This window comes from Pecten maximus, chromosome 3 (genome assembly GCF_902652985.1).
Source record: "Pecten maximus chromosome 3, xPecMax1.1, whole genome shotgun sequence".
In the NCBI taxonomy this organism is placed as follows: Eukaryota; Metazoa; Mollusca; class Bivalvia; order Pectinida; family Pectinidae; genus Pecten; species Pecten maximus.
The window spans coordinates 9,080,247-9,368,604 of NC_047017.1; the positions used below are offsets into that span (position 1 = coordinate 9,080,247).

The 288,358-nt window shown below is 36.7% G+C and overlaps 7 protein-coding genes and 2 long non-coding RNA genes across 22 annotated transcripts in view; 4 read left to right on the forward strand and 5 right to left on the reverse strand.

Moving 5' to 3' along the window:
• The first annotated feature begins 20,616 nt into the window (after positions 1-20,616).
• Positions 20,617-35,425, forward strand: LOC117323116 (follistatin-related protein 3-like). The gene is made up of 2 exons (XM_033878129.1): positions 20,617-21,023; positions 33,256-35,425. Exons 1-2 carry the CDS (start codon positions 20,789-20,791, stop codon positions 33,759-33,761), a joined length of 741 nt encoding a protein of 246 aa, XP_033734020.1. The 5' UTR covers positions 20,617-20,788; the 3' UTR covers positions 33,762-35,425.
• Positions 35,426-49,806: 14,381 nt separating this feature from the next.
• LOC117323120 lies at positions 49,807-51,900 on the reverse strand. Its single transcript, XR_004531652.1, has 2 exons — positions 51,109-51,900; positions 49,807-50,769 (listed from the first exon to the last, which is right to left on the reverse strand). It is a non-coding gene; the product is annotated as an uncharacterized LOC117323120 (long non-coding RNA).
• A 149-nt stretch (positions 51,901-52,049) lies between these two features.
• LOC117323119 (N-alpha-acetyltransferase 20-like) lies at positions 52,050-87,503 on the reverse strand. The gene is made up of 6 exons (XM_033878138.1): positions 87,383-87,503; positions 86,969-86,993; positions 81,715-81,805; positions 68,052-68,181; positions 67,507-67,643; positions 52,050-52,345 (listed from the first exon to the last, which is right to left on the reverse strand). Exons 1-6 carry the CDS (start codon positions 87,433-87,435, stop codon positions 52,260-52,262), a joined length of 522 nt encoding a protein of 173 aa, XP_033734029.1. The 5' UTR covers positions 87,436-87,503; the 3' UTR covers positions 52,050-52,259.
• Positions 87,504-87,535: 32 nt separating this feature from the next.
• LOC117323117 (centrosomal protein of 112 kDa-like) lies at positions 87,536-134,530 on the forward strand. 5 transcript variants are annotated; one of them, XM_033878133.1, is made up of 34 exons: positions 87,536-87,650; positions 88,829-89,018; positions 89,334-89,397; positions 89,723-89,840; positions 90,097-90,141; positions 90,642-90,784; positions 92,114-92,255; positions 98,166-98,256; positions 98,619-98,665; positions 102,297-102,360; positions 103,134-103,195; positions 103,424-103,513; positions 103,817-103,916; positions 104,187-104,305; positions 110,949-111,092; positions 111,496-111,650; positions 112,644-112,773; positions 113,111-113,203; positions 113,919-113,978; positions 115,654-115,733; positions 116,401-116,536; positions 116,817-116,924; positions 118,216-118,398; positions 118,613-118,756; positions 119,155-119,241; positions 119,349-119,411; positions 123,435-123,487; positions 123,767-123,863; positions 126,380-126,433; positions 128,698-128,787; positions 129,292-129,357; positions 131,422-131,538; positions 131,587-131,634; positions 131,681-134,530. In XM_033878133.1, the coding sequence occupies exons 2-33, from the start codon at positions 88,910-88,912 to the stop codon at positions 131,611-131,613; spliced, it is 3,081 nt and encodes a 1,026-aa protein (XP_033734024.1). In that variant the 5' UTR covers positions 87,536-87,650; positions 88,829-88,909; the 3' UTR covers positions 131,614-131,634; positions 131,681-134,530. The 5 variants fall into 5 exon arrangements, with proteins under 5 accessions (XP_033734024.1, XP_033734023.1, XP_033734021.1 ...); XM_033878132.1 differs by having other exon boundaries at positions 131,587-134,530; XM_033878130.1 differs by having other exon boundaries at positions 87,537-87,650; positions 131,422-134,530.
• A 423-nt stretch (positions 134,531-134,953) lies between these two features.
• Positions 134,954-143,532, reverse strand: LOC117323118 (nucleolar and spindle-associated protein 1-like). Of its 2 annotated transcripts, XM_033878137.1 has the most exons (11): positions 143,357-143,532; positions 142,512-142,580; positions 141,759-141,833; positions 140,478-140,888; positions 140,343-140,438; positions 139,903-140,149; positions 139,471-139,569; positions 138,302-138,492; positions 137,676-138,012; positions 137,341-137,551; positions 134,954-137,014 (listed from the first exon to the last, which is right to left on the reverse strand). In XM_033878137.1, the coding sequence occupies exons 1-11, from the start codon at positions 143,438-143,440 to the stop codon at positions 136,927-136,929; spliced, it is 1,908 nt and encodes a 635-aa protein (XP_033734028.1). In that variant the 5' UTR covers positions 143,441-143,532; the 3' UTR covers positions 134,954-136,926. The 2 variants fall into 2 exon arrangements, with proteins under 2 accessions (XP_033734028.1, XP_033734027.1); XM_033878136.1 differs by having other exon boundaries at positions 140,343-140,888.
• A 4,926-nt stretch (positions 143,533-148,458) lies between these two features.
• Positions 148,459-161,161, forward strand: LOC117323121 (double zinc ribbon and ankyrin repeat-containing protein 1-like). Of its 2 annotated transcripts, none has more exons than XM_033878141.1 (17): positions 148,459-148,511; positions 149,747-149,900; positions 150,577-150,727; positions 150,947-151,073; positions 151,458-151,554; positions 151,721-151,806; positions 152,040-152,146; positions 152,543-152,663; positions 153,004-153,126; positions 153,439-153,634; positions 155,015-155,118; positions 156,113-156,284; positions 156,625-156,704; positions 157,200-157,280; positions 157,689-157,822; positions 158,074-158,148; positions 158,422-161,161. In XM_033878141.1, exons 2-17 carry the CDS (start codon positions 149,792-149,794, stop codon positions 158,576-158,578), a joined length of 1,920 nt encoding a protein of 639 aa, XP_033734032.1. In that variant the 5' UTR covers positions 148,459-148,511; positions 149,747-149,791; the 3' UTR covers positions 158,579-161,161. The 2 variants fall into 2 exon arrangements, with proteins under 2 accessions (XP_033734032.1, XP_033734030.1); XM_033878139.1 differs by having other exon boundaries at positions 148,506-148,608.
• Positions 161,162-164,372: 3,211 nt separating this feature from the next.
• LOC117323122 lies at positions 164,373-232,939 on the forward strand. 8 transcript variants are annotated; one of them, XM_033878142.1, is made up of 29 exons: positions 164,377-164,581; positions 172,827-172,915; positions 180,147-180,334; positions 189,449-189,735; positions 190,798-190,882; positions 191,060-191,166; positions 191,548-191,635; positions 192,990-193,212; positions 194,427-194,575; positions 194,965-195,150; positions 195,517-195,744; positions 197,645-197,668; positions 200,057-200,134; positions 200,463-200,620; positions 201,068-201,227; positions 201,916-202,026; positions 207,188-207,386; positions 207,673-207,770; positions 207,873-208,028; positions 208,604-208,754; positions 210,470-210,589; positions 214,759-214,839; positions 217,633-217,821; positions 218,067-218,165; positions 219,824-220,007; positions 220,253-220,398; positions 223,700-223,708; positions 224,769-224,795; positions 230,814-232,939. In XM_033878142.1, the coding sequence occupies exons 1-29, from the start codon at positions 164,521-164,523 to the stop codon at positions 231,009-231,011; spliced, it is 3,879 nt and encodes a 1,292-aa protein (XP_033734033.1). In that variant the 5' UTR covers positions 164,377-164,520; the 3' UTR covers positions 231,012-232,939. The 8 variants fall into 8 exon arrangements, with proteins under 8 accessions (XP_033734038.1, XP_033734033.1, XP_033734036.1 ...); XM_033878144.1 differs by lacking the exon at positions 164,377-164,581 and adding an exon at positions 168,370-168,519; XM_033878147.1 differs by lacking the exons at positions 223,700-223,708; positions 224,769-224,795 and adding an exon at positions 221,148-221,339 and having other exon boundaries at positions 164,373-164,581; positions 230,814-230,927.
• Positions 232,940-234,100: 1,161 nt separating this feature from the next.
• LOC117323123 (dynein heavy chain 6, axonemal-like) overlaps positions 234,101-288,358 on the reverse strand; it is a 134,358-nt gene continuing 80,100 nt past the window's right edge. Inside the window, 34 exon segments of the mRNA XM_033878151.1 lie at positions 234,101-235,373; positions 235,695-235,841; positions 236,644-236,801; positions 237,564-237,792; positions 238,210-238,421; positions 238,727-238,914; positions 239,414-239,607; positions 248,806-248,817; positions 252,398-252,601; positions 257,017-257,244; positions 258,053-258,155; positions 259,928-259,957; positions 264,177-264,387; positions 265,730-265,960; positions 266,261-266,497; positions 267,011-267,228; positions 268,154-268,467; positions 269,189-269,325; positions 269,720-269,834; positions 270,149-270,278; positions 270,527-270,648; positions 271,184-271,295; positions 278,287-278,405; positions 279,422-279,637; positions 279,904-280,044; positions 280,618-280,713; positions 280,871-281,002; positions 281,666-281,920; positions 282,221-282,346; positions 282,559-282,667; positions 282,877-283,058; positions 284,216-284,581; positions 285,269-285,466; positions 285,645-285,734. Of these exon segments, the coding sequence (XP_033734042.1) occupies positions 235,152-235,373; positions 235,695-235,841; positions 236,644-236,801; positions 237,564-237,792; positions 238,210-238,421; positions 238,727-238,914; positions 239,414-239,607; positions 248,806-248,817; positions 252,398-252,601; positions 257,017-257,244; positions 258,053-258,155; positions 259,928-259,957; positions 264,177-264,387; positions 265,730-265,960; positions 266,261-266,497; positions 267,011-267,228; positions 268,154-268,467; positions 269,189-269,325; positions 269,720-269,834; positions 270,149-270,278; positions 270,527-270,648; positions 271,184-271,295; positions 278,287-278,405; positions 279,422-279,637; positions 279,904-280,044; positions 280,618-280,713; positions 280,871-281,002; positions 281,666-281,920; positions 282,221-282,346; positions 282,559-282,667; positions 282,877-283,058; positions 284,216-284,581; positions 285,269-285,466; positions 285,645-285,734 (5,784 nt within the window). The 3' untranslated portion in view covers positions 234,101-235,151.
• Positions 241,195-242,686, reverse strand: LOC117323124. The gene is made up of 3 exons (XR_004531653.1): positions 242,475-242,686; positions 242,291-242,361; positions 241,195-241,877 (listed from the first exon to the last, which is right to left on the reverse strand). It is a non-coding gene; the product is annotated as an uncharacterized LOC117323124 (long non-coding RNA).

Below are 288,358 nucleotides of genomic sequence, written 5' to 3' on the forward strand. Positions count from 1 at the left end.
TCAAGATAACCTACAGCTGTATTTTTCTTGCTATGTAGGTCACATGGACTTATTTAGGTCATTTGGACTTGTTTTAATCCCACGGACCGTATATTTTGTAATACAATTGTACATACAATTATACCTCGGAGTTGAATGATTGTGCCAAGTCCCTGTGAGATCGACGCTTTGACTATCATTTTATTTACTCTATAGTCCAAATGAAACATAGAAGTACATAATTTATGTGTGATCACTGATTTGGCATCAACACCAACAAACATGATATATCGGGTATGATACGTGTCGAGATAATTGTTTTACAAACTCCTTCCAAAGCCATTAGTTTATGGCCAATTTTGATAATTAACATTTAAACTTTACAGAGTAAAAGACACCTCAGGATTTGGCATTCGTACATGTTTATTGAGAATGTATGATGGCATAGGCAGCTCTCGTTATTTGAAAATTAAATTAAATTACTATATGTTTTAGCATACACCTGTATAAAACAATGAGGTGACACACTTTCTATCGGAAACAATGTGTTACTCTCCGAGGTGTTCATATCAAACAAACTCGTGTTAACGATAACGTCTTCCTGTGAGACCTGTAAACAAACCAATGGAGTATACAATGAGTTAGCTTCTGAAAAGCTTCGGAATTACTTATCTGAAACATCGAAATTACCGAAATAATTGAATCTTATATCAAGAACGAATGGAATGCTTTTTGATATCAGATATTTTACTTATTACTAGTATTCCACAGGACAAACGTGTTTTACTCTCATTCACTGAAGTTACAACTGGCAAATGATAAATCATTGTACGGAGAATTTCCCTGACGTACCGACATGTCTTTGAACAGACTAGGCAGTGTTTTAAGTGAACAGTTCTCGATTCCTAACATCGTAGGTAGCACGTAGTTACCAGGCCAGACGATCGTCTACGATCTCCCGGGCCTGTAACACGGGTCTTGATGTGAAACACTGGCGTCTTATTGTTCAAATACATCAAATATCTGTTAAACTCTTTTGTCTGGTTTATATGAGTTCTTCATAGATGTTTCTAACGAGAATAATGCTAACAGCTTCGTTAGAGCTCCGCAGAGGTGATTTATCTTGTTCCAATCCCTTGGCAGGTATAAATCGAGTGCACCCGGTAGTCGACTTGGAAGCACCAAAAAGTTCACAGAGACATTTTGGACGGTTTCCTGCTGCATAATACCGAACCTGAATACACCTAGAAATCTTTAAAATAATTGCATTATTTATTTTCGAGAATGAAATATTTTGAAAAAATAGAACATATTTTGTAGAATTTTGGCAATGGGGTCGTTTCTCGTTACTTGCACATGTTAATTTGAATTACACGAGGATATCGTTTTGGCAATACCAAAGCGAGCATAACGCGGTTATCCAAAATATATTTTCCATATTAGTATAGTAACACAGTCATACTTGTCAATACTCTCTCAATGTAAACATACAATGTCTAACCCTGATATACCACAGACTTGTCAATACTCTCTCAAGCTAAAAAACGACTTATTACAGTCTTTCATTCAAAAGAATGCTACCTAGACAATCCGATTTAGCTGCTCTTTTGTTCCTCCAAACAGTCAACTAATCTTATCCCACAACTTAATGAGGATGTAAATGTTAACACACATGCGTGTACTTCGACCGAAAAACACAACCCAGTCACACACGGCTCATTTATATACATTGGTTGTGTTTGGAAGATTATACAATAAAATTCCTACTTAACACTCTGTTCTGATGGGAAAGTACGAGTCTTCACCCAACTTTTGTTTTTAATTTGCACACGTGCACTTACAACAGTTCGGCAATTCCCCACGGTGGAATGTCGACCTGTCTTGTCATTTTTACAAATGATGTGATCACATGTACATGTATACGCCTAACTGTCCGGTTTTTATTATTCAGTCTAGATTTCTTTACCTGAGGCTCCGCGAATGGGCCTGTTTACCGATTTTTTTCCCGACAAATATTCTGTGAGTGCGAATGAACCAAATGCCGTGTGACGCTAACATGTACTGTCAGTAGTACCTTGGTAAACTTAAAGTCTTTTGAAGTCATTGTGTCAGTCAAGTTCAGTGTTTTATCAACACTTGACTGAGTATCGCACACCTGACGTAACTGTTTAAGTGTAGATACGTTAGATTACCTGATATTTACAATGTTATTAGTGTGTTACATCACTCTGTTTAACGCATACTAAAGGCAGGGGACCATCGCTCCTTCAATAATTTAAAAATAAAATCAATTATAACTGTATAGCGCTGTCACTTCGAGCTCCTCGGTATTTTTCCCATATGTATGTGGGACAATCGGAACACCTCGCCTCCGTCTGCGAAGGTCTAGTTTCGGAGAAAATGACGAGGGGTTCCGATTGGTATGTGGGAGTCACATTCGCGTGGTTCGAGTTTCTCTTTCCCAACCCACATCCACAGGTACATGACATAAATTCCAAACCTCGCGTCCTAAAAGTATGAAGAGTCGTTAGAACATTTTCTTCATATATTAGAAAACTCATAAATTTCCCTTTAGGTTGATTGGTTATAATATGACCAATAATATAGGGAAATGTAATTGAATATTTCAAATATTGTTTCTGGTTTGCTCTTCTGGACAATCTACAGATGTGCTAAGTCCCAGTGATAGCGTCTTACTATGACTGTACGTGGCAGATATCCAAACATGTACGCGTCAGATATCCAAACCTGCTCGCGGCGGATATCCAGACCTCCACGCGACAGATATCCAGACCTCCACGCGACAGATATCCAAACCTGCACGCGGCGGAAATCCAAATCTGAACGCGGCAGATATCCAAACCTGCACGCGGCGGAAATCCAAATCTGTACGCGATGGATTTCCATACCTGTACGCGATGGATATCCAAACATGCACACGGCAGATATCCAGACCTGTACGCGGTGGATATCCAAACCTGTACGCGATGGATTTCCAAACCTGTACGCGATGGATTTCCATACCTGTACGCGGCGGATATCCAGAACTGTACGCTGTGGATATCTAGACCTGTATGCGGTGGATATCAAAACCTTCACGCGGCGGAAATCCAGACCTCCACGCGGTGGATATCTAAACATGTACGCGATGGATATCCAAGCATGTACGCGGTGGATATCTAAACATGTACGCGGTGGATATCTAAACATGTACGCGGTGGATATCCAATCATGTACGCGGTGGATATCCAAACATGTACGCGGTGGGTATTCAAGCATGTACGCGGTGGATATCCAAACATGCACACGGCAGATATCCAAACATGTACGCGGTGGATATCCAAGCATGTATGCGATGGATATCCAAACATGTACGCGGTGTATATCCAAACATGTACGCGGTGGATATCCAAGCATGTACGCGGTGGATATCCAAACATGTACGCGGCAGATATCCAAACATGTACGCGGTGGATATCCAAACATGTACGCGGTGGATATCCAAACATCTACGCTGTGGATATCCAAGCATGTACGCGGTGGATATCCAAGCATGTACGCGGTGGATATCCAAACATGTACGCGGTGGATATCCAAACATGTACGCGGTGGATATCCAAGCATGTACGCGGTGGATATCCAAGCATGTACGCGGTGGATATCCAAGCATGTATGCGGTGGATATCCAAATATGTACGCGGCGGATATTCAGACCTTTACGAGCGCAACCAATCATATTAGCATTGGTTGTGACTGAGGTGTTTGTAGAACCACGCCTCCAGTTACGTCAATGTAAATTATGACGTCATATTGCATCTGTATCAATTCATACTTACTAAGAATCAAGAGGATTGAATGGCTTTTGTTCCCTTTATATAATCAAATTGTGAAAATAATATTCTTAAAAGAAATGAAAATGTAATTAATTAATTATTGCTAAAGATAAAAACAGAAATGGTATGTAAGAATTCCGTCTGGTCGTGTTTTCGTTACAGAGTAATCTGTATGTTGATACAACTCGGAGTTCACCACAGAGCTCGTATTGGATGTCCTTGTGACGTCATAGCACCTTACCACCACATGTTTTCGCACCTGCAAATCAACTTACTAAAATCTGCCAGGGTTAGGTATATATCGATAAAACAGCGAGTCAAACTGAAGTTGTTACCTGTGTTATAACCGAATGGTCCAGGATAATAGGTATCCCAATTTTCATCACCAATATGTTGTTTTTTCCTCAAGAACTGTTCATTTTGTTAATATTGTAAGAGGTGGTGTCAATATGGTGGTCGGGTGGCACAGTGGTAACACACTAGCTATAAAGTTACTTTTCACCTAAGCGGTCGGTATTCGATTCCCCGATAGGAAGTGAAAAGGTATGGGATCACTTGCCCGATCACGTAGGATTTTCTCCTGGTACTCCTGAGGTTCTCGGCACAGACATTACAAACTTTCACTGGCCTCCTTGTCAACTTTGGCGATGTTTAACCGCGAATCGAAAATAACTCTGAGTCGCGAACGTTTAGAAAAAGAAAGACCAACATTTATAGGTGTTGATCTTAGTTATGATATTCCTGGTAGTATGTGTTTGTTGTTGCCACGTGACAATCATGGCAAGTAGTATTTTGCCTGCATTTTTTATTTTTTGCCGCGCGACCAGGACATATCGGATCAAAGTCTGAGACCAGACCATGTTTTATAGCATGCAAAATTGTACAAAATCAGCTGAGAGATTTTTAGAGAAAATAAAAACATTAAACGTCTTTCAGAATAATAATGTAAAAAAAAGAAGAAAAAAAAGAAAAAAAACCAGGAGAAAGTAAGCACTATGGGCCGACAACACAATTGGTTTTCATTATTGATGTTGAATCTGGCTTACGAAAGATATTCCAATACAATGCCATATCAATTACATATAAACTGTTTCCAGCAGTTCAACGTCGTAAAAGTTAATTATCGCTAACGAAAACAAGGAAATAGAATCATGGATCCGAAATTGATTTAGCCTTTTCCATTTATTTTATTTCGTTAATTTCACACGAGAAACAAACTGAGCGTTATGGAGAGGGACGTGAGCTGGCAGCAATACGAGTCATACTGACATATTTAATTATAACACTTGAGAATTTGATTTTCTCTCTCTTTTATACTGGCATGCATTGGCATATAAACACAATCTGCACAGACTTACACTTCCGTATTACATGTTTATATGAAACACTTGATGGGTTCGTACATGGAGATATTTCTTATCAATTTATTACCAACAACCATGTAAACAATGTCTATTGATTTGATAATTAGATTTTATTATAGCATTACAAATACTTTGTATACAGTCTTTTGCGTGTGTCTAAACTCACAACAACTTGTTTTGAAATAAGAGGGTCGCAAACAAAGGGCAATAACTGTAGAATTATTTCGATACCCATATCTATCTTTCTTCATATGTGATATTTGTTGGTTAAATCGTAATAACTGAAGATGGGGGACTTCAAATGGGCAATGCTTTTAAAATACAGAAAGGGCGACAACTCTATAAATGTGTTATCATTTAATTTGTATGAGTGTTACCTCCCTTCAACAAACGGATAAACATTGGAAATGACGGGAATAAGCCTAAAAGCTTCCAAGAAAATAAGATTAAAAATCCTGAAAAGAATGTGCGACTAAGTTCGTAATATTATAGAAAGTAAAATATCTGATTCATAAAAAAATTGCTGTAATCTTCATCAGATAATGATGGGTTTAATCTTCATCAGATAATGATGGGTTTAATCTTCATCAGATAATGATGGGTGTTATCTCGATCAGATAATAATGGGTTTAATCTTCATCAGATAATGATGGGTGTAATCTCTATCATATAATGATGGGTTTAATCTTCATCAGATAATGATGGGTGTAATCTTCATCAGATAATGATGGGTGCAATCTCTATCACATAATAATAGGTGTAATCTCTATCAGACAATGATGGGTGTAATCTCTATCACATAATGATGGGTGTAATCTATCAAATTTCCATATTTTCAATTTCGTCATCTCTCGCTTGGTCGTAGTCAAAACAAATCTATCATAACTCCTTAAGCTGAATGTTTCACTTGTCTGTATTTGTCTACACTGTCTTACAATTAGACTCAATTTAACTAAGTTGATCGTTTGATAAACTTGTCAATTTCAAAACGTGTAGCAATTTAACTAGCGTTGTACTTTAAAATGTTTAATGTATTTTTAAACGGTATATGTTGTTTTTTTTATCGCTGTGCATCTACCCAGGAATATGGTGCACGGTAATTACCTAATTCATTTTAAACAATTACTATTAAATGGTAAATGTCAACTAGGTGTTACTAAATTTAACAGTCAACATCACGTTTCATTGAACTAAAACTAAGAGAGACGATTGGTCGCATAATCGCTCGTTTATCTCGATACAGTATACAGAACTACATAATGACCGATTATCTCCACCCTAATCACTTGTTTCTCGTCAGCGGGAGCGTGAAATTCCATACGAGCCTTCTCATTACACATTCCAATATAGATAATAATCATATGTCTATGTACGTAATTATAATCCGCGAGTACAAAGTGCTTAAATAGACATTAATTTTCCTCCAACCACTTCAGGCGGAGAAACAAACTTGTCGACGAGTAGCTTCCTTATCTACGAGCCAAGCTCTCTTCTTCACGGCGGACAAATCTCCCTTCCCAGAGAACTGATATTATAAGGTTTTCAAAGATAAGGACCCTCCAACAATCGCCTACCAATTCTAGATAACTCGCGGGAATGAGGAGCTGTCCTTGGTTTCTATGGAAGCCGCTTGAGGCATTACGCTAGTCTGGGACAATGAATTTCTCCCTTGACTGTGATATTTACCTTGGCGATTTAGCCTTGGTCGAAGGATTGTAAATATGAGAGTGCTGTCGTGACATTAAATATAAATAAATCGACAAGTAAACTGTCATCGTACAGCTGCTGTCATCCTTCTAGGACTCGTCATTGATGCTGGGGACATCATATTGCTCTTTCCTCATTCTATGACGACCCGTCAATTATACTAGGGACGTCATACAGCTGTTTCGTCCTTCCATTATCCGTCAGTGAAGGTAGGGACGTCATACAGATGATTCGTCCTTCATTACCCGTCACTGTATGCTAAGGAAATCATACAGCTGTTCCGTCCTTCTAAAACACGTCAGTGATGCCAAGGGCGAAAAATGTGGAAAATCAAAATTGCCACAAATATCAATTTATAGAAAGGGACATAGATCTTATATAATATAATGCCATCAATTTAGGTAAAATTTGACATTTGATAAATAGGGGGGGGGGGGGGGGGGGGGGGGGGGTGGATTGGATCAACGACAAGTTCTGTTCTGTGTCACTATTTATAACTAGTATGTGACATGTACATGTAGGGAAAGTCTCCGGGAAATTATAGCCCAGTAAGAAGAGAGACAAAAATGCGTGTTACAAAGGGGAGGGCACATTTTATTGTACATTTGTGTACATTGTTTCCCAGAGTGCATCGCGTTGATGTCCAAGCTGGCAGATTTAGCGAAACGCAAAAATATCAAGATTTGAAACGAATTTAATCATTAATGTATACTTATATTCATAAGAAGCATATTCGCCTTAGGTTAACGAATCCGTGCTTACGTGACGATCCCGTGTTCAAACTCCCAGAATTAATTTGAATATGTCTGTAACTGATATAATAGTAGAGGAATTTTCTGATTATGTAAATGTTACCGATATAACTATATTGTCGGATCTGCAAAAAAACCATACCGACTTTGACCAGACTATCTAAGATCGAGTCTGTTTGAACGAGATTAGTTCATCTGGTCACGTAGGTATTGCTAATTTAAGATGCGGAAAACTCTTTGGTCGATAAACAAACGAAAAGATCTTAAGATTTGCTTTTTAAAATGACTTCGGGCAAACAGTGACCAGTGTTCTTTGCATTAGCGGAAGTAATCATCTCCACGATGATATAACATGCGCGATAAAGATGTGCACTCGCTGAAGTATGAACCCCTGCTCAATATGGTTACTCTGTGTAAGCATAGTTCTAACTGCTGACATCTTGATTCAGTCTGTCAATTGTACTGTTAGTATGATCCCGTTAAAACAGCAAATTAAAAAAAATGAAATAGAAAATGCATTTAAACGTGTAAATGGATAAAGTTTCTGTATTTATCAATAAAGAGAGCGGTAACGAGCCAGTGTTTCCTGTGTATCCAATACCACATACGGCTTCCGTAGGAATATCATCACTCCATCCGCACACTTATCGACAAAGCTGTCGTCTGCTGACGCGACTTGGACCGGATTGGGTCTGTGAGGAGAGCGATATGTCCAGAACCATTTATTTCCCGTGGCATTCGATTAGTTACACTTGTCAGTGATTGCCATTTTCGTGTTGTTGTTTTAAGTTCTGTTTAAGGTCATTCTTTGTTAAGGATTGTAATAAATTACAGTGAAATGGTACGTCTGCTGCCTCTATTCCGTAAAAGATACATTGTACGTACATGTAGCTGAGGTTGGATAGTTCCAGGTAGATACAGGTAAATACAGACAGATACAAGTAGATACAGATAGATACAGATGGATACAGGTAGATACAGGTAGATACAGGTAGATACAGGCAGATACACTTGCATCTACATAGAGTGTTTAGCGAAAAATGGATACATCCGGGCAACAAAGACTACAAAAAGATCATGACAGAAGAGAGAACCCGGAAATAAACACAGAATGGTTTCTGTCATGTTTGCAGTTCATCAACTACCTAAGAAATCAATAAAGACATAAACAGCTCGTTATGATACTTTGGTGTTTAATATAGATTTCTGAAAACAAACTGCAATCTTAAATTAACAAAATTCGTCAATTTCTATTAAGAACAGTGGCATACTACTTCATTGTACCTGTGTCGAGTCATGCTGACATATCACATATCTGATTGATAAGACCCCGTATGTGAGTTGTAAGGCATTTTCTAGCGATGTTTTCCAGTTCAGACTGGTAGTGGCGAGACGAGGAAGAGCATGTAATTATAACTTGACGTTGTAAAGGTGGCTCATTTTCGGCTCGATGAACATACACGAAGCATGGCCACCGTCTTCTAACAGTTCGCCTCCATCACGACTTGACGAAAGATGGCACCAATCGGTCATTACGCCAAATGGTAGGCTCGCTGAACTGTAATGAACATCTAACGCGATGATTGATAGAGCGAGCACTGTAACATGCATGGAAGATGTATGGAGCTAGTTGTCTGCCCCTTGACGAAACCCATACCGATGTACATTGCTGACACATGTTGATTTCAGCTCAAACGTTTGGTTCCTCAGTTCAATTCGCTGTAAAGGACGCATAGGCCTCTCTCGTAAAGATCGGAACACTTCTCTACCATAGTTATCTTTATTAATTGTCAGTTTGTATGTACATATGTCGATCACAAATCCTTACCGTGATGTACAGTATCAAAGCTCTTGGAACATAAATCGTCAAATTTATTTTATAACCCGCGACAAATATCCGTATCAAATAAATTAACTGTAATATTCGTATACTTAGATCAACGATATTTACAGTAAATACCGGTATACTTAGATCAAAAATCTTTACATTAAATACCAGTATACTTAGATTAAAGATATTTACCCAATCTAATTAAAATTAGACTTGTAGTTTTCGCTCTTCTACGATACTCTACGATACACTTCAATACTTGTACTGCAGTGTATACAGAGTATCGTAGAGGAGTGGAAATTGCAAGTCTAATTTCAATTACATGTAGATTGGATCTTTACTGTAAATACCAGTATACTGAGATCAAAGATCTTTACCGTAAATACCAGTATACTGAGATCAAAGATCTTTACCGTAAATACCAGTATACTTAGATCAAAGATCTTTACCGTAAATACCAGTATACTGAGATCAAAGATCTTTGCCGTAAATACCAGTATACTGAGATCAAAGATCTTTACCGTAAATACCAGTATACTGAGATCAAAGATCTTTACTGTAAATACCAGTATACTTAGATTAAAGATATTTACCGTAAATACCAGTATACTGAGATCAAAGATCTTTACCGTAAATACCAGTATACTGAGATCAAAGATCATTACCGTAAATACCACTATACTTAGATCAAAGATCTTTACCCAATCTAATCAAAATTAACTTGTAGTTTTCGCTCTTCTACGATACCCTACGATACCCTACGATACACTTCAATACTTGTATTGCAGATATGGAGTATCGCAGAGGAGTGGAAATTGCAAGTCTAATTTTAATTAGTTTGGATCTTTACCGTATATACCAGTATACTTAGATCAACCATACTTACTGTAAATATTCGTATACTTAGGTCAACAATATTTACCGTAAATATCCGTATACAATGTACTTAGATCATTGAGCTTTACCGTAAATACCAGTATATTTAGATTAAAGATCTTTACCGTAAATACCAGTATACTTAGATCAACCATATTTACCGTAAATATCCGTATACTTAGATCAAAGATCTTTACCGTAAATATCCGTATACTTAGATGAAAGATCTTTACCGTAAAAACCAGTATACTTAGATCAAATATGATTCCAATCTAATTCAAGTATTCTTCCCAGATTTTAACCCTAAATCAGATCTTTACCGCATACATGAGCATGCCTCTGTCACAGAGATTCGAGTAGATATAGGCACCAGGGGCACCAAGAAGAACCAAGCTCCTTGATATGGAAAAGCACATAGATAAATGTTCACTCCATTTGCAATCCTAAAACTAAGACGAATACAACTGCCACCTGCATAAGTTCTTCTGTCAAAACATCAAATCACGTCAGGACGAGACTAAAACGTTACTGGCGACGTCACAATAGATAACGTATCTACGCAGTATTATGACGTCATAATTGATATACTGGACATCAACAAATACGCGCACGATATTTATCAAGACTCCAAAAATGGGCTGTTTCGATTTCCTGAAGCGTCTCAGAAAACCAAAAATCCATCCTTATATGGATGAAGAGGAAATGAAAGATATGAAACCTCAAAAACGGATGGGAAAGAAGTATTGGCGACTGGGGGTTCATCCAGGGCAGCGTGGAATGAAAGTCTTCTTCACCTACCCTCTCTGCAAACGGGGCGTGAGAGGTGTTTGCTGGATAATACACAATGATCCAATTTATCCTTGCCCTCCACCGCCACCTCCAACTCCACTTCCGGCTGGTGCCAGACCTTTGCTTCGCCCGCTGCCAGCTCTTCCGCCGCAATAACAAATACACATCATTATACACTCGGAAGGCAGTCTCATCCGAAGGAGATCGTCAACTAAGAGAGAAAAGAAATCAGGATTTCGGGATCAGTGGATGTCCAAGACTGATACCGACGGTGCTTGACAAAGACTTTACGTATCTAAATTTGTATTTATATGTTAACATGTTTTTTACTAATTAATTAAATAATGTGAATTCTTTTTAATCTGTTTTGTTATTCATAGTCGTCTTTATGTGTGTTTCTTGTCTCCGTGTGTTATCATGAAGGATGAAGTGTGCCATCTCTTGCTCTCTGTGGACGGACATCCTGTCACTAAGCAACATAGAATTTTGCACGAATTTCCAACTTAACGTCCATAGATCTTATGGAATTTAATGGAAAACAATAAAGGTTTGGTTTGGTATTGTTTAACGTTCTATCAAACAGCTACGACCATTTAAGGAAGACTTGCTTCGAGGCCTTTATACCAGCGAATTACCAGCGAAAAAAACCTTGCGTGTGAGATGTATAGGGTGTAGTGTATAATCGCGGAACTGATGCCGACTTCATAGTGCTACCCCACTGAAACACACTACCGAAGGCACCAAACAGGATACCTGACCCGGTCACATTATACTGACAATGGGAAAACCTGTCGTCTCACTCTAAAATGCTGAGCGCGAGGCTGGAGTGTCAACGTTAATCTTTTATAGACTCTGGTATGTCTCGGTCAGAGGACGAACCCAAGTCAAAAAATCAAATAAAAAAAACAGAGGGACGAGAACTGAAACTAAATACTGAACGTGAGGCAGTGTCATGAGAGAAATTAAGAATTAAGTTGCTAGAAAGAAAAGATAATATCTCGAATTTAGTCGCTTCTTGCGATCATGCACTAGGGACAGCAGATACAATTCTTACGCTCTACCTGCAAGGCAAACAATGAACGGATGAATCCTTCAAGTCAACATCACAAGACATTAACAATATTTTTTTCATTTGTCAAATGTATCATGCATGATACATATGGAATCCGTGTCAAATCAATCTGCATGTGGCTAGAAGGAATATACATTAATGATACCGAGTATCTGCTTACAAATTCTACTATATCCCAGCTCAAGAAACAATTTAAACTTAATGATAAAGCCTGTGTTATGGGTAAATATAGAAACAATTAATGCCACAAGATTATTTGTTTTCTGTAAGGTGAATCATTTGCTTGACTCTGGTTGTTTCCGGAATCCAGAATCCGTCATATGCTTTCCTTCCTACATTTGTACATTGTAAGTGTCAAAACCTCCTCTAATGACCAATAACTAATGAGCATGTTTTCAAAATTTGATAATTAGAGCGAAATGGAAATATGATTAGAAACTGTCATAGATTACATTCTTTAAGAATAAAAGTTGATAACAATTTTCCTAAATGAAAAACCCCAAACCTGTCACGATTAGTTGAGAATTGGCAAAACTTTATACAGAAAATGGCACAGACAGCAGCCCCTTAGCGTCGGGAGTAATGGTTTTGACGAATCGTTGCTGACTAAATCATAATTGATTGTCCATACTTAGACTGACCAGACTGGACCAGACAAAATCAATAACTGACCACAACCGGTCATTCTGGCAGGCAGCCTAATCTGTAATGATTTGGGTTCTGGACAAATTTGTACCCATGCTAACTATCTTAAACGCTTCGTTACTTGGAAAACTACGGTGGCTGGGAAATGGCATCGAAAAAATAGCATACTCATGATATTGGCAAGTCATCGGGAATTTTTTTTCGATGTCATTTCTCGGCCTAATTCTGGTTCCCTCGCTCCTAAACAACGTCATTTCATAGCTAAAATCGGGGGGGGGGGGGGGGAGGGGGGGGGGGGGGAGACGAGAAACTAACAGCAGCCAAACATCGTCTCTTCGATCGAAATAAATGAAACAACGCAATATATCAAACAAGCCATCATGGACTATTGTGGATTGCTAGGTCGTTTCAATATCATAAACGAAATTGGCTACGGGCACCGTGCCTCTGTGCACGAGGCCTAAATGTTGTTTTTTTGGGAGACGAAATGTACACTGTTGCCAAAAAGTGCACAAATAATAAACAAGATATCAACAAAGACGATATGTAGACCTCCTTGAAGTCGATACAATCAAATCGTGTTCAATGTTGACCAGAGTAGCCTTATTTCAATCGTCTGTTTAGTCCAAGCCCACACGGAACTTCGTGAAACCCCCATGCAAAGGGGTCATTTATAAGATCTTAAGGAAGCAAACGAAAGACGGTCAATGGAGACAGCGGACTTCAAACCGTTAGGCCTGTGATCACTCATACCTTGTATAATTAGTGCCGTTAATTGGATTAGATATGTGTATATTATACTTTACGTAATCTATTTAATAGAGTATCACCTTGTCGCGGTATTGTTATAAGGATATCGGGTATCGTCTGCTCGCCACCTCCCGCCATTGTTCCAAATCTCAGCTAACACCTGTCCTCTAATAAATTCTGATTTTGTTCCCGGCGTGGTCGGTTAAACGTTTGTTGTGTATTTTGTTCATATTTTGCCTCCGATTTATAGATTTTGAGTCAGAATTACGATTTAGTTCACGGATTGGGATAATCCGTTGATATAAATCTAAGGCGATAACTACATTGACGAGGGGAGGTTTACTTTACAATGATTAACCTCCACTGTGTCACACTACATGAGTATGTAACTAATGTGGAACTCCTCTATATGTCCTCGCAATGGGGACTCTGGTGCTGTCAAATATACCCCATACCCGTTATACACCGAGGCTGTCAAATATACTCCATACCCGTTATATGTACCAATTAGTACCTCGTGGACAAAATCTGATCCGAACACATTCTAGACAGTTTAAACGATTCGTCAACATTTGGAGTGCCGATATTAAGTGTTATGATGTTTCAAACGTATCTGCCTCCGTTTTTGCCTCACAATCTGGTTAAACCAGTATCCATCAAAAGGCAATGTAGAGTAATCAGAGTAACCCCCCCCCCCCCCCCCCCCCGATTAAACACACAAAAAAACCACAAAAAAGCAACGAAAAACAAAACCAAAAAAACACAATAACATCGCATCAACATTTAAAACAATCCGCATCCAACCACCAATGAAAAGCGTCCTGCATGTTTATCTTTCTTGAATCAGCATATTTTACTTTTAGACTTGTGACAAAGCCTCGTTTTGCTGACTAACCACTAACAACAGTTGACCTTCACCTTTGGCAATTTACGTTGACTTTGACCCTTCGCATCATTGTCAAGTACAAAGTCGTGAAGAATTGGATACTGCAGAAACGTCAGTAACATTCAAAAGTCTCGTGTAATAATATCTAGTAACCGGTCGTCCGGAGTATTTTGGAATGCATGACATAATCTTAGAAGGTTAATGGCACCATAAAGAGTGCTGACAAGCCTTCAGAATCAGTAAGTGACAAAAACACGATACCAAGAGAGCGAACTTTCATCACAGCACAAGTTCTGCATGATTTTGAAACATACAAATTTGAGATGGTCCCGATAAGACTTGAGAGGTTTGAAGTAGAACTGAGATCGAGACTCGTAAACTTGTTCCGGATCATTCGTACTCGGTGACCCCTTTCTCATGTCTGTATTTCCAAAGTGTGTCTTGCTGGTAGAAACCAGATGGTTTACTGTCGTAGATAAAAATTCGCTCGTAAAGGTGAAACCTATTACTGTCTGCAATTTAAAATGTACTTATGTAGAAAATTAAGCAATCTCGTTTGTGTGTCAATTGGAACATTGTTATAGCCTGGACACGTTGTTTGTATACAACAAAACCCTGTAAGTCTAGAAGACACTTTGGTTTGTGTACAGTAGAACCTTGTTAGTCAGGACACTTCGGTTTGTGTGTACGCTAGAACCTTGTTAGTCTGGACACTTTGGTTTGTGTACAGTAGAACCTTGTTAGTCAGGACACTTTGGTTTGTGTACAGGAGAACCTTGTTAGTCAGGACACTTTGGTTTGTGTACAGGAGAACCTTGTTAGTCAGGACACTTTGGTTTGTGTGTACAGTGGAACCTTGTTAGTCAGGACACTTTGGTTTGTGTACAGGAGAACCTTTTTAGTCAGGACACTTTGGTTTGTGTGTACAGTGGAACCTTGTTAGTCAGGACACTTTGGTTTGTGTACAGTAGAACCTTGTTAGTCAGGACACTTTGGTTTGTGTACAGGAGAACCTTTTTAGTCAGGACACTTTGGTTTGTGTGTACAGTGGAACCTTGTTAGTCAGGACACTTTGGTTTGTGTACAGTAGAACCTTGTTAGTCAGGACACTTTGGTTTGTGTACAGTAGAACCTTTTTAGTCAGGACACTTTGGTTTGTGTACAGTAGAACCTTTTTAGTCAGGACACTTTGGTTTGTGTACAGTAGAACCTTGTTAGTCAGGACACTTTGGTTTGTGTACAGTAGAACTTTGTTAGTCAGGACACTTTGGTTTGTGTACAGTAGAACCTTGTTAGTCAGGACACCTTGGTTTGTGTGTACAGTAGAACCTTGTTAGTCAGGACACTTTGGTTTGTTTGTACGGTAGAACCTTGTTAGTCAGGACATCTTGGTTTGTGTGTACAGTAGAACCCTGTTAGTCAGGACACTTTGGTTTGTGTGTACAGTAGAACCTTGTTACTGTGGACACTTTGGTCTGTGTACAGTAGAACCTTGTTAGTCAGGACACTTTGGTTTGTGTACAGTAGAACCTTGTTAGTCTGGACATTTTGGTCTGTGTACAGTAGAACCTTGTTAGTCTGGACACTTTAGTTTGTGTGTACATTAATAATTAGAACCTTGTTAATCTGGACACTTTGGTTTGTGTACAGTAGAACCTTGTTAGTCAGGACACCTTGGTTTGTGTGTACAGTAGAACATTGTTAGTCAGGACACTTTGGTTTGTGTACAGTAGAACGTTGTTAGTCAGGACACCTTGGTTTGTGTGTACAGTAGAACCTTGTTAGTCAGGACACTTTGGTTTGTGTGTACAGTAGAACCTTTTTAGTCAGGACACTTTGGTTTGTGTACAGTAGAACCTTGTTAGTCAGGACACCTTGGTTTGTGTGTACAGTAGAACCTTGTTAGTCAGGACACCTTGGTTTGTGTGTACAGTAGAACCTTGTTAGTCAAGACGCTTTGGTTTGTGTGTACAGTAGAACCTTGTTAGTCAGGACACTTTGGTTTGTGTTTACAGTAGAACCTTGTTAGTCTGGACACTTTGGTTTGTGTACAGTAGAACCTTGTTAGTCAGGACACTTTGGTTTGTGTACAGTAGAACCTTGTTAGTCAGGACACTTTGGTTTGTGTACAGTAGAACTGTGTTAATATGGACACTTTGGTTTGTGTACAGTAGATCCAGCAAATATACAGTAATGACAAGCGGTATTTAAACTTATAAATATTAACCAATATCTTTCATGAAAGCTTCTTTTCCGAGTGTTAAATTAACGGAGAGTTAATAAGTCTCTGGTTAATTTGTGTTGTGATTTTCATTCCTAAGATCTGAGGACTTCATAACCATAAAGATATGATATTTTGACTTGGGGTAACATCGTTTATTCGTTAATGTCATCTTCAACAGAAACATTTGATTATACACGGAATTTGAACGAGTGGATTATTGTGTACGTGTTTCTGTTAAGTATTACCTCGTTTATCTAGCATTTCTTTCTTAAATTGTATTTCGTCATTTGTATAAGATAAAGCTATTGGATATTACGAATTTCTTTGATACCGAAAAAAATCATCAAAACGCTAAATGTGTTTCGATTAGTGAAATATACCAGGTAGTATATGAAAATCGGCGGAAACCTACTGGCTGTTGTAAACAGTAGCGATATCGGTAAAAGTACATTGGAATGTTTACGCCCTTGGTTAAAATAAAGCCGTTTAATTATATTCATTCAGTAAAGAAATTTAGCTTAGGTACGGGCGCGTTAACTTTTCTGGAGGCGAAGTTCACTCTATTTTAAACCACTACCATGAACTATGAAGAGAATGTGATTTTACACACCTGTATTGATAAAGGTTCATAAAGGTATGCTAATCCGTCGGTCAACTTAAATCGCATTAATGTACGCGTCGGCCTACCTCTTTGCAGTTAGGGGAAAGTCTGAGCTATTTTAAGACGTGTTTAAGTCATTAAAGAATGTCCCAACCCCCGAGATTTGTCATCGTACAGCGTTAGTCAGACCTCGGAGTATATATATATTTACTTATATTGCCGGTAGGCGTGTACTGTGGTTTCTCACTCCGCTAGACTAGGGTAACGGACACACACGCGTAAAGTTCACGCCGTGTCATAATTATTAATCAAGATGTCAGGCATTACAATGTCAAGCGTCAAGACAACAACGAAATTACATTTCACTAATTAACATGGAAGTCAAGATAGCAGGCATTCATTAGCTCATGCATAATTAAATAGTATCTATTAAGACCTCCAGACATTCACTGACACACATTTTAATAGACTTGTACAAGTTCAGATTGTCCGTTTTTATGATGTCTTATCGATATATCATATATAGGTAGAATACGACTTGTTCGCCAAAATATTATTAAATCTTCATTTCTCTAGCGTTGTCCCTGGTGTAAGAATTTTTTTTTTGTCGTTTCTGATTGGTAAATAATTGAAACAAATATCAGAAAACGCGAATCTCTCAGATGATGTTCCGATCGGTCGACTATTGTGGAGGGGGCGGGGGTATGCAAAGAGCCGTGTAGGATGTTCTTTTTTCTTTTTAGTTACATGTATCTATCATCGGATCTTTAGAACATCTTTTTTTTTATTCAGACTTTATATTACAAAAAAAACTGTTTTCAGAACGCATTGACTGTTCAATACGTAATCTTTTATGGAAAGTATCGATGGTTTCCGATTGTTCAAGGCGTCCTTAGAGTCGGTGCTCCGAATGGGCATCTGGTATGTGTAAAATATTAAGCGAATTAGCCCCTGTATCTCCGTAAGCTTCTTAGATAATTTAGCATGTAACGTGTCGATAAATGCAAGACCTCAGTCCAGTGGCGAGAAACTGTTCAGAATCAGCGAGTTCACGCCTCGTTGGATTTGCGGTTTGTACTGTGTCGGAGCTTCCTTGTGATGGTGTCCTGTTCCACAGATTGCAACCAGATTCTCAAAGATAAGACCATTCATTCCTGAAAGATCGTGAACCCTTTCTCCACAAAAAGAAATCATGAACTCCATTTTCACAAGAAAGACAGACCTGTTCTTCTCAAGCCCGCCGCAAATATGAACGTCTTACCACAAGGTTCGGGTTTTTACCACAGCGGGCAATCTTACAAACCCTTTTAGTACAAATTTGTAAGTATTCACAAAATGTTGAGTGTTAAAGTATGTCACGCCCCCCTTGTTATATGTAAACCCGAGAAACCATTCTATATAAGTGTCTTCAATAAAAATCTTATCAAAAAACGGCCAGACATGACGTGTCGAGCAAATAAATCGTACTGTTCCGGAAATTTTTTAGGTATTAGCTTTGCATGATGTAACATGAACATAGTCACTGGTGCATAAAGCTAATTAATAACTAAGTGTGTCTACTTAATCAAGCAAAAAGCAGAGTAGTCGACATATCATTGGCTTGGCAGTATTGGCAAGCACACCAACTTGTACGAATATTAAGAAAATCAGTTCCACATGGTCTCTAACTTGGCAACACACTATGTAGTCAAAAGGGTTGTACTTTTATTTGAAAGTCCAAATATAAGTCGCAGAGCATTAAGAATAAATCCTATCTGACGTCTGTCAAATTTCAAAACGGAATTTTACACTTCCGGAAGCATCTTAATCTTCTCAAAGTATGGCAAAATCATATTAATTCCAAAAGCACGTGTGGCATAAATACTCGACTTCTGACATTAATTTATCTTTACCCCAGCGGTGAGCATCTCTACAGTTCGGGGGTTTATTATCCACATGCAGTGCAGCATGCATGATTGGAAAGAGGCGACTAATGTGGGGGTTTCTCTTCATATTTTTAGTATTTTTAGTGTCCTCTGTGTGCTTAAAGGCGACCGAAATTAATCAGCTGTGCCAACTTTAACCTTGACCTGATTTTAGGTTCTCTGTACTACAGGTTCTGGGTATCCCACTCTATTCTATCATAACAGTTAGTTTGTTTATTTGTATGGTTGATTGATCGCCCCGTGAACAGCCAGGGTGGTTTTGAGGCGGGGTCCCTTGCAGTTATGTGTGACTACACCACTGAACACCAAATTGTGGGCCCATCTTATGTCATTTAGAGCAATAAGGGTAAAGTGTCCTGTCCAATGACACAATCACGACACAACAACACAGACCCACCCGTCTATCAGCTTCCCCCGAAAAAATACAGTTCGGGTGGGGAGGGTCGAACTAAGCACCTCGGACCTTCATCCGAGATTTACATGGCCGGCGCTCTAACCGACTGAGCCCTATCGTAACAGGGCGGCTAATGACTCCCCTAGTATTTTGGACTAACAAAATAAAACGAAAGAAAAATCCATTTTGGAATGGACTACAATGGAAGATGTATTCTTTATGTAAACAGTTATGATATATATAATCCCCCTTAAATTGTCTACATATATAAGTACATACATGTACATGTATATCTATTATAGACAATGATCCGTCTAAATATCTCCAGATTTACTCTTAATACGTCAACACTATTTTGATTTCACAATACTTGCCAGTTTCTTTAACTAAATAACCTATATTTGTTCAGCTTCACAAATTATGTGGAAAACTCGCTCTTTTGATCTGTTTCTGTTCACGTCTGGAACATGTTTTGACGATTTCTCGAGCGGTCGCGCTTTCTAAGGCGTGTGAACATTATGTTTCAAAGTGTTAATTCTTCGTGGGGAATAAAGCCACCGAGTGGCACAGTATACATACATATATACAAGACAAATATTCCGATTAATTTGATTTTCATTTGTCAATATTGATCCTCCTGCGAGAAAAGTTCACCCTTAATGCCCCCGTAGACGAAACCACAGACTACAAATATGCACACAACTTGGAGCAGTCCATTCCTACCAGAGGGGAAACGTCTGGCTTCTCAACACAAGTTCTTTACATCAAACTAACGTTAACGGAACAACTCGTAAAAAACGATCGAAATAAATGTTTTTTCTGTGTCTAGAGATATAAATTGATGTTCAAACGCCCGCCATGATGAGTACTTAAATTGATAGAGTGCTTGTGTAACCTTACCCCATGGACTTATCTGTTTGCTGGACTGAGCCAATGGGTTGAGCTGTAAACCCATTCACGGCCGAGTGTTGGTCTGTCTATATAGGAGAGTTCTGTAGTAAGTCATAATCTGGCGGAGCAGACGACACGATGTAGGGAGTATAGGGAGCAGACGAGCGCTGTGAGGGGGCTGAAGTATCATAAATATTAATATATTTCCTCCAATTTATAAACCAACAGCCTGGCGAGTCTGAGGTGTACAGACTTCTATTAGTTTCACCATGGATGGTAACTATTACATTGCTGTCTCGCTACTATGGATTAATTTCTTAGTTTGGAGAGAGAGTCAATGTTTTGAATTGCCAGAGTTAGTGTCCTGTCCGTCAGAATGTGATCCCACTAAATGTCCAGTTGTCCAGTATTGTACAGGGAAAGTGGTCAAAGACTCGTGTGGATGCTGTCCGAAATGTTCTTCAGACATGTGGATCCACCCAAAATACCCAGTGGTCAAAAAAGGTAATTTTGGATTTATTGATTATTTTTTAAAATTCTTCGAATCTATACGATTCTTTATTGCATCGAATAATCCGAGATTAATTTAAGTTGTCTATAAGTGACATGCTTTCCTGTGCCCATGTCCTATGCAATCAAAGTATAAATAAGAATCTAAAAAAGAGACATTGTTTCAAATATTTTTATCATTTAGAATGAATTATTTTTCATTTATTTCGAAAAAAAACCTTTTCTATATCGTAATTCAGCACAAACTTCGTCATAGCTATTATTAGAATCGACACGAAATATTCAAGCTTACACTGCAAATTCTGTCTACTCCCAGACAGATGAAATGATGGAAGACATCTCACGAGCGATTCATGTCGTAATCAAATTTGTTATCACATCATTAAATTAAAACGTTAATCGAGCACCGTTTAACATTTAAATTATGCCGAGCAAGAATTTCATCACTCTTTTGACATTACAAATTAGGTTTGACATTTAAAGACTTCCTAAACAAAGCCTACAATACGACGACCCCTTAGTCAGACCCTAATTAGTAACCAAGTATGATCTAGAGATAACCGGTGTTTTGTGTATACCATTTTTTTTAATTAATCGTTTTCAAAGACGTAATATTGTAGACACTTATTTACAAATAAAAAAAAATAAATAAAAACGTCAACATGTTGAAAACGTTTACACCTTTTAAATCAATAAACTTGTTTACTTCTATTGGCTTTATAACGTCTTCGTGTCTGTAAAATTTAAACGTCAGGTAGCTTTTAATTAGCCAATTAAGTTGTCAACAAATTAATTGAATTATTCAATTAAGCTGTGAATTTCTTTCATGTCTCTAGTAGTGGAATGAAAGCTATAAATTGAAGAAGACTTGCTAGTAGACATGACATATGGCTGATTTGTATGTTTATCTAATGATGGATATTTGAGAGAATTGTATTTAAGATATCGAGTCTACGGTCCGAACTTTATAGCTCGAGGCTTGACTTGACACGCGGAATACCGTTCATGGCCAGTGTGACGTAATGAGCATTCATAGGAATTAACGAAACTTACGTTCATTCAAAGGGACATAGTCGTAAACGATTTAACATATATACGAGGACATATATTAACTTGAGCATAAAAGGCATTTTGCTTTGTCACTGAAGTATTTCCAGCCTTAAGAGAGCTTTAAATTATATATGCAGGAGCTGTAAATCTTTAAAGTGTATACCGCGGGAGTACGCTAGACTGACACAAAACGCTCGAGTTGTGTCTGACAGACATTTATTATCATACTATTATACCTGTGAAGAAAATGCATGGTTAACTTCAAGGTATGCTATAAAATGTTCAATAAGCTATTCACAGATTTATTCAATAGAAAAAAAAATATTTAAAAAAATGTCATCTTTCCATAGTGGTATAGTTATTTATATTAAAAATAAAAAGATAATTAAATTCAACTTTTCGATCTCACGGATGTAAAAGCTCTAATATCCGTATGATGTAACATTCCCTAACAGACGTACACTTGTCTGGCATCAGCCAGTGGCGTTCGTCTGGCCTCTGTCCTGCTTTTACTTCAAATCATACCTACAAATTCCTCGTATCCTCATCAATCGTCCGTCATATATTTTCTCAACTTCTCCAGCCAAGGCTGTTCAATACGATAGTTCTCCTTTTCAGAGTATGGTATTGAACACCTTTGGCTGGCGAAATTAATGTTTTCTCTACTCCTACTCATCACCAATCGTCCGTCATATATTCTCTCTACTCCTCTACTCATCACCAACCGTCCGTCATATATTCTCTCTATTCCTTTCTCATCATCAATCGTCCGTCATATATTCTCTCTATTCCTTTCTCATCATCAATCGTCCGTCATATATTCTCTCTATTCCTCTACTCCTCATCAACCGTCCGTCATATATTCTCTCCACTCCTCTACTCATCACCAATCGTCCGTCATATATTCTCTCTATTCCTCTACTCATCATCAATCGTCCGTCATATATTCTCTCTATTCCTCTACTCCTCATCAACCGTCCGTCATATATTCTCTCCACTCCTCTACTCATCACCAATCGTCCGTCATATATTCTCTCTATTCCTCTACTCATCACCAATCGTCCGTCATATATTCTCTCTATTCCTCTACTCATCATCAATCGTCCGTCATATATTCTCTCTACTCCTCTACTCCTCATCAATCGTCCGTCATATATTCTCTATTCCTCTACTCCTCGCCAATCGCCCGTCATATATTCTCTCTACTCCTCTACTCATCACCAATCGTCCGTCATATATTCTCTCTATTCCTTTCTCATCATCAATCGTCCGTCATATATTCTCTCCACTCCTCTACTCATCACTAATCGTCCGTCATATATTCTCTATATTCCTCTAATCCTCACCAATCGTCCGTCATATATTCTCTGTTCCTCTACTCATCACCAATCGTCCGTCATATATTCTCTCTATTCCTTTACTCCTCATCAACCGTCCGTCATATATTCTCTCTATTCCTCTACTCCTCACCAATCGTCCGTCATATATTCTCTCTATTCCTCTACTCCTCATCAATCGTCCGTCATATCTTCTCTCTATTCCTCTACTCCTCATCAATCGTCCGTCATATATTCTCTCTACTCCTCTACTCCTCATCAATCGTCCGTCATATATTCTCTCTATTCCTCTTCTCATCACCAGTCGTCCGTCATATATTCTCTCTATTCCTCTGCTCCTCATCAATCGTCCGTCATATATTCTCTCTATTCCTCTACTCATCATCAATCGTCCGTCATATATTCTCTCTATTCCTCTACTCCTCACCAATCGTCCGTCATATATTCTTTCTACTCCTCTATTCATCATCAATCGTCCGTCATATATTCTTTCTATTCCTCTACTCCTCACCAATCGTCCGTCATATATTCTTTCTACTCCTCTATTCATCATCAATCGTCCGTCATATATTCTTTCTATTCCTCTACTCCTCACCAATCGTCCGTCATATATTCTTTCTACTCCTCTATTCATCATCAATCGTCCGTCATATATTCTTTCTATTCCTCTACTCCTCACCAATCGTCCGTCATATATTCTTTCTACTCCTCTATTCCTCATCAATCGTCCGTCATATATTCTTTCTACTCCTCACCAATCGTCCGTCATATATTCTCTCTATTCCTCTACTCACCAACCGTCCGTCATATATTCTCTCTATTCCTCTACTCATCATCAATCGTCCGTCATATATTCTCTCTATTCCTCTACTCATCATCAATCGTCCGTCATATATTCTCTCTATTCCTCTACTCATCATCAATCGTCCGTCATATATTCTCTCTACTCCTCATCAATCGTCCGTCATATATTCTCTCTATTCCTCTACTCCTTATATAAACCAATCGTCCGTTATATATTCTTTCTCTAGTGTATGTGTACTTGGGGTATCTGAAGAGGAGGAGGAGGAGGAGGATAGCTGTGTATCTATAGTATCTAAAGGAGGATTAAGAGTAGTTATAGACAGCGGTACGGGTAGAGAGAAAATATGACGGGCGGTTGATGTAGGCCACCAATCCCCCAACAGCTACAAACGAGCAGTGCATACATGTTCATATTAGTCTCTAGTCTGCTATGACAATATTACACTTACGGATGATAGGTTGGAATCGGCAGGGCAAACCGACCTTTCGTGATCGGTTTTACAGTACTTTTAGGTAAATTGTTCATTGTGTTATTAGTAAAAGTTTGTTCACATCACAATTTATGTATTTTTGATTTGAAAAATATATAGACTAGGCAAAACTAGACGAGTTACAGTAATAAAGCGGAATAATTAAATAAACTATTTCATTTCTAAGGACAAGCTGCACTTAAATGTAGTAATTTTGTCGCAGGACCCTTCAGTCGGCACAGCCAGTTGTGGTTTTCATGTTAGACTGAGACCAGTACATAATAGATTGTCTAAACACCATGTAATATTGTCAGTGATATGTATGACCATTGACAGTGACTTTTGTGTCAATTTCTCCTGATATATAAAAGACAACAATCTTCTGCCGATCAATCGATTAGGAATTTCACCATCGAATTTCGAAATAAAAAATAAGATATTTATAAAAAAAATAGTAATCAATTAATAGATTAATCAATCAACATTTACAGGCTAATAATTTATTTGAATGTTTACAAAATAAACACTGAACATAAGTAAAACTCTAGAGTAAGTTAGAGTTAAAATAACCACGATCAACTCAATACTAAAGGAAGAGGCAGAGTTGGGGCAGAAATAAGTGATTTCGCTTTTGTTTACTGACAAAAACGTTAAGGTATGGAGATTGGACCCTGCATGTAACAGAATTTCAAAACAAGAAATATGCAGATGCATGTACAGGTAAAGACTATTACGTCAGAGATGCCTTTTGAAGTAACTGAGGTTAGAAGTCTGACACATAATAGAGAGTAAAAAATAAAGTATTTCCTGTGAAGTTTTCACTTCTGAGCTTAATCGCACGTGTCTTTAAATATGCTTAATTGATATTTAACGTGTAAAGCAGGGCTTAATGGACATGGAATTGAAGGTACGCGTACATTACGCAAACGGTAAATATCTAGTGAGACAGAAAATGTTAGCCTCTGATCCCTTACACTAGGGTAGACATTTTAACCGTGGGTTAGAAACAGTTTTATTACCTTTGATAATAGTGAAATTCTGAAGAATGCGATTAAATCTCCTAGTTAACAAAATAAATGGAAACGTTTAGTGAAGAATTGTCTGTGTTGTGAAATTGTTGATGTTAATGGCTATTTAGTACCACATTCTCAGCTTTAACAGCTAATCATTTTATTGCGAATGAAAATTAAAAAGATATATTCGTTATATCATATTAGCAAGATAGACTTAAAGTACAAAACAAAATGTTTTGTGAAAAGTTGCCCAGACACCGAGCTGCACTTTCCGTTCGTAAACTAAGAAACTGAAATGTAAAGTTGTCTTCCAAATATTATACCGTGGCAGCTATGACCTAGTAGTAATATTCTGTATAGAAGCACTAATCAAAGTTTTTAAGCCAAGACCCTATGAGTATGGTGGACCTCGATTTCCATTCGCCCTTGAGCTTGATACAGTGGGGTATGTGAGAAGCGGCGAGGAGTTTATCAGTTTAATCCAGCATGTCGCTATCATCGGAATATATAAACCATATCGGTACACAGGGGTTGTATCAGTTTTATAGCCCACAAAATATAGACCGTGTCAGTGTGTCTGGGAGAGTACTGATCAGCCACTTGACGTCTCGCGCGCACGTGCCAGGAACATTCTGCACATGATTCCCAGAATTTCCTATGGTGTACCAACGCATCTTGTTCACCACACATTTTTCACCATCTATACTAAATCATTTTGACCGTACATTCGTACAGCCTGGTGTGTCATAACGAAATTTCTTAAAAATTCCCGCGGACATATCGAAATATTTCCCCTTAGGTTAGTCATGCAATAAACACTCTATTACATTTTGAAATTTGTATTTAACTAAAACGATGATTTGTGGGCTCAGGTTTATAGATTTAAAATGATGATTTCTCTAGTTTTTCGATATATATATGTATTTATACTGAAATTTTCGACATAGTGAAAACTACACACGCAATAACGCCCCGATCGGACCACAGCTCCGAACCTTATTCCGGGACCTGCACGGATACGAGCTAGATTGATTTATATTCGGATACCTGTCATGATTAAACTAATATCATAGATGTTGATATCCAGCACTGGTTTCCCATCAGCTGATGCCGTCAATCAATATTATTTATGAAACATGCACCGGTGCTAAATGGATCTGTGGTCGGCAATTATCTAGAGGTTCTAAGTTTTGTTGGTTTTTCAAAGAAAATGAAATACCGCAAATCTCGTCTTCTTCTCTGAATTATACAAAGACCACTGCATCAGCTGGTAAATGATATACCACTCTTTCTCATGGAAGGCGTTTCTTCCAAAGCGACAGGTGGTGTCGATTGAGATAAAGTTATTATCCAATTTGCTTTTGTAATTAAGTCCTTTCGGTTAGTTGACCTTGCTAATTCCCTGATAAATTAATACACGTTTTAGCAGACGTAGATTTACAGGTTTACAAACTGTTAACAACTCCGGACTCCTGGCATTTCCTTCCTTTTTTGTCGCCCTTTTGTGTTTTGGCTTCTTTTGGTGTCTTCATATCAGCTGTCCTCATATGACCCTGGCTGTTTGTGTCTTTTTGACACTCGTCCTCATATGACCCTGGCTGTTTGTGTCTTTTTGACACTCGTCCTCATATGACCCTGACTGTTGGTGTCTCCTTGACACCCGTCCTCATATGACACTGGCTGTTGGTGTCTCCTTGACACCCGTCCTCATATGACCCTGACTGTTGGTGTCTCCTTGACACCCGTCCTCATATGACCCTGACTGTTGGTGTTCCCCTGACATGACCCTGGCTGTTGGCGTTCCCCTGACATGATCCTGACTGTTGGTGTTCCCCAGACATGACCCTAACTGTTGGTGTTCCCCTGACATGACCCTGACTGTTGGTGTTCCCCTGACATAACCCTGGCTGTTGGTGTTCCCCTGACACGACCCCGACTGTTGGTGTTCCCCTGACATGACCCTGGCTGTTGGTGTTCCCCTGACATGATCCTGACTGTTGGTGTTCCCCTGACATGATCCTGGCTGTTGGTGTGCCCCTGACATGACCCTAGCTGTTGGTGTGCCCCTGACATGACCCTAGCTGTTGGTGCAACAACCGACGTGGCCCCTCCCTTTCCCTTAAAAAAACTGGCTATTTTTGTAAGACCGTTTTGGCCATCCTTGACGTTTTCGAGTTACCATCAATGGCATCTTCACAAACAAGGATCATGGGCCGAAAGTTAAATCTTTCGTACCGTATGGTATCTCCGTATATGGAGACGATAACCTTTGACCTGTTCCCGCTCAATCCCCGCCCTCGTCATAAAAACAAACACGAACTTCCCCTCCCTTCCCACTCAACCCTTAACCTTTTATCATGATTTGTATCTCATTTTTATCATGTTGTCTCGATTGGATGGTCACGATTAGGGATTATATTGGATCTTAGTAGAAAAACAAGACAAATTCTCTCCAGTTCTGCCCATGTTCGGAACTCCTCGAAACATATTCGTACAAAGTATTGTTAACTTACTCTGACAAAAAATATGAGATAACATCAAACAGAAAATGAATAAGCTTTAAGAAAGTTGTATTAATTACTTAAGAAACCAATTATAATATTGAAATATCGACAAAGTTTTATCTATATACATTTCTTTAGAGTCCAATGCTGTTAAAACATATTTGACAATATTGAGACAAATACTTGCAGTGTAGTTTTTCATCCGGAGTAAAGTTGACAGGGTTGGAGACACGAACTGTCTATTAAATCATCTACTACGTCATAGTGACAAAAGATAACGTCAACCGAGCAAACTTCAAAATTATAATCTCGTGTCCATCAAAGTCCGGCAATAAAAAAACGGGATAAAACAAAACCTGTCTTCTATTATTTCGTCCTGACGGGACTGTTTCCACGGGTGATAACACGGCGCTCACCTGATGGGCGCGGGGTGTCGCATTTCGCACGGTGTCACCGATATTACTCCGCGTAACGTGACCCAGTCAGTTAGAGTAGTGTCGGATATAAGATAACATAGATCTTATCCCAGTAGATTTAAAGTGCCGTTCGATATCTACTAATATTACACACAATTATACATAATACATCCCTTTGTATTCAATTATTTATGAATATTGAAGCGTTTTTAATTGTACATATCGAGCCTATGTATTGATTACAACGTTAATTGATTGTAATGATATACTTTAATAAATTAATTGATGATTTGAAGTTTACTGAACTCCTGTCTATAGATATGACCTTCTATCTATTTATATCAATCGGTGTATTTGACTCGCCAATCCCGGTAAAAGTTTACCGAACACACCCAGGTTAAGATATAAATAATGACGATCGTACTTAATGTCGGATTATTGTACAGGTTCACTTAAAAAGGTAATGTGTGCTGTCAGGAATCTTGTTAGATTTGATGACGGCGGTATTCATCGCGCAGAAGACATTAGTACTGACGTTGATTATGATGAGTTTATTGGAGGATAGATTATTTCTATTTCCAGAACAAAGAAACTTTGTCGTCAAAATGGCTCGTACTTTTTCTATTTTCATTTTATTTCGAATTTAGATTTAAACTGACATGTTTGCACTTTTAAGAAATGTATTTAAAACATAATTACAACGGTATCCTCTAACATGAATAGAGTTTTGACGGTATCTGTACATCCATATGACGCTTTCTGAATTTTATCTAGAGGAAGGGAAAGTCCTTCACTATATAGAGTATCTCCCCTTTAATACCGGTGTTTTATTACAAAGTGGTAAAAGTTCTGGCCTTTAGTATTTAAATTCATCATGTTCATTATTCCTGTCAATTAGCTACAAAACTACGGCACCAGTAGTACATGTGACCTTCTCAGCAAAAACTTGCGATCAGATGTCCACAGCGGCAAAAACGATTGGTTTGCGTTGGCGCGCTGTTGCATGTGCGGGACACCGACGCGAGATGGCCGAAATCAGACATATTACATGTGATGGAGCGAGGATGGTTTTAAGGGGTTTCATTTTTTTGTTTATTACATCCCTGGTCTTAGTCCACTCCGACTTTACCATACCCAGTCTTAGTCCATCACGACTTTACCATACCTAGTCTTAGTCCACTACGACTTTACCATACCCAGTCTTAGTCCACCACGACTTTACCATACCCAGTCTTAGTCCACTACGACTTTACCATACCTAGTCTTAGTCCATCACGACTTTACCATACCCAGTCTTAGTCCACTACGACTTTACCATACCCAGTCTTAGTCCACTCCGACTTTACCATACCCAGGCTTAGTCCACCACGACTTTACCATACCCAGTCTTAGTCCACTACGACTTTACCATACCCAGTCTTAGTCCACTACGACTTTACCATACCTAGTCTTAGTCCATCACGACTTTACCATACCCAGTCTTAGTCCACCACGACTTTACCATACCTAGTCTTAGTCCATCACGACTTTACCATACCCAGTCTTAGTCCATCACGACTTTACCATACCCAGTCTTAGTCCATCACGACTTTACCACACCCAGTCTTAGTCCATCACGACTTTACCATACCTAGTCTTAGTCCATCACGACTTTACCATACCTAGTCTTAGTCCATCACGACTTTACCATACCCAGTCTTAGTCCACCACGACTTTACCATACCTAGTCTTAGTCCATCACGACTTTACCATACCTAGTCTTAGTCCATCACGACTTTACCATACCCAGTCTTTGTCCATCACGACTTTACCATACCTAGTCTTAGTCCACTACGACTTTACCATACCTAGTCTTAGTCCACCACGACTTTACCATACCTAGCCTTAGTCCACTACGACTTTACCATACCTAGTCTTAGTCCATCACGACTTTACCATACCTAGTCTTAGTCCACCACGACTTTACCATACCTTGTCTTAGTCCACCACTACTTTACCATACCTAGTCTTAGTCCACCACAGGCCGAGTGGTTAAGGTGTCCCGACACTTTAACACTAGCCCTCCACCACTGGGTTGCGAGTTCGAAACCTACGTGGGGCAGTTGCCAGGTACTGACCGTAGGCCGGTGGTTTTTCTCCGGGTACTCCGGCTTTCCTCCACCTCCAAAACCTGGCACGTCCTTAAATGACCCTGGCTGTTAATAGGACGTTAAAAAAATAGTCCACCACGTCCTAACCACAAAATAGATAACACAATAAAATGCTGCTGTATTCGTTGTATACGTTATATCCCCGTCATGAAGTTAAAAGAACAACGCAGTTGGATATTCTCAGATCTATTTTCAATTCTTAAGTAAATGTTCTTCGCGAAATCAAGTACACACTTGAGTACATCAGGATATGATACCATGTAGATGTTAAATGTTAGCGAGTTTTTTGTTTTGCTGTACAATAATGGTGATGTCATCCGTTAATTTCCTTGAACACGATTATTACCAAAAAGAACCAAGCCTCTTTCCTCGTAAATACTTTAAATCAATCGTAATCGGAGACCGCCACTTCTAACATCTCTTTAAATACACTTTACCAGCGGATGTAACCATGATCAAATTTACTTATACAATGTTCACCAACATATGCTTTGAGGTAACATTGACTTCCCGCTGTAACGAAGGAGCGTGCTATTCAAACGTTTTATTGACCACATCAGATGCTTGACGTTTGGAAAATGACTACATTGTATGTTACTTTTTTTGGAATCTGTATGTACACACGTCTTGCATTTTGCTAAAACGGCCTAATTTTGTTCGTAGCAATATTTTAAAACTAAACGTTTGACCGGTCTTTGATATTCCTTGTCTTCCGTGTCTCCCGTGTCAAGTATAGCGGAAACCAAGACGTGTTATACCCGTGATATTGTTGAATCAAAGATATTGAATCAACGAGAGGGAAATACATTTGATCACTCTAGTCTAATTTGATTCGTCTGTTCTCGTTCAGTCCCAACCGTGCGTGATCTCAAACGTGATTACCCGTGATTTACCACCCTGTCTTCTGTCAGACTCTCGTACATTAATGACGATTGATGGCCGCGGAAACCGAACACGCGAGTGATGATAGGTTTATGTCCGCGGCTTCTGAAGAAACTAGACGTAAAATCTTAATAAAACAACTTGTGGGGTTTCCGTATAACCTTCCTCGCCTGCCTTCTCCTCAAAGCGTGGTTAATAAAATGATTGTCGGTATAGCGATATCATTATGGAGCAGCGTCTCGGAGATGTAGACCATGTTTTCGGAACATTGGCTGCTGTCATTCGGAACACTTGATTTCATTTTCTGGTGAACTGATACATAGTTTTGACAATATTTTATGTTCGTTCCTACTCTCATTCGGAACACTGATTTCATTTTGTGGTGAACTGTATATAATAAATTTCATTAATGATACCTAGTTTCGACAATATTTCATGTTCGTTCCTAAAGAAATGTCCCTAAACTTTATACTTGTCAAGTAGTTGCGACTACAATATAGTAATATAGTTACCATTAAGAGATTAATTTCTCTGTTCGCTGATCTCCGATCATACGACAGCTGGTTATACTGGACCAACCGATATTTCATCCGAACACATCTTGTACTGTTCTTAAGTCAAATTGGGTACTTGCTTGTCTCTAATCATGTAATTTGTTGACGTACATAATGAGCCACCAATTCACACAAACGCCCATCGAAAGAAATTTGGAGACTCCTATTGAAAAAAATAGCTTTATTAAAAAAATCAGGATATTGATTTTCAAATTGTGATTTCAAACATCTTCAAGAATAGTTTTTGGTGAAATTTCATGTAACAGTGCTCGGCACTTCCTTGCTGTAGAGATCGATAAGGGGAAGGCTTGTAAACTACAATAAGATCAAGATATACTTTAAAGTTTCTAAAATATATTGGCGGGTTTTAACACCATCGTTTTAGCTATTTTTACAAAACCCAACAATTCATAAAACCAATTTATTATACATAGATCAGAACGGAGAAATTAACAACAAAATGAATCAAGAGATGCAACGTGACGAAGACCACGAAAGTACATGGTCGACATCCTGTTCTGTTTCCTTGTGCGATATGATATGCCTACATAGTTTTCATTTTGAGAATGCGACTTAAAGCTGAATTTGACCTAGATTTGTATGTCGGCTGTCGTCCATTTGACCTAGATTTGTATGTCGGCTGTCGGATGATTTTTGTATGCATTTTTTGCCCTGGTTTTATTAATTTTGAGTTAACCAATTTCGTTATCACACCAGTCGATTTGATAGCGCTATTCCGTACACTTTCAATCCTTAGTCAGGGACATACATGTATGTACGTCCCTGCCTTAGCGTACATACACATTACTGGACTGGCCCTTTATCAGAAGTGTATGTTGAAGTCACCAATCGAATCGTCACACATAAACTTCTGTTCAGCCATTGTAAATAAAATCCTACATTCGAAGACTAATTTGTGATTTGATTGTCAAATATCGATGTCGTTGACAATAATATCGGTCCTCCCTTATTCATTCTACAATGAAATTTTATTTAATAAAGGTATCTATAAGGTTTCTCATTTCTGTGTGTTTATGTATTTCTAGGTGGTTCCTGTGAGCAGGTCAAGTGCCCAAGATTCAAAGTATGTATGGAGAATATGCAAGGACTTCCACTGTGTACATGTCCAAACATTCTGATATGTAAACGGCGCAGGCGCAGTGGCAAGGAAGTGTGCGGAAGTGACGGAAATACCTATTATTCTCGTTGTCACATGAGAGTGACGGGATGTACTATCAAAACGAGGCTGAAGGTCAGACACAAGGGCCCCTGCTCACTAAACTCATACATGGTTGCCACGCAACAATATGGCGACACTGTGAAATATCCGGACAGTGAATTCGATTTACGGCGACGAAGAAAGAAGAATCGACGGAAGGATAAAAGAAAACAAAAACAAAAACAAAAGCAAAAACATAAAAAGCTTAGACGACGAAAACGACGCTATAGGAAAAGGAAATATAGCTATCAGCGCCATAGAAGACGAAAGACGAGATACTTCACCAGTAAACCAAAAGTAACGAAATCGTCAGCGGAACGAAGAAATTTATAATGAACGTTGTGATATCAAAAGTTTGGAAAATTGCAAAGATAAAAGTTGGAAGTAAAACTGATATTTCAACTGTTATATGTATACGTTTCGTCAGACAGGGCCAATGAAATAATGTTTATTGTTTGTAAAATGGATATCAAATATGGACAGTAACGCTTTATACATTTGTGGAATTTTGTGGAGAACAGGCTGAATCGTTAACGCATAATACATAGATGCCTATACTTAACTAGATATCAAATGTTATTTCTATAATATGTCATTCATTCTATTTATAGGTCAACAATCACATTACACTGTACAGTATTTCAATTTGAGAAAAAATGTCACATTTGTCGCGGAAGGTGATTTTTGTATCTACATGTATACGGATTATACATACGTTGATTATGATTTATTGCGTTTAAAAATAACTGGTATCTAAGTGCTAACTGCGAAAGTCCGGGAAGTTTTGATTTCTTACAAAAAAGTAACCATCGGAACAAAGAAAAAATGTAGGCCTAATGAAAACGAGTGGAACATCTTGGAAATGAATTGAAATATAATGGGATTCTGGCGAGACAATTTGACATTAGTATTGTAACTAAAAAATGTAGTTGGGAGTGATAGGTCGAGTTTTGGTTAGAATGGTCAGTGATTGGTGAGCATAGTCGAGTATGTGTGTTAAGGTGTTTTAGGGTACCCGCGGGCGGACAAACAAACTCAATCTGTCTGATTTTGAGATATAATTTAGAAGCTGTGGAAATTTAGGACAATTATAATTTCATACATGAACTATTTGTATATATGTGTTAACTTTTCTATTTATTTTGTTAATTTAGAAAAATAATCTTAGTTTCGTTTCGGTTATATTGAAACTGAATATACATTATTTTAATAAATCATTTTGATTTAACTGAAGAGAATGTCATGTTTAACGGTTTACACTGGATGCAAGCACAGAAAACGGAAGAGTATCCTAAAACACCGGATTGGAAGACATCGGATTACTGTGTAATAAGTGTTTCCTTAAAGTGTTGTATGGAGAGTTAGGAGTTAAGTAGGAGTTCCCTTAAACTGTACGTTATGTGAAGGAGTTGAGTAAACTGTACGTTATGTGAAGGAGTTGAGTAAACTGTACGTTATGTGAAGGAGTTGAGTAAACTGTACGTTATGTGAAGGAGTTGAGTGCGAGTGTTTTTAAACTGTACGTTATGTGAAGGAGTTGAGTGCGAGTGTCCTTGAAATGTACGTTATGTGAAGGAGTTGAGTGCGAGTGTCCTTGAACTGTACGTTATGTGAAGGAGTTGAGTGCGAGTGTCCTTGAACTGTGCGTTATGTGAAGGAATTAATTGCGAGTGTCATTGAACTGTGCGTTATGTGAAGGAATTAATTGCGAGTGTCATTGAACTGTACGTTATGTGAAGGAATTAATTGCGAGTGTCCTTGAACTGTACGCTATGTGAAGGAGTTGAGTGCGAGAGTCCTTGAACTGTACGCTATGTGAAGGAGTTGAGTGCGAGAGTCCTTGAACTGTACGTTATGTGAAGGAGTTGAGTGCGAGTGTCCTTGAACTGTACGTTACGTGATGTAATTAAATCTGTAATTGTTGTTGTATGAAGAATCAGGAGTTGAATTTCCTTGAACTGTACGTTATGTGATGTAAGTAAATCTGTAAATTGACATGTGTTGATTTGTTGTTAATCCGGATAAATTATGATGATGATATCAGCGTCTCTGGTCCAGTCTATCGATCAGATTCACGAGAAAAGAATTTCGAATACTGCTAGAATTACAGATGAAATATTGCATTCATCATCTAAGCAATGTGCGCAACATTCATTAGTGATCACCTTCCTTTTTATGCCCTCCATGGCGGGGTATAGTTTCCCCGTGTCTGTCCCTTCCCGATATAACTAGCTAATCTCAGGAACTGCTGAGGTTTCGTGGTGTCAAGTGGTAGCGGGGGCAGTGATGTCTTTCAGACATTTTCTCGTTTTAAGATTTTAAAGTCACATTAAAACGTTAATTAATGTTTGAATGAAAATACATGTGAATTAGTTGCATACATGCCATACCTCCCGGCGTGAGATAAAATCTCCCTTATTTTCAAGTCATTTATTTCCTCCCGGGAGGAGAGCCCAAATTCCCGTATTTTGTAATTCCCTCCGGTATTTTTGTCGACGCCATTTTTGTTTACAATTCAGTAGTTTTTCTCGCGAGATTTGGCTAAATTTAGCGATCACGTGATCCATCTGTTCACGTGATCACTCAATCAAAATGGCGCCTGTTGGACACGGCTTTCACAAGAAGCTCTGGCTAGTGTAATGTTTGCGCTAGAATATCTATCACCATTAAATAATTTGTAGACAGCCTAGAAAAATAAACACGATAAATTTAACGAAACGAACCCAACACAATACACAAGACTAACATACTGGCAATAAATGGATGTGTCGTTTAAATATCTGTGTGTGTGTGTGTGTGTGAAATATAAAATAACCAGAGATTCAATAAATGGATGTGTCGTTCAAACTTCCCATAGAGATTCGATAAATTGATTTGTCGTTTAAACTTCGCATAGAGATTCGATAAATTGATTTGTCGTTTAAACTTCGCATAGAGATTCGATAAATGGATGTGTCGTTCAAACTTCCCATAGATATTCGATAAATGGATGTGTCGTTCAAACTTCGATAATTAAGGGAAAGCTAAACTTCCCATAGATATTCGATAAATAGATGTGTCGTTCAAACTTCGATAATTAAGGGAAAGCTAAACTTCCATAGATATTCGATAAATAGATGTGTCGTTCAAACTTCGATAATTAAGGGAAAGCTAAACTTCCAACAGATATTTGATGAATAGATGTGTCGTTTAAACTTCGATAATTAAGGGAAAGCTAAACTTCCAACAGATATTTGATGAATAGATGTGTCGTTTAAACTTCGATAATTAAGGGAAAGCTAAACTTCCAACAGATATTCGATAAATAGATGTGTCGTTCAAACTTCGATAATTAAGGGAAAGCTAAACTTCCCATAGATATTCGATAAATGGATGTGTCGTTCAAACTTCGATAATTAAGGGAAAGCTAAACTTCCCATAGATATTCGATAAATAGATGTGTCGTTCAAACTTCGATAATTAAGGGAAAGCTAAACTTCCCATAGAGATTCGATAAATGGATGTGTCGTTCAAACTTCGATAATTAAGGGAAAGCTAAACTTCCCATAGATATTCGATAAATGGATGTGTCGTTCAAACTTCGATAATTAAGGGAAAGCTAAACTTCCCATAGATATTCGATAAATAGATGTGTCGTTCAAACTTCGATAATTAAGGGAAAGCTAAACTTCCCATAGAGATTCGATAAATGGATGTGTCGTTCAAACTTCGATAATTAAGGGAAAGCTAAACTTCCCATAGAGATTCGATAAATGGATGTGTCGTTCAAACTTCGATAATTAAGGGAAAGCTAAACTTCCCATAGATATTCGATAAATGGATGTGTCGTTTAAACTTCGATATGCAAGGGAAAGCTAAACTTCCCAAAGAGATTCAATATAAAATAAAAGTCATTGAGTCACCTAACATAGCAACAGACGTATGCATGCCGAGAGACGGCGCAATTAGTTTGTACCTTGTCGTCTGCTTCAGTCGGAGGTCAGAGGTTAAATCGACACTTCCAGATTGATAGAGGTATTTATAAGGAAAGGAAACAACACCGGACTCTCACATAAAATCTTATGTGCCAGTATTACGCAACATATGCAGCACATCCAAAACTGAAGTCGCAGTTAAATCACAATGTTTTTATTTACACAGACTGCACATACTTACAATTGGTGACATTTACAATTGTACTAATAACAATACATCTACATATATCACGGTGGACTGGCATACCTAAACAAACACGGTCATTACAGATATGTCTGGTACGAAATACCTATCACACATAACAGTACACGTTACAGCACCGCGATCTCGTGGCGGTGACGAGTTGTGCACGTGAGCCTACACACCTGATATATGCCGTAAACTTACCTTCCTGTGTAAATCCTGGATGTCCGCAGGAAGAAAAGTATTGGTCCTGTCTCGCGAGCTACACTAATATCCACTATGGCTGCCACATTAAGACAGTTTTAGCTTCATCTAAGAATCGTGTTTCTGTTTATAAAACATTGACATATCTTATATAATCCCGATTCATCTTACTAATCAGTTTATTACGAAATTTTGTGAATTTTTCGGAGAAGATATTGCATTTTCTTTCGGACTAAGAGTTACTTAATCTTTGAAATGCCTCACTGTGGTATTTATAGTCGTAATGAATCACAGAGTTTTTTCAAACAAACAGTGTGCAATATATCAGTTAAAACAATATTCTATTATTTAACGAGGAATGATAACAAACATCAGGACCACTACAGGACATGCGCAGTGGACATTAAAAGTCTAGACGAAATATTTCTGCATCGTCATTTCTGACTTGAAGTTAATGAAGAAAATTTTACATTGAAACCTTTGTCGTGTGTCTGTCTGCTCCAGTCTAACTGACAGGTCTGCATCTAAAGTGCATCAAGCTGCAATAAAATTCACTTGTCGTGTTGGGCGATCTGTCAACCCAGACGTCACTCAACCGTAGCATGTGTTATCCTTATAACATGGTGAAATAGGCATCGTCTAGTTAACATCTATCGGAGGTAAACACTCGGAATTAGCTGTCTTTCTTTCAACATAGTCGTATAAGAGTTACTGCCCTTGATGAATTCTAATTTGTCAACAAAGGGTAAGTTAAAATATTAACTAACTCTGAGAAACACATGCCATTTTACTGCTGGTTTCCGTTACTGTATTCAATACTGTATGATGAGGAAAGTATTGGCGACTTAAAATCTAAGGCTAGCACGCATCATGTCTGTATTTCCAGTCTACAAGTTTACTTCATAAAAAAGGAAATTCTAGTAACATATTCTTTTAATCAGCAACCTTGTAAGTCTCTGTATATGAACCCCCCTCGTTTGTGTTGGATTTCAGCATTTCACAAAACTTCTTATTGTCGTTTTTACGTTTTAGTACTACTCGGTCAGATTCCAACCTGCACTAATTTGGGAATACGAAATTCTTTTTGAAATATTAAAAAAAAAAACCACTTTCATAGCTTTTAGTTTGAAACAGGCAGTTTGGAAGGGCATGTTAAGTATTTTGGAGCATGAAAGTGAAACACGATTCAGTAAGTACAAATACCGGAAGTAGTCACTTGGGCAGTCTATACTGGGCTCCATTTCCGGCTACGTTGTAGCTAAACATGTAATACATTTGTATCTTATTTGTCGAGATATAAGTATGTATAGTAGATATATAAAACATAGTTATGAAATAATTCTAACACGGATTGATGAAGAAAAATGCTTGGATATGACAATGACGATGTGTCCTTGTTTTTGGATGAGAGAACCGGGTATTTCACTTCATTTTGATTAAGCAAAGAAATATTGTAGGCATTAAAATAAATAAATGAAAAAAAAATAGAAAAATAAATAAATGTACGATGCATTTCATAATAGTAATAGTCACGGGACAAAAAAAGCATTACGTATCCAAATACAATGAGTGAATCCAGATCAAAGTCAATATTTCTCTACACAATTTCAATCCGTGGTGCAGAAGGGTGAGAGGAGACTCGGGTATTTAAAACTCATACACCTGCATACCTTGAATTACTTACCGATTTTAATTGCATTCCATATGGATGACTTTTGTCCTTTTTTCAAGGTCAGGCCGGCGCCGTTTTATGCGGTTTGAATTTCAATTTTGTCATAAAAAAGGAAAGATATTTACAAAGGGTATCATAAATAATTCATACAGAACCAACACTGTGGTACGTCCAATTGAGATATCTGTCACCTAGTTCTGTCCGTTTGTAAAACAATTTACAATCGCCACGTCAAAAGTCTTCAGAAGCATGGTTAGCTGAAAAAAAGATGATAAAGTTTTGTCTTTTTAAGCTTGGACATCGTTTCTGGAACATGAAAACCTATGTAATGTTTAGTTAGTATACACATTCTTAAAAAATGTCTGCCACATCCGACAACATTGACGATGCTGGGGGCGCACTGATTCCCCCGTCGATTCATCGTTTGATTCCGAGTCATGACGAAATTGGGCGAGATGTTGCGATTGTATGTGGGCCCAATCAAGAAGCGTCGGCACTTTCCGTAAACAATTCTCGTTGGCAGCGGCCGTCTCTTCTTCTTCTTCTTCTTCTTCTTCTTTCGATCTCTATGCAGCTAGACTCAGAATAGTAATACAGTTACAATAATGTGACAAATGGCCCCTTACACCTTGGATATGCAAATAAAGACAGCACAGTAACTTAAGGAGCATGCGTATTGTGTCAGCTCGCAAATAAGACCAGTGATGAGGCTCGTGTGTAGTAGCTGCATTAAGTTGGTTTTTAACGGGGTTACCCGTAATAGTACCATTTCTCTCCGCCAAAACGCGCTCGTTAAATACTGAAAAGACTGGATTACCTCGAAGATTTTCTACTTGTCAGTTAATTCGATATTAAAGGACTGTTCCTATTACCACCAATTCCCTAAAAGATTACTATTGACGGTAAAAACTAACAATACAGGAATTTGAGAGATGCGAGTCGATAAAGACCGCGGGAAAGTTTACGATCGGCACCATGATCTCACCAGAAAATTAATGTTATATTTTATTGTGGTAATCTTAGGCCGGCATGTTTGGTGCTTATTGAGTATACCTGTTGTCATTCCCTGGTTCTGATAAGATTGAGTATACCTGTTGTCATTGCCTGGTTCTGATAAGATTGAGTATACCTGTTGTCATTGCCTGGTTCTGATAAGATTGAGTATACCTTTCGCCACACCCCGGTTCTGATAAGATTGAGTATACCTGTTGTCATTCCCTGGTTCTGATAAGATTGAGTATACCTGTTGTCATTGTCTGGTTCTGATAAGATTGAGTATACCTGTTGTCATTGCCTGGTTCTGATCAGATTGAGTATACCTGTTGTCATTCCCTGGTTCTGATAAGATTGAGTATACCTGTTGTCATTGCCTGGTTCTGATCAGATTGAGTATACCTGTTGTCATTCCCTGGTTCTGATAAGATTGAGTATACCTGTTGTCATTGCCTGGTTCTGATAAGATTGAGTATACCTGTTGTCATTGCCTGGTTCTGATTACATTGAGTATACCTGTTGTCATTGCCTGGTTCTGATAAGATTGAGTATACCTGTTGTCATTGCCTGGTTCTGATTACATTGAGTATACCTGTTGTCATTCCCCGGTTCTGATAAGATTGAGTATACCTTTCGCCATTCCCCGGTTCTGATAAGATTGAGTATACCTGTTGTCATTGCCTGGTTCTGATATTAGATTGAGTATACCTGTTGTTATTCCCTGGTTAAGATTAGATTGAGTATACCTGTTGTCATTCCCTGGTTCAGATTAGATTGAGTATACCTGTTGTTATTCCCTGGATCTGATTAGATCTAGATTTACATGGCGGGTGTCGTCGATGAATAAAAGAATCTTACCCTTCCGGACCACCTTGTCTCAATATCACGGGTCGCTATGTAAATCTATTTTGACGTAGTTTTATCGATTGTGGGTAATAATTACGGCTTCCTAAACATATTTGCATTTAAAAAAAAATAATTTGACTTCGCTTCGAAAATAAATTTTTCATCAAACGAGTCAAGAAAAAATGTCGGATAAAGTTGAACTAAGGCAGGTTACCCAGTGTGGCGGGGTTATAGCTAGGAATATTGAGTATAATTGATGTAAAAACAGTTGGTGGCGATTGAGAGAGACGAATTTGACCAACCCCTGAGACGGAGCAGATGGCAGCAACGTAAATGTTTAGTTTGAAACTGTTCGAATAAACATTTAGGTGTTGTATCGGGTGTGAATATCAGCACGTCCCTGTAATTATGATAACACCCAGTCATTTCCCTGTAGTAAGACCAGACCACGCTACACGAAACGGCGCGCCGATATGTCGGCATTATACGACTCTTGTTGGGGTGTACGGATATTCCACCCAAGGGATCACAAAATGTGGTAAAACTCGAAGTTCGTGAACGTATTACACTGGACAGCTCAATATTACACATACTGAAATATCCCGGAATAGATGATCAAAGGAATTACGAATATAGTATTTAGGAATGGAAAAGTGAAATTACTAAAATATGTTACCTATGTCAGAGGAAATGTATGGAAATTACTAAAACATGTTTGTTATGTCAGAGATACTGTAAGGAAATTACTAAAACATGTCAGCTATGTCAGAGATAATCTTTTGAAATTACTAAAACACGTTAGCTATGTCAGATATACTGTATGGAAATTACTAAAACATGTTAGCTATGTCAGAGGAAATGTATAGACATTACTAAAACATGTTAGCTATGTCAGAAATGCTGTATGGAAATTACTAAAACATGTTAGCTATGTCAGAGTTACTGTATGGAAATTACTAAAATATGATTATTCAGGAGCGCATCGTAAAAGCACGTTGATAAAAGTATGTTCCGAAATATTAAAATAGATTGAAGTGATGATGTATGTAGGCGAAAAACTTCTATAATAACTAGCTTGTGTGTACGGGTGTAGGTTTCGGTAAAAACGTCCAAAATGACTAGCTTGTGTGTACGGATGTAGGTTTCGGTGGAAATGTCCACAATAAGTAGCTTGTGTGTACGGGTGTAGGTTTCGATGAAAACCTCCACAATAACTAGCTTGTGTGTACGGGTGTAGGTTTCGATGAAAACCTCCACAATAACTAGCTTGTGTGTACGGGTTTAGGTTTCGATGAAAACCTCCACAATATAACTAGCTTGTGTGTACGGGTTTCGGTTTCGGTAAAAAAGTGAGATACATGCGTCAGGGGTTTCCAGGACACGCATTGCATTTGTTGACGGCGTATATTTTGGGAAGCTGTGTATGCTGTGTTTGTCTCCTTATGATGGCGGCTTTATAGTGCCACCTCACTGAAACATACTGACGAAGACACCCAGCAGGACACCTCATCCGGTACGGACAACGGGTGAATCAGTCCCACGCAAAAAGACGTTTATACGCCTCTAACTAATCATGCTATAGGGACAGCCCTTACATTTCTCTCAACCTACAAGTAATATATACAATATCAAAAATATTAGAGAAAAGTATCGAGCCGTTTCAACAGAGATCATCTTTAGTTTATCAATAACACACTAATTACTTAGCGGAATGAATAGCTTGATACACGAGTGAAAATAATCAGAGTACAAATAATAACTGAAACGTGTTCTTTTCGAAAATGAACATATATGTAGAGATACTGGTAACTTTGTTTTTCTTTCAAAACCTGAACAAATGACTCACTCCAAAGAGCAGTAATAAATATTGTATATATTATATTATCGCTTTATAAATCTGAGCTCAGGACTATCGTATTCAAAGAAGAAAACTGACATCGGATTCGGTGTAATGCTCACTTGATAGGGCCTCATCGTGTTTCATTTATTGAGAGAAATGACTCATTTCTGACCCCCTCAAAGAAATACAGGATAAATATATATCTGGTGTAATTTATCATGTCCACGATTGTATAATTCCTTTAACGGATTGTCGTGTACAAATTAAACGTTTGAGACGAACTTATCGGGGGTGGCCGCGCGAGGGCGTTTTACCATTATGACAACATATACGTGTGGTGATAGTCAAATAAACGTATTTATATATAGAAAGGAGAGTTTTGTATCATTCACCAGGACAGATAACAGAAGCAATAACTATCCACATACAGTGGCTTTGTATATATATAATGGTTAAATTGTGTTATATTTCTCTAAGAAACACAATACATTAAAACGATATACACAGATTTGGTGTACCTCCCCCAAACTATTATCGTAAAACTGTAATTATGTGTTTAAATCAACATTGATATGCATTTTAAACATTTATCATTTTTGAAGATGATAAATTATTTCATGATGTATAAAACATTAAGACTAAACAAAACAAGCGCATTAAGTTTACCTCCTGCTGGTCTCGATAAAGGTCAAAATGAAATAAAAACTCGAAGAACGAATGAGATTATAATGAGAAATTTACGATCTTGGTAAAATATATCAATACAAAAGGGACTGTGGACAAACTCCGATCTCACGATTTATATACACTATATACGTTTGTGTAATATTAGCCTTGAGAGGGGACTTGTGCAAAATCACCGTGGTTAATACAAATGAAATAAAAATGTCTGCTTGAAACCACAGCTGTGAACGATCAAGAAATTATTCAAAGACAGCGAAAACGTCAAGAGGAGAGCTTCCGGGTGAACGCCAGAAATTATATATTGTTAATGTAGAGCCAAGTTGTCAATAATTAAGAAGTGGACATAAAACTGGTAATGAGGATGAAAAAAACAGCACTTGTTGTGTACAGACGAATGGCAATGTGGAATCCACGCAATAACACTTAATCATAAATATACAGATATTCCACATAAAAGCAAGAATGCGGAAAAAAACTGGGTTTCATTTCTTACCAGCAATAATTAACTTTTCGTCTTTGTCATCTCGTCACGCACGGCAAAGTAAGGAACTGCATCTCGTGTTCAGCTGAGAAATAGACACCCTGTAATGAACATCTATCGACGTCCAGCGAAGGTGCAGACGACCCGAACAGCCTTCGTGCGTCAGCCCGTGTCCTTTCCAAACCACACCGGAGAGGGGACCCAGTTCATTACTTACATTTTTGTCACTTTCACTCCTTCAAATACGACATTTCTATGTGAGGTTGGTTGAGCGTGAACGATTCCCGCCTTTATAGATGATCTGGGGTAAGGACTTTGAAAGAGTGTCGTCTGCCCCGCTGAGGAAACGTCACGATTGCGAACACCAGAACGTGATTGCCATTATAATATAATGCACTACCTATCTTCCAATTGTGACTTTCTGATCTCCCTTCGTATGATACTCAATTATGAATCTAAATATGTAAAAAAATGAAATTAAAATAAATTCATATATGAAATTAGTCTAGATAAGATAAAAAAGAAAAATAATCTGGACGAGATGACTTTTCACTGCATCACCTTGGCGAACATTGGGATGGGCACTCATATATTTGTGCATAGCAAGATTTATTGCCATCGACGTTGAGGTAAAATAAAAGTGTGGTATTGAAATATAGACATTGTCAGTCATTCCACATCAAATTTCACTCCGGGTTTTTGTGCTGTTTTGAAATATTGACATATATGGTGAAACCTATATGCTCAGCCCCCATTTCACCCGTAGGGGACTTCTACCGTAACAAAGAACATGCTTGTCAACGTTTTGACAAAGAAGTCGCATATTTCGTCCTCAATACATTGCAGAACAAAAGAGTGCTTATCTTTTTATACATAGAACGTTTCTCACCATGATCGTCCTAGCAGCCGGATCTTTATTTGGTATTTTGAGAAATCAAAGAAGTAAAACTAAGAAATATATAAATCTCCTCTCGTCAACAAATATGACGTCAATTTTCGAAAATCTGTAGGAAAAGTCGAACGTAACTTAATCCACGTGTGGTTCCAGTCATCGTGCAATTCTTGTGCAAGGATGTCGGCCATCAACTCTCAAAGATGGCGTCCGATAAAATCTCATCAGACGAAATCAGATCCCGATGCCTACAATGGCCGTTTCCGGTTTGTAGGAACCTTGACTACGTGTAGGTACAATGATAGTTTTTGGTTTGTGAGAACCTTGACTACGTGTAGGTACAAAGGTAGTTTCTGGTTTGTAGGAACCTTGACTACATGTAGGTACAATAGTAGTTTTTGGTTTGTAGGAACCTTGACTACGTGTAGGTACAATGATAATTTCTGGTTTGTGAGAACCTTGGCTACGTGTAGGTACAATGGTAGTTTCTGGTTTGTAGGAACCTTGACTACATGTAGGTACAATAGTAGTTTCTGGTTTGTGAGAACCTTGACTACGTGTAGGAACCTTGACTACGTGTAGGTACAATGATAGTTTCTGGTTTGTGAGAACCTTGACTACGTGTAGGTACAATGGTAGTTTTTGGTTTGTAGGAACCTTGACTACGTGTAGGTACAATGGTAGTTTCTGGTTTGTAGGAACCTTGACTACGTGTAGGTACAATGGTAGTTTCTAGTTTGTAGGAACCTTGACTACGTGTAGGTACAATGGTAGTTTTTGGTTTGTAGGAACCTTGACAACGTGTAGGTACAATGGTAGTTTCTGGTTTGTGAGAACCTTGACTACGTGTAGGTACAATGGTAGTTTCTAGTTTGTAGGAACCTTGACTACGTGTAGGTACAATGGTAGTTTTTGGTTTGTAGGAACCTTGACAACGTGTAGGTACAATGGTATTTTCAGGTTTGTGAGAACCTTGACTACGTGTAGGTACAATGGTAGTTTCTGGTTTGTGAGAACCTTGACTACGTGTAGGTACAATGGTAGTTTCTGGTTTGTAGGAACCTTGACTACGTGTAGGTACAATGGTAGTTTCTGGTTTGTGAGAACCTTGACTACGTGTAGGTACAATGGTAGTTTCTGGTTTGTGAGAACCTTGACTACGTGTAGGTACAATGGTAGTTTTCTGGTTTGTGAGAACCTTGACTACGTATAGGTACAATGGTAGTTTCTGGTTTGTGAGAACCTTGACTACGTGTAGGTACAATGGTAGTTTTTGGTTTGTATGAACCTTGACTACGTGTAGGTACAATGGTAGTTTTTGGTTTGTAGGAACCTTGACTACGTGTAGGTACAATGGTAGTTTCAGGTTTGTGAGAACCTTGACTACGTGTAGGTACAATGGTAGTTTCTGGTTTGTGAGAACCTTGACTACGTGTAGGTACAATGGTAGTTTCTGGTTTGTGAGAACCTTGACTACGTGTAGGTACAATGGTAGTTTCAGGTTTGTGAGAACCTTGACTACGTGTAGGTACAATGATAGTTTTTGGTTTGTAGGAGCCTTGACTACGTGTAGGTACAATGGTAGTTTTTGGTTTGTAGGAACCTTGACTACGTGTAGGAACCTTGACTACGTGTAGGTACAATGATAGTTTCTGGTTTGTGAGAACCTTGACTACGTGTAGGTACAATGGTAGTTTTTGGTTTGTAGGAACCTTGACTACGTGTAGGTACACTGGTAGTTTTTGGTTTGTAGGAACCTTGACTACGTGTAGGTACAATGGTAGTTTCTGGTTTGTGAGAACCTTGACTACGTGAAGGTACAATGATAGTTTCTGGTTTGTGAGAACCTTGACTACGTGTAGGTACAATGGTAGTTTCTGGTTTGTAGGAACCTTGACTACGTGTAGGTACAATGGTAGTTTCTGGTTTGTGAGAACCTTGACTACGTGTAGGTACAATGGTAGTTTCTGGTTTGTGAGAACCTTGACTACGTGTAGGTACAATGGTAGTTTCTGGTTTGTAGGAACCTTGACTACGTGTAGGTACAATGGTAGTTTCTGGTTTGTGAGAACCTTGACTACGTGTAGGTACAATGGTAGTTTCTGGTTTGTGAGAACCTTGACTACGTGTAGGAACCTTGACTACGTGTAGGTACAATGGTAGTTTTTGGTTTGTGAGAACCTTGACTACGTGTAGGTACAATGGTAGTTTCTGGTTTGTGAGAACCTTGACTACGTGTAGGTACAATGGTAGTTTCTGGTTTGTAGGAACCTTGACTACGTGTAGGTACAATGGTAGTTTCTGGTTTGTGAGAACCTTGACTACGTGTAGGTACAATGATAGTTTCTGATTTGTGAGAACCTTGACTACGTGTAGGTACAATGGTAGTTTCTGGTTTGTAGGAGCCTTGACTACGTGTAGGTACAATGGTAGTTTCTGGTTTTTGAGAACCTTGACTACGTGTAGGTACAATGGTAGTTTCTGGTTTGTAGGAACCTTGACTACGTGTAGGTACAATGGTAGTTTCTGGTTTGTGAGAACCTTGACTACGTGTAGGTACAATGGTAGTTTCTGGTTTGTAGGAATCTTGTCTACGTGTTGGTACTGTACGATGGAAGTTTCTGGTTCGTGAAAGAAGATCTAGACGTACCTATTCATGTGTTCATTTGCACTGTTAATGGTCAGTCAATCTCATCTGATAATCCCGTTCTGATAACGGCCATTTTGCTTTGAGTAGTATACACTTGCGTTAGACGGTTCGGATGGAACATTAATACATTTTAATTCCGTGGCCTTACCCATTAGTTATCCGTGACCACATGTAATTAAAGTCTCCGAACACAAACAATAAAGTGTGGGCGATGTTTTAAATCACAAATAAAAATAACGAGGAAACATATCGTACAAATTCGTGCTGACGGAAATAACTGCTTATGAACGTCCTTTCAATTTTTACGCTTGGCGAGATGGTGTAATGTATGATGAATTTCCTCTACGGCTATCTAGATCGCTGCCTTTATTACGGCGTGGGCTTAGGGCCCTGTGATCATTATAAATAATGATCGTCATTATTAGGGTCTGCAATGTTTTAGTTTACATAAATGTGTATTACAAGATGAAACAATCGCCGGAAACATGTAACAACAGTGGTACCGGTCTATCCAATATGTAAATGACATGCGGGGGAGTATAACAGTGTAATTATGAAACGGATTCCATCCAGATTTCCGGAACATCTAGTTTCTGTTTTTGGGGCGGGGTTTGGTTTCTTTTTATCGTTTGATCACTGTGATGTTTTAATCACTTTTCGTCAAACTTCTGTTTCACTAGTTCTGAGGGAGGACTGTATGTATCTTCGTGAAATTACACATGTATAGGTTCCCCTTTGTCCATACTTGTACGATATATGTTCAGTTTTCAGACTGGTTCAAGGAACACTTATGGTATATTTTACTGAATTAATCTATACTGTTACTATTCCTCTGTGTTCAACATTCATGCCATTTCAAACCATATTTATTATATTTTCTAATTAGAATTCATCTAATAAACAACTTATTTAAGGTACAAAAGAATTGAAGACAAATCAAACATTTTTTTTCTTTTTGTTATTTTATTAAATTATCTGTCGCTTTATTTTTAAAACAAAGCAAGCTTTCGAGTTGCCAGACGTAAAATCATGGATACATGCCCAATGAGGTTTCCGATATAATGAAGTCACCTCCTGATAAAGTGTCATATATAAACAGCTGGTTGAGCATGTCTGTCTTCTGTATCTGAAGTGGTCACACCTCACTCCAGCTGGGTAAAATCTGTGTCTGCTTTGGAATGAAGACGAGCATCTCTTGTCCAAACTCAAGCAAACAATAATTGATATAAATAATTCCATAAACAATAATACTGTTTCAGATGATAAAACTTCTATACCTTTTCCTAACAATTCATTTCCCCCGACAACATCCACACTACATCGTTCACTGTATACATAGGATCTTAAATGAAACTAATTTTGAAGTTTTTATTTTACTTACAAGGCTTGCAAAAATGAAAACTTTAAGACACGTTTCATAAGATTTCATATGAAATGAAAAACAAATCTAAGACACTTGAATCACATAACCCAGAAAACTTACATTTTGACAGGTTTTAAAGTAAAAATGTGGAGGACAAAATCAAACAGAGGCATCCATTTTGTTCTGTCATATACAGTTCATGAGGTAACTTAATTGCCTTTCTGATGACGTCACAATAATTTTTTTCTTATGACATCACAATCGATTTTTGACTGGCTTAATCAGTGACATGCAAAAAAATAACTTTATCAAATTTACAGGATAGCAATCTGATTATGTGATAAACTGTTTTCTTTGTACGGACTCATCATTGCCGTTATCTGTAACTTTTCAATAATGCTCTACAATTTGAAAAGACCAAAATGCGACTTTATCCTTTAAGGCCATGTGTCAGTGGTGTATGAGAGACCCAAGGCTGATCCTGTTCAGGAAGTTTTCAGTTATTCCTTGTCTCTGTGTCGTACCCCTGATGTTGGTATTCAGTTATTCCTTGTCTCTGTGTCGTATCCCTGATGTTGTTATTCAGTTATTCCCGGTCTCTGTGTCGTACCCCTGATGTTGGTATTCAGTTATTCCTTGTCTCTGTGTCGTACCCCTGATGTTGGTATTCAGTTATACCCGGTCTCTGTGTCGTACCCCTGATGTTGGTATTCAGTTATTCCCGGTCTCTGTGTCATACCCCTGATGTTGGTATTCAGTTATTCCTTGTCTCTGTGTCGTACCCCTGATGTTGGTATTCAGTTATTCCTGGTCTCTGTGTCGTACCCCTGATGTTGGTATTCAGTTATTCCTTGTCTCTGTGTCGTACCCCTGATGTTGGTATTCAGTTATTCCCGGTCTCTGTGTCGTACCCCTGATGTTGGTATTCAGTTATTCCCGGTCTCTGTGTCGTACCCCTGATGTTGGTATTCAGTTATTCCTTGTCTCTGTGTCGTACCCCTGATGTTGGTATTCAGTTATTCCTTGTCTCTGTGTCGTACCCCTGATGTTGGTATTCAGTTATTCCTTGTCTCTGTGTCGTGCCCCTGATGTTGGTATTCAGTTATTCCCGGTCTCTGTGTCATACCCCTGATGTTGGTATTCAGTTATTCCTTGTCTCTGTGTCGTACCCCTGATGTTGGTATTCAGTTATTCCTTGTCTCTGTGTCGTACCCCTGATGTTGGTATTCAGTTATTCCTTGTCTCTGTGTCGTACCCCTGATGTTGGTATTCAGTTATTCCTTGTCTCTGTGTCGTACCCCTGATGTTGGTATTCAGTTATTCCCGGTTTCTGTGTCGTACCCCTGATGTTGGTATTCAGTTATTCCTTGTCTCTGTGTCGTGCCCCTGATGTTGGTATTCAGTTATTCCTTGTCTCTGTGTCGTACCCCTGATGTTGGTATTCAGTTATTCCCGGTCTCTGTGTCGTACCCCTGATGTTGGTATTCAGTTATTCCTTGTCTCTGTGTCGTACCCCTGATGTTGGTATTCAGTTATTCCCGGTCTCTGTGTCGTACCCCTGATGTTGGTATTGTCCCGGTCTCTGTGTCGTACCCCTGATGTTGGTATTCAGTTATTCCTTGTCTCTGTGTCGTACCCCTGATGTTGGTATACAGTTATTCCTGGTCTCTTGTGTCATACCCCTGATGTTGGTATTCAGTTATTCCTTGTCTCTGTGTTGTACCCCTGATGTTGGTATTCAGTTATTCCTTGTCTCTGTGTCGTACCCCTGATGTTGGTATTCAGTTATTCCCGGTCTCTGTGTCGTGCCCCTGATGTTGGTATACAGTTATTCCTGGTCTCTGTGTCGTACCCCTGATGTTGGTATTCAGTTATTTCTTGTCTCTGTGTCGTACACCTGATGTTGGTATTCAGTTATTCCTTGTCTCTGTGTCGTGCCCCTGATGTTGTTATTCAGTTATTCCTTGTCTCTGTGTCGTACCCCTGATGTTGGTATTCAGTTATTCCTTGTCTCTGTGTCGTACCCCTGATGTTGGTATTCAGTTATTCCTGGTCTCTGTGTCGTGCCCCTGATGTTGGTATTCAGTTATTCCTTGTCTCTGTGTCGTACCCCTGATGTTGGTATTCAGTTATTCCCGGTCTCTGTGTCGTACCCCTGATGTTGGTATTCAGTTATTCCTGGTCTCTGTGTCATACCCCTGATGTTGGTATTCAGTTATTCCTTGTCTCTGTGTCGTACCCCTGATGTTGGTATTCAGTTATTCCCAGTCTCTGTGTCGTGCCCCTGATGTTGGTATTCAGTTATTCCTTGTCTCTGTGTCGTACCCCTGATGTTGGTATTCAGTTATTCCTTGTCTCTGTGTCGTGCCCCTGATGTTGGTATTCAGTTATTCCCGGTCTCTGTGTCGTACCCCTGATGTTGGTATTCAGTTATTCCTTGTCTCTGTGTCGTACCCCTGATGTTGGTATTCAGTTATTCCTTGTCTCTGTGTCGTACCCCTGATGTTGGTATTCAGTTATTCCCGGTCTCTGTGTCGTACCCCTGATGTTGGTATTGTCCCGGTCTCTGTGTCGTACCCCTGATGTTGGTATTGTCCCGGTCTCTGTGTCATACCCCTGATGTTGGTATTGTCCCGGTCCCTGTGTCGTACCCCTGATGTTGGTATTGTCCCGGTCTCTGTGTTGTACCCCTGATGTTGGTCTATCTATTGATTACAATCTTTCAGCATGTTTATACCACACCTTAATTGTTTACATCATTGTACACAAAATCTGACAAATAGTATGCAATGTTTAGTTTCATCCTCACTATGCATGGTGTTGATAAAGGAAATATGCTTTTTCGGAAAATGATTTTACTAGTTTTTAAATCGGGTCTTGTGCCTTATAAATCCCTGTCCCTGGTTCTTGAGGGTTGAGAATAGTGTTGGGCTCCAAAAGACAACAGGTTCATCAGCACAGTCATAAAAAGGAGAGCGAGAAAACAGGAAGTTAATGGCACTACGGTAAACCAAAACATGTCTCCATGGTGATTCGTCTGGCTTAAGTTTAATCCAACTCCTCCGGTCGGACTGGGTGAGGTATTGGAACCATGGATTTCTTTTCTACGTCCCGAGACAAGGCTTTCCTCATATCTGTAATATACACAAAAGGTTCTAGGTAAGCATCATCATAAACATGTGTATGTGTACAATTAGTATCAAGGGCAGTAACTCCTCAAAAGGACTAGTGGACAAAACTTCTCTGAATGATGTTTTTTGAGAAAATGATTTCTGCACCAAAAAACATATTCTGATGGGAGATAACTCCAAAACCAATCACGGGTATAATGCGTAAGGTAGCAAGTTCATGTTAATGGTAGACAAATGTAACACAAATTACAGATATATTCTCTAACTCATAGTTGTATGTAACTCCTAAGTACACAACTGAAATAATCAGGACATCATTCTTGCCTTCCACTTGCACCGAAGGTGCTAAATCTAAGGAATCAAACTTTTAGCAGACTTTATTCAACTTATTATAGCAGTTTTTTCACTTGAGTGAACCCTACAAGGGACCCTCACTTGATTTACGATCTAGTAACATTGGTTTCACATCACTAATTTCCCAGCAAAAATGAAACATTTGTCATGAAAATAGATTTCTTGTTATTCAAGACCCCTGTTTTATAACTATGAAACATAAATCTCAGACTATTTTGTGGACAATTACTATTTCCCATAAGTATTATGATGGATGTGTTCTAGGCTCGAAGGTCCCAAGGAGTCCACTGTAACAGTTATAAGTAGTTACACCTCATCGAGATTATCACCATTTTGTATACACCTCATCGAGATTATCACCATTTTGTATACACATCATCGAGATTACCACCATTTTGTATACACATCATCGAGATTATCACCATTTTGTATACACCTCATCGAGATTATCACCATTTTGTATACACATCATCGAGATTATCACCATTTTGTATACACATCATCGAGATTATCACCATTTTGTATACACATCATCGAGATTATCACCATTTTGTATACACATCATCGAGATTATCACCATTTTGTATGAATGTATGACTTCAATAACACGGCTGAGAGAGCATGGCCAAAGCAATCTCACATGGAGCAGACAGAGCAAGATTCACCATGACAACCAACAATTTTCTTTATATAGGATTATTCCTGAATCTACTAAAAACCTCAGCAGAACCAATCATACTGAAGTGTCAATGAAACACAGCATTATCAAACAAGTTAGATAGATCATGAACCTTTGGGTGAGTGACATATTGAATCAAAGCGTTTATTTAACACATTAATTTAATGTAAGTTGAAGATTCTATTTATCACAGAACTCATTTTCAAGAGGATTACAAGTTACAACAAGAAACCTCTTCCAACTCGGACATTGCAATTTTCATTAAAGACACAATTCCATGTTTTATTTGTAATGCCATAGGTGTCCTTTCTAACAATTTGTATGAAATGAAAAGTTTACATGATGGACAAGGTCATAAATGTATGATGTATTCATAGGTCAGGATTTGTTATTGTCCTGACATTAATGGAAGAGCGATATTATTTTTTATTTACTAGTAGCAATAAGAGCCAAAGTTATCAACATCACAATAGCTCCTTGTACAACAAGCATGCTGGGTATTGCTAAAGCAATACATGTCCCCTATACTGACTCCTGCTTAAAGTAGTAACAGTGACCTTGACCTTGACCAAAAAACCCTGAAACTAGAACTTAATATGTAGCTACTCATACTGAAGTTCCATACCAACTTTCACCAACATACCTTGAAGCATGGCTGAGAAATGTGCGGAGAACCGAGAGGATGGACGGGGAGAAAACCCGCAGTTTCACCAGAAGGGGACTAATCATGCAGTCTTAGAGAAAAGATCAAGAATGTTTTTTTTTTTGCTCAGGACAAGTATAATTAGAAATGTTTTTATTAAGACAGCTGGATTGGTAACCGTAGTGATTAGTAATCCTGAAATAAGCCCATGTCTATATCTACTGCAGCTCGGTAAAATACCAACAAATACTTCTCCATTGTCTATTGATGTATTGGACTCATTACAGGATAACTATATGGTTCCCTCTAAATATTCCCCTCAATCTGACAAGTTTCTATTGAACAAAATTCAGCAATGCTTGATTCAAGTTTTTCTTCAGAAGATGATGGAAGTGTCCGCCTGACAACGTTTTTGACACTACACGTGCCAGGTACGTGTCAAGTGTACCAGGTGACCTCTTACATACCTGGAGTCCGGAGAAGGCTGTGCAGCGGGCTGCACTTAAATAATGCAATCTTTCATGTTAAGGGTTCATAAATCAGAGTATTTCTGCCCCACGACAACTGATTTGTACCAGATAAATCTCAGCCGTATTGATCGAGGAGCACTAAATCCTACACACATATCTTTGGTGTTTTTATTTCCCTTTTTTCTTTCCTTCTCATATTACTCGGTCTGTATATCCCTTCTCTATCTACACTGCAGTTAATTACATAAAATCCATGTAAACAAATCAAAATTTAATCTGTGCTATAAATTAAGATATCTCCGACAATGATACAGTTCTAGATTGTAATATATCCCCGGAACAATCGAGTTGTGAGGTTATCCAGGCCAATGTTTTACGACTACAATCAAATGAAATTCTCAAAAAATTGTTTGAAATAAATCTGGAGTGGATCACGTCTATAAAATAATTAATTTTGAGTCTATCATGGGTACCACTGAGATTGATAATGATAAAAGAGCATTCAACCAAAACTGATCTACCTGGTGTATTACAAACTAAAAAAATTTATATATAGGAGAGCTTTTCATTAGAAATGTCCCACAGACATGATGCCAGGGGGTTAAACCAGTACTGTGCTGTGGTATATCATTAAATTTATTTTATTTAAAGATTGATAGCTTTAAAAATACAACTATTTTAACTGGATTGTTTCATTACTGAAGAGTTTTTTTTCCGATAATTTCATGGCCATTTAGTACATCTGAATTTGAATCATTGGAAATACACAAAATCGTATTATGTCTATAGATAGATATCTGATGGTAGTTTAGCTTTGAGATGTATATTGTGTGTGTGTGTGTGGTTGGCATTATGTAACATATAATATATCTGAAAACGGCAGTCACTTCAAAGAGACTCCCAGTTTAAACAGTAACTTAATTTCAGTTTAAAAAATCATTGTGAAGTTTTATGATCACAAGCAACAATGTATATGGTACATTTAACTTGCAATACACATAAATTTCGGGGATTACATCATACTTTGAAAGCATATTTGTTTTCTATCACTTTCCATTACACTTGTAAATTTGTTCAAAAAAAAAAAAGAAAATTGAAAATAAATCATTCACAGAAATTAAAATGAAAAGCAGGAACCAGACAATTTCAAGCTTGAAATGAGCAGAAACGGTCCTATCCTTTGAAGGCATATCAGTAACAATTTGTCACTTTTCTACACAATATCAGATCATGCACAAAAAAATTGTAAGTCATAAAAGATTTTTTTCTATATGTGAATAAGTGTTGAATTGCTAGAGTTTTAAAGACTTGATATAAAAGCTGATTATGTTCGTAATTTGAGGTAAATGCAATTCTAACGGTCAATTTATCTATGTTATCTGCTGCACGAACAGACTGTGGCACTGTAGCTGCACCGAGAAATAACTTGGTTCTACCACGAACACTCAAACACTCTAACACATGAGGCTGCAGCCTTTGATCACACATGGTTTTATTACAGGTGATCAGACATCATGGTCGACTACACATATATACCATATGGGTCAAGATTACTGTAATAAAGGCCTATTGCAAAGAGGTTCTAATATTTGCATTTTTCAAGCATTGGAATGAAACTATGGATAATGAGGGTTAATTGGGCAGGTGGTACCTGGAAAACCATCTAGATACTATAATATAGTTTTTATACAGAAATTGTAGACGAAATATTTCCATGGTACATGACCTAGAGACATGAGCTAGGGTTAAAACTTTTTTTAATGATATATAGCAATTTTTATATAGCTACCCCCCTGGTAGTTATTTAAAAATTGCTACATATAATTAAACAAATTTAACCCTAATTCTTCAAATTGCAGAAGAGAAACATCCAATTAAGTGTATGAAACACCTTATTACTGGGACTTCTGTTTTCCTACAGTTTGGGTCTACATGAATGTTGGTGTATGCATAGTTAATTTGGGAAATGTTTGTTAGAAATAAAATACATTTTGTACTTCCATTTGTATTATAATTACTCATTCTTACTAATGTTTGTTTATCCAAACAGGTAACTAGTTTTCAATTACTGTAAAACCTTTAATAGTTATGCAACAAATTTGATCTTGTTCCTCTGGAAATGTTATCTTTGACATATAGCATTTACCGTGGCTGTCAAAACCTATTTGATGGGTCGAAAAAATGTATATCTTTGCAAACTGCTACAAAATCAAGCTATATAGCCGAAACATCAATGATACCTGCAGATAAAATATTTCTGTTAAATGTTAACTACAAACTTCTCTGTGGGAGGGCTACATCATACTGTGAGGTGAGAATTTTACACACGCAAATAATCTCTGTAAATCACCAAGCACAAGTCGTTTTCCCGTGAGTTATGATGCAAATTTCTTTTATATTGAAAAAAAAATCGTTGAAAAGAATGGTGATAGCAGCCGTAGTTAAACAGGTGACTTATTAAAGACAAAATACCTATCATCTGAATTAATTCCAAAAATACTCCACTGAAGGGGATACAACAGCGTGCCAGACATTTATAAGATTTCCAGACGAGTCTGCAGTACTTAAATACCTACATATATAGAAATAACTTCCATTCATACCAGATCACTCATCCTTTTCTACTCAATTTAAAGCTTGTTAAAAATACACAGATCTACACAGATGTCAAACACTGACCGAGACTGATGTATCACATGTCTAAATTCTAACGCGATGTACCTAATATAGTGTACATGTGCAGATTACAATACACTTTTCTTTAACTGATATCTTATAAAGCTTAGAAATAATTTTAAGGAAGTACTGTAAGTATATCAAAATAGTACATTTTTATATATATACAGTGCAGGTCATGTTTTAGGCAAGAATGGAAATAACTTTGATAACTGAAAGTTACAGACAAGACATGTACAATGTCTATACTGAAAACAAATATGTAGTTATATATAACTCACAAATTACGAAAGAGAAAAGCACAGTTTTTACAGCTAACATATATTATTTCTATCGTTAATTACCGCATTAAGCTTTATTGGGCTAAATAATCAGATTAATTAGACATACTTGTGGTGATATATGCAAAATTGATTACTTAATTTTTACTTTTCTTCGAAAGCGTGTAAGTTTGAGCTGATAAATGTTCATAATGCTATGTGCACGGCGGTTACCGTAGCTTTTCCTCTTACGGTCGAATTAAAGAAAATAAACTTAATTTTACTATTTCCACATTACAAATACAAAATAATCATATTATTATAATCATCAAGTATTTAGTAGAATGATTTTAAGCAAAGTTTTGTACTAATCTGTGTTAGTGTCATTTTCATACATCGTTTTCGGGACCTCCTGGACATCATTTTTGGTCAAAATTTTTCATGCGAAAATATACGGATAGAAGTTTTTTGCCAGCAATTTCAGCCCCAAAAAGTACCTGTGCAAATTACACTGGTGCACAAATTCCATGGGTTTTTACGGTAATCAATAGAAAATATTAAGTATTTGAATAAAAGTTCCCCTTTTTCATCAAAATTTGATGGGAGTGCTATAGCATGATGTAGCCGTCCAATCAGTATAAACTTTTATTTATCCAGAGATCTCCTCTTAATTTGTGACCAATCTCTTCGAAACTTATTATGTTTTATAATCACGATAGATGAAAACACTGGCCAAGCCTGCTGTTGCCACTGGGTTAATCCCCTACCCAGCTTACTGCTCTCGCTGGGTTAATCCCCAACCCAGCCTGCTGCTGCCACTAGGTTAATCCTCTACCCAGCCTGCTGCTGCCACTAGGTTAATCCCAAACCTAGCCTACTGCTGTCACTGGGTAAATCCCCTACCAAGCCTGCTGCTGCCACTAGGTTAATCCCAAACCCAGCCCGTTGTTGCCACTGGGTTAACCCCCAGCACAGCCTGCTGCTGTCACTGGGTTAATCCCCTACCAAGCCTGCTGTTGTCACTGGGTTAATCCCCAACCAAGCCTACAGCTGCTCTGGGTTAATCCCCTACCAAGCCTACAGCTGCTCTGGGTTAATCCCTAACCAAGCCTGCTGCTGCTACTGGGTTAATCCTCAACCAAGCCTGCTGCTGCCACTGGGTTAATCCCAAACCCAGCCCGTTGTTGCCACTGGGTTAACCCCCAGCACAGCCTGCTGCTGTCACTGGGTTAATACTGTATCTAGCCTGCTGCTGCCACTGGGTTAATCCTCTACCCTAGCCTACTGCTGCCACTAGGTTAATCCTCTACCCTAGCCTACTGCTGCCACTGGGTTAATCCCCTACCCAGCCTGCTGCTGTCACTGGGTTAATCTCCAACCCAGCCTGCTGCTGCCACTTGGTTAATCCCCTACCAAGCCTGCTGCTGCTACTGGGTTAATCCTCAACCCAGCCTGCTGCTGCCACTGGGTTAATCCCAAACCTAGCCTGCTGCTGCCACTGGGTTAATCCCAAACCTAGCCTGCTGCTGCCACTGGGTTAATACTGTATCTAGCCTACTGCTGCCACTGGGTTAATCCCAAACCTAGCCTACTGCTGCCACTGGGTTAATCCCAACCAAGCCTACTGTTGTCACTGGGTTAATCCCCTACCTAGCCTTCTGTTGCCACTGAATTAATCCCTTACCAAGCCTGAATTACGAAAACAAGAGGCCCATGAGTCTTGACGGCCATCTGACCCTTGTACTTTTGTAGAATACACACTCAGCAGCAATGATAATGGTACTGTTGGCCATGATCATGACAGTCTTCTTTGATTCCAGACACATGGTCAAGACCAGCTTAGGATCATTGTAGCCAAGTTTGAGTTGAATCAAAGTGATGGAATTAGGGAAGAAATTTGAAATAGGTGTTGTACAGGAAAACTATGATTGTGCAATCATGTTACAAAATGGCCACCGTAGCTGGCATGTCAATGTTTTTAAGAGACAGAAACCTACAAACACTTTGCTGATTCCCCTTTCTGCATTCCTACCAATTTTTAGCTCAATGGCACCAGTGGAACTGGAGAAGAAGCTTGAAATGTGAACAAGAGGCCCATTGGGCCTGAATTGCCCACCTGCTTCACCAAAGCATGCTAGCTACAGGCCCAATATCAAGTCCAGGTATTACAATCATGTTATGGGACTCACTGTGAACAACAAAGGACGAAGTACACTGACCATATAGGTCATCTTGATTCTATAGGTCTGATAACATAAAAAACAATATCTCTATGTCCTTCAATAAGACCACTCTCTGACATTGATGTATGTGTTGATCTCCACAATACTCACATGTTGTTAATCTTATTGAAAACTTCATTGTGTGCTAGCTATGTTTTACCTATACTGCAACCATCCCACATCTTATCTGCCTTCTCGTAATAGCAAATCATCTCTCCCTGATCACCACTACATGACTGCAACAGATTTCTAACACATGTAACATGGTAAAACCACTACAATTGCCAAAACCACTTTGTCTTGTCTAGGCACTGAAATAATCCATCAAGAATTACCTCAGATACACTGTACACCTCCAGCAGCTTTTGGATGTGTGGCAAGATACCCCGCCCTGCTGGTAACATAGACATACCCCGCCCTGTATGTAACATAGACATACCCTGCCCTGTATGTAACATAGACATACTCCGCCCTGTGTGTAACATAGACATACCCCGCCCTGCTGGTAACATAGACACACCCCACCCTGTGTGTAACATAGACATACTCCGCCCTGTATGTAACATAGACATACCCCGCCCTGTGTGTAACATAGACATACCCCGCCCTGTATGTAACATAGACATACCCCGCCCTGTATGTAACATAGACATACCCCGCCCTGCTGGTAACATAGACATACCCCGCCCTGTATGTAACATAGACATACCCCGCCCTGCTGGTAACATAGACATACCCCGCCCTGTATGTAACATAGACATACCCCGCCCTGTATGTAACATAGACATACCCCGCCCTGTGTGTAACATAGACATACCCCGCCCTGTATGTAACATAGACATACCCCGCCCTGTGTGTAACATAGACACACCCCACCCTGCTGGTAACACAAACATACCCCACCCTGCTGGTAACATAGACACACCCTGCCCTGCTGGTAACATAGACATACCCCGCCCTGCTGGTAACATAGACATACCCCGCCCTACTGGTAACATAGACATACCCCGCCCTGTATGTAACATAGACATACCCCGCCCTGTATGTAACATAGACATACCCCGCCCTGTATGTAACACAAACATACCCCACCCTGCTGGTAACATAGACATACCCCACCCGGCTGGTAACACAAACATACCCTGCCCTACTGGTGACATAGACATAAACTGCCCTGCTGGTAACATTAAAATTCCCCGACCTGCTGGTGTCATAGCGCTTCCAAGCCAGTCCAGGTTTGTCCTTATTTAAATTAAAGGCATGTCATCTAGCAGACAACAAAAAAATCCACTGACCTTTGAACTTTGATCTTCTGTTTATGAAATATCTGGTGCGACCCTTTGAATGTAAGTCTGAGCAATACTGATATGCCCTTGACCTTTAGAAAGTTCACAATGACATGATAGTAATGGAGTTTAATATATATTCCCTAAAAAACAATACTTTCCAATTTCACATTATACTTTTTTTTTTTTTTTTACGTTGAACTTGTACCATATTTATACAGCAACATGCTCCAGGACCTCCTGTCAGGGGGTGGGCTTATTACAGGACAATGGAATTACCATTTTGGTGTCTCTACTGAAGAGTAATATATATGGCTGGGCATATTACCAGACACAGGATAATCGCCCAATTGTGAAGTTAAGTGGGTCCCATGACTTTCTAACGAGAGCATGAAATATGAATGACACATGCCAATAAAACATTACATACACATTTTTATAAAAATCTGACAGGTTGAGAGCTCCACTTGGTGTAGATACTCAGTTTTATTACGAAGTTACACAAGTGGATATATGTTAGCATTATAAACCAACAGGTGCACTAATACCCCTAGGGAGGACAATGTCTTTACTAAAAGTTTGATAAGACTTTACTGTAGCAATTGCAGCTATGTCTGGATAAGACATTCTGGATAGACAGATGGAAAAGTGATTACTGGGTACGTACTTCATGTAGTAGGGCATTCATATCTTGATTCGCTTCTGTGTAAAATAAAAAAATAAAACAAGAGACCCATGAGACTCAATGGACATCCAACTCTAAAGACCCTTGTACTGTTATAGTATACATACTTAGTATCAGTGTACATGGTACTGTTTGCCATCCTGGCCATCTTGGATTTTGGACTGACCCGAAAAATAACAACACATGACACCATCTCAGGATCACCATAGCCAACTTTGAGCTGAATCCCAATGGTGGAACTTTAGAAGAAGTTTGAAATAGGTGTTGTTTAGGAAAACCATGATTGTGCAATCACATTACAAAATGGCTGCCATGACTGCCATTTCAAAGTTTTTATGAGGCTTAGAAATAACAACACTCTGTTGATTCCCCTTCCTCAACCTTCCTACCAATTTTCAGCTCAATGGAACCAGTGGAATTGGAGAATAAGTTTAAGATGTGGTTTTCAAGATGGCAGCCATATTGGATTTCAGACCTACCCGAAAAATAACAACACTTGGTCAGGACCATCTCAGGATCATTTAAGGCAAGATCCGAAGTCCAGTAGAATGGAGGCTTGATTACAAAGACAATGGTTTGGTGCTAAAATTACATGTACTAGGATCTTTGCACAGAGAATTCCCAGATCTGTACATACCATGGCCACCATGCCAGGAACACCCTGACATTATGAGGCAGGAAATACACGAGAAATTTCATCACATACTTCCTCAGCACAGTAATAGGCTACCTATTTGTGTAACTCTAATGTCTTTTATTTCTGTATTCTACCACAATTAAATGTGGAATCTGAATCACAATTCTTCACAGATATGTCAGCTTGACAAACACGAAATGATATCTTTTTGTAAAACTTAAAATGAATTCAACTTTTAACAAAAGTAGTTCTAGACTTTTTAAAGTTTGATTTAATCAGAAAGAGATCATTTATCTGAACATTTAGTATTCATTATGAATCATCAAACAACATTGATCACTGTTTGAGAAGCTAGAAATGCTGAGAAGAATTTGATGAAGGTCTGTCTGATGATGTGCATCTACATGCAGTCTAGAACAGCCTGCTGAACAATTATGCAACACGTTCGAGGAACTCTCTTCCCCAGCTCAACACACAGAACAAAATGTCTGTATCATCCAGTGGTGGATTCTATTAAATGGCCACTATGCACGGCATGTGTGACCAATAAAATCATTTGTGAATACCATGTCTGAGATGGTTTGGAATGTTTGATAAGTTAGTACACAGTATTACACACCTGTTAGTATACAGTATTACACACCTGTCAGGTTAGTACACAGTATTACACACCTGTCAGGTTAGTACACAGTATTACACACCTGTTAGGTTAGTATACAGTATAACACACCTGTCAGGTTAGTACACAGTATTACACACCTGTTAGGTTAGTATACAGTATAACACACCTGTCAGGTTAGTATACAGTATAACACACCTGTTAGGTTAGTACACAGTATTACACACCTGTCAGATTAGTACACAGTATTACACACCTGTTAGGTAATTACACAGTATTACACACCTGTCAGATTAGTACACAGTATTACACACCTGTTAGGTTAGTACACAATATTACACACCTGTTAGGTTAGTACACAGTATTACACACCTGTTAGGTTAGTACACAGTATTACATACCTGTCAGGTTAGTACACAGTATTACACACCTGCCAGGTTAGAACACAGTATTACACACCTGTCAGGTTAGTACACAGTATTACACACCTGTCAAGTTAGTACACAGTATTACACACCTGTCAGGTTAGTACACAGTATAACACACCTGTCAGGTTAGTACACAGTATTACACACCTGTCAAGTTAGTACACAGTATTACACACCTGTCAGGTTAGTATACAGTATAACACACCTGTCAGGTTAGTACACAGTATTACACACCTGTCAAGTTAGTACACAGTATTACACACCTGTCAGGTTAGTATACAGTATAACACACCTGTCAGGTTAGTACACAGTATTACACACCTGTCAGATTAGTACACAGTATTACACACCTGTCAGGTTAGTACACAGTATTACACACCTGTCAGGTTAGTACACAGTATTACACACCTGTCAGGTTAGTACACAGTATTACACACCTGTTAGTACACAGTATTACCCACCTGTCAGATTAGTACACAGTATTACACACCTGTCAGGTTAGTACACAGTATTACACACCTGTTAGGTTAGTACACAGTATTACACGCCATGCCATGTTAGTACACAGTATTACACACCTGTCAGGTTAGAACACAGTATTACACACCTGTTAGGTTAGTACACAGTATTACCCACCTGTCAGATTAGTACACAGTATTACACACCTGTTAGTACACAGTATTACACACCTGTCAGGTAAGTACACAGTATTACACACCTGTCAGGTTAGTACACAGTATTACACACCTGTCAGGTTAGTACACAGTAATACACACCTGTTAGTACACAGTATTACACACCTGTCAGGTTAGTACACAGTATTACACACCTGTCAGGTTAGTACACAGTATTACACACCTGTCAGGTTAGTACACAGTAATACACACCTGTTAGTACACAGTATTACACACCTGTCAGGTTAGTACACAGTATTACACACCTGTCAAGTTAGTACACAGTATTACACACCTGTTAGTACACAGTATTACACACCTGTCAGGTTAGTACACAGTAATACACACCTGTCAGGTTAGTACACAGTATTACACACCTGTTAGTACACAGTATTACACACCTGTCAGGTTAGTACACAGTACTACACACCTGATCTCTCAAGACAGGTTTTAATGTGCTGACAGTAGTGGTCTCTCTAGACAGGTTAAAAGGATTTGCTTACATTCTGGAAATAATATGGTATATCGATAGGGAAATGATTTCTGCTTTCATATCAAGAATTAGGATTAGCTTACATTCTGGAAATAATATGGTATATCGATAGGGAAATGATTTCTGCTTTCATTTCAAGAAAGCTGAATTCTTCTATCTTATTCAAACTTCTACAAGATTTATCAGACGTACTTGTCCATATTGGATAAAGATATAGATTTTACAGAGTCACAGTACATTATAGATCATGACTGGAGTACAAATAGATAGTGAAGCAGTCCATATATTAGTAGAATCTGACTGTGCTGCCTAAGTTAGTACCTCCTTACTGCACCCTGTAAACAGGAAGGTCCACGGGACAGCACACTCATTATCATAGTTTATTACACAGTCTAGCTATGGCTGAGCCAACCACTGTACTTCCCTATGAATTTGTCATGATGCCTTGCATGCAACATTGATAAAGATCAAATGCTCTGACTAATACTACAGCTTAGGTAGGAGAACATGCATGGAAGTCGGAAACTATAAAAATCTCTGATGCTGCTGACTTTTAATGAGTGAAAAAGCATTAGATATCTCATGTCAAGCACATCACGGTAAGCTTGGTAAACCACAGACTGAAATCTTATTTATATAAATATAGGCCCAAATGTTTCCTCAGTAACTCTGGATAACATAAGGGGAGCTCCTGTATGTTGTTATGTGAGGTTAGACCTCAAATTACCCTGACTGTTGACAAGACAAATACATCAAACAAACAGTTTATATTTTTCACTTTATGTAAAAAAAAAGACTGATGTTTCAAAATTGGCCCTGAAATTATACCCTGAGGAATTTGAAGAAGTTTGTAAGAACCAAGATGTTAAAAGGTATTCCTCAAAACTTAAAACCTATTGAAATCTTAATTATTACCAACATATATGTTTAATAAGTTTTCATTGCCTTTGTCAGAGCAAATGCTTCATTTTTAGAAGGTTGTCAATTATAGTATCAGAACTGTCCAGCTGTGTTTATCCTGTAAGTCCAGGGGCAACAACATAACCTAGGAGTCAAAGAGGGGGCAACATCATAACCTTTCTGTCAAAGAGGGGGCAACACCATAACCTTTCTGTCAAAGAGGGGGCAACACCATAACCTTGGAGTCAAAGAGGGGGCAACACCATAATCTTGGAGTCAAAGAGGGGCAACACCATAACCTTGAAGTCAAAGAGGGGGCAACACCATAACCTTGGTGTCAAAGAGTGGGCAACACTATAACCTTGCAGTCAAAGAGGGGGCAACACCATAACCTTGGAGTCAAAGAGGGGGTAACACCATAACCTTGGAGTCAAAGAGGGGGCAACACCATAATCTTGGAGTCAAAGAGGGGCAACACCATAACCTTGAAGTCAAAGAGGGGGCAACACCATAACCTTGGAGTCAAAGAGCAGGCAACACCATAACCTTGGAGTCAAAGAGGGGGCAACACCATAACCTTGGAGTCAAAGAGGGGGCAACACCATAACCTTGGAGTCAAAGAGGGGGCAACACCATAACCTTGGAGTCAAAGAGGGGGCAACACCATAACCTTGGAGTCAAAGAGGGGGCAACAACATAATCTTGGAGTCAAAGAGGGGCAACACCATAATCTTGGAGTCAAAGAGGGGCAACACCATAACCTTGGTGTCAAAGAGGGGGCAACACCATAACCTAGGAGTCAAAGAGGGGGCAACACCATAGCCTTTGAGTCAAAGAGGGGGCAACACCATAACCTTGGAGTCAAAGAGCGGGCAACACCATAACCTTGGAGTCAAAGAGGGGGCAACACCATAACCTTGGAGTCAAAGAGGGGGCAACACCATAACCTTGGAGTCAAAGTAGAGGATAGGTTTATTACAAGGTAATGGAAATCAGCTTTGAGCACTAGACAGGGGTTAAGGCTTATAACCAGACAGGGTTTATTCCTGGATAAATACCGTAATATCCATTTTTACAGTTGGATATCTGATGCAATCAAACTTAATGAGCAAAAAGCATTAACTCTTGTTCAAGGACACAATTTCAATAAAACACAATGTTAAACATTTTCCGTGCTGGATGACATTTGTGACGTAAGACTGATGCACCAGCTACACACGGTATGCTGTACATAATTATTATTCCATGTACGTCATTGCACCAGCAGACAACCCTAGTTAGATGTTCTCATCTATATTTTATTGAGTAACCTGTAGACCACAACTTGATGCACCTGTCAGGAGGAGATGTAGCTCTATAAATATCAAATGAAAACTGATATGGCAGTTTATGACAGCTAAACCCTCATAAGCCTTGTGTACTTAAGACAACAATTAAATGGTCAAAGGTCTTAAGGAAGAGTTGTACTTTGTTCCTCCTCAAGATCTCATTATCTTTTCATTATTTTATCATTTCATTCCATGATAAACAACTACCGTATGTGTGGTAATATTCACCCACCCAACCCAACGTCTGTGAGATATCTATGTATTCCTAATAACAGTGACCTTGACCTTGTAAAAGGCCACACCTGGACATGGTAGGGTAACATCCATATCTGGTCACATGATACTGACACCAGGCGAACCAGACCTTAATGTCATCCATTAACACCCCGAATTAAACATAGGACTTGATATTATGATAATATGGTGTAAATCTTGAGGGATTTTCAAGATATGTTATTGTTTCTAGACAGGACAGGTAGACAAAGATAGGGGACGGAACAAGGACGGAACAGGGACGGGGACAGGGACACTGGATGGGACGGGATGGGGACGGGATGGGGACGGGATGGGATCAGTACATATAACCATAGATTTCTCCCTGTCAGATCCAGATAATATGTTTTCTTATTTCATAGAAAAGGAAGCCTCATCTTTGGCATATTTGGTCTTCGCTGCTTATTATGATTTTATTTGCAAATGGGGACATTTCAATGTGGAAATGAAATTAACCAGATACGTGTACTTAAAATCAGTTTTGTGTAATGTTGAGTATCCATACAATGTAGTATATGTATATATGTATGTACTCACCGAAAGCATCCTCGTCCACTTCACCTGAGTAGTACTCAATGACCCGACGGTACACACCATAACCAAGCTTGTTGTACATCTCCACGGCAACCTTGTTTGACACCCTCACAAAGAGGTCGACAAAGTAGCAATGTTTCCTGTAACCAAAGGTACTTCACATCAAAGCTCACACAAACCTACATACATTCACGTGATATATATAATTCATTCTTCAACATAACATCAGACATTTTTTAAACAAGTGGAATTTTCTAACATTGATTTCTTTCAATAAAATTATACAACTGACCAATATCATCAATTTTGCAACAATATAATATTATATTATATTATAGGAATAGAAGTGAGATAGCTGATGACATGATGACATATATATTTAATTTTATAACAGAATTTTTGTCATCAAGTTTTTTTTTTTATTTACCGTAGTTTCTTTTTTTTTTTTTTTTTAAATTAATGAATCATAAGTTGAGTTAAATTTATCAAAACTTCAATCAATTCCAAACATTGCTTTTTGTCATGATATTAAGGCTTTTATTTCCTACTTTTCTGAGATTTCTTCCAGTATGTTCATAAGTTTTCCAGCCAGACCGAGGCGTCGGTACTCTGGAGCTATAGTTAGTGCGGTCACATGACCATGCCACAGTTCACCTCCTCCCTCGGCCTTTCCCATGACTGAAAAAAAAGGATAATAATAATAAAAATAAACACACAAAATCACGTCAGAACTCCCAACAAAACAAAAATTCAATAAACGTTGACCACAGACAACAAATTACTTCTTTTTAAAGAATTCTTCAAGGATTTTAGGGAGCAATGGGAGAGGAACATAACTATACAATTACAACTGTAAACCAGCATTTTGAACTTAGAGTTTGTGTGATCCTTACCCAGCAGTTGAAGGATTATAACAATGCCATTTTCTATATGTCCGTAAATACTCTGTTAAAATCAGGGACAGTTTCTCTAGATATAAAAGTCAATATAAAATTTCTTTTGGATCATGATCAGCCATTAAACATTTCTCAGGACTTTTCTTTTATAAAAAGATTTTATTTATGGTACAGAGAAAATAAGTAAAAACGCCACAAAAAGGTTTTATGTAATTAATTGTATCATTGCCTAATAAAATACACCTGTCTTTATTTAACAATGCTGTACACGCCTACAGAGTAAATCTACGTCAATCATAAAATATACATACCTGGTTTAACAACAAATTATCTATAAATTGTAACAGACTTATTCAATGACGAAGAAAAAAATCAGTCATCACGACGCATCTTTATTAACAACATCTACATGCGATGTTAACTTCCACGAAACCCTAAAATCGGTGAAAACCATTAAGACACCTCTGGATTCTATTAACAACATAATTACGTAAATTCTAGTCGGAAACATAACAAAACCTCACCCGGCTGCTGACGTGATTTACGTAAGTCTACTCCAATAAAAACTTAAATTGTATTTGAATCACATCCAACCCATATCTACTGTTAATGAAAGCTCATGCATCTGATATATACCGTATTTATCCTGTAATAAGTTCAGGAGACTTACACATTAAATATAACTCAAGCTCAGACATCTGATATATACCGTATTTATCCTGTAATAAGTCAACACATCCTATAACTCAAGCTCAGACATCTGATATATACCGTATTTATCCTGTAATAAGTCAACACATCCTATAACTCAAGCTCAGACATCTGATATATACCGTATTTATCCTGTAATAAGTCCAGGGGACCAACACATAAACTAAAACTCAAGCTCAGACATCTGATATATACCGTATTTATCCTGTAATAAGTCCAGGGGACCAACACATAAACTATAACTCAAGCTCAGACATCTGATATATACCGTATTTATCCTGCCATAAGTCAGGGGACCAACACATAAACTATAGGTCAAGCTCAGACATCTGATATATACGGTATTTATCCTGTAATTAGTCCAGGGGACCAACACATAAACTTTAACTCAAACACAGGGGTGGATATAATACAGGACAATAAACAACATTGTAAAGCATTTTACAGAACTGCAGTAGACATAGGTTGGCTTATTACAAGTGATGGGCGTATAACCAGATAAATATGGTATGTAGACTATTCATTACCCTGTAAAGTCTACAGTAGTTTTATTGCAAACATTGTGGCACTCTCCTGATAACAGATGACAACTGATTGACATCATAACAACAAGTTCTGTTCATCATCTCTCTCCATTTTTTCTAACCACATTAATATTCTAATTTCTTATTCTTACTGGCAAGAAACATATCGCTTAAATTTCAGAATCACAGTCAACGTTATCAGAAACTGGTTTTTATTAGTCTGTCTGGAGAATCTACAATGCTAAACATCCGAATGCATAATCACAACGGAAAGTATTTAAGATATACCTGTCAATAAGAATTGTAGAGAAACCTAGTTATATATCATAAAGATAAAATGTATCGGGAGGAACACCCCCAGACAACAAACTACACATTTATAAGTCTATAGGATGATATATGTAACATAATCTTTAAAATCTGGGGAACTATGAGAATTTCATGGGTCAATGTAGGAAATTTTAGCTAATATTCCTAGCTGACAGGCGGCTCTGATTGATTATCACAATCTGACATCATATCTTAAACGTTGAATGTCACTTTTTCAAACAGACATGATATGGCAGATAGCAGCATTCATCATGTGGCCTATTTTCTGCTGGAATACCTCACAATTGCCCATCATCATCATACATATCTTGTCATCTTGTTCGTGGGGGAGCGGGATGATGAATTAGTTTCAGTGAGAAAAACCCAGAACAGGCTGTTATAATGGTTCATATGGCAGGGAAAACTTTCTAAAAGAATTTAAAGATACCATTTAACATCCAAAAAAATCTTTTGAACACTTAAGACATTAAAATGCAGTAACATTGGAAAATCATTCAATGCTTAAAACATTAAAATACAATATTTAATGCTTTACATGAATAAATTGAGATTGACATATAGACAAAATTCAGTTCTATCAAAAGATATAAATTCCATCGTTACATACCAGTTTATCATAACTATAGCAATGAAATCATGTTCACATGCTAGGCATGAATATATCACAAACTCCACAAGTCATAACCGACTGACCTACATATAGTGGCTCCACGACTGAGCTACATATAGTGGCTCCACGACTGACCTACATATAGTGGCTCAACGACTGACCTACATATAGTGGCTCCATGACTGACCTACATATAGTGGCTCCACGACTGACCTACATATAGTGGCTCCACGACTGACCTACATATAGTGGCTCCATGACTGACCTACATATAGTGGCTCACCGACTGACCTACATATAGTGGCTCCATGACTGACCTACATGTAGTGGCTCCATGACTGAACTACATATCGTGGCTCCACAACTGACCTACATATAGTGGCTCCACGACTGACCTACATGTAGTGGTTCCACGACTGACCTACATATAGTGGCTCCACAACTGACCTACATATAGTGGCTCCACAACTGACCTACATATAGTGGCTCCACAACTGACCTACATATAGTGGCTCCACGACTGACCTACATATAGTGGCTCAATGACCAACCTACATAAAGTAGCTCCATGACTGACCTACATATAGTGGCTCCACGACTGACCTACATGTAGTGGTTCCACGACTGACCTACATATAGTGGCTCCACAACTGACCTACATATAGTGGCTCCACAACTGACCTACATATAGTGGCTCCACAACTGACCTACATATAGTGGCTCCACGACTGACCTACATATAGTGGCTCAATGACCAACCTACATATAGTGGCTCCATGACTGACCTACATGTAGTGGCTCCATGACTGAACTACATATAGAGGCTCAACAACTGACCTACATATAGTGGCTCCACAACTGACCTACATATAGTGGCTCCACGACTGACCTACATATAGTGGCTCCACGACTGACCTACATATAGTGGCTCCACAACTGACCTACATATAGTGGCTCCACAACTGACCTACATATAGTGGCTCCACAACTGACCTACATATAGTGGCTCCATAACTGACCTACATATAGTGGCTCAATGACCAACCTACATATAGTGGCTCCATGACTGATCTACATATAGTGGCTCCATGACTGACCTACATATAGTGGCTCCACAACTGACCTACATATAGTGGCTCCACAACTGACCTACATATAGTGGCTCCCCGACTGACCTACATATAGTGGCTCACCGACTGACCTACATATAGTGGCTCCATGACTGACCTACATGTAGTGGCTCCATGACTGAACTACATATAGTGGCTCCACGACTGACCTACATATTGTGGCTCCATGACTGACCTACATATAGTGGCTCCACAACTGACCTACATATAGTGGCTCCACGACTGACCTACATATAGTGGCTCCACGACTGACCTACATATAGTGGCTCCATAACTGACCTACATATAGTGGCTCCACGACTGACCTACATATAGTGGCTCCATGACTGACCTACATATAGTGGCTCTACATGTCATAACTGAATGACCTACATGTTGTGGCTCCACGACTGACCTACATATAGTGGCTCCGACTTCAGGACATGTACATACATACCCACACACAAAATCTATAGAGCCTAAAGGGAAACAGTATAACAGATATGACCTGACAAGCCTACAGAGTCAGTATAGTAGATATGGCCAAACAAGCCTACAGAGTCAGTATAGTAGATATGACCTAACAAGCCTACAGAGTCAGTATAGTAGATATGGCCTGACAAGTCTAGAGTCAGTATAGTAGATATGGCCTAACAAGCCTACAGAGTCAGTATAGTAGATATGGCCTAACAAGTCTATGTGTAACAGTATAGTAGATATGGCCTAACAAGTCTATGTGTAACAGTATAGTAGATATGGCCTAACAAGTCTATGTGTAACAGTATAGTAGATATGACCTGACAAGCCTATGTGTAACAGTATAGTAGATATGGCCTAACAAGCCTACAGAGTCAGTATAGTAGATATGGCCTAACAAGCCTATGTGTAACAGTATAGTAGATATGGCCTAGTAAGTATATGTGTAACAGTATAGTAGATATGACCTAACAAGCCTATGTGTAACAGTATAGTAGATATGACCTAACAAGCCTACAGAGTCAGTATAGTAGATATGGCCTAACAAGCCTACAGAGTCAGTATAGTAGATATGGCCTAACAAGCATACAGAGTCAGTATAGTAGATATGACCTAACAAGCATACAGAGTCAGTATAGTAGATATGGCCTAACAAGCCTATGTGTAACAGTATAGTAGATATGGCCTAACAAGCCTACAGAGTCAGTATAGTAGATATGGCCTAACAAGCCTACAGAGTCAGTAGGGTAGATATGGCCTAACAAGCATACAGAGTCAGTATAGTAGATATGGCCTAACAAGCATACAGAGTCAGTATAGTAGATATGGCCTAACAAGTCTATGTGTAACAGTATAGTAGATATGGCCTAACAAGCCTACAGAGTCAGTATAGTAGATATGGCCTAACAAGCCTATGTGTAACAGTATAGTAGATATGGCCTAACAAGCCTACAGAGTCAGTATAGTAGATATGGCCTAACAAGCCTACAGAGTCAGTATAAGTTAGTAGATATGGCCTGACAAGCCTACAGAGTCAGTATAGTAGATATGGCCTAACAAGCCTACAGAGTCAGTATAGTAGATATGACCTAACAAGCCTACAGAGTCAGTATAGTAGATATGGCCTAACAAGCCTACAGAGTCAGTATAAGTTAGTAGATATGGCCTGACAAGCCTACAGAGTCAGTATAGTAGATATGGCCTAACAAGCCTACAGAGTCAGTATAGCAGATATGGCCTAACAAGTCTATGTGTAACAGTATAGTAGATATGGCCTAACAAGCCTACAGAGTCAGTATAGTAGATATGGCCTAACAAGCCTATGTGTAACAGTATAGTAGATATGGCCTAACAAGCCTACAGAGTCAGTATAGTAGATATGACCTGACAAGCCTACAGAGTCAGCATAGTAGATATGGCCTAACAAGCCTACAGAGTCAGCATAGTAGATATGGCCTAACAAGCCTACAGAGTCAGCATAGTAGATATAGCCTAACAAGCCTACAGAGTCAGTATAGTAGATATAGCCTAACAAGCCTACAGAGTCAGTATAGTAGATATGGCCTAAAAAGCCTACAGAGTCAGTATAGTAGATATGGCCTAACAAGCCTACAGAGTCGGTATAGTAGATATGGCATGACAAGCCTACAGAGTCAATATACAGATATAGCCTAACAAGCCTACAGAGTCAGTATAGTAGATATGGCCTAACATGTCTATGTGTAACAGTATAGTAGATATGGCCTGACAAGTCTATGTGTAACAGTATAGTAGATATGGCCTAACAAGCCTACAGAGTCAGTATAGTAGATATGGCCTAACAAGCCTATGTGTAACAGTAAAGTAGATATGGCCTAACAAGCCTACAGAGTCAGTATAGTAGATATGGCCTAACAAGCCTACAGAGTCAGTATAGTAGATATGGCCTAACAAGCCTACAGAGTCAGTATAGTAGATATGGCCTAACAAGCCTACAGAGTCAGTATAGTAGATATGGCCTAACAAGCCTACAGAGTCAGTATAGTAGATATGACCTAACAAGCCTACAGAGTCAGTATAGTAGATATGGCCTAACAAGCCTACAGAGTCAGTATAGTAGATATGGCCTAACAAGCCTACAGAGTCAGTATAGTAGATATGGCCTAACAAGCCTACAGAGTCAGTACAGTAGATATGGCCTGACAAGTCTATGTGTAACAGTATAGTAGATATGGCCTAGTAAGTATATGTGTAACAGTATAGTAGATATGGCCTAACAAGCCTATGTGTAACAGTATAGTAGATATGGCCTGACAAGTCTATGTGTAACAAATAGCAGGTATGGCCTAGTAAGTATATGTGGGTCAGTATAGTAGATATAGCCTCCTAAGCTTTTTGCCTTACAAGACAAAAGGTCAAAATATAGCCAAGGCCGCAGTGACCTTACTGTACTTGTGGCAACATATATACAGACTGTCTTTCCAAAGTTTGAAGACTCAACACAAAATAGTACAGGAGCTGTTCTGGAAATAAATCCAAGGACAGATTGGGACACTGGCAGAAGGATAAGGCTTTATGGCTGGATGGCTGGACAGATGGATGGCTGGACAGATAGACGGACGGACAGATAGACGGACGGACAGATGGACATAATGTATCTAGTACAACCCCTATATCTTACTCTGTACATGTAGTAGTATATGTATTTTACATTAATGTTAACCAAATGTATGTTATGATGAGATACCGATGTAGGATGTGGACCCTTTAACTGCATCTACACCAAAACCACATGCATGTTACAACATAAAATATAGTGTACATTGGATAATTCAGATACGACACTTAAAGATGCCACACCCAGAACTACAATGTTATGACAACCATACCTTTATATTCATCAAATTACCATCAGAAAAAAGCCCTGGCATTAGATAGTTAAGATATTTAAACATATAATTATTCTATTTATCTGAACAGTTTTTGAAAGACCCTGTCAAAAGATTATAAAGTTAAGGCATTTCACTTGTGAAAATGATAATTTAATTCAATTTCATTTCTATAGAGGTAAATGGGATAGACCGTTCCCCGATTTTAAAACTGGCAAAGTGCATTACAGGGTAAACGACAGTGCATTTACATAAATTGGTTTATATAGGAAGTTTAACAGGTGTTAATGTGATGCTCCATATGTTAACAGCAATGACAAAATATATTTAGACTTGTGCAGGTAACACCCATCCTTCAAACCCAAACCATCACTGCTATTTTATTCACCACAGATTTCCTACAATAACAACCTCTCCTTTTCAACTGTAAATAATTATGCATATACACACACGTAGATTCTGTAATAACATTTACCTGCATGCAATATTCAGTAATTCTTCAAAATTTTCTTCCTTTGAAGAATTTTGGCAAAATGCTCCAGACATATTTTCTTTATTTTATAATAATGAGATTTCTAAAAACAAGTCAGTTTCATGAGAAATGATTATGAAACTTATGCCTGCTCCTAAAATCAAAAGTCTCAAGGACTTTTTTAAGCATAAACCAGGTGGACCAAATGATAATCAAATTGATGTCAATTGTCTGGCATTATCTGAAATATAATCATCAATTAATCTTCCTATCATGGTACATTTTTTGGTCCCTGCATTCGAATTGTGGGGAAGATCCATCTTGTGCTATGGTAGACTGGAAGAAAATGATCAAGTCTACTTGCCGTATAAGCCCCCTTCTCTAATGTAAAGGTTAAGTACCAAATTTATCCACAAATAAGCCCCCTCCCCTTGTCTAAAAGTTTAGTACCATATTTATCCTCAAATGTGCCCTAAAGTTTAGTACCATATCAATCCACAAATAAGCCCCCCCCCCCCCCCCCCCCCCCCCCCCAGTGTAAAAGTTTAGTACTGTATTTATCCACAAATGAGCCCCCCTCTCATAGTGCATTAAGTACCGTATTTATCCACAAATAAGCCCCCTCTCCTACTGTAACAGGTTAGTACTGTATTTATCCACAAAAAAGCCCCCTTCCCTAGTGTGAAAGTTTAGTACCATATTTATCCACAAATAAGCCCCCTCCCCTAGTGTGAAAGTTTAGTACCACATTTATCCACAAATAACACCCCCCCCCCCCCAGTGCAAAAGTTTGGGAGGGCTTATTTGTGAATCACTTACCTTACCATTTTAAAATCAATGATTCTACAAAATTTAAGGAGGCTCGTTTGTTGGCAGGGTCTTATATGGCTGTTGTTATAAGAAGATTTCTAAGATGACCACCATGTACACATTATTGAAGGCACCCATGGCCTTAATTTCGAGTTTAGGAATAATCATAAATTAGTAAATTCTGTAAATTAACATTGCAAACGAAAAAAAAATGTCTTTACTCCGCACCTGTTATGATCCCCATGGGGCCACCTACATGTCTAAATCAGCCTCGAAGACTTAACTACTGTCTACTCTATATCTGACCTGTACAGGCAGCATCAGGGTTCCACTACTGCCAGCGATAATCAATCCATTACAATCTACATACAGAATTTGAGATTAAATTATTCTAGCACAGTTAATTCCCTTATCAACCCTATACAGAAACACTTTCATGTCTTCCTAAACACGCCAGACTTATACATGTAATATCCATACAATCGGCTGACAAGTTTTTCAAATTACCCTTGGTAACGACGATCATAAACCTGAGGCAGTTGCAGCATGTCCAGACAGACATGATTCTTAACACCCTCATACAAATTTAATTACCAGCAGTTTTTCCCTCATGTAAATATAAACGTCTTAGAAGATCCTGATCACCATCCATTACAGATTGAACAAAATGCTTTTGATCAGTTAGGTAAGGTACGTAAACAAAATGTAGGCTGAAATGATGGGTATCGTTCACTTGGATAATTAAGACTCTTTTTGCTGGTAGGAGCTTGTCAGATATAGATCCCATATTTTATTAGACAGCCTGCACCTAATCGACACACTTCCTTTTGTCTTGACTTTCTTCTACAAGGGACACTACTCTGTATTGGGGGTATGGTAAAAATGTCTAAAACTCCTTTACAATACTTTTGCCTTTCTTTACATTTTGTGGAATTACTTTTTCAATAATACTTATAGACAACATGTACAGGAAATTTCCATCTATGAAACCAAAAAGGAAAACTTCCCTCATACCAGATTTTTGATTTTGAGCCAAGATACAGTTGATGGGGTTTTAACCCGAATTACACTGGAACTTTCCTAAACAGAAAACAGAAAATTCCATCATTTGTTAATTTTTTTTAACTGGCCACAACCACGAAAAAATGTGATGAGGGGTAAACAAAATGATTTATCCATAGTGATAATTGACTATGAGGGCTTTGGTTTCACAAAATGTCAATTACTATGTTTTATAACAAAAATTTAACTGCGGAAATAGCATTGTTAATATGAGGAAAACAATTTCAATCAATCAAACAAATGCTTACCTGCTTCTAGAGCATCTTTGAAGTTGATCTAGGTCATTTATACAGGTACTAAACTGATTACCACTTTATTCAAATATCAGAGTAGGCTAAGTTTATCATGTAAATAAATTTTGTGGTCCTTCATTCCAGCACACTATTGGCCCAACAGGTCTCGGAGTACCATTTACGTTTGAGCCATGACATTCGAACAAACTTGATAGCCCTTCATCCAAGAATGCTACAGGCTCAATATAAACTCCCTGGGCAACACAGTTATCAAGAAGTTGTTTAAATATTTCAGCCTATTTGGCCCATGTGACCTTGAATATAAGTCAAGGTAACAAACTGGGAAGTCTTTTTCCCCAGCATGCTGCAGGCCTAATATCAAATCCCTGGGCCTCTTGCCATTGCATAAGCTCACATGCCCTTTGGGCCAGGTTTGCTAATAAAAATTATGTTGAGTAAACTTAATACACCTTCATCCTAGAAAACTACTGGCAAAACCAATTACCCTGGGCCATCGAGAAGAAGTTGTTTAAAAGATTTTAACACATTCAACCCCTGTGACCAGAACAGCAGTTCATGGTTATTCATTTGGACAAACTTGACATGCTAGTCCTTCATCCCAGCATGCTGCTTGGTCAACATCATGACCATGGTCCTCATGGTTATTGAGAAGAAATTTTTGCATATTTGACAACTGTGAGCTTGAATGTAATTCAACCTCATTCATTTGGACAAACTTGACTTAGTCCTTTATCCCAGCATGCTACTGGACAAAGATCTTGACCCTGGGCCTCATGGTTTTTGAGAAGACACTTAAAAAAATTCTGTTTATTTGACACCTGTTACCTTGAAAGTAGGTCAAGGTAATTCATTTGAATAAACTTGGTAGCTTTTTATCCAAGCATGATACTGGCCTTATATCATGACCTTGGGTTTCTTGGTTATTAAGGAGACAAAGTCAAAAATGAAAATTGTTAATGAAAGGATAAAGCCTGACATACAAAAGACGATCACAATAGTCATCGGAAGACTTTTCACAGGTGACCTAAAAGTTATGTACATCTATATCTTAATACTTTCTCTCAGTTCTAAACATATTCTATGTGTTTTTATCTAGTCCATCAACACAGACTACATAATATCTTATTTGATAAACAAATGTGACATTCAATGTTAAAACCTGTCACTGATATAGAATATATGATTAATCAAACCTTGTGAATAAATTTCATGAGCTTTAAGTTTAAGTACCAAGACTGGCATTTTCAACACAGCTTTTTATGATCACGATACCATGTAAAGCTTTCCTCTGTGGAGGTTATGAGAAAACACTGTTACGGCCAACATTGTTACGTAATGTAGCCACAAAATTTAAATAAAACCTTGTATGTCGGCACTGGTGTGTCTGACACCATTCATTTTGAATATCCAGCAAAAGTGCAAGGACATAAATCTGTCCTTCCTTAATTACAATATTTATGTGGACAAAATAAAAAGGAAAAATTTTGACAACACAATGATTACACTGATATAGGGGAGATAACTCCTGAAAGAATTTTGTGATAATGTAACAGTTCAATGCAACTTACAGAATTTAATAAACATAGTACATAACATTATAATGTTTAATTACTATAAAGTTAACTTCCAAATTAATTTACTTCTTCCAACCCTTGGATAAAAATCATAATGATTTTGCAAATCCCTTATCTTCAACCAATTTATAAAACCCTACATATTACCTATATACTAAAGTTTATATATTTGTAATCTATACAACTTTGCAATTTAATACAGCTTTGAAGTATAAGTTAACTTATTTTTTCCATGTTTTGCAAAAAGAAAAGAAAAAAAAAAGAAAAAAAAAAAGTTACCACTTCAAAAACATTAAAAACTGCAAAATATCATGATATTTGACCCAAAATCACAAAATTCCCTTCACAATTTTTTTTCTGAAAACCTTTTTGAAATTAAATACATTGTATCTCTATCCTAAAGACAGAATTAATCTAGTTTTGACATATGTTCATCATTAAGTTTTTCTGCTTTCTTACCTTCTATGCAAGGTACCATTTTCCACTGTAGGCAAAACCAAATTTCTGATGCAAACACACATTCGGAAAATCCAGAAATTTAAAATGGAACCAATAATCTATTTGTTTTGTTTTTAACAAATGTGAAGCCTGTACATACTACTTCATAATGAATATACCAAATATAGTATATACAGGAGTTATTTGCTTAACAAAAATATCACCCATGGCCAGGCTGTCCTACTGTAGTTAGCTACCTGTAAATAGACACACAATTCAAGCACAAATTCTCATGCAATTTTTCTGTATTTATCTGTATGATAATTTTGAAATCTGCAATAAACTTTAAAACATTATTTATTATAAAAAAAATATTCTCAACAAACCAAACAGTCATTAGTGTCAAAACTTTATCTGAAGCAACATGGACCAGGTTCTGTGTATATTTATTTTATCAAAATTCTATACAATCGAATGAATCTGGAAACTTTCAAAAAATTTATTATCTCTACATTGTTTTTACCTACCCAAAAAACAACAGGAAATGTCTGACATATCCTCCTCATATCTAATCTTGGAATAAATTTGAACCTTAAATTGTCGTAATTAAATTTCCTCTTAACAGTTAGAATTTCCTGCTGAATCTTGTGAATTTTGATAAACGTTGTTCTAGAATTAATCGATGCAGATTTTTTAAGCAGTCACAAGTTTTACTACAGGAACTTGCCACAAAACACTATCTATTGCATGTCTTAAATATACAGATTCTCAGATTTCTGTGAATTGAAATTAAGTAGAGAAACTATGTAGGGAAGATTCTCATAACATCGTCATCTAATTTATCTGGAAATCAGCAATTACAATGGATGCTCGGGTCAACAGGTTCATGGTGCCTGCATTAACAAGGCTGGATGTGATGGGACCAACAGATTAGTGGTGACTGGATTACCGACGTTGAATGTGATGGGACCAACAGATTAGTGGTGACTGGATTAACAAGGCTCTATGTGATGGGACCAACAGATTAGTGGTGACTGGATTAACAAGGCTGTATGTGATGGGACCAACAGATTAGTGGTGACTGGATTAACAAGACTGTATGTGATGGGACCAACAGATTATTGGTGACTGGATTAACAATGCTGAATGTGATGGGACTGACAGATTAGTTGTGACTGGATTAACAAGACTGTATGGGATGGGACCAACAGATTAGTGGTGACTGGATTAACAAGGCTCTATGTGATGGGACCAACAGATTAGTGGTGACTTGATTAACAAGGCTGTATATGGGATGGAACCAACAGATTAGTGGTGACTGGATTAACAAGGCTGAATGGGATGGTCCAACAGATTAGTGGTGACTGGATTAACAAGGCTGAATGGGATGGTCCAACAGATTAGTGGTGACTGGATTAACAAGGCTGTATGTGATGGGACCAACAGATTAGTGGTGGCTGGATTAACAAGACTCTATGTGATGAGACCATCAGATTAGTGGTGACTGGATTAACAAGGCTGTATGTGATGGGTCCAACAGATTAGTGGTTACTGGATTAACAAGGCTGGATGTGATGGGACCAACAGATTAGTGGTGACTTGATTAACAAGGCTGTATATGGGATGGAACCAACAGATTAGTGGTGACTGGGTTAACTATGTTGAATGTGATGGGTCAAACAGATTAGTGGTGACTGGATTAACAGTGCCGATTATGATGGGACTAACAGATTAGTGGTGACTGGATTAACAAGACTGTATGGGATGGAACCAACAGATTAGTGGTGACTGGATTAACAAGGCTGAATGTGGTGGGACAAATAGATGAAATATTCCCAAACATCATACAAAAATAAGAACGTGTTTAGGGTGTCTTGATCAACATTGGAAGGATATGTTGATACAGAATTGATTGATGTAATTCTTATGCACCCAATCAACCCCAAACCAAAGTGGGAAGTGAAAGTTTATGTATATTAGGGTTTGTTTTAGTATTTAATAATTCATCTACATAATGTATATGCACACATACATATATACATACATACATATATCTATAAAATGTAATTTCACTCACTGTAACCCATGATATGACCATTCGGTGACTCTGCGACCTGGAAGTATTCCGGCCAGTGAGCGAGATACTGCATGTAAAAAGGGAGTCCATACTGGGTAGTTAAGAAATAGTAATTTGACTTGTAATTTATAATTACATACCTAGTACTTGTTTTTTGTTACTCTAACTATATTGCTATCATTTTTTTCTATAATGTTTTTTTTAATGGCAGTTTTATTTCCATCATCAAAATTAGCATGAGTGCACTTTTTTCAGGACAGAGGTCTTACCAGGTAATCACCTGTCCATCCTCTCTAATATACAAGTCTTACCAGGTAATCACCTGTCCATCCTCTCTAATATACAAGTCTTACCAGGTAATCACCTATCCATCCTCTCTAATATACAAGTCTTACCAGGTAATCACCTGTCCATCCTCTCTAATATACAAGTCTTACCAGGTAATCACCTATCCATCCTCTCTAATATACAAGTCTTACCAGGTAATCACCTGTACATCCTCTCCAATATACAAGTCTTACCAGGTAATCACCTGTCCATCCTCTCTAATATACAAGTCTTACTCTGTAATCACCTGTCCATCCTCTCCAATATACAAGTCTTACCAGGTAATCACCTGTCCATCCTCTCTAATATACAAGTCTTACTCGGTAATCACCTGTCCATCCTCTCCGATATACAAGTCTTACTCTGTAATCACCTGTACATCCTCTCTAATATACAAGTCTTACTCTGTAATCACCTGTCCATCCTCTCTAATATACAAGTCTTACCAGGTAATCACCTGTCCATCCTCTCTAATATACAAGTCTTACCAGGTAATCACCTGTACATCCTCTCCAATATACAAGTCTTACTCAGTAATCACCTGTACATCCTCTCTAATATACAAGTCTTACTCTGTAATCACCTGTACATCCTCTCTAATATACAAGTCTTACTCGGTAATCACCTGTCCATCCTCTCTAATATACAAGTCTTACCAGGTAATCACCTGTCCATCCTCTCTTATATACAAGTCTTACCAGGTAATCACCTGTCCATCCTCTCTAATATACAAGTCTTACTCTGTAATCACCTGTCCATCCTCTCTAATATACAAGTCTTACCAGGTAATCACCTATCCATCCTCTCTAATATACAAGTCTTACCAGGTAATCACCTGTCCATCCTCTCCAATATACAAGTCTTACTCGGTAATCACCTGTCCATCCTCTCTAATATACAAGTCTTACTCGGTAATCACCTGTCCATCCTCTCCAATATACAAGTCTTACCAGGTAATCACCTGTCCATCCTCTCTAATATACAAGTCTTACCAGGTAATCACCTATCCATCCTCTCTAATATACAAGTCTTACCAGGTAATCACCTGTCCATCCTCTCTAATATACAAGTCTTACCAGGTAATCACCTATCCATCCTCTCTAATATACAAGTCTTACCAGGTAATCACCTGTACATCCTCTCCAATATACAAGTCTTACCAGGTAATCACCTGTCCATCCTCTCTAATATACAAGTCTTACTCTGTAATCACCTGTCCATCCTCTCCAATATACAAGTCTTACCAGGTAATCACCTGTCCATCCTCTCTAATATACAAGTCTTACTCGGTAATCACCTGTCCATCCTCTCCGATATACAAGTCTTACTCTGTAATCACCTGTACATCCTCTCTAATATACAAGTCTTACTCTGTAATCACCTGTCCATCCTCTCTAATATACAAGTCTTACCAGGTAATCACCTGTCCATCCTCTCTAATATACAAGTCTTACCAGGTAATCACCTGTACATCCTCTCCAATATACAAGTCTTACTCAGTAATCACCTGTACATCCTCTCTAATATACAAGTCTTACTCTGTAATCACCTGTACATCCTCTCTAATATACAAGTCTTACTCGGTAATCACCTGTCCATCCTCTCTAATATACAAGTCTTACCAGGTAATCACCTGTCCATCCTCTCTTATATACAAGTCTTACTCGGTAATCACCTGTCCATCCTCTCCAATATACAAGTCTTACCAGGTAATCACCTGTCCATCCTCTCTAATATACAAGTCTTACTCGGTAATCACCTGTCCATCCTCTCTAATATACAAGTCTTACCAGGTAATCACCTGTCCATCCTCTCTAATATACAAGTCTTACCAGGTAATCACCTGTCCATCCTCTCTAATATACAAGTCTTACTCAGTAATCACCTGTCCATCCTCTCTAATATACAAGTCTTACTCGGTAATCACCTGTCCATCCTCTCTAATATACAAGTCTTACTCGGTAATCACCTGTCCATCCTCTCTAATATACAAGTCTTACTCTGTAATCACCTGTCCATCCTCTCTAATATACAAGTCTTACCAGGTAATCACCTATCCATCCTCTCTAATATACAAGTCTTACCAGGTAATCACCTGTCCATCCTCTCCAATATACAAGTCTTACTCGGTAATCACCTGTCCATCCTCTCTAATATACAAGTCTTACTCGGTAATCACCTGTCCATCCTCTCCAATATACAAGTCTTACCAGGTAATCACCTGTCCATCCTCTCTAATATACAAGTCTTACCAGGTAATCACCTGTCCATCCTCTCCAATATACAAGTCTTACCAGGTAATCACCTGTCCATCCTCTCCAATATACAAGTCTTACTCGGTAATCACCTGTACATCCTCTCCAATATACAAGTCTTACTCGGTAATCACCTGTACATCCTCTCTAATATACAAGTCTTACTCAGTAATCACCTGTACATCCTCTCTAATATACAAGTCTTACCAGGTAATCACCTGTCCATCCTCTCCAATATACAAGTCTTACCAGGTAATCACCTGTCCATCCTCTCCAATATACAAGTCTTACTCTGTAATCACCTGTACATCCTCTCTAATATACAAGTCTTACCAGGTAATCACCTGTACATCCTCTCTAATATACAAGTCTTACTCGGTAATCACCTGTACATCCTCTCCAATATACAAGTCTTACCAGGTAATCACCTGTACATCCTCTCTAATATACAAGTCTTACTCAGTAATCACCTGTCCATCCTCTCCAATATACAAGTCTTACCAGGTAATCACCTGTCCATCCTCTCCAATATACAAGTCTTACCAGGTAATCACCTGTCCATCCTCTCTAATATACAAGTCTTACCAGGTAATCACCTGTCCATCCTCTCCAATATACAAGTCTTACCAGGTAATCACCTGTACATCCTCTCTAATATACAAGTCTTACTCAGTAATCACCTGTCCATCCTCTCCAATATACAAGTCTTACTCAGTAATCACCTGTCCATCCTCTCTAATATACAAGTCTTACTCGGTAATCACCTGTACATCCTCTCCAATATACAAGTCTTACCAGGTAATCACCTGTTCATCCTCTCTTATATACAAGTCTTACTCTGTAATCACCTGTCCATCCTCTCTAATATACAAGTCTTACCAGGTAATCACCTGTCCATCCTCTCTAATATACAAGTCTTACTCAGTAATCACCTGTACATTCTCTCCAATATACAAGTCTTACCAGGTAATCACCTGTCCATCCTCTCCAATATTCAAGTCTTACTCAGTAATCACCTGTCCATCCTCTCCAATATACAAGTACATATCTTTAATTAGGTATGAGGACTACCTGAGGTCTCAATTATCTGTTCACCTTTCCCAATATACATACCTGTTATTTAAATAAGGTGACATTTCACAAAAATTTAACTCTGCAAGGTTCCAGTGGTTTTTCAAAAAAGTGCTAGACAGTCATAAGACTTACATAGTCTGGTGTGCCTCTGTGCCCTAACACTGCACTGACTTAAACTTCCATGTTGAGTCAATGCAATGAAACGTTGAAACTAAAAAGCAGTAGATCTTCATCTCTCATATTACATGTATGATGGTGTGAACTTTCCATAGTTCTTAAGTCTATCATCAACACCAGCTATATAAATTCTTGGTAATTTTTCTCCATTTCATCAGGTTGGGAACTCTTGACTTTTCAAAACAGTCTCAGATATGTGAGACAGTACCACCTTACAGAGACTTAATTGTCTTGGAAATGAGGGATTTTCTGAAACGAACGTACGTAAACTGTCTTAAGAATATCTCTCAATGTCATTGTTTTATTGACAGGCTAAACTATCAACTTAAGTAATATTTGTGTGGAAAAAAAAAGAATTAGAAAAGGAACCTGTGTTTTCTGCTAATTTGACAAAATATTACATATTGTTTACCGTAACGCGTAATTAGGAAGTCCTTTAAAATTGTGTATTGAACAAGAGGCCCAGCGGCCTTAACGGTCACCTGAGTTCTCATGTGTACATACATGTATATATACACTTATAGATGTTTGTTGATGATGTACTCCAGAAAAGTTCTGAAAGCATTAACAAACAGTTTATTAAGTTTTTCATGTTTCAGGCTCTCCTGAAGAAAAGTACAATTATAGTTAACAATGTGATACATGTAATATTACAAGCAGCAAACTTACTGCATAAGGCATCAGTTTGAACCCATTTACATTATGGAGCATGAATATGGAAACCATATATAAACAGGACATTGGTCCGTTAGAAAACATTGAGCTACAAAATTACTATCAGGAATGCAAGATCTTTTATATGAAAAAGAATTGTGTATACCTTAAACTCCTGTTGTTACTACATCGACGTAATAGGCGCAACATGATTGAAGTAATTAAGTTCCCAAAGGGGAGCTATGAGTCAACAAAGATTTTTGCCGATAATGTAAGAGAGAAAGACCAGGGGACATTCACTCAGCCTAGATAAAGTCAAGGAGCAGACAGGAAATGAGGAAATATTCGCTCACTCAAAGAACTATGGACAGATATGGAACTCGATCTTTACCAGAAAATTGTCTGGACAAATTTGGGAATAATGTCACAACATAAACACTAATATATGTTCCTTTGAATATTATATGGACAACTATCTGAATATACAGCCAATTATGCCTGCGTCCAGAATATACTAAGTTATTATATTTGACTGTATAATATAAGAAGATGTGACTATTTTTCGATATTTTCAAGAACCGTTTATAAATGTCAATTTCAGAAAATCTCTCACTTCAGATTGATACAATGTCGTCTCTATAATTCAGGGCTGTCTTGTATTTCCGAGTGTGTCTCAGAAAGCTGAGTGTCCCCAACCTGTAAATGAAGGATCAAATTTTGATGGTAATTTTTGAAGATTCCTGTAACATGGACTTTCAAAAGGATACAGTTTCTGTGAGCGGATCCAAATTCCTAAAAATAATAATAATAAAACATCATAAACAGTGTACATATCAACAGAGACATAAATATATGTCTCTGATATCAATCAGTATTTTTTCATTTATTATCTTTTTTTTTATTGTTTTAGGGACAATCAATATCGTTTCTAGTGTAAATAACATTACAAAATTCGCGTCATTTTGCAAAATTGAGAAGACACCGTTGAGAGGTTGATGAGGTGAGAACTAAGAATATCTCTGAACGATACTGTAGTATCCAGGGACCTACTGGCTTACTGTAAATCTCGGGATAAGCGGACAAATCTTACTCTACTGTACCCATCTCGACATACTTTTGTGTTTACCGATTTTCGTGACCGTCTATAAAAAGAAATATGAACGCACGGTATAGAAACTTACACATTATTGAACTTGAACAGGTCCTCACACTTGAATGGCCGAATTGTTGTCATCGTTCAGAGGTTTGTTCAGTTTTCACATGTCGGTAGATCGCTCTCATAACAGGAAGTTAATAAACGTAGTACGACGCATGCGCCAAAAACATTTGTTGTTTCTTCCGGTGTGGCTGCGGCAAAATTGAAAGGGGAATATCAAAACATACCGAAAAAGCTGACGATTTCTCTTCATCATGGAATCTGGACAGTTTAACAACAACAGCAATTGACGGGTAAGGAATAAGGTTTTGTTCATGTTATGTTCAGATACTTGAGCATAATGCGAACTGTTTAATTTATTAAAATGCTAAGTGTCAAAAAGTCGGTGACATGCCTGTGCCTGTTTTCATGTTTTAGGAATTTGACTTGAAGAAGCTAAATCAAATAACTAAAATGTGTTGTTAAATTTCTTTGACATGACTTAAATATCGATTATGCAACTAACTTTAATATCTTTTTGCTTATGATCAAATGACGAACCAATAAGAAATATCCAAACCTGAAATATCTTATGCATTTATACATAAAAGCTAGCGCTGCTTCCTACTGACTCGTGTAGGGAGGACCTCTCTTTAGATCATTTAGTAAGTAGAGTGTGGCTCCTGATAGTCCTGAAGTAGGTACCTACTGATTAGACATGAACCCATCAGATCTTGTATACTGACACTGGAATTCTCTGCATGAAAGACATGTCATTTGCAGCCACACAATCAAGACTGGATTATTATCAGTGATACAATACATGTACAGTAGCATTAAGAGCAACCATTTTTTACTAAGTCTATGTCTAATTATTATGTTAGTCTAATTATCATATCTAAAAAACAGTCACCTTATCATGAAATATATACCAGCTTCTACCTATACAGACTTGGCTAGGAGACTTTTATTAATATACATACATGGTACAATGAAACTTGACTTTACCAACCACTGACTTTAAGCTCATCTCGTAACATCCACCCATATCCATCAGAACAGTGCCATGCTACACTTTTATTGCTGGCACTAGCTGACTTTAAATTAACGATACATCAACTTGGTCCAACAAAGTCAGGTTACTGTATATAGTGGTTACATTGACACCCACCTATATCTATAGAGACTCAAGAAATATTAACAAAATTCTCAGTCTTACTTATTACTTTCACAAGTAACACTGACAGGGGTGGGAGTATGTCACCCTGCTAATTGAATATAAGATATACTAATTTATTCCTGCTAATTGTTAGAATGTCTCTTTAGAGCATCAAACTAGTAAGCTGAAGCAGGGTATGTAACATATCTGGGGTTTAATCCAAGAGGAGATGTGAAATAATATAAAATATTGACCTACAGGTACATTTCTAATACAGTTTCATCAGTTAAGTTTATCCTTTAGTCAATGTTATATTTCTTTTATTTGATATAGGATACAAATTGCTGTGATGTAATTACCAAAATGTGAGGACCGCCATCTCTCTACAATTTTTAGCCGTTGATAGAGAACACAATGACAGCCAGTATGTCAAGTGATCCCGTTTATTTGGGCCTCGACCAAAAGTTTGACAAGGTTTTGGCTGACATGAAACCACATGTGTTAAAACTTCCTCATAAAACAGGTTTGTAGCATAGCCACACATATTGGGGTTGATATAATGTTTACCATTCAGTTATATGTTTATTTTTGAGTGTATATGTGAATCAGAATACTCTACTATCATTAAAATGTGGATCGTTTATTTTGAATGGTATACAATGTATATATATATGTATGAAATGGTAATATGACTCAGATTCATTGGTATATAACTTAGCACACTGTTACATATTTGTGAAAAGTAAAATTATGTGTATGCAAAACTGTGTACAATACTTTAGTGTAATAATTATATAACAATGTATTTTCTTTAACATCTAATATTTTATTGTTTCAGATCGACAAAAATGTGCAATATGGATCAAGAAGCTTTGTGAACCTGTCATGGGCATAACAGGAAGGTATGGATCTTTTTATAAGAAATGAGATACGGAAAGTCATTTTGTAAATGAGAAGTTGATAAATAATGCTGAACAATAGACAGTAATCCTCATTAGCCATAAATCTTGACTACATGTTGATTAACCATACATCCTGACTAGATATTGATTAGTCCATACATCCTAATTAACTACATGTTGATTAGCCATACATCTTGACTACATGTTGATTAGCCATACATCTTGACTAGATATTGATTAGCCATATATTATGACTAGATATTGATTAGCCATACATTATAACTAGATGTTAAATTTCTGTGACATGTTTGTTCTTGTCTGACAGAAAAAATCGTAATGCGTACGCCCAGCTTATGTTACACATGCTGAAGAGAGGGGTCCTTGAGGGGCCATTCACCAGTAAACCACAAGATGGTCCCCTACCCACACTACCTCCTTACATGGTAAGTTGTATATCCCATAAGTAATCATGCTTTATCCTTCCTTACTTATATCACCTTTTTATATATAACAAAAGTTCCAGCTGCTTGTCTTCCACAAGGACAAGAAAATACATACATCATTATCTCAATGTGAAATTGAAACAGATCGGACTTTAAATCATAGGAAATGAGGTTCTACGTACCCAGCCAGTCACATACTTTTCTTTAGATAAGTTGTAATATTGATATATTCTATAATCTTTTCTATTCATTTCAGTCAATATACTTTGATGAGCCATCTGGCAAGAAAGGCCAAGCTGATGTAAGTAAACTTGTGGTTTATCACAAACAATAAAAAATCTGTTTTAGAGATATTATTCATTGTGAGTTGTGTTGTAGTCATTCAATGAAAACGTACAAATTGTACAGTGTTTAAAAAATATTATTTGTGCATGAGAAATGTTGATTACCATCAAAATTAATACAATTGGTTATTTTCATTTTCAATTGCTGTCAACTTTGAGATAATTTTAACAGAAATGCTAAATATCAAAGGGAAATTACTCCAATATTTTCTTATCCCTCATTGTTTCAAGATTAAGAATTTGATGCTTCAGCATGTTCATTTATGTGGACAAATCAGTTTGTCAATTTTTAATGGTAATATTTCATGCATAGATCTTGATATTGCAATAAATGGTGACAGCCCAGGTAACTGATATATTGAACAATAGATTCTGAGGTCAGTGAATTTCTGTATACGACAGAAATGATGTGGTAAGCTTATGTGTGATCAGTATATGTGCCTTGAATATGTTTAAGGACAAAGTACCAGATTGGGTGGCCGGAGAACTGACATCATCGGTTGGCTCATCATTGTTCAAAGGGTCTATAGGAAATCCCACGGCATCTTCTACCTTTAGGTCTGGTATATCTCCCATAGGACATGAACGGGGACTCCGCAGGTCAGTATCAAAATGAACTTGATGTGTAATCATAATCCCATAAATATCTTTTGACATGTTTTAAAGTTGGTCAGTAAGTGATACATGTTTAGCATCGCTTTAATTTTGAATTAGTTTAAGGAAAAACTTACACTGTTTATAGCAACCTGTTGGGTCCAGTAAAATTTTCTTAATAGAGAAATGATTGATTTATACAAGTACAAACTAGCAGTAAATATCCAGGGTTTTCACTTTGTGTTTTTGACACCACATAATTAGTTGTGTTTGAAATAACATATATGTACATGTATTGTCAATTTCTGAAATTGTTAAAAGGATCACTAGAACGTCTTGAATATAAGTTCAGTGCTCTCATTAACCTTTTGCAAGAACTTTTCACTGAGGAAGAAATAGTTTGAGTGTACATAGAATATGCAAAAATAAATTTATCATAAACATACAGCTATTTATTCATGTCAAAGCTGAATGATTTGTAGATATAGTTAAATGACCGGTACCTTAGATGTTGATAGGATGTTAAACAATAATAAACCATAAAACAAGTATAGATTTGATTTAACTTGGTACAGGAGACCTCATACAAGTATAACTTGGTACAGGAGACCTCATCATACAAGTATAGATTTGATTTAACTTGATACAGGAGACCTCATACAAGTATAGATTTGATTTAACTTGGTACAGGAGACCTCATACAAGTCTAGATTTGATTTCACTTGGTACAGGAGACCTCATACAAGTATAGATTTTATTTCACTTGGTACAGGAGACCTCATACAAGTCTAGATTTGATTTCATTTGATACAGGAGACCTCATACAATTATAGATTTGATTTAACTTGATACAGGAGACCTCATACAAGTATAGATTTGATTTCACTTGGTACAGGAGACCTCATACAAGTCTAGATTTGATTTCACTTGGTACAGGAGACCTCATACAAGTCTAGATTTGATTTCATTTGATACAGGAGACCTCATACAAGTCTAGATTTGATTTCACTTGGTACAGGAGACCTCATACAAGTCTAGATTTGATTTCATTTGATACAGGAGACCTCATACAAGTATAGATTTGATTTCACTTGGTACAGGAGACCTCATACAAGTCTAGATTTGATTTCATTTCGAACAGGAGACCTCATACAAGTCTAGATTTGATTTCATTTGTTACAGGAGACCTCATACCAGTATAGATTTGATTTCGTTTGGTACAGGAGACCTCATACAAGTATAACTTGGTACAGGAGACCTCATACAAGTATAGATTTGATTTCGTTTGGTACAGGAGACCTCATACCAGTATAGATTTGATTTAACTTGATACAGGAGACCTCATACCAGTATGGGAATAGAACTGGACAAAGATCCCAGTATAGCGTCACCGATCAGGGGTATGACATCACCAATGCGTGTCACGACGTCACCAGTTAGAGGTTTAGAGCTGCCAGACCATGGTTTAATGTCATTTGTAAGTAGAATTTAGATAGAAAGTGAGATATATGATTAAATCTTTTTCTTGATTAATCTTCAGTTTCAGGTTATTTATTTTTAGCTTCCTGTTAAGTTGTCTTGGTGATTGCCATTGTGTTGTTGGGTAGCCCTGTATCTTTGGTGTTGTTAGTGACTTCCTATCATGCCTACATTTCTCCATTCAGTTACACACTATACAGTGGAACCTTACTAATCCAGATTCTGGAAATCAAGATAAAGTCTATTTTTTGGGACAGTTGTTTCAATAAATAGTTTTCCTTTTTAAACGAACATTAATGTTCGGTTATTGCCATCAAGAACTGGACTGAGAAATATGACCATATTTGGTAGCCACATTCACCAATACGCCATCTACTGTCTGTTTCAATGAAATATGGCTGCCCCCATGGCCTTACGCTTCAAATAATTTATGTGCAAAAACATCTTCGTTTTATATAATAGTTTTACCGAAAATGTTGAAATGTATTCAGTAGATGTTTTCAAGATGCATACGATTTGAGAAATGCATAACGCTAGCGAAATGTGAAGACTAAATGAACCTGAACTTTGCGAACAACTCCAGGTCAATATATTTATGTAAACAACTATTGCGCAGGCGCATTCGTCTCCGGATGTTTTGAAAGTTTTGCTCTTCCGTGTTCATTCCAAAACGGCTGACATTATAGCATAGGTCTGCAAATATGTCCGCGATTTACTTAAATGTGTAATATATATATTCTAGAATGTTACATCATTTTCAACTAGGTGTGTATTTATATAATTTAGAGAAAGAAATATATCAAAAACGGCATACGAGACGATACGTTGTATCATAGATTACTGTACAGTACGTGTTTGCGAGAAAGAACTGTACATATGTATAGGCTTACAATAAAGTGGTATTTGTGGTCAGGATGACTGGTCATAGCGTTAACGTTGTCATCGATTTCCATATACCATTTCCATTTGACGAAAATGACCAATACATCAAATGCAAATGATAATATCTTGTTATGTGCACGGGATTGCTTGTTGTAGGCGATACTTGGAACGTCTTTACTGTTGTAAGGGAGGTAACTGCAAGATTACGGAAATCAAAAGTTATACCAATTTGATTGGTCGATTCTTCCATGACTTTGGCATGGGGTTTACAATCGAAGTGACAGATAACTACGGCAATATTCAGATGATATCAACAAAAACATTTTTGGATACGTGTGGTTGGCAGTTGTTGTCATGTTTAAAATGAACAATTATATAGCTTGGTTTTATTTCGGCAAAGACGAGAATATTTACTGAAACGGACCACAGGTGAAGCGGACTTGGAAATACCGACGCGAAGAAAAATGGGGCTCAATTATAATATAAATTGGCATTATTTTCAGAGAATTGACCCAAATATATGTTCCTCAATGCCTAATTGTATCATATGTAAAATATTACAGGACCGATTTTTAAATTAATTTTTCATTGCGAATCGCGGCCCGATTGTCGTTAGAGTTGAAATGCCGAAATGGCCGATAGTGGACACAAAATCGATATTTTTACGAGAGAATGGACCCAATATAGTAATCTTTGGTGTGTGTATAAAGACCATATGAATTTGTTTTTCATTTCCCTGGAAGTATTTTGAAATCATTTGCAAAATACCGAATTCATGACTAAATTTTCGATTGTGACGAACTACTGAGACGGTGTTAAGTTCATGTTAAGCCAATCTGATTAAAATCAGCTGTTACATGGCAACGTTTACTATGCACTACGTCTACGTAAAAAACGGAAAACGGAAATCCGGATTATCTAAAAACAAATGCAAAAATACTTGTGATATTCACTTAATTTGATATTCAGCCGTTAATTGTTATTTGTAGTTTTATAACTTCTGATATATTGTGATTGATTCTCTATATAATATTGCTGTGGAACTTGTGTTATTTTTCAAATTCATTTTAATAATTTGTTAATTTAGAATGTTCATCAAGTCATGATCAAGACTTGAAATTCTCACTACACCATACTTCAAACACGGAGTAATCAATGAATTGATAAACTGAAAATTGAAGTCAAGCAAATGAGTTAATATTTACCTTAAGTATTTTTTCAATATACAACAAATGTTCAGATGACTATTTGTGCCATGCTGTTATAAGATTTCAGTTTCAATTCTAAAATTGAATTAGTATGTAAATATATGCTAGCCTGTCAATATCCACAAAGCCAGTGTAGTCTACTGTACTCAAAGTCATGCCAGTAGATAGCGATACATATACTTACTGCTTACATCTAGTGCTTACTTGTGTGAACTATAAATCAATAACAAAATGGTTCATATATTTCTATATATTACTTCACAAATTATTTGGTGTCTTAAGATCTGAATGAAGTGAATAAACGATGTATTAAATTATGTTTATGAAATATTCAAATCATTGATCATTCTCTTTTAAAAATATTGATTTCAGGTCCATTTTGGTAATTCAACTATGACAGCAATCAGGTCTCAAATGGCGAATGATTACAAAAAAAATTAAATACTTCTCGGTCAAATAAACCCCTAATATTTTACATATGATTAATTTTGACATTGGAGAACATATAATTGTGCCCATTCTCTAAGCACTGGTAGAAAGTACAGAATAGAGCTTCATACAGAATGTAAATATATTCTCAAAATTACTAATTACCCCGGTAAATATAACATTTTACATAAACCTCCCATGACTGATGGTGAACTTAAAGTTGCAAATCTCCTGTGTCATTCCAATTTTGATGTGTAAATATATACACATACGGTATATATATGTATATTACACCTGAAGAGCTTGCTCTCAAAGCATGTTGAAAGCGCTAGTGTGAATTTCTGGTTTGTGTTTTTTATTATTATTACTATGTATATAGATATAGATATGGAATGCTTCACAAATTTGCATACAGCTATGGAATCTTATAACACCCCCAAAGATGTTCTCTCCACATAAAGGTGTGATTTGTGCAATTACATTGCTGAACTGTGTGGTACAGTATGATTGGATGATCAACATTGGAAAAGGACAATAAATAGGGAATGTGTCGTCCTATCGAATGGACTGTAATCTTTGTGATCAGGTTTGAAGTTGAAAATGAAGCTTCGAAGTTTTCTTTTTGTTTGCTGAATTATTCGATGAAGATAGTCTTTATCTGGTTGCTATCACATTGTTTGCAATACTGTAATTATACCAGAAGTATATCTTCTCATATCAAGATTTATTAACATCAAATGATTCCAGAACAAAAGGAGTCAAGTTTTTAGGTCATCTGACCCAAAGGATCAGGATGACCTATAGTCATCATGCTTCGTCCGTCGTCGTGCGCCGTGCGTAGACTTTTCACATTTCAAACTTCTTCTCAAGTTCCACCAGTGGGATTGAGCTGAAACTTGCCTGAAATGATGCTGGGATGGTCCTGACCAAGTGTTGTTATTTTTCGGGTCAGTCTGAAATCCAAGATGGCCGCGACAGCCGCCATTTTGAAAACACATTTTAAACTTCTTCTCAAGTTCCACCAGTGCTGTTGGGCTGAAACTTGCCTGAAATGTTCCTTAGATGATCCTGACCAAGTGTTGTTATTTTTCTGGTCAGTCTGAAATCCAAGATGGCTGCCACAGCCGCCATTTTGAAAACACATTTTAAACTTCTTCTCAAGTTCCACCAGTGCTTTTGAGCTGAAACTTGCCTGAAATGATCCTGATATGATCCCGATCAAGTGTTGTTATTTTTCGGGTCAGTCCGAAATCCAAGATGGCCGCCATAGCCGCCATCTTGAAAAACACATTTTAAACTTCTTCTCAAGTTCAACCAGTGCTTTTGAGCTGAAACTTGCCTGAAATGATCCTGCTATGATTCTGATCAAGTGTTGTTATTTTTCGTGTCGGTCCGAAATCCAAGATGGCCGCCAAAGCCGCCATTTTGAAAACACATTTTAAAATTCTTCTCAAGTTACACCAGTGCTTTTGAGCTGAAACTTGCCTGAAATGATCCTGATATGATTCCGACCAAGTGTTGTTATTTTTCGAGTCGGTCCGAAATCCAAAAGGGCCGCCATAGCCGCCATCTTGAAAAACACATTTTAAACTTCTTCTCAAGTTCCACCAGTGCTGTTGGGCTGAAACTTGCCTGAAATGATCCTGAGATGATCCTGACCAAGTGTTGTTATTTTTCGGGCTGATCCGAAATCCAAGATGGCCGCCATAGCGGACATTTTGAAAACACATTTTAAACTTCTTCTCAAGTTTAACCAGTGATGTTGGGCTGAAACTTGCCTGAAATGTTCCTGAGATGATCCTGACCAAGTGTTGTTATTTTTCGGGTCGGTCCGAAATCCAAGATGGCCGCCGTGGTCGCCATCTTGAAAAACACATTTTAAACTTCTCAAGTTTCATTGGTGCCATTGAGCTGGAAATGGATGAGGATCTCAAGGAAGGCGAGTCAACATAGTGTTGTTATTTTTTTCAGCCTCGTAAAAACTTTGACATGGCAGCAATGGCGGCCATTTTGTAACATGATTGCGCAATCATGGTTTTCCTAAACAACATCTATTTCAAACTTCTTCTCAAATTCCACCGGCGGGATTCAGCTCTAACTTACCAGAAATGATCCTGAGATGGTCCTTACCAAGTGTTGTTATTTATTGGGTCATTCAGAAATCCAAGATGGCCACCATGGCCAACAGTGTCACTATATTCTTGCTACAGAGAATGCATACTACTATAATATAAGGGTTTTAATTTAGAGTCAGATGACCGTTAAGGCCCCTGGGCCTCTTGTTTGTTTTGAAGTACCATACATGCTTTAGTACAGTTTCAATAGGATACATTCCTAATCCGGGCCTTGATTAGCAGCTCTGGTTTTGGTTTTCAGTAATTCTTTATGTGTGTTTCATCATATTAAGTTGAAATATGCTAAACTAACGATGGAACTAGCCTAAATTTAGTGCATATTAGAAGTCGGCATCAATAAGGTCACAGAGTCCTGGCTGTATTATAACTGATGATGCCTTCCCGAAAAAAAGAAGACATATTTTATTTTCATCCATCCAAGATAGATCAACAAACTTCCAATTTCAATTAGGACCTTACAGAAACATGCATGTGTACAATCATATCAGAACAGCTGCAAACATTTCAGATTATTTGCAATTAATTTCTAAACCAATATCAGTAAATTTATCAACTTTAAACTTAGAAGATTACTGATTTGGGGTTAAACAATAATGTTCGTTTACAGTACTTCCAGTACTTTGATTTAAGCAAAAATTACTTATTCTTTAACCGGTATCATTTGAAATTTCTAAATTTTACTTCCCAAACCAGTTTAACCTTCCTGGACTAGTGAGTTTCCATTGTACACGTATTGTTTGTTTTTATCTTGTAAGGTACGCAGTATTTCCCAGCTGCATGTAGATTCTGTCTTTTCAAGGTTCACTAATGGAATGGTATACAAATGCATGACTTGCTAGAGAGGGTCACTTCTTAAAGATAATTTTGGCACTGTTATCAACACAGGGCAGTATTACTATTAATAAGATCTTGTTAAGTACACAGCTGTTAGACAAAAACTAAGTCCATAGCAAGAGAAAAATTTCCTATATCACCAGTAACATTTTGATGCCCCCGCCATGAAATGGGGGGGTGGGGGTTGGGGAGGCATATAATGTTACCCATGTCCGCCTCGTCCCGTCCCGCCCCGTCCAATCCCTGTCTGGTCCCGATGCAATGTAATTGGCTAATCTCAGTATTCGTTAATATGACTAATATACTACTAGTTTTGGCAGAGTTTGGTTACCAGGCAGTGTATGTTCTGTGAAAACAAACTTTAAAGCCTCTTTTGATTTTGTTTGTTTTGAGATTCCATCTTTTAACTTTGGTATATAGGATGATATAAGTATCGGTAGGAAGTCGCCCACGATAAAGAAACCTCACTTCCTGTCTGATGACGAGGAAAGTCTGCGGCTTGTCAGACATGGTGAGTGTCCCTTATATCACAGAAAATAGTAAACTGAGAACAAGGAAATTAAATTAAATTTACAATTTTATGATAGGACAAATTACAAAATTAAAACAAAACATTTTTTGTTATGTTTGAAGTTCTGAACAAGTGAATTTTAAGTTGAAAAATGCAGAAAGTTTATTTTTTTCTTCAATGAAAAAATCTAGAAAATATTGACATGCATGAAACATCCATCTGTCACAGCTAGCCATCTTGTGTTTATCTTTTCTGAAGAATCTCTGACTGATCTCTTGTGTATATTGTATGTGTGCACATGTGTGATAGAAGCACATCATTGACCTGTGTGTAATTTATATACTCTGCCCATTTTACGTCAGATGAGAGAAAACTTTTCAAAGAATCACCTAAACACAAATGGAAGAAGGTAAGACCGTCGCGGGCTAGTGACTAGAGCACCTGTTATTTGTGACCTGTTGTTATCCAGTGTTATATAGGCCAGACAAAATAAAATGTCTGTTGATGGTCCTACACTTCCAAACCAAGCAAAATAAAGATTGTAATTTTGTTTTCATTAAATTCATGTTCTAATGAGTTAGACAGAATTAACAACTGCAGATAAAAGCTTACAATGATTTTTGATCTGATGAATATTTTGAAAAATATGTACTTTTTTACAGTTTCAGTTGAGAATAAAAGGATGTTAAATGATTAAGTAATTGCAGTATAAAGTTGCCTTACACAGACATTTTAATAGTTCGGCCTAACTCACACCTTTGTATGTTCTACTTACACTGCTTTCCTCTTCAGTATCCATAGTTACCTAATGATAAGCATAAAAAATTATCTTAATTTATATATATAATTGTAATTAGTATATACATGTATTATCTTAATTTGTATATATCATCTTAATTTGTATATATTATCTTAATTTGTATTTTGTATAAGTTATTCTATATCTATTAATTTCTCCATATGATAGTTACGGTAATTAAATCATATATCATTTGTTTCATACATTGTCTGTAAATGTATCATATAAACTTGATATATTGTAGTTAATTAATGCATTAATTATTGTAACATACATCGTCTGTAATAGACTGTATGCCTGTCTGGTTAGCTAATAATAGGTACTGTCAGTCTACAGCAATATACAGGGTTAGTTAGATTTATAGGTGGGAAAGTGAACTCTGGGATATGCAGAATTTAAGGTGAAATAAAAATATGTCTGTTTTATATATATTGTATTTTATGGTCTTCCCTCATTTTCAATTTTAACCGAAAGAAAAATTCAGCTGGATTCTGTGGCATTTAAAGACCATATAGATAATATTACAGACTTACAAAGTCTTGTTTTCTTGTCTGACTGGAATAATACATCTGTCAATTGTCTGACTGGAATAATACATCTGTCAATTGTCTGACTGGTATAATACATCTGTCATTTGTCTGACTGGTATAAGACCTCTGTCAATTGTCTGACTGGAATAATACATCTGTCAATTGTCTGACTGGTATAATACATCTGTCATTTGTCTGACTGGAATAATACATCTGTCAATTGTCTGACTGGTTTAATACATCAGTCAATTGTCTGACTGGTATAAGACCTCTGTCAAATGTCTGACTGGTTTAATACATCTGTCAATTGTCTGACTGGTATAATACATCTGTCATTTGTCTGACTGGTATAAGACCTCTGTCAATTGTCTGACTGGAATAATACATCTGTCAATTGTCTGACTGGTATAATACATCTGTCATTTGTCTGACTGGAATAATACATCTGTCAATTGTCTGACTGGTTTAATACATCAGTCAATTGTCTGACTGGTATAAGACCTCTGTCAATTGTCTGACTGGTTTAATACATCTGTCAATCGTCTGACTGGTATAATACATCTGTCAATTGTCTGACTGGAATAATACATCTGTCAATTGTCTGACTGGTATAATACATCTGTCAATTGTCTGACTGGTATAAGACATCTGTCAATTGTCTGACTGGTATAATACATCTGTCAATCGTCTGACTGGAATAAGACTGGTATAAGACCTCTGTCAATTGTCTGACTGGTTTAATACATCTATCAAATGTCTGACTGGAATAATACATCTGTCAATTGTCTGACTGGTTTAATACATCAGTCAATTGTCTGACTGGTATAATACATCTGTCAATTTTCTGACTGGTATAATACATCTGTCAAATGTCTGACTGGTTTAATACATCAGTCAATTGTCTGACTGGAATTTCACTTCTCATTCAACTGAAACATCTTTCAGGAAAAATATTACTCTTGCTGTTAGTCTTTGTTGTGTTGTCAGCTCTATGGCTGGAACTTTCCTAATTCCTTGTAATTCTTTCCCTGTGCTGTCAATATCATTTGCATGAATACCCCATTATGAAAGTCAATTATAAGTAATTTCGGAAACATAGAAACATCACAAATGTTCATTAATTACATTAATTGTGTTACTCTGAACAGAAAATTGGTCACCTCTACCCATCTTAAAACTCCCTGAACAGAGAATTGGTCAACTCTACCCATCTTAAAACTCTCTGAACAGAGAATGGGTCACCTCTACCCATCTCAAAGCACTCTTGGAACATTCTGTATCAAAACAGTACAAATATCAGCCTGATGATCACAAACATATAAAAATGCAAAGAAGAATATTTATTACATTTTTACCAGTGAAATATCAAAAATTATTCATTCTATAAAAGTGATATTTTTCACTAGTGAAAAATATCACTTTTGCTTATTTGACCAATCAAATTAATGATTAGAAAATACCAAAATAATTGACCAATCAGAAAGCCTGACATATATGTCAGCACCTGGACAGGGGGAACTACTTTTTTTGTTTACAAATTATCGCTGTAGGCCTAGTTAGCATACGGGGTAGGTTTTTCGTTGATAAAAAATGCAATAAACAGAATATCTAACAGTGTCTTCACTGCGCACTCGTGAAAAATATCAAAATATTAGCCCCACTCGTGAAATATATTTGGTATTACTGAAGACACTGTTAGATATCCTCTATATATTAAAATATTTTCTGGAAATTTAGTCATAACTTCAGCCATCTGTCAAATTAAGAATCAAGAACGAACATAGCCAATATATCTTGGTCTACATAAAAAATAAATAATTGTTCAAAATAGAATTATTTTACAATTTTGCATACATTTTGAATTTTTATTAACATGGTTGAGACATTTGATGTTTTCATGTTAGTGTTTATTTAATGTTTTGTAGTTTTTGTTTTTAGTTTGTTGAATATTTTGGTTGATAACTTGGGTGTATGCTTTGAATTTTGGCTACTTTGAGCTAGAGATCTCACAACTAATATAAGTGAATTATGGTTTGGGTGAGGGATGTTTTGACTTTGATTTCTTGTTTTCAGTTTGTGAGAAAAGTTTTGTGTCATGTTTTTATTGCAGCATATGGAGAATCAATCACTGATCTTTTGGAAGTTCAAATGTTTGTTAAATACTGAATAGTTAAAAAAAAAAATACACAATGTACATATTCATGTATCAGAATTGTGAAAATTTCACTAAAAGTCATAGCTGGTTTTCAGGAAAAGTTCCTCCTTAAAAGATCATTTTTTTTCAGGTATCGAACAGATTTTGAACTAATAATGCCTGTGCAAGAAAGGTTTAAAGATAAATGATGATTAAAAAGTAGATTCAGACTTAGATTCATTAGCCCTAAATAAATAGCCGATGTAACACTTGAAGATGAGAAACGTCTCTTTTATGTGACTTATATACCTCATTTGATTTATAAATGAAACATTTAAAACTACAGAAATATAAACTTCTGATTGTCTGAACATGAATAATGTGTAGGTAAGGTAAAACCTTTAAACCCTTGATTTATAAGTAGATCTGTCCTATGTAACATACAAGTGCACCAGTTCAATAGAAATTATGCAGAATTTAGGATCATTTGTCTTGCAGAGTTTTCCAGAATACTGTATAGGACAAAACAAAATTGACGTTTTACAATTTGTATAAAATGTTTCTGTTGTATTTCTAGGAGGAAGAACTAAGCCAGCCATCACCTCCACATCATTATAATCCCCCATCAGGTTTGTTTGGAGGTAAGTTATGTACCAAACAAGTCACCTCCACATCATTATAATCCCCCATCAGGTTTGTTTGGAGGTAAGTTATGTACCAAACAAGTCACCTCCACATCATTATAATCCCCCATCAGGTTTGTTTGGAGGTAAATTATGTACCAAACAAGTCACCTCCACATCATTATAATCCTCGATCAGGTTTGTTTGGAGGTAAGTTATGTACCAAACAAGTCACCACCACATAATTATAATCCCCCATCAGGTTTGTTTGGAGGTAAGTTATGTACCAAACAAGTCACCACCACATCATTATAATCCCCCATCAGGTTTGTTTGGAGGTAAGTTATGTACCAAACAAGTCACCTCCACATCATTATAATCCTCCATCAGGTTTGTTTGGAGGTAAGTTATGTACCAAACAAGTCAGCCATCACCTCCACATCATTATAATCCCCCATCAGGTTTGTTTGGAGGTAAGTTATGTACCAAACAAGTCACCACCACATCATTATAATCCCCCATCAGGTTTGTTTGGAGGTAAGTTATGTACCAAACGAGTCACCTACACATCATTATAATCCCCCATCAGGTTTGTTTGGAGGTAAGTTATGTACCAAACAAGTCACCTCCACATCATTATAATCCCCCATCAGGTTTGTTTGGAGGTCAGTTATGTACCAAACAAGTCAGTCTGAACTGAGACATTGTATCAGAGTTTGGCTTTTCTAACCTTTTCATGGAAAATTGTCTTGATTATTGATGATGATTAATTTTTTTTTTTCATGTTTTAGGTTCCATAGCATCAACAAAGTTAACGTTTGATATAGATCAAACAAAGGATTATGGCAAAGATGTAAGTTTCATTTTATATCCACATTTTATGACATTATTGGACCTTAAATATCTGGACACACAAGGTGTTCATAAAACTTTCATAAAACTGATACTTAAAATATTCTGCTTACTAAAGTTGTATTAATTTGGCTTTGTTTGTGAAGTCATCAAGTTTTCTGTCTTAAATTGTATTACTGGTAGAATGACATAGACAATAAACAGTTGTGGTGATTTTTTACGCTTTCAGAATCTACAAATGAAGACAAAAATGTTAGAAGCAAGATTTCATGAAGAAAAATTAAGACTTCAACAAAAACATGATGCTGCTGTACAGAAGGTGAGCTGTGGATATTACATCATAAATATATCACGCTGATTAAAACTATTTCTTGCCTTTTATAGGTCAGCTAGCCCAAAGGGTCTAATAGGTTACCAGGTGTGATTAATCATCGTGGTTGCTTCATCAGATCATGATAGTGCAGAGTTAATTGAGGGTTGGTTCTATTAAAGATTAATTTAGATAATACATTTGTCATGTTAGTTAAATAAAACATAAATAACATAAGTGCCTGACTGTATTAGATTTGTTTAAAGATAATTTCTTTTTAATTTTTTATTCTAATATTTTATTTTTCTCCAGATTTTAGATAGAAAAAATGCTGAAATAGAAGAATTAAAATCACACTACAGATCAAAAGCCAAGGAGTTAGAAGAAACCATCTCAAAAATGGAAAAGAAAAGTAAGTCTACCTTTCATAAATTACTATATCTTAGAGGTTAAACTTGAATTTCAAAAGGAGACACTCCTAATACAATAGTCACCATAACAATTGAAAAGATCTTATTAAGCTATTTGTCAGTCAGAATGTTCTGCATAAAAAGATGGAAAATATTTTTAGGGTTAAATGTTGTAACTTTGAGAATTCTTTATGAAGTAATTTTCAGAGAAAGGATGGTAGATTATGCCTGTATTTGTTACTGTCATATCATTGTTTACCGTAATATTTCAGTCCAAACACTAGTCAAAGATTCTCAGGCTATGAGGGACACCAAGGATAAACACATTATGGAACTCAAGAAGATGGTGGAGGAGTCCAATATCACACGGAGAAATGAGTTTGAGAAAGAAGTAAGGTCACATGAGAACTAGATAATGTAAAGACGTTATAGACTTACAAAGTTTTGTTTGTAGCACGCAATGGACTGTTTCTAGTCAGGTCAACTTTGAATGCTTCAGCAACAACAATTTTCAAAACAGAATTTTTAGCACACCTTGCCCAAATGTAATATATGGGCCCAGTTGTTCACAAAGTGATTAGCTTATTCATTTGTTTACCGTAAATATTCGGGTATAGTGCGCACTCGCGTATAGTGCGCAGGTACGTTTTTGAGGTTCATTTTCAAAAAAAAAAAATTAACATTTTTTTTTTCAATTTTCAACTGAGCGGTAGATGAATTCTAAAGCATAAGATGATAGGAATTTGTAACTTATGAAAGCTTATTTACAATGTACCACATTTAATTGGAATCGCCGGTCAGATTTGACACATTGGATTGACAGGTTGTTTACATTATACCGCCACAGGCCTAGTCAGCTTGCAAATTGTAGCGGTCCCATCTACGCTGTTGTACAAACAAAATAATTAATCCTACCCTCAATTACCTTGTGATTTTCACGCAGGTATGATCTCTTGTGGTATCTGTCCACGAACATACAAAGCTAATTAAGCTCAATTATAACAAGATTGACTAGTAAGCTGACGTAATGTAACACAGACCGCCATTTTGTATACAGTACTAGTACAGTACGGAAACAAGTCTGCAGTCGTCGTGCTGGTCACAATTTTTATATCAATGAATTAACATGTGTAAAGGATAAATCTACAGTGCAGACGATAAATAAGAGTACCCCGGTAGTTTTCACAGTCATATCATATTTTATATGGCCAGTTGGTCAGTGACTACCGCACGAGATCAAGGCATTAGTGTTACCCGTGCCTAACTGCGCATGCGTGCTGTCATAATACTTAGCTATAAGCTCATTGGAGTTATCTCCCATTATTGTATGTATTATTATGTAATCCGGATCAGTCCTGACCGCATTTAGTGCAGCCATAAAAATTATGTAAAATTGACCAATCAGGATGCTGCAATAAAGTTTGTGCAGTCAACCGTAAAAACGTGGTTTGTGTTGTGTGCAAATGTGATATGGTGTCAGAACATTGGGTGAAACTCAAGAATTTCACGCCACATTAGAGAAATGGAGCATTTCAAGCCTCCCGGAACACTCAACTTTGACGGCAATCTCTCCGAGAACTGGAGACGGTGGGTACAAAAGTATGAGTTATACCTATTAGCGTCGGGTGCCAGCACGAAAGATGAGGCAGCCCAGGTCGCCATCTTGTTACACACGATCGGTGATGAAGGTCTTGAAATCTTCAACACGTTCAACTTTACTGCGGGCGATGAAAGTAAACTCAAGCCAGTAATTGACAAGTTCCATGAATATTGTAATCCACGTAAAAATACCGTGATGGAGCGTTACACATTCTGGGAGAAAGTCCAACATGAAGGTGAGACTATCGATCAATTCGTTACTGCATTAAAGAACCATGCTAAAAACTGTGATTTTGGTGAACAAAAAGATCTCATGATAAGAGACAGAATTATATTCGGTGTAAGGGACACGCGATTAAAGGAACGTCTTCTACGCGATTCCGCTGATCCAAAACTAGACAGAGTTGTCGAACTTTGCAGAGCAGCAGAGGCGAGTTCCCGCCAACTTCAACAACTCGGTGCTACAGCACAAACCGCAAGTGTTCATGCCATTAAACCAAAATACAAGAAAAACTACAATGCAAAAAACGCAAAATCGTCCAAAACCACCCCTAGTACCGCTAGCACGACACACTTTCAGTGTAGGAACTGTGGAAACACGCATGGTAAACGCGAATGTCCAGCTTTTGGGAAAGTTTGTATGAAATGCAGTAAGAAAAACCATTTCGCCAAAATGTGTAGAAGTGCCAACTATGAGAACAAACATGGGAAAGTACACACGCTTGTAGAAGAGGTGGACCCAGCATTTCAAACACTGTTTATTGGTGAGCTTCAAATTGGTGAGCTTGAATCAAAACACAATGCCTGGTATGCTGACTTGAAGCTCAGTTGTTCAACCACACCAATCAAGTTCAAGCTTGACACAGGGGCCGAAGCAAACGTACTGCCTCAGAGACTATATAACAAGATCCCGAACAAGCCTAGCCTTGCAAAAACTACTACAGTGCTATCAGCCTATGGAGGCCAGAGGATAAAACCAAGTGGACAAATTATTACTGAAATCAACAACACTAGAGTGCCTTTGTATGTTGTCGATGTTCAGTCACCAGCCATTTTGGGACTTGATACATGTCGCGACTTACGTCTCATTGAAAGGGTGGACACTGTTGACAGAAATTTCGAGACATCAAAACCTTTGACGAAAGATTCCCTAGTCACAGAGTTCAGCGATGTGTTCACAGGCCTAGGATGCTTTAAAGGTGAATATAAGATAGAAGTTGACAGCAGTGTGAGACCAGTGGTACATTCCCCAAGAAAAGTGCCATTTAGCCTTCAGCCTAAACTTAAGGAAACGTTGGAGAGGCTGGAAAGGGAAGGCGTTGTTGCCGCAGTGGAAGAGCCCACTGAATGGGTAAACAGTATAGTGGTTGTTGAAAAGAAAAATGGTTCACTGAGACTCTGTTTAGACCCTCGAGATTTAAATACAGCAATCAAGAGAGAACACTTTAAGATACCAACACCTGAAGATGTCGCTGCTGAGCTTCACGGGAAGAAAGTGTTTTCCATACTCGACGAGAAAGATGGGTACTGGCAGGTTCAACTCGATTACGCCTCATCTATCCTCTGCACTTTTAACACACCCTTCGGACGCTACAGGTTCAAGAGAATGCCCTTTGGCATAAGTTCTGCGTCTGAGGTCTTCCAAAAGAAAAACCAGCAGATATTTGGTGATATTAAAGGAGTACACATGATTGCAGATGACATGATAATTGCTGCCGTGGACAACGAAGAACACGACAGAATCGTACGTAAAGTCATGCAGAGAGCCCGTGAGCAAAACGTAAGGTTCAACCCAAACAAAATACAGTTCAATGTCGACACCGTCGAATACATGGGTCATGTCATTACTCAGAGAGGTCTTCAGGCTGACGACAAGAAGATCAAAGCTATTCTGGACATGCCTGTTCCAGAAGACAAGCCAGCACTACAGAGGCTGCTGGGCATGGTCAACTACCTTTCAAAATTCATACCGCGCATGTCAGCAATCACAGCACCGCTACGCAGTCTTCTCAAGAATGACAGTGAGTGGGTATGGGATTCAAACCAAGATCGAGCAATCCAGGAGATAAAGGATGCATTGACTAATAGCCCTGTACTAAGGTTTTTCGACCCTGAGAAACGAATCACCATTCAAGCTGATGCCTCACAGAGCGGTTTGGGAGCCTGTCTACTCCAGGAAAAACAGCCAATAGCGTATGCGTCACGTTCCCTTACTGATGCTGAAAAGAACTATGCGCAGATAGAAAAGGAACTGCTGGCAATCGTTTTCGCGTGCGACAAGTTCCATCAATACATTTATGGAAAACGGGTGGACGTCCAGTCAGACCATAAACCATTGGAGGCCATCATAAAGAAGCCACTGTCAAAAGCTACGCCAAGACTCCAGCGTATGTTGCTTAGACTCCAAAGATACGATGTTGGAATCAACTATACACCAGGGAAATACATGTTTATTGCGGACACGCTGTCACGCGCATACCTGAATACAGAGCAAACTGAGCATGACCGAGAATTAAACGAGGACATGGAAGTCATGGTCCATGGGGTTGTCGCCAACTTATCTGCCAGCGATGGAAAACGCGAACAACTAAAACAAGCAACATCTACAGATTCTGAGCTACAGGACCTCCTCGATGTGGTTTTGTCAGGATGGCCAGCAGTGAAATGTGACACACCCAAATCAGTCCGTCAGTATTTCCACCTGAAAGATGAAATACATGAGGTAGAAGGACTATTGTTTTGTGGAGACCGTCTAATAATTCCGCGGGAAATGCGTAGAGACATGCTGAGCACAATTCATGAATGCCACCTTGGTATTGAAAAGTGTAAGGCACGAGCACGGTCTACTCTTTATTGGCCCAGTATGTCCGCGGAAATAGCTGACTACATCTCAAAGTGTCCAATGTGCAATCGTTTCAAAAGGAAGCAACAGAAAGAACCCTTAATACCTCACGAAATACCAGAACGCCCTTGGCAGAAGTTGGGCATGGATTTGTTTGAATACGGCTCAAGAGACTACCTTGTTGTGGTGGACTACTTCTCAAGGTATCCGGAAATCTGTTTGCTTGAGAACAAGACAGCAAGTACAGTTATCATGCACCTTAAATCCATCCTAGCCCGACATGGTATACCAGAAACTATAATGTCTGACAATATGCCCTTCAATTCGAAGGAGTTCAAAGGATTTGCCAATGCGTGGGACATTGACTTGGTCACATCCAGTCCAACTTATCCAAAGTCCAACGGACTAAGTGAAAGAATGGTCCAGACAGTCAAAAACATGCTGAGGAAGTCAGGTGAGGAGGAGAGTGATCCTTATACAGCACTACTCGAGTATAGGAACACACCGCTGTCAGGTCTGAGCTACTCTCCAGCTGAACTTCTCATGAGCAGAAGTCTCAGGTCAAAGATTCCCGTAAAGAACACTATGTTAATGCCAAAAGTTGCTGAAAATGCCCGGGAACAACTAACTACTCGACAGGAACACCAAAAGTTCCATTATGATAAACATGCACAATGTCTACCATCTCTGATGCCAGGAGATGCTGTCAGGATGAGAGTACAGAAAACATGGGAACCGGCTGTGGTACAGCAAAGACATACCACACCAAGATCATATGTTGTCCAGACACCCAATGGTAGATCATATAGAAGGAACCGGAACCATCTTCTGAAAACACCGGAAGAACCCCCAGTCATCATTGGACCTGATGTAGACGATGACGTCAAACCAACTGTGACGCCAAATTGTAAGCCAACTACTAATCCTGCAGTGACAAGTACCATGAACACTCAGAATGCACTACCAGATGTCAAGACAACATCTAGCGGAAGAGTCGTGAAGGAGCCTGGTCGTTTCAAGGATTACGTAAAGTAATGTGACATTGAGACATTGATACTTTGTGTATGGACAGGTGGTAAAGACCTGGTCCCAACGGTGGGTCAAGTGCTAGCAACCGCTGTCCCCAACTGTGTTATATTGTTTTGACAGTTCAAGTGTTTTTTATAATTGACAGTTAATTTGCTGAGTTAAAATTACTAGTCTTTGTCAGTTTCATAAAGGTAATAATCAATTTGAAATATATTACAAACTTCACAATGGACACTTGTGAACTAAGAGTATAATTGAAAAAACATTTTTCATGTGCCAAATTTCAGTTTTCTGCAAATTTACTTAAAGCTCAAGCAAGTGATAATAATATGTATATTCTTTCTTTAAAAAAGGAGATGTCATAATACTTAGCTATAAGCTCATTGGAGTTATCTCCCATTATTGTATGTATTATTATGTAATCCGGATCAGTCCTGACCGCATTTAGTGCAGCCATAAAAATTATGTAAAATTGACCAATCAGGATGCTGCAATAAAGTTTGTGCAGTCAACCGTAAAAACGTGGTTTGTGTTGTGTGCAAATGTGATACAGCTTCCGTAAATAAACAAGTTGAACGTTACCAGTTTCTGGCAACATTCTGGATTTATAAGGTGATTAACTTAGAAGTATGAAATAACTAAGTACTGCTATATCATTTCAAGTTTTGTTTGATGTTAATTGAGATGTTATACATCGTTTTGGACCTGAAAACGGGAACATGCTCAAGTGAGATCGTATGTGTACGCAGAGACATATCTGTATATATGTCTCTGGTGTACGGAACATGTGGCTCACGATCGACTTAGATAAATCCACGTAATTGCTGATAAATACACAATTTCAAGGAATTAAACATTAAAATAACTATTCATTTCTTTGATTATTTGTTAACTATTGCTTTCTTAATGCTTTATATATGTTATATATATATATTATAAGTATTAAATCAATCCTCCTGTGAAAGGACACGATCACAAATCTCAGTCAAATCACATTCATTCTGACTGGGAAAAGGCTTGTACTTGCGTATAGTGCGCAGTGGTCTTTTTCACTTGTCAATTTTTGAAAAAAAGTGCGCACTATACGCGAATATTTACGGTAGTTAAAATTTCATTTCTCATTTGTTGCAAAACCTGTGAGTATATTGTCTTTAAATTATGCCAGTTGAAAGAGAACTACGAATAACAGAAGTTTTGTCAAGTCAGTTCTACCAGAAGTTATTATATCGGAATTTGAAAAATGTTGTTAAAATGTGATTAGCCAAATCACCTTTTGAACAACTGGGCCCTGGTTGTCAAATTTTCCTTTAATATGCTAGTTGTCTAATCTTTAAAATCACAAATCAACCTAAGTTACAGTATTGCTGTAACAATGTATATTGTAAACTAACTTATTTTCATGGGTGATTAAAATTCACAAAAATTTACTGCATCACAATAGTTTCAGTTACAGGCACATTAGTTATTAGACATGAAAATTCAAAAGTTGTTTAAAAAATAAGTTGGTTTACAGTATTGTTATGGCTGCCACTAATCTTTACAGAATTATGATTTTTTTTTCCAGTTGAATGACATGGTTGCCAAATTTGAGCAGGAAAAGTTTGATATGCAGAAGCACCACACAAAGAATATACAGGAGATTCTGGACGACACAAATGGCCGTCTGCTGAAAATGGAGAAGGAGTACAACCAGCAGACTAATTCAACAGTACGATTCTTATCTCAGTACTGATTAACAAGGAAATATGTCACCCGAGATATTATATAGGGAAACATGTCGCCCGAGATATTATATAGGGAAACATGTCACCCGAGATATTATATAGGGAAACATGTCACCCGAGATATTATATAGGGAAGCCTTGTTAGTCTGTAAGACCCTGAGCTTAGTACTGAGAAACACGAAGTATATCACTGAAGATATTATATAGGGAAACTTGGTTAATCTTTTATAGCTCAGTACTGTACCAAAAATAGAAAAGATGTTGAGATACAACATATTTATGTTTTCTAATGCAGGAAAAAATGTTTATTTCAAAGTGATATTCTGTTAACAATTAAAAAATAAGATTCTATATAAAGTTATACGTGGCATATTTATTTCTTTACAGTCAGCAGTGATCAAGGAACTGGAGAATCGTCTTCAGATGCTGATGTCGGAGGCTGACCAGACTGCCAAAGCAAGGAATGTGACTGAGCGAGCGAAGATGGACCTGGATAGTAAATTTGACCGCTTGACTGCTGACTACAGAGACATCAGAGATAAGTAAGTGACAGAAATATGGATTCAGTTCCTAAATCAGTTTAGGTAATTTAGATTGTATACTTGTTCATCAGTTATTTCAGTACTGGTGTCTGGCCTACATTCCTAGGTTGCAAACTCACCCGATTCCATCAGGTTGACTTGATATTGGCTGTGTCATCACCTGATTCCATCAGGTCAACTTGATATTAGCTACATCATCACCCGATTCTATCAGGTCGACTTGATATTGGCTATGTGGGATCAAGTCGACTTGATATTGGTTGTGTCATCACCCGATTCCATCAGGTCAACTTGATATTAGCTACATCATCACCCGATTCCATCAGGTTGACTTGAAATTGGCTATATCATCACCTGATTCCATTAGGTTGACTTGAAATTAGGTATATCATCACCTGATTCCATCACATTGACTTGATACTGGCTGCATCGCCACCCAATTCCATCAGGTCAACTTGAAATTGGCTATATTAGATCATGTTGACTTGATATCGGCTATATGAGACCATGTTTACCTAATATTGACACTCTGAATTTCTCTAAGTACATAAGCCATCATAATGGAACATGGAATTTACTTATATAATATGTAACCATCCAAGCATATATTTTAGATTCAGTTTCTGTTTAGCTCCACATTGAGCTAAATTTCTCCTTAAGTCCAAAAGCTGTCATTATGAAACCTAAAATATACTTATATCTATATAACCATCCAAACGCAAATTTTAGATTCAAGATTTCAACTATAATTTACTATTAAATGGACTTTTGATATTTGGAGAAAGACATTGTAGCAGTAAAATCTGAACAGGTAATTACAACAGTAAATATAATAAATACCACATATTGACTTAATCTACGGTGCGGTAATTGATATGCAGAAGCTGAGACACGCAAGACATTTATAATTATGTGTAATCCTTGTTAGTTAAAATCATTTAGACTCATTAATCAGTTATATAACATGTTATGTATGTGTAAAATTTGTTCCAGATATTCAAATCTTGAGAAGGAACATCAGAGGAGTATAGAAGTAAACGACCAAGAGATTAGGACGCTCAAAAACAAAATGGAAGCTAGCCTGGAGTTTATGAAACAGGAACACAACATTGCTTCAGCTAAGGTAAACAATTACTCAGTGTGGCCGTTATCTGTCATCATCCATTGTTTTTTCAAACTAATCCTGGAGTTATAAAAGCTAGAAGTCAACCATGTTTGTGTTTTTGTGGGCTAGAATTTTTGTGGCAATGAATTCATGTATGGCTGTTATACACTGTAGTTAAAAAAGTTGATAGTTTTATCAAAAGTTTTCAGAAACATGGATCTGTGCTACTCACAGAATAATGAATTAAGGAAATAGAAAATAGTTAATCATTTAAATATTGTCTCCATTACTCGTCCAGATATCCTAACATTGATAAGGTAAGGAAGTTGGTTTAAATTTTATTTGAATTGTTAAGGCTGCCGACAACATTTCGGAGTTAGACAATCATGTGGATCAGTTGAAGCGAGCTTTGAAGGATGCTGAAGAACAGAGACAGAGGCAAATCAGGGTAAGCTTTTTCTCATTGTCCTGGGACTTAAAATCAGGGTAAGCTATTCTCCCTTGGACTAAAATCAGGGTAAGCTATTCTTCTTGGGACTAAATTCAGGGTAAGCTATTCTTCCTGGGACTAAAATCAGGGTAAGCTTTTCTTCCTGGACTAAAATCAGGGTAAGCTATTCTTCCTGGACTAAAATCAGGGTAAGCTATTCTTCTTGGGACTAAATTCAGGGTAAGCTATTCTTCCTGGACTAAAATCAGGGTAAGCTATTCTTCCTGGGACTAAAATCAGGGTAAGCTTTTCTTCCTGGACTAAAATCAGGGTAAGCTATTCTTCCTGGACTAAAATCAGGGTAAGCTATTCTTCTTGGGACTAAATTCAGGGTAAGCTATTCTTCCTGGACTAAAATCAGGGTAAGCTTTTCTTCCTGGACTAAAATCAGGGTAAGCTATTCTTCCTGGACTAAAATCAGGGTAAGCTTTTCTTCCTGGACTAAAATCAGGGTAAGCTATTCTTCCTGGGACTTAAATCATGGTAAGCTATTCTCCCTTGGACTTAAATCAGAGTAAGTTATACAAGTGAAATATACATTATATATGAATACATAAGGTTCTTTGTCGTTTGTACAATCATTTGATATTTTTAGATCAGTAATTATTTAAACATTGCTGTTTAGTCTTAAAAAAGACAAAGATATATAAAACAATTTTTTTTTCTTGATTAGGAAATGGAACAAGTACAACAACAAGATAAAATACACCTGGAGAATCTGCACGACAAACAGGTCAGTATTACTGTGTGCTGTAGTGACAGTGGTATATCCAACAGTGGTGTGTGGCTTCAAAACTTATCATCTACTCCCATTCTAATCTAGTTATATATGATTGTCACCAACCATAGAGACAACAAGTGTATCAAAATTCTGTGTAATAAATCCTGTGTAATAAATTCAGTGTAATAAATCCTGTGCATTTTTTATTTTAAAAAAACTGTAGATCTTATGCTTTTTCTTTTGCAAATACGAACATAAATTGTATTTTGAAAAGTTCTGATGAAAACAATTTTGATCTTTAATAGCTTTATAAATTCATTGGTTTTGTATTTAATATATACAATTAGAATTAATTTGTGAGATTGGATTTAAAAGTCCAAAAATAAACAGGTAACATTCTGAAAGGCTTTAATTTTTGGTAGACAGTCATTCATGTTGGTTGGGCGCTTTTAAATGTTATTTTCTTCCTAGAATAAATCTTGATGATTTGCTGGTATGATCATAGACACAACAACAAACATTCTGTATTAACACTGTAATAAAGATACAAAAAATTCTATGTTCAGTATGAGTCTTTACTAGGGAAAAACAAATTAAATGCACAGATATTTCAAGTTTTATGAATGCTAACAAGATATCTAAAGAGGATTTTTAAATTACACAATTTCAGAAAATGGATGCTATAACAGAAGATCTTTTTGATTATTTGTTTTTGTCTCTGTTCGTTTTATACTTTTTTATCAGGAAAAAATACATCAACTCCACATCAGTCTAACTTTCATTTGTCTCACACTGTAAAAAATTTAAGTCGTTGATCCAGCTATGGTTGTGTATAATGGGTAATAGCGTTGCGTCCATTACACTTTTAGTGGAATATATTCCCACTTCTACGCGCCCAAGTGAGGACCTTCTCCAAAGAGATTCTCGTCATCCATACAAACAAGGTTACTGTCACCTGGTCTGGAGACAGACATCCCTATGTGGCTGCTTTTGCTTGTAGTGTACATTGGCAACATTTTAAAACCCTACATTTATTTTTTTTACGGAATTGGGAATCTAATTATAATAGATAATTTCCATTTTATGTGTTTTATTTCTTTTTGCCATTCTTTTTTCCTGTGTACAACAAACTATAATAAGACCTTATTTCAGAACTAACTGATACATCATACAAACACCTTTATTCAGTGTTTCTATCTTAACAACTTTCAGGATCTTTTTAATACGTAACAGTAAAACAACGCTTTATTATACTCAAAAGACATATGTTGAAAGCAACTTAAAACTGAGCATGCAATTTTGTCCAATCTTCATATTCCTGAATAATATGTTCCATCTATAACCTCTAAACCTAAATAACTGACCAAAGTGAGTGTCACTCAAGCTGGTTTTTATCGATATCTATTGTATAAAATCTCTATCTGCTTTGTACAGTTTTCTTTGTAAATTTTTGCGATTGTAGTTTTTTAGATTTTAATTTTTCTTTACCTGCCATCCTGTTAATGGCCTTTTTCTTCCTCTGTCAGTGTGTATTAAACTTATGGGTACATTACTTAAAGAAACATTCTGATATTATATAAAGTGGTAAGATATTATTCTATGATATAATGAAATAGTATAATTATGGAAATGGGTTATCATGGAAGACTTGGCTATTTCAATTGTAGTAAATTTGTTTATTTTCCAGACAAGATCTATGAAGTTAGAGTCGGAACAGATGGAACAGGACTTTCAGAAAAAGATCAAGAAGATGGACCAGACTATTAGGTAGGCGCTGTAGACTTTACTCCTATTAATCAACAGTTAACATTGTACATGGATACCAAACACCCCTCATCACAAAATACAGACTATTAGCTAGGCCCTGTAGACAAGATTTCACTTCTATTAATTAATAGTTAACATTGTACCTTGATACCAAACACCCCTCATCACAAAACACAGACTATTAGGTAGGCCCTGTAGACAAGATTTCACTTCTATTAATTAATAGTTACCAAACACCCCTCATCACAAAACACAAACACAGTTTGACATTGAAAAGGATCACACTAGTGACTAGTTGTTAAAATTCGAAGGGGATTTAATTTTGCTAAATTTTCAGTCATGACTGAAATAAGATACCTGGAAAATATTTATACCTTGAGTTGTACAATCTGTTTTTTATTAATTTGACAATGTACCTATTGTAAACGTGGAAATCTATGTGAGGGGGGAAGTTATGCTAAATACATAAAGGCCATTCAGCCACAAAAATTTCCCAATACATTCTATAATGCAAAATGACCTCCACACGTTTAGTTTACCTAAAAAACATTTGTGAAATTAAACCTTCAGAAATAGCTACTTTTACAATATTTATTAAATACATATATTTATACTGTGTAATCATCAAAGTTGATGTAAATTTACTGGTAATTTATTTGTCCACCAGAGAGAAAGACGACGAGATTAAAAAACTAACAGACAAGAATACACAGCAATCACAACAGGCAGAGAAAGCTCTGGAGGAGTTCAAAGGTCAAGTTGAGAAAAACCAAGATCGCATGTACAATGAAATGAAACAACAGGTGGGTAGAGCTTATATCTGCTATATCAAACGAATATACCAAACTCGAGGGAATATAAGGGAGAATTTAAAATCAATTTAGGAGTGAACAATTTTCTGTGAATTTGACACAAAATATGAAGAGTTTTGTCAATGTTGAAGACAAGAGGTGGTGATGTCTTTTATCACTGAAAAAACACTAGCTATGACACTGGCTGGATTCCTTTGAGGAAATAAACCAATTTGTACATAGAACTTGTCATATTAGACAGATTTAAATCTGAATGCTTCTGTATCAACAGATGGAGAGAGTGGAAACAGACTTGAATAAGTCTAAACAAGCACGCGAGAGACAAGCTCGTGAGTTTAACAAACAGTTGGAGGATGAACGAGCACAGCACGAACGACAGGTCAGTGTTACACTACATCATGTTTTTGTCTTAGTGGCAGTATTTTAATAACCAACATGTGAAACTTCATTGTTTTAAGTAGAATTTATTTATTTCATTATAAAGGTTCTGATTTAATGAAACATAAAAAGTTTCATACTTACTGGTAGATTTAGTCAGTATATTTATATCATTATGTAAAATGAGCTATTTCCAGTACTTTAAAATGTAGATCCAATTATGACATATACATCCCAAAATAACAGAGAGAAAATTCAATCAAATAGTCTTATTTTTATCTTAATTTCTTACCCCAGTATATTCCACACCCATCCTTAACTTTGAACATCTTACTGGGTACCTATAGACATGGAGACTTCCTTCTGATTAGTCAAACCTAGACCTAGGTGATGAGGCTGTAACCTTAGACCTAAGTGATGAGGCTGTAACCTTAGACCTAAGTGATGAGGCTGTAACCTTAGACCTAAGTGATGAGGCTGTAATATGTAAAACCTTAGACCTAAGTGATGAAGCTGTAATATGTAAAACCTCAGACCTAAGTGATGAGGCTGTAACCTCAGACCTAAGTGATGAGGCTGTATTATGTAAAACCTCAGACCTAAGTGATGAGGCTGTAATATGTAAAACCTTAGACCTAAGTGATGAGGCTGTATTATGTAAAACCTTAGACCTAAGTGATGAGGCTGTATTATGTAAAACCTTAGACCTAAGTGATGAGGCTGTATTATGTAAAACCTTAGACCTAAGTGATGAGGCTGTAATATGTAAAACCTTAGACCTAAGTGATGAGGCTGTACTCTGTAAAACCTCAGACCTAAGTGATGAGGCTGTATTATGTAAAACCTCAGACCTAAGTGATGAGGCTGTAATATGTAAAACCTCAGACCTAAGTGATGAAGCTGTAATATGTAAAACCTCAGACCTAAGTGATGAGGCTGTAATATATAAAACCTTAGACCTAAGTGATGAGGCTGTAACCTTAGACCTAAGTGATGAGGCTGTACTCTGTAAAACCTCAGACCTAAGTGATGAGGCTGTAATATGTAAAACCTTAGACCTAAGTGATGAGGCTGTATTGTGTAAAACCTCAGACCTAAGTGATGAGGCTGTATTATGTAAAACCTCAGACCTAAGTGATGAGGCTGTAATATGTAAAACCTCAGACCTAAGTGATGAGGCTGTAATATGTAAAACCTTAGACCTAAGTGATGAGGCTGTATTGTGTAAAACCTCAGACCTAAGTGATGAGGCCGTATATGTTTTATCTTTGTGTTTATTACTCTACCTTTAGATGGTGGAACTGAAGTTGACACTGGAACATGACAAGGCACAGATGTTACAAGACTTCCACAAACAGAAGGAGATGGTCCTGTCACAACACGAGAAAGATTTCCAGGATCTCAAGGAAAACCACCAGTCTGAGCTCTATGACCTTGACACAAGGATGCGGGAACGCACTGACCGTGATGCCAAAGTCAGTATATTACATTTACATTTTCTTAATGCATTTTTTTAACGACATGGCGATTACAATGTATTAAGTTTCATTCATAATAATTTTATTTACCTTATATGGTAAAAAATCAATATAACCTGAGCTGCCTGATAAATAGTTTATGAACTTAGATCAGATAAAGCAGAATAAAGAATAACTATTGATAGTCTAACAACTTGATTATATTCTACAGAAAATTTCGAGTGTTGAGCGACAGAACCAGGAATTAAGAGAAGAAATAGTGCAGGCAAATCAGCTACGCAAACAACAGTTAGTTGAGCTAGGTCTGCTGAGGGAGGAGGAGAAACAAAAAATGCAGAGGGAACAGGAGTCAGAGGTAATACTCATACAAGTCTGACACTTCAGTATGACAGCACTATAACTGATGTGACATTTCAGTGTGACAGGACTATAACTGATATGACATTTAATGTGACAGCACTATAAATGAAGAAACATTTCAGTATGACATCACTATATCTGAAATGACATTTCAGTGTGATAGCTCTATAACTGATTTGAAATTTCAGTGTGACAGCGCTATAACTGAAGTTACTTTTCAGTATGACAGTACTATAACTGATTTGACCTTATGATGTAAATGATACAGAAATAGACTTATCTGATTAACTGTTATACATTAGTGATAGATAAAAATATTTATATAAATATTAATCTTCCTGATGAAAAAAATTTGTTATATAAATATTAATCTTCCTGATGTTTTGTTTCTAGTTGGCAAGGTTGAGATCAGAGATGGAACAACAGAGACTGGACTTGCAGAAAACTCACAGTACAGAGATGGAGAAGATGTTAGAAAAGGTCTGTTTGTTTGTCCATTGAACATTAATCTCTGTCAAATTTCTAGATTGATTCTCTTACTAGAAATGTTAATAAATGTAACTTTTATTGTCATTTCTTTTCCTTAGACTAATGGAAGATTGAAAGATATTGAAAAGGAATACATGCAGAGAGGGCAGAAGGCTACAGAGGTAAGTGGTGCCTTTGGTTGCAGATTTGAAGGAGTCTAAAAAAAATTCATAATATCATTTCGTTGATGACTCCATTTCCCCTACATCTTTCATTGATAGGCTACCTTTATACTAAATGTTTTCACATCAACTTTGTTCAACTGTTTGTGACAGTCATCAAGGAGAAAGAATAATATCACAAATATTGTGTTGCCTACTTTGTAACTATCTGTTGTGTTATCTGTAGTGTTATTTGTGGTGTTATCTGTAGTGTTATATGTGGTGTTATTTGTGGTGTTATTTGTGCTGTTATCTGTAGTGTTATTTGTGGTGTTATCTGTGGTGTTATCTGTAGTGTTATTTGTGGTGTTATCTATGGTGTTATCTGTAGTGTTATCTGTGGTGTTATTTGTGGTGTTATCTGTGGTGTTATCTGTGGTGTTATCTGTAGTGTTATCTGGTGTTATATGTAGTGTTATCTGTGGTGTTATCTGTAGTGTTATATGTGGTGTTATTTGTGGTGTTATTTGTGCTGTTATCTGTAGTGTTATTTGTGGTGTTATATGTAGTGTTATCTGTGGTGTTATCTTTAGTGTTATCTGTGGTGTTATATGTAGTGTTATCTGTGGTGTTATCTGTAGTGTTATCTGGTGTTATATGTAGTGTTATCTGTGGTGTTATCTGTGGTGTTATATGTAGTGTTATCTGGTGTTATATATAGTGTTATATGTGGTGTTATCTGTGGTGTTATCTGTAGTGTTATCTGTGGGTGTTATATGCAGTGTTATCTGTGGTGTTATCTGGTATTATCTGTAGTGTTATCTGTGGTGTTATCTGTAGTGTTATCTGGTGTTATATGTAGTGTTATCTGTAGTGTTATCTGTAGTGTAATCTGTGGTGTTATCTGTACTGTTATCTGTGGTGTTATATGTAGTGTTATATGTGGTGTTATCTGTAATGTTGTCTGTGGTGTTATCTGTAGTGTTATCTGTGGTGTTATCTGTAGTGTTATCTGTGGTGTTATCTGGTGTTATATGTAGTGTTATCTGTAGTGTTATCTGTGGTGTTATCTGGTGTTATCTGTGGTGTTATCTGTAGTGTTATATGTAGTGTTATCTGTAGTGTTATTTGTGGTGTTATCTGTAGTGTTATCTGTGGTGTTATCTGTAGTGTTATCTGTGGTGTTATCTGTAGTGTTGTCTGTGGTGTTATCTGTGGTGTTATCTGTAGTGTTATATGTAGTGTTGTCTATAGTGTTATCTGAAGTGTTATCTGTGGTGTTATATGTGGTGTTATCTGTAGTGTTAACTGTGGTGTTATCTGAAGTGGTATTTGTGGTGTTATCTGTGGTGTTATCTGTAGTGTTATTTGTGGTGTTATCTGTAGTGTTATCTGTGGTGTTATCTGTAGTGTTATCTGTAGTGTTATTTGTGGTGTTATCTGTAGTGTTATCTGTAGTGTTATCTGTGGTGTTATATGTGGTGTTATCTGTAGTGTTATCTGTGGTGTTATCTGTAGTGTTATATGTAGTGTTATCTGTGGTGTTATATGTGGTGTTATCTGTAGTGTTAACTGTGGTGTTATCTGTAGTGGTATTTGTGGTGTTATCTGTGGTGTTATCTGTAGTGTTATTTGTGGTGTTATCTGTAGTGTTATCTGTGGTGTTATCTGTAGTGTTATCTGTAGTGTTATTTGTGGTGTTATCTGTAGTGTTATCTGTAGTGTTATCTGTAGTGTTATCTGTGGTGTTATCTGTGGTGTTATATGTGGTGTTATCTGTAGTGTTATCTGTGGTGTTATCTGTAGTGTTATATGTAGTGTTATCTGTGGTGTTATATGTAGTGTTATCTGTGGTGTTATCTGTAGTGTTATCTGGTGTTATATGTAGTGTTATCTGTGGTGTTATCTGTGGTGTTATATGTAGTGTTATCTGGTGTTATATATAGTGTTATATGTGGTGTTATCTGTGGTGTTATCTGTAGTGTTATCTGTGGTGTTATATGCAGTGTTATCTGTGGTGTTATCTGGTATTATCTGTAGTGTTATCTGTGGTGTTATCTGTAGTGTTATCTGGTGTTATATGTAGTGTTATCTGTAGTGTTATCTGTAGTGTAATCTGTGGTGTTATCTGTACTGTTATCTGTGGTGTTATATGTAGTGTTATATGTGGTGTTATCTGTAATGTTGTCTGTGGTGTTATCTGTAGTGTTATCTGTAGTGTTATCTGTGGTGTTATCTGTAGTGTTATCTGTGGTGTTATCTGGTGTTATATGTAGTGTTATCTGTAGTGTTATCTGTGGTGTTATCTGGTGTTATCTGTGGTGTTATCTGTAGTGTTATATGTAGTGTTATCTGTAGTGTTATTTGTGGTGTTATCTGTAGTGTTATCTGTGGTGTTATCTGTAGTGTTATCTGTGGTGTTATCTGTAGTGTTGTCTGTGGTGTTATCTGTGGTGTTATCTGTAGTGTTATATGTAGTGTTGTCTATAGTGTTATCTGAAGTGTTATCTGTGGTGTTATATGTGGTGTTATCTGTAGTGTTAACTGTGGTGTTATCTGTAGTGGTATTTGTGGTGTTATCTGTGGTGTTATCTGTAGTGTTATTTGTGGTGTTATCTGTAGTGTTATCTGTGGTGTTATCTGTAGTGTTATCTGTAGTGTTATTTGTGGTGTTATCTGTAGTGTTATCTGTAGTGTTATCTGTGGTGTTATCTGTGGTGTTATATGTGGTGTTATCTGTAGTGTTATCTGTGGTGTTATCTGTAGTGTTATATGTGGTGTTATCTGTGGTGTTATATGTAGTGTTATCTGGTGTTATATATAGTGTTATATGTGGTGTTATCTGTAGTGTTATCTGTGGTGTTATATGTAGTGTTATCTGTGGTGTTATCTGGTATTATCTGTAGTGTTATCTGTGGTGTTATCTGTAGTGTTATCTGGTGTTATATGTAGTGTTATCTGTAGTGTTATCTGTAGTGTAATCTGTGGTGTTATCTGTACTGTTATCTGTGGTGTTATATGTAGTGTTATATGTGGTGTTATCTGTAGTGTTATCTGTGGTGTTATCTGGTGTTATATGTAGTGTTATCTGTAGTGTTATCTGTGGTGTTATCTGGTGTTATCTGTGGTGTTATCTGTAGTGTTATATGTAGTGTTATCTGTAGTGTTATTTGTGGTGTTATCTGTAGTGTTATCTGTGGTGTTATCTGTAGTGTTATCTGTGGTGTTATCTGTGGTGTTGTCTGTGGTGTTATCTGTGGTGTTATCTGTAGTGTTATATGTAGTGTTGTCTATAGTGTTATCTGAAGTGTTATCTGTGGTGTTATATGTGGTGTTATCTGTAGTGTTTTCTGTGGTGTTATCTGTAGTGTTATTTGTGGTGTTATCTGTGGTGTTATCTGTAGTGTTATTTGTGGTGTTATCTGTAGTGTTATCTGTGGTGTTATCTGTAGTGTTATCTGTAGTGTTATTTGTGGTGTTATCTGTAGTGTTATCTGTAGTGTTATCTGTAGTGTTATCTGTGGTGTTATCTGTGGTGTTATATGTGGTGTTATCTGTAGTGTTATCTGTGGTGTTATCTGTAGTGTTATATGTAGTGTTATCTGTGGTGTTATATGTAGTGTTATCTGTAGTGTTATCTGTAGTGTTATCTGTGGTGTTATATGTGGTGTTATCTGTAGTGTTATCTGTGGTGTTATCTGTAGTGTTATCTGTGGTGTTATCTGTAGTGTTATATGTAGTGTTATCTGTAGTGTTATCTGTGGTGTTATCTGTAGTGTTATCTGTGGTGTTGTCTGTAGTGTTATATGTGGTGTTATCTGTAGTGTTATCTGTGGTGTTATCTGTAGTGTTATCTGAAGTGTTATCTGTGGTGTTATCTGTAATGTTATCTGTGGTGTAATCTGTAGTGTTATATGTAGTGTTATTTGTGGTGTTATCTGAAGTGTTATATGTGGTGTTATCTGTAGTGTTATCTGTAGTGTTATCTGTAGTGTTATCTGTGGTGTTATCTGAAGTGTTAACTGAATACCTTTTGTCTTGTAGACGATAGCAGAACTACAGGCAACATGTAACCATCTGAGAGAGGAAATTAAAAGGTGTGTAGAAATGTTTAAAACCATAATGAGTTTATACATAAAACTTGTATATGTAACTGCAAAAAACGGCTTTAGAGAATGTATCATAAATTATAAAGAACACCGATCTCATGTATGTTGATATCTTCAAATCAAAATAGAATATTGTAAGTATTATTCAAAGGGATTTAAAAAGAAAAGTTTGTAACATCCTAGAAAGCATTGATAGATGGAATTTAAGAAGTGAAACCTTTCAGAGTTTTGAAACAAAAGTTATTTTTGACTTGCTTTGATGTGTAGGATACAAGACGGGAGCGAGAAAAAGATCCACGACACCAACAATAAATACAAAGAGGAAACCAAGTACATCAAGAGACAGTACAGTAACAATGTTGAGGTAAGGGCAGATAACTGTGTTTGGTCTTTAGGTTAGGGCAGATTTCTGTAATCACTCTTTAGGTAAGGACAGATAACTGTGTTTGGACTTTAGGCAAGGGCAGATTTCTTTAATCACTCTTTAGGTAAGGACAGATAATTGTGATCACTCTTTAGGTAAGGACAGATAATTGTGATCACTCTTTAGGTAAGGGCAGATAAATGTGATCACTCTTTAGGTAAGGGCAGATAACTGTGATCACTCTTAGGTAAGGGCAGATAACTGTGATCACTCTTTAAATAAGGGCAGATAACTTTGATCACTCTTTAGGTAAGGGCAGATAACTGTGATCACTCTTTAGGTAAGGGCAGATAACTGTGATCACTCTTTAGGTAAGGGCAGACAACTGTGATCACTTTACATAAGGGCATATAACTGTGAACACTCTTTAGGTAAGGGCAGATAACTGTGATCACTCTTTAGGTAAGATCATCAGATAATTGTGATTACACTTTACGTAAGGGCAGATAATTGTGAATACACTTTAGACAAGGGCAGATAACTGTGATTACTCTTTATGTAAGGGCAGGTTAGTTATTAGAAACAATGTTTGAAAGGAAACATGACAACAGGCTGTTTTTCAGCAGATTGGAATTTCTTACTTAATATGATTTTTTTTCACTGTTTTGAAGCCCCACAAATTGAACAAGAGTAACAAATAAATACAGGTTTTATTTCTAAACATTTTAATACAAACTTCAATAAAGGGGTTTTACATAAAAAAATTTTGGGGCAAGAACTTAGGAAAAGGATAAGAGGAGGTAAAATGTTTAAATAAAAGGGAGATAACTTTAATAGAGTAGTTTTAAGGTAAGAGCAGATCATTTAGATATTTGATAATTTGATAATGTGAAATACAATGGTTTTGAATATAACAAGAAATAGCGTCGTTCTTAGATGTTTCTATTTGAGAAAAAAATATCTGTTGATCTTATAAGTTGATGTTATAACATTTGTTTCGTGAGTGTCATGGTATACAGTCTTGTCTTATTGGGATAACTTACTGGTGAAGGGATTTAATGAATCCTATATCATTATGCTAAACTTTCATTTATGTTTATTTTAATGTCTAACTGTCACATTAAATCACTCACGTTCACCATGGTACAGGTAAGCTTGTGATGAAAAGGGAACCATTTACTAATTCTATATCACAGCAATGACATCTGAGCAGTGACTATTAACTATGATGAACTTGTGTTCTCCATTTACTGGATACTGTAATGACCTTGTAGCTTTGAACTGTAGTGAACTTCTAGTGAACCTGAACTTTGTTGACCTTGTAGAAGTAAACACTTTGACATTGAACAGCTTTGACCTTGTAGTTTCCTTGAATCATCCTGATCTGTAGTGATCTTGTAGTAAGTTTGATCTATTGACAGCTTTGACCTTAAGGTAACCTTATACCTTAGTGGTGACCTCAGGTGACCATGACCTTGACATTCTATCTACACTAACTAGTAGCTATGTAGCTTATCTCCTTATGACTTAGATCTGTCACTAGTTAGGTGACCTTGAAATAAACTAGAGTGACTGGTAGATAGTGACTGCTAGATCTGTCATTAGTTTGGTGACCTTGAAATAAACTAGAGTGACTGGTAGATCTGTCATTAGTTAGGTGACCTTGAAGTAAACTAGTGTGACTGGTAGAGCTGTCATTAGTTAGGTGACCTTGAAGTAAACTAGAGTGACTGGTAGATCTAGATCTGTCATTAGTTAGGTGACCTTGAAATAAACTAGATTGACAGGTAGATCTAGATCTGTCATTAGTTAGGTGACCTTGAAATAAACTAGATTGACAGGTAGATCTGTCATTAGTTTGGTGACCTTGAAATAAACTAGAGTGACTGGTAGAAAGTGACTGATAGATCTGTCATTAGTTAGGTGACCTTGAAATAAACTAGAGTGACTGGTAGATAGTGACTTGTAGATCTGTGATTAGTTTGGTGACCTTGAAGTAAACTAGAGTGACTGGTAGAAAGTGACTGGTAGATCTGTCATTAGTTAGGTGACCTTGAAATAAACTAGAGTGACTGGTAGATCTAGATCTGTCATTAGTTAGGTGACCTTGAAATAAACTAGATTGACAGGTAGATCTGTCATTAGTTTGGTGACCTTGAAATAAACTAGAGTGACTGGTAGATAGTGACTGGTAGATCTGTCATTAGTTAGGTTGATTAGTTAGGTGACCTTGAAATAAACTAGAGTGACTGGTAGATAGTGACTGGTAGATCTAGATCTGTCATTAATTAGGTGACTTTGAAATAAACTAGAGTGACTGGTAGATAGTGACTGGTAGATCAGCATTAGTTTGGTGACCTTGAAATAAACTAGAGTGACTGGTAGATCTGTCATTAGTTTGGTGACCTTGAAGTAAACTAGAGTGACTGGTAGATAGTGACTGGTAGATAATTATAAACTTAAAAGTTATAAGAGTGAGACTTTAGCAGACGTTAGTTTATAAGTTTATTTTACAGAACCTACAGACAGAGTTGGAATCTCAGGAGGCCTGGGCTAAGGCCTGGAGCTGGGTAAAGTCGCGTGAATTAACACTCTCTCTCGTAGTCTTACTTTGACAGAGTAGACTGTATTAAGTAGGCCCACTCTCATCATACAGAGACTATTGTCATACAGAAATATCTCCAAAAGTTAGGGCCTTAATGCTACGTAGATTTCTGTTGAAGGCAGTGCTTTGCCATACGTATCTGATATCTGGTAGTCAGATCATTGTCAGATATCACTTAGGGCCTAACTGTACAGACATCTCTTGTAAATAATGCTTTCTGATACAGACGTCTGATAGTCAGAGTATTAACAGATACATATATCACTAAAAATTAGGGCCTTACCATACAGATAATCTATTGTAGGCAGAGCTTTGTCATAAGGATATGGGATATCTTTAATTCAACACATTATTCCTGAAATGTAAGACCTTGCTGTTCAGATATCTCATGTAGACAGTGCTTTGTTGTAGAGATATCTGGGATATCTGACAGTCCTTTGTAGTTGGTGCTTTTAAGAAATCACGGGTAGTTATTATTTACGTAAGAGAGGCCTTCTGTAGTCGGGCACAGGCCCTGGAATATAATAATCCTGTGTTCATGTTGTGATGTTGTTTCCGCATGGATTTATTTTCTTGAGTGGCTTACTTCAGAGGAGTTTATGTAGTACAGTTAATGTGATCATACAAAATTTACATTTTTACTAACCGGTATACAGGTGGCTTTATTTCCAGATTGTGTTAGACAATAATGGGGGAATATGAACAAAGACTGAGGCCCTGGGTGTCACAAGTTACCACCTGATTGCTGTAGTGTACAGTAGATGTTTGTAGAATGTTCCCTCAGGGGGTTATCTCCCTTTGTATCATTTGCTGTAGAACTCTGTAGTTGTCACCAAAGTAAAAATAGTTTTAAGTTTCTTCTGTCTGTAAGTGTTCATAATGTACATTTAACTTTGATTTTAATTTAGCTTTGTTTATATGTGAATATGTAGCCAACATTTTCATTTTAGGAGAGCATCAAAGAATGATTGAAATTCGACAAGATGTATCGATTAAACTTTGTTATGTCTTTGTCTCTATGTAAACCAGATATAACAATGACAATCATAGAACTGTAAATGCATGTTCATTATGACTTTCGTATACTGTTAATGTATCCATGACATTGACATTCAGGGAGGTGGTAAATAGAATGACAGACATAATACTCCTGGTCTGCTCTAAATAGTTAATGTGTCATTATAAACTATTATTAAACTGATTATTACATAGCAAAGACAATCATCCAAAGTTGTGGTTGACTCCATCAACATTGGGTATTGTTGTCTCCACAAAAAATTTCAGATTTCCAAGAAATATTTTTTGTATCGGTTACTTGCCCATGTTTGATTTTTTTTTTTTTTTTTTGCAAACAAAAAGGTGCATAATTTGTGTTTTAGGTTCCTGATTTCCAGTTAATAGAGAAATTCTTAAGCTTTACTATGTAAAAACGAAGAAATATCCACATGGGTAACAAATAAAAAAAAAACGCTTAAGCCATGTTTAAACATCTTGGTAGTGACCAAGATTTTAGGAACCTAAAACACACTTTCTTTTGCTTAACCTAGCATCATGTATAATAATACATACTGGTTATGGTGCGTCATTAAACTAACACTTTGGTGGATTGCTGTCAGTACAGGATGTTTGTGGTTGTTTTGGGTTTGTATGGAATAACACATGTAATGGTAGTTTTGTCTGCTGAGTGTTTACTTTCAGTTGATGTGTGACTCGCCAAATTCTTCAGTTGGCATTTCAGATAACCAGGTTTAAGTAATTCTCCATTAATTCGGTGATTTTATTGAAATTGCTTTGATCCAATTTTTATGAAACATTAGTTTGTAGAAATATTATTATTTCCATTTTATACTGCCGGTATATGCACTGTATAAATCTGTGTTAGTTGGACTTTATTGTTTTGAAAATGTCTGGTATCAGTTTCCCCATTGGATGTGGAAAAGTATGTGCCAACCTGTTCATCTCTGTTGATTTTCTCTATACACTGCCACTCCGAATTCAATTCAGTTTAAGACCCATGCAGGCTTCCATTGAGGCCAGCATGGTTATTTTGACATGATAAAACATGCCACTTTGTGTCTTCAGTACTTTGATGTACTTTGTGTGTGTTACAGAGTCTTCAGTACTTTGATGTACTTTGTGTGTGTTACAGAGTCTTCGGTACTTTGATGTACTTAGTGTGTGTGTTACAGTGACTTCAGTACTTTGATGTACTTTGTGTGTGTGTTACAGAGCCTTCAGAAGGAAGTGGAAGCCCAGCAGAACCGTGTCAGGACTCTGGAACGTCGACTGGACCAACAGGAGTCAGACTTTGAAGAAAAGGTGAACATTGATTGGATACTTCCTTAATACACACCAAATGTGTACTGTTTTGTTTTATTGTACAGTTCATATGTATAGTTTTCTAAAGTTGTCTTTGTTAAAATGTCTATCAGCTAATTCATTACATAATTATACTTCTTCTACTGCTGAATTACAGTCTCAGTTCCTGTTAAACCATCCATAAGTAACCTTGTTGTGGATATAAAATAATCCTAAACCAATATTTACTTATTAAAAAAAAAAAAGAAATAAACATTAATGGAAATGTTTTACACTATCAAAAACGAAATAAATATTACTGGAAATGTTTACACTATCAATTAGTAGGCACCCATTAGAATGCTGTATAGTGCCAGAAACAAATCAGTGTATTGAAAGAAAGTGTCGAACTTATGAAAATTCTCATTCAGGACTACTTGTGGGCATTCGATTACCAACCTGTATATCAAGCTTAGAAATATATAATGAAAATTTATCTGTACAAATATCTTTCTTCTCCAACAGATGACCCAGTTGAAGCTTGCTTACGAGGAGAAGATGAGAGGAATGATGTCCCTCTCTGTGAGACAGGTGTGTACAGGGATTTAGGTATCCAGTGTATTATATATTTGTACAACATGTATTTCCATACTAACAGTATGTAACCTTGGCAGCAGAAGTACAGTGATGTACAGTAGACTAGTGGTAGGATACAGGGCTACGTGCCTGGAGGATCACTAGTTCAAGTCCTGGCATAGACAATGTATATAATTCAATAATATACTTTTACTGTGTTTTGTTTTAGTCGACTAGGCTGTAAATGAGCTCATGATACGGAAGTTCTGACCGAAATATTGTGTGCCAACCGTTAGTACTGAATTGCAGATCTGACTGTAAATGGCTGGTAGCTAAAATGCACAATAGCCAATAGATGGTATTTTATGAGCTGCTGTGAGATAGTATATTTATGTGATAAAATGGTATGTAAGAACTTGGAAATATTAGTCCTCCACCGAGAACCGGAGGTGGGGACTAGACAATTGTGTCGTCTTTCCATCCGTGTTCAAACTTTGTTTGGGTTCAATATCAATATCATACACAACTTCATACTTGGGACAGGTGTTCACCATGTGGGTTGTTTGACTTATATCAAGGGAGGGACTGTTATTGACTATATTGATTATGGTCTTGTTAATGTTTACAGGAAGTTATGATGTCAGATTTACAGTAGTATTTATTATTAGCTCACCTGGTCCGAAGGACCAAGGTGAGCTTATGCCATACCGTGTCGTCCGTCGTCCGTCCGTCAACAATTGACTTATTTGACTTCTTCTTCATAACCGCTGATCGGAATTTCACCAAATTTGGTCAGAAGCATCCCTATGGGTAGGGGACTCAAAATTGTACAAATGATGGGGCTGACCCCCTGGGCGCCTCTAGGGCGGGGCCAAAAGGGGTCAATTTAGCTATTTTGATATAAATGACTTCTTCTCTGAAACCGAGCAATGGATATCGCTCATATTTGCTTGGTAGCATCACTATGTGGTGGGGATTCAAAATTGTACAAATGGTGGGGCGGACCCCCTGGGGGCCTCTGGGGCGGGGCCAAATGAGGTCAATCGGGCTATATTGATATAAACGACTTCTTCTCTGAAACCGAGCATTGGATATCGCTCATATTTTCCTGGTAGCATCACTATGTGGTGGGGATTCAAAATTGTACAAATGGTGGGGCTGACCCCCTGGGGGCCTCTGGGACGGGGCCAAATATGGTCAATCGGGCTATATTGATATAAACGACTTCTTCTCTGAAACCGAGCATTGGATATCGCTCTTATTTTCCTGGTAGCATCACTATGTGGTGGGGATTCAAAATTGTACAAATGGTGGGGCTGACCCCCCGGGGCGCTGAGGGGCGGGGCCAAACAGTGTCAATTTGGCTAAATTGATATAAACAACTTCTCCTCTGAAACTGAGCAATGGATATCTCACGTATTTGCCTTGTAGCACCTACTTGGGGTAGGAATTCAAAATTGTACAAATGGTGGGGCTAACCCCCTGGGTGTCTTAGGGGCAGGGCCAAAAAGGGCCAGTTTGGCTAGATTGATATAAACGACGTCTCCTCTGAAACTAAGCAATGGATATCTCACATATTTGACTGGTAATATCCCCTTGGGGTAGGGATTCAAAATTGTACAAATGATAGGGCTGACCCCCCTGAGGGCTGAGGGGTGGGCCAGAAGGGGTCAATTTGCCTAAATTGATATAAACAACTTCTTCTCTGAAACTAAGCAATGGATATATATATATCGCTCATATTCGCTTGGTAGCATCCCCTTGGGGTAGGGATTCAAAATTGTACAATTGGTGGGGCTGACCCCCGGGGGGCTGAGGGGCGGGGCCAAAAGGGATCAATTTGGCTAAATTGACATTTTTAGAATTACAATAAAAACAATGTTTATGTAACCATATAAAATGCATATGATATATATTGACATAGCAATACCAGTGGCAAATATACTTAAGCATAGTTCTTGTTTCATATCTCATGAAACCAGGTGAGCGATACAGGCCCTCTGGGCCTCTTGTTTTGTTTACAGGAAGTTATCGTCGTCAGATTTACAGTAATACATGTATTTATAACTTTGTTTACAGGAACTGGAGGACACTATAGACTCACTGAAGTCCCAGGTGAACTCACTACAACAGAGAAGTCTAATCTTACAGGAGGAGATCGACCTGAAGAACCAGTATACACTCAGTCAATTCCAGGCCAGCTCTCCCATCAAAGCTGTGTAGGATACACTCGGTCAATTCCAGGCCAGCTCTCCCATCAAAGCCGTGTAGGATACACTCAACCAATTCTGGGCCAGATCTCTCATCAAAGCTGTGTAGGATACTCGGTCAGTTCCAGGCCAGCTCTCCCATCAAAGCTGTGTAGGATACACTCAGTCAATTCCAGGCCAGCTCTCCCATCAAAGCTGTGTAGGATACTCTCAACTAATTCTAGGCCAGATCTCCCATCAAAGCTGTGTAGGATACTCTCAACTAATTCTAGGCCAGATCTCCCATCAAAGCGGTGTAGGATACTCTCAACTAATTCTGGGCCAGATCTCCCATCAAAGCTGTGTAGGATACTCGGTCAGTTCCAGGCCAGATCTCCCATCAAAGCGGTGTAGGATACTCTGTCAGTTCCAGGTCAGATCTCCCATCAAAGCCGTGTAGAATACACAAGCAAATCTCCTATCACCTTTGATGTATCCAAGTTAAAGAACAAAACACATTCCACAAAATGTTTCAGAACCAGTTCTGAGTGTTCATGAACCATTTTTGAATTCACATTGTTAAAATGTGTTTGATATTTATGATAGAAGATATGTTAGTTTGTATGGTAACATGTATGACGGACTGTGATAGTAGAATTCTCCGATTTGTTTGTAAGTCTAGATCTTTATATCATTGGTAACTGTTCATCAGAATGTCTGAACCAATGTTATCTGTACGTGAGGGCATTCCAATTTGAGTGATAGCGTTATTCTCTTGTTTAAGATTTTTTTCTTCCTTTTTTTTCTGATCAATATATTGAATATGAGTTCAAGTTGTCATTCATGTCGAGAACCGAATGTAAGACCTCAAACTAATTAAAACTTCAGTGATGTATGTTATGATATGGCCAGCATACATTACTCTGAACTCTACATGTGATTAGCCATTGATGTGCGTTCAGTTCTTTATACATATATTAACGGCTTTATAACTTTGACAGAAATTTTCATGTGGGTCCATAGAGTACATTTATTGTAGCTTATATAATGAATTCTTAGCATAAACTTGGCAATAAGACACCATATATTCATAGTGATCTTTAGGTATGCAGGGTAATTATTAATTAATTACTCGTGTTATAATTAGTGGGTCTGTTATTTTTAAGTAGAAGTTGTAGTACAGTTGTTAAGCTGAGATGAAGTAGATTAATATTTATACAGTAATTAATGGTTGTAGTTTTAATTTAATAACTGTAAGAAGAAAATATTTAAGAGTTATAATCAAATATAGACATTGTACATGATAAAGACACTTAAGTACATGTATTTGCTCAAGTACTATTTAAGTGCCTGTCTGGAAATAAGCCCGCACAAAAATTAGCAGTTCACTAAAATACAAACAAAATTAATTCTGTTTCATTGTCCAGCAATAATCCAACCCTTACTTCGAGTCACAAGTAATATAATATATGGCCTGGCTTATTACAGAATAGATATAGTAAGTATTACTTGTAGAAATGGTCTTATTCTGCTCGAAGTGTATTTATGGTTGAGAATGTGATTGCATATTTAAGATTGAATGATTGAAGTTGGGTAAACTATAATCTGACCTAATTCAAGGACAAGTATATTTCCCTTTCAGAGAATTCACTTTAGTGTTTGAATATCGAGTCAGATGGTTGAATATTCATGACTGATGGTTGAATATTCATCAGATAATTTGTAGGATTGCTATAATTTCCCCTTAGTTATACTCGAATGGCTGAGATCGTGTTAGTAAGACTTAACAGCTTGTGTATGAAAGGCATTATTCATATCTTTGACACTGTTGCAATATTACATCTCCTGAAGTGATTTCCTATATGTCATTATGAATCATGGAAAAAAAACCTTACATGTGTCTGTAATGCTCATTGAATGATGTGTAAAACTCAAAAAGTAGCTGTATAAAAATGTGGAGCACCAATACTATCATCATGTGATTGACCATGCATTATGTTTGTAAGATGTTGAAATTCTAATTCTAATTTTAGGTGTTGACAGAATCTCAACAAAGGATATGTATCGTTTGTCTGTGTTTTGTGCTTTGTGTTAACTCGACGTTGAGGCCAGCAGTGCTTTGTCTATTTATTATTTTAGTTTCAGCATCAATTTATCTGTGATATTTTTTGTAACAGTGAAACCTGTTTGGTCTGGATGAATCCTATACTTATGGTTTTGGACATTTCACAGGCAATAGAACCTTAGAAGCATCTGTTGCTTCTTAGGACTGTATGGAGCTTTGGAAGTGTACGTAGGACATTTCGGAGACAGCAGGTTCTTGGAAGCAACAAAGTTTCCAGGATTGTTGGAAATCCAGAACTGATTGTCAGAAGTGCACCAAACTTTCTTGAATCCAGATCAACTTGGTTTTACTGTATTTGTTTACATTTACTACACAATGTTTCTCTCCAACATACATGTCCTGTTACTGTTGAACTTATGCAAACTTGCCATTATATACATGCCTGTTTGAGTTACATAATTTACCTAGTAAGGTTTATCATGATGTTAAGATTTAATTCAATTCTAGGTACAGGGTTGTGTGTGATTTTGCTAATTTAATGTTTAAATACCTCCTGATTTTCTCACTGTTGGCACAGGTTCTTCATAATTCAATATGATTATACATTATAATTTTGGTAACATTTTACAGGAAAAATTGTTTTCGAGATGGTATGGAAGGCAATTGCAAGTATGAGAGATTTACACAGCCGTAAGTGTATTATGTTGTATTGTACAATTCATTCCTCTACACAAACATTAATTTTGCATAATGGTTCATTTCTTACCGAATCTTTCTATAAACCGTCCAAGTCTGAACATTTCAACAACCTAATCTCAACAACATTGTCAGTGTACATAACTATATATAGCCTGTATATATGTATATTCTAGTGTATAAATTACTGTACATTAAATGCCAGAATATCTATTATTATAATAAACAAAGAAATGTTTCATGTGTTTTCTATAGTCTTTGACCAGTCCCTACCAGGTAAGTTATTTTATATGTGGAGACCATAACTTGGTCAGGTAAGGGCTATTCCAGTAAAATATCTACCCCACGGCAGGACTCCAGCTTTGTCAAACAGAAACCACAATCAAGTAATTTATATAATTACCCGACTCCAATAATTCAAAAAGTACCAATTAATAAATCACATTTTCTCCAGCACACATCGTGCCTAAAAATCTTATTTTTGGAGTCCTCTTGATATATTAATGCAATAGCCCTAATGTACTAGTAATTATCTATAACTGGGTTACAAAGTTATATGTTCTCAGCTCTCTGACTGTGGTCTCTCTTTACATTGCTGCCCCTCCAGATCTGCCGGAGTAGAAGTCATGTGTATATGTATACCAGTAAAACAAACAATATATTGTTACTTAAATCCTTTATATTCCTTTCCTAATACAGTACCACCAGTACAATGATTTAACAGGAACGTCCATGACAAACATGCCTCCTGTAAATCTGTGATGATATACAAAGATATTTATATAATTATAAGTTTTTATACGATTGATTAAAATAATGTACATAAAATGCTAGAATGATAACAATATTGGACATTAAAACAGATGTTTTATATTTACTGAGAGAATGTTTAGTTGTTAAAGTTCAGGACTCGCCGCATTTTGACAGAACTGGTGCAGTACTTAACTAAACTATTACATGTATCTGGGTGTCAAGATAATCTCCAAAATTGGCAGTAAACATGAAAAAATCTTTCAAAAATTTGATGATAAAAGATAACATAGCTATGTTGTGAAGCTATATACAATATGTATATAATGTGATGACAAAATGATACAATGACAAGAGAGAAAAATCATGAGACATTAACCACAAAATTCTCATTGTTATCAATATCAATCTGATATATGACAGGCCTCTGCTGTTTCAAAGTATTGCAGTCCTGTATTTACACACATCTTGTACACAAAAATACTTAAAATTACCAATGCCTGTGTTAATTTAAGATATCAGAGTTATTTAACTAAAAATATAAAATCACCATCATAAGTGAAAAGTTACGCATACTTACAATGGAGTATTGAACATTTATAGCATAAACAGTACACAAAGAGTAAAATCAAGTATAATAACATTAAATCATAAAAAAAAATCCCATGGACATTAATCACGAATACTCTAATATTGATAAGGTTAAAATTTGCAACTAGATTTAATGTTTTTAGAAATAAAACTGATAATTATAATATATTAGGGAGTCTGGACAACAAAAACATACAATTGACAACAATTACATACTGCTGACCAAAACACTCATGTGACACATGTAAACGTAACAGGAAAGACAGACTAGGAAAAGAAGATAAAGATAGACTAGGAAAAAAAAGACAGATGGAAGACAAAGAGTAGGAATAGAAGACAAAAATAGAGTAGGAAAAGAAGACATGGCAGACAGACAGCTTTTTAACATGAATCTACACCTGAAAAGGAATTGTGAAACTATATGATAGTATGTAGTGTGATCACTTCAATTCTATATGAGGGGGGTACATGGTATGATGGTTACAGTGCCCTTTAATTATATATGGTGGTACACAATGATCATTTCAACACCACAGGAAGGTGGTACCCATTATGACCATTTCAGCCCCACAGGAAGGTGGTACCCATTATGATCATTTCAGCCCCACAAGAAGGTGGTACCCATTATGATCATTTCAGCCCCACAGGAAGGTGGTACACATGATCAATTCAGCCCCACAGGAAGGTGGTACCCTTTATGATCATTTCAGCCCCAAAGGAAGGTGGTACACATAATGATCATTTCAGCACCACAGGAGGGTGGTACACATGTTCATTTCAGCCCCACAGGAAGGCGGTACACTTAATGATCATTTCAGCCTCACAGGAAGCTGGTACACATAATGATCATTTCAGCACCACAGGAGGGTGGTACACATGTTCATTTCAGCCCCACAGGAAGGCGGTACACTTAATGATCATTTCAGCCCCACAGGAAGGTGGTACACATGATCATTTCAGCCCCACAGGAGGGTGTTGCGTACTAGATCATGTCAGCATCATATGTTTATATTTGGTATGACCAATTCATTAACATACTACAGCTGCTCAACTTCGATTTTTCTTGTTTGGCGTGACATAGTTTACAAAACCTGATCTAACTGGTCTGCTCACATAATAAGATGCTTCTCTGATTAGAAAAACACAATGGTTTGGTAAGATCTGTTTGTCTTTTTCCTGATACAATTGGTCCATCCACAAAAAGGAAAGTATCCACACAGTTTAAATATTGAACACTATGGTGGTAATATTACAGTTTAAGCACCACTGAATCATTTTAGCTTGACTAAGTTTCTACTGTGCATTGATCCCTCGCCGAGACATCTGCTTGTCAAACTTATGGTCGGCTCGCCTCTTCAGTGCCTCTGCTCGACGATTTTCTCTGGAAAATTAGAATATTCAAAATGTAAAATGTATGAAATTAATTGATGAAACAAAGCAAAACTTTTCCCTACATCAATATTTTACTCAATATTGAGCCACATCAAGGGGATAAAAAAAAATAAGAAGTTTCATATGGAAAAAATCTAAAAAAAAAAAAAAAAAAATTAAACAGACTATAAATGGTTAAATTTCTAAGACATAAATATTTTCAGAAAAGTCTGAATGTAGTTAACTTGTAAAGTGTAAGGTCTGCAAGATAATTTAACTACTTGATATCAGTCTCATATTAAACCATAAACACTTCAACATCCTACAGACACTGACCTTCCAGCGACCTTCGGTGTCTTGACACTGACTTTTGGTTCGCCCTTTGCGGTTGAGAACATGGAGGCAGCATCCAGTGGCTTGAGTTTGCCTTTGTGTGTCTTCCAGGTGATAGGGCGAGCTAGACTTGCTTTTAGATCAAACTTCTTGGTGGTGGACTTGCTGTCATCAAGGGTTGTGTTGATAGAGGCATTGAACTTGAACGGTGTGACTGTAAAATATGAGAGTACAATAGTTAGTAGAGATAAACCACGAGATTTCTTTTAAACATTCTAATTCTTATCTTTGTCTTGTGAAGTTACTGACAATGCTAACTTAACAGCAAGAGCCCTTACCATATGACTTGCGGGTGCTTGTATCCTTGGATTGCGTGCCCGGTGTCTTAACTCTACTGAAGTTGAGGTTCATGTTATTGGTAGAGAGGACTGTAGGCTTGAAAGGTCCAGATGAAGTTCGTGGAGATTTTCTTGTGTTTGCATTGTTGAAGTCCAAGTTCATGTTCTTGGTACTGAACACTGTTGGTTTGAATGTCGATGGGGTTTTGGGTTTCAATGCTGCAGAAACTGGAGTTTTGGTTTTTGGAGCTCCTGATGGTGTCTTCGTTTTTGCTGCAGTTGAGCCAGGAGTGACAAATAATGACTTTGTTGACTTTGTTGACTTTGTTTTTATCTCCTGAAAACAGCAATTTTTTATGTTTCGAGATATAAGCAAACTGATAAATCTTAATTTAGAGTAATGTAAGTTTGCAACTTAAAAAAAAATCTAAATCTCATTTTTTAATCAAAGCTATTTTCCAGTTATAGCAAAAACTAAGCACACATCTTTAAAAACATTAAAAAAAATTATAAGAGGTGAATTTCTAGTTTATATTTAATTTCTTATGGCAGTATATGCATTTGTAATTCTATATTGAACTATGATATTTTAGTTTGACAACATCCTGATTAAATAGCATCCTAACCTTGAATGCTGTTGGCGTCTTATGACTTTTCAGCTTGGTGATGGCTGCCTTCGTCTCTTCTAACAATGTCTTTGTTTTTTTAGCGGAGCTTGCAAATTCATCTTGACGCTTTCTCTTTTTGTTGAGGTACACATCAATCGAATCCATTTTGTCAAACTGTTTCTTGTGAATTTTTGTCCAGTTTTTACTTCCTGTTTGAAGATCAGTAATATCAGTGATAACATTGTATACAACAAGGAAATTCAGTCTGATGACGGACAGACATGACTTGTTGTCAACATGATTCTTTTCTATAAAACATTACCTAACAGAATAAATCTATATAAAAATTATAGACAATTCCAGATAATGGGTTAAAACAATTTCAAACTATATACAGTATAGTCGATTGTTAGTCTAGCAGTTAGTCAAAACTTATTTCTGGTACTGATAAAATCCCTAACAAACCTTTTATTCTGCCAGGATATCCAGAGGAAGGAACTTTTGGATTTTGGAGGTGACATTTGGTTAAAGAAACACTTTTCTGAATATTGCTATCCTGTGCATGGTATTTAATACAAACCCTTAAAATATATCTTCTTACTGGAAATGACAAAAAATATGCCCCATTCTTCAGAAGCATAAAAACAAAGAATGAATGTTTTTCACTGTATATCTATAAGCTTTCTTACTTTATATTAGATAATGAATAACCAAAATTAAATGGGTCTTATGATTGTGTAAAGGATGAGCAGATGAATCCCAGCACAACAATGACTTAACAGAATCAACACTTACCTGGAGTCTTGACAGAATCAACACTTACCTGGAGTCATGACAGAATCAACACTTACCCGGAGTCATGACAGAATCAACACTTACCCGGAGTCATGACAGAATCAACACTTACCTGGAGTCTTGACAGAATCAACACTTACATGGAGTCTTGACAGAATCAACACTTACCTGGAGTCTTGACAGAATCAACACTTACCTGGAGTCACGACAGAATCAACACTTACCTGGAGTCACGACAGAATCAACACTTACCTGGAGTCACGACAGAATCAACACTTACCTGGAGTCATGACAGAATCAACACTTACCTGGAGGCATGACAGAATCAACACTTACCTGAAGTCAAGACGGAATCAACACTTACCTGGAGTCACGACGGAATCAACACTTACCTGGAGTCAAAGGTTTTTGTTCTTTTGCCTCTTTCCTGGCTGCCAAGAAAGCTGCAAATCTGGGGATACCAGTTTTCTTTGCAGGATCCATTTCTGATACTGTAAATCAAAATTGACATGATAAAGTCACAAGGCAAAAATAGACAACAATATTTATGTCTACAGTTATCAATTATGTCATTGGGACTAAACACAAACAAACAAATAAAGCTAAACGCAAAGCCTATCAAGTCATCGGAGTGAAAAACACTGGTCATAGCGACCGACATCTGATATATAGCTGTAGTTCACACAGGACAAATCCCAATATAAAATGTGATGAATGATGAGTTCAGTTTGTAATGGAGACTGAACATGGAAGTTAACCAAGCTTACTTAAAAATTTACTTTAATTGAAATGCTATATGAATGATTTTTATGACATATCATCACCTTTCTTCTGCACTTTCTTATCAAGGGCAGAGAGTAGAGTTTCCTTCATCTCAGCACTGTCCATATTTTCCGTGAGAGCACCAAGCATTTCCTTTGCTCCTGGACTCCCTGATTTCCTTTCATCTGTAGTTTTCTTAACAAATGTACTTCTCCGTGTGGTAGTGCCTTGGTTTTCTGCCGACTCATCAGGAAGAGGAACAATTTCAAATGTACTACGCTTCCTTTTTGTCTCCTGTGGCGTTCTCTTCTGAAAGAGATATTATGCCATGGGCATGAATATTAAAGTTATAGGAACTTCTACTAGACGTGCATGGTTTGTAATGATTAATTTTGATAAATTATTGAAATATCAAGAATCCAAATCATACATTTTTTTAGATTTTTAATCTATGATATCAATAAGATGTACCTTCATTGATTGACATTACTTAATGCAGTACCTGGTTGGACATGCGCTTGAGGGATGCTGGGGTTTCGGCTTTGTTTGGTGTGGCTGACTTCATGGCAGATTTAGGTGTTGACAATCGTGGAGTGGCCTTTTTTTGTTCTGATTGACAGAGAACTTTTGGTGTGGCTGGTTTAGAGGATGCAACCTTCGGCGTTGTGGACTTGACTTTGGTTATCTGTTTTGAATGACCAAGAACTTTTGGTGTGGCAGCTTTAGGGGTTGTGACCTTGGACATTACAGATTTGACCTTAGTTATCTGTGGAGTAAGGGGTTTGGGGGTTCCTTTTGGTGTACCCAAGGGCCTGGGGGTTCCATTTGGTGTACCCAAGGGCCTGGGAGTTCCTTTTGGTGTACCTAAGGGCCTGGGGGTTCCTTTTGGTGTAGTGTGTGCTTTGGCTCCGGTGAGACTTTTCCTGACCAAGGGAGATAACACACTGGATGGTTTTGATCCGAGGTGTCCAGGTCTTACAGTCCTCACTATAGTTGGAGTGGAAGGTTTGGGACTTCTGGTTACTGATTTTGTAACTTTCTCTTTTTTCTGCAAAAACAGTGATATTTTTATTACAGGATGTTACTTAAAATATTTGTCTAATTTGTAAATGAGTTTGATATAAACCATACAAAAAGGAAAACTAATGCTAGCCATATTCTAAATTTCTAATTTCTTTATTGCTCAACATCCTATTGACACTTTCAAACATATACAATATATTTCTGAAGGCATGACCAACCTGGGGCAGAACACCAAGTGGCTTTGGAAATTAGCCTTCTCGTATAAAAACTGACTAAAATCATCAAATTTGAATGTCATCTCAATGGTAAAGGTTTAAATTCAAATGCCACGGTAAAGCAATCATTGAAATAATTTCTGGTCAGTTGGGCAAGTGAGTAGATTTTTATTTTATTTATTTTTCAGCTGCAATCTTAATCTACTTCCAAATATCAAATTCAATTATCTATAACTGATCATGACCGTGGTGTGTTTCAAACATAGTTAAAACAATGGTACAAGTTCTTTTGTTCCATCCAGTTTGACAGTATATATCACAGCACATAATAGTACACAGCAATATGGGGTCGTTAACTGGCTGCATTCCCAACTGAAATTTTTTCATTATTTAAACCAAATTCGCAAAATTAGCAGTTTACTCATGAATCATAAATCTTTCAAAATTCCCCAATATTCTTCCCAAAATGAGACAAAAAGGCCCATCCCAAAACAGTGAGAAAAGGCCCTGCTTATGTTATTTCATTATAGAACAATGTGAAAACTGAGTGGACAGACTGACAACAGACGGACAGGGAGGAAACCTACACAATTCAACCTGGCCACATACAAATAGACATTTAACACAACTATAACAGTTAATATAACACACTATAAAATTAGACCCTGTAACATCCTTACCGGTCTTCCTGGACCTTTTTTCTTATTTTTCACCTCAATTGTTTTCTCTTCATTTTCTTCCTTTTCTGTTGTTGGCTGAAAATGCAATGATAGGATGTGAAATTATATGCCAAGAATGCACAGATGATGAACTTGTGGGCGAAAGATAAAACTCTGACCTAATTTTGTACATTACCAATCATGATCACCTCATCAAGTTGAACCATACCTCAGGTCTATGAAGATCATATATATGACAAGTAGCGTAGGGGACAGAGCCCGGAGGGCCTAGATCAAGGATCTAAATCAAGGGTCTAGATCTACTGGAAGTCCTGACTAGCATTATATAAATATTATAACATTGGTTCTTTTTTCACCAGTAAAATTGTTGTCTATACATAATGTAATATAAATTGTTGAAATGTTTGTATTGTAAGACTGCACATATGTAGTCAGCATCAGGCTTTGTTTTGTTTTGTTTTGTTCATTCAGTAATGGTTGGAAAATCATAATGGATTAATTACATGTTCCCTCCAATTAATGGTTAAACATTCAAATTTACTAATTTTTGATGGTTATTTTTTTATTATTTTACAATATTTTTTTCTGGCTTTATCAATACATGCATGAGAAAGAAAATCACAATAATTCATTATAGACTTTTACATCCGATTCTCATTTACTAATTGTTTTCCACCGAATTAGATTGATAATCTAACATTCCCAAACACTATTTAACTTCTAGGATAAACTTATCACCATATATACTGTTACCTTTTGTTTATCTGCAGCCTCATTATTGTCCAGAAAATGTTCTACAAGAGTATTCCTCAACTTGTCAATCTGAAATGATAAAATGCAGTCAATTCAATAAAGACAATTATTCTGGCAAAGAACAAGAAATTTTACATCACTGATGTCACTATTTCTCTTGAGTCTTAATTTTGAAACAGCAAGTTAAAATTTATAACCCAAAACTAACATACTAAGTACATATATAGGCGGTAAAAATTGTGTTCATAAATGTTGCTGATCAGCTTTACTCGACATGTAAATTATGATACATAATTTTAAAAGTTGATCATCAACATAAACATTAACAGTGTACTCCATCTCTTGAGGCTGTGCTTATAGAAGATTTGATTGAGGCCCTCTGTCAATATTGTTTGATTAAACACACTTTCTTTATTTTTTTTTTGCAAAATGTCAACGGCTGTATGTGTGCGAGTCCTGATTTAAGTGATGTGATGTCAGGACTAGTACTCCGTGTGACACATGTTGGCAGTGTTTCAGTGACGAACGCGTACGGTTTGAGGAAAGAACTGTGGCGAAGAACTGTGCATGATAAAGTATGTGGTGAAATGAGGTATGATATATTTATGGTTTCTGGAGGGAAATAAGAAGGTTTTTTTCTTTGCGCCGTGGTCCCAGATAGTGCTTCAGCATTCCAGTTGTGGGCAAATAATTTTATAACGTAATATGAAGTAGGGCCTAAGAAGGTTGGAACTTCAGGGCTTGTTGTTTACAGTTCCGAAGACGGCATTGTTTTGCATGCATCACTTCTTCCGTAAATAAATATAATATAGCATCCACTATATTTGTATAGCTTTGCCACTAACCTTCATATTGGCTTTGATGCCAAGTGACTTTGCACGTTTCTGCAACTCATTATATTTCATGGAAAATATCTCTTCTACGTCCATTTTATCAACAACCACAAACCTGATCCAATCTAACCTACGCTGAAATAGAAAAAATGTCCGCCGAATGTTTGAAATTTTGTTATCTTCGCTCTGATTGGTCGGGAGGTCGAACATGAATGACACATATTTGCGGGCGGCAATAGGGTTGAGATTCGACAACAAGCGGCCGGAACCGGTGTGATGTAATAAAACAAACAAGAAATATCTTTAAAAAAGATAAACGGCATCGTTTTAATGCTTGTAGTTATAATGTAAAACTGCATGCTGGTGAAATAAATTACGAACTAATGCGTTTCAGCTCGGATAACAAAATTATATCATTTTGAATAATTTTTATGATAATAACAGAGACATATATACAGAGAGATTTGTAACATCGCTATTTCCCCGTACACGTAGTGGCTCCCTTTATTCGTGACCACTGAAGCATATCCCTTATCGAGAGCGTCCTGTCTCCTATCAAACACACGCGAGCGCAGGTAAATCGGGCTATGCGCATGTGTGTATCGTAGTATTGGAACTTATTCGACATGTTCTTGTTAATCCGCCATTACGTCAGACCAAAACATCGTCATTTTAAATACACACAGAAAGCACATCGTTTTATTTTGGCCACTACAAAAGTTACCACATTAACCAAAAACTATCTAACTTATGGGATATAGTCTTATTGGTCATGCACATTGTTGCCATTTATCCGTATTTTCTAAAATCTATTGGGTCCTGTTCGACATGTCCAAGTTTGTAAATAGCCGCCATTACGTCAGACCAAAACATCGTCAATTTTAAACGCACACAAAAAGCACATCGTTTTATTTTGGCCACTACAAAAGTTACCACATTAACCAAAAACTATCTAACTTATGGGATATAGTCTTATTGGTCATGCACATTGTTGCCATTTATCCGTATTTTCTAAAATCCATTGGGTCCTTTCGACATGTCCAAGTTTGTAAATAGCCGCCATTACGTCAGACCAAAACATCGTCAATTTTAAACGCACACAAAAAGCACATCGTTTTATTTAGGCCACTACAAAAGTTACCACATTAACCAAAAACTATCATACTTATGGGATATAGTCTTGATTATCATGCACATTGTTGTCATTTATCCGTATTCTCGAAAACCCCATAGGGACTTTTCGAAAATTGGAGATTCCCGCCTATCTTTCCTGCGTTGTGCTTGACTTTCATACTCAAAATACAAACACTTGGACAGCAAATTGTGATATATTTCATATCGATGACACTTCTGCACTTTGATATTAATAAAATTAAAGCACATAATTGGATCTTGGTGATGATTTCAAATAGAAATAATCGATAATTATGTGTCTGGTTTTCAAGTTTTCTCCAATATGGCGTCTAGTGAAGACTGAACCGAGCGACCGCAAAGGATTGTGGGAAGGTCAGGGGCCACTATGTAAACACAAGGGCAAATAGAGAGCTGCCAATCTCTCTGTATATATGTCTCTGATAATAATAATACTGCATTTGAATCAGGAATATACTTTTTAATGTGTCATTTGAAAAGATACATCCACTTCTTCAGCTTGCATTCAATCTTAACTTTGTTTCGTTTTTAACTCTAAATCTGCTTTTTGCATTTACCGCTACACTGACCAATCACATACTTCATCTTGACCAGTAACGCTACCTGTCGCGTCATATCCGGGACCAAAAGAATATTAAACGGCTATGCCGAAAAACACATAACTTGTTTCTTCTCGGCATTAAACTCCGGAGGAAAGGAGAAATATCTTTCATTTGATTTATTTATAATTTAATGATGGTTACTAATAGTTAAGCAATATTCCACAAGAAACTTGCACGTGTCATTCTCCTATAGGCCTACAGTTATCGCCCCTTTAAAATTTCGTAGGATCTCAAGTCAATGTTAAAAAACAATGATTGTCCTCATCACAGGTTATTTAACAGTTTACATTTGCATTAGGAACAGTAAGGAGATAACATATCAACTATGGTTTATATCTTCAGATATTTAAGGTGGCGTTTACAAAGTCCAACTTTCGGGAAGTTATATTACAAATTTTTGAATAAATACTTTGGACAATTTCATATTTTTTTCATAACATCCTTCTCAAAAGTGTTTCTCTTCGAAATCCATAGCTGAAAGCCCGTGTATATGTGTTTTGAAAACTATCCTGGTTTTATATAAATGTTTTCTAGATTTCAAAGGAGCATTTGACACTACGAAAATAAAAAAACTACTGCCAAATCTCTGACATTGAATTATGAAAAATGACTTGTGTGTTAATACTATACAACCTTATTAGTCGTAGAAATAGCTCTACAGAGCTAATGTTCTTTGTTTTTAACATATACTACTTTAAATAAATCTTCTTGTATCTTGTATGAAAAGTTCTCTGGTAGAGGACAACAGTGAACATAATTCGTGTACGACAAGGGTTAATATTTCCCCAGGTTAATAAAACCGTGTAAATGTATCGCTATAGGTTTCGTGTAGTCACTGGTAGATATTGAATGGTTATAATTAGGTCTCCCTGGTTACATGTTTAAAACAACTGTATCCCTTAATTATGCTTATTTGATTATTTTGATTAATTTTAAATAAGTTACTTTAAATCTTTAATCAGACACGCCTAAATAGTATATGCTGTGGCACACGTTGATGTTCAAAATTCCGGTTGCCATGGAACTAATGAGGAACTAATGAGAAACCTGAGAATGTAGTTTAACCCATATATGGAATTCCGTACATATCATTAGCTTGTAATTTTTTTGATTTTTTCCCGCGAACATTTCGTAGAATCCGATTTCTATTATTAGGGAGACTAAATAATGACATCGGTATTCTCCATCACATTTCATATGAATATATATATGTAACAAAGCAATAGTTCAGATTGTCCAACAAGATATGAACATTTTTACGAAAAGGTTCACGGACAAATTGATCAGTATTCTTCCTTTGATCCTAAAACCTATTGGGGACCGCGGTGGCCTAGTGGTTAAGGTCTCCCGACACTTTATCACTAGCCCCCCACCTCTGGGTTGGGAGTTCGAAACCTACGTAGGGCAGCTGCCAGGTACTGACCGTAGGCCGGTGGTTTTTTTCCGGGTACTCCGGCTTTCCTCCACGTCCTTAAATGATCCTGGCTGTTATTAGGACGTTATACAAAATAAACCAAATTCAACAAACTATTGGAGATTAATTAAGAAACTCACGAAATCATTAGGAAGTTCACAATCTATCCCAACACTTACAGACCCAGCACTAGGAAATGTAGTGACAGAAGATGGTGACAAAGGTAACAATTATAGATATACTAAAAACTTTGAAATTAGGTAAAGCCATGATGGTATAAGTCACCATATGCTTAAATATACTGCTCAGTCAATTGCAAAGCCGCTTAAAATAATTTTTAATTTGTCACTTTCTTCTGATATTTGTCCACATATGTGGAGAACGGTTATTGTTTAAAAAAGGTGATTGGCATTCTACGTCTAATTATAGGCCAATATCATTATTATCAACAGTAGGTAAAGTTTTCGAGTGTGTCATTTTAAAATATATTCATAATTATTTAATTGAAAACTCTCTATTCTATAACAAATATATCAATCGGGGTGTATGCCAGGTTACCCAACTGTTCACCAGCTAATTGGAATTTATCACAACATCTGTTTAGCACTAGATGAAAAAAAGCACGCTTGTTTAGTTTTTTGTTACATTTCTAAAGCATTTGATCGTGTCTGACATAAGGGTTTGTTTAAATTAAAATCTTACGGTTTATCAGATGAATTACTGATATGGTTAAGTAATCATCTTTCGAACAGAAAACAAAGGGTATTCATTTCAAATTCATTTTCAGACACTGATGTCACTGAAGTTTTGCAATCAGCTTCCCGTCTGTTTGCTAATGATACGTCACTTATGGTTAGATTTTCCTCTTGTAATATAATTGAAACAAACATTAACCAAGACTTAGAATCTTAAGTAATTGGGCAAAGAGATGGTTGGTGAATTTTAACCCTAGTAAACAGAAGTGATTTTTATTTCGAATCAGAGACCTATATATAAATTAATATAGGTCTCTGTTCGAATTCACACTCTCTCTTTGTCAAATGTTGAACCTTTGTAATTATTTGGGAAAGGGGTTTAATAATATTGTCATAACTTGTGCCCAATCCTTTTTGCTTTGATTTATGGCAATAAAAATATGTTTAAATCAAAACTGATATGATTAATATTTCATAGTGTCTCTCAAGTCTAAAGCATCTCTTCTGACTTTCCAAATCCTTATGCATACCCCATTGTTTTGGATTAGTAACAGAAAGCGAAACGGCTTAGATTATCATAACTTGGCATTAGATATACGTGCATTGTAACCATCCAGTATATAGGACAAGTTATAAAAAGTGGGTTACACTTTCCACATTAGGACAAAATTCACAAAGTCTAATTTCTCAAGGGATTTTTTTATTCTCGCTTCTATACTTTGACAAAGAGAACAATTCAACTTCTGCGGAAGTTTGTAATAGAACAGTTTCACACCCCTGTGTATGAGTAGATCGATCTTTGGTAGAATGACACCCACTATTTGTCTTTACCGAATGTTATTCTAGGTAACAGGGACTTTACACGAATTCCACATCCACGTTACAGTCCATATTATATCGTTATTATGTGAACTATACCCATGGGTTAGGGATTCTAACGTGCCAAGTCCCTGCACATGTGATCTAAAACGACCTAAAATACACTTAACACATTTTGAAATGTCAAAATATATATAAACATTAACAAATCGTCTGATCTATATGAAAACTAGGCTAAGCCCAAAATTAATGCCGTGCCCCCAAATATGGAACCATTTAAAATTTAGTACTCAAAACTCATTTCAATAAGTTAACCAATCAAAATGACTGTAACATAATATTACACTTAAATATCGTTGCTATCGTGAACAAAACATTATCCTGATCCCATTGACGCTTGATATGGATTGCCGTCTGCTTCACCGTTGTTTACAAACATCTAGGCGATTTACGGAAAACAGGTGTCCGAACAGGTCCGGCGCTCGGTAAGTTACTTTTCTTTAATGCACGAATTTTGACCGAATTTACAGTGAAAGCAATCGTACAGCAGGTGTTTGATAACAACATTGTCGATTGGAATTGGTGAGTTCAAAAGAAATAGCTACATTTCTGTAGGAAAACCCATAATACATGTTAGATTCGCGGGTCATCTGTCTGATTTTCAAAGAAATGCATTTGCTGTTGTAGGCCTACTGTTTACCTTACTTATGTCATGATGCATAGACATCTACTTCCGATGTTTTTGTCCTAAAGACCAAGTTGGGAATCAGTCCGTTATTTCACATGGTATGCACGATGCCATCAAAGCGAGGTCCGGAGTCATTTAGCATCTGATGCTTTTAAATATGTTTTGTCATTTGTCAGCTGTTTGTTAATTAAAAACTGTTACTGAAGTAGACCCCTGTATCCAGATTGGATCGTATGGATGCACTGAACTCCCACAAACACCTTTAACTCAGAGCATACACATATCATACAAATCCTGGGAAAATGTTTCATCTACATTGTCATTTTGTATGCTTATTCTTCAAATTGATGACTCGCCTGTACTGTATTGTATCTAGTGTAAGGGGACTTTTATCTTCTGAAGTTCAGAGGATGTTTACTATTGTTGATGACTCACCTGTAGGAGGACTTTATCCTCTGAGGTTCAGAGGATGTTTACTGTTGTTGAGGCTTAAGTGCATCCATGACTGGATGTTACTACTTTAGTTTCTGTTCATCCCAAATTTTAACCTGGTGAATGGAAGATCTTTATTGCTACCAGTACAATATAGTAACTGCAATCAGCAAAGCCGAACGTTTTTTTCACATTAATGAATTTCTCATGGCAGGGACAGACATTTTCTAAGGAATTTGGAGAAATGAACAAATATGCATTTCCCTGAATTTTTGGATAGACTGTGCATTAATACTCCCATGTAGATTCGTAATTGTGCTCTTATTTAAATTAAGAAGAAACTATTTATAGATTTATAGACTGTTTAAAGTCTGTAAATCCATAATTGGTTTCTTTAATTGCTTGAAACAGAACAGGGATTGACATAGATGTAAACTGTCAAAAGATAAATGTTGTCATATTTTAATGATAACTGGTTGGTTACAAAAGCATATAGCCCTATGGATTGTACATGAATTATTTGATTACATTTTGTGACCTATCCCCAAACAGAAAAGAGATACATTCTCACAAACTAAAATATTTCTGTTAAATTTTCAGTTGCTATGTGTGACATTGACTGAAGGTCATCAGTAAAGTAGCAAAATGACAGCAGGATCTATTGCCGTTCCGACCATCATTCCTCTACGACTTCCTCAACATGGACGATCTAAAACATCAATTGACTCCAACACAAAGATAGAGCTTCATTCTGGTAACTAGTTTGTTTGGCTTACTAGTCAATAGTTTTAAATCAAAGAAATACCTTTATATTACACGGTTGAGACCCAATATTTTAGTGAACGAACACTGATCATTACTACCTTACATTTCTTATTTTTGTTACATTTTCCTATAGAATTTTGTTGTAATCAAAACCATTACATATATTTGGAAACCAATTAATGCATTAGAGAAGAATGAAAAGGTTTGTTTAGGAAAAATATGCTGGTGAATACTAAATAAGGGAATATTTACTAAGAATTCTTCTTTTAAATTACCACTTTTCTGCTGTAAAATGAGAAATTCTTTAAAAATTAATGTCTGTTTTGATATTACTGTTCAAAAATATTATCATATATACAAGAAATTTGAAGTTGTATGAAGGCTATTCAAGTTGATTTATTTAGAAACAGAAGTATTTATTTTGTAAATAAATCATTCTTTTATGCAGCATATCACATACTAAATATAACTTCCTCTGAAACTTTTAAACATGGATGTTAGCAAAATTATGTTGATTAAACTTTAATTTGATGGGGTGACCATTACGAGACTTTTACCTCCTAGTATATTATATTGAATTGACTTAAGTTTTGTTGATGACATGATGTGTTGGTCTCTTAGGATATTAAAACTTGACACTGTAACATTGATATCATAACTTTCAGACACTAAAGATGTCGACATCCACTACACAATCAATGGGACGAAGCCAGACCCATTTCCCAAAACGGGGGTTGTCAGATGTACCATGCAATATGTGGGTCCTTTCACCTTACCTCCTGGAAAACAGACAGTCCGATGTGTGGCAGTATCAAAGTAAGTCAGTGAACCTATGGTATTCTACCCCTAGTAAATTTGAACAAGACATTTTTAAAAAGTTTGTACTCTAGGATGTTGTTTTGGTGTTTTTCGGTTGCTTGATTTGTATAATCCCCTCTTCAATCCTCCAATTAGTCAAGTTTTTTTTTTTTTTTTTTTTTTTTTTTCTCTCTCTGCTTTTCGGCTCTTCTGAGTACATCTTATGTTTTTTTACAGAGATGGTATGCGAGAAAGTAACATTTGTACAAAGGTTTTTGAAGTTGAATATGTCCCCGGTCCTTCTATGATGCCAGAAGACGATGATCTAGAATTTCAGGAGGAGATTGAGAAGGAGCAGCAGAGAGTAAGTGACAATTCCCAAGTAAAAATATTTCCTGTTTATTGTGGCCCGGGTTTTGTGCTATTGAAAAAATTTGAGTTTGAAAGTAGATCCTGACATAATGTCAGCTTGGTCTGTTGCACCAAATAAACCCTCCCTAAACTGACCAAATAAATCCTCCCTAAACTCACAAAATAAACCCTCTCTAAACTGACCAAATAAACCCTCTCTAACATAACCAAATAAACCCTCCCTAAACTGACAAAAAAAAAACCTCCTTAAACTGACCAAATAAACCCTCCCTAAACTGACCGAATAATGACCCGTTATGAGACTTTAGCTTCACAGTTCTGGGAGTTGGTGGCAGATAGTCTTGAGAAGTCTTATTTTTCCTTGTTTGACTTTCAGTTAAATGTAAAGAGAGCTGCCAAGAACCTGATGCTTTCAAGTAAATCAGCTTGGACTGATGTATCAGCCATGAAGAGTGCAACACAGAAAATGTCAGGTGAGTATGAGAGGACTAATGTATATTGTCTCTGTAATAATGAAATGGTGTTAAACCAGATTGGTTAGTTTTCACTTAATATGGTATGGTCTTAAATAATTGAAGGTTGTAATGTTTGTCTGCCAAGTATTATGCAGTAATGTCTAATTTTGGATTTGTTTGACAGACATGCATGTGAGTGGGAGCTCTCGACATAAGCCTCAGGCTGAGCCACGATTCCTGAATTCCAGACGGGGAGAGGGATCCTCTGCTGTAAGTTGTATGACACCATGTGACACCGAGTCTGGTAAAGCTGATCCAAGCTCTGAATCAGTACTACTCTTAAAATATCAAATTATATGTTTACACCAATCGAAAATTGATCCAAGGAGTGGAATTTATTTGTTGTCTTGCTTCTAATACAGTTTATACAAAACATGTAATTTCTTAAGTAACAAATCTTTTCATGGTAAACTTAAGTACATTGTGTTAATCTGTTTCTGTAGCCAGGGAAGTCGTATGAACTTAGTCGTAATGACCGTTACTGGGACAGACACCAACAGGAGAGTGTGGCTCCAAACTCCCGACACCAGCAGCAGGCAGACTACATGAGGTGGGTAGAGAAATCAGAGAATTTTGAGACAATTCTAAAATTCATGTTGTGGTCAAAGAGACCTTGTCATTTAGGAATAAAACATGCCAATTCTCTGATGGTTAAAATATATTGTCGTACAGTTGTAATGCTCCATCTTTGTTGCTTATGGCTAATTTTCAATTCCAATGAAATATACTGTTTTAAAGAAATTGGCTATGTTCAAAAATGTTGTAGTTCTGAAGACGGCCAGTAAGCAATATAAGGATTTATTAATAGTATTCCAGGTCTACTCCATGAAATAGAATTCAGAAATTAGAAAATTTGTATAATGGAAAAAGGTCTATGCATATACTCTAAATAAACTAGACTGTAAACTATACTGTAACTTGGGTGACTATATATTGTGTTTTGTAGGAATGTATATGGTTATGCAGATAGACTATCAGAACAGAACCCTGCTTACTATAACTCATCGTACAACAATAACATGATGGCTTCACAGCAACCTCTGACTCCGTATGGAACTGGACGCAAGGTCAGTAACAACAAAAGCCAGATATGGTTTACTCATTAAAAGATAGTTGATTGATTGAAGTAATATTTCCTGTACCTTTTTATTGCTTATACACTGGGTTCTGATTGTTAAAATTACAGCTAATACAAACTTGCATCTTTTGTAATTGGGATAATTTAAATATTTTCTCCTAATGGTGAATTATTATTTCATATTTATTTTGTTTTGTTTGAGTATGATGTTTTAGGCACATAAAAATAAGGTATTCACATTGGAGAAAGATGTTTGTATGTTGTGTATATATTATAAATTGATGTTGTGTATATTTTATAAATTGAGAATATTTTTTGGTGAATTACAGATGGATATATGTACATACTGTAAGTCAATGGTACCATTCAACACCACACATTGTGTCGTCTGTGAGGGCCCACTGCCAGGTGCTCATCTCGTCGACACCAAACATGTTCCAGTTCCTAACAATGTGAGTGGCTCTCTGTGTTTACGGAGATTTTATGGCAAAGGTTTCTCAGGAATCTCTTTTCCTCTCAGTTCAAATTTTCAAACTATCCCTCAATTTATTGGTATGTTTTAAGATCCTGCACTTCATATGCACCAGCCATGTGTATTAAACTTCAGCACTCTTACAGCTTCTGTATTCTGATCTGATATATTATCTGTAATCATATTCTTTAACCCCAAACTTTTACCTGATTTCAGATATATTATCATGTACCTGATAACAGAAATATAAGATTGTGATGTTTTTACTGGATATGATTGTCCTTTTGTACAGTTTCTGCCTGTAAGTTTCCCATTGGATGAACCCCCTAAACGACCTACAACATCTGTCAGTACACAGACAGTGGGCCTCTTCTACCCGTCGGAGAAGGGACTTAGCAAGAAGAAAGAACAGGAAGAGGAGAAAGTAGCATTTGAGAAACAGATGAGGGACAGGAGACCTCTACTGACTTCAGTCAGTCCAGGCAAAGGTATCTACAGTGTATTGGGGGTAGCGGCTGACAAAGGTATCTATGGTGTATTGGGGGTAGGGGCTGGCAAAGGTATCTACAGTGTATTGGGGGGGGGGGGGGGGGGGGCTGGCAAAGGTATCTACAGTGTACTGGGGGGGGGGGGGGCTGGCAAAGGTATCGAGTGTGTATTGGGGGGGGGGGGTAGGGGCTGGCAAAGGTGTATACAGTGTATTAGGGGGGGGGGGGGGGGGCTGGCAAAGGTATCGAGTGTGTATTGGGGGGGGGGGGGGTAGGGGCTGGCAAAGGTGTATACAGTGTATTGGGGGTAGGGGCTGGCAAGGTGTATACAGTGTATTGGGGGTAGGGGCTGGCAAAGGTATCTAGTGTGTATTGGGGGTAGGGGCTGGCAAAGGTGTATACAGTGTATTGGGGGGGGGGGGGGCTGGCAAAGGTATCGAGTGTGTATTGGGGGGGGGGGGGGGTAGGGGCTGGCAAAGGTGTATACAGTGTATTAGGGGTAGGGGCTGGCAAGGTGTATACAGTGTATTGGGGGTAGGGGCTGGCAAAGGTATCTAGTGTGTATTGGGGGTAGGGGCTGGCAAAGGTGTATACAGTGTATTAGGGGTAGGGGCTGGCAAGGTATATACAGTGTGTTGGGAGTAGGGGCTGGCAAAGATATCTACAGTGTATTGGGAGTAGGGGCTGGCAAAGATATCTACAGTGTATTGGGGGTAGGGGCTGGCAAAGGTATCTACAGTGTATTGGGAGTAGGGGCTGGCAAAGATATCTACAGTGTATTGGGGGTAGGGGCTGACAAAGGTGTATACAGTGTATTAGGGGTAGGGGCTGGCAAAGATATCTACAGTGTATTGGGGAAGGGGAGTTTAATCTACCATGAATTGTTGAAGGGGTTTTCATTTGGCATGGATCATCCCCAGGCCATTGTATTAAATTATGTTTAAATGAAGGGTGTAGTATCTCTTAGGGCGGCCTGACACAACCCATTGAGGAAACCAATATCATTTAGCCATTGGCCATGCTTAAGTTTTCCAGTAAAGGTGAAGTGTATGGCTCTCCCTGATGTCAAGCACAGTAGATGAAAGGAGATACAAAGATTTTCAACTGGGCTGATTTGAAATCTGAAATGGTTGCCCTGTCTCTGCTTGGAGTTGTCTCTGATAAACAAAGACATTTTCAATATCTCAGATTCCATTGGATTGATTTTAACATCTCATGGCCAAGTGTTATTTCCTTTAAGGAGTAGTTTATGAAATTTCTTTTTTTCCAACTTCAGCTCATTATCAACTTTTATATAACAAATAATTTGCCACATGACCCTGAATAGATGCCATTAGCTTTTAGGTTGAAATTTAATGTAAACTAATGTTATATTGTCAGGTTACTGGAGGAAGCAGATAGATCACATCAGTCAGCACCTTAAGGTTCACGCACAAAACGACGCAGAGTTCAGGGCCCTGATTGGAGAACCTAAAATGGGCAAGGTTGGTGCTAGTGTTTACTTCATCATGAAATACAAATTGTACAGTGAATAGAGCTCTAGGTGTGACATACAACTACAATGTTGAATTCATACCATATTTATTTGTCAATAAATCCATACCTGATACTAAGTTCACCCATGTCAATTGCAGTTCAATAAAAATGTAAACCAGTTATATTTAATTTTACTGCGATAAGCCCTACCCCCAATTCTCTGAGTAAAAGTTAATATAGTTATACTCGTTGGCTTCTTGCAGGATAAATACTGTAAGTTTTATATTGTCTTCACCTCAGTTTTTCTAATGCCTACTCCCTAACTATGCACTCTACAACTGAGATTGTTCAAACTTGTGTTACTCTCTGCTGGTATATTTTCATATGATTTGAGGAGGTTCAACAATTTGCTCTCTTGACCAAGCTCTCTTGACCAAGCTCTCTTGACCAAGCTATCTTGACCAAGCGATCTTTACCAAGCCATCTTGACCAAGCCATCTTGACCAAGCCATCTTGACCATGCCATCTTGACCAAGCTCTCTTGACCAAGCTCTCTTGACCAAGCTATCTTGATCAAGCTGTCTTGACCAAGCTATCTTGACCAAGCTGTCTTGACCAAGCTATCTTGACCAAACCAATGTGCAGTTCAGTGCCGTTCGATCACTGTGACTGTGATCAAGGGTAAAATAAGTGCAAATTTTTCCATTAATGTTTGTCTGGGTGATAACTTTAAAATTATCATATATTGTATACCTTAATTGCTCACTGACGAAGTCTAGTGTTCTGTCATTAGATCATTGCAAGGTCAAAGGTCAATTGGGTGCAAAAAATTCAATGTCAAATTAATGCGAATTTCGTCAAGGCAATAATACCATTGAATATATCTTTACAAAACTTGCATTACCAAAAGCTTTTGAAATTTTTAATGATTCAGTTATGGAATGCAGAATTTCAAGTTTGGGAGAATTTAGTCTTATAGTTTTAGCTTTGTTTATATTGTAGCTGTTGACGAGTACAGTCCAGGAGGACGGGTACGAGTTGAGTGTGACTTTGACATTCGCCATACGAGGAAACAAGGACCCTCTGACAGGTCGTAAACTTGGAATCACAGGAGACTATTTAAGCATGCATACAGAGAGATCCAACATGTCTACCTACCGTAGTGACGATGAAGGTAATTCTGTCACAAGAACATACAATTTATAAAAACAAAATAAATAAGGGTTTTATAAAGAAAATCAATGAAGAGTAAGTCATTCTTTACTGTGGCAAGATATTACTAATTGAGAGACTACATTCATTTACAGTGGGAATTGAAAATTTGACTCGGTAACATTATGAATTTGTCACAAGAACATCAGTCAAATTGAGATCTTCCTTACCTTAAATCCCCTTTTGTCCTATTGTGAAATAGAATGAATGCCATATTGACTGATCTAGCATTAGTAAAAACAATTTTGACAATTGTAGGAATTGTAGATTAATTAAGTGTTAAATGTTGTTTCTTTTAACAGTAAGTGATGATACAACGATACCCATCAAAACAAAAACTACAAAGAAAAGACCCAAGAAAAAGCCTGGTCCAAAAATCGCTGTAAGTATGCTACACAGAATCTGTAACTAGGATGTATGCAAGAAGATGACTATTTAATCTGATGAAGATTACAGAAAACCCTTAAATCACCTACAGTTTTCAGTGGACTGTGGTTTTGGTGAATGGGACTTTCACTCGGTCCTGGATGGATTAAGTGGCTAATAAATGGAGTCATGTATATACGTACATTTAGTTTTTCATAAAAATGAACCTCTGCTTTTGAATGTAAATTATTCTTAAGATATTGAGCCAAATGAAATGTGATGTAATTCTACTAGACCCGGAATATATGTACAATATTATTTTACACCAAGGTGAGCCTATTTTACACCGAGGTGAGTCTATTTTACACCGAGGTGAGCCTATATTACACCGAGGTGAGCCTGTTTTACACCGAGGTGAGTCTATTTTACACCAAGGTGAGCCTATTTTACACCGAGGTGAGTCTATTTTACACCAAGGTGAGCCTATTTCAGTTGTACTCTTTGTTAACAGGCCATGGACCAGAAGCTACTGAGAGAATTGGGCGCGTCTGGGGAAGGTGACCCAACTGAGGTCCAGCAGCTCATTGATGAGGTAGAGAAGATGACTTATTTATATTTACATATCTTTCACCTCCTCATTGTTCCTTGAGAGATTTGTTTCTGCAGGATTTTTGTGCCTTTTCAGCTCCATTATCCAGACAAATATATTTAAACAATTCAAATATAAATATACTGTAAAATTGAGTCTGTTCTTAAAATGTATATGCATGTATATACCACATCACACATTGTACTGTGACTTGTGAAGGAATTGTCACCCTTTAAAAGGTCAGATTTGATTATAATACATGTACTAGCAAGTCCAAATCCTCTTCCATTAATTCCATGCATTGTCTGATCATTTAATCCTCACCTTATATTGGTTTGACAGTGTGAACTCTCTAGGAATGGAGATTAACATCACACCATGGTAACCCATTAACAATGTTTTTTTATCCAGGGAGCAGAAGCTACGTGTACCAATAAGGATGGGCTGGCGTGTATATATGTTGCAGTGAAGAACAAGAGAATTGACTGTCTCCCCATCCTAGTGGAGAATGGTGCTGATGTCAATCAGAAGGGACCATCTTCTATGTGAGTGTAATCTCTCAATCTATCATACTTTGTCGGATTTTATATGGAGACAACTGTGATTTTTACCTCTTGGATTCTGTAACGTAAAATATAACAATGCCATACAAAAAAAAAAAAAAATAAAAACCACATATGTGTCATATATTTATGCTTTTTTCCTTGGAATGAAATGTCATGACATCAATGATACTGTCTTTCATAATCAAACAGACTGTAGGTTTAAACAAACAGTTTTATCTTGTATATTACAGAAAAGGAAACACTCCCTTACATGAAGCTGTCAATCTTGGTCCATCTGGTTTAAAGACCATTGATGCTTTGTTAGGGTAAGTTCACAAGAATTATATTAGGTAAACTTTGAAATAGAAATAAAATACAACTGTTACAGCTTTAACAAGTATCAAATGTAATACAACAGTAAAATTTAAATGTATTATTTTTAAGATTTTAATTTATCAACTTTTAATTAAAAAAAAATCAAATGTAAAAATTGATACAGATGATAATTTTCATCATACAATATTAAGCTGAGAAACACCATACAATGCAGAATTTTTTAAGAATGTTTGTAAAGTTGTCATATCTTTTGCCTTTTGTAGATGTAATGCTGATATGGCACGGAAGAATGATAGAGGAGAAACAGCACATGATTTGGCCCTGAAGGGAGGCTATGATAGCATAGTGGACAAGTTCAACGCCTTTATGGCACAGTCAACGCTGAAGAGGATGACCAAACCAAAACAGAGCAGTTACTGAGGCATTGTGGGAAAAGACGAGGAGGCATCCAAATATAACCTAGGATTTTACTGGATATTTTTATTGACTTGTTGAGTCCGATTGGCGAGCTTCGGTAGGTTAGGAAGTAGGTTAGGATAGTCAAGATTCCTTTGTGACAAAGGTCAAGGTCACACATAGTCTGACATAGTTAAGGTTCTGGGTTGATGTAGTACCGGTAACTGGGTTTTCAACTTAGGTTGTCATGGAAACTTTTTCTATGGCTATATCTCAGATGTAGGTTGCTATGGTTACCAGGTTTTCAATGTTTAAGTGATTTATTTTTACATTAATATTGTTTATCTATAGAAACCAAGAACTAGACATTGGTTGTTATGATGGAAATCTCAGAAATGTGATGTCAGTCGTCTCGTTGTTATTAACTTCAGTTTTATAGTTGGATTGATCGGCCGTAATAAAGTAGGATATATTTCATTAAACATGAAATTCTGCATCTATCAGACTAGATTCTGATTCCAGGTTTTGTGGTTAACAAAGTTAGAAAACGTTGTCTCCCTCTGGAAAATAAAAATGGAATGGTAAAATGAATCTGCATACTGAAAATATGTACCAGTGTTAGGCTATTCTTGTTTCAAATTTGTCGGTGACTCAATACGTGACATGTGTATTTGTTTTTCAACACCTCAATTTTCAATCATGTTAAATATTTAATTCTTCCTGTGTGCAGAGATTCATAACATTAATTAATAGGAATGAACCATCTTTTAATAGTATAAAGCAGATTGAAAGAGTTGGTTGTAGTTATTAGTGGTATTTACGATACTGAGGGTTACAGATGGTATTCCTAGAACAGTCTATCTGTCATTTACTGAGTAATGCTTGCTTTCTGTGATTAAGTAAGGTACAAGCTAAAGTGTGCAGCAATGAATGTTTTTCTAATATTTTCTACAAATATCTTTTGATATTGTGCTAAAAATTTCCTTATCAAAATGATATTTATATATGATATTATATTCGATATATCATATTAATAAATGTACATATGATTATAATGGATAGTTTATGTTCAGACAAGTCTGTCTCAAGACCTCCACTTTCTCAGAGAATGTTGTAAATAAATCATCTCAAAAATGTTGGATTTTTCAATATGAGAAAACGATGTTGTGAATCTTATCTATTTTTTTAAAGGATAAAAGTGTTTGAATGAAATATTGATTTTGTGGAAACATGCCGTCCTATTTTTAACAAGTTTTTGTAACTTATGTGGAGGAATTCCACAGAGTGGTGTATAAATTTTTATCATAGATCTTTTTAAACATTTGATATCAAACCTGACTTTTACATCTCCCCTAAATCTCACATTGTTAACCTCTTTCACTTCAGTGTTTTGAGTGAGAATGTGTATGTAATTTAGCAATATCTAAGGGAGATAACTTTGTAAAACCAGGCAGCATTCTCCTTACTAGTGAGGTTACATACCAAGTTTAGGTAGTTGGTTGAAGATTTTGTTCCTTTGAAACATTAACACAATATTCTAACTACTACTGTAGTAATACTACAGTAGAAATCAGGCGTTCCTAGTTAGGATGAAATGTTAGTGATTTATTTCATTTCATTTTTGGTTTTCAACAGAATCTTGTTTTACATTTTGTAAAGTCATTGTTTGTACATAACACCTTAACTCTTTGTTCTTTAAATTGTTGTCAGAATGAGTGGTCTTTGTTGTGTAAAAGTTTGTTGTAAGTATGTGTGTTGTTTTTGTATGGAATCTATGCTCCTACTGTGATAATTCCCCTTTACACATTATAAATCATACTTATAACTCATATATAATATAGCGAAAACTATTGATTATAATGCGACTAGTTTTATTTTATACTCAAACCATGAAACCATGCCTGTCATATGCAATGTATTCCGAATCATGCTAAAATGGCTTGGTCATGTAGAAAAAAGTTTATAATTTAATAGTTATACCATATTTTTTCCTGAAAGTTCTATTATTTATGCATGTAGTTCAACAGAAATTCATCACCAGGCCTTTGCATTTGTAAATTTTAATTATTATAATTATGTAGTTCATTTTATCAGAAGTCAGAAACATTGAAGCTGGGTCATACTACCATGCTGATTTACTGGTTCCCTTGGCCTCATTTTGGATGAAGCATGAGAGCCAATGAGGGCTGAGAATACCATCCTACTGACCAATCAGACGTCCACATTTATAGAAAAAATACATTATGTATAATCACTTTTGGTAAAACAAGTGCAAAAACTTGGGGGGGGGGGTTTGTGTTGTTTTTTTTAATCACATTTCAATTTTGTGAGAGAGAAAAAGTTAATTTACATACATTTCATATTTTCTGTTGGTCTGTAGACATGGACTTAACATTATCATTTCCTGATATTTCAGTTAAACTTCATTTTATCTTTTATAATACTGTAATGCCATCCCATTAAATTACACTGGATATATCCATGTACCTTATAAAACTTGTAAAGATTTAAAGAAGTGTATTAATGTTTAAAGTGGGGCATTTGCCTGTAGCATATTGTAATATATGTACATTTTTATAGAATAAAGAAATAATATATAACTCTTAACAGCTTCCTTGTGTGCTGATTTCCATATTTAAACTGTAATGTTGGACCATGGAAAACATACATGTTGATTTAGGCATGTTATATGGAATTCATTTTGTAGATGTAATCTTGTATTCACTTAATTGAGTTGAATGGTATTGGGAGTATTTATAATGCAGTTCGTTTTGATTTTTTATGTTTGATTTTACCCTGGCCTTGAGTCAAACTGCTGACCCCAAACTCCAATATGGGATCTGAAGTACAGGGGCATCATTAGGCACGCATGGGAGGCCGTCCTTAAATGACCTTAGCTGTTAATAGGATGTTAAACAAATCAAACCAAACAAAAGTGTCTTTCAAATATTTCGGCCAATTTAACTCGATCTTTCAAACTTGAATTGTGGTCAAGGTCATTCATTTGAACAAACTTCCTATTCTATCACCAAAGTATGCTACAAGCCAAATATCGGGTCTCTGGACCATTGGTTATTGAGAAGACATGGGAATATTTTAGTCTATTTGACCCCTGTGACCTTAAATGTAGATCAAGGTCATTCATTTGAAAAAATTAGTTGCCCTTCATTTAGCATGGTACAGGCCTTATGTGAAGTATCTATGCCACACGGATTTAGCCTATTTGACCCTGTGACCTTGACTGTAGATAAAGGTTATTTATTTGAACAAGCTTGGTGTCCCTTTACCCCAGCATGCTACAGGCCCAATATCCATTCCCTTGCCTCTTTGTTATTGAGAAGAAGTCGTTTAAATAGTTCAGCCCATTTCACCCTTGTGACCTTGAATGTCAGTCAAGGTCATTTATTTGACTAAACTTGATATTCCTTAATTCTGGCATACTAAAAAACCTAATATCAGGTCTCTCGGCACCTTTCTTATGAAGAAGAAGTCGTTTAAAGATTTTAGCCTATTTGGTCCCCGTGACCTTGAATGTAGGTCAAGGTCATTCATTTGAACAAACTCGGTAGCCCTTCACCCCAGCATGCTACATGCCCGATATAAGTCTCTGGGCCTCTTGGTTATTGAGAAAAAGTTGGCGCCGAATGAGCGACGGACGCCGCACCACGGCATACGGTCAATTTTTTCTTAAGTGTGGTCAATGTGATTATATATATATATATAGCACATATGGAACACAGATTTTCGAAGTTGGAAAATGCGAATGCTTAGATATGAAACCAATAAAAAAAATACCAATACAGTCAATATCAATAATCTCACTATGGTGAAGTTAGAGTCAGAAGACTTGCATCCCTATTATTAAATGACATCGTCATAGGATACGAACCGTAATGTGTCGAGACATATTAGATATTGGCGGAATAAACGTCTTTCTGAAACAAATTCGTCTGGAATTAGTTGTAATTTGGAATACAGTCCGCTCAACTCTGTTCATGTGCTCGGACCCAAATACTTTTGGTGACTACTCTCATATTCAAATTGATACTTTTCAATGATTTGAATGAATTTTGGAAAGTCGAGTGGAATGTTATTTTCAGTGTTCATTATTAAACTGTTATTTAGTGATTTAAGCGAGTTTAAAGAAAGTGGAGTATAACACAGATTTCACGTTTGAGCATGAGAATGGTTTCATGGTTCGGAAAAGGATCTTTGCCTTTAAATACATATCGTTGAACGAAGATGTGAACACCCTTATATTCCGAATGCCCAAAGGCCCGATTGTCCGAATGTCCTTTAGTCCGAATGTCCTTTAGTCCAAAGGTCTAATAGTCCAAATACCCTTAAGTCTGAAGGGACAAATAGTGTGATAGCCCAAAGGCTCGAAAAGTCCAAAAATAAGTAAATACTTATACATTTTTATAGCAATGTTGATAGATAATTTTATGTCGGCAAAACTGGCCCTATAACCGGCCACCATCTTCAAGATGTGAGTGTAAGGAACGACCACTCTGGGTACAGATTTTCCAATCTATTATATTTCCAATCTAAGCGACGGTAAGAAATGTGGTTATTTTACTTTGTATCAGTATTCATTTCTATACATTGCTCACTTGGAGGCAGGTGTTTTTTTATCAGAAAACTCTAAAATTGCGTTGTGCAACCCATTGAAAGTGACACCGTCTTAAACTTGTGAAGCTTAACGGTTTTAATTTCATTTTCTCGTATAAACATGTTATACTTAATGGGAACCATTCACACATGTATATAACCATTTATTTACGTTACAATATTACCTATTTTCAGACTATTTGGCCTTCGGACTTTTGGGCCTTAGAACTAATGAGTCTTGGAAAATTGGGTGGGCATTTGGAACCGATAGAGTTCTACGTTTGGTTCACACTTGACAACTTACAAAATAAGGATCTGGTGTTCTGTGTATCTATATTAGTTGCATGTTTGACATTTTTGACATTGACTTGTCTAAGATATATATATAGTGACGTAGTCAAGACGTATGTACCTACGTCTACAAAGAAGACAGGTTTAGTGCGTTAAATTGGAGGCAAGGGAAGTAACTCCAGCGGAACTATTACGACACACGTCATGTTTGCTGTGAAATATCGGGTTTTCCGACTTCTAAACTCTCCAGTGGTGGTGTATAGTTATTGTTTTTGTAAAGTATTGGTATTCTGTTGGTTCAAACTTAAAATAATAATTGTGTTCGTACACAGGTGTACACGTACACGAGTTATATATAAGGAAATTCGGATAATCAAGGTTCCGGTGTACAAAGGATACAAACTACCTGATCCTTCTAGCTGCTAACTTCTTTTCTATGGAAAACCATGACAGAATTTAAGAAAAAAATCCTTGTCTAAGGTTTTTTTCCCTGAAGTTAAGGAATATTGATGACACTGGGATTAACAAAATTCCGCATGATTGAAAAATACCCTTAGTACGTGCTATTTTGGTAGTTGAAATTGTAAAGAGAAACTGTTTGTGTTCGGTAGAACTGGCCCTTCCTCTTTTCATTTCATTTCCCACGGATCTAGATCTAGGTTTATCGAGCTTTATCCTTATCTAACCTCGTGCGATGAAAAGTGCGACGACTATGTGAAGAAATTAATCCTTTACCAAATCTGTCCAAACTTGTCAATCATTCGTCATCTTTTATTTTGTAGGTAAGAATATCCTTTAAAAGGGTTTTCGGAATTATCAAGCAATTAAAAGTGTAGCAGTGGAGACTTTAAATCGCTCATAAATCTGTCTATTGTACGCTGTCGATCGGTAGAGTAAATACGTACAATACAGTTAACGATCCGATACCGTCTGTTGATATCCGGCTCGTACGTATTCCAACATGGCTGACTGGCGTACCTAGCAACACACGCTAAAGGGCTAAATTGTGCCAAATAGGATTTTATACGAAAGGGAAAAATTGTGATAAAATTCAAATTGACCAAATGCAGAATGTGGAGAGTGAGGACACGGTACGTCGGTCATTCGGAGGCCGGATGAAGAACGGTAAGTGACCAGTAGCTACACCGGACACCTTGTCCCATGTTAACGATAAGTCCCACATATGTAATTATACACAGATAAAGACAAGTGACAATTATCTCATTTTAAACTTATGTATATTGTAAAGTTGTATAAATGTATGTGTTATATGTCAATATGTCCTCATTTAAAATAGTGACTTTAAAACTCACTCCAACATAACTTGCATGGTTGTAAGGCTATTTAAAGTATTTCAATAACGGGTATTGTTTAGATTATCGGCATTTAAATAAATGTATACTACTGTTGGAATCTATTTTAAAATCATACGAACGCTATCACAAGCAGCTGTCAGTGTTAAACTACTGCTACATACCGGCGTTGGACTAGTTTTTTTTTTCTAAATACAATATTAATCTAACCCTTGCCAGCCGCAAGTCTGTCATTTATATCAAGGCGACAAATAAATCGGTATTAAAGTTTTGATGGCGTGGCAATACACACACATACATGTACGTATATATATATCACGATGTGTGTATGTTATATAGCCAGTCTGTCAGTACAATACCAGCCTTTATTATTTATATATACGATACATTTTAAAATTCAAGTTGTTGATGGTGGTAAATTGTTTTGAAGTAAGCCACGAACTATTCGACGCTAATTTGAAACTATTCGGATCTATACAGCATGTCAGTATGTGAAGAGAGAATGAATTTTAATTTGACAGTTTTTTTTTATTTTGAAATATTTAACAATGAAGGATGATGAGATATGGGGATGTCGAGAGTAAAACAATGGAATATTGTCGGCAGCGTTTTAATATTTACATTGGAATTCGACACACGTTTTGTAATTTTTCACCTCTCTTGACATACGGTAGAATTTGCACTGTGGAATAATGGCGTTAATAAATGCGACATCTCCTATTGAAACTGAGTAATTTAACTCCATTACGTGGTAACAGTAATTCCATTTAGAGATAAATTTGTCCACTTATGTTTAAATGAAAGTATCACTGATTCTAAATAATGGTTTATTGACATCCAGAACGATTTAGGGATTGTGTGCACGTATATGCGACACCAAGGTACAAATGCACGCACACGAAAAAGTACGTGTGTACACATGTTAAACTTTTGTTTCGTAACAGCGTGTTTGTTGTCTCCAATAATAAGCCCATCTACAATATGTAACTATCCATTACTGGTGTATTTTAACAGTCCATGCTGTGGGTTACGAATACTATTAAATACAATTTGCATTGATAGCATTCAATCAATAATGATCAATAATGCTTTGTTGTTGTTTTGAAATTCCTCGCTGTGTCCTTTTCCTTCGTCATGATGTTTTGTTTTATAAACAAACATAATTTGCATTACACTCAAACCAGTCGATATTTCCCCGACAAAAATTCCACGCAGATCTCAGTCTTTTCATCGTTCTTGGCTATGAATATTCATACACGGAGTTATTGGATGGATTTTTAGAGTTGAAAAGGAGTTCCATGTACAAAGTAAGCTGGTCAATCGAATTATAAAACGTCGTACTAGGCTGTGCTAATACTGTCTCCTGTTGCTATTGGAGATAATCATTCAAAATATCGAGCGAATATTTGAAAACAGGAAATTGACCATGGCCCGATGGCAACAGCCAATGTGAAATTATACAAAATGTCAATTGTCGCGGAAATTGGCCTCGTATCTCGTCAGAGCTCGGTAATATTGAGTTATAAGAGAGATCGACTTCGGTACACACCAGACAGCGATGCTTGGGACGTAATTTATATGCTTTAAAGTGCTGTCGTCGTCTGTCAGAATGACACACACTATCTAGCCACTTGTTTCTGAAAATGACAGTTTCCGTTATCTATTTCACCATGGTGTCAGCAGACCTCGGTGAAATGGACATTTCATGATAATGTTATCATGTACTGTTTAAGTTGTAACCACAGGTACCAGTCACAACTTATTTTCCTGGTGACTGACCTGAATATAATATTTATTATCCTCAAAGCCTAAGACCGATACCTGTGGTCTGATGAGGGTTTTATAAAGCGCTCTTCTTTCACCTAGATGATCGGGGTTCAATTCTCCGATCATCTACTTGACTGGGTGCTCCGGGTTCCGCACAGATTCTCTCCCAAGGAAGTTTTAAGAAGCTAGAATAACTTGTTTCGCAATTGTTGTAAACAGGTGAAATTTTACATCCAACACCGGTCACCTGTCCTGTTCCAGTCCGTGTAGCTTGGTTGTAGTGGTGATTTATGTTATAAATGTAACTTTATGTTTTAAAGAGTGTGTAGTTTACTTCAAGGTCAATTTAATATTATTTCCGTATATTTCAGAACCTTATACATTATGACCTTGAACTTGGCGTTAAAATGGTCACATTAAAATCATTCCAGTAAGTCGGAGTAAGGAACCATCATATACGCTGTTTTTTCCTCATTGCAACCTTTTCTTGAAGGTTGACAACCCCGGGTAGTCCTTTATTCCGGGTAATCATTCAACATTAAATCTCGGTTGTTGTAGATGCAACTCCGTTTTTTGTTTTTTGTTTTTGTTTTTATTTCATAATCACAACGTTCTAATCTCCGTGTAAAGACATCGGTAAATATTTACAAGAAACCATTGTGATTGCCGTTCAAACCCGATAAAATGTAAAACGTTATCTAATTGACAGTTCATTGATATGAGTCTGATATAATTCCACTTTTAGCGATTATTGATAATTATAGCATTAATGTATTTCAAATTCGGGGACGGTGCCCGACAAGGCGCTTGTATATTTCCCTCTCGTTTGAATTCATATTTCAATCATCAAACTCCGATTATTAGTCGAAACAATGTGCATGTGTATTATAATATATTCTTGAAAATTATCTTTAAACACATTTTTTCACAATTTTACAAATAGTACATTGTATCCGTGTCGTTATGCTGGCTTATATACCAACAGCTTGTTGTATACAACCAAATCAACTTTGACCGGTCGGTTTCCTGATGCTGTTTACAGTACTGTATCGGGGTTAACTGTTAATCAACTTTTGTGACGATTCATACTAAATCTATAATTGTTAGCCTCTGTCGACATGTACTTTACCAGTAAAACACGTTAGGTAGTGTATGAGGATTAAACACAATGCGCTGATTGTTCGTTCGATATAAAGATGGAAATAGAAAATTCTCTGAGAAAATTTCATCATTTGGAATCGGCCATTTATTTGTTCCTTTTCGTTTTTTGGGGGAATTGCCATGATAAATATGTCTATGTCCGCTATATAGTGGTACAGGGCGCTGTTTCGTCCACGGTAGCCACAAGGCGTCCTAGTAACCTAATGAATGATTCAGTGCTGTTAAATCCGATGATGAACGATCCGATACAGGTAACTCGTTTGATGTCGCCGACATGGTGTTTGTATTAGGGTGTATTGCGAGGTGCAGTTTTAGTGCTGTGAAATGCATTTAAACTCAAACAAGCCTTTGTAATTTATTTATGTACTGTAAAACAAATCGGTGGCACTTTTTTTTATAAAGAATTACGAAGGGAAAACATTACAAACACTTCATTGTGTCCGGGGAAGCCAAGTTAACATTGACAACCAATAGTAAAGGGCTGTCAAAAATAAATATTGAAATGTTCAGATTTTTAGCCATTTGAAAGAACAACATTGAACACCATCGAAGTTACTTTCGCTGTGAACAAGTTGGTGCTGGTGTTGTAAGCCAATATCTATCGGAGCCGCTCAGTCATTGTGTAAATACAAAGGCTATCCTCAGCGCACGCTACACACTTCTGTCCGGGCTCTCCGACAGGGTTATCATAGAAAGTTTTCTACGAGTGACAGTGAAAATGTGAAAACTGGATTTTTTCTTATTCTTTTAAAAATAATTCGAACCTACCTCTTAGGGATATATAAATGGAAGTATACGACATTGATGGCGTCGAATTGGCATGTAAGTATGTCTGGTTGGGTAGGTAGAGCGTTAAAAAATGAAAGTCGTAAGACAGAAAGAGAAAGGCTTGATTGATGTGTGCAATACCCAGACTTTCATTGGACCTGTCGGTTTGGGTAAACTAGATGTTTTAAACGTGAAATGAACTTTATGTCTTATTGAATCATTTGAATCAATTTTATTTTGTAAACTTTTAGAACCGGTCATAAATTAAATTTATTTTGAAATCAAAGTTTAGCAGTCAACCACGATAAAACTTAATGTGATCTACTTCATTAAATTTTGATTTCTTAAGTTTTAAACCAAGTTTTTAACTCTTTCATCATGTTCATAGCCTATAGAAATATAAGGTTGTGGTATAATTATTTATGGTGAAATTTGAGGTAGTGTAGTTTCCTTGTTAAAAAAATAATTATAATGAATTAAGTTTCTTACTTCTAATTTTACCAACCTTAGAATTGACTGGTGTGTGTTTTTGTCTCCCTGTGTTACCATTCTAACGATAATATCGTACTGTCACGTGATATATGTACTGCATGCACGGGACGAATTTTATTGTGTCCCTGTGATAATAAGCATGATGAAATGGACCGAGACTAGCCAATTGGACCGAGACCAGCCAATTGGACCGAGTTGTCTTTTTTCTTGGCCCCTCACGGTCTTGGAGTTATCAGACGGTTGCATTTCTACAGCTTCACTCTATTTTATCACTGCGAGAGTGTCATTCTGAATTTTATTGTTATTATCAACGGGTGTAGCGCTATTTCGGCCTTTCGGCCTCTCAGTAGACAATTAATTGTATTTCAATCCTTTCGGATGTCAAGTCATGTTGACCAGTAGTCAAACTAACGATAATCGAAAACCATAAAATTCTGTCACGGTTTTTGCGGACTATTTTTATCACTATAGTTGCACCTCTATCTTAGCGGTCTTACATTTAAAGCAACTTGACGTCATTTTCGGGGTCTCTGACATTTTCTTTTGGAAATCTCACTAATATCGATAGTTGTAAAGTCAGTTTTTGGAGGTCTAATTGACAATAGTTTTACGACTTATTTTCGGTATCTCGTTGATATAAGCACTGTACCTTTAAATTCATTATTTCGAAATGTGACATGTACGTATGAGAGTTGGTTTTGTACAATTATCGATACCGCTAACAACGAATGAAAGGCCTGTCAACGATACGATTAAACTTTACTGCCAGGGCGTACTCTCGTGGATAGATTTGAAACACGTCAAGATCACTCAATACATTTATATCTCCCAATTAGATTCAGATGAAGATTTTGAATGCCATTAGGAATCTGTTATGAGACACCTCCGATTCAACAATGATTCAATAAATGTAATTTTGTACTTTAAAAGTCGTGAACCGTCATAAGACTGTTAATGTTTGGAGGCGCTACCATACACAGTCATTGGACCAGCAAACCGTTCAGATCCACACGTCCGGAGCTGTTGACTTTGTGCCAAACATGGGGATATTTGACGACAAAATTTAGTAGGCTCGTTTCAGAGAGTATTAATGGACAAAATAAATATCTGTTGAAATAGATTCGGGCTTTAACCTTGCTAATCGTGTCCGTAGGCTGGAAATGGACGCTGCCTTACTAAATACACACACACAGGAAGGCAATCTTCGGCGGTCGACGAACAAATATTTGAACGAGTAACTACCACACACTTGTGGACTCGACTATAGAAACTTAATCTGGGAAAGTATAATATGACATCCGTAATTTGTTTATGAAGTGAGTTGATTTGAAGTCGATTTACATGCTGAGAGTGTGGTAAATGTTTAATCGTAAATTGGCATTCTTACCAAAATGTAGAAAAGTAAAGTGCGCCGCCGGGATACGGTAAATAGCTAGACTATGTTGTAACCGCTGATGATGGCCTTATCCTTATTTGGCCAGAGTAGATTTACCTTATTTGGACAGAGTAGATTTATTTAATTCGACTATAGGACTGTGTAATCATTTGTATGTCGTAACATACTTATGTACTTAGGTGTATGGTGGTAAAGGGCGGTGTCAGTAGGCCTGATCGATCGCGTAATGATTGGTTTAAAATTTCACTATCAACACACCATTATCAGACACTTGTTTAGTTTTATACTATAGATAAAATAAAATAAACTATTAAAGAATTAAGCTGTATGGAAAAGGTAAATAACAGATTTAGATTGTTTAAACCTTCCATGTAAAATCTCTTGAACATTTCCGGATAATGAAATATAAAATACATCTACTGATATGTATCTGGTCTGTCATTAAACGCTGAAATTGATCATATAATGTGATGTGACGTGACTATGAAAAGGTATTCCGTTAAACAGGGAATTATTGGATTATATTAATAACATTTTGAGGATACGGCATTCATAAAAATGCGCGGGAGAATTTGTCCACCATTGACGTCACACAATCAATGTGATTCCATTGTCTGTTATTACAGGTATCACATGTGATAATTATAAGTCTCCCTGGTTATTGTTTGGTAACGTACTATTTCTCAGTTCAAACCTTATATATGTATATATATAGCATATCTGTGGAACTATAAAACAAGTTATATCAGCATTAAATGTAAACTCCTTCAAAAATAAGCTAGACGATCACTGGAAAAACCAAGAACTTTTCTTTAACTACAAAGCATCAATTAAATAATAAAAACAATGTACACTAGACCGGACAGAAATACTGTATCAGACTTAAAAAGTCCTGAACCAGAAATAAGCTTAACTTAACTTAAGTCCTCATTGGACCATCAATCGTTCATCTGCGTCATTTCGTAAACATAACTACTATATTAGAATTTACGGACATACAACACTATCTATAAGTCCAGGGTACTACATCTACTACAGTCAAGACAACACGAAAATATTTCACTAATAGATATCGATATATAACGGGTTTTTGGTGGTTTTCCGGAAACGTTTGACGACATCGGTTTCAAAATTAGTGACTGCCAATGTAGGCCAAGCGACCGATCTCCAAGGTAATATACCATAATATGTTATTATATAAGATGTATACATTAAACAGATGTTAGTCTATAGCCATATGGTCGCCGCTTGGTGCTAAATTTCTACCATATTCTAATGAACTCTTTCTGATTAGTCATAATACGATAATGACCAAATTCTGGTCCCGAGTTCCCTCTCGCCCAAACACCAGACTTGGACATTCTGACGTCTGGTGTATACATATTATTATCAGTGTTTGGGCACAGGCGTCTAGCTGCATCTAGTGTTTAAATATAAAAATATGATCTTTTGCAACCCAGACCATATATGGCCACTGATGACCTTGACCCTATTTGACCTTGGCCTTTTTAAACGACCTTGTGATTTTGAACCTTAAAACCATGAAACAATAACATTGATTTTTCGATGCAGGCAAATCACTTGGGCTGACTCCTGTCATGTCTAGCTCTGCTTTAACCACTGAAGATATTGATCAGCTGTTCGAATGTAGGATCGAAAATTAAAAAAGCAAATTAAAAAAATGTATTTGTGACTTTTTCTTATTTCATTACTGACCCATATGTAGGGTGCAGTATCAAATCCATCAATAAGTACTTGTCAGAAAACGCCTGATTTTCTTAATATAATTTTTCTTATAATTAGTTACACAAATTGATTGTTCAAAGATTATAATAGGAGGAAATAGGTATGAAAATATTGGCCGACTTTAGAGTAGCGTTAGAGGTGAAGTAATATTTGACGCTTGAGAAGCATAAGAAGTGAGGTAGATTCAGTGTTAGAGTTTAGTGTAGGAGGAGCTATGTCGTATGAACATTTAGCTTTATTACTCAGCGAAGGGGAGAGTGACTATGACAGAGTACCGTCCACTAATTACAGTCTTCGGACACTGACCACTATACCATGGACAATATGGACCTGTTTTAGTTACACTACAGGTTGGTTGAGATCTGGGGTGATTGTAGTTTATTATTAACTGGTGTTAAATGACCGGGAATATGATATTATCACCTGTACTGTGTGGTAGCCGACTACATTTGAAACCAAATTAACTATATATCATATGGAGTTTTGTTATAAAAAGAACTTGGTTTCCCTTTGCAAATTATATGTATACAATATAGGCTTCAAGTGTACAAGATGAAAATACAGGTCACTTTACTAGTTTGGGCGTCCAGAATTTCTCTTAAGCCTTATGATGGGGTATTTGCTTGAAAGAGAGGGGTCGGTAGCTTGATCGCAGATGGAGGTAGGTTATTTTTACAAATCGTTCCTTTTACACACGCATATATAATATCTTTTATGTTAATTTCAGCCCTAGACATCACAGGAGAGAACTTTGAGGACTTGTTAGCCTACGATGATCTCTTCCTGGACTACTTCAATGCCTTCCTGGCTCTCAATGTAAGTAATGTTATACTGACTGATAGCTATATAGGCTGGGCTAGGCCATGTGTGAGGTGTGAGGCTAGGATGAGGTGTGAGGTGTGAGGCTAGGTGAGGAGTGAGGCTAGACTAGGTATGAGGTGTGAGGTGTGAGGCTAGGCTAGGTGTGAGGTGTGAGGTTAGGTGTGAGGTATGAGGCTAGGTGTGAGATGTGAGGCTAGGTGTGAGGTATGAGGCTAGGTGTGGGGTGTGAGGCTAGGCCAGGTGTGAGGTGTGAGGCTAGGTGTGAGGTATGAGGCTAGGTGTGAGGTGTGAGGCTAGGTGTGAGGTGTGAGGCTAGGTGTGAGGTGTGAGGTTAGGTGTGAGGTGTGAGGCTATGTTTGAGGTGTGAGGCTAGGTGTGAGGTGTGAGGCTAGGCTAGGTGTGAGGTGTGAGGCTAGGTGTGAGGTGTGAGGCTAGGTGTGAGGTGTGAGGCTAGGTGTGAGGTGTGAGGCTAGGTGTGAGGTGTGAGGCTAGGTGTGAGGTGTGAGGTTAGGTGTGAGGTGTGAGGCTATGTTTGAGGTGTGAGGCTAGGTGTGAGGTGTGAGGCTAGGCTAGGTGTGAGATGTGAGGCTAGGTGTGAGGTGTGAGGTTAGGTGTGAGGTGTGAGGCTATGTTTGAGGCTAGGTGTGAGGTGTGAGGCTAGGTGTGAGATGTGAGGCTAGGTGTGGGGTGTGAGGCTAGGTGTGAGGTGTGAGGCTAGGCTAGGTGTGAGGTGTGAGGTGTGAGGCTAGGTGTGAGATGTGAGGCTAGGTGTGGGGTGTGAGGCTAGGTGTGAGATGTGAGGCTAGGTGTGAGATGTGAGGCTAGGTGTGAGGTGTGAGGTTAGGTGTGGGGTGTGAGGCTAGGTGTGAGGTGTGAGGCTAGGCTAGGTGTGAGATGTGAGGCTAGGTGTGAGGTGTGAGGCTATGTTTGAGGTGTGAGGCAAGGTGTGAGATGTGAGGCTAGGCTAGGTGTGAGGTATGAGGCTAGGTGTGAAGTGTGAGGCTAGGTGTGGGGTGTGAGGCTAGGTGTGGGATGTGAGGCTAGGTGTGGGGTGTGAGGCTAGGCCAGGTGTGAGGTGTGAGGCTAGGTGTGAGGTGTGAGGCTAGGTGTGAGGTGTGAGGCTAGGTGTGAGGCAAGGTGTGAGGTGTGAGGCTAGGTGTGAGGTGTGAGGCTAGGTGTGAAGTGTGAGGCTAGGTGTGAGGTATGAGGCTAGGTGTGAAGTGTGAGGCTAGGTGTGAAGTGTGAGGCTAGGTGTGAGATGTGAGGCTAGGTGTGAGGTATGAGGCTAGGTGTGAAGTGTGAGGCTAGGTGTGAGGTATGAGGCTAGGTGTGAAGTGTGAGGCTAGGTGTGAGGTATGAGGCTAGGTGTGAAGTGTGAGGCTAGGTGTGAAGTGTGAGGCTAGGTGTTAGGTGTGAGGCTAGGTGTGAGGCTAGGTGTGAGGTGTGAGGTGTGAGGCAAGGTATGAGGCTAGGTGTGAGGCGTGAGGCTAGGTGTGAGGTGTGAGGTATGAGGCTAGGTGTGAGGCAAGGTGTGAGGTGTGAGGCTAGGTGTGAGGTGTGAGGCTAGGTGTGAGGCTAGATGTGAGGTGTGAGGCTAGGTGTGAGGTATGAGGATAGGTGTGAGGTGTGAGGCAAGGTGTGAGGTGTGAGGATAGGTGTGAGGTGTGAGGTATGAGGATAGGTGTGAGGTGTGAGGCTAGGTGTGAGGTGTGAGGCCAGGTGTGAGGTGTGAGGCTAGGTGTGAGGTGTGAGGCTAGGTGTGAGGTATGAGGCTAGGTGTGAGGTATGAGGTGTGAGGCTAGGTGTGAGATGTGAAGTATGAGGCTAGGTGTGAGGCAAGGTGTGAGGTGTGAGGCTAGGTGTGAGGTGTGAGGCTAGGTGTGAGGCTAGGTGTGAGGTGTGAGGCCAGGTGTGAGGTGTGAGGCTAGGTGTGAGGCTAGATGTGAGGTGTGAGGCTAGGTGTGAGGTGTGAGGCTAGGTGTGAGGTGTGAGGCTAGGTGTGAGGTGTGAGGCTAGGTGTGCGGTGTGAGGCTAGGTGTGAGGTGTGAGGCTAGGTGTGAGGTGTGAGGTGTGAGGCTAGGTGTGAGGCTAGATGTGAGGTGTGAGGCCAGGTGTGAGGTGTGAGGCTAGGTGTGAGGTAAGAGGCTAGGTGTGAGGTGTGAGGTGTGAGGCTAGGTGTGAGGTGTGAGGCTAGGTGTGAGGTGTGAGGTGTGAGGCTAGGTGTGAGGCTAGGCTAGGTGTGAGGTGTGAGGCTAGATGTGAGGTGTGAGAGGCAATGCTAGAAGTGATGTTGTATATTTATATGAAACAGAAAGAAAAATAACAGCTTATTTAGCTCTGCTTTAATACTAAGTTACTTTCTTTTCAAATATCTACAAAGCATTACATTTCTGTATATTGGCCGTGTTATATACATTTCTGTATATTGGCCATGTTATAAACATTTCTGTATATTGGTCTGGTTATATACATTTCTTTACATTGGTCTGGTTATATACATTTCTGTATATTGGCCATGTTATATACATTTCTGTATATTGGCTGTGTTATATACATTTCTGTATATTGGCCGTGTTATAGAAAATTTTTAGCTCACCTGGACCGAAGATCCGGTGAGCTTATGTCATGGCGCAGCGTCCGTCGTCCGTCCGTCCGTCCGTCCGTCCGTCCGTCCGTCCGTCCGTCCGTCCGTCCGTCGTCCGTCCGTCAACATTTGCTTCAAATCGCTACTAGTCAAAAAGGCCTTATTGGATTTTGACCAAATTTGGCCAGAAACATCCTTGGGGGAAGGAGAACAGATTTTGCATAAATTGTGGCCCTGACCCCAAAGGGGCCAAAGGGGCGGGGCCCAATAGGGGAAATAGAGGTAATTCCTTTAAATCGCTACTAGTCATAAAGTTATGAATGGATTTGAACCAAATTTGGCCAGAAACATCCTTGGCAGAAGGGGAACAGATTTTGCATAAATGGTGATTCTGGCTCCCGAGGGGCCAAAAGGGCGGGGCCCAATAGGGGAAATAGAGGTAATTCCTTTAAATCGCTACTAGTCATAAAGTTATGAATGGATTTGAACCCAATTTGGTCAGAGACATCCTTGGGGGAAGGGGAACAGATTTTGCATAAATGGTGATTCTGACTCCCGAGGGGCCAAAAGGGCGGGGCCCAATAGGGGAAATAGAAGTAATTCCTTTAAATCGCTACTAGTCATCAAGTTATGAATGGATTTGAACCCAATTTGGTCAGAGACATCCTTGGGGGAAGGGGAACAGATTTTGCATAAATGGTGATTCTGACTTCAAAGGGGCCAAACGGGCGGGGCCCAATAGGGGAAATAGAGGTAATTCCTTTAAATCGCTACTAGTTATTAAGTTATGAATGGATTTGAACCCAATTTGGTCTGAAACATCCTTGGGGGAAGGGGAACAGATTTGGCATAAATGGTGACTCTGACCCCAAAGGGGACAAATGGGCGGGGCCCAATAGGGGAAATAGAGGTAATTCCTTTAAATCGCTACTAGTCATAAAGTTATGAATGGATTTGAACCCAATTTGGCCAGAAACATCATCGGCAGAAGGGGAATACATTTTGCATAAATGGTGACTCTGACCCAAAATGGGGACAAATGGGCGGGGCCCAATAGGGGAAATAGAGGTAATTCCTTTAAATCACTACTAGTCATAAAGTTATGAATGGATTTGAACCCAATTTGGTCAGAAACATCCTTGGGGAAGGGGAACAGATTTTGTATAAATGGTGACTCTGACCCCAAAGGGGCCAAAGGGGCGGGGCCCAATAGGGGAAATAGAGGTAATTCCTTTAAATCGCTACTAGTCATAAAGTTATGAATGGATTTGAACCCAATTTGGTCTGAAACATCCTTGGCAGAAGGGGAACAGATTTTGCATAAATGGTGATTCTGACTCCCGAGGGGCCAAAGGGGCGGGGCCCAATAGGGGAAATAGAGGTAATTCCTTTAAATCGCTACTTGTCATAAAGTTATGAATGGATTTGAACCCAATTTGGTCAGAAACATCCTTGGGGAAGGGGAACAGATTTTGCATAAATGGTGACTCTGACCCCAAAGGGGACAAATGGGCAGGGCCCAATAGGGGAAATAGAGGTAATTCCTTTAAATCGCTACTGGTCATAAAGTTATAAATGCATGTTCTAAAAACAATTCTTGAGGTCTTTCAGACCTTAGAGAGTCTGGACTTCATTAATCTTTAAAGCAGTTCGGAATCCCACACTATAACCATATATAGCATTGTTAGAGATTTACAAATAAAACGAATTGAATATGAACATTATTTTGACATTTGGTCTAGTCCATCCAGGTGGGCGATACAGGCCCCATGTGCCTCTTGTTGTATATTGGCCTGGTTATATACATTTCTGTATATTGGTCTTGTTATATACAATTCTGTATATTGGCCTGGCTATATACATTTCTGTATATTGGCCGTGTTATATACATTTCCGTATATTGGTCTGGTTATATACATTTCTGTATATTGGCCGTGTTATATACATTTCTGTATATTGGCCTGGTTATATACATTTCTGTATATTGGCCGTGTTATATACATTTCTGTATATTGGCCGTGTTATATACATTTCTGTATATTGGCCGTGTTATATACATTTCTGTATATTGGCCTGGTTATATACATTTCTGTATATTGGTCTGGTTATATACATTTCTGTATATTGGCCGTGTTATATACATTTCTGTATATTGGCCGTGTTATATACATTTCTGTATATTGGCCAGGTTATAGATTGTTGACAGGGTTTGATGGCCCGCGTTGGGTGGGTTTGTTTGGTGTTTATATCGTAAGGCATTGTAAGGTTTGGGTCAATAATGACACAGGTTTTCATTCTATAAACCTGTATCTTGATTGGCTAATGACTCTCCCGGCCGACCCAGGTATGTAAGGTGAATTAGGTCCTTACTGCAATCAAGATATTTTCTTACCGACATTAATGCCCCATGTCTGTGACTATTGATTACATCTGTGATGTGTACTTAAAGCTTTCGGCCTCTCTTGTTTAATGTTATACCTGTACTTATCCTCAATAAAACAGGTGTACAATAACATAAGGTCGTAATAGGGAAAACAGGTGTGTTCTAATAAATGTACAGGTGTACAATAGGTAATCGTTAATACCTGTATATCAACAAGTTACCTGTGAAAATCCTAATTCTATACGTAGTCCTTACAGAAAGTTGAGATACCTACTGGGCTGAATTAATGACAAGATTATAACTATAGATAATTTTATTTTCATCTCCTGATCGACGGTAACATGAGGTACATGCTATTTAAAATTCTCAGTAAAAGGGTTGAATTAGAATGTAAAGCTTTCAGACTTTGACAAATTTTTATACATAGAGCGATATATTACATACTGATAAAGTCTGATCGTTGATAAGGACGCAAGATTTATCCGTTAATGCAATTTAAAAATCTTTGATCCTTGATCCACTCCTACATACTTTACCAGGTAAACTGTCACCAGGCGTATGTTATTTGCACTAATGAAAAACCGAGATCAATGAAATATTCTAATGATGGAATGTCACAAAAAAATCTAGATTTCAGTATAATCTGTATGATTTTCTAACAATAACAATTTCTAAATTATAATTAATTGATATGAATTTTGAAGTCAAGAGTTTTGAAATGTTTATTTATGTCAATTTTTGATGTGTCATCACATGTAAGTTATATACTGAAACTATTCAACTTAATTGACTGGTAAGGTGAACAGTTTCAGTCAGGAGTATGATCAAGAAAAATCAATCTTCAGCATTTTATCAGTTAGCCAATCATTGACGTTAATGCATGAATATGTTTTAAGAAAAAAAATTGAGAATTTATATTTGAATTTTTCATTATATTTTAGAGCAAGATCAATGTATGTAAACATTATTGAAATCTGAGTAGACATTAGCATTTTAAAAAACAGTTTTTATTGACAGGAGAAAATTCAAGTAATTCATACGCTGTTACTGCTCTAGGTGTAAAACTAATAAAGTTGTAAAATTGTATTCAATGCTGGTTCTGATTGTTGCACAGAGACGGAATATTTCAATTTAAATTAGTTGAGACACGTTCGGGTCGCAGGTGTTCATGCATTCTGTAATTTGATGTTCCGCCCCTGTCAGTCAGACTTCTCAATGTAAAAGTATTACATTCTTAACAATATATATTGAAGTTTTAAAGCTATAGACGTTTTCGAGTAAAGTACATCCCTGTCAGTGTCAATATACCCTGGGTTTTATTTTCATCTCACTGAGATATATTTATATGACTATCATGTCTATATCAATACTGGGTATATCAAACTAACCGACCTCTGGGGAAACATTCTCAGTCCTTCGGTAAAATTCTTCACACCCATTACTCAGGGAAGCATACACCAGGGCTTTAGTATGTATGTTGCTGAACTGTTGTAGCCAACAGCTGCTACAAAAAACAGTGTCAGAACTGCTACAAAAAACAGCGTTGCGTCAGAACTGCTACAAAAAACAGCGTTGCGTCAGAACTGCTACAAAAAACAGCGTCAGAACTGCTACAAAAAACAGCATCAGAACTGCTACAAAAAACAGCGTCAGAACTGCTACAAAAAAAAGCATCAGAACTGCTACAAAAAACAGCGTCAGAACTGCTACAAAAAACAGCGTCAGAACTGCTACAAAAAACAGCGTCAGAACTGCTACAAAAAACAGCATCAGAACTGCTACAAAAAACAGCGTCAGAACTGCTACAAAAAACAGCATCAGAACTGCTACAAAAAACAGCGTCAGAACTGCTACAAAAAACAGCGTCAGAACTGCTACAAAAAACAGCGTCAGAATGAATTGTTGACTGTTGATTGGCAGCCAAAACAAACAAACCTATGTCCATATCAATTTGTAATCACTCATACATGTAAATCTTTTATGTTGTACTTTTGGGCAATAAATAAATAATTTTAAACTCAAGCGTTCATGATATAATTTTGTTTTCTTGAAACAAACACGATGAGAATAGCATTTATTTAGTTATTGACAGTTCATGTTCATATGTCTTTCAGGAGTTAAAGACTTCTGACACGATAAAAAAAAGTCTAAAGTTTCTGTTTTCATGATAATGTAGAGAGTTGATTTTGGTGGAAGTGAAGAAATATTCATCAGTATCGTTTAATATCAGACAGTATATGTATTGGGTACTTTTACAGGTTTTCCCGATCGCGACCACATATAACCGTCTGACGGGGTCATTTGAGGAGGTGAACTACTCAGACAATGAGGATAATCGGGGATCATCCGGGTCATCAGAGCGTACGGTCCAGTATGCCCCAACAGATGAGGAACGAGATCAGTTACTGGTTTGGGCACGTGAGGAAAGACTGCCTCTCTTCCTCAGGTAGGTAACATATTGTACATCATAGCGTTGTATCAAATCCCTGTGGTGGAGATGGTGTTTTTGTGAAAAATAAAACTATGAATGAAGTTCTATAACAAAGTAGAACTCTCTATTATTAGAGGTTGAGCAATATACCTCTGGGACACTCTACCTTAACTCTTGTTGCCATAGTTTCCAATGTTGTTTTTTCTGTTACATAGTGCTAATATAACAATATGGTTGTGTATCATAATCGTACAGGAAGTCAGGTGATCAAATGATATTTAATGATATCTCAACATAAAAATGGTGAGCTTTTCCGTTTGGTTTCTGATATGATTGTGTAAATCGATGGGAGTACAAGTCAGAGTTGATCATTAATCAATGTATTTTCACCTGTCGTCAGGTAACACTCAAGATATATAACATTCACCAGGAGACGTAAGAGGTCAAGTATAATTTATTACAGCGACACACACTTAACTGAAGGAAATTTATCACCGTATGAAAAGGCAGACATTTTATTTCAGATTCATGATTGATAGATTCTATAGGTTAAAAATAAATTTACAGTAAGACAGAAAGTAGGAATTAGTTTTAGGAACATATAATATTAAACAGGTTATATTTTTTTCTGGTCATGTATGATTATGTAAGTCTGTTAAGCTTCGTATAAGGATCATGATATACGTGTATAAGTATGTTCTATTATCCGAAGGAGATCCCAAATCCTCCCTCTACTACTTCATTATGATCCATTTAAATCTCAGTTTAAGATAAATGTCGTAAGTTGTCTGATATGTCGCGCTTCGACAACCATGTTTTGTTCTCTGTGAATATCGACAATAGGAACAGTAGGATTTAATCTCTCATGACTGTCCAATCGGTGCGGACATCTCTACTCAACTGGGGCGTATCCGAAGGTCAAGTGATCCTGACCTTTTTCGACTAAATGTTAGATTGAGGGTTGTTATCGTAGCATATCGTTAGATTATGTGTACATTTATATAATCAGTTTAATAATTGAATTGAGTCAAAGAATGGGATTTTGTAAGGTGTTTTATTATCGTCGTTACAAAATCGAGAAATGTATTAATCAAAACATAATGTTTCTGTTTGATTTTTCAATTACCTCAATCCCTTATCGTATATATATAGAATGTGTTTTATGTTAGAAATTATTGCAGATTTTGATAAATTATGTGAAGAGAATGCCTCGTCTTGTAATTAGACTTGAAAAATCTCAAACACCCAATATAATCGTATTTGTTTATTCAAATAACGATACAGCAATATCTTGTCAGAATTTTTATGGAACACAATAAAATACAGATGTTGAGCAATTTACATTGACATATGTAGTGCCAACATCTTTGTACTTTACTGTAGAGGTGGTATGAGATTCTTGTTCCTGGAATATGTTCTGTACTTTGTCCTCGATGTTACAGCGATAAGAACATTGTTTCTGTATTCTAAATCAACTAAGAACAGTGTTATTGATGTCGCCCAGAAACATCGCAGGTCAATTTAAACTTTTCTAGGCAATTAAGTACAAAATGTTCCTTGGTACATTTCAATATTTGATTTTTTTGCTTCTGAAGAATTCTTAGTATGATACATCTTCACTTAACTTTTAAAGAAAACCCTTGAAATTCCTTGTTGATATCTGAAAGTATTTTCATTGAAATGTATTGCACAATGAAATCAACACAATGTGCTCTAGACGTCATTGAACTACACCTTACACAAATATATCTCGGATGTATACAATATTTTACTGTAAAGAGCCCTCGTTTCCTTGTGTCAAGATTACAGCTTTAGCTGTAACAGTTTGTCAGAAGTAAAAATAAATTGAAGCAAAAAAAAATGAAAAATTGTAAATGGTGACAGACGTGCCAAACATTTTTGTGACATTGATTTACGGTATACAAATTGGTTTCCTTTATATCAAAAACTTCTATGCAAACATGGAAGAGCGTTTCTATTTACAAAAAGTAGAATTTGACAAATGTTTTCAGTTCATTTTCACGTTTCAAACAGATCTGAAATTAAATGTCGCTTTTATTTGCTAACACACACTGCAGGATGTTTTACAATGGCCTCCTGCTTTGGGGATAGAAGTGCTTTATTGGTATGAGTAAACATATCAAGATATTTATTTATAACACTAGAGTTCTGCCTATCATCCAAATTCCTCCTGTTAAACTTCACCTCTCTCAAGACTTAATTGCTGACAGCATTGTTAGCTTTAGAATTCCCGAATTGAAATGTTAAAAATAATTTTAATATGAATATTTGAAAATTAAAATTATGTTGAAGCAAAATATTGCCAAATTTAAACATCAGTTTCCATAAATATTCCAGTTCATTTTAATATCTTATTTCTATGAGACATGAAAATATGTGTATTGTCATTAAGTTACAGAGATTTTAAACAACAAGGCCTCTACCTGACAACCTGTATAAAGGCGTTGCTGTGCTTTTGAAATATAGAAACAAATTAGCACATATTTGAAGGGTGGCAGACTTCAATCAAACTTTCTTTGTCATTTTCTTTGTAAGCCTGTTCAAAACAAAAGTTCTGTTGAGGTATTTCTAGATAATTTAAAAAAGATTTTCTTTCTTTAGTTTTAAAATGTTATGAAGTTATTTCTACTTAACAACAATTTAACTCATTTTCATTGTTACAAGGTACAAAGTAATACAATGAAAGTAAACAATAGGGTCTTACCAATGGCTACCTGTCTATAGGTAACAATGATTTACCTGAGGAATAGTAGTCCCTCACCTGTACCACCAGAGGGATCTATATGTCAGTCTGATAATGAGTTTGTGATTCGCCTTGTCAAGAGTCAATCTCATAGAGTATTTTGGGATGGAAGAGTAACTTTAAATAATAATTTTAGACTCCACCATATTATACAGAGTTATGGCCCTTGGTACATAACTTTGACATATCTTATATACTGTACCATCTACCAGTATGATAGTGTTATGGTGGAGTGCCCTATTTTAAAGTTAGGCCCAACATTACACAGAGTTATGGGCCTTGTTTACTGTGTCATATTGTCTAATAAGCATTTCTGATACAACACAGGGTATGTCCCCTAAAACTGCTTCATTTTTAAAGTAAGGACTTCTTGGAATGGTAAAGTATCTGACTAACTTAAACTGAGCCACAGGCTTTTGGCTCTTTGTTTATGTTCGATACAAAAACTGAGGTGGCCGGGGATCACAGCTCACCCTTTGTCAGAATAATGTTACCGGGTGGGGTGTCGTGCTGGATGTCTTAGGCAGTATGCTTCAGTGAGGTAGCACTATAAAGTTGATGCCTTTTCATACTAACACAAGGAGACAAACACGAATATACCACAGCCTCACAAAACACACACTAGCATCTCATACACACACAGGAGATGGTCCTTACATGACCTTAGCTGTTGATAGGACGTTAAATGATACAAAACCAAAAACCAAACCAATATGAGCTTACTGTATTGTGCTGTGTTAACCCGAATGGACCCTACAAATTACATACCTGTTGCTGTGAGGTATTGGGTCACTGATATTATACATGTATTTCCATAATCAATATTGATTTAAGTATAAGACTATTGCCTAGCTAACTATGTCCCCACTTTTTATGTGGCACTATTGCTGTCCTATTACCCCTCTATTGAAGTTGGATTCAAGGAAGGAAATAATCAAGTGATCAGTATTTTGATCCTCACTGTAAATCAATATGGGGTGTAGGGTTTGGAACAGAGGAACATCTGCCATATGGGTTGTATGGTAGGTAGGTACAATATGGTAGGTACAATACAGTAGGTACAATATGGTAGGTATGATATGGTAGGTATGATATGGTAGGTATGATATGGTAGGTATGATATGGTAGGTATCATATGGTAGGTATCATATGGTAGGTATGATATGGTAGGTAGGATATGGTAGGTATGATATGGTAGGTATGATATGGTAGGTAGGATATGGTAGGTATGATATGGTAGGTAGGATATGGTAGGTACAATAGGTACAATATGGTAGGTACAATATAGTAGGTACAATATAGTAGGTACAACATGGTAGGTACGATATGGTAGGTATGATATGGTAGGTACAATATGTTAGGTACAATATGGTAGGTATGATATGGTAGGTATGATATGGTAGGTGCAATATGGTAGCTACAATATGGTAGGTACAATATAGTAGGTACAATATGGTAGGTACGATATGGTAGGTACGATATAGTAGGTACAATATGGTAGGTACGATATGGTAGGTATGATATGGTAGGTACAATATGGTAGGTATGATATGGTAGGTACAATATGGTAGGTATGATATGGTAGGTACAATATGGTAGGTACAATATGGTAGGTACGATATGGTAGGTACAATATGGTAGGTACAATATGGTAGGTACGATATGGTAGGTACGACATGGTAGGTATGATATGGTAGGTATGATATGGTAGGTACAATACGGTAGGTACAATATGGTAGGTACGATATGGTAGGTACGATACGGTAGGTACGATACGGTAGGTACAATACGGAAGGTACAATATGGTAGGTACGATACGATAGGTACGATATGGTAGGTACAATATGGAAGGTTCAATATGGTAGGTATGATATGGTAGGTACGATACGGTAGGTACGATATGGTAGGTACAATATAGTAGGTACAATACAGTAGGTATGATATGGTAGGTAGGATATGGTAGGTATGATATGGTAGGTACAATATGGTACGTACGATATGGTAGGTACAATATGGTAGGTACAATATGGTAGGTACGATATGGTAGATACAATATGGTAGGTACAATATGGTAGGTACAATATGGTAGGTACAATATGGTAGGTATAATACGGTAGGTACGATATGGTAGGTATGATAAGGTAGGTACGATATGGTAGGTACAATATGGTAGGTACGATATGGTAGGTACGATATGGTAGGTACGATATGGTAGGTACGATATGTTAGGTACGATATGTTAGGTACGATATGGTAGGTATGATATGGTAGGTACGATATGTTAGGTACGATATGGTAGGTACGATATGGTAGGTATGATATGGTAGGTACGATATGTTTTATTGTGTTCCTTATTTATAGTCTCCACAAGCATTAAGTGTTACAATTCTCACCTTACAGCATGAGACTGTGGAGTCTCAGCTTGATTGTAAAATACCAGAAACTAAAGACAAAAACTCCCACCAATGGACATGATGATATGTAAAGTTTGTTATTGTGATATCTTAGGAATGTTACAGTCATTGACTAATTAAAACATTGTCAACACAAAGCTCTATACAGATTGTGAACCTCTCCCAATCCATTACTGGTCGTAATAGCTAGTGTCGGCCTTGCTGGTGTTTAGAAAGTGCTGTGTGGTAATCCCCTCCTGGGTATCGGATAAGACACCTTAGACCTAAATGTACTTAAAGTCACAGTCTACATGTTGTCATACCTGTATATACACAGTAGACTACCATGTGTTTGTCCTGAGTAATACTTCACCTTACAACATACACCGTCCATTCATGTACTCAAATCAGTGTAATTACGTGTTTAATTCCAGATATTTCACACAAAGAATAATCATTTCTGTTTGACGAAGAGAACTTTTACACCTATATATGTTACATGTATTTATATATTTTTTAGATGAAAATTTAGGGAGTGTATATATGACACTTGAGGTAGCCTTCTATCGTAATGTCAATATATAAAATACTTGTGATAAACACATTTAAACTATGTCTGTCTGTAGTTACAGTCAATATCCTTGAAAAATTCTCTCCAATTCAATGGAGCAAGCAACACATTAAGTTAAATGATATCAATATCTTTGTACATATACAAACTTCACCTTGTCGAGGTAGGTAGGGCCATGAAAAATCTTCTAGATACTGAGACACAAAAGGTTCTCATTTTCGGGTAAACTGTACTTGTCAATAAACCAATTTACGTATAATATTCAATTACATGTTGGTGTGAAGGATACGAAAAATGTACCTGAATTTTGACACTGAATTTATTAAAATGAAAATTGTATAATGCAAGTTATGTCTTTAAATCAGTCTGAAAATTTAAAAAATTTCTGTGAGGAGGTAATTTCATCACAAACATTGTGTTATAATATACTTTGACCCTGGATAGAAGTATATTATAATACTTTTCCCAGCGTGAAATATTTCCCTGAGATTTCCGTGAAATTTCCTTACCTTAATTACTGAAACTCATCATCGACATTATGTCAGTGTTGTATGAGAAATGAGGGCAGGTGAAAATAAAATCAGCCTTTTTATATCAAGTGAGATGGTGAGAATCTCGCATCTCACCAAGGGGGGGTGGGGGGGGGGGGGGGGGGGATGAAGTCTTCTCTAGTATATGAAGTCTCCCATCTTATCTTCACTAGGTGTATACATGAATATATATATATATTCTGATAACTATGGACACTCCTGTCTGTGGTAAGAGGTTAATTAAGCCTTGGAATACTCACCTGTCTGTGGTAAGATGTTAATTAAGTCTTGGAATACTCACCTGTCTGTAGTAAGATGTTAATTAAGTCTTGGAATACTCACCTGTCTGTAGTAAGATGTTAATTAAGTCTTGGAATACTCACCTGTCTTTTGTAAGAGGTTAATTAAGCCTTGGAATACTCACCTGTCTGTGGTAAGAGGTTAATTAAGTCTTGGAAAACTCACCTGTCTGTAGTAAGATGTTAATCAAGTCTTGGAATACTCCCCTGTCTTTTGTAAGAGGTTTATTAAGTCTTGGAATACTCACCTGTCTGTGGTAAGAGGTTAATTAAGCCTTGGAATACTCACCTGTCTGTGGTAAGAGGTTAATTAAGTCTTGGAATACTCACCTGTCTGTAGTAAGATGTTAATCAAGTCTAAGAATACTCACCTGTCTTTTGTAAGAGGTTAATTAAGCCTTGGAATACTCACCTGTCTGTGGTAAGAGGTTAATTAAGTCTTGGAATACTCACCTGTCTGTAGTAAGATGTTAATCAAGTCTTGGAATACTCCCCTGTCTTTTGTAAGAGATTTATTAAGTCTTGGAATACTCACCTGTCTGTAGTAAGAGGTTAATTAAGCCTTGGAATACTCACCTGTCTGTAGTAAGAGGTTAATTAAGTCTTGGAATACTCACCTGTCTGTAGTAAGAGGTTAATTAAGCCTTGGAATACTCACCTGTCTGTAGTAAGAGGTTAATTAAGCCTTGGAATACTCACCTGTCTGTAGTAAGAGGTTAATTAAGTCTTGGAATACTCACCTGTCTGTAGTAAGATGTTAATCAAGTCTAAGAATACTCACCTGTCTTTTGTAAGAGGTTAATTAAGCCTTGGAATACTCACCTGTCTGTAGTAAGAGGTTAATTAAGTCTTGGAATACTCACCTGTCTGTAGTAAGAGGTTAATTAAGCCTTGGAATACTCACCTGTCTGTAGTAAGAGGTTAATTAAGCCTTGGAATACTCACCTGTCTGTAGTAAGAGGTTAATTAAGTCTTGGAATACTCACCTGTCTGTGGTAAGAGGTTAATTAAGTCTTGGAATACTCACCTGTCTGTAGTAAGATGTTAATCAAGTCTTGGAATACTCCCCTGTCTTTTGTAAGAGGTTAATTAAGTCTTGGAATACTCACCTGTCTGTGGTAAGAGGTTAAATAAGTCTTGGAATACTCACCTGTCTGTAGTAAGAGGTTAATTAAGTCTTGGAATACTCACCTGTCTGTGGTAAGATGTTAATTAAGTCTTGGAATACTCACCTGTCTGTAGTAAGATGTTAATTAAGTCTTGGAATACTCACCTGTCTGTAGTAAGATGTTAATTAATTCTTGGAAAAATCACCTGTCTTTTGTAAGAGGTTAATTAAGCCTTGGAATACTCACCTGTCTGTGGTGAGAAGTTAATTAAGTCTTGGAATACTCACCTGTCTGTAGTAAGATGTTAATCAAGTCTAAGAATACTCACCTGTCTTTTGTAAGAGGTTAATTAAGCCTTGGAATACTCACCTGTCTGTAGTAAGAGGTTAAATAAGTCTTGGAATACTCACCTGTCTGTAGTAAGAGGTTAATTAAGCCTTGGAATACTCACCTGTCTGTAGTAAGAGGTTAATTAAGTCTTGGAATACTCACCTGTCTGTGGTAAGAGGTTAATTAAGTCTTGGAATACTCACCTGTCTGTGGTAAGATGTTAATTAAGTCTTGGAATACTCACCTGTCTGTGGTAAGAGGTTAATTAAGTCTTGGAATACTCACCTGTCTGTGGTAAGAGGTTAAATAAGTCTTGGAATACTCACCTGTCTGTAGTAAGAGGTTAATTAAGTCTTGGAATACTCACCTGTCTGTAGTAAGATGTTAATCAAGTCTTGGAATACTCACCTGTCTTTTGTAAGAGGTTAATCAAGTCTTGGAATACTCACCTGTCTGTAGTAAGAGGTTAATCAAGTCTTGGAATACTCACCTGTCTTTTGTAAGAGGTTAATTACGTCTTGGAATACTCACCTGTCTTTTGTAAGAGGTTAATTAAGCCTTGGAATACTCACCTGTCTGTGGTAAGAGATTAATCAAGTCTTGGAATACTCACCTGTCTTTTGTAACAGGTTAATTAATTCTTGGAAAAATCACCTGTCTGTAATAAGAGGTTAATTAAGTCTTGGAATACTCACCTGTCTGTAGTAAGAGGTTAATTAATTCTTGGAAAAATCACCTGTCTGTAGTAAGAGGTTAATTAATTCTTGGAATACTCACCTGTCTGTGGTAAGAGATTAATTAAGTCTTGGAATACTCACCTGTCTGTGGTAAGAGATTAATTAAGTCTTGGAATACTCACCTGTCTATGGTAAGAGATTAATTAAGTCTTGGAATACTCACCTGTCTTTTGTAAGAGGTTAATTAAGCCTTGGAATACTCTCCTGTCTCTGGTAAAAAGTAATTGAGTCACGAGTAAACTGTAAATTGGTAAATGACAGCTACATCTGTCTCATGTAGGAAAAGAGTTATCTCCCCTGTGTGTTCCAGATATGACATATTCATGTTGAACATGATGTCTTCAGTGATGATGTTTGACTGTTTAAAGTAAAGTTATATATTTTCTTCATTCCCAGCACACAACTTTTCCGTGAGTTTAAACTCTGTAAGCTGCTACTACGTGCCTTAGATGACCGATACTCGGCCGGACGACACTCCAACACATTACGGGGGTACAGCCGTCAGTCGGAGAGCTATGTGTCCAGTTTTAGCAACAGTGCAGACAACAGCGCTCATGATGAAATTGATGATGATGAGGACATCTTCATGGACTCAAGTAACCTGAGGCACTCGGGCTTGTACCGATATCAGCGTCCAGGAAGTAAAGCCTTGAGCGTGCCCACTCGCATGTATCTAGGTTCAGGTAAGGGACATGTGATGGTACCAGTGTCCTACAACTTTGCTTAAGGCATGAACTCAAAATACATCGGAATTTGGTAAAAATTTACTATTGACCTAGCTCATTTACACGGGTGTCTACTTCAGAGGCGATTTTTTATTTTGGTTAACCTAGACAGGTTCTGCTATAACTTGGGTTAAGCTCACAAGAGACACAGGAGTTCACTACTTATAGCCTCATTATCAAGAAATGTTCACTACAATTTGGTTTAAATTTTATATGAGTTTAGTGAGTTCACTATAGAATATTTACTATCACCACTCCACTAAGAAAAGGAATTGATTACACACTGTACTCAGATTCACTATCAAAAGAAGTTAACTATCAAAATAAGTCCACTATCAGTAGAGGTTTACTATATACAGAAGTTCACTATCAAAATAAGTCCACTATCAGTAGAGGTTCACTATATACAGAAGTTCACTATATACAGAAGTTCACTATCAACTGAAGTTCACTACCAACAGAAGATCACTATCAAAAGAAGTTCACTATCAACAGAAGTTCACTGTTAACAGAAGGCCACTATCAAGTGAATTCCACTATCAACAGAAGTTCACTATATACAAATGTTCACTATCAACAGAAGTGAACTTTCAAAAGACACTACGGAATAATGTTCAATATCAACAGAAGTTCATTATATACAGAAATGCACTCTATACAGAAGTTCACTATCAACAGAAGTTCACTACCAATATAAGTTCACTATCAAAAGAATTTCACTTTCAACAGAAGTTCACTATAAACAGAAGGTCACTATCAAAAGAATATCACTATATACAAAAGTTCACTATCAACAGAAGTTCACTTTCAAAAGACACAATGGAGCGAAGTTCAATATCAACAGAAGTTCACTTTATACAGAAATGCACTATATACAGAAGTTCACTATCAACAGAAGTTAACTATATATAAACAGTCCCATTTCTATAAACTAGTATGCATTTGTTACAGGAACAGACTTTTCATTGATTAATTGATTGAATACTTATGAGTTTACCATTGTATCAATATTTTCTACAGAAACCACACAGAGAGGCAGCACGATAACAGCTACCCAGGACTCCTCACGTGGTGAATCACAAAGTGCCAAAACCAAAAAGAAAAAGTGTGTATAAGACTTCTATTCTATGAATAAACTTGTCATTGAGCGACCTAAAAGGTCAACCTTAAAGAGAAAACAGAACTGGAGAATTCTTCATATTAGTTTTTTTTTCAACTTTTTTCATGATTCTAATTTCATCGATGAATGATCATGATGGGACTTATTCTGTTTCTTCTTCAGGGAGCTGAGTTTCACAGGAGATTTTGTACCAGGTCTCGAACTGGACACTGACCAAACGCCAAAGTCCAGAGAAAACACAATGGTCAAGTTTGATGATAAACAACCAAGTAAGTAAGCTGTTGGACATTACTAATGTATCCTGCAATACGCCTTCTTAAGTCAGGGGCTTTTTACAGGACAAGGAAATTGCATTTGTTTATAATTTTACTAACTGCCAATATTTTTGAGTGAGCTTAATTACCAGGCCTTGGCATATTGTTGGATAGATTCTGTCATGAAATTGTAATAAAATATAGATTACCATGAAACTAAACAGTTTAAAATCGCATTCATAAAGCATTTTAATGATCAGAATACTTAATCTAGATCCAAATCATTTACATGCTTACAAATTAAGATAAAGTAGCTTCAAACATTCTAATGAATATAAATCTATGAATGAAGCAAACAACGAAAAGAAATATATTGAGACTTTGTATAATTTTTAGATGAAGAGAAAAGTCGGAAATCCTCGAGACGGAGTCGTAAACATGTACCAGTATCGGATGTTGAGGAGACATTCTTAAGACATGCCAGGTAAAAATAGAACTGGAACATATAGTTCAGTTGATCTACCCTGACGTCAATGATTGAACACAACTGCAGCCTGTTCTACAGGCCACCTCTATATAACAATGAAGGCCACCTCTATATAACAATGAAGGCCACCTCTATATAACAAAAACTCTCTATAAAGAACTGTATTGGATCACAATGTAGAACAGTAACTAAGATCTCTATATAAAGGCTACCTCTATATAACAAAAACTCTCTATAAAGAACTGTATTGGATCACAATGTAGAACAGTAACTAAAATCTCTATATAAAGGCTACCTCTATATAACAAAAAACTGTCTATAAAGAACTGTTTCATCTAACAATGTAGAACAGTAACATGGATCTCTATATAAAGGCCACCTGCTGATAAGCCACTTTTCTTCAATCTAAACCTGGTGCGGTCTAAGGTTAAAATATTCAGAAGTGAAAAACTGTATTTTTATGGAATTGTTAAATTACTTAAAATTGTTTATTTTGTTTGTTTATGTCACTGCTTTCAAGTTGAATAAGTTCCTTACAGCATAAAATAAAGAAAAAAAATTAATTTAACAATTCCATTATAGAAGCTTTTCACAAATACATTGACGAATTAACAATTGTGTTGTCTATTTCTGATGTTAGTCACATTATTTTTTATTCATCAGATGTTTCTTAAGCCCTCTCATGCTATAAAACATCTACATGTTGTAGAGCCAATATCAGAGTTAATTATCTGTCTGATACTTGTTACAGAGCCTTGTCAGCCCCAGTCTTATACTATAAAACATCTACATGTTGTAGGGCTAAGATTAGAGTTAAATGTCTGTCTGATACTTGTTACAGAGCCTTGTCAGCCCCAGTTTTATACTATAAAACATCTACATGTTGTAGAGCTAAGTTTAGTGTTAAATGTGTATCTGATACTTGTTACAGAGCCTTGTTTAGAGTTAAATGTCTGTCTGATACTTGTTACAGAGCCAAGATTAGAGTTAAATGTCTGTCTGATACTTGTTACAGAGCTATGTTTAGAGTTAAATATCTGTCTGATACTTGTTAAGGAGCCTTGTTTAGAGTTAAATGTCTGTCTGATACTTGTTACAGAGCCTTGTTTAGAGTTAAATGTCTGTCTGATACTTGTTACAGAGCCATGTTTAGAGTTAAATGTCTGTCTGATACTTGTTACAGAGCCTTGTTTAGAGTTAAATGTCTGTCTGATACTTGTTACAGAGCCTTGTTTAGAGTTAAATGTCTGTCTGATACTTGTTACAGAGCCTTGTTTAGAGTTAAATGTCTGTCTGATACTTGTTACAGAGCCTTGTTTAGAGTTAAATGTCTGTCTGATACTTGTTACAGAGCCTTGTCAGCCCCTGTCAACTATGAGGAGTACATGCGTCACCCAAAGTTTGTAGACTTTGACTTTTTGTTTGGGGAGGCAGAACCAGACACCCAGGGACAGGTGTATGTGACATTTGAGGATGAACATGTCAGTGAGGAGCAGACAGAAAACGATGTTAAAAACCTAGAGGGACGTCTCAAAATGTCACTGCAAGAGCTCAAGGAACAGGCCTTAGGCTCGGTAAGTCACCAATTCTAGACATGTAGGTCACAGTTTCACAGATCTCACAGTAAGTCACCAATTTATATCTAGACATGAAGGTCACAGTTTAACAGATCGCACAGTAAGTCACCAATTTATATCTAGACATGAGAGTCACAGTTTAACAGATCTTAAAGTAAGTCACTAGACATGGAGGTCACAGTTTCAAAGATCTCACAGTAAGTCACCAATTTACATCTAGACATGAAGGTCACAGTTTAACAGATCTCACAGTAAGTCACCAAGTTTAACAGATCTCACAGTAAGTCATCAATTTACATCTAGACATGAAGGTCACAGTTTAACAGATCTCACAGTAAGTCATCAATTTACATCTAGACATGAAGGTCACAGTTTAACAGATCTCACAGTAAGTCATCAATTTACATCTAGACATGAAGGTCACAGTTTAACAGATCTCACAGTAAGTCACCAATTTACATCTAGACATGAAGGTCACAGTTTAACAGATCTCACAGTAAGTCACTAATTTACATCTAGACTTGAAGGTCACAGTTTAACAGATCTCACAGTAAGTCACGAATTTATATCTAGACATCAAGGTCACAGTTTAACAGATCTCACAGTAAGTCACCAATTTATATCTAGACATGTAGGTCACAGTTTAACATATCTCACAGTAATTTAACAGATCTTAAAGTAAGTCACCAATTTATATCTAGACTTGAAGGTCACAGTTTGACAGATCTCACATCCGTGATACCTCAGGGATGACATCCATATTCACTCTCTGCATCCCTGGAACATAAAATGGCAAAATGAAAGACACAACTAACTGTTAAATTGGTTTCAGGAAAAAATATCTCACCCATTGCTAATTAAGCTGATATATATCTTCCTGTTTTATCCACAAGGTGCCTTAGATTTTCTTTTGACATATATTACAGGAATGTTGAGGGCAAAAATGGACTTAATCTCGGGAGTATGGAAGATGCAGATCTCCATACTAATTGTTGGGTCATATCTCCGATACTATGGACCACTGGAATTTTTCAGTTGGTTCCTTATTGAAAATGGTCTGTTGAAGAGATATTATCTAATAGCCTTGCTTTCAAAAAATAGATAAATAAAAAAATAATAGATAAACTATATGGAAAGCAGAACTGTGATTTTATTTCCTTAAAAAGAAGGATGAGAATTTAATGTACAATTCACTTTTTTGTCTGATATAGTATGGGGGCATGGAGGCTTACAAGGAGTTCCTGAAGGGAACCGCTGGTGACCAGCTCCTCAATTTCTGGCTTGATTGCGAGTACTACAAAGACACAGTGGAAAGCTTTGACGAGCTGTCTAAAAATGACATCAGAAACAGATTATTCAGGTAATTTAATGATAATTGATAGTCTGTCAAGTTTGATTGCAATAATGTTATGATTAATAACATTACAACTTTTTGTTGAATATTTTGTCTAATTTGATATCAATTTATGCCAAAGAAAACCACACTATCACAAAACTCACTATGAGGAAAATGATACAATCCAGAAAGCTCACTATCAAGAAATCTCAAAGTCCAAAAAATCACTTATAGCAACCAGAAAACTCCATAATTTGAAACCTCACAATCTTGAAAAGTCACTATCTAGGAAATCTTACCAGTCAGAAAACCTCCCTATCTGGTAAACTTAAATTTCACATTGACTTGAATATTTTAAGTTCTTTCAAGTGGGTAAGTAAGAATATTGAGATTCAATCATTTACCTCTACTAGAGATATAAGGGATCGTTATAAGATGAATCTGACGGAGGATGCTAGGAACCAGATCTCTAAATCAGCCAGTAGTGCCAACCTTAGCCACACGATCTTTCTCCGTACTCAGTACGATGTGCTGAGGAGGCTGAGGGCCTACTGGGTACCGCGCTTCCTCATCCACCAGGAGCGCCTCCGTGAGTTCAGGTAGGAAACAAGGACTCATTTGGGATTTAAAACAAATACTGTTTTGAAAATTCTGGTCTTAAAGAAAATGTGTTTTACAAATTTAAAAGGAACCTCAAAGCTGAATTTCTTTTTCCTATTTTTTTTTTTTTTTTATTGATATTGGTGCCTTATAATATTTAGATAGACAAATTCATGCAATGGTAGGTCATGAATTCCTTAACTTCACAATATTTTTTTGGCAGAAAAAAAGAAATAGTATTTATCATGTTCTCCAAACTTTTTTTCTGATAGATAAACAATTCAGAGTTGGATTCATACAATCATACATATTTACTGATAAATTCTTTGTAACATTTGTAACTGATGATTAACTTGTTGCCATAGTGATATCGGTGCTGGAATGGGAATAACGATGTTGACGAAATATGGTAACGGAACAAGACACTCCCTCCCATTCTTTCCATCAATCTCATTGGTCAACTCAATGCCAGTCCGTCCAGACGATGTTCTTACCTACTCAAAAACAAAGAATTGGGAGTACATCAGTCAAGGAGGTCGTTGCCTTGACAACAGAGTGACCTCTGCAAAGGTCAGACAGTTACCTCCTGCAAGGTAAGTGGGTCTGTTTGGTATGGGATTCTGATTGGTCCATATTGTGATATATATTTAGTGTTTGTTTCTATATATAGATAATACCTTTTGGATATGATTGAATGTTTGATGTCTGTATCAGTAGTTAGTATCAAGACCTATTCTAGGTATGGTGTTGAAACATGTAGCTTAAAGAGAAGGAAATACTATAGGAATTAATTTCTTATTCAAATGTTCTAAATGTTCCGTTCTTGAAATGATAGAAGTAAATCTCAAATCTTGAACCAGAAATGTTTAAAAGAATACTGGCAAGCCATTGGCATAAATTATTATCTTGGTCAGAAGAGAGAGTAACCTTCGAAGACTTATCCTATGATTAGCTCAGCAGGCCAACACATAAGTGTTTAACTCAAAGTACAAGATGGGCTTATTGTGGGACAATAAAATAGAATTTGTTGGTATTTTTATTTACGTCACTAGATATGGGAGGGCTTATTACCAGACATGGGGTTACTGCTGGACAGCTATGATAATAGTTATATACCCGGTAGTAAACTCTTGTTCTATTCTCTTACAAAAGTAATTTACATGTGAGATTAATTGACTGGACTCTGGATTTAGAGAATAAGGGTTTGGATTTAGGAGAATTTTACCAGGCGATCCAACATGGCCTGTTCATTTTGTTTTATTGTTAATATCTTTAATTTTAAAAAATTGATAATGTAACTCATAAGTCTAATATTGATTAATTTAGAAAGAAAAGTTAGACATGTTGACATTTGAATTTGTCTGCGTGACAGCTGCTTTGTAGAAAGAAGGTGTCCATGTTTCTGATGAATCAGCTTGTTGGTAATCGGTAGCTTGCTGCTTTCGTGGGCTTTGGTACATAATTCAGGACTAATATTAATTTGACATTTACTTTCTTTTTCCTACCAGTAGATCTGCAATGATATTTAGGATATTCTTAAGCAGATTTAAAATGGTTTTTCCATTTTTCCAAGAAAATATCCTTGATATATACATGAATATATATTATATATAATATTATCAACTTCAGGTTTCAGGATTTATTTGTTGCTACAACATAAACTTCAACATGTGTGTTTTTTTTTAAGATAAAATAATAACTAGATAGCACAGGAACATTAATCATATTTATCAGAGTAATAAAAGACAGGAAACAGATGCTGTCTGATTAATTAGACAATTCTTTTGTTTAAGGTCAAGGTCACAAAGTCAACTATCACTTTACCTCTTAGTTTAATTTGTATTTTTTCTTAATTTCTAAAGTAAATGGGATTTTAACTTTCAAATTGAAAAGGTTATAACAAAGATCTGAGTCAAGGTCATTCCAAGGCATAAAATCAAGGTAATGAGGAGGAGATTTGAAGTCAAGGTCACAAAAAATGTGAAACAAGGTCATGACAAGTTCATGCAGTCTGAAGTCAAGGTCATGACAAGTTCAGTTGAAGTCAAGATCATGACAAGTTCAGTCTGAAGTCAAGGTCATGACAAGTTCAGTCTGAAGTCAAGGTCCTGACAGATTCAGTCTGAAGTCAAGGTCCTGACAAGTTCATTCTAAAGTCAAGGTCTTAATGAGATATCTGAAGTCAAGGTCACACAAAAATGTGAAAACAAGGTCATGACAAGATCTTAGGTCAAGGTCATGAGAAGATCAAATTAAAATCTCTTTTATTGCTTAATGTGATATCAAGATGTAATTGTATGGCTTTTCCAATCTAACAGTAATTTTTGTCCAATGATATTTAAACACTGGTATATATATATGATGTCAATATGTAACACAGCTGTATATAACACATTAGTTGGTGGGGATTGAGGGTTTTATTATTACCATGGGAACGGTAATCGTGGTGGCAGGTATTTATAAATATGTGTTCTGTGTCTTTTTTTGTGACAGAATTTTGTATTCACGTTCGACAAGGTTGGTAAATGTCTGCACCTGTATTGTAAGAGTGAACACTAATATTGTGTTTAGATCACATGAACGTTTGTCTCACGGGATCTACTGATCACATGAGCGTTTGTCTCATGGGATCTACTGATCACGTGAGCATTTGTCTCATGGGATCTACTGATCATGTGAGCGTTTGTCTCACGGGATCTACTGATCACGTGAGCGTTTGTCTCATGGGATCTACTGATCACGTGAGCGTTTGTCTCATGGGATCTACTGATCACGTGAGCATTTGTCTCATGGGATCTACTGATCACATGAGCGTTTGTCTCATGGGATCTACTGATCACGTGAGCATTTGTCACATGGGATCTACTGATCATGTGAGCGTTTGTCTCATGGGATCTACTGCCATTGTTATCTGTCTTGTCTGTTCATCTTCCATTAACTTTCAACATGTGATTTGTTCAAATTGGGCCCTAAGGCTACAAAAGGGGAAACACTCCAATATAAAAAAAAAATGAAGAGATCTGATAATTCACTGAGGAAAGCTTTAGTAATATCAATGACATCCCACGGTCTGAATCTAGAATTAAAATAATGATAATCATCGACCTTCAAGTCCAAGGACAAGGAACATTTTGTCAAGTTTTAAACAAATCTTCATCTTCAGAACTATGATTATCATAATCATTTTTGATATTTCATTTTGAGCATGGTTTTGTGATTAAATTGTCAATAGATGGTTACATACTAAAAACTACAAAATTAAATGTGTTAAGTGTTGAGAGAGTGGAATAATGTTAACCTCTGGTCAGTTTGAATCGGCTGTTCTGAAGGTTATATCAGTATAACAATATCTGATGTTGGATTCCTGGAAATTACAGGCTGTTTGAACAAATTACCCAATATATATTTACCTACCACAAATTACCCAATATATTTACCTACCACAAATTACCCAATATATTTACCTACCACAAATTACCCAATATATTTACCTACCACAATTTCATTATCCTGTGCACAGTTTGCAGTGAAATTAATCTTATTTTAATTATGTATATGTTTTTTATTTTTGTTTTGAATTTTATTGTAGTTTTTTTTTTTTTTTCAATTATTATTAAATTCCTGAATCCATACTTCAAAAGCAATGATTATCTTAAATTGATGTTTGGAAAACCATTTTTATTGGAAGTTAATATGAAGTTTATAAAATCAACAAATTAATACACAGAAAATTTCAAATTTTTTTTAAAAAAACTTTTTGAACATCCAGTGTTGTGTTGAGTTACTAACGAGATATTAATAGTTATATTAACTTTAATGCACAATAATTCATTCACAATGTTACATTGGTTTACTTTATTACCAAGCATGATTTCTTGGTGACAGGCTGGTTATTGTATAAACTGTTTTTCTGCTGTATTTGATCCTGTACTAGAATTTGTTTTCAGACTGAAAATTCAGCAATCTGCTGACAAGTTTAGTACATACCGATACCTCTAAATGAATTACTTATTTTAGTTTTAAAAGCTTACATCTTAAAATAAATATGATATTTTTTGTCTGGACTGTTCAGATCTATTCAGACCGAATACAAAAACAGCCTAAAACTCAGAAAATATGTCACTTAATTCATACGAAAGTACTAACTAAAATATATTGCTCTTTATGTATGTTGTCTGATGTCTTTAATATATTTTACTGAACATTCTTTACTTATGATGAATACATGCTAAATTATGTTATCAATTTGTTGATTAAGTGGTTACAGGATGAATGCCCTGAACATGCCTTAATTAGGTTTTATGGACAATCTGATGATATTAAATCACAGTTAAATAGAAATTGATCATTGTGTTATCATGATTCACAGCTTTACATCAACACATACAGCTCATGGTCTTCCTTTTTGCCTTCATTACAAGCTCTCCTGTTTGACTTCCAGATTGGTTCACGATATTGTCTGTAACCTTGGTTACAAAATATTTATGATTTTTTCCATATTGCCATGTCTTCTTCTCTTGTGATCTACATGTTGTATTGTCTGTTGACATTTTATCATTTTATTTTACCTTTGTTTTCCTTCTGAAATGAGTCAGGATTTTACCTTTGATATAGACGACAATTAAATTGGTTTACAGTTTCTGACGATGTTTCGATGATATGGCTCATGAAATTCCTGTTGTTTGATGACAAAGGTCATGACTTTTCCTGTTGCCTTGCAATTGGTTACATCTGTTTATAATTCGCACTGTTACCTTGGTTACATCAGTTTATAATTCCCACTGTTAACTTGGTTACATCTGTTTATAATTTCTACTGTTGCCTTGGTTACAACAGTTAATAATTCCTACCATTGCCTTGGTTACAGTAGTTTATAATTACTACCATTGCCTTGCATGGTTACAGGATTGCAAAGAATCGGTTCATGATGGCTCTCATGGGAGACAAAGTGGCAGGAGGTCCATTTCAGCGATTCCTAGAAAGGTGAAATATATTTCATACAAACATTCTTTGACGAAACATTTGGTAAAATATGTATCTGGTATTTGTAACCTCAGAATATAGTTGTTTGATTGACATCATTAAAAGTAAAAAGGAAAAAGAAAAATTGGAAATTTGAAGAAATTTGGGTGTTAATTTTTCACATGGATTTCACCTGATCTTTTGCAAAGGTGCAGAATTGTTTTGATTTAAGTAGTTAGAACAATCATTGTAATGACTTAATTTACTCTTATCAAAGTTTTTGAACAAATTTTTTTTTTTTTTATGTAATAAAAATAAATACGAATTTTTGTATGAATATTCATTTCAGACAAAGTGACCGTCTGCTGTTGTCCAACCTGCTGTTCTGGCAGGATGTGACAGAATATGGTCAGGCTGAGGACCGTTCTGCTGACCGTCTGCTCCGACTCTGTCATGCCTGGACAATCTACAATAAATATTTACTGCCTAACAGTGAATATGGTATTGGTGAGTAATAATGTCTGTTTTATTAAGACAGTGAATTTTTAATGATTTTTTTCATGTTTTCATAAAAAAATGCAAAAAACTCTAAAAACTATTGTCAGTGGAAGGTATTAAACAAGTTTGATAATTTGACCTGTCAATAGCCCTATGTGATGTACTGAATTATTTAACCATTTCAATAAATTCCATATTCCATTAACACAAGTGTAAGATTCTATTTATCACATAACCCATATTTATCAGAAAACAAGTGAAACTTCTTATTTATTTCTCTAAAAGACCGGTAAATTTCAACTCAAAAGGTCAGTTTTCCACCCAAAAACTATCATGTATTGATGACATCACAGATGTATAGTTATGACATGGTCTTATGACATGACAGTGTATCGGACTATCCCAGTTATACGATAAAATTATTCTGTTATTACCAGTATGTATGACATATTTTAGGTCTGTCTGAGGCTGAGAGAAATGAACTTCATGACACTTTGCTCAAGGCCAAGGACTTTGTGGAGGCGTCTGTGTTCAACATAGCCAAATTCCACTCCATGGAGCGTCTAGAAAGAGCGTGGATGCGTTACCTCCAGGAGGACCTGAAAACATTCCTGGAGTAAGTTTTTCTCACTAATGTCAGTCAAATTGTTTTATATTTCCTGTTTTAAGGCAGAAAATATCAAAACTCCCAACATCACAAACAATGGAGACCTTTGTCATTCTGACAATTTTTTGTTGTTTTTTAATGTAAATTGATAATTTTATAAACAGTAGTTCATTCTGGAAACAATGCTGATAGTAAGTGTTTTAAGGTCTGTATGCATGGGTTGAACCACCAAATTGATTCAATTTTATGAAATTGCCTTTTGTTCCATCGAAGCAGTGTCTGATCTGTCCTATATTGTGATGTGATTGGTTCTTATCACCTTTTGGACAATTATTAACTGTCAAGCTCTATAAACTTTCCTAGTCGAATGTACATTTGATGTAGTAGTTAAAAGCTGTTCTTTGTAACTCTTGTAGATTGTCTAGCTTTTTGGCTCAAGGACGAATCTCAGCTAACTCTTCTGAGGAATATTTTTCAAATAATTATTTTTGCTTTCCTGTTCTCTTCAGTTCCTGTTGTTCCTGTTTATGAGAATTAACAGACATTGCAAGAGTTATCTCCCCTTTACGAATAAAGGGAGATGGTAGATACTGAAACCGAGATAAGAGTTATTGTATTCTGAAAGGTGATAACTGACATAGGTATATATTATATTTTACATAAATATATCCTTTTTTCATGGCGACTCTAATTACAGTGCCCATGTGCGACCGGGAGCGGAAAGTCCGCCTTCCACTGCTGATGTGATCCACATTTCCGTTGCTGGAGATGAACTTCTTATCACACGCCCCATGCCTTGGGTCAAAAGGTAGGACACTTAATTGTTTTTTTAACAGGTTTTTACTTTTGATACAAGTTAGTCAGGTTAGTGATGTTTTCATTAGTTATTGATAACTCTGATGAAACTTCACCATTTCTTTGTTTAGATATCTCTTGGTAATTGACCTTTATATTCAGTGCACCCTAGCTACATTCTCTAACAAAAAAGAAAATAAACCAAAAAGAAAGAAAATAAACCAAAAAGACAAAAAACAAACAAAAGAAAAGAGTTGTTTAAAAATGCTGTATGACATTTTGTAAGTGCACAAAGAATGTAAATAAGGTCAGTTATCAGGGTTCAGTTAAATAGTGTAATTATACTGTATATTGTAGCTAGTCTTTGATTTTATTTATTTGTTGATCATATCGACTGTTATCACAGTAACTAATTAGTTTTTAGTCTTTGATATTTAAAAGTAGTTTTTCTTATTCTTTTTAGTTTTTAACTTTTTCCTTTAAAATCTTACCCTGAATTTTATACATTTGTGAGTTACTTCCCTTAGATAGACATCAGACATTAGCAAGGACTATTTGGACAGAATTTATTGGAATTTACAGTTCAATATTCTTTTATTATATCATACATGTCCAAATAGACCATATGTATATATAATGCAAAAAAAGATATTTTTATGAATGAAACATTTTCTGGCAAAATTCAAAGCCTAATATTTCCAACAACAAATAGATGTAGTTTCTATTCTTGTTAAGTATAGATTTGTTTGATAAAAAGATTTTTTTTCAAGATATGACTTCTATCTGTCTTAGTTATCTCCCTTACATTTACATTTAAAACTCTATCTACTGTATAATGATTAAAGGTATGAAGGTAAATTTTGAGGACATTAGTATAGTTTATAAAGTGGTTTATTGATATCTACATTATACATTATTGTTGATGTGTCTGTACATGTTGATGTGCCTGTACACCAAATTTTCTGTCATGTATCACCATTTTCTTGCCTGTAGTGCTAAAGTTCCTAAAATCCCGAAACCATGGAGGTAAACATGTAGTATATACCTGTATCTCTCTATTGTAGAACCTCTACAGTCCATACACTTCTCAAAATCAGGAATCATTCACTCTCTGGACAAATAAACACAAAACCAGGACAAATTCTATTTTCTATTTTACTTGATTCAAAAGGTTTTTAGCTAGCAAAATCTATAGTTCAGTTCTTGTGAAGCAATTTGATCATTTTTTTTCAACTGTCTAGGAAGTGAAGCTCTTTTGAAAAAGAAAAAGGTAGCATATCACCTTAAAAGTAATTCTCAAAAAAGAAATGATCAGAATTGATGAAATACAAATTAAATTATCAAAACAATCAGGGAATTACTTTCATATAGTTTTTAAAATTAAAATTGTCCAGAAAGTGACTTTTTCATTTAATACAACTGTGGACTAAGAAGTTTCACTATAACATATATACAGTGGTAGATCATGAAAAATATTTTTTTCAGGAACAGAAATCATGTACAATGATATATTGGATTGATGGATGTTCCCTCACTATAGATTAAAAGTTTGATATCAAAGTCCACGTGTTCAAAGATTCATTCATGGCCCTGTTTAAAGGCTCCCTTGTCAGTTTTTACTCAATAAACAAAGAACCAGAAGACTGGTTTGATGTGAAAAGTATCAGTAAGTTTTGAAGAAAATTTCAATGGATTAGGACAAATTGGATGTTGATTTTCATGACCTGCCACTAGTTCTTCTCATTTATGAATAAATAACAACCAACCAAACCACTGCCTGACATTAGGTCAGTATAACGTAAACAAGTACCAACACACAACAGATAAGTTCAGGTTAGAGCAAAAATTATATCAATAGCTTGAAAACAACAAAATGTTAATTATTTGTAAGGCTATAGATGATAATCACATTTGTTCTGACATTACAATTGTTGCTCCTTGGTAAAAAAAAAACCCCATTCTTTTTATCAGTGAATCATTCAATTTTTCTTAGAAATACATTTTTTATCAATGAAACAGCTTATTCCATAAAACATCTTCATCAATTAAATAACTTTTTCATCATTATCATTTTACAAAAAAATTGTTCATTAATGAAATTTCTTTTTCATCATTGAACCACATCGCCCCATCCCTCACCCCCCATCCCTCCATCCCATTGAGATAAACTTCTTTATGAACTATTATTATTTGCATTCACTTCATTTTAAATAGCTCCAGTTTTACTTATTGAAACTGTGTACTAAATTATTTACAAGCAACAACATTGTTTTCTTTTGTTATTTACAGATAGATGTGATTTTAAAGCTTGTGCATGTCATATTACAGGAACTCACTTATAATTATTTCATTGAAAATTGAATATTTCCAAAATGTAATTAAAGAAGGACACAACATTGAAATCCTAGGCTTATGTTCATGATGGGTTATCTCCCTTCAGAGATTGTACGTGAACCTAACCCTGGGATTTCAACATGGAAATTACATGGTTGTCACTGTTGTTAGATTCTAAAATAAATTATATATTTTGTTTCGAGACATTCAAGTGATCAAATAAGAAATTTTAATAAAAAAATAAAATCAGTCAATCATCACTTTTGAAGTATAAGTGTTTTCACTAATAATTGATAATTTTATTAGATTTGATTGTGTGCTATTTCCTACAGCTTGTACATCATTTAAATACCACTTGTATTAATCATGGCATGAATTTATTTCCTACTCAGCAAATTTCCTGTTATAAGGAGGTGAAAAATTAATTAATATGATTAGTTTACTGAGTGTTTTGAGGGAAAGGAGGGAAAATGCCTTCAAGAAAACACCAGCCCGATGGTTTGATTGTAAATCAAGAAAACACTAGCCCGATGGTTTGATTTTAAATCAAGAAAACACTAGCCCGATGGTTTGATTGTAAATGAAGAATACACTAGCCCGATGGTTTGATTGTAAATGAAAAATACACTAGCCCGATGGTTTGATTGTAAATGAAAAATACACTAGCCCGATGGTTTGATTGTAAATGAAAAAAACACTATCCCGATGGTTTGATTTTAAATCAAGAAAACACTAGCCCAATGGTTTGATTTTAATTCAAGAAAACACTAGCCCGATGGTTTGATTTTAAATCAAGAAAACACTAGCCCGATGGTTTGATTGTAAATGAAAAAAACACTATCCCGATGGTTTGATTTTAAATCAAGAAAACACTAGCCCGATGGTTTGATTTTAAATCAAGAAAACACTAGCCTGATGTTTTAATTTTAAATCAAGAAAAATATGAACCTTAACTTTTAATCAACAAAATTTTATCTGAAGAAAGTACATTATACCTCTACTTGCAGAAAAACATCCATCTTTTGTAAGAAAATATTTTCTCAGTGAGACCTCTTCACCATTTTGTGAATTTTCTTTATTATCAACTATTTTCTTTATGAAAATCAAAGATCAGAAACATTTATCATACATAGACTGGAGCTTTAAATGTCTACACTAATTAATGACTACGGTAAAGTACTACAGCAAAAATGTTCTCATGGCCGTCCCGTCACCAGATAGGAGTCATTAAAAACATTTAAATTTTCTTTGATGTTTAATTGTGCCCAATTGACCTTGACTAAGTTATAAATGTTAAAGACAATTGAGTGTTTTATTTTGATAGTATATTAAATACCCGTAACTCTGATTCCGTCAAAACCAGTCTGGTTTTATATGTTATGATAGACATGTATCCCATTATCTATAGGTGATCAAACTTAACACAGGAATGCCAGGTGGCTTATTGTTTTGACCCAGAAATAAATAAAAAAAAATAAAACTTTAATTCTTAAACAGGCTCCAATTATATTTTTTTTTTTTTTTTAGATTTTGTATTGTATATGGTTTGGTTGACAGCAGATTTACAAGATAACATCACAGTCTTATCAGAGATACTCACTGCTTATGATATAGAAATTACTATATACCTATATAAATATATGTAAAAATGACATATATACCTATATAAATATATGTAAAAATGCATATCTTCACATATGAACACAACATATGAGTTATCTGTATAATTTTGTATAATTACACATATGTTCACTTTATATATCACGTGTACATATATACATCTGTACTTTAAAGGATTGATACGTATACAACATGGTGTCCTGAACAATATATTTATTTAAAACAATGAACATAGTATACAGGACAACCACAAAATATTTTGTGTTAAACAAAACGATACATGTAATGAAGTATTTTTAGTCTGGACCTGATGGCTTAAAGCTTTGAGCTTAATTTAGATTCATAAACTGATTGTTTTTTCACTGAAAATAGTTTTATTGAATTAAAGTTTAATTAGAATTTTATTGTGAATAATGTCTCCTGGTGATTAAATTAAATCATTAATCATGAAATTTTGATAATGATTTTAACAAATGGTACATAGATATATGTTTTTATTATTCCGAATAATTCGTTAAGCTAAGGAAACACAAGTCTATCATGCTATGGTTGCTGTTAGGTACTGAAGCGTGGTCCGGGCCTCGATATCCGACAGATTTTATAATAATGTGTATTGTTTATAATGGAAAACAGATCTGCCCACTAAACAATGGACAGGCAGCCAACAAGGCAATCTAGATCCCTGAATCGAAGGACATGGCCATCACACATTTGACTTGAGTTTATCTTGTATCTATATCAACATTGGTTCAAAGTGCCATATTGGAATCCAAAATTAATTTATTTAAAGCTTTAAATTCCATTAACAAAATCACAGATTTAATTTTTCTATTATTTAGTGGAAGAATTTTATTTTTAGCTTTTAAGTCTTTGAAAGTAATTTGAATAATATGATTTATATGAATTTGTCAGTAGATATATAAAATTCATTGAAATATTGACTGTATTTTTTTAATATCAAATCAATAGTTCTAAAGCTAACAAATCTTTCATAAGTAGCCCATTTTGTATCATATTTTCTTATTACAGTTCTGAATACATCCTCTATTGTAATCCTTTATGGTAGTATTAGAAAATGTTTCACAATTCCTTTAGTAATTAGTAGAACTCAGCTTGATAGTAATACAAAGATGAAATTGTAGATGTAAAGTAAGTTAATTTAAAGGGATGTAACAAAAGGTTCTTGTCTGAAGTAGAAGAATTGATCTGGCTCTGTTTAGGGTTCCGACAACAGACTCCCAGAGGGCTGCTCGCCTTCGACAAGCATTGGGACTTGGCGCGGATATGAACAGTGAACAGAGAGCTGAAATGAGGGCTAAAGCTCGGGAGCGACGGAAAGAGATGGAACGAGAGAGGAAAAAAGCCATACGGGCTGCCTACCGGAGAGTGAAAGAGGCGAAACAAAGGAAAGACACAGAGGTCAGTTAATATTCTGTTATCTTAAAAATGTTTATTATGAACAGAAAGATTATTGGTAATAAATTAATATGATAATTAGAAATACAGTTAAATAAATATACACTATTACAATGGGGTCATTGTAATATTGTGTTAGATATTGATGATATTACAAAACATTTCACTCTTATGTCTCCACACATTGACCTGTAGTCACTATAGATGACATGAGAACAGGTACATAACTTTCTGGTTGTTATGGAACATTTTACAGGTTAATTAATAAATCTGAAAAATCTGTTTCCAGAAAAAAGAAGATGGTGATGATATGGAATACGACATTGATGATGAGAAGAGGTCAGCGAAGCCACCACCTCCGTTTACTGAGATGACGCACAACAAACAGTAAGTCAAATTTGATCTTTAACATAACTTACTATCTATAAATATATTACATAAGTAAAGAATGATGGGGATTTGTTTGTAACATTTCAACAACCTTTCCAGATTTATGACAAACTTTAGAAAGCATTTACAAGAATCTGAGGACAAAGAGAGACTGAATATGGTCAGTCTATATTTGGACACGGACACCTACCTCAACCTTGGTTCTAGTAAGACGGACCAAAAGAAGAAAGAGACTCACGCTGGCTTTATCTTCAAGTAAGTTTTCATCTACACTAAGTAGCCATCGGGACCCACATGTACAATGTATCTGTTATAGATCAACATGTACAATATATCTGTTCTAGATCAACATGTACAATGTATCTGTTATAGATCAACATGTGCAATGTATCTGTTCTAGATCAACATGTACAATGTATCTATTGTAGATCAACATGTACAATATATCTATTGTAGATCAACATGTACAATGTATCTGTTCCAGATCAACATGTACATTGTATCTGTTATAGATCAACATGCACAATGTATCTGTTCTAGATCAACATGTACAATGTAGCTGTTCTAAGCCAATATGAACAATGTATCTGATATAGAAAGATAATGTAACATTATAGGTGAATAATACTTTGGTCTACTTAATATCTTAAATCTATGATAAAATGATGTTTCAAGTTAAAATTTTCTCCAAATCCTATCAAATCAAGTTGTTAGTGTAATTTAAACATTATATACATCATCTTAGTATTTGTGCTCAGATCAAAACTTAAATCTATAGTGTGTTTCCTTTAACTGGTAGGTATTAAGTTATCATTAACTCTCTCCTTCAGGACTTATGTTGACTCCCATGGTAAGAAACACCTAACTTTCCCTGACAAACTGACAAACAGGATTGGGGAGAGACCTAAGACAGGAGCCATTAAGGAAATGCAGAGTACTGTGGTACCTAAACTGGAGGAGGCCTTCAATGCTTTCTTAGTGGTGAGTTCTGGTATGGTGAGGGAAGGGAGAGAACAGGGAGGGAAGGGAGAGTACAGGGAGGGAAGGGAGAGTACAGGGAGGGAAGGGAGAGTACAGGGAGGGAAGGGAGAGTACAGGGAGGGAAGGGAGGGTTACAGGGAGGGAAGGGAGAGTACAGGGAGGGAAGGGAGAGTACAGAGAGGAAGGAGAGTACAGGGAGGGGGAGTAAGGGAGGAAGGGATAGTTACAGAGAAGGGAGAAGGAGAGTTGAGATTGAAGGTAGAGGTACAGAGAGGTGAAGGGAGTACAGAGGGAAGGTAGTACAAGGGAGTATGTAAGATAGGGAATGGAATGTACAGGATAAGGGAACATGTAGGGAAGGGAGAGTACAGAGAGGGAAGGGAGAGTTCAGAGGAAATAGTACCAGAGATAATGAAGTAATAGTGAAGATTACAGATAGTGTAAGTAAGGTGAATACCGAGATGAGAGTATGGAAGGTTAAGTACATTTGAGTTAAGAGATACTAGGGTAAGGATTATCATAGGAGGAAGGCTGTATTCTTGAGAGTGTAGAGTACTGTATATTAGAGTTAGATGTACATAGGGATAGTACAGTAGGAATATAGTACAGAGGTTTTGAAGTAAGGAGGTGAAGGAACTGTATCACTATTAATTTAGAGATGTACAGGGATAAGGAATACTTAGATACGGTTCGTAGGGATTTCAGTATGTACATGAGTAAGAGGATTGTAGTACCTTGGTTGAATGAGTTACAGAGAGGAATGGTATGATACAGTGGAGCTGATTAAGGGAGAGTACATGGAGGGAAGGGAGAGTACAGGGAGGGAAGGGAGAGTACATTGATTTAAGGGAGGGAGGGGTACAAGAGGAATTGAGTACAGGGGTGAGGGAGAGTCATGGAGGGAATGGAGGTAGGTACAGGAGGAAGGATAGTACAGGAGGGAAGGGAGATACAAGGGAGTGGGGATAGTAACAGGAGGGAAGGGAAGTCAGGGAGGGAGGGAGAGTACAGGGAGGGAAGGGAGAGTACAGGGAGGGAGGGGAGAGTACAGGAGGGAAGGGAGAGTACAGGGAGGGAAGGGAGGGAGGGAGAGGTAGGAGTAGGAGGGAAGGAGAGTACAAAAATGGAGGAGGAGAGTAAGGATGGAAGTGGGAGAGTGGGAAGATGTAAGGAGATACAGAGGGTACTTTTGTAAAAGGGGGAAAGGAAGGAGGGAAGGGAGGAGGGAGGGGGGGAAAAAGGGGGGGGTCTAGGGAGGGGGTCGGGGGGGGGGGAAAGGGGGGGGGGAACGGGGGGGGGCGAGGGGGGCCCCGGGGGGGGTTTTGGGGTACGGGAGGGGGGAGGGGTCGGGGGGGGGCGGAGGGGGGGGTCGGGGGGGGGGGTCGGGGGAAAAGTGGGGGGGGAGCGGGGGGGGTCGGGGGGGGGGGGGGTCGGGGGGGGCGGGGGTTCTAAGGGGGGGGGGGAATTTTGGCGGGTGGGGGTTTTTCCCCTTTAAAAGGGGGTTTTTGGGGGTCCTTTTTTGGGGGGGGGGGGGGGGGGGTAAAGGGGGAGGGAGAGTACAGGGAGGGAAGGGAGGGAAGGGAGAGTACAGAGAGGGAAGGGAGATTTAATGTTTCATTTACAAAATACATGTAATCTATCTCCAATGAAAGTACGGGAACTTCAAATTACATGTATATTAGTTCTATCACTGATCTGGGTTGTTTGGTTTGTAGGAAAAAGCATCTGAGAATGGAATGGACCCTCGAGATTTCGCCAATCTTTCTCAGGCAGAACTAGCTCTTCGACTGGGTACAGAGACGTCGGTGAACTGGAAAAAAGGACGAAAGGGAAAGGTACAGCTAAGTAACCTGATGGAACTCAAATATCACTCTCTGCTAAAATTTATAAATATGTAATCGTTTGATTTTCTTCCTTTCTTTATCCATTATTTTCTTTATTTTCATTTTTATTCCGTCATTAACATTACACTGGTTTTGTCTACTTTTAAATCACAATATACTGACATATTCATTTTTATCACTATTTTTAATTTAAAGTCATTTTGATGAGACATTCCAACTCTTACATAGATTTGAGAGTATTGTAATAACATGTGACTGGTACAGATTTGTGATTGGGAGTACTATTTATGGTTTTATAGATAATCATTTGAAATTTAAAAGTGTCTTTAGAAAATACAAAAGTATCAAAGCAATCTAATAGTGATTACCCTCACAACAGTTATCACAGATCGGAATGATAGGGGCAAACAATCAGCTTGTTTTAGATTTTCCAGACACATGCAGCAGGAATGATATTTTAGATGGCGGAAGGGGCTTATATAGGCATAGATAGGGGTATCGTCAGTCAATAAGGATAAGTTTCTGCGAGTGATTAGTGATGGCAGGTTACAGACTTAAAGACATACCTTTTTTCTCTATAAGCTTGTTTGCGGAATAGATGTGAATTTTTAAGGCTAGTTTACTAACCAAAAAATCCAGGTGGGTAAAAAAATGACAACTTTTGATACAGACGCCAGACCCACTTGAATTATCGAATAGCAACTTAGGCAAAGGACTTCACGGCAAAGTGATTCGGGAGATTGAATTTCCCGCTATCACCGTTAGCCTTTTCGAACACGAGCAGGACGAGGATAATAGGGCAAACCGTAAAGTCCATTTCGCGGGAGATCATGAGGATGAAGGTTACCAGGTAAACACACACACGTCCAGCTTGCATGATGGAGCTTATGTGGAACTGTGTCCAATGATGTTTGACTATATTAATGTGGATCTGTGTCTAATGATGTGTGATTATATTAATGTGGCTCTGTGTCCAGTGGTGCGTGACAATTATATTATGGTGATTTTGATAACACTTAAGTCTTTCGATAACCAGCAATGTTCAAATCTTAATTATGCTAATTGAGCAATAAAGCATATTTTCTATTTATCTATGAATCAATGTATATTAAAGTTGTTAGAAATTAATTATTTGGATATAACATTATCAGTTTAACAAGATAGATACATACAATAGTCATGTAGGTCAAAGGTAAAGAGTGTTCTATTTTTAGCCTAACATTTGTGCTGTGTGTACATTGATGTCACTTAATGAATGGTAGAGAGTCCTGCCTTTTGTTATTAGTCCCCCACCAGGTAACGAGGCGGGGCAGGGGGTCAATCTCCTATACTTCTTTTCACCTCCTCAGTGGTGTGGTGTGTCATGTACCAAAAGTAGGTCACTCTGACCTATGTTTTGACCTTTGAACTACGTCAAGGAAAAAAATGTCTCCAGGCTCTATTTCCAGCACTGCTTGACACCAGAACTTTATACTTGGGACATGAGTAGGTGAAGCAATGTGACATTGGTCTAAATAAAGTCACTCTGACCTACATTTTGACCTTGTGTCCAGGTTCTATTTCCAGCACTACTTGACACCAGAACTTTATACTTGGGACATGAGTAGGTGAAGCAGTGTGACATAGGTCCAAAAAAAAGTCACTCTGACCTACATTTTGACCTTTTTATCTACATCAAGAAAAAAAATGGGTCAGGCCTGATCTGAAATATTTCTCACTGGAAGTTCTTAACTGAAGCAGATTCATGGGTACATCTTACTTGGGGCATGGGTTCACTTATTAAAATTTAGACATTGCCTTCAATTCTACAAAAATGTCAACCAAATGCAATTATTGAATACACTCTGTCAAACATTCAGTGTGTAGAACTGGTTCCTACACCAAACCATCATCTGCATTCTTGGATACAATTTCACATCTGGTGGGGGACATTAGTTTGCCAAAAGGTCTTGTTGTTTCTTAATAATCTAAAACAGTTATAGGTCACCAAATTTGTTTTGTGATGTTATGGATTTTGTGAAATTTTGAAATTATCACTTGTAATGTGTTATATCATATATCTTTCATAATGGGCAGACAACTCCAATTTGGAAAGAAAATATCCAACAAAATATAACTCTTACGCATTACAAGGTGGTATGACTCTCTACCAGGAAACCAATATTGTAACACACTTTTTTCCGTGTTTGTTATCAATATTATTAAGGATTATTGCAGCATGCTTACTGTAATAATTAAAGTATAGAAGGAAAATATAGGATTGTATCTGTCCCTCTGTTCATAAAACCATCCGTTTGTCAAACTGTCTGTCCATCTCATTGAATGTTTCAATGATATTCCTTGAACCAGAAGCATTGTAAACATATTAGGACTGGACAACTTCCTGCTCCCAAGGTCAAGGCCACAATGAAAGGTCACAAGTCAAGTTATTATTTTGGTTGTTGACAGCCTTCTTTTGTCTAGAAATTTATACCATCAAGTTTTCACAACAAAATGTTGTATCTTGGCCAGATTACAGTATGAGGTCAAAGGTCAAATGATTCGTATTCTGAAGTCAGTACCCTATGAGGTCACAGTATAATTCTAAGGTCATAGGTCAATTCATTGAACATCCACATGGTTTGTACAAGGTCATGAAAAGTGTCCAAAGATCAAACATTATCTCTCAATTTTTTACACAAAGGTCAAAGGTCAAATGTTTTCCACAACTCCCAGATCTGTAGACAAAAAATAACATTTGACGGAATGGTTCAATTAAAGTTAGCTGATACATTTTTATTCATTGATTTTTGTTTTAGATTTCTTAACAGATTGGTTTTATGTATGTTATCTGATTTTGTTTTGACTTTGTTATAGTTACATGTATATTGTAATAAGTGTTGGATGGTTTTGGTTGTGACTTATTGTTATATGCAAAATATTGTGTATTTTTATATTTTAAAAAATAACTTGTGATTTTAAAGAGATGCTATCTATAACTAATACTATATACTTGTTGTTTTGATGGAAAATGCTGTGATGATTGATGTGGAAGTGATTGATCAGAAATTCAGAATTTTCAAAAAATTGTTTTCAAATATAATTGTACCATTTTACCATGTTACTGTACTGATCAACGACATACCTGTACTAATGAGTTTCCATACCTGTACAGGTACAACTACACACTAGTGCCTCTACCAGCAACAGAAGGGCCTTGTTTTCTAGATATACGAATTCAAGGAAGAGATTCAATAAGGTTTTCCTTAAATAATTCTTCATAAAAAAAAAATCTAATATTTTTAATACATTTATGAATCTTACATTTCCTAGGTACACTAAAAATCAGCATGATTCTTAACAAAAAAATCAGGTCAAAATCAAATGACGACAATGATTTTCTTAGAACAGGCCTAACATATCATTAGTCTCTTTTTGTGTGTAATATATAAAGTATATTAATTTAACATATACTTGGTAAGTACATTCTGGAAATATTTTTTTTACCTAATTTTCAATTTCAATTTTGATAATGTTTTTCAGTCCCTAATTTCTGATAAAGAATTTTTTATTAAAATTGTCTAAGTTATTAATATTCTAACAAAATCTCTGATAATTAAAAAAAAAATTAATGAAATTCAGTTTCATCTAAAATGTATAATACTGAAAAAACATCCTACATTAGACCAGACGAACTGACATGGATGATGTAACAGTTAGTTAGTGACTAAACCTTTTATTTTTACATCATTTTAAAATACTTCCTTTGTCTTTTTTAATTGATTCTTTGAATTTACGGTATGTACTGAATTTTATATAAATACCCTGTGGAATCACATTTTTGAGAATGAGTAAATGTCTGTAATGTTGCCTTGATTTCCTCACACATTTGTACAAGGTGTTTTGTCTGTTTACACTAGTTGTAGTCAGATTTGTTGTTTCAAAATTCATTGTAATTTTAGAAATGCATTTTTTTTTTGTTAAATAATTACATTTTAACTGATGTAGGAAAGTGACATTTTTTGTGGCCATATTTGGAAGATTTGAAGAAGTTTTGTGTAAATGTAACATCAACCTCTGTATTGTACCATATGTTACTGATTTTTATTTTGCCTGGAATGTTTGATTGTATGAAAATGTTTCTGTATTGTAACACCCTCTGTGATTGGTCACTCTATCAGGACGAATCAGCACGAACTGCATCACAGACTGATCAGGGCCCTGCCGGCCGGCGGGGACGCAGAAATAAATTAAATACGAAGGTATTTTGTACGGGATGTGAGGTGCCTGACGTCCCAAACCTGCTGCTGTGGGTTGCTCAGCTTTGAGATTTTTTGCTTTGCATGACCAACTGCAATATAGAGTTATCTGCCTTAGAAATGAGTTCTTCCTCAAATTATAAATTTCTCTTGAAAAAAGCAAAAGAAAGAAATATTTCCACTGACAAGAATTCAGTCCATCATTTACTTAAAACCTAAACTCTCCTACAAAGTGAAAAGTTTTTAATTCCTCGGAAAGGAAGCATTTTTCTTTGGCAATTTACTGAATGATTATCAAAGAAAAATGTGTTTCCCATACAAATTATTTCCCTCCTTGAGGGTATCCCGATTGGATCCAGTGACTGTGAGCAGAATGATGTAGATATCGGCAGAGATAACTTGATAGTCACTAACTGATCGTGTAGGACTTTCTCTTAGGACTGATTCTAGTGTTACACAAGGCAGCCTTGATATTCCAGCCATCTTAGGTCATAGTTCATATAAAGTGACAGAATCCTTTGACAACAAGAACAGGGCTGGGAGCCTTAGATTGTTCAGAAAAATGTCAAATTGTACTAAACCAGCTCCCGAGTATGGTGACGGATCATTGATGGCTGGATTAACGGGGCTGGATAGTGGTTACAACAAATTACAATTAGAGGTGGCTGGGTGAATCAGTCTTCACATCATAGAGTATGACTTTAACATGTATAATACGACAGATTAATAGCAAAATATTGATTTCAATTTTCAGCATATTAATGACATTGTTTATTTAATAAATATGCAGATTTTGATACTAATTAGTATAAACATGTATTATGCATATAACTTAATAGTTCACCTAAAATTCATAGAATCCAAGTTGTAGACTAACAATTACAAACAGCTTGATGCAGTAGTATGTTATTCTAATACAGCGTTCAGTGTATTTGTTAATAATGATGGAATCTCTGGATAACACATTTCCAGGAATTAACTGACAAATTTTCGTGAACTAAACAAAAACATTTTGAGTCTACCAATGATGATTGGTTGGTTGTGAGTTCAAAGTCTCCTTTTATCATGACCAATGGCTGTTTTCAGGTGGAGCCCCTACCACTATTTAGCCAGATGACATTTGACCTAAGATCTAATTGGTTAAATATGTTCAGGCAATCTGAATCAAAACACCTTCCACTCTTTAGCCAGATGACATTTGACCCAATTAAGATCTGATTGGTTAAATTTGTTTAGGCAAAGCACCAGCCAATATCTATTCAGATGACATCAGACCCAATGTCCGATTGGTTAAACCAGAAACTGCACAAATCATAGAGGTAATCATGACAAATACCAGGTGATTCATTTTACCATGCTGAACTACAAAGGGTTACAACTCTGTCGCTGCGTGACAATTTGGAATACTATTGGTCATTTCACAGTGCTTTGGTCAATATGCCTTTGACAAGTGGGTTTAAAGTAGATTGGTATATGTCTTATAGAATTTCTCCTGACCTTGGCATGATCTTAAGAATGAATTGTGACATTCAATCCCTCTTTACATGCACAATCTAACTTGATGTCAAATAAACATGAATGACTTGGTATTTGAATGTCTGTCTCTTTACTTAGTCATCTTAATGCACGGCTTTTATAGGTCGACCGAATAGCTAAACGGCACAGATTCTATGGGTCGACTGGAATAGCTAAACGGCACAGATTTTAAAGGTCGACCAAATAGCTAAACGGCACAGATTCTATGAGTCGACTGGAATAGCTAAACAGCACAGATTCTAGCAGTGTGATTCATATCTCAAACCTTAGCCTGGAATGTCAAAACTTTTGATTGTAAAAGAATGACCTTGACCCATGTTTATTCACAGAAGTTCTTGTTAAGATGATTAAACAACTTCTTCTAAAATACCTTAAAAACTCAAGTCATGAATATGGCCGCTCTACAAAGGTTACCATATATATGCAGTCTATAATGAAGGCTGCGGTTTACTCTGCGAAATGATGCGTTTTCTGTTGTTGCTAAAATGAAGGATTGCAAATTAACACTGCTTGCATGTATAATTTCACATATGAATATTCATAAAATAATACATGTATAAATTCATATGATATGGATATTCATAAGATTATAATACATGTGTAATTTCACATATTCTGAATATTTATAGGATAGTACAATTTTTACATGTATAATTTCACATATGAATATTCATAAAATAATACATGTATAATTTCACATATGAATATTTATTAGATAATACATGTACAATTTCACATGATTTAAATATTCATATGATAATACATGTAGTTTTTTTCATATCTTTAGGAAATAATCATACTCATAAAATTTCTGTGTTTGAAAAATTTGAATTTATTTAAATATTTTCAATTACTTATAACTATATCAACATCTTAAAATCTTAAAGTTTTATTTCCCATTTTTTTGCTTTGATATTAAGATATTGCTTTTACATTACATAATTTTTTATGTCATATTAATTTGCACAATTTTCAGACTTTTTCATTCTCCCACTTTAAGTTTATTTATAAGCTGCACTAAGACAGAAATGAAACCTCTTTAATTGTCAGAAGAAAAAAATACAATATCTAATTATGAAATCAATGATCTAACCTCATATAAAATATACAGACATTTACTATTTCATCTTGCAACTGTAAAATTTGTATCCACACAGTGATGGAATTTTATATTAAAGAGGTTTTGTTTTAGCAGTTTATCTGTATGTTTGTATGTCCAAAGGCTTTCTCCTTCTAACACTTTCTCATTCTCTCTTTCAGACTGGACGTGCACAGCCAACGAAGGATGACCGAGAGGAATTTTTCAAGGCGCTCAAATCGTCAGCTGCAGGTCACCTGACACTTACGATGCTCTACTTCTATAAATATCTACAGAAACACGGCGAGGAAGAAAACGCTCCCCTGCTGGACAAAGACCTTTTTTTCTACATTGAAGTTCAGAAATTCAAGGTCAGATTTACATGAGCAAAATTAGTTATGTACAAGTACATTTATGTCTAAAATGAGTCCAGATTAATTGAAGACCTATAATTTCAATATCAGAGGGGTTAAATTATGTTGAAATTCCCAAATGACATCACTTGTTCCATAGATCCATACCGCTGAGAAATACTACATTTTTCTGATAGCTTGCTAGAATAAAGAGCTGTTTACTTGACTAAAATTGAACTGTAACGAAGTTGTTTTGTCTACAGGACTGTAGCCATGCATATGCTGACGAGGAATCTCTCCGGAAGAAAGTCCAGTCAATCATGGAGTGTTTCCTTGATGCCATCACCAGTCCGGCTCTCCAGGTAATTATGGGTGTTATCAATTCAGGTGAAATAATTCATTAGGAGTTCACATCCCTTACCTCAGAGTTTGAGGGTGTAGATTTTTAACCCTTAATTACCTCAAGAGTTTGAGGGTGTAGATTTTAACCCTTAACTCAGAGTTTGAGGGTGTAGATGTTTAACCCTTAATTACCTCAGAGTTTGAGGGTGTAGATGTTTAACCCTTAATTACCTCAGTGTTTGAGGGTGTAGATGTTTAACCCTTAATTACCTCAGTGTTTGAGGGTGTAGATGTTTAACCCTTACCTCAGAGTTTGAGGGTGTAGATGTTTAACCCTTAATTACCTCAGAGTTTGAGGGTGTAGATGTTTAACCCTTAATTACCTCAGAGTTTGAGGGTGTAGATGTTTAACCCTTAATTACCTCAGTGTTTGAGGGTGTAGATGTTTAACCCTTAACTCAGAGTTTGAGGGTGTAGATGTTTAACCCTTAATTACCTCAGAGTTTGAGGGTGTAGATGTTTAACCGTTAATTACCTCAGAGTTTGAGGGTGTAGATGTTTAACCCTTAATTACCTCAGTGTTTGAGGGTGTAGATGTTTAACCCTTAATTACCTCAGAGTTTGAGGGGATAGATTTTCAACCCTTAACTCAGAGTTTGAGGGTGTAGATGTTTAACCCTTAATTACCTCAGAGTTTGAGGGTGTAGATGTTTAACCTTTAATTACCTCAGAGTTTGAGGGTGTAGATGTTTAACCCTTAATTACCTCAGAGTTTGAGGGTGTAGATGTTTAACCCTTAATTACCTCAGAGTTTGAGGGTGTAGATGTTTAACCCTTAACTCAGAGTTTGAGGGTGTAGATGTTTAACCCTTAACTCAGTGTTTGAGGGTGTAGATGTTTAACCCTTAATTACCTCAGTGTTTGAGGGTGTAGATGTTTAACCCTTAATTACCTCAGTGTTTGAGGGTGTAGATGTTTAACCTTTAATTACCTCAGAGTTTGAGGGTGTAGATGTTTAACCCTTACCTCAGAGTTTGAGGGTGTAGATGTTTAACCCTTACCTCAGAGTTTGAGGGTGTAGATGTTTAACCCTTAACTCAGAGTTTGAGGGTGTAGATGTTTAACCCTTAACTCAGAGTTTGAGGGTGTAGATGTTTAACCCTTAATTACCTCAGTGTTTGAGGGTGTAGATTTTTAACCCTTAATTACCTCAGAGTTTGAGGGTGTAGATGTTTAACCCTTACCTCAGAGTTTGAGGGTGTAGATGTTTAACCCTTAATTACCTCAGAGTTTGAGGGTGTAGATGTTTAACCCTTAACTCAGAGTTTGAGGGTGTAGATGTTTAACCCTTAATTACCTCAGTGTTTGAGGGGGTAGATGTTTAACCCTTACCTCAGAGTTTGAGGGTGTAGATGTTTAACCCTTAATTACCTCAGTGTTTGAGGGTGTAGATGTTTAACCCTTAATTACCTCAGTGTTTGAGGGTGTAGATGTTTAACCCTTAATTACCTCAGAGTTTGAGGGTGTAGATGTTTAACCCTTAATTACCTCAGAGTTTGAGGGTGTAGATGTTTAACCCTTAATTACCTCAGAGTTTGAGGGTGTAGATGTTTAACCCTTAATTACCTCAGTGTTTGAGGGTGTAGATTTTTAACCCTTTAACTATTTATCTCATCAGATTGATGTGACCGCAGCGACCCAGGACAAAGCCATCCGGGCAGCTCAGCGTTACCTACAAGGAAAGGATGTGATGGCTAGTATATTTGACGAGCCACAACTAATGGTGTTCAAAGAATTATTACCTTACTGGGCTGGGTTTAGACGAACGTTCCAACCTCCAGATGATCCAACAAAACGTCCAGGTATTGTGTTAATCTTGATCCAACTTGATCTTTTTAGTGGATTCTCAACAGGATCCACTCTATTAAGTCCCTGCCATTTGAGGTGACGACCTTCTATATATATCTTATCATCTGTAGCTGTTAGTTAGCATGTGAATTACAGTTCAGTTTTGCATACTAAATGATATTTTTGATAATTTTGTCCGATGCACTTTACAATTATATCTGGAAAGCCTACTGATCTAAATATTTCATTATACTTTCAGTCACTAAACATCAAAAGATGCTGAAGAAGAGACTGGAGGCCATTGAAAACTATGTGATACCATCTAACGAGTTCCACCTTCCATCCATCCCCGAAGGATCCATAGCGGCTTATACCTTCTCACTGTCAGACGGAGTCAGATGGCGGGTAAGTCAAGTTGTGGTGGTTGTCTCCCCCTTGTCTCCCCCTTGTAACGTTCTTTTTATAATTCACAGAATTCCCTTTGGATATATGGTTATGGTAGATTGCATGATCGCATGTCATACCTGTAGTCATACTAAATGGTAGAAATTTTGGTGAAAGGAATTTATATTAGATTTCTAGTTAAGAATGAAAACATATATATATAAGTTTGTGGCACGTTTTGAGAAAGCATGACGTTTAGTGATATTAGGACATCAGTGAATTCTAACATCCTGAAAGTACATAGACTAGGCACTGTTTAACATCATTATCATTTCGTGATATTGATTTTTAATTATATAGTTAAATGATGAAATTAACATCATTAGAATAGAACATCTTACATGTATTTTCGTTTTATAGAGAATTGAAATGTGATGCCATAGTAGTGGAAAAATGAATTATTATCTATCACCAATTCATATGGCACCAGGTCAGAAATAAGGCAATCTGTGTGTATAGAAATTTTCCATTCAAGAACATTGTTAAAGTTAAATCTTTAAAGAAATCATTTTTTAAAAGTTCATATATTTCTTAAAAGAAAAAGAAACTTAATGTGGAAATCTCATGATGAGGCCCAATTTTGAGACACTATTTAGAATCAATACCTTATTTGCGAGTTTCGCTGGTGTTGATGAAACGCTCGGAGCAAAAAATAGTCAAAGGTAATTTGAAATGTTTACAAGAGTGTTTGGACGGTCAATACATTTTAGCCAGGATCGGCTGGGTCAGAATCTGACAAGGGGTCAGTCCGAGGACTTCCTGTCCGGAGGCATGCAAGTGTCGACTCAGTGCAAACCGGAGGGATTACTAGTTTTCATGGCTCCTCTGGTCAACTCAGTCAGAATGAGGCTGCGAGTTTTAGTTCCCAAAGTGTCCAGAGCCTTGTACTATAACCAATGGGTGTGAGTAAGACAGAGGTTTAGTCAGAGCTAGTGGTTATACTCCCATTTCCTTGGTAGGATCGCTTCCTAGGCTTTCTTCAGAGGTTATAAATAGAACATAGTCTAAATAAGGCATACTATGCTTTCTGTCTCATTTTTCTTAAAATCTGATGCCTGAGTGATGGTATCGTAACATTTTTATAGTGCTTTTTCACTGATATTATACATTTAAAAGGAAAGTTTCTAACCAGTATCTGAAATTCCTCAATAGATTGATTAGTACGTTGGAATGCTAGACCCAGCTATGATATAGTACATTGGAATGCTAGACCCAGCTATGATATAGTACATTGGAATGCTAGACCCAGCTATGATATAGTACATTGGAATGCTAGACCCAGCTATGATATAGTACATTGGAATGCTAGACCCAGCTATGATATAGTACGTTGGAATGCTAGACCCAGCTATGATATAGTACGTTGGAATGCTAGACCTAGTTATGATATAGTACATTGGAATGCTAGACCCGCTGTATCATAGACGGAATGCATGCTTGCTATGATAGAGTCTGATTTAGTTTATATGATGTATTCTCTGCTTCTCAGACATTTAGATGATCTAGCTAGATTTGCATTTAAACTATATATGCAGAACTTCCTTAATGATTTTCTTTGTTTTGTATTGCCTTTGCTAAATCTGTGGACGATGTAGGATGATAATTATAATCCTAGGACGATGTAGGATAATAATTATAATCCTTGACCTTTTGGTGCATCACTGTGAAATGAGGGACCATGATCTGTTTCACAGTGAGAATATATCTCTATAGCGCCTTCAGTTGGGGTTGGATTTCCATAACACTTTAATTTCACAGAGGTTTAAAAGATAAATTGTGTTCACATTCTTCATAGTTTACATTAAAAATTATTTTAATATCATTTTAATTTGTGATCAAATTTTTGTTAAGTTATTTTGGAGGGACACATGATCAAAGTTATTTTGGAGGGACACATGATTAAAGTTATTTTGGAGGGACACGTGATTAAAGTTATTTTGGAGGGACACATGATTTAAGTTATTTTGGAGGGACACGTGATTAAAGTTATTTTGGAGGGACACATGATCAAAGTTATTTTGGAGGGACACGTGATTAAAGTTATTTTTGAGGGACACATGATTAAAGTTATTTTGGAGGGACACGTGATTAAAGTTATTTTGGAGGGACACATGATTAAAGTTATTTTGGAGGGACACATGATTAAAGTTATTTTGGAGGGACACGTGATTAAAGTTATTTTGGAGGGACACGTGATTAAAGTTATTTTGGAGGGACACATGATTAAAGTTATTTTGGAGGGACTGTCTTTGTTTTACTGACACTAATATCACAGAAAATGAAATCAACGTTTAGTGTACCATTATCTATGTACTGTTTCTCTTGTTTTATAGAGAGTAGGTAAGTGATTACTATAGGTAAAACTGTATGTTATGAATGTTTAGACATATATATGTTAGAATTCATATTCAATTATAGAAAAAAGGTACTTTTGAGTTAGATACAATATGTAGGTATATATTGAGTTAGCTGTATAATTAATTACATTCATACAAGTTGAATAGTTATATGTTCACATAAGGGTGCAATTGTAGCTTCAGATATCCTTGTCATGTGATCGTTTACATCACCTGTTGACGTTACCTGTGTGCATAGAATACTAATTAATTAAGAAGGCCAGGTAAATGTTTGTTATATATGTTCTGTATCGCACACATTCCAGCGTGAGGCCACACTAAAGGTAGGCTACAGAGGGTGCAGGCTTTATTTCATTATAATCTCTGTAACTAAGACATCCAGGTAACCTTGGTGATGATGACCTTGAAAATGACCTTGACCTTTGTGATATTGCATGGAAACCAAAGTCTTTCACTCACATATTACAAGACTAAAATGTTCTCTCTCATTCTTTTTCTTTTCTCTCCTTCTATCCTATTGCTGTCATCTCCTTTTTATCCTCTTTCAGTCATCATATCTTGTTCTTCAATATTTTTAAAATAAAGAAATCATTCAATCCTTTCCTTTTTTAATCTGTCTTCTCTTTTATCTTATTCAATCTTCCTTTTCTTTCAACATATTCTTCATCAAAAAAAAAAAAAAAAAAAATTGCTGGTTTCCTTGCAATCCTTTCAAAGGTTTGAATCTGATCCCTTCAAAGGTCAAAGGTCAATCTCATCAGACCTTGGATGCCAACAAACAACAACAAAATGCTACAACAAATTAACGGCATTCTCAGCTTACTGACTCCTACCATAGAGCACCAGCACTATGCGGGGACTGTTCTAACTAATTAATTTTATTTCTTATGCATGCACACACATAGGATGAAGGGGTAAGTTTCACCGGGGAAACATCTACTGAGTAAACGACTTTCAGAGAAATATAGTAATGTGTAGATAAGGTAGGGGATGTGTTACGGTGAGCGGCTTATATATTTCTTTTTTTTCAGATGAAGTGATAAAGTTATACTAAATAAAAGATGAACAAGGATATTTTTAAATTGATCAATTAAAAATTATTTACATTTCATGTACAAATGTAATTTTAAAATTTAGGAATTAGAGTTTCAAGGGGGGAGAGGTTTTAGAGTTAACACATTTTGCAACCCCAGATTATCGATGATATATACATATAACTTGCTTCATATAACTTTTTTAGATAATAAAATGAATTTCCTGTTTTTCTTTTAAATCAGATGATTTTATGGTATCTATTACTTAGAAAACTGGATTGTTATGGCATATCAAAATCATTGCATGGGGCTTTCATTCAAGTAGATCTAGTATAATATACATGTATTCTGTGTATACATTAACATAGCTCATACAAAAAAATAAGTAAATAAAAAATAAAAAAAACAACAAAAAATTAATATTTTGTAAATAGAGTTTTTCTTTGATCTCTAATTGCATGACTTGATTAGAAATTAATTAACAATCTTAATATCCATTGCATGTTATACTCAATTTTGAAAGAAGATCATAATTGTTTAAAGTTTTCATCTTTCTTTAAGTTAGATAACAGTGCTTACACATTTCAACTACCAAAGATAGTAACTGCATGCTCCTGGAATTTCCCTAATCAATAAGATTTTTCTTACTTATTGCTGGAAACCCTTACAGGTTTTTTTAAAAGCCTTTTACAGGTTATATATTGTATACAACCAAATAATTTGTTGTTTAAATCTTGATATATAATTTATAGATCCATATGTAGGTAGCTGTCAAAGAATGAAAGTCTTTGGCTAAATGAAGAGCATTCTTTATTTTGAAAAATAAATACAATAGAAATTTTCTCTGAAGAATGAGATAGAGGTAGCTGTTTTACAGTAACATTACCTGGTCAGGTAACACAGTAGATATAATTTTGATTTTTGACGTTTTGAATTCAAGCTGCTCACGAGTAATACTAGTTTCTCGGTGAGTGTTTGTCCCCATGTGACATCAGTAGTTGTCTCCTGTTTAGACTGAGAATAGTGGCCGTCCAGTGTGTGTGTATCCTCTGTACCTGTCCATCTGACCAATGACAATCAGTTATGTCTGTCTATATCCACACTGCCTGTCTCTACTTTATAGAATTCCTTCTACACAGCAAATCATCCACCCTCCTAATGACAAGTCTTTTCTTTATCTTTTGTGACTGTAGCATCTGTCTGATATATCCAAACAAAATGTCTGCCATTCTGTACAGCAGTAGTGTCTGTCCGTCCTCTACAATATTAGTACTACTGTGTGTCTTTTGTCCAACATAATCCATATATCACACCTTCATAGTTTGTAATAGTTTTATCTGTCCTTTGTCTTGTGCTGTCTGTCCTCTGTCCTTTATATCACTGATGCCTAGTTTGTCTTTTTGTCCATTTTAAAGCAACATCTGTGATTTGCCCTTCTATTGTCTGTCAATCATTTGTCCTTTATAAAGCAATGTCTGCCCTTTGTCCTTTATGAAGCAATGTCTGTCCTTTGTCCTTTATGAAGCAATGTCTGTCCTTTGTCCTTTATGAAGCAATGTCTGTCCTTTGTCCTTTATGAAGCAATGTCTGTCCTTTGTCCTTTATAAAGCAATGTCTGCCCTTTGTCCTTTATGAAGCAATGTCTGCCCTTTGTCTTTTATGAAGCAATGTCTGCCCTTTGTCCTTTATGAAGCAATGTCTGTCCTTTGTCCTTTATGAAGCAATGTCTGTCCTTTGTCCTTTATGAAGCAATGTCTGTCCTTTGTCCTTTATGAAGCAATGTCTGTCCTTTGTCCTTTATGAAGCAATGTCTGTCCTTTGTCCTTTATTAAGCAATGTCTGTCCTTTGTCCTTTATAAAGCAATGTCTGTCCTTTGTCCTTTATAAAGCAATGTCTGCCCTTTGTCCTTTATGAAGGAATGTCTGTCCTTTGTCTTTTATGAAGCAATGTCTGCCCTTTGTCCTTTATGAAGCAATGTCTGTCCTTTGTCCTTTATGAAGCAATGTCTGTCCTTTGTTCTTTATGAAGCAATGTCTGTCCTTTGTCCTTTATGAAGCAATGTATGTCCTTTGTCCTTTATAAAGCAATGTCTGCCCTTTGTCCTTTATGAAGCAATGTCTGTCTTTTGTCTTTTATGAAGCAATGTCTGCCCTTTGTCCTTTATGAAGTAATGTCTGTCCTTTGTCCTTCATGAAGCAATGTCTGTCCTGTGTCCTTCATAAAGTAACGTCTGTCCTTTGTCCTTTATAAATCAATGTCTTTCCTTTGTCCTTTATACAGCAATGTCTGTCCTTTGTCCTTTATGAAGCAATGTCTGTCCCTTGTCCTCTATAAAGCAATATCTGTCCTTTGTCTTTTATGAAGCAATGTCTGTCCTTTGTCCTTTGTGAAGCAATTTCTGTCCTTTGTCCTTTATGAAGCAATGTCTGTCCTTTGTCCTTTATGAAGCAATGTCTGTCCTTTGTCCTTTATGAAGCAATGTCTGTCCTTTGTCCTTCATAAAGCAATGTCTGTCCTTTGTCCTTTATGAAGCAATGTCTGTCGTGTGTCCTTATTAAAGAATGTCTTGATCTATAGTTTGCTTTTTGTCAATTCTAAAGCAGCATCTGTGATTTGCCCTACTTTACCACATTTTCCAGTGTGTCATTTGTCCTTTATAAAACATTGTCTGTCCTTTGTCTTTCATAAAACAATGTCTGTCCTTTGTCCTTCATAAAACAATGTCTGTCCTTTGTCCTTCATAAAACAATGTCTGTCCTTTGTCCTTTATGAAGCAATGTCTGTCCTAGGCTTTGTTCTGTATAAAAGAGAGCCCATGCTTTGTCCTTTGAATGAAGCCTAGTGCCTGCCTTTGTAACATTATGTGTGTCTGTCTTTTGTCCTCTCAGTGTCTTCCCAGACCTTTATAGAAGTATATATAGTCTGTCTGATCTCCTACTACACTATAGTATTCAGCAGCAGTAGCTCTGTTTAAACTACATCTCACCATTTCTTTGTATTAAGCTATGTATCAGTGATGATGAATGTCAATAACTGATAATTTTGTAAATTATATGCTGGAACGTATACATTTGTACCTGTAACAGCTCAGTTCCGTAATACAACTATCAAACATGTGGTATTAATGATTTTTCACTTGAACTTTTTTTTCAGGATTCTTGAAAAACTTCTTTTCTAGTTGATGTGGCCCATTATTTCCTAATTAAGTAGTAGCAATTATCATCCACCTGTCAAATGTTTTAATAAATTTGAAAATGTTACACATCATACGATGTTTAAATGCATTAAGGTTTTTTCTAGGTGAGGAACTAACTGTAGCTGTGGCTAAAAGTCCCCAATTTCAGAAACATTTTTAGAAAGATTTAGAATAATTCTTTTTTTGTTGTACTTTAAGTAGAGCTTTGATATTCTGTATTAGTGTACACTAGTGCCATGGCTAGAGGGTACATTTCACTTTGTATCACTTTGTTCTAGGAAAGCCTCATATTAAAACAGAACTGGAGTTCAAACCATGATATCAAAATATATTGTTTGAAACTGATACTATTTCTCTATTACATCGGTGAAGTGTATCCATGTGTTGATATTATATATTTGTAATGTGGTCAGCATCTGGATTTTTTTTGTTTTTTTTTGTTTTTGTAAATAAATGAAGCTTCTCTGTTATAAAGAATGGGATGAGTCTTCTAATTGTCATTATGAAATGAGAAAATTATTCTAACGTTTATCAAAACAAATCATGTTCATAGAAAACTATTTCATATGCCTATAACTGCATTATATCAGGAAAACATGATAATACGAGGAAAGTGACATAGTTTAGGTGATAATAAGAGGAATGTGACATAAGTTTGGTGATATGAATAGGACTGTGACATAGATTTGGTGATATTAAGAGGAATGTGACATAGGTTTGGTGATGTTTAGAGGAATGTGACAAAGGTTTGGTGATATTAAGAGGAATGCGACAAAGGTTTGATGATATTAAGAGGAATGTGACATAGGTTTGGTGATAATAAGAGGAATGTGACATAGGTTTGGTGATAATAAGAGGAAAGTGACATAGTTTAGGTGATAATAAGAGGAATGTGACAAAGGTTTGATGATATTAAGAGGAATGTGACATAGGTTTGGTGATAATAAGAGATAATGTGACATAGATTTGGTGATATTAAGAGATAATGTGACATAGATTTGGTGATATTAAGAGGAATGTGACATAGATTTGGTGATATTAAGAGGAATGTGACATAGATTTGGTGATATTAAGAGGAATGTGACAGGTTTGATGATGTTAAGAGAAATGTGACATAGGTTTGGCGATGATAAGAAGTATTTTACTCTGTATAAATATTTACTGAAATTAGGAGGTGAAATGTTGGTCTAGAATAAACCTTAGTTTAGTTTGTAATGGATCAGATATATAACTAGGACTTTGGAATTTCTTTTAAAGAATGTAATCGTGATGAAAAAGTGAAAAATAAAGTGATTTGTGTTTTTCTGTCGGTAGTGGCGATGAGGATTAGACTTCCCAAGTAGGTAGAACTGCTTGTTGTCATCATTGTGACTGATGTCATCATTGTGACTGTTGTCATCATTGTGACTGATGTTGTAGATATGATCACCTTGACATTGTAAAATTACACTTTTATTGTATTCCCTCTGATATAAACATGGTAGTTAATTTTTTGCTTAATTTTTTCTGTTAACTGTTACTTTTAGCGTGGAGTAATTAACCCTGTTGATGCGATATTGTAAATTTATTGTCTCCTCTTGTGATCCCACCTGTTTTATATATAATGTTTGGATAATTTCTCCCCTTCAAGTGAGATATTACAGCATAATTTAAATCACAATTTTAAAAAAATGTAATTTTAAAATTGTTATCAGCCAATTGGTATTTCAATACTGCCTTATTATACTTCACCCATTCGACTAGCAGAAGTTTTGTTTTGAACGATTTTGGTAAATACCTCTATATTATGAAGTTATTGAAGTAGTGATAGATAAGAGTTGATACTGTGTATAAATGTGCTTTATTCTTGTGTAAGTATCAGTATAATATTGTACAAGTATCAGTATAATATTGTATCAGTATAATACTGTACAAGTATCAGTATAATATTGTACAAGTATCAGTATAATACTGTACAAGTATCAGTATAATACTGTATAAGTATCAGTACAATATTGTATCAGTATAATACTGTACAAGTATCAGTATAATATTGTACAAGTATCAGTATAATACTGTACAAGTATCAGTATAATATTGTATAAATATCAGTATAATATATTGTATCAGTATCAGTATAATATTGTATCAGTATCAGTATAATACTGTACAAGTATCAGTATAATATTGTATCAGTATCAGTATAATATTGTATCATTATCAGTATAATACTGTACAAGTATCAGTATAATATTGTACAAGTATCAGAATAATATTGTACAAGTATCAGTGTTATATTGTATAAGTATCAGTATAATATTGTGTACGTATCAGTATAATATTGTATCAGTATCAGTATAATACTGTACAAGTATCAGTATAATACTGTACAAGTATCAGAATAATATTGTATAAGTATCAGTGTTATATTGTATAAGTATCAGTATAATATTGTGTACGTATCAGTATAATATTGTACAAGTATCAGTATAATATTGTATCAGTATCAGTATAATATTGTATACGTATCAGTATAATATTGTATACGTATCAGTATAATATTGTACAAGTATCAGTATAATATTGTACAAGTATCAGAATAATATTGTACAAGTATCAGTTATATTGTATAAGTATCAGTATAATATTGTGTACGTATCAGTATAATATTGTACAAGTATCAGTATAATATTGTATCAGTATCAGTATAATATTGTATCATTATCAGTATAATACTGTACAAGTATCAGTATAATATTGTACAAGTATCAGAATAATATTGTACAAGTATCAGTGTTATATTGTATAAGTATCAGTATAATATTGTGTACGTATCAGTATAATATTGTACAAGTATCAGTATAATATTGTATCAGTATCAGTATAATATTGTATCATTATCAGTATAATACTGTACAAGTATCAGTATAATATTGTACAAGTATCAGAATAATATTGTACAAGTTTCAGTGTTATATTGTACAAGTATCAGTATAATATTGTACAAGTATCAGTATAATATTAAGTATCAATATAATGTTGTACATAATATTGTTAAAGTATCAGTATAATATTGTTAAAGTATCAGTATAATATTGTACAAGTATCAGTATAATATTGTTTAAGTATCAGTATAATATTGTGTACGTATCAGTATAATATTGTACAAGTATCAGTATAATATTGTACAAGTATCAGTATAATATTGTTTAAGTATCGGTATAATATTGTTTTAAGTATCAGTATAATATTGTGTACGTATCAGTATAATATTGTACAAGTATCAGTATAATATTGTACAAGTATCAGTATAATATTGTTTAAGTATCGGTATAATATTGTTTTAAGTATCAGTATAATATTGTTTAAGTATCGGTATAATATTGTTTTAAGTATCGGTATAATAAGTATGGTGTAAGTATTGTGTAGCCTTATGACAATCACAGTTTGACACTGTATGTTCCTTAAGAAACAGGAAGTATTTATTATAAATATAAGACTATAGAAAGTCTGTAACATGATTCCATATATGGACGGTACTACTTTGCATCCTAAACTGTTATGGTCTCAATTAAAATTTTAATCAAATTTGTCATTACTTCAGTCTGAGTTTAAAATTAAAATAAATATTTTTGTTTACTATTTTTACCACAAGTTATTTATCATTTTTTGATTGTGAAATGTTTCCAATCAACATTGTTCTTTCTTTTGAACTTAAATATTCATCTTTTAAATTGTTGAGTTAAAATGAATATTATTTTTTATAATATTTTCATGGAATTAATCTATTTTTGGCTTGACATTGGTAGGAGGTTTCAACTGAGGAAGCACAGAGTATATTGGGAAGTCCCATTGACCGATCGGAGACGGCAACAACTTTAAGGGGCGGAAAGAGTGGCGTGGAATCTCTACGGAAACGCGTAAAGTCACAATCACATCTGAGCGTGCCCGGCATGAACGGTAGTGGTCGTACTTCTCCTGGACATTCAGTATCTGTCAAAGACTGACATAGGTATGGACAAGGAATGATCTGATGAGGATGTGAGGGCAAAGCGTTCATTACCAAGAATTATCAACATCTCGGACATTGAGAGTGATGGAAGATCTTCAACTCTACTTCTGAAACTAAGAGAATTGAGATTTCTTTATCAAAAAAAAAAATTCAACTCACTATTACATGGACATATATATTGTTGTAATCCAAGGTCATAGAAAATGTTTAAGGTATTTTATGATTTTGTTGTTGAATTCAAAGAATGCAAGTTGAAATACCACAGGGGTCTGATGTGAACAAATGTGTATAGATTAGCACCACAGGGATCTGACTCTAGCCCAATATAAATCTGAATTCGGTTATAAATATTAGGGATGTGATCTTCTCCGTTATCTTTTCTGAGCTTGTGCAATAAGTTTTCTTAACAGTTTCGCTACAGATTACAACCTTCTGAAGTTATAAAGTATATAATCTTTTTTTTTAAATATTGAAAAATTGATTGAAAAAAAACAAACAAAAAACTATTAAATCAATCACAGGTTTACAAATATAATGAATTCTTATTTAAGACATGCGTCCTTTATCAGAGGAGGAATATTGATACAAAGGAAAAAGTGATATTAAGCAGAATGTGATATAAAACAGAATGTGACATTCAAAACAGCTTCAGAGTAGAATCAAAGTAAATGTATAAAGCTTGTAACTTTTACGGCAATTAAGATGGTAAAAAGCATCTATTTCACAGCTGTTAATCCAAGTCAGGGTGTGAAAAATCCAGAAAAATCTATCACTATTACTTTAAACATTTTCTGCTGTCTGTGTAACATGTAATGTGTTAAGAAACGGGCAATGAAATAAAAAGTAATCAAGAGTTGATGTTTTATTACACGATATTAATATGTTACAAAGAGAGAAAACGGGAGGTAAAATGTTAAAGTGAAATGTTAGATTAATTGGAATGCTATATAAAAGGGAATGTTTTATATTAGGTAGAATGTTACATTAAGTGGAATGTTATATTAAAGGGAATGTCTCATATTAGATAGAATGTTACATTAAGTGGAATGTTATATAAAATGGAATGTCTAATATTAGGTAGAATGTTACATTAAGTGGAATGTCATATTTATTTGAATGTTACATTATATGGGATATTACATTAAGAAGAATGTAATATTAAGTTGAATCATGCTAGATTACTAAGGAAGATATAAGTGAATGTTTTCAATTGAGCCAATCTGTGATATTCTTTTCTGTGATATTTTTACCAGTACATGAAATATTTACTGGGTACATATTAAAGTTATAATTGTACATAAAGTTGTCCCCAGGGTCTCCTCCTGGAGTAAGTCTCTATACTCTAGTGTACTCTAGTGTATCTATGATCTTTCTCAATACCTCAGTATGGTCACTACAAAAAACAATGTTAATATATTTATACAAATTAGGATTCACAATCTTATGTTCTAGGTCAGCTGTACTTAAATAGGTCACTGTAATGGTATATCACACATTTATTTAAAGGTCATTTCAGCAATGTTCTTATATGTATATATATCAAAGTATGTATGCAAGTTGTGTTAAGTCACTGGTCACCAGATTCTGATTGTTATGTATGTAGGTTGCTGTGACCTTATTTATCATGTATGTAGGTCACTTTGACATTTTGTATGAATGTTAGTGACCTTATTTTATATATCAATCACTGTTATTTATTAAGAATGTAGGTCACAGTTACATTCCTATGTATGAAGGTCAATGACTTTGTTTAAAGTGTATGTTGGTCACTGTGACCTTATTTATTATGTAGGTCACTGGGACCTAATTCTATCACAATGGCCTGCTACCTATCAGTATTGCCTGTACCTACAGGATCTATTCTGTCTATGACACCCCGATGTTCCCCTGCCACTTAAGAACAATAAACCTGTTTCTACTGTTGATGTGTGCTTTGTGTTATATTTTTTAGAAGCTGGTACAGGACATATATATGTATATCTAAAACTGTTAATAGAGGGACCTGACCTTGACCCTATTATAGACACTTCAATAGTAACACCTGTTTGGATTAGTTTCATTCATGACGTTATAATAGAATGTTAAGTACCGTGTAGTACATTTGACCCACCAACCTTGACCTTTAGTCAGATGATGTATTCTTTGAATTACTTCCAACATAAAGAGATAAAATATTTAACCTTGACCTGATGACCTTGACACTAGGTCTGCATGACATTGACTACTGTTCAATTGTTTTCTTTTTAAATTTCGACCAACTCTCTTTCATAAATCATAAAATGTTTACCAATGAAGAAATTCAGAATTTGACCTTCAACTTTGACTTAATGACCTTGAGAATGTTGTACCGACACAAACAGAACCCAATATGACACTTCTATGAAGCACAACTAGTACATTGCATGTACATAAATATCATAGGTGTCAACCATCCCGGATTACGTGGGAAGTGCTCAGAAAATCATTAAAATTTCCCCTAAATCCTGATTTGGTACATTTCCTGAATCAGGGTTTTTATCCCGAATTTGAGCAATCATCCCTTATAAAACCCCAGAAATCTCATACACTTCGTCTTTGGAATGATTATATAAACAGTTCAATATCAGAAATATTTTCAGAATTTTCACACAACAAAATGCAGAAAAAAAAAAAAGAAAAAAAAAGGAGATTCAGAGTCCTAACAGTATTTAAGACGGAGACATAGAGGATATCTAACAGTGTCTTTAGTAATACCAAATATATTTCACGAGTGTGGCTAATATTTTTATATTTTTCATGAGTGCACAGCACAAGTAGAAAATATCAAAAAATTAACCCCATGATTGAAATATATTTGGTTTACTGAAAATACTGTTAGATATTCTGTTTATAACATTTTTATAACAAAATATACCAGGTCTGCTTTCAATTTTCCCCATTGTCGTTTGTAAGCTGTTTGGATTGGTCAAATCAGAAAAAAAACTGAAAAATATCATTTTTATAGCATGACAATTTTTCGATATTTCTCTTGTAAAATTGAATAAAAACAACCTATTTACTCACATTCACATTAGTTCAGAACAAAAAGGAATACAAAAATAAATCTGTGACTTCAAATATATTTTATTTCTTGTAAATATCACAGATCAGAAAAGTCAAAAGTACAATAAATCTCTGTCAAAAATAAAATCTATCTTACACAATTACTATTTACATATCAACAACAAAAATAAATACATTCAAGTGAACTAAGTCCTAAAGAAATATCACAATGAGCTTTAAAACTGGTCACAAATGGAGTTATCCCCCTTTTTATGGACCCTTAATGCTAGTTATCACATTCTGTCTTAAAATGCTGAAATAAATAATAATCTACAGCATGTGCATAACTTTAAGCTGTCATACTGCTATACACAAAATTATTTTTGGACGAATCTGTAAGAGATTAGACTAGTTACATATAATAATTTGTCTGAAGCTGAATCAGACTCCAGAAAATTCTCGATCAACACTATACATATTTCTCATCAATAGATCATAATTCAGAGAAGTATTTCAAATAAGTTATTATTATCCTGAAAGAAACAGCACTTCTAACTATTTATATATATTCTAGCGGAGACACTTCCATTAAATGGAACTTGTACTTCATGGTATAAAGCCTTTTTGTGCTGAAGTAAAATTTCAAGATGTCAAGGGTGCACAAATTATACAGCTATAAATAAGAATTATTTTCCAAAGTTCTGACACAATAAGAGTTTATACATGAGTGCAGAAGATTTTATGTACTTGAGATAAAAGTTAAATTGTGTCAACATATCTGACCACACAGAACAGTATTTAACTTTTGAAATCAGTAAAACATTTAGTAAAATAATCACAGAATATACATAGACTTAGGACTGCACCCCCAGTTAAAATATTTTCTTTGGTCCAGTGAGTTTGTGATGACCTCTGACCTTAGCCAGAGACTATAAACATGTTGTGTTTGGTTGATTGTACATTAACTTTCATTATGCAGCAGGGTTATCATATAGAAGCACTTTGTAGAAATCCAGGACGTCGGCTGTTATTTTTAATTGTGAATATCTGTCATTGTATTAATTACGAATTAAGACATTCCATCAGTCGTCTAATTACTAATTAAGACATTCCATCAGTCATCCAACTGACATAACATAGCCACGCCCCTCATTACCCAGAAATGTGGCGGATGGTCCGAGGGAAGAGTGACTGCAGTCACAAAGTTTGTGGAGTGACCAGTAGAGGAAAGTGTTCCTGCCCTGGATGACGTCCGATAGAGTGGACACTCGTACATGTTGCCATTGTCCACTACTGGACTCTCCGACCGATCTGTACTAGGGGTTCCCTGGGAGGTCTGGAAGAGTAATTCAGTAGGAAGTGAGAAACAAGAGGCCCAATGTGCCTGTATTGATGATATATATTTTGAATGCCTACTTTTTACACTGTAATAGTGTAGTACTTTGATGTATAGTGATAAGTCTTGGAAGGAAATGAATCTTAACATTTTCTATATTATCTGACATAAAATTAAAAGTCTCAGCCTCATTACAGGTCATCAAGTTTTAAATTTACAAGTATTCAGATTTAGAGTCTAGCGACGAGTTACTGGTATATAAATATACAGACTTACTAAAATAGTTTTGGTATACAATATAAACATGGTGTGTTTGCATACCTGTGTGGGGACGAAGTGGATTTCTGGAAGTCTGGCAAAGCGGTCACCAGCCCTTGAATCCTGCAGACACTTATCTTGTGGATCCCATCGAGCTCCGTCCAGGTAAAGTCCAAAAATCAGCACACCATCCTCGGGAGGTGCTTGACCCTGAAATTAAGAACAGATACTCTGTCAATTATGGTCAAGATCACACGTAAATATAGAATATTTGAATGTATATCTAGTACGTCTGAAGAAGTAATCCAAGTGGTCTCATCATACAGGGAAACGAGACACCTGTTGTCCTTACTTATCTCCCTTTGTAGGAAAATCAACATGGCCTCAGTATTACCACAAACTGAGAGCCAGTCCTAGATAGGAACCTTTTTGACATCATCTTGAATAAGTTATATAGGATTAGACTTAATTTTTTTTCTATCTATATCTACTGCAAGAAGGTTGGGATTTTTATCCCTGAAAATTAATAATAATTTGAGTTAAATCTTTGTCTTCAATCGATGGTTGTAAATTGACTGTGATCTAGCCACCTTGGCTGGTAATCAACTGTGAACTAGCCACCGTGGCTGGTAATGGACTGTGATCTAGCCACCGTGGCTGGTAATGGACTGTGATCTAGCCACCTTGGCTGGTAATGGACTGTGATCTAGTCACCGTGGCTGGTAATCAACTGTGATCTAGCCACCTTGGCTGGTAATGGACTGTGATCTAGCCACCTTGGCTGATAATGGACTGTGATCTAGTCACCTTGGCTGGTAATGGACTGTGATCTAGTCACCGTGGCTGGTAATGGACTGTGATCTAGCCACCTTGGCTGGTAATGGACTGTGATCTAGCCACCTTGGCTGTAAATTGACTGTGATCTAGCCACCGTGGCTGGTAATCAACTGTGATCTAGCCACTATGGATTGTAATGGATTTTGATAATTTGCCTTAGATATATTATCCTCACCTTGAATGCTGTATCTTTGATGGATATTTTGTGCGAGATGTCGCTTAGTTTTTCCTCCGTATCCTCCAAAGTCTGGTGGACTTTGAAGTTGAACACCAGAGAGTCAACAGATATTCCCAGTTTCCTGGCATGGTTCTGCTGTACGCCCGTCAGGAATCCTAGACAACCACAACAAACCACACTTATGTTGTTATTTTTATATATTACATCCAGGAGATTTTCAAATGTTTTACATTCATAGTAAGTTTCATTATTACATTTAAATTAAATTAGCATCTAAACCCGAAGAAAAAGCATTGTTGTATTGATATGTTCTCAATATAAGGCTCCAGATAGCTAAGATCTATCAACGAGTTTGTAGGCAGCTACCTTTTCTTTGTAGCTGATTTATAAACATAACAGAGAAAGCATTAATTATCAAATGTAAACAAGTTATAGAGGATATCTAACAGTGTCTTCAGTAATACCAAATATATTTCACGAGTGGGGCTAATATTTTGATATTTTTCACGAGTGCGCAGCACGAGTGAAAAATATCAAAATATTAGCCACACGAGTGAAATATATTTGGTATTACTGAAGACACTGTTAGATATTCTGTTTATTACATTTTTTATCAATGAAAACCCTACCCCGTATGCTAACTAGGCCTTCAGCGATAATTTGTAAACAAAAAAAGTAGTTTCCCCTGTCCAGGTGCTGACATATATGTCGGGCTTTCTGATTGGTCAATTATTTTGGTATTTTCTAATCATTAATTTGATTGGTCAAATCAGCAAAAGTGATATTTTTCACTAGTGAAAAATATCACTTTTATAGAATGAATAATTTTTGATATTTCACTGGTAAAAATGTAATAAAGTGTGATATTACATGTACTTCACTGAAACAGAAGGTTTCAATGAACGACGAGTACCGACCTTGAGGGAAGAAGAATCCGGAGAGCCAGTACGCCCGAGGGACACTCCGCATGGGAGTCTGGTCCTGGGTGTCCTGTGTGGTCGCATTCTTAGACACCAGTATGGCAGTCTTTATCAACTTCTCCACATTGTTTGAGATGAGTTCACCCCAACTGGAGAAGAACTGCACCCTCATTTTCAGGTCGTATATCCATGACCCCAAGGCCTTGCAGGACTCATAAGCTGCTTCCTGAATACAAGTTAGAGAATGACTTACAGCGTTCATTGATCATAGTATCTATTTTCATTAACCGAAATTCTGATAATTTTTCTGAAATCGTACTTCATATTACTCATCACATTAGCAATCTTTAACACCCCACGGCTAATAATGGACCATCCATTATCCTCTTCCCCTTCTATATTACTTGATCCTTAAACTCTATCAATGACCATCCCACTTCAATTATCTGGTGAAACAAAATCTTATTTGACCCTAAGTGTAGATAATCTAACATAAAGAGTGTCCCTTTAACCAGCAACCTTGTGAACCCTGTTGTTTCATCAACCCTAATAGTTGTTACTTACTATCCAGGGTTTTGGAACCTTCTGGTTCAGAAGAGCCCTATACACTTGACAATATTATGTCCCCGTAAAGCGTACTTACTATCCAGCGTTTTGGAACCTTCTGGTTCAGAAGAGCATTATATGCTTCCTCTAAAACCTCCGACATGATAATTTCTCCTTTAACAGCTAGAATCAGTGATTGTAATGAAGTATGCACAATGCTGAGCAGATTGTTAAACCGGTCCACTTCCTGTCTTAGGACTGTCATCAGGGCCGAGTTACCCACCACAGTGTCGATGGCTTCCTGTACAACTGTAGAGGGGAAAACACTTTTAAAAAATTTAATATTATTACAATGTAAACATATTTATCAACCCTACAAAATTTTCTGATTCCATTATAAATCTGGGTATCAAACATTGGTTATTTATATAGAAATATCATTCAATTACCCATGCCTTGTAACAATCCCACTTAAGTCTATCGAAATTCAATTTCCAGCAGTAAGCTCACCCGCCCATTATTTTATTGCAAAGTTTATGTGTTGGCCCTCTGGGATTATTTCAGGATAGATAATAGATGAATTCAACATGGAAGACGAACATCAAAACTTGTACTTCTCTTTTTCTCCTTGTCCTTTATGTCTGGTGCCTCCTTGTACAGAATGCTCTTCAGAGTCGGGCGAGGTGTCTGTTGGGTGTGGATGGGTCCAGACGATTCCTCAAAGTCCTCAACCATCTGTGGTAGTGTTGTTTTGATGTCATTGGCAATCTCCAGTACTATTTCATCATTACTCTTCTCAGCTCTGTCAAGATCAACACGGAAATTGTGATATTCATATGAACCAAAACAAAAACAAAACAAATAAATAATGCAGATATGGCACTCAATTTTGTACACAATTTCTGGTGATGTCATTAAATTGGAGGTTGTAATGTAGCAATAAGATGAATCCGGTAACAAAATAATTACTTTGTAATCAGAACATTTTATTTGTGTATAACCATGTCGGGTATGGAGATTTGTTTGTATACAGGGACATTTTGAACACCCTTGGTAAAATTGTAAGAAACATATTTTTCAAAGCAGCTGTCACTTAATTAATTAAATCTATGAAGCAGACGACAAGTAAGCCATTAAACAGATGTACTTGTTTATTACACACTGAATCAAATCACCCTCAAGAATCTCTCAAGTATAATTCATATAATGTACAATGTATATAAAGATTTTTTATGACAAGCTATTGGATACTTTTGACATTTTATAAAGATATAAAATTATTGAAGCATTAATCCAGTTACCCCATGAGTTCCAGTGATATGCGTGGCTGTATTGTTATAATGGTCTGGACCATCTCCACTGCCTGTAGTTCTCGACACGCCTTCTCAGCATTCTCCGTCATCCCGAACAACTCCGGAGAATCGTAGTTAGGGAGATTCTCCAGGTAATTTAGAACATCGGGGAAGGTGTAGGAATCTTTCACTGGATGATAGATCTGAAAATCAAAAACACAAAAGTATCAGAATTCAGTCCCAACATCTAACCTCTATCATGTTAGTGTGGGTCAACAACCTTAACATGTCGTCCCAAAAACAAGTCACAGGCCCAGCATCATGACTCTTAAGTTAGCCAACCAATTGCTGGAAGATTTTTTACCAAAGAAATCAGAATTATTTATTTATTCTGAAATAAGTTTGTGAATAAACAAATATTGTTTATAAATCAATTACAAGATAAAGAAAATGAATCATACAAATGCATTATTCAATAACTAATAAAGCCTAAGATATTCAATAGCTAGTACAGCCCCAGATATTCAATAGCTAGTAGACCCCATATATGCAATAGCTAGTACAGACCCAGATATTCAATAGCTAGTACAGCCCCAGATATTCAATAGCTAGTACAGACCCATATATTCAATAGCTAGTACAGCCCCAGATATCCAATAACTAGTAGACCCCATATATTCAATAGCTAGTACAGACCCAGATATTCAATAGCTAGTACAGCCCCAGATATTCAATAGCTAGTACAGCCCCAGATATTCAATAGTTAGAAGACCCCCATATATTCAATAGCTAGTACAGACCCAGATATTCAATAGCTAGTACAGACCCAGATATTCAATAGCTAGTACAGACCCATATATTCAATAGCTAGTCCATATATTCAATAACTAGTACAGCCCCATATATTCAATAGCTAGTACAGACCCATACCCTTATGAATTTGCAGCATGATCACAGCATAGATGCAGTATGAATGCAGCATGGAATTGCAGCATGAATGAAGCATGACTGCAGCATGGTGCCTAATTTACCTCACTATATATTCTTACTAGTTAAAGCATGATTGCAGCATGTTTCAATTATGCAAATTATGCTGGGATCATGCTGCATTTATGCTTTAAGGAAGCATGGCCGCAGCATGATCCCAGCATGGTCTGTGAAGCATGATCCCAGCATGGTCTGCAGCATGATGCCAGCATGGTTTGCAGCATGATGCCAGCATGGTCTGCAGCATGATCCCAGCATGGTTTGCAGCATGATCCCAGCATGGTCTGCAGCATGATCCCAGCATGGTCTGCAGCATGATCCCAGCATGGTCTGCAGCATGATCCCAGCATGTTTCAATTATGCAAATTATGCTGGGATCATGCTTCAATCATGCTTCATGGCAGCATGGTTTACAAAATCAATGAAAATCATGCAATAAAAACTTGAAGAATACTTTTGTATTACATTTTATTTGGTAATTAACATGGTATAAAACTTTTCATACAGGCTGTTTTTTCTAGTTCAAACATTTAAAACTTATCAATGAAATGAGAATGTGACAAAACAAATTTTAATTCAAATTTACCCATGGTACTTATTTTATTTGCCTCTTATATTCTTTTTCTCAAAACTTCCATCACATACACAACACAGCTATCTTTTTCTAGTACAATTTTCAAATACAACTAATATCAATTCATCCTAGCTAGAAGTGGTTTGTTTCAACAAAAATAGTCAACAAGATATACAAGTTCAATGTCAGTACATACTACAGTATGTATTTATAATTCTGTTGTTTTTTTTCTAAAATAGTAGGAAAATAGTACAAAATAATATTTTCCAGCAGAGTTATAGTAGGATATGTATACATTTTGTCACCGACGCACAAGACTGATTTCAGACAGTATAAGTAGTTTCCTCGAAGTAGCCCAGATGTACTGGAAACTGTTTTCATGTGTGTCCGTGAACTTAAAATAAACAAAAACAAGCAACAGTCGAAGACTTCTTCTATCGAATTTAACATTATTTCTAATAAACTGTGAAAAGATTATCATAATTTTGGAATCAATTCTAAATACTGACTAAATGAAATGTTGATTGACAATTTGAACAATGGTGTGTTGTTTGATGTAGCACGTACTGTAGTGATATATCTCTGTCACTGTCCCCAGGGATTTCAATACAACCAAGCTTGAGACGACTATATTATATTTTTTGCTAGTACAACAAATAACTAACAAGGATTTTTAGATTATATACATGATTTTTTTTTGTATATATATTAATGTTTACACTTTTATTATGAAAGGAAATGTTGTATACCTCGACAGATAACATATCTCGAATAATCTTAATTAATGTGAAACATAAACTTTTTAATTTCTCTTCATTCCTTTCTGCTTTGTGTTAAGTCAATGCCATCAATTTGGACCACAATGCATGCGGTGTTCCTCATTCCAGAATGTACTGCATGAAGACTCAGTCTCTGTTGGAAGAAAGAAAGACTTTTAGAATATTATTTTATTTCAAAATTAGAATAATTGTCAAGTTTTTGAAGATAATGTATGTATGAATTCTCCATCAGTTCATATCAATGTGAAACTGCAATATACTATACATAAAACAATGTTACTTACTTATAATTCATCTTAATTCACCTATTTCATTTAATCGTTTCAATTTGATGCAATAATCTGCAAACATCGATCCTCAAAAGAATGTGGAGGTAAAGATCTTTCACGAAAGGTTTCATTATCCAAAACACAAATTTTCCTCACCATTGTTTGTGAATACGTATGTACGTCATAATCATAACAAGGGTTGTGTGAGTGGGGAAAAAATGCAATTTAAGTCGGGCCGAAGATCGTTAATAATAAATAAATAAAATTGAAAACTTACGATTGTAACACATGGATCGGTACTGCGTTTCCTTCGGCCGTGTAATCTGTGATAAATTAATCATCAAAACCCTGAAAAATAAATAATTAGGTATTATTGATATGAATAGATCTATATCAAATTCATCGTCGTATAATGTGAAACGATGTCAGAACGTGAAGAAGATTATATAATTAAAACTTACCCTGTCTCGTAACGATGTTTGTCGGTAAAAATATGCATCGGTCGTCAAAAACAACGAGAAAGCTGATATTCATTCGTCGGTAACTTGAAGTAAGTCGATCTTCTTCAGTAAGACGGGAAACAAACTTCGTTTTTAGGCTATCGTCGTGTTTGTTTATACTTTTCTTCTGGAAATAAACATCCGGTGAATTCAAACATGGCTATCAGACTTCCCGCTAAACTCTTGTGTGTTGCATCATGGGATACATATTTTACTGCCAGAGATTAACACGATTCATTTTTACTTGTGCGTGTTTTTTATTCTAAATCATAAACTTCTATTGTGTCATACTTTTAAGATAAATATTACAGTATTTAATACTTGCATCGTGCACATTTAGATCGCACGAGCTCGAGGAGCACTCTCGTCACATCTCGGGAGCAAGGTAAACAAACGAGGTCATAGGTGAACCGAACGATAAACATGTAATCTGACCAGAGGTTTTGGCCTCGTCTGTCATACGCCTATTGTTTAATATGGATGTATTTTCAGACGAGGAACCGACCAATGCACGTTTTCTTTTTATGTTCACGATTTCAAATAATTCAGATTAAAGTACGGGAATATCGTCTGTTGTTAGTAAACTCCAATCGGAACACCTCGCCTCCGTCTGCGAACTAAAAATGACGAGGGGTTCCGATTGAGTAAACTCATGTCGAGGTCGAGATCATCACAGCGCTTAACTTCAATATACGTTTTACAAGGAAGCGTCCGAGTGACAACATAAGTTCGACACATGTTTATTGGAGTTTATAGCGATGAATGTTGTGTCAAACACGACGTGATTTCGTATGCTATTATCAGATGTAATCTTAACACCGCATATATCCAGAAAGTATGCGATACAAAGACAAAGAGCAGGTGATTTTAATCTTATTTGATTGAATTAAAAGCGATATTCCAAGCACATGTGTAACTGTTGGTAGAGTGACCCCGATTTTGTTTTGGCGAACATGTTACATGCGTGGCTACCTGGTAGTAAGCTGGTGCATGGTAAATGGCAACGTCTTGGTTTATGTCAGTGTTTGGATAAAGTGACTGATTCTATCTCCGATAAAAAGTGTATAATCGAAGCAAAAGTCAATATACTGGTTCTTCAAAAAACGATCTAAACTCTGAAAATTTGAATGAAATTTTTATAGGGATGAGTTTTAAGTCGTCACACGAATGTACTAACTTGCAACATTCATCATTGTTTAAGTTAATTCCTTCTGAGATAGAACTACATGTGAAAGCTGACAAAATATCACATTTAAAAGCTGTGAACCGTTATACTAACAAAGAACATACTTATAAACAAAATACTTAATTAAAATAATTGTTATTGAATTTTAAATAAATATGTGTGGTACTGATCAAGTATAAAAAGGAAATGCTGCAACACAAACATGTTATTAAAAATTATTTTGTTATCACCATTGATACCTGGAAATTTTCTATATTTTATTTAAAATTAAAAAAAAAAAGATACTAAAATATCTAATACCAACTTTTGTTAATTTTCTGTATCTTATTTTATTAATTAATAATTGTTTAGGTTAATCTTGGTACCTGGGAAATTTGGTCCTAGATTTTGGATCCTCGCTTGGACCTACATTTCACCCACAGAAATTTTGTGATGTCCGAACAAAGGAATGCCCTTTTAAGCTAATGCAGAATGGCCAAGCATATACACATTTCAACTTAAACAATTCATGTTAATACATGAAAGAATGGTGCAGTTCATTAAATTAACTAAGTTAATACAGCATAATTGCAGCATGGTACAGTTTGTATCTAAAATGGCAAAGTTAATACAGCATGGTTGCAGCATGGTACAGATCCTATCTAAAATGCCAAAGTTATTGCAGCATGGTTGCAGCATGATGCATTTCATATGATACATTTACTAAGTCCACACAGCATGATTGCAGCATGATATAATTCGATATCCAAACTGGCAAAGTTATTGCAGCATGGTTGCAGCATGGTACATATCCTGTCTAAAATGACAAAGTTATTGCAGCATGGTTGCAGCATGATACAATTCATATGATAAATTAACTAAGTCGACAAAGCATGATTGCAGCATGATAGAGTTCAGATATTCAATTACCTCAATTTTTAAAGCATGGTTGCAGTACATGCTGTACAGAAGCATGGTACCATGCTGCTATGCAGCACATGCTGCAGTCATGCTGTGAAACTAGCAGCATGATGCCAGCATAAAAGCAGCATGATTGCAGCATATGCTGCATTGCAGTCCATGCTGCAAATTGATAAGGGATATATTCAATAGCTAGTACAGCCCCAGATATTCAATAGCTAGTACAGACCCATATATTCAATAGCTAGTACAGCCCCAGATATTCAATAACTAGTACAGCCCCATATATTCAATAGCTAGTACAGACCCATACATTCAATAACTAGTACAGCCCCATAAATTCAATAGCTAGTACAGACCCATATATTCAATAGCTAGTACAGACCCAGATATTCAATAGCTAGTACAGCCCCAGATATTCAATAGCTAGTACAGCCCCATATATTCAATAGCTAGTACAGCCCCAGATATTCAATAGCTAGTACAGACCCAGATATTCAATAGCTAGTACAGCCCCAAATATTCAATAGCTAGTACAGACCCAGATATTCAATAGCTAGTACAGCCCCTGATATTCAATTGCTAGTACAGCCCAATATATTCAATAGTTAGTAGACCCCCAGACATTCAATAGCTAGTACAGCCCCAGATATTCAATAGCTAGTACAGACCCATATATTCAATAACTAGTACAGACCCAGACATTCAATAGCTAGTAGACCCCATATATTCAAAAGCTAGTAGACCCCCATATTTTCAATAGCTAGTAGACCCCATATATTCAATGGCTAGTACAGACCCATATATTCAATAGCTAATACAGACCCAGATATTCAATAGCTAGTACAGACCCAGATATTCAATAGCTAGTAGACCCCCATATTTTCAATAGCTAGTAGACCCCATATTTTCAATAGCTAGTAGACCCCATATATTCAATGGCTAGAAGACCCCCATATATTCAATGGCTAGAAGAGCCCCAGACAGTCAATAGCTAATAGAGTCCCAAATTTTCAATGGCAAAAGTTGCTCTCAATTAATCAAGATGAACACATCAGTTCATTGTAAAACTAAATTATGACAAATCTATCACTCTTATGAGATACGATTTGATCTGATTGAATTTTGTTTTATGTACAGAAGAAATATTTTTTCCTGTATTCTTCTGTCAAATTTAAATTAACTGATAATGTCTACATTGTACAAGAGAACCTGCATGGTAAGATTATAAGCATTAGATATTTATGGAAAACTTAAAATGGTATTAATATGTATAGTGCAACATATGATATTCTGCCTGTAAGAAAAAATATTAAATACAAATATAAAAATATGATAAATAAAGTGAGCTATAATATTCCAGTCACCAATCTTAGCATGCAAATAAATAATAAACAAATAACTATATAAGTGCATATGTGTAGATCTTATTTAGATAAACATAACTATATACAGTGTATATGTGTAGACCATATATGTAGATCATACATGTATTTAGATAAACAAATACATCTAATAACATTTTGTCTGTAGGAGACCATGCAACAGGAGAGTATAACATATGGTAACCCTCTGGTCAGTCTAGTCACATGTCTATGGTCAGTTCTGGTCAGTCAGAGACGGATGCCTGACATCTTCAACTGACACACTTTGAACATAGCCAAGCTTAGAAACAATAGAACGCCATTAGTTATCACTCTAAGCTGGGTGACGATCACGACCCAAACAGAATTGTGGCTCGATCTATCCTACTATACATACAAAGGATTGGTGTGTCCGATATATTTCTCGTTAAAGATTTTATATCAGAAAACAAACATCAGAGTTATAAACAGGTGTCATGGAGTTAATTAGGTCCCTTGTTTTGCAACATCCGTTTGAAATACTTTCATCCAAATCCACTCAAGATGAACTGACCAGATGATTACCATATATCGCCATGAGAGACAAACTGACCAGTTGATTACAATATACCAGATTTTATACAGAGTATACAGCTGTAATAGAACATAGCAGATTGGTGTGGCCATAATGTGTCTTAATGCTCCACCTGGGTAAAGGCCCTAATCCATCAACATCTCAAACAGTAAATATTTATAATAACCATATTATCTCCCCTGATAAAACAGGTGCAAAATGCCACCATATTACCTCCCTTTAACAGACAGGAGCTGACAGAACCTACAATACATCGGGCACTAACAGGGTACTACAACATTACCTCCCTTATCGAAAGGAGCTCGCAGATAAGATAAAAAAAATTACATCCCCTTACATGAAAGCAGCTCGCAATTAGATAAAAGAGGATTACCTCCCCTTATCAGAAAGGAGCTCGCAGATAAGATAAAAAAGATTAGCTTCCCTTAGCAGAAATGAGCTTACAAATACAAGATTACTTCCCAATATTACAAAAGGAGCTGAGTTATATAACAAGATTATCTCCCTTTATCAGACAGAAGTAAAGGGGAGACTACCACAATGCCACCCTGTATATATGTCGTTAGATAGACTGGAGAGCATGTTGACATATGTCGTTAGACAGACTGGACGAGGATGTTGACACATGTCGTTAGACAGACTGGACGAGGATGTTGACATATGTCGTTAGACAAACTGGACGAGGATGTTGACACATGTCGTTAGACAGACTGGACGAGGATGTTGACACATGTCGTTAGACAAACTGGACGAGGATGTTGACACATGTCGTTAGACAGACTGGACGAGGATGTTGACACATGTCGTTAGACAGACCGGACGAGGTTGTTGACATATGTCGTTAGACAGACTGGACGAGGATGTTGACATATGTCGTTAGACAGACTAGACGAGGATGTTGACACATGTCGTTAGATAGATTGGACGAGGATGTTGACATATGTCGTAAGACAGACTGGACGAGGATGTTGACATATGTCGTTAGACAGACGGGACGAGGATGTTGACACATGTCGTTAGACAGACTGGACGAGGATGTTGACACATGTCGTTAGACAGACCGGACGAGGATGTTGACACATGCCGTTAGACAGACTGGACGAGGATGTTGACATATGTCGTTAGACAGACTGGACGAGGATGTTGACATATGTCGTTAGACAGACTAGACGAGGATGTTGACACATGTCGTTAGATAGATTGGACGAGGATGTTGACATATGTCGTAAGACAGACCGGACGAGGATGTTGACATATGTCGTTAGACAGACGGGACGAGGATGTTGACACATGTCGTTAGACAGACTGGACGAGGATGTTGACACATGTCGTTAGACAGACCGGACGAGGATGTTGACACATGCCGTTAGACATACTGGACGAGGATGTTGACACATGTCGTTAGATAGATTGGACGAGGATGTTGACATATGTCGTTAGACAGACTGGACGAGGATGTTGACATATGTCGTTAGACAGACTGGACGAGAATGTTGACATATGTCGTTAGACAGACTGGACGAGGATGTTGACATATGTCGTTAGACAGACCGGACGAGGATGTTGACATATGTCGTTAGACAGACCGGACGAGGATGTTGACATATGTCGTTAGACAGACTGGACAAGGATGTTGACATATGTCTTTAGACAGACTGGACGAGGATGTTGACATATGTCTTTAGACAGACTGGACGAGGATGTTGACACATGTCGTTAGACAGACTGGATGAGGATGTTGACATATGTCGTTAGACAGACTGGACAAGGATGTTGACATATGTCGTTAGACAGACTGGACGAGGATGTTGACACATGTTGTTAGACAGACTGGACGAGGATGTTGACACATGTCGTTAGATAGATTGGACGAGGATGTTGACATATGTCGTTAGACAGACCGGACGAGGATGTTGACACATGTCGTTAGACAGACCGGACGAGGATGTTGACATATGTCGTTAGACAGACCGGACGAGGATGTTGACACATGTCGTTAGACAGACCGGACGAGGATGTTGACACATGTCGTTAGACAGACTGGACGAGGATGTTGACATATGTCGTTAGACAGACCGGACGAGGATGTTGACACATGTCGTTAGACAGACTGGACGACAATTTTGATGCTGGAAATCTACTCTACCCAGATTGAGCACTAAGGCACCATGAGGAACGTGGGACATATTTATCGTGTCCCACTAGAGGATCCTGGGACATGTGTAAGCTTGTCCCACAGTGATACATGCAGGTGAATTATAAGCTTACCTTTACCAGGACCTGGACAACAAATCGTGAACAACAATGATACGTTGATCAACAACAGACGATACGTTGGTGTACACAGGACGAAATACTCCACATGATATAATTACACAAGAGTAAGTTCCTTCAAAACACTACTGAATCTAGGATTGTTTAAATCGAAATGTTCGCTTGTTATAAGTACATGACAAATGACATGAAATACACCTCAACAAAGAGTAAAGTAACTCTGGACATAGAAGGATACAGGACCCAGTTTTGGTATTGTGACATTAATAATAGGTACTGACCCAGTTTTGGTATTGTGACATTAAAAATAGGTACTGACCCAGTTTTGGTATTGTGACATTATAATAGGTACTGACCCAGTTTTGGTGTTGTGACATTAATAATAGTTACTGACCCAGTTTTGGTATTGTGACATTAATAATAGTTACTGACCCAGTTTTGGTGTTGTGACATTAATAATAGGTACTGACCCAGTTTTGGTATTGTGACATTAATAATAGGTAGTGACCCAGTTTTGGTATTGTGACATTATAATAGGTACTGACCCAGTTTTGGTATTGTGACATTCCTAATAGGTACTGACCCAGTTTTGGTATTGTGACATTATAATAGGTACTGACCCAGTTTTGGTATTGTGACATTATAATAGGTACTGACCCAGTTTTGGTATTGTGACATAAATAATAGGTACTGACCCAGTTTTGGTATTGTGACATAAATAATAGGTACTGACCCAGTTTTGGTATTGTGACATTATAATAGGTACTGACCCAGTTTTGGTATTGTGACATTCCTAATAGGTACTGACCCAGTTTTGGTATTGTGACATTAGAAATAGGTACTGACCCAGTTTTGGTATTGTGACATTAGAAATAGGTACTGACCCAGTTTTGGTATTGTGACATTCCTAATTCGTACTGACCCAGTTTTGGTATTGTGACATTATAATAGGTACTGACCCAGTTTTGGTATTGTGACATTCCTAATAGGTACTGACCCAGTTTTGGTATTGTGACATTAATAATAGGTACTGACCCAGTTTTGGTATTGTGACATTAATAATAGGTACTGACCCAGTTTTGGTATTGTGACATTCCTAATAGGTACTGACCCAGTTTTGGTATAGTGACATTAATAATAGGTACTGACCCAGTTTTGGTATTGTGACATTAATAATAGGTACTGACCCAGTTTTGGTATTGTGACATTCCTAATAGGTACTGACCCAGTTTTGGTATTGTGACATTCCTAATAGGTACTGACCCAGTTTTGGTATTGTGACATTATAATAGGTACTGACCCAGTTTTGGTATTGTGACATTATAATAGGTACTGACCCAGTTTTGGTATTGTGACATTATAATAGGTACTGACCCAGTTTTGGTATTGTGACATTAAAAATAGGTACTGACCCAGTTTTGGTATTGTGACATTATAATAGGTACTGACCCAGTTTTGGTATTGTGACATTAGAAATAGGTACTGACCCAGTTTTGGTATTGTGACATTATAATAGGTACTGACCCAGTTTTGGTATTGTGACATTAAAAATAGGTACTGACCCAGTTTTGGTATTGTGACATTCCCAATAGGTACTGACCTAGTTTTGGTATTGTGACATTCCCAATAGGTACTGACCTAGTTTTGGTATTGTGACATTCCTAATAGATACTGACCCAGTTTTGGTATTGTGACATTATAATAGGTACTAACCCAGTTTTGGTATTGTGACATTAATAATAGGTACTGACCCAGTTTTGGTATTGTGACATTATAATAGGTACTGACCCAGTTTTGGTATTGTGACATTCCTAATAGGTACTGACCCAGTTTGGTATTGTGACATTCCCAATAGGTACTGACCCAGTTTTGGTATTGTGACATTATAATAGGTACTGACCCAGTTTGGTATTGTGACATTCCTAATAGGTACTGACCCAGTTTGGTATTGTGACATTCCCAATAGGTACTGACCCAGTTTTGGTATTGTGACATTATAATATGTACTGACCCAGTTTTGGTATTGTGACATTATAATAGGTACTGACCCAGTTTTGGTATTGTGACATTCCCAATAGGTACTGACCCAGTTTTGGTATTGTGACATTGATAATAGGTACTGACCCAGTTTTGGTATTGTGACATTAATAATAGGTACTGACCCAGTTTTGGTATTGTGACATTCCTAATAGGTACTGACCCAGTTTTGGTATTGTGACATTCCTAATAGGTACTGACCCAGTTTTGGTATTGTGACATTAATAATAGGTACTGACCCAGTTTTGGTATTGTGACATTAATAATAGGTACTGACCCAGTTTTGGTATTGTGACATTAATAATAGGTACTGACCCAGTTTTGGTATTGTGACATTATAATAGGTACTGACCCAGTTTTGGTATTGTGACATTATAATAGGTACTGACCCAGTTTGGTATTGTGACATTACTAATAGGTACTGACCCAGTTTTGGTATTGTGACATTCCCAATAGGTACTGACCCAGTTTTGGTATTGTGACATTCCCAATAGGTACTGACCCAGTTTTGGTATTGTGACATTCCTTATAGGTACTGACCCAGTTTTGGTATTGTGACATTAATAATAGGTACTGACCCAGTTTTGGTATTATGACATTAATAATAGGTACTGACCCAGTTTTGGTATTGTGACATTATAATAGGTACTGACCCAGTTTGGTATTGTGACATTCCTAATAGGTACTGACCCAGTTTCGGTATTGTGACATTTATAAGAGGTACTGACTGACCCAGTTTTGGTATTGTGACATTAAAAATAGGTACTGACCCAGTTTTGGTATTGTGACATTATAATAGGTACTGACCCAGTTTTGGTATTGTGACATTAGAAATAGGTACTGACCCAGTTTTGGTATTGTGACATTAAAAATAGGTACTGACCCAGTTTTGGTATTGTGACATTATAATAGGTACTGACCCAGTTTTGGTATTGTGACATTAAAAATAGGTACTGACCCAGTTTTGGTACTGTGACATTAATAATAGGTACTGACCCAGTTTTGGTATAGTGACAATCATAAGAGGTACTGACAAATGAAGTACGAACATTTAGCTCTCTTCAGAATAGTTAGAGCTATCATGTATGTCTTTATAGTGAAGAGCTAATGGTGATCAGTGAAAAGCTTCTCTAAAATTGTAGCTTGATTATGTCATTGAAGAGATCATGCAAACATGTGACAGCCATTTCATGCCATTATCATACTGTTTACAAGGCCGGCAGCTCTAGTCATGATTCATATCACTAAGCTTCCCATGCAATCATGCATCCCTCCTGATAATCCACATTTTGACAATGTGACCTTGAAAGCAACTCAAGGTCATTCATTTTTCTATAACTTGATCCAAGTAATTTTGGAAGTTGATAAACCTTCATCATTACAAGAACCGACCAAATGTCATGACCTGAGCCTCTTGATAATCAGAAATTATTTGACCCTTTTACTTTGAAGTCCAAGGAGGTTTATCTTGATTACTATTTCATAAAATGATGTTATCAAAAGGCTTAAAGAAGACATATGTACAGAAAACATCATTTTTAAAACTTACCCGATCTGGAGAATAACTGTATGACTCATCAAGAGCATCTTTACAGAAAAATCGGCCGAGCAGTGCGTCTAGACATCGTCTATCCCACCAGTCAGTAACTCGGCCCCCGTAGATTACCTCCCCTGTCAGGTAGGACAGAGCCTGCCAGGGAATGTTGTCCTCTTCCTGATCTCGTAGAAGATTTTGTAGCTGTAGCATTGAAACCTGGGAAAAGTAAATAATCAGGGTTTTTTTATAAACAAAATTTTCATAACCGCCTCTTGAGTGTTTGAATTTTCTATTGGTAGTAAAGTTGTTAGTATTTGTATTATGATTTGATTAGATCATCAACCCTACATTGGTTTGGTTTGGTGTTGATTAACATCCCATTAACCCTACATTGGTTTGGTGTTTCGTATTGTTTAACATCCCATCAACCCTACATTGGTTTGGTGTTTAGTATTGTTTAACATCCCATCAACCCTACATTGGTTTGGTTTCGTATTGTTTAACATCCCATCAACCCTACATTGGTTTGGTTTCCTATTGTTTAACATCCCATCAACCCTACATTGGTTTGGTTTCGTATTGTTTAACATCCCATCAACCCTACATTGGTTTGGTTTCGTATTGTTTAACATCCCATCAACCCTACATTGGTTTGGTTTCGTATTGTTTAACATCCCATCAACCCTACCTTGGTTTGGTTTCGTATTGTTTAACATCCCATCAACCCTACATTGGTTTGGTGTTTAGTGTTGTTTAACATCCCATCAACCCTACATTGGTTTGGTTTCGTATTGTTTAACATCCCATCAACCCTACATTGGTTTGGTGTTGTTTAACATCCCATCAACCCTACATTGGTTTGGTTTCCTATTGTTTAACATCCCATCAACCCTACATTGGTTTGGTTTCGTATTGTTTAACATCCCATCAACCCTACATTGGTTTGGTTTCGTATTGTTTAACATCCCATCAACCCTACATTGGTTTGGTGTTTAGTATTGTTTAACATCCCATCAACCCTACATTGGTTTGGTGTTTAGTGTTGTTTAACATCCCATCAACCCTACATTGGTTTGGTGTTTAGTGTTGAGTAACATCCCATCAACCCTACATTGGTTTGGTGTTAAGTGTTGAGTAACATCCCATCAACCCTACATTGGTTTGGTTTCGTATTGTTTAACATCCCATCAACCCTACATTGGTTTGGTGTTAAGTGTTGAGTAACATCCCATCAACCCTACATTGGTTTGGTTTCGTATTGTTTAACATCCCATCAACCCTACATTGGTTTGGTGTTTCGTGTTGATTAACATCCCATCAACCCTACATTGGTTTGGTGTTGATAAACATCCCATCAACCCTTCATTGGTTTGGTGTTTCGTATTGTTTAACATCCCATCAACCCTACATTGGTTTGGTGTTTCGTATTGTTTAACATCCCATCAACCCTACATTGGTTTGGTGTTGTTTAACATCCCATCAACCCTACATTGGTTTGGTGTTGAGTAACATCCCATCAACCCTACATTGGTTTGGTGTTTCGTATTGTTTAACATCCCATCAACCCTACATTGGTTACATGTAGATAGGTATGATTCAAATCTGCTTCTTAATCAGTTAAACATCTTACTACCTAATTGGTTATATATGTTGACCCTATGAACAATGATCTATAAAGTGACATCTAATACCTACGGAATTATAGCCAGTCATTACTTACATCTAATACCTACGGAATAGCCGGTCAATACTTACATCTAATACCTACGGAATAGCCAGTCAATACTTACATCTAATACCTACGGAATAGCCAGTCATTACTTACATCTAATACCTACGGAATAGCCAGTCATTACTTACATCTAATACCTACGGAATAGCCAGTCAATACTTACATCTAATACCTACGGAATAGCCAGTCATTACTTACATCTAATACCTACGGAATAGCCAGTCATTACTTACATCTAATACCTACGGAATAGCCAGTCAATACTTACATCTAATACCTACGGAATAGCCAGTCATTACTTACATCTAATACCTACGGAATAGCCAGTCATTACTTACATCTAATACCTACGGAATAGCCAGTCAATACTTACATCTAATACCTACGGAATAGCCAGTCATTACTTACATCTAATACCTACGGAATAGCCAGTCAATACTTACATCTAATACCTACGGAATAGCCAGTCATTACTTACATCTAATACCTACGGAATAGCCAGTCATTACTTACATCTGATACCTACGGAATAGCCAGTCATTACTTACATCTAATACCTACGGAATAGCCAGTCAATACTTACATCTGATACCTACGGAATAGCCAGTCATTACTTACATCTAATACCTACGGAATTATAGCCAGTCATTACTTACATCTAATACCTACGGAATAGCCAGACATTACTTACATCTAATACCTACGGAATAGCCAGTCAATACTTACATCTAATACCTATGGAATAGCCAGTCATTACTTACATCTAATACCTACGGAATTATAGCCAGTCATTACTTACATCTAATACCTACGGAATTATAGCCAGTCATTACTTACATCTAATACCTACGGAATTATAGCCAGTCATTACTTACATCTAATACCTACGGAATAGCCAGTCAATACTTACATCTGATATGTCTATGGAATAGCCAGTCAATACTTACATCTAATACCTATGGAATAGCCAGTCAATACTTATACATCTAATACCTACGGAATAGCCAGTCAATACTTACATCTGATATGTCTACGGAATAGCCAGTCAATACTTACATCCAATACCTACAGAATAGCCAGTCAATACTTACATCTAATACCTACGGAATAGCCAGTCAATACTTACATCTAATACCTACGGAATAGCCAGTCAATACTTACATCTAATACCTACGGAATAGCCAGTCAATACTTACATCGAATACCTACGGAATAGCCAGTCAATACTTACATCTAATATGTCTACGGAATAGCCAGTCAATACTTACATCTAATATGTCTACAGAATAGCCAGTCAATACTTACATCTAATACCTACGGAATAGCCAGTCATTACTTACATCAAATACCTACGGAATAGCCAGTCAATACTTACATCTAATACCTATGGAATAGCCAGTCAATACTTACATCTAATAAGTCTACGGAATAGCTAGTCAATACTTACATCTGATACCTACGGAATAGCCAGTCAATACTTACATCTAATATGTCTACAGAATAGCCAGTCATTACTTACATCTACATACATGTCAACCTCTGGAACCTCCAATGACGGAGATCTCCCTCATTCCACATCCAAAATGAGGGAGAAAGTGTGTGAAAAAAATCGCGACATTTTTGTTACTTAAGGTGATGTTCCTCATGGGCTTGCGCAGGTGTAAATTACCTCGGGCTATACATTTTGATATTTAAATTTGACAACAATGGTTAATTTTAAAAAATAATAATAATTAAAAAAAAATAGAAAAAAAAGATTAATTCAGTTAAAAACTGTATTTAGTGAATCATATTATTAATGATGTAGTCACATGAAATTTGCAACCAGTATACAAAGCAACTACTTATCTCCTGAATTTTTTTTTTATTATTTTGTTCTGAAATATTTCTAAATGTATTTATCAAATTATCTCCCTTCCTTTCTCAAATAATAATTACACAGTAATTTATTAATTTTTGTTTTACTAGTAGTTCTATTATGACATAAAACAAACTTCTTAAAAAGTCTTTTATTTTTTTCTGACCCAAATTGAAATCCTGATTTTTGTGGCAGTTTACGACTTTATATTAGTATTGACCAATTAAAGATGGCGGCAGTACAAACGCTGGTACTGACAGCTACGATTTAGAAAGGTATTATTGGCTTTCATGTGAGTAAATCTTGTTGACAGATAGTATCAGTGTTTGTTCTTGAAGTGATGTATCCTAGTTGTAATCACAAAATTAACTGACCATGTCAAATGAAGCCACAAGGGTTATAATGTATACACCAGTCGGCAGGCACGCATATGGAGACCAGTGACCGACTCCCCTCTCTCACCAAGCCCCAGGCCAGGGCAGCTACACAGGTGCTAGGAGTGTTTTGTTTACATAATCAGTTCAGGGTCAAAGTGTCTGAGATTTCCGGGGTTTTATGAGGGAAGACTGCTCAAATCCGGGAGAAATTTAACCCCGATTCGGGAAATGTACCAAATCGGGATTTAGGGGAAATTTTAATGATTTTCCGGGCACTTCCCTCGTAATCCGGGATGGTTGACACCTATGCATCTAATACCTACGGAATAGCCAGTCAATACTTACATCTAATACCTACGGAATAGCCAGTCAATACTTACATCTAATACCTACGGAATAGCCGGTCAATACTTACATCTAATAAGTCTAGGGAATAGCTAGTCAATACTTACATCTAATACCTACGGAATAGCCAGTCAATACTTACATCTAATACCTACGGAATAGCCAGTCAATAATTACATCTAATACCTACGGAATAGCCAGTCAATACTTACATCTGATACCTACGGAATAGCCAGTCAATACTTACATCTAATACCTACGGAATAGCCAGTCAATACTTACATCTAATAAGTCAAAAGAATAGCCAGTCAATACTTACATCTAAATCAGAGTCATTGAACTCGTACGGGATGTTCCAGCCGAGGCGTCCATATTTTTTCCGCTCGTGTATGACACTGTTAAAGAGACAGAGTCCGAAGAGAAGTTTTTTCCAGGCTGGCCCGAGCTCTGGATTCTCGTACATCTTCTCTGTAACAACACCAGTCCCTCCGCTCCCAAACGCTCGTAGCATGTTGGCCTTCAAACCCTGAGGTGGTTCTACAGTCATCTGTGTGGGCAGACAGGAAGAAATCACTTAAAACTGTCAACTTACCACCAAGTTTATCATTAATGGGGAAACAAACAGGTTTAAAATATAATTCTTCCTTTTCACAAAGGGGAGACAAACAGGTTTAAAATAGAATTCTTCTTTCTCTCAAAGGGGAGACAAAGAGGCTTAAAATAAAATTCTTCCTTCTCTCAAAGAGGAGACAAACAGGCTTAAAATAGAATTCTTCCTTCCCTCAAAGGGGAGACAAACAGGCTTAAAATAGAATTCTTCCTTCTCTTAAAGGGGAGACAAACAGGCTTAAAATAGAATTCTTCCTTCCCTCAAAAGGGGAGACAAACAGGCTTAAAATAGAATTCTTCCTTCCCTCAAAGGGGAGACAAACAGGCTTAAAATAGAATTCTTCCTTCCCTCAAAAGGGGAGACAAACAGGCTTAAAATAGAATTCTTCCTTCCCTCAAAAGGGGAGACAAACAGGCTTAAAATAGAATTCTTCCTTCCCTCAAAAGGGGAGACAAACAGGCTTAAAATAGAATTCTTCCTTCTCTTAAAGGGGAGACAATCTGGGATGGAAGGAATTGTACCAATAAACTGGCAATTAACTAACAGTACTAGTTCAATGTGGAGAGGAGGACCTTCAGTTGTGTAAAAGTAAAATAACTGCTGGCATCATACATACTACCGTACAGATTGAGCTGGGGGCCAGTTTATATTAAATGAAACATTTATAACATCACATATAAAATCAAATGAATACTTTTTGATGAATGGAAGCTTAAATGACCATTCGGAAATAATGTAGACTTACCTTCATGCCTGTCTGTAGAATGGAGATTGGGAAACAGGGGTCGGGTTTGGAGCTGAGCCAAAGTCGAAACTGCTGGTCCACATCATCATTTGGTTGATTAAATCTAAGAAACAAATAGAAGAAATTCAGGTTTTGAATCCATCCGACAAAAAACAGCTGACAAAAAAATGCATTGTAGAGTGTTTGGTACTTATAAAAACATTTTGTTCAGCAGGTAAAAATTATTCACATTCAGCAAGTAAATTAAAATGCCTGAAGCTTACTGATAACTCATCACTTTAGTTTCATACCCTAATCAAAAAAAGATTTTGTAAAACTACCATTTTCATCATGATCAAAGTGAAACTAGTGAATATATCAACCTAAATCAAGAGTATTACTGTATTTTTCCGATAATAAGACCATGACTGGTAATAAACCTGTGTCTGATAATAAGCCCATGTCTGGTAATAAGCCCATGTCTGACAATAAGCCCATGTCTGGTAATAAGCCCATCCATGTCTTTTTGCAGTTCAGGAAAAATACTTAAAAAATTAATGCTGTTTCATTGTCCTATAATGAGTCAAAGATCATGTGTTGGCCCCTGGGCTTATTACAGGATAGATATGGTATTCTGAACAAATGGGGAAGAAGATGAGCAACTGGGCTTTCTTTTTGTAAACATACATAGACACAGCTCATGTGCTCAAATATTTTTCACTGAAAAAAGCCTCATGATTTAGAAGTAGTGACAATTGAATTTAAAAAAAAAATTAATTGGAAAAAATTATTCAAAATCTTGTTTCTAGTAAACTCCACCTAATACATCATTGCTGAGGATATAAAAAAGCAGCATCAGCATAAAAGCTTAAAGGATAACTTGTTAATCGCTTGCAAAGCAATTAAAATAGATAATATTCATATATACATAAATCTTAAAATTCTCTATCAAAAAATCAAACCAACATCTGTCTGAATTGTTTTCCTTAAAAGAAAAGCACAGGTTTACGTTAAATGATACAGATAGATTCGATTTTTACAATGAATCAAAGCCATGCAGTTTATGTAACATTTCCCTGTATTTGTCACACAAATCTTCCTCTAATATTTCAGCAATTCAACAGTCATTCACAAAATTTACAACAAATACCTTTTTCCCTATACAGGTAAGGTATATGAAGCTGTTGCAGAAAATAAATCTAAGGAAATGATTGAAAATATTCATTCTAATTTGCTGGTATTTCAATTCCTCTGATTAAAACTAATTGTGTGATCCACATCCCATTACCATTACTACATGATTAAGAAGGAAACAGGGTTTCACCAAGACCTCAATCAATGATCACCATCTTACCAGACTCAGAAATGATAGACTATAAGTATGATAACATTGTATAAAGACAGATGACAATTATGGAAATTGATTTATTGGTTTCTGTAAAAGTTCCTTTAAAAAATTTGAGGATTTGACTAAATCTCAAAAATAGTAAGCTTTAAAACAAAGATTCATTTCATAATTTCAACAAAATCTTTTATGAAGCAATTAAAAAAAATCTATCTTAATAAGGTTTTACATAGATGAAAATTTGGCATCATTTCACTCCCATGAGCTGAAGGAAGTATATGTGTCATGATCAGTTAAAATGGTATACCAACTGAATTTAAATTCTATGGATAAATGAAATCTATTAAGGTTTTATTGGCTAAGCTGGAAATCTGAAAAACAAAAAGAAATAATTTTGGGGAAAAAAAGACTGCCATGTTATATCTACATCTAATTTATTAGATTATATAAAATTAAAATGAAAAAAAAAATCCTGATGATAGCCCAGACTACCCAGCATGCATCCTAATGTGTTGTCTTCCTGTCCGTACCATTTCTAGTCTAATACTTACCTTCGGTAAAAGTAAGTTCGGCCTACCAATCTAAAGAGTGACATCGGAGACATACAGGTAACGTTAACGAGTAGTAATACACCTGTTACACAGGTAAGACATTTTTGCAACAACAAATGATAACAATGATATAAATAAATAGATAAAACAATTTCAGGTAATGAACTAAACAGAAAATGGCTGCAATGTGCAAACTAACTAGAATGGTGACAGCTGGTGCATGTTAAAGCTGACAGGTAAAACTCAGGTAAATCACAGGTAAATTACACACTCTGGTTTGCAGATAAATCTCAGGTAAATCACAGGTAAAATACAGGTAAATCACAGGTAAATTGCACACTCTAGTGAATCTTTCACCAAGGTAAATCATATGTAAAATTATCAAAGTCTTGGATATCTGTGTTGTTATTCTTCTAGATGCCAAAATGGTGGCAACCATTGGGGTATATAAAACAGAGGTCATGAGGTCATAATATTTTGTGTACCTATCATGTCGCCATTTTGAATTACTGAAACGACAATACTATAACTACCAAATGTTTTAGATCTTACTACGACAATCCATTTTTTGAAATCCTGAGAATTTTAGATAAAAACTAAATACACACTCAATATTCAAAAAAACAACACACTTTCCCCAGATACAATACCATATTATTTTTCCATATGATCTTGCTATTTGCATTATCTGAACGTTCCATCTTTGTCTGGTTTAGACATACCAACACACACATTTCATCAAAGTTGTTACAGCCACTGTTTTTAGAATTCAAATGTCCCGCCTTTTTTTGGCGCTTACGTCATGATTTCAATTTCTTTTAATATTCGAGAACGAGGCTTCAGCACATGTTTTTCCGTACTTTTTTTTTTCTACCTGGTAGTTTGCCGTGCGGCCTGTGTTCACTACAACTCTGTACCAAAATATCAGGATTTCTAGAAGAAACTATTAATTTGGTGAGTTAATTAACCAACTATTATCTGTATATTGTTTTGGACCTGTTATGTACTCATAGTAATAGTTTGCAATATGCATTTTTGAGTGTTTATGAACCACGGCCCTGTGTGCGTAATAGACCGTGCAGGTGTCATGGCCGCCCAGTTGTAAAACCGCATTTGTTTGATTATCATTCCAAGTTTGATTTATCATATGCTAGTAGGTTACTGTAATTATGAAGAATACTTGAATATTGTAGTATATTTACTAAGTCGTCGGTGTAATTCGACATTTAATCATGTCAGATTTATTGCGTCAATAATTTTAGGTGATTCTCGCATAGCGTTGATTCATGTATGTGCATACTATTTGATCATCAGTTTACTGTATCAGAGACATATATACAGAAGATTGGCAGCTCTCTATTTGCCCTTGTGTTTACATAGTGGCCCCTGACCTTCCCACAATCCTTTGCGGTCGCTCGGTTCAGTCCTCACTAGACGCCATATTGGAGAAAACTTGAAAACCAGACACATAATTATCGATAATTTTTATTTGAAATCATCACCAAGATCCAATTATGTGTGTTAATTTTATTAATATCAAAGTGCAGAAGTGTCATCAATATGAAATATATCACAATTTGCTGTCCAAGTGTTTGTATTTTGAGTATGAAAGTCAAGCACAACGCAGGAAAGATCGGCGGGAATCTCCAATTTTCGAAAAGTCCCTATGGGGTTTTCCATAATTCCACATTCCATAAGTATGATTGTTTTTGGTTAATGTGGTAACTTTTGTAGTGGCCTAGATAAAACGATGTGCTTTTTGTGTGCGTTTAAAATTGACGATGTTTTGGTCGGACGTAATGGCTGCTTAATTACAAAACTTGGACATGTCGATAAGACCCAATGGATTTTAGAAATACGGATAAATGGCAACAATGTGCATGATCAATAAGACTATATCCCATAAGTATGATAGTTTTTGGTTAATGTGGTAACTTTTGTAGTGGCCAAAATAAAACGATGTGCTTTTTGTGTGCGTTTAAAATTGACGATGTTTTGGTCTGACGTAATGGGGGCTAATTACAAACTTGGACATGTCGAATAGGACCCAATGGATTTTCGAAAATACGGATAAATGACAACAATGTGCATGATCAATAAGACTATATCCCATAAGTATGATAGTTTTTGGTTAATGTGGTAACTTTTGTAGTGGCCAAAAGAAAACGATGTGCTTTTTGTGTGCGTTTAAAATTGACGATGTTTTGGTCTGACGTAATGGCGGCTAATTACAAACTTGGACATGTCGAATAGGACCCAATGGATTTTCGAAAATACGGATAAATGACAACAATGTGCATGATCAATAAGACTATATCCCATAAGTATGATAGTTTTTGGCTAATGTGGTAACTTTTGTAGTGGCCAAAATAAAACGATGTGCTTTCTGTGTGTATTTAAAATGACGATGTTTTGGCCTGACGTAATGGCGGATTAACCAGAACATGTCGAATAAGTTCCAATACATCGATACACACATGCGCAAAGCCCGATTTACCTGCGCTCGCTTGGTTTGATAGGAGACAGGACGCTCTCGATAAGGGATATGCTTGAGTGGTCAAGAATAAAGGGAGCCACTACGTGTACGGGGAAATAGCGATGTTACTTATCTCTCTGTATATATGTCTCTGACTGTATTAATATTGTCTGGCTAGAAATTATTATGTCAGAGTAGTATTGTCTGGCTAGAAATTATTATGTCAGAGTAGTATTGTCTGGCTAGAAATTATTATGTCAGAGTAATATTGTCTGGCTAGAAATTATTATGTCAGAGTAGTAATCATAGAATATTATTGTTGTTAGTTGTCAAGTATATTGATAGTGGAATCTATGTCAGTAATAAAACGTCACGGTTAATTTTTCATGGATTCAAGGGAGATAATTTGCTCGTAAGCTTAGTCTGTAAGAGTTACTTCCCCTTTTATCATTATTAATTGATGGTTTAATAGGATTTGTGTACAAAAGTATGTAGAGCACTAGTACAGCTGACCTGTGTTTTAATTCTTTTGAGAATTATTATTGTTTAGTTTCTAGAGTGTTCAGCTATAAAGTGCAGCTTTTCCTAGGTAACATTTATAATGCTTATTTACTAGATATAATGGTCAATGATTTATGTTGGTCATTTGCATTATATATTGTTATATATAATAATGTAAGACATGTACTTATTGTTTTTTGTTTCATATGTTTCAGTTAATCGTATTGTATGCTGTATGACTCTTGGAAATAAAACGTTCACTGGAGTATACAAACGAATTAGCAATTATTCTTGGATATTTGACGGCACAAAAGTACTTGCCTACCAGATATACTTGTTTTTAGTTTACAACTAAATGTTTACATTTTTAAAATTTTATATATACATGTACTGGTAGATTTGATAATTTAAAAGATATACTCTGCAAACAGTCAATTCAGAAATTTTAGCGATATAAAATGTAGGTATGTTAGGCAAGACGAAGCTGGGGTACGGTTAAAACACAGCACGCAAACCACGCACCTAAAATCTAATACAGAAAAATACTTAGACATTACATCGTAGTAAACGAATCTGTCATTTCCAACCAATCATGGTACACAAATCTGACATTTCAGACCAATCATGGTACACAAGTCTGACATTTCAGACCTAACACAGCACACGAGTCTTAGTAAAATTAATTATTAGTCAGACCAATATGTGCATATCATCAAACTGCCATCCCATACTGATAATTGCAACCAAGTTTTAATCAGTTGTAATGGCAATTTATGATTTAACAAATGATGCTCAAAAATGTGATTTCCCAATATATACCCTGGTAAATTTTACCCCCACCCCTTGTGAGATCCCAGGGTTATGAATTTTGGTAAAGCATCCTAAGACACTTCCATCTACAAAGAGTATTTGATTCTACCATGTTTTTGTTGACTTTCAGTCAATTTGACACCTTTTGGCCTATATCTCAGGCAGCTGGGGGATGAGAACCATATAATTCAAAATTTTGGTTGACTGATGGCCATGGAAGATTTCTACCAAATTTTATTGAAATTGGGTCAGGGGTTTCTGAGAAGTCGAAAATGTAAATAGTTTATGGAGGGACAACAGATGATGACAGAGAAAAGGTCATTGCTATTGGTCACTACAGACTTTGTCTCAGGTGACCTAAATATGTGTTTACTTTGTGAGGCTTCACTGAATTTGTCAGTGAAAACTAAAAATCTTCAAAATGGACAAAAGTAAAATATCTCAAGCTTCTATTAATATTACCTTTCTACAATGGCCTGAAGATTTGGCATCCATGATGCGGCAAGATGGCAGTTCTGCAGGAACACCCAGCGTCCCTTGAGGATCTGGGCCTTGTTGATGAGCTCCTCAGCTTTAGGGCCCTGGCCCCGCCCCAGGGAGATCATGTCTAGATGTAGGATACTCCCCCTCAGTTCCTTAGCGAAGCGCAACAGCTGAGCGGCAGGGTCACAACCTAGGAAGAGAGGAAGGTCAGAATAACGGTAGGGTCACAACCTAGGAAGAAAGGAAAGGTCAGAATAACGGCAGGGTCACAACCTAGGAAGAAAGGAAAGGTCAGAATAACGATAGGGTCACAACCTAGGAAGAAAGGAAAGGTCAGAATAATGGCAGGGTCACAACCTAGGAAAAAAGAAAGGTCAGAATAACGGCAGGGTCACAACCTAGGAAGAGAGGAAGGTCAGAATAACGGTAGGGTCACAACCTAGGAAGAAAGGAAAGGTCAGAATAATGGCAGGGTCACAACCTAGGAAAAAAGAAAGGTCAGAATAACGATAGGGTCACAACCTAGGAAGAAAGGAAAGGTCAGAATAATGGCAGGGTCACAACCTAGGAAAAAAGAAAGGTCAGAATAACGGCAGGGTCACAACCTAGGAAGAGAGGAAGGTCAGAATAACGGTAGGGTCACAACCTAGGAAGAAAGGAAGGTCAGAATAACAGTAGGGTCACAACCTAGGAAGAGAGGAAGGTCAGAATAACGGTAGGGTCACAACCTAGGAAGAGAGGAAGGGTCAGAATAACGGTAGGGTCACAACCTAGGAAGAGAGGAAGGTCAGAATAACGGCAAGGTCACAACCTAGGAAGAGAGGAAGGTCAGAATAACGGCAGGGTCACAACCTAGGAAGAAAGGAAAGGTCAGAATAATGGCAGGGTCACAACCTAGGAAGAAAGGAAAGGTCAGAATAACGGCAGGGTCACAACCTAGGAAAAAAGGAAAGGTCAGAATAACGGCAGGGTCACAACCTAGGAAGAAAGGAAAGGTCAGAATAATGGCAGGGTCACAACCTAGGAAGAAAGGAAAGGTCAGAATAATGGCAGGGTCACAACCTAGGAAGAGAGGAAGTTCAGAATAATGGTAGGGTCACAACCTAGGAAGAAAGGAAAGGTCAGAATAACGGCAGGATCACAACCTAGGAAGAAAGGAAAGGTCAGAATAATGGCAGGGTCACAACCTAGGAAGAGAGGAAGGGTCACAATAACGGCAGGGTCACAACCTAGGAAGAAAGGAAAGGTCAGAATAATGGCAGGGTCACAACCTAGGAAGAGAGGAAGGGTCAGAATAATGGCAGGTTCACAACCTAGGAAGAAAGGAAGGGTCAGAATAACAAAGATAGGAGGTTTTTGGGGACAAGTGCTTCACAAGGGTTAGCTTAAATACAAACAACACCTGTAGAATTATAACAGAAATTTACAGGTCAATCAGAAATCTTTCTGATGAGGAGAGACATGCCTGCATTTAGTAGTAAACCTAAGCTTTAATGTCTCTAACCATTCTATACATTGTGTTCCTCTGTTACCTGGAGAGAGGATGAAGATCAGGGGTGTTTTAGCCGACGACTCCTCATAGATTTCCTTGAGATCAAAGGTCCCTGTGGACAGGTAGCTACTGTCCATCTGGTCTCGGATAAACGCAGATACGGACGAGATAAGAGTCTCCGGACGCAAAATCTTAATGAGTAAAAGTTTCTGGAAGCCAGAAAGATTTTCCCAGTCCATCACTATGCCAGCATGGCCGTCAGTTGGAGGATCTGAAAGGGAAAACACAGAATATCTAACTAACATCTTAACTAAATAGTCTGGATCATATTTAAATTACAGAATTAACAGAAAAGCCAATTTACTTCTGATCTAAACAATTGATATTTTATCCATTCATAATTTATAATTGCAAATTTTCATTTTCATGAAAGTTAGAGAATCCAAATATTTATCTTCAAAATCTGTAAGCACCATGGACACTTAAGAAATTAAATGTATTTAGAATTCTAAAAAAATCCTTGTACATTTATACAGCAGTTCCCTCTGTCATACCACACAATAGAATTTACCTTTGACCTCAGCCATGTTAAACGGTTTCTGCATTAACTTGTAGGGGTTGTTATTTGAGTGAAACATCTCCCACTGAACTTTGTTGGTCATGATGCTTCGACTCAGATTCTTGAACACTGCCATACTAATGTCCAGGTGCTCGACTTGTTTCCAGGTTGAATCCCCGATCCACTTGGGAGGGGTCTTCACTTTGTCAGGGTTTGACATGGCCTCGAGCCTCTCCATGGCCGTCAGACCTGCCAGATATTGATGAGAGCAGTGAAAGGCATGATTGTTTATTTATTAAGACTACAACTTCTTTATTTCAAATGCTTTTATATATATTCTTTTTCCTGTCAATGAATTTGTAATTCTGAAAAAAAATCTTTTTTCAACAAGAGTACCACAGTTCAAAGAAAAATATATACCTGTCAAGTGATGATGATTGCTCAAAATTTATTGTCTTAAAATAATGGCTATTGAATTTATCATTTGAGATTTCATGGTAATATAAGTTTCTTATAAAGTTTGAAGCTAATCAAGCAATAATTATTCCAAATATTGAACAGACAGTACATAACCAATTAATATATAAAGAACCATAACTCCAACAATAACGGTTATCAAACTTAAACGAACTTTTATTTACTGAAGTTAACCACAAATCTGTCATGTATTACTCAAGATACTGGGAAGCTTTGACCAGCATAGGAAAATGACATATATTTCTATTTTTTTTTTTTTTATATATTTAAACTGAAAACACAAACCATCATGGCCCTCCAGCTTCTTTTCCTCAATCATGTTTGTCATGATGTTACCGTGGAGAAATGTCTGCCACTCAAACTCCTCAATCTTGCCTATAGTGGTAATGTCAGGGTACTTAGCGTTGGAGCGCATTATACCAGAACACAGAAGGAATGAGAAGATGAGTTGGTGATTGGAGAACAGAGCGACAGACACGACACGATAAATGTTGGAGGTCAACCTGGAATGATAATAAGAAACAAATACCTGTTTAAACTGACAAAATCTAGACATGTTTAAACTGACAAAATCTAGACATGTTTAAACTGACAAAATCTAGACCTGTTTAAACTGACAAAATCTAGACATGTTTAAACTGACAAAATCTAGACCTGTGTAAACTGACAAAATCTAGACATGTTTAAACTGACAAAATCTAGAACTGTGTAAACTGACAAAATCCAGACCTGTGTAAACTGACAAAATCTGGACCTGTGTAAACTGACAAAATCTAGACCTGTATAAACTGACAAAATCTAGACCTGTATAAACTGACAAAATCTATAGATATGTTTAAACTGACAAAATCTAGACCTGTTTAAACTGACAAAATCTAGACCTGTTTAAACTGACAAAATCCAGACATGTGTAAACTGACAAAATCTAGATCTGTATATAGTGACATGAATTGAAATAAATTATTGAATTTGAATATAAACTGGATAAATATCTAGATTCTAATGTATCATTAGTTTATTAACAGAATATATCCTCTATAGGTATGTAACAGAGAGCATGATAAATTAAAATGATTTAAATGCATCCACTAAGGATCAAACCCAGGACCTCTGGCTTATTGGTCTTACAGTCAATTTACTGATCGAGCTTAAGTGAAGTTCTCTATAGCTGAGGGGTATATTGAGGCTGGTATTTACCAGAGTTACACATATTTCTCTTAAGCTGAGTGGTGTACAAAGTTATCATTCTATTTCTCCCAAATATCAAAATTAAGCCTAATTTAATTATACTGATGTTTTCTGTTGAGACTGTGACAAACAAAATAATTTTGATATACAGATCCCCTGATGACATTTCTGGTTTATTTAATTAACAAATCTCATTTACGGGTTTCATAAATACATCAAGGAGGCATTGCTATCTCCTACCTGTTGATCATGTCCAGCATATGTTTCTTCAGCTCTGCTGGATTGAGTGGCGGCTCATTTTCCTTCAAAGCATTGAGGTCTATGCTGCCTCGTGGACTGGAACCAAGGCGACTGGTGGGCCTCATTGATCCACTAAGGTGAAGCGATGACTTACGGCGGTTCATGTCCGAGGGAATGTGAGTCGACGCGTTTCCTGAACCGTTTATACAGTTTATGAACATATCTTGGAACCAGTCCAGCGAGAACTGGTACATGACGTCAATTCCTGCTAGGTTTGCCAGCACAAAGTATATGGTGGCTCCTCTTGTAGCAACCTATACAGGGAAGTAAACGATAAAAAATATTGATAGAGAGATATTTTGCAATAACACTAAGATATTTACAGTATAAGATATAGATAGAGAGAGGATATATCTATTGTACAATAACACCAAGAGATATTTACAGTATAAGATATTGATAGAGAGGATATATCTTATGTACAATAACACCAAGATATTTACAGTATAAGATATTGACAGAGAGGATATATCTTATGTACAATAACACCAAGAGATATTTACAGTATAAGATATAGATAGAGAGAGGATATATCTATTGTACAATAACACCAAGATATTTACAGTATAAGATATTGATAGAGAGAGGATATATCTATTGTACAATAACACCAAGATATTTACAGTATAAGATATTGATAGAGAGGATATATCTTATGTACAATAACACCAAGAGTTTTACAATATAAGATATTGATAGAGGATATATCTATTGTACAATAACATCAAGAGATATTTAGTTATTGTTTAAGGTTGATACAAAAAGGTTATTCAAAATTTAAATTGAGAGAACGGATATTTCTAATATAATGATTCACAGATTAACTTAGGGATAAGATGCTGGTAACACTGATGGTCACCTCAGTCACAATAAGGTTATTTAAAAAAAAAAAATTATATGACATGGAAATAATTTCTATTCTGCTGAAACAAGGTGGATTTCACTAAAACCATCATAAAACATTGGAATACTTACAGGTAAATAGCGTTTTCGAGCCTGATTTAACTTTGTCTCGTTTTCCTCCGACTGCTTGATACGTTTATAAATCTCTATGGACATGCCTTTACTCTTCTGTAGGGTGGTCACCAAGTCCTGGTCGTCCAGCAAGTTACCTAGGCAACAACAAATACATTTTTTTCTGACATGTTACCTAGGCAACAACAAATATATTTATTTCTAACATGTTACCTAGGCAACAACAAATACATTTATTTCTAACATGTTACCTAGGCAACAACAAATACATTTATTTCTAACATGTTACCTTAAAAATATATAAGGCAACAACAAATACATTTATTTCTAACATGTTACCTAGGCAACAACAAATACATTTATTTCTGACATGCTGTTATAATTTTCCATCAACTGTGAACATTTTAGTTTATTTTTTATTCGTTATAAATCCCAGTTAGAATTGTTTTACACAAATTTGATATTTATATAAATAGAACAAGATATACAGCTATAAACAGGAATATCCTGGTGACAACAGTTGTAGGCTACCTTCAGGTTTCTGTAGGAGACCCAGGGTCTTGTCCTCCACATCCCTAAGGAGCTGAAGGTCGTTAGAAATACTATCCAGTAGCTCACTGCGTTGGTTCTCAAGTTTTGGCTTTTCCTGTAGAAAGAATAATGTGGAAAAATATTTTAAGTATTTGTCTTAACTGATAAGGAGCAGAAAAGCAATATTTTACCTCTCAATAAAAAAATACTCATTTATGTAAAATTTAACCCTTATGACAGGTTCAATGACATTTCAAACAAAAAAGGTTTAAATCTGTAATCATTATGACTAAAAAGTATTTCATATTATTATTTTGATGTTCCATTTGTTCCTTGCTCCTCCTCCAGGGGGACTGCTATCAGCCCATGACTATTTCAGGACAAAGCCATAACATTTAAAACATTTTGAGATATTTTCTGTAAACTTACATGTTTGACAACAGCGGACAGGAGCTGTTCCTGTAGACCTTCGAATGTGACTGTGAAGTTGATGATGTTGACTTGTATGTATATGGAGGGCAGGTAGTGGGGGTTGGCCATCGATGATGTCATGTACAATCTAAAAAATCAAAGATGTCAATTATCACACTTTGTCACCATTACTGATATGAAAGTTCAATATTGAGATTTTGAGATTTGAATTTGTAATAAGAAATTTATTAATTAATTTCTTAGTGCGATCGTATTTTATGTAATGAAAGTTTTTTTTTGTAATGAATATACTAGTTCAATATGCATTAGTATGAAAGATGAAATTTTTAATATAAAGATGAGATCTGTTTTGGGGACACTTGACAGGTAACTTGCCTGAATGACTCATTGTATTCTATCTCTGTGTCTCCAAGCTTGATGACAAGATGGCCACCTCGTTGGAATGTCTCGTGTAGAAGGACAGGTCTCAGAGCTGGATCCAAGACTTCGGATACATCCTGTCGGGAGATAAATAAAATATCCGATGTTATAATGATCACGTGATGTTCAGTTTAACAGCTCACAATGATAAAATGATATGGATAGATTGTACAAACAACACACAAGACATTACAGTTAACTTATCAACACCAACTGAGAACTAGATAAAGTGGAGACAAAAATCAATTAAACTCCATTATACATGTGTTTCATCTTTCTAGGACATCTTTTATAACTTGGTATCAAATCATTGGTATGGGCCATGCTGGTGTTATAACTGTATCATACAGCTGATTCATCCTTCTGGGCTTGTCAGTGATGCTAAGGACCTAAAAGGTTTGACATCTAGGGGGTGACAGAAAATATACTATAAATAGGTCGAAAAAAATGTCAGAATATGGATGGGGATGTATCAAAGCCCTAAAATTCAACAAATTTTGTAATTTTCAATATTGGATTTTAAAAGATATGTATGTATACATAAGTCTAAGTATAAGAATGTTCTTCACATCTGGTCTATGTCCTTTAAGGATATAACCAAAGCATACATACCTTCAGCAGCATAGGTTTGCCCACACTAATGGCAATCTCCAAGGTCTTCATGAAGTTGTGGTCTGAAGCTGCCACAATCTGTAGTTGTGTGCCTTCCATTTCTCGGACATAGCTATCAAAACAAAACAAATCTATCTGAGGGTATGTAAACTTACTTTCAAGGCCTGCCCCTGAGGGCACGTTAGCTTACTTGAAGGCCAGCCTCTGAGGTTACTTAAATTACTTGAGGGCTTGCACATGAGAGTATATACAAATTTACTTGAAGGCCTGTCCCTGAGGTATACAAACTTACTTGAAGGCCTGCCCCTGAGGGTATATAAACTTACTTGAAGGCCTGTCCCTGAGGGTATATAAACTTACTTGAAGGCCTACCTCCGAGGGTATGTAAACTTACTTGAAGGCCTGTCCCTGAGGTATATAAACTTACTTGAAGGCCTGTCCCTGAGGTATATAAATTAAACTTACTTGAAGGCCTGCTCCTGAGGGTATGTAAACTTACTTGAAGGCCTGCCCCTGAGGGTATGTAAACTTACTTGAAGGCCTGTCCCTGAGGTATATAAACTTACTTGAAGGCCTGTCCCTGAGGTATATAAACTTACTTGAAGGCCTGCTCCTGAGGGTATGTAAACTTACTTGAAGGCCTGCCCCTGAGGGTATGTAAACTTACTTGAAGGCCTGCCTCCGAGGATATATAAACTTACTTGAATGCCTGTCCCTGAGGTATATAAACTTACTTGAAGGCCTGCTCCTGAGGGTATGTAAACTTACTTGAAGGCCTGCCCCTGAGGGTATGTAAACTTACTTGAAGGCCTGTCCCTGAGGTATATAAACTTACTTGAAGGCCTGTCCCTGAGGTATATAAACTTACTTGAAGGCCTGCTCCTGAGGGTATGTAAACTTACATGAAGGCCTGCCCCTGAGGGTATGTAAACTTACTTGAAGGCCTGCCTCCGAGGATATATAAACTTACTTGAATGCCTGTCCCTGAGGTATATAAACTTACTTGAAGGCCTGCTCCTGAGGGTATGTAAACTTACTTGAAGGCCTGCCCCTGAGGGTATGTAAACTTACTTGAAGGCCTGTCCCTGAGGTATATAAACTTACTTGAAGGCCTGCCTCCGAGGGTATATAAACTTACTTGAAGGCCTGTCCCTGAGGTATATAAACTTATTTGAAGGCTTGCCTCTGAGGTATGTAAACTTACGTGAAGGCCTGCCCCTGAGGGTATGTAAACTTACTTGAAGGCCTGCTCCTGAGGGTATGTAAACTTACTTGAAGGCCTGCCCCTGAGGTATATAAACTTACTTGAAGGCTTGTCCCTGAGGGTATGTAAACTTACTTGAAGGCCTGCCCCTGAGGGTATGTAAACTTACTTGAAGGCCTGTCCCTGAGGTATATAAACTTACTTGAAGGCCTGCTCCTGAGGGTATGTAAACTTACTTGAAGGCCTGCCCCTGAGGGTATGTAAACTTACTTGAAGGCCTGCCTCCGAGGATATATAAACTTACTTGAATGCCTGTCCCTGAGGTATATAAACTTACTTGAAGGCCTGCTCCTGAGGGTATGTAAACTTACTTGAAGGCCTGCCCCTGAGGGTATGTAAACTTACTTGAAGGCCTGTCCCTGAGGTATATAAACTTACTTGAAGGCCTGCCTCCGAGGGTATGTAAACTTACTTGAAGGCCTGCCCCTGAGGTATATAAACTTACTTGAAGGCCTGTCCCTGAGGGTATATAAAATTACTTGAAGGCCTGCCTCTAAGGGCATGTAAACTTACTTGAAGGCCTGTCCCTGAGGGTATATAAACTAATTTGAAGGCCTGCCCCTGAGGGTATGTAAACTTACTTGAAGACCTGTCCCTGAGGGTATGTAAACTTACTTGAAGGCTTGCCCCTGAGGGTATATAAACTTACTTGAAGGCCTGTCCCTGAGGTATATAAACTTACTTGAAGGCCTGTCCCTGAGGGTATATAAACTTACTTGAAGGCCTGCCTCTAAGGGCATGTAAACTTACTTGAAGGCCTGCCATGAAGTTATTAAGGCCTCCCAGGTATAAACTTATTGAAGGCCTGCCCTCTGAGGGCAATTTAATAGCCTGTAAGGCCTTAAAACTTTAGGGCTGTGAAGACTTAAACTTGAGGCTGTCCCTGAGGTATACTACTGAGGTATAACTATTGAGGTGCCTGCCCGAATGCATGTAAAACTTATGAAGCTGCCCTGGGTAAAACCTTATGGGTTCCCTGAGGATTAACTTTTGAAGGCCGTCCCTGAGGTATATAAACTTTTGAAGGCCTGCCCTGAGGATTGAAACTATTGAGACCTGCCCTGAGGGTATAAACTATTGAAGGCCTGCCCCTGAGGACAGTAAACTTATTTGAAGGCCTCCCTGAGGTATAAACTTACTTGAAGGCCTGCCTCTAAGGGCATGTAAACTTACTTGAAGGCCTGTCCCTGAGGGTATATAAACTTATTTGAAGGCCTGCCCCTGAGGACATGTAAACTTATTTGAAGACCTGTCCCTGAGGGTATATAAACTTATTTGAAGGCCTGCCCCTGAGGACATGTAAACTTACTTGAAGGCCTGTCCCTGAGGTATATAAACTTACTTGAAGGCCTACCTCTGAGGTATATAAACTTACTTGAAGGCCTGTCCCTGAGGTATATAAACTTACTTGAAGGCCTGCCTCCGAGGGTATATAAACTTACTTGAAGGCTTGTCCCTGAGGTATATAAACTTATTTGAAGGCTTGCCTCTGAGGTATGTAAACTTACGTGAAGGCCTGCCCCTGAGGGTATGTAAACTTACTTGAAGGCCTGCTCCTGAGGGTATGTAAACTTACTTGAAGGCCTGCCCCTGAGGTATATAAACTTACTTGAAGGCTTGTCCCTGAGGGTATGTAAACTTACTTGAAGGCCTGCCCCTGAGGGTATGTAAACTTACTTGAAGGCCTGTCCCTGAGGTATATAAACTTACTTGAAGGCCTGCTCCTGAGGGTATGTAAACTTACTTGAAGGCCTGCCCCTGAGGGTATGTAAACTTACTTGAAGGCCTGCCTCCGAGGATATATAAACTTACTTGAATGCCTGTCCCTGAGGTATATAAACTTACTTGAAGGCCTGCTCCTGAGGGTATGTAAACTTACTTGAAGGCCTGCCCCTGAGGGTATGTAAACTTACTTGAAGGCCTGTCCCTGAGGTATATAAACTTACTTGAAGGCCTGCCTCCGAGGGTATGTAAACTTACTTGAAGGCCTGCCCCTGAGGTATATAAACTTACTTGAAGGCCTGTCCCTGAGGGTATATAAAATTACTTGAAGGCCTGCCTCTAAGGGCATGTAAACTTACTTGAAGGCCTGTCCCTGAGGGTATATAAACTAATTTGAAGGCCTGCCCCTGAGGGTATGTAAACTTACTTGAAGACCTGTCCCTGAGGGTATGTAAACTTACTTGAAGGCTTGCCCCTGAGGGTATATAAACTTACTTGAAGGCCTGTCCCTGAGGTATATAAACTTACTTGAAGGCCTGTCCCTGAGGGTATATAAACTTACTTGAAGGCCTGCCTCTAAGGGCATGTAAACTTACTTGAAGGCCTGCCTCTTAGGGCATGTAAACTTACTTAAAGGCCTGTCCCTGAGGTATATAAACTTACTTGAAGGCCTACCTCTGAGGTATATACACTTACTTGAAGGCCTACCTCTGAGGTATATAAACTTATTTGAAGGCCTGTCCCTGAGGTATATAAACTTACTTGAAGGCCTGCCCTGAGGTATATAAACTTACTTGAAGGCCTGTCCCTGAGGGTATATAAACTTACTTAAAGGCCTGCCTCTTAGGGCATGTAAACTTACTTAAAGGCCTGTCCCTGAGGTATATAAACTTACTTGAAGGCCTACCTCTGAGGTATATACACTTACTTGAAGGCCTACCTCTGAGGTATATAAACTTATTTGAAGGCCTGTCCCTGAGGTATATAAACTTACTTGAAGGCCTGCCCTGAGGTATATAAACTTACTTGAAGGCCTGTCCCTGAGGGTATATAAACTTACTTAAAGGCCTGCCTCTTAGGGCATGTAAACTTACTTAAAGGCCTGTCCCTGAGGTATATAAACTTACTTGAAGGCCTACCTCTGAGGTATATACACTTACTTGAAGGCCTACCTCTGAGGTATATAAACTTATTTGAAGGCCTGTCCCTGAGGTATATAAACTTACTTGAAGGCCTGCCCCTGAGGTATATAAACTTACTTGAAGGCCTGTCCCTGAGGGCATATAAACTTACTTGAAGGCCTGCCTCTAAGGGCATGTAAACTTACTTGAAGGCCTGTCCCTGAAGGTATATAAACTTACTTGAAGGCCTGCCTCTAAGGGCATGTAAACTTACTTGAAGGCCTGCCTCTAAGGGCATGTAAACTTACTTGAAGGCCTGTCCCTGAGGGTATATAAACTTACTTGAAGGCCTGCCTCTAAGGGCATGTAAACTTACTTGAAGGCCTGCCTCTAAGGGCATGTAAACTTACTTGAAGGCCTGTCCCTGAGGGTATATAAACTTATTTGAAGGCCTGCCCCTGAGGACATGTAAACTTATTTGAAGACCTGTCCCTGAGGGTATATAAACTTATTTGAAGGCCTGCCCCTGAGGACATGTAAACTTATTTGAAGGCCTGTCCCTGAGGTATATAAACTTACTTGAAGGCCTGCCTCTAAGGGCATGTAAACTTACTTGAAGGCCTGTCCCTGAGGGTATATAAACTTATTTGAAGGCCTGCCCCTGAGGACATGTAAACTTATTTGAAGACCTGTCCCTGAGGGTATATAAACTTATTTGAAGGCCTGCCCCTGAGGACATGTAAACTTACTTGAAGGCCTGTCCCTGAGGTATATAAACTTACTTGAAGGCCTACCTCTGAGGTATATAAACTTACTTGAAGGCCTGTCCCTGAGGTATATAAACTTACTTGAAGGCCTGCCTCCGAGGGTATATAAACTTACTTGAAGGCTTGTCCCTGAGGTATATAAACTTATTTGAAGGCTTGCCTCTGAGGTATGTAAACTTACGTGAAGGCCTGCCCCTGAGGGTATGTAAACTTACTTGAAGGCCTGCTCCTGAGGGTATGTAAACTTACTTGAAGGCCTGCCCCTGAGGTATATAAACTTACTTGAAGGCTTGTCCCTGAGGGTATGTAAACTTACTTGAAGGCCTGCCCCTGAGGGTATGTAAACTTACTTGAAGGCCTGTCCCTGAGGTATATAAACTTACTTGAAGGCCTGCTCCTGAGGGTATGTAAACTTACTTGAAGGCCTGCCCCTGAGGGTATGTAAACTTACTTGAAGGCCTGCCTCCGAGGATATATAAACTTACTTGAATGCCTGTCCCTGAGGTATATAAACTTACTTGAAGGCCTGCTCCTGAGGGTATGTAAACTTACTTGAAGGCCTGCCCCTGAGGGTATGTAAACTTACTTGAAGGCCTGTCCCTGAGGTATATAAACTTACTTGAAGGCCTGCCTCCGAGGGTATGTAAACTTACTTGAAGGCCTGCCCCTGAGGTATATAAACTTACTTGAAGGCCTGTCCCTGAGGGTATATAAAATTACTTGAAGGCCTGCCTCTAAGGGCATGTAAACTTACTTGAAGGCCTGTCCCTGAGGGTATATAAACTAATTTGAAGGCCTGCCCCTGAGGGTATGTAAACTTACTTGAAGACCTGTCCCTGAGGGTATGTAAACTTACTTGAAGGCTTGCCCCTGAGGGTATATAAACTTACTTGAAGGCCTGTCCCTGAGGTATATAAACTTACTTGAAGGCCTGTCCCTGAGGGTATATAAACTTACTTGAAGGCCTGCCTCTAAGGGCATGTAAACTTACTTGAAGGCCTGCCTCTTAGGGCATGTAAACTTACTTAAAGGCCTGTCCCTGAGGTATATAAACTTACTTGAAGGCCTACCTCTGAGGTATATACACTTACTTGAAGGCCTACCTCTGAGGTATATAAACTTATTTGAAGGCCTGTCCCTGAGGTATATAAACTTACTTGAAGGCCTGCCCTGAGGTATATAAACTTACTTGAAGGCCTGTCCCTGAGGGTATATAAACTTACTTAAAGGCCTGCCTCTTAGGGCATGTAAACTTACTTAAAGGCCTGTCCCTGAGGTATATAAACTTACTTGAAGGCCTACCTCTGAGGTATATACACTTACTTGAAGGCCTACCTCTGAGGTATATAAACTTATTTGAAGGCCTGTCCCTGAGGTATATAAACTTACTTGAAGGCCTGCCCCTGAGGTATATAAACTTACTTGAAGGCCTGTCCCTGAGGGCATATAAACTTACTTGAAGGCCTGCCTCTAAGGGCATGTAAACTTACTTGAAGGCCTGTCCCTGAAGGTATATAAACTTACTTGAAGGCCTGCCTCTAAGGGCATGTAAACTTACTTGAAGGCCTGCCTCTAAGGGCATGTAAACTAACTTGAAGGCCTGTCCCTGAGGGTATATAAACTTACTTGAAGGCCTGCCTCTAAGGGCATGTAAACTTACTTGAAGGCTTGCCTCTGAGGGTATGTAAACTTCTTTGAAGGCCTGCCCCTGAGGTATATAAACTTATTTGAAGCCTTGCCTCTGAGGGTATGTAAACTTCTTTGAAGGCCTGCCCCTGAGGGTATGTAAACTTATTTGAAGGCCAGCCTCTGAGGGCATGTAAACTTCTTGAAGGCCTCCCTCTGAGGGTATGTAAACGTACTTGAAGGCTTGCCCCTTAGGTATATAAACTTAATTGAAGTCTTGCTCCTGAGGCTATGTAAACTTACTTGAAGGCCTGTCCCTGGGGGCATGTAAACTTACTTGAAGGCCTGCCCCTGAGGTCATATAAATTATTTGAGGGCCTGCCCCTTAGGTATATAAACTTAATTGAAGGCTTGCTCCTTAGGTATATAAACTTGTTTGAAGGCTTGCTCCTGAAGTATATAAACTCATTTGAAGGCTTGCCCCTTAGGTATATAAACTTAATTGAAGGCTTGCCCCTTAGGTATATAAACTTGTTTGAAGGCCTGTCCCTGAGGGTATGTAAACTTATTTGAAGGCCTGCCCCTGAGGGTATATAAACTTACTTGAAGGCCTGCCCCTGAGGATCAATGAACAGTGGCCATTTCTGGGCCCTTTTGATGATGAGGGCATTCTCTGTAGAATGGTTGTCTCTTGGTAAACCTTCATTCTGCCATTTGATCACCTAGACAAACATAAAAAAGGTTTAAAAACAAATCCTGAATATTCCTAAACATCTCATTACCATTGTAGTTTTAAACTGAGGGTTAAAACATGGGTAACAAAATAGTACAATGTCTTCTGGAGGATGATTACCCAGACCATCTGTCCATAACTAGACCATCTGTCCATACCTAGACCTTCTGTCCATACCTAGACCTTCTGTTCATACCTAGACCATCTGTCCATACCTAGACCTTCTGTCCATACCTAGACCATCTGTCCATACCTAGACCTTCTGTCCATACCTAGACCATCTGTCCATACCTAGACCTTCTGTCCATACCTAGACCATCTGTCCATACCTAGACCTTCTGTCCATACCTAGACCATCTGGCCATACCTAGACCTTCTGTACATACCTAGACCATCTGTCCATACCTAGACCATCTGTCCATACCTAGACCTTCTGTCTGTACCTAGACCATCTGTCCATACCTAGACCTTCTGCCCATACCTAGACCTTCTGTCCATACCTAGACCTTCTGTCTGTACCTAGACCATCTGTCCATACCTAGACCTTCTGTCTGTACCCAGACCATCTGTCCATAACTAGACCATCTGTCCATACCTAGACCATCTGTCCATACCTAGACCTTCTGTCTGTACCTAGACCATCTGTCCATACCTAGACCATCTGTTCATACCTAGACCATCTGTCCATACCTAGACCTTCTGTCTGTACCTAGACCTTCTGTCTGTACCTAGACCTTCTGTCCATACCTAGACCATCTGTCCATACTGTCCATACCTAGACCATCTGTCCATACTGTCCATACCTAGACCTTCTGTCCATACTGTCCATACCTAGACCTTCTGTCTATACTGTCTGTACCTAGACCTGTCCATACCTAGACCTTCTGTCCATACCTAGACCTTCTGTCCATACTGTCCATACCTAGACCATCTGTCCATACCTAGACCATCTGTTCATACCTAGACCTTTAGATTCTGCCAGTACAGCAGTAAATAAACCAGTACCTGATAGGGTTCTACTGTACTCTTGATGAGGTCAAAGTCTTTGGTGATGGGGATGTCGTTCTCCTGACAGAAGCCAGTCCACATATGTATTAGATCCTTCCTGTACTTGGCGGTGAACGGACCAATGTAGGCCACAGCTGCTGCTGCCACCAACGTGTCTCCCACCAGACCGTGAAGGCGGGCCTTCAGCTCCTTCACTAAATCCTGCCACCGGTCCTACAAGTCAGGGAAACAATGCTAGTCAGAAATTACCTCATTGTACACTAACATTACAAAATAAAAATATGGATTACATTTATATATTAATAAACATCATTAAGAAAGTTTTTGCTAAATCAAATCATATTTTGTAATTTGATAATATCTCTGAACATAAAATCCTTATTTCAAATTGTCTTAACACCATTATATAACTGTGTGATTGTTTTTTAATAAACCTAATGGTAAAGGATTTGAGCAGTTAATGTTAAGACTGAGCAAACCTTTTCGTCAACGAGTGCGTCGATGAGTATGGAGGCCCGCTGTAGTCGGAGAGCTGTGGTGACTTTGCGTTGTTTGAGAGATTCCCTCTGATCCACACTGTCTTTGTACTGCTGCTCCAATCTGTTCAGGTGGTCTTGTAACTAGAAAGACACAATTGGTTTTATTGAAGGGAGATAACTCTCAGAAAAAGGGATACAACTCTGATTTATACTTGTTCATGTAGGTACAGGTCAAATAATCACAAAAAATTTGTGTTTTACTGTTTACAAAATTAATATCTTCACCAAAGCACCAATTATCATAATTAGAGTTCAGACTTGTTTCTTTATAAACATATATTTATTTCTACTTTCAGTTCTATTTTCATGCTATCAATTTTCAAAATTTTATACTTTTTTTCCAATCATTGTGTTAAAATGCATTGCAAGTGACTTTATACAGACTACTAAGTGTACAAAAGTATTTAATTTAAATGATATAATTCACTTTAAAATATCACTCTACTTAGAAATGATAACTTAATCATAACTTTATGAAAGTGTGTCAAAAAGACAACTCTAATAACTGAAATGACAACCTAATTTCACACCTTGTGATTTCCTCTAACACAAAATAAACGTGATGTCTTAGCAGCATTGATACATACTCTACAGGAATTCTTTTAGTTGATTTTGTAACCAACATTAATTGTAGGATTATTTGTTTTATGTTACCTTTTGAAGACTGGCCTGTTTGTTGGAGAGGCTATCCTGGGCCATCTGTAGGGCCTCCTTAGCCTCAGCTACTCGCTTCTGTTTTGGCTTCACCATCTACAATAACAATCATTTATTCCATATATTTTTTTGAGTGACTGAAAACTCTGTATAGACATAAGAAAAATGGAATGTTTGTAATAAATCTAAACAATAAAGGACTTCATTCCAGCACTGTCTGTTTGAATCTAAAACTGGAGAAGAGAAATTTTACCTTATAGACATCATTATAATGCTCCAGTGCCAACACCCAGGCACAGATGGAACGACAAGCGCCGGACACATGCCCCACAGCCTCCGGATTGAAGTCTGGGTGTTTGGAGTACTTCTTCAGCTTGTGGAAGGTCTGAATATATACAGTTGGGCATGTTTTACATTTTAGTTTCATACTTTCAAAAACATAGACAGAAAAATATTTTTGGCTGAAATTCAGTCAGCCATTCAGGAAGAGTACATTTCAGAAACTAAATCTTGATGGGGATCATATTGAAGAATTAAAGAGGACACATCAAATGAGATGAAATATACTGTAAACGTACATATTTTAGCGGTAATTTTATTTTAGCGCTTTTCGCGCTGGAAGCCTTGCGCTAAATTATGATTGCGCTAATTACTTTTTGTACGTTCCATTTCTATAGAAAGTTCTGTGGATGCGCTAATTCATCATTGCGCTAACTGGCTGAAATCTGCAAATGCGCTAAAATTTGATTGCGCTAAAATAAGTACGTTTACAGTACTGTGCATTTTGTATTTGTAATGGTTTGTGGTTGATATCTTTGACTACATGGTCAATTTTTCAAAGTGACATTACTTGTATTAAAACCTAAGGATAAAAGATTACAAAACCAAACGGGAAAAAAGCTTTGTTTCCTGTCCATAGGTGGAATTGTTAACTATTTTTTCAGATTAAATTTAATCTTCAACTGCTCACCAATAACATTTTTACAGATAAAAAATAATCCATCTTAGTATTTTTACAATCAAAATTAATGCTTTTGTATATTTTTACCTTCTCTGGCACACTTGACTTGTCAAACTGTGTCAGTTTCTTTAGAAATGATGGATCACCAAGAAGCTGTTTGGCCGTTCCCCAATCTGTTTTTTTCTGAAAGAGGACGCAGACGGCGGAAATGACGGTCATGACGAGAGTCGGCGGACTCGTGTAGACCCTGATCTCAGCAATGTCGGCCTTGTCTAATGTCTCTAAGGCCTCCACAGCATTCTGTAGGGCTGGTAAGGCTGAGGCAAGATCTCGCTGGCATTCCTGTTGGAACAAAATATCAGACATGGAACATCTTCAATATCTGCATCAGGAAGATTGAGACTGTCTTTACCAATAGACCACATGGTTTCCAATACATTTTTATCTGTCATCATTTTATGGAATAACCTGTCATTTGAATTAAAGAGACCCATGGGCCTGAAGAGTCAAAATAGCTGTTATGTAATATATAAAGCCAGGAAGTGTTTGTAAACCAATTCAATATAAACAAACTCTTTTTGTGCAATGTATGAACTGGTATGAATAAACCCGTCATACTTACATATAATATATAATACTTACATCCGCGTAGTCCTGTACAATCTTGGCCTCCTTCTGCATGATCTCTTCCTCCTCCCTCACGATGGCTCGTACTTGTTCAGCAGCGACTTTGTCCTTCTCCAGCTGCTGTAGCAGTACCTCTGTATCCTACAATGGACAAAGTAACATTTCATCATTTGCTAAACTCCTCAACCATATAATGTAATTTTCAGAAAATTATTACCCTTTGTCCCTTACAATATGTTCAGCACCATAATTAATGCAGATATTTCGCAACAAGATGATTTTTGTACTAATTTTTTTTTTTTTTTAATTTTGTAATCGATCTCTTAAAACAGGAGAAATGAACACATTCATACCCTTTGTTTCTCTTCAATCTGTGGTCCAAGGGAGACTAGAATCTCCTGCATAGTACCGACAGATGTGTTCGCCTCAGACAACTTCTGTAGTCCTACCTCCAGACGGTTTCTAGAGAACAAAACATGTAACAACGTATTACATTGTATTTGGTTTGTATTCAAAATCTTAATGAATTCTGTTTTAGTGTTTTAATGATTTACAAAAGACGAGAATATTTGTAACTTTTGCATAATTTCCATGTTTTCTCTTTAACTATTGTGTTTTTGCTTTTATCAATTATAAATGACTTTTTAAAAATAATTACAAAAGTAACATACTTGTTGTTGACGAATTCAGTCTTGTTTTCACGGAGCATTTTGGAGTAAAGTCGAATGAACTCCATGTAGCTAGAGGGTGTCGAGTAGTAATGGCGCCGCATCTCGTCCCAGTACTTGGTCGACATTACACCTATACTCTTATGTATCTCCACGCAGACCTTACCCACCTTACGCTTCAACAGCTACAACATACAGGTAATGTACAGGTAACATACAGGTAATATACAGGTAACATACAGATAACATACAGGTAACATACAGGTAATGTACAGGTAACATACAGGTAATGTACAGGTAACATACAGATAACATACAGGTAACGTACAGGTAACATACAGGTAACGTACAGGTAACGTACAGGTATCATACAGGTAACATACAGATAACATACAGGTAACATACAGATAACGTACAGGTAACGTACAGGTAACATACAGGTAACGTACAGGAAACGTACAGGTAACGTACAGATAACGTACAGGTAACATACAGGTAACATACAGATAACGTACAGGTAACGTACAGGTAACATACAGGTAGCATACAGGTAACATACAGGTAACATACAGGTAATGTACAGGTAACGTACAGGTAACATACAGGTAACATACAGGTAGCATACAGGTAACATACAGGTAACATACAGGTAGCATACAGGTAACGTACAGATAACGTACAGGTAACGTACAGGTAACGTACAGGTAACATACAGGTAACGTACAGGTAACATACAGGTAACATACAGGTAACATACAGGTAATGTACAGGTAACATACAGGTAATGTACAGGTAACAAACAGGTAACGTACAGGTAACGTACAGGTAATGTACAGGTAACATACAGGTAACATACAGGTAATGTACAAGTAAGGTACAGGTAACATACAGGTAACATACAGGTAATGTACAGGTAACATACAGGTAACATACAGGTAATGTACAGGTAACATACAGGTAATGTACAAGTAAGGTACAGGTAACATACAGGTAACGTACAGGTAACATACAGGTATCATACAGGTAACATACAGATAACGTACAGGTAACGTACAGGTAACATACAGGTAATGTACAGGTAACGTACAGGTAATGTACAGGTAACATACAGATAACATACAGGTAACGTACAGGTAACATACAGGTAATGTACAGGTAACGTACAGGTAACATACAGGTAATGTACAGGTAACGTACAGGTAACATACAGGTAACATACAGGTAACATACAGGTAACATACAAGTTACACACACGTAAAAAAAAGGGAAGACCCCCAGAGAATGTACAGCTAATACAAATTTATTACTGAATGCTGCATGAATCTGAATCTATTATACTTACATCAAGGTCATAATTTTCACTGGCAATAAACTCGGCATTGAGAAAGAAAACTTGAGCCACACTTAGCATGGCTTCCTCCTCCCACTCATCATACCAGTCTATGGTACAGCAGTTTATCAGGGCAGGGTTCATCCGGCACCGCTGACGGAACTTTCCACCCGCCGGACTCATTGTCAATACCACATGGAGGTTCTGACGGACACGGTGGATAAAGTATTGGTAGACAGAGGCACGAGTGTCAGGGATGTCAGCTTCAGCAGCGGCATGTTTAAGGTCCATCGTAATACCGTCCAGTTCCTCATTGTCAAAGAGGTCAGGGACTTCGCCCGAGTTTAGGATGCAGTTGATGTCTTCTAAGAATGATTCCTGTAATACACATAGAAAGTGGGTCATTTACAGTCAAGGTCAGTCATTTGAACAATGTTGATAGACGTCACTTTAACAAGCTTCAGACCAAATATCAACTCTTCCTAATCAATCTCAACAAGTTGTTTAATGACTTAAAATTGAACTGAACCCAAAAATATACAGTCTGACACCTGCCAGCTATATAGGAATAAACGCACTGTAAAGGATTTTTTTTTTTCAAATTTTGCAGATTTATAAAAGAATTAGATGAAAAAATTATGTTCTCCCCCAGAAATTACAAATGTATCAAAAAATTTCTCTCCTACAATTCTAGTGTATTTCTATTTACAAAGGACCAATTTTCGTTAAATAAATCAAATCCTTGGAAATAGCTAAAGACTGAGCAAAGTAACAGATCCTCATTATTTAGTGCTATTCTGGTTTATTTTGTTTAACATCCTATTAACAGCCAGGGTTATTTAAGGACATGCCAAGTTTTGGAAGTGGAGGAAAGCTATAGTACCCAGAGAAAAACCACCAGCCTACGGTTAGTACCTGGCAACTGCCCCACGTAGGTTTCAAAGTCGCAACCCAGAGGTGGAGGGCTAGTGATAAAGTGCTGGGACACCTTAATCACTCGGCCGCTACAGCCCCCTATTGCTATTCATAACTGCTACAGGACAGTGACAGAAAATATTAGCTTACCTTTACAATGTCGGCGTCCGTAAGTAGAAACACGTTTTTCTTGCCCTTGACCCCACTACTGAGGAAAAGCTTTTTGAGGTCATCTCTGAATTCGTTAAAGTTATAACCCCTCTGTAGAGTGAGTTTGAAGAGCTCACAGTTGGCTATATGAGCAGCAAGTTGTACAACGGTAGCTTTTCCAGTCCCGTCCAGTCCCACCTGAAAACAGACCAACATGTGTGAGTGCCCCGTGAAAAAGGTTAAGTTCCAGCGACATTTCTTCATGAGGAATCCAAACCAGAGATATTCCTTTTGATCAAGGATTGTGTAACTTTCTCCTGAAACCCATTTTGAGCTTCTGACTAGGATTTGCTAACAAAGCTGAAGTCATACTTACCAACATCATATGTCCTCCTGGCTGACGGAAGACTCGAGCCGCTCGAGTGATGTGCTCAACTGCATCTTTAAAGAATACCATCTGCGATGCCTATATAAAAAAAAGAAAAGAAAAAATAAAAAAATTTCATTCAAGGATTCAAGTCTAGAAAACAAAATTTGTAGTTCCAAATCTAGAATATGAGAACTTTGATGTTCAAACAAAAATAAATTAATTGTTTTTAAACTCAAAATGTGCAAGAATCCCTGATTCAAAATTGTTTTTAAACTAAAAATGTGCAAGAATCCCAGATTCAAAATTTAAAAACCTGAAAAGAAAGACATGCTTTGTATTTCAAAACCAGTCTTTTCATCTAAACAGCTATAAAGAATACAGCTTCAAATACTTAATATCTTATTTTTTATTTTTACAATATATTTTTTTCAAAGTAAGAAATGTTGATTATAAAAACTTGATACACTTACCCATGCAAATTTAAGTTTTACACAAACTCAAGCAAAACATAACATATAAAAAACATGCATTTTTTAGATACATATAAAAATCAATTAACATTGTCACTTTGAGTATATCTACAAGTCCAAACCACAGCAAATGCTATATCTATAATGTGAGTGTACAGTAATGTCTCACAAGGGTCAAATACATCATCATCTGGGCATTTCACAGGAAGTAATATTGATATAGACAATGTACCAATCAACAAATATATACATCTACAGGTATATATTTTTCAGATTTGCGAAAATATTTTGTGAAGATGGTTTTCTGATCATAGAATTGGGTAAAATTATTTTTAGTTCAAAACTCACATATTTATCTAAATATAACTAAAAATACTGATAATTAAAAAAATAATAATTACATGATTGTGTATAAAAGTAGCTCATAAATACTATCTTCTATGTTTTGTGTGATAATCTCCAATGATGAAAACCATAACAATTCTCTTATTATAAAGATTCAAATTATATTTTCACCTTAATATGATGGGTTTTTTTTAAAAAGAATATATACAGTATGTATTCAGGCATAAAAAATGGTATTTAAATGTTAGACTAAATTAAAAAGTATATTTTTGAGACTCTTAAATAACTAATCCGTAAGAAATATACATGCACTATAATTACTATTGAAGAATTTATTTAATCTTGATTTAAATGAAACTTTTCACGATACATAGATATATATAACTCCTTCTTATGACATATAAAATAATAATTATCATTTTACTACAAGCAGAGAATACAATGTAATTCTTTTTATAGTAAAAGAGTTTCAATTTGACGGAGTGGCTTTCCATGGCAGATAGTTATGAATAACACTCTCTTTAAAATACTGGGTCCAGGGTAGTTGTGTAACTCCATTTTTGTACTTTTGTAATTTTCATTGGGGTTATGCTCTAATTTAAAACAAAATTGCAAATCAAATCAAATTAAAACTATACAAGTCTTCATTACCTGTTAGGTGTTACAATAATTCTTAATCGATGTTAATTTACCAAAACATGCAGACATATCTGACTTACATTCTCAAGGAGATACTTGGAGTGTCTTTCTGAAAGCTTCAAACACAGGGCTTTGATACAATTTGATGTTTATCTAAACGTTAAGATTATGTATAATCTTAAAGCAAGCAAAAGATATCTCAATAAAACTTATTAATTTAGTACATTAGTTATATTAGCTAAAACCCCATCTTGTAACTTCATCAATACATATTTATCAAAGCATAATTCATAAACATACGGAAATGAAACATGTCTTGATCATGATTTTAATTGAGTGGCTAAAACTGTAGTTATATGTCTGCTTGGTAATAAACCCATGTCTGGTAATAAACCCATGTCTGGTAATAAACCCATGTCTGGTAATAAACCAATGTCTGGTAATAAACCCATGTCTGGTAATAAACCCATGTCTGGTAATAAACCCATGTCTGGTAATAAACCCATGTCTGGTAATAAACCCATGTCTGGTAATAATTAAACCCATGTCTGGTAATAAACCCATGTCTGGGAATAAGTCAATGTCTAGTAATAAGCTCATGCTCGGTAATAAGCCCATGTCTGGTAATAAGTCCATGTCTGGTAATAAGCCCATGCTCTGTAATAAGCCCATGTCTGGTTATAATCCATGTCTGGTAATAAGTCCATGTCTGGTAATAAGCCCATGTCTGGTTATAAGCCCATGTCTGGTAATAAACCCATGCTAGGTAATAAGCCCATGTCTGGTAATAAGCCCATGTTTGGTAATAATTAAACCCATGTTTGGTAATTAGTCAATGTCTAGTAATAAGCTCATGCTCGGTAATAAGCCCATGTCTGGTAATAAGTCCGTGTCTGGTAATAAGCCCATGCTCTGTAATAAGCCCATGCTCGGTAATAAGCCCATCTCTGGTAAAAAGTCCATGTCTGGTAATAAGCCCATGTCTGGTAATAAGTCCATGTCTGGTAATAAGCCCATGCTCTGTAATAAGCCCATGCTCGGTAATAAGCCCACGTCTGGTAATAAGCCCATGTTTGGTAATAATTAAACCCATGTCTGGTAATTAGTCAATGTCTAGTAATAAGCTCATGCTCGGTAATAAGCCCATGTCTGGTAATAAGTCCATGTCTGGTAATAAGCCCATGCTCTGTAATAAGCCTATGCTCGGTAATAAGCCCATCTCTGGTAATAAGTCCATGTCTGGTAATAAGCCCATGTCTAGTTATA

Coding starts and splice junctions, on each gene's coding strand:
- LOC117323116 (XM_033878129.1), top strand. CDS start 20,789: ATGGATGGTAACTATTACATTGCTGTCTCGCTACTATGGATTAATTTC. Junction 21,024..33,255: donor ATACCCAGTGGTCAAAAAAG/GTAATTTTGGAT, acceptor ATGTATTTCTAG/GTGGTTCCTGTGAGCAGGTC.
- LOC117323119 (XM_033878138.1), bottom strand. CDS start 87,435: ATGACAACAATTCGGCCATTCAAGTGTGAGGACCTGTTCAAGTTCAAT. Junction 81,806..86,968: donor TGGATCCGCTCACAGAAACT/GTATCCTTTTGA, acceptor TTAACTACCCAG/TATGGACTCCCTTTTTACAT. Junction 52,346..67,506: donor AGTGGACGAGGATGCTTTCG/GTGAGTACATAC, acceptor TGTATATTACAG/ATATGAGGAAAGCCTTGTCT.
- LOC117323117 (XM_033878132.1), top strand. CDS start 88,910: ATGACAGCCAGTATGTCAAGTGATCCCGTTTATTTGGGCCTCGACCAA. Junction 102,361..103,133: donor CCCATCAGGTTTGTTTGGAG/GTAAGTTATGTA, acceptor TTCATGTTTTAG/GTTCCATAGCATCAACAAAG. Junction 123,864..126,379: donor AGTACAGTAACAATGTTGAG/GTAAGGGCAGAT, acceptor TTTATTTTACAG/AACCTACAGACAGAGTTGGA.
- LOC117323118 (XM_033878136.1), bottom strand. CDS start 143,440: ATGGACGTAGAAGAGATATTTTCCATGAAATATAATGAGTTGCAGAAA. Junction 138,013..138,301: donor AGACGCCAACAGCATTCAAG/GTTAGGATGCTA, acceptor TGCTGTTTTCAG/GAGATAAAAACAAAGTCAAC. Junction 137,015..137,340: donor ACACCGAAGGTCGCTGGAAG/GTCAGTGTCTGT, acceptor CTAATTTTCCAG/AGAAAATCGTCGAGCAGAGG.
- LOC117323121 (XM_033878141.1), top strand. CDS start 149,792: ATGACAGCAGGATCTATTGCCGTTCCGACCATCATTCCTCTACGACTT. Junction 152,147..152,542: donor CAGCAGGCAGACTACATGAG/GTGGGTAGAGAA, acceptor TGTGTTTTGTAG/GAATGTATATGGTTATGCAG. Junction 157,823..158,073: donor CAGAAGGGACCATCTTCTAT/GTGAGTGTAATC, acceptor TGTATATTACAG/AAAAGGAAACACTCCCTTAC.
- LOC117323122 (XM_033878142.1), top strand. CDS start 164,521: ATGCAGAATGTGGAGAGTGAGGACACGGTACGTCGGTCATTCGGAGGC. Junction 191,636..192,989: donor ACATTCTTAAGACATGCCAG/GTAAAAATAGAA, acceptor TACTTGTTACAG/AGCCTTGTCAGCCCCTGTCA. Junction 202,027..207,187: donor CCCATGCCTTGGGTCAAAAG/GTAGGACACTTA, acceptor GGCTCTGTTTAG/GGTTCCGACAACAGACTCCC.